The 231,088-nt window shown below is 45.4% G+C and overlaps 2 protein-coding genes, 1 long non-coding RNA gene, 1 other non-coding gene and 1 pseudogene across 11 annotated transcripts in view; all 5 read left to right on the top strand.

Annotated features, from left to right (window-relative positions):
- The window catches only part of SMKR1 (small lysine rich protein 1), a 7,246-nt gene extending 826 nt beyond the window's left edge, over positions 1 to 6,420 (top strand). Inside the window, exon 2 of the mRNA XM_066366164.1 lies at positions 6,223 to 6,420. Coding sequence (XP_066222261.1) covers positions 6,223 to 6,420 — 198 coding nt within the window. The remainder of the gene's footprint in view (positions 1 to 6,222) is intronic.
- A 40,760-nt stretch (positions 6,421 to 47,180) lies between these two features.
- NRF1 (nuclear respiratory factor 1) lies at positions 47,181 to 186,285 on the top strand. Of its 7 annotated transcripts, XM_066362684.1 has the most exons (12): positions 47,184 to 47,294; positions 101,915 to 102,146; positions 110,946 to 111,060; positions 113,707 to 113,833; positions 121,735 to 121,875; positions 137,682 to 137,840; positions 138,611 to 138,808; positions 139,442 to 139,543; positions 148,480 to 148,637; positions 157,767 to 157,891; positions 169,681 to 169,782; positions 185,894 to 185,994. In XM_066362684.1, exons 2-11 carry the CDS (start codon positions 101,924 to 101,926, stop codon positions 169,734 to 169,736), a joined length of 1,404 nt encoding a protein of 467 aa, XP_066218781.1. In that variant the 5' UTR covers positions 47,184 to 47,294; positions 101,915 to 101,923; the 3' UTR covers positions 169,737 to 169,782; positions 185,894 to 185,994. The 7 variants fall into 7 exon arrangements, with proteins under 7 accessions (XP_066218776.1, XP_066218779.1, XP_066218781.1 ...); XM_066362679.1 differs by lacking the exon at positions 169,681 to 169,782 and having other exon boundaries at positions 47,181 to 47,294; positions 101,918 to 102,146; positions 185,894 to 186,285; XM_066362682.1 differs by lacking the exons at positions 169,681 to 169,782; positions 185,894 to 185,994 and adding an exon at positions 161,290 to 161,750 and having other exon boundaries at positions 47,183 to 47,294.
- Positions 140,346 to 140,421, top strand: TRNAV-AAC (transfer RNA valine (anticodon AAC)). Its single transcript has one exon. It is a non-coding gene; the product is annotated as a tRNA-Val (tRNA).
- A 2,246-nt stretch (positions 186,286 to 188,531) lies between the features above and the next one.
- Positions 188,532 to 189,401, top strand: LOC136391167 (small ribosomal subunit protein eS24-like; annotated as a pseudogene).
- A 21,443-nt stretch (positions 189,402 to 210,844) lies between these two features.
- LOC136391155 (uncharacterized) lies at positions 210,845 to 219,518 on the top strand. 2 transcript variants are annotated; one of them, XR_010748824.1, is made up of 3 exons: positions 210,845 to 213,818; positions 216,829 to 217,658; positions 219,262 to 219,518. It is a non-coding gene; the product is annotated as an uncharacterized lncRNA (long non-coding RNA). The 2 variants fall into 2 exon arrangements; XR_010748825.1 differs by lacking the exon at positions 219,262 to 219,518 and having other exon boundaries at positions 216,829 to 217,041; positions 217,487 to 218,890.
- Positions 219,519 to 231,088: the final 11,570 nt, after the last annotated feature.

Raw genomic sequence — 231,088 nt, forward strand, 5'->3', positions numbered from 1 at the left:
CATCCTCCTGGCCTCAAACTCACAAGCATTCCTATTTCTCAACCCTCATTCAGTCTCTTAGGACCTGCTTCCCTCCCCAACAGTTACTGGTTGGTGGTCAGGTCCTCTTGGCCACCAGCCTGATTCTGGCATTAGCCCATATCCAGCTGCTATCCAGGGGTTCTCCATCTCCTTTGTCCTCCTTCCCTGCCAGTTTGATTGTCCCAGAACCGATATGATCTTATATAACCTGCACCCCATATCCTCAGGGACTTCCACTGTGTCTACTCAACTGGTACTCTCAGCTTGAGCTTGGCGCTCAGAGCTCTTGGTAAAGAGGCCTCAACGTCTTGAGCTTTATCTACTGTATTATTTTCTCTGCTTAATAAAAAATCTCACTCTAGACCCACATTATTCTGGAACCCTCCTACACCTGCCCCATCTCTAGCTATTGGTCTACTTTTCTTCAAGACAGACCCAGCTCAGAAGTACCTCCTGTTTCCCAATTGCTCCCTAAGCACCCATAGCCCTCCGTACCCTACTTATGGTGTTTTGCCTGTTTGACCTTGGAAAGCCTTATTCCTCACCCACATTAGACTGTAGTGTAGAGATGTGTTTGGCAAATCTGCGTTCCTTCCAGTTCATTGCGTGTAAAAGCACTAAATAAATACCTCTTGATTTAAACTGAGTCATTCCCAGATTACTTCACAAGGTTGATTTTGCCATTTTCTTTCAGCCCAGGGAACTGAAGCAGAGTGGTTTAATAAAGTAATTTAAGCTGATGGCTTCCCACTGCTCCCTGCAGAAAGGCTGAACACTTTAGCTTCCAAAGCCTGCAGGGCAGAACTGCACACTGCCTACCTTTCCAGCCTCAACTCCTTTCACTGCCCCCACTCCATGGTTGCCTATGGGTCGGCCACATTGATCCTTTTTGTTGTTGTTGTTCCTTCAACTTAGCATGTTCTCTCCAGCCTCAGAGCCTTTGCACCGGCTGCTTACTCTGCCAAGGAATTCCCCACCCTTCCACTCTTCTTCCTTCATATCCCAGACTAGGTCACTCCCTGTCCATCCTATGTCATCATAATTCCACGTACCCCTGGCTGCTTCTTTCAGAGCTCAGTGGTGAGGAAATGTGTTTGTGATTTCTCCTCACTGGCCTGTAAGGCTCATGAACACAGGAGCCAAGAACTGCAGGGCCTGGCACACATTAGGTATTTGTTGAATGAATGAAAGAGGCATCTTAAAAATTCAGAGAAGCAGACCATGCCAGGTAGCTCAGTTTCTTAGAGTGTTGTCCAAATATGCCAAGTTTGCAGGTTTGACCCCCAGTCAAGGCACATACAGCCATCAACCAACAAATGCATAAATGAGTGGAACAACAAATCAATGTTTCTCTCTTTCCTTCCTCTCTCTCTAAAAATCAATCAATCAATCAACTAAGGTTATAAAAAAAATCTCAGAAAAACAGAAATCTACATTTGCTTTCTAAATCTTGGGTCTGCATTGCATCTGAGTTATAGTTTGTTCACACAGCGCATATTTATTCATCTCTACATTGGTATAGGCCTGGGGAATTCAGTGGTGAAATGGTAGACAAACCGGTGGTTAGGGAAACATACAATTAATACACACACACACACACACAAAATACTATTAGTGAAGTGTGCTTAGAGTAAGGAGATAGAGCATGAAACTGCTGGGAGGGTTGTTTGGAGACATAACCCTTTGAGACAATCCCAATTTATGTTTGTTGAAGTGTCTTGGTTTGGGCAATAAATTATATGGTCATCCTAATTATAGCTAGAATATAGATATGGTGACTGGGAGGTTTTTCTAAAGAGGTGATGTTTGAGCAGAGGCCAGCAGGAGGAGGAGAAACAAATTATGCCACCCGTGGAAGGTCTGCAGGAAGTGGCAGGAACAGAGCGGAGCTCCATGAGTTTGGGGACAGGAAGGAAGGCCAGTGTGGCTGGAGGCATGTGGTCTTCATTAAGGGTTTAGAACTTCAAGTCAGCAGCTCTGAGTTTTGAGACCAGGAATAGCCAAGAGCCATGGAGTTGTATTGAACCAACCTAAATCAGCTCAGAAACTGAAATTTTTCACTCATGGATACTAATTTATGAACAGATTTACTGAGGTATAATTGACGTACAATAAATTGCACATATTATATTTACAATGTACAGTTCGACGTTTGGTGTAAGTATGCTCCCATTCAGCCATCACCACAATCAAGATAATGTGTTGATCACAAATTTCCTTGTGGTCCTTTATAATCCGTCCTTTTCTCTTGCTTCTCCGTACATAGCTCCCCACCCCGCATCCCAAGCAACCCCTAATGTGCCCTCTGTCTCTGTAGATTAGTTTATAATTTCTAGGATTATATATATGGCATTAAACAGTATTGGGGGGGTCTGGCTTCTTTCACTTGTATAATTATTTTGAAATTCATCCATGTTGTAGTATGTATCAATGGCTAGTCCTTTTAATTGCTGAGTAGTATTCCCGGGTATTGTGATACCAGGTTTGTTTATTCATTCATCTACTGGTGCACTTCTGGGTTGTTTCCAGGTTTTAGCTATTACAAATAAAGCTACTGTGAACATTCATGAAAGAGTGTTTGAATGGACATATGTTTTCATTTCACTTGGAAAGTTCCCAGGAGTGGAATGGCTGGATCATATGGTAGATATGTGTTTAACCTTTTCAAGCAACTGCCAAATTGTCTTTCCAAAGTGGCTCTCTTGTTTCAGATTTCCCCCAGCAGTGTATAAAAGTTGCATTTTCTCCACATCCTCACCAACAGCTGGTATGGTCAGTCTTTGTAACTAGTGCCAAATCTTTTGACTGTTTTTTATATTGGATTGCGTTCTTATTATGTTCTGAGAGTCTTTTATCTATTCTGGATAGAAGATTTTTGCAATATTTTCTCCCAATCTGTGGCTTGACTTCTCATTTTCTTTTTTTTTTCTTTTTTATTTAATTTTGAATTTATTTATATTTTTACTTTTCTTTACAGAGACAGAGAGAGAGTCAGAGAGAGGGATAGATAGGGACACAGACAGGAACAAAGAGAAATGAGAAGCATCAATCATCAGCTTTTTTCATTGCGACACCTTGGTTGTTCATTGATTGCATTCTCATATGTGCCTTGACCGTGGGCCTTCAGCAGACCGAGTAACCCCTTGCTGGAGCCAGCGACCTTGGGTCCAAGCTGGTGAACTCTGCTCAAACCAGATGAACCCGCACTCAAGCTGGTGACCCAGGGTCTTGAACCTGGGTCTTCCACATCCCAGTCTGACGCTCTATCCACTGCGCCACTGCCTGGTCAGGAGACTTCTCATTTTCTTAACAATATCTTTTGAAGAGCACAAGGTTTTAATTTTTATGATGAATTTATCAGCTTGTTCTTTCATGGACTGTGCTTTTAGATTGTCACATCCAAGAAATCTTTGCCTGATCCAAGGTCAAAAAGGTTTTTGGGGTTTTAAATTAATTAATTAATTAATTAATTACAGAGACAGAGAGAGAGTCAGAGAGAGGGATAGACAGGGACAGACAGACAGATGAAAAGCATCAATCATTAGTTTTTCATTGCGCATTGCGACACCTTAGTTGTTCATTGATTGCTTTCTCATATGTGCCTTGACCATGGGCCTTCAGCAGACTGAGTAACTCCTTGCTTTAGCCAGCGACCTTGGGTCCAAGCTGGCGAGCTTTTGCTCAAATCAGATCAGTCTGCGCTCAAGTTGGTGACCTTGGAGTCTCGAACCAGGGTCCTCCGCATCCCAGTCCGACGCTCTATCCACTGCGCCACCGCCTGGTCAGGCCAAAAAGGTTTTCTTCTAGCTTTTTTAGTTTCTGATTTTCTATTTGGCTCTCTGAGCCATTTTGGTTAGTTTCTATAGATGATGCAATTATGGATTGAGGTTCATCTTTTTTGCAAATGGATATTTATTGTTCCATTTTCATTCATTATAAAGGTCACCCTTGCTTCACTGAATTGCTTTGCATTTTTGTTGAAAATTGGTTGTTCTTATATGTGTGTGGATCTGCTTCTGAACATTGTTCTGTTCCATTGATCTATTTGTCTATCTTGATAGCAGTACTGTCTAGATACTGTAGCTTTATACAATGCTTGAAATAAAGTAGTGTTAGTCCTTCCACTTTGTTCTTTTCCAAAGTCCTTTGAATTTCCACATGAATTGTAGAATCCTTTACAAAAAAGGAGAACTTTGAATAAAAAATCAGCCCTCTATCTTATGTCCTTTGAATTTCCATATGAATTTCAGAATCAGTTTGCAAATTTCTACAGAAAGATGAAATCTTGGAATAAAAATGTGTGAATTTTAGTTCTCAAACCTTTTTAGAGATCAAAACACCTTTTTTTCCCCCCCCAGTTATTTCAGGTATGTCAAGTATGGTTGACATGCAAAAAGATATAGTCATTAAAAAAAGCCAAGGCCTGCCTGACCTGTGGTGGCGCAGTGGATAAAGCATCAACCTGGAATGTTGAGGTCGCTGGTTCAAAACCCTGGTCTTGGCCCTGGCCGGTTGGCTCAGTGGTAGAGCGGCGTCAGCCTGGCGTGCAGGAGTCCCGGGTTCGATTCCCAGCCAGGGCACACAGGAGAGGCGCCCATCTGCTTCTCCACCCCTCCCCCTCTCCTTCCTCTCTGTCTCTCTCTTCCCCTCCTGCAGCCAAGGCTCCATTGGAGCAAAGTTGGCCCAGGCGCTGAGGATGGTTCCATGGCCTCTGCCTCAGGCGCTGGAATGGCCCTGGTTGCAACAGAGCAATACCCCAGATGGGCAGAGCATCACCCCCTGGTGGGCATGCCGGGTAGATCCCAGTCGGGCTCATGCAGGAGTCTGACTGCCTCCCCATTTCCAACTTCAGGAAAATACAAAACAAAACAAAACAAAAGAAACCCCTAAAAAACAAACCCTGGTCTTGCCTGGTCAAGGCACATACAGGAAGCAACTACTACGAGTTGATGGTTCCAGTTTTCCCCCTTCTTTCTCTCTCTTCACCTCTCTCTAAAAATCAAGTAAAATCTAAAAAAAAAAATAAGGTCAGGACTCCAAATCATTTGCGTTTTTACTAAGCTCCTAGCTTCTCCTCTTCATTCCTGGGCTTTATGTCTAGGACTATAATCCATTTCACTGAACAAAAACATATTTTAGTGTTTTTAACATCAACTATGTTTCTCTTTGTTTAACTTGGGACACCTTTAAGATGGGATGCTATGAACAGAACATCTATTTCATATGAACATTTGCAAGGTGTCCTTGAGAATTTATCCATTCCTCTGCTTTCCCTTGTCCGGAGCAGACACCCTCTAAATAATACACCCCCATCTGTTATTTTCTGCACGGGTGGGTCATAGAACATAGAGAAGGCAACTCAGCTTTGTGCAGGAGCTGGAGCAAAACTTCAGAGGTTGTTTATTCCTGGGTTCAGATGTAAACCTTCCTCTTCCCATCAGGCATTAGCCTGGCAGCGTAGTTGTGGCAAAAACACAGGTGCTGAGCCTACTGGACGTCTGTCTGCCCTGTGAGCTTGCTGAGCCAAATGATACCTACCTCTCTTGAAATCCAGTTCTGAGAACTAGCTGTGATAAAGTGAGGGTGCCAGTCATTTATTAATGCTTGCTTCATGTCAGTATTTGTGTCTTATACTCACGTCTCTGTCCTCGTGAATGCTTGGCAAGCTAGACACTACTGCATAACAAGTGCTAAAATGTATCTTTGCATCCTGAAGATCAAAGGCTTCTAATTTCATTTTTAACAGGAAAGTTCCCATACATACACAAAAAATAGAATAGGAATATGAATTCCCATATATTCACTGCTCAGATTTAGAATTTATCAGGATGTTGCCACATTTGCGTCATCTGTCCTTTTTTGGAGCAGGGGGAGTGGAAGCGGCAGTTTTTGAAAGCAGATGTCAAGCCTTCTTTTATTTCATTTCTGCAGATTTTAGTGTGCCTCTCTGGAATGTGTACACATTTTTTTTTTGCCTAAAAAGATGTCTTTCTGGGGGGTGGTTGTTCCAATCAGAATGCAAAGTCCTCATGTTGCTTTGAGTTGGGCCCCTTTTAGTCTAGGGGACGTTTCTTCTCCTCTGCTGCAATTTTTTTCCTTTTAGGAATGTATCTTTTCTTTAGTTCAATAGGACGTGTTGAAAATTATATCAAGGTTATAAAAACTAATTTTTTGCCCCATATGTATACTTGTCTTTGAAAGCCAGGTAAGGGGAAAAGAGCAAAAGGCCGGGGCAAGCCTCTCGGGAAGAAGCAGAAGAAACCTGAAGTGGACATTCTGAGCCCCGCCGCGATGCGGAACCTCTACTACATCGCCCACAACGTGGCCGACTGCCTGAACATGAGGGGCTTCCGCTGGCCGGGGGCGCCCAAGTCCAAGAAAGGGAAAAACAAGACTTGAGTGACAGCGTCTCACAGCGCGTCTCTGGCACAGAGAACAGAACTTGGGGAAGAACAATCAGGATAATACAAGGACTGCAAGCAGAAGGGACTTACTGAAGGCCACTTGAGATGCAAGCTTTTCTTTGGTAGATAATGGTCAAGAAATGCAACTTACCTCCTCAGCTCAATCTAGGTATGGTTAGCCAGTTTGGTTTTTCGGAAGTTAAGAGGGAAACATCGGAGTCATTCCTACACCGCATGCTGTAATCTGTAGGACTTTAAAAAATTATTATAATCCTAGATCAGAATTAAACCTCACTCTCAAAAGGCGGTACTGGTTTGCAGGCATTTTCTTTTGTCAAAGGGGGTTTATTATTTAGAGAGGACATGGCAAAAAGCACAGGATTTGCTTATGAACATCCTTCTCTTGGGCACTGGTTCCTTTCCTTGTCTTTTCCAGGAAAATAATAAATCTTTTGTTTTTATAGTTTTCTTCTCAGCAGTGTGACTCTTGCCTGGTTCTAATTAGCCACAGAGGCTGGTAGAGACGGGGTTAGGGGACCTGGTTAGGGCGTATGAACACGGGATTCAGAGAAGCCCACAGCGTTCAGAGGGTAGGGTGCAGGGGGAAGGGAACAAAGCAGCCCCGGCCCTTCGCTGTTCTGTCTCACCTGACTCTTCTCCCTCTTTTTCTGCACACTTACATCTTCTTACCGCCTTCTGCAGGCTTGCTTTTAAATTTGGCTGACCCCAAATTATGGAATTTGTGCCAGAAACTTGCCCGAAGCATTCTGTTGATATTACAGGCTCTTCCTAGCCTGGGCGGAGACACTTAAGAGATAAAGTTGCAGTTCTTTGTCCTCAGCCCCAAAGATCTAAAAGCCCCAAATGTGAAACCAGGAAGGAAAGGCATTTTTAAATGTAAGCACCGTCTCTGAATCGCCTGGCACTGCACCCCAGCCCCCTGCTTTGTCTTCCTGGCGTGTCTTGCCGCTTCCCCCATGCTAACACCTGCACTGTGGTCTCTACTCACAGCTCTGGCTCCTCAAGGCAGCAGCTGTCCTGGGATGATTTGGTTTGTCTGGATTAAAATGATGCCACAGGCTGCTTCATGAAACGCTTGAAGATTCTTGTAGTTGGCTAAAGAAAGCTGCAACCCAGGGCCCTGGCCGGTTGGCTCAGCGGTAGAGCGTCGGCCTGGCGTGTGGGGGACCCGGGTTCGATTCCCAGCCAGGGCACATAGGAGAAGCGCCCATTTGCTTCTCCACCCCCCCCCCCTTCCTCTCTGTCTCTCTCTTCCCCTCCCGCAGCCAAGGCTCCATTGGAGCAAAGATGGCCCGGGCGCTGGGGATGGCTCCTTGGCCTCTGCCCCAGGCGCTAGAGTGGCTCTGGTCGTGGCAGAGCGACGCCCCGGAGGGGTAGAGCATCGCCCCCTGGTGGGCAGAGCGTAGCCCCTGGTGGGCGTGCCAGGTGGATCCCGGCGCATGCGGGAGTCTGTCTGTCTCTCCCCATTTCCAGCTTCAGAAGAATACAAAAAAAAAAAAGAAAGCTGCAACCCAGGATTTGGGGTTTCATAAGTATCAGAAAAGAAAGGAAGTCACAGGCATCTTTGTCCTAGAGAAGTGGGGTGCTCATCACCCACGGGAGTTTGATGGGGATGTCATTTGTGTAGCGATGCTGTCGGTGGTGCAGATTTGGGGTGAGCCCTTGGCTAGTTGCCAGGTTTCCGTGGAGGTTGGTGCTCCTCTTAACCTGAAGGGGGCTTTCTGCTCTCTGTCGGGCTTTGGAAACGGAGAGAACCTTCCCACTCTGCTGAGACTGCTGGGCTGGATCTAGTGGTTTCTGTTTGTGAACACACTAGCTCAGTCCTCAAAGTTTAATGTGCATCACAGGTACCTGGGGGACTTGTCAGGCCCCACCCAGCAGGAGAGTTCGAGAATTTGCGTTTTTACTAAGCTCCTAGGCACACCGCTCTGCTGGACCACATGCCCTCGGAGGAGCAGTGCTCCAGTTCCTGCTGCTGGACCAGATGCTGACAGGCCTTCTGAGTCTCTGCGCTTGGAGGATGGCTCATGCCCTCTCTGCCTTGCTTGGTCGGGTTCAGGAGCTCGTATCTGAGCAGTTGTGTTTATTGGAACTCTGGGGGGTGGCCCTTGCAGACCTTCCCTCTGATCTCGCCGGCAGCAGCAACAGCCTTGTTCAACGACAGCGACATACCGATCAGCAGACATGTACAAGCTAAGGAGGCCATCTGGAACTGGGAATGCTTTTTTCTGAGAAGCTTAAATAATGAGCAGGGAGGATGTAAGCATAGGAGAGAGGAAGTACTAATCTGATCAGATGGGACACTTACGCCCAGTGTTTGGCAGAGTGGCTGAATTCTTTTCAGTCATTGGAACCCTGGGGTCATACAGAAGCCAGGAGGCTTTGTGAAGCAAGTAGCTCTAATTTTTTAGAGAAATTAAATTTTTAACACCTTTGTCAACAAACTTGGCTCATTTTAACACATTTGTTTTGCATTTACTCTGCTTGGCACTAGGAGGATAAGCCAGGGTCCTTCCAGCCTGGTGCCCCCAGCCTGGGGAAGGCTGGGCACAGATGCCATCACCACCGAGGGCAGTTAGGCTTCTCTTTCAACTTCATACGACTCAGGAAGGTGAGCAACAGGAGGCTGGGGCCAAGAGATGTTAGTAGGACCATCTGGGAGAATGGGAACAGGGACTGTGATCTGCTGGACAAGGGGTCCTTGTCTCAGTCTCTTTTATAAAATAGGAGATGAGCCTGACCAGGCGGCGGTGCAGTGGATAGAGCGTCAGACTGGGATGCAGAAGACCCAGGTTCCAAACCCCGAGGTTGTTGGCTTTAGAACAGGCTCATCAGCTTGAGCACAGGGTCACTGCCTTGAAGCCAAGGTCGCTGGCTTGAGAAAGGGGTCACTTACTCTGTTGTTGCCCCTCCCCCCGCAAGGCACATATGAGAGAGCAATCAATGAACAACTGAGGTGCCACAACAAAGAATTGATGCTTCTCATCTCTCTCCCTTCCTGTCTGTCCCTATCTGCCCCTCTCTCTGACTCTCTGTCTCTGTCAAAAAAATAAAGTAAAAAATAAAATAAAATAAAATATAAATTGGCAGTAAAGGTAGAAGGGAGGGACTTGGGGCTTAAACTGGTGCACAGAGCACACCTCCTGCTGTCAGCATCTGGTCTGTGCCCAGCGCCTCTGTATCTTCCCCTGGTGTTGAGAGGGTGTAGCACAGGGATTGGGAAACTTTTTGGCTGAGAGAGCCATGAATGCCACATATTTTAATATGTAATTCCGTGAGAGCCATACAACGACCTGAGTACGTTACGCATTATTCAGTAAAAATTTGATGTTGTCTCAGAGGACAGCTGTGATTGGCTCCAGCCACCCGCAACCATGAACATGAGTGGTAGGAAATGAATGGATTGTAATACATGAGAATGTTTTATATTTTTAATGTTATTATTATTTTTTTTTCATTTTTCCGAAGCTGGAAACCGGGAGGCAGTCAGACAGACTCCCACATGCGCCTGACCGGGATCCACCCGGCATGCCCACCAGGGGGCGATGCTCTGCCCCTCTGGGGCTTTGTTCTGTTGCATCCAGAGCCATTCTAGTGCCTGAGGCAGAGGCCACAGAGCCATCCTCAGCGCCCAGGCCATCTTTGCTCCAATGGAGCCTCGGCTGTGGGAGGGGGAGAGACAGAGAGGAAGGAGAGGGGGAGGGGTGGAGAAGCAGATGGGCGCTTCTCCTGTGTGCCCTGGCCGGGAATCGAACCTGGGACTCCTGCACACCAGGCCGACGCTCTACCACTGAACCAACTGGCCAGGGCCTAATGCTATTTTTTATTTTTTTGTTTGTTTGTTTGTTTGTTTGTTTTCCCGAAGCTGGAAACGGGGAGAGACAGTCAGAGAGACTCCTGCATGCGCCCGACCGGGACCCACCTGGCATGCCCACCAGGAGGTGACGCTCTGCCCATCAGGGGGCGATGCTCTGCCCCTCCAGGGCATCGCTCTGTTGTGACCAGAGCCACTCTAGCGCCTGGGGCAGAGGCCAAGGAGCCATCCCCAGCGCCCGGGCCATCTTTTGCTCCAATGGAGCCTCGCTGCAGGAGGGGAAGAGAGAGACAGAGAGGAAGGAGAGGGGGAGGGGTGGAGAAGCAGATGGGTGCTTCTCCTGTGTGCCCTGCCCGGAAATCGAACCCAGGACCCCTTGCATGCCAGGCCGATGCTCTACCACTGAGCCAACCGGCCAGGGCCATTTTTTTTTATTATTAAAGATTTGTCTGCGAGCCAGATGCAGTCATCAAAAGAGCCACATCTGGCTCATGAGCCATAGGTTCCCGACCCCTGGTGTAGCATGTGTCCCCGAGCTGTAGCCAGAGTGCAGAGATGCCGCCTGCTTGAAGCAGGGTCCCTGCAGTGGCCAGGCACTCCCGGAGGCTGGGTAGGCCTGCTGGCAGAGCCATGCCCTGCTGGGTTTGGTGGTGAGAGTCAGAGCCAACCTGAGATAGATTTTCTCCTCACTTGCCATTCTTTACCACACACAAATACAGGTGTGACCCATTGCTCTTCCGTCTCAAACATCCCTAGGGCAACCTGCTGCTCTTGGGCTGAGACCACACTCTCACCACAGCCCTCAGACGCTGTGTGGTCGGGTTCCTGCCACCTCCCTGCTTCCCAGCACCGGAAGCAGCACTTGGCCAGAGTTGGTGTCCTGGTGATTTCACTCAGCAATCCCCTTTCTGTCCTCATGACAGCCTTTCAAACCTTTGGAGACCATTCTTTTTATTATTTTTATTATTGAAATATAATTGATATATATTATATTAGTTTTAGGTATACAACATAATGATTTGATATTTTGCAGAACAATCACCACAAGAAGTCTAGTTAACCTCTGTCCCCACACATAAGTACACATTTTGTTTCTCTTGTGATAGAAACAGTACTTTGTGCTGAGGGACACCTGTTCTTCCCCAGGCTAAACGCTCCAGTCCCCTCAACTACTTCTTACTTGATGTGAATCCTCTTGGTCACCCTCTTCTGGATGATACCTGTGCACCATCGCACCTGGGGCTAAGTTGGGGCACCCACATTTCACAGCCCAGTGAGGCTCATGCCTTCTGAAATCTGGACATTAGAACATCCTTCCAGGCCAAAGTGACATGAGACTTTTGGAATAGATTCATTTTTCCATTTAAATAGCTCCAGGCATAGTGCACCCACTGTGGAAAAGACTTTGGCGGTTCCTCAGAAAGTTAAACATAGAATTACCGTATGATCCAGCAATCCCACTTCTAGGTGTATACCCAGAATAACTGCAAGCAGGGAGCCAGACAGATCCTCGTACACCAGTGCACAGCTGGGAGGTGGAAACAACCCAAGAGGCTGTCAACAAGTGAGTGGGCAAACAACTTGTCTATGCATACAATGGAATGTTAGCCAGAAAAAGGAAGGACATTCTAACACACGCTACACAGCATAGGTGAACTTTCAAAACATTATGCTAAGTGAAATAAGCCCGACAGAGAAAGGGCAGATGTTGTATGGTTCATTTATGTAAGTTATCTAGAATAAGTAAATCGTGGAGACAGCAGGTGGAATAGTGGTTACCAGGGGCTGAGGAGAGAGTGGACTGGGCAGTTTGAATGGGTACATAGATTCTGTTTGGAGTGATGAAAATTTCTAAATGGGTAGTTGTGATGGTTGCACAACCTTACAAATGCACTTAATGCCACAAAATTATACTGTACACTTAAAATAGTTAAAATGGTGATTTTATGTTATTTATATTTTACTATAATAAAAAAATACAAAATCGATCAAACAAGGCTTTTCCTTCTTTGTTCTAAATCTCCAGTAGAGGGGGAGGGGCAGGCAGCGTGTGCAGGGCAGACCTCCCACGAAGGTCCTCCTCCAGGTGGACAGTGGGGGGGGGGTGGCAAGATGTAGGAAGGGGACTTTCTCATAAAACAGGACCCTCCCCCCCCCAGTACTTCTTCCTCATCCAAGTCTATCCTTCTGCGTGCAGCCTTATTTATCCTCTTTTCCTTGTGATGCAGAGAAAACAGTCGCCTCTCTGTCCAGGCTTCTGAGTCACACCACGTGCCACCAGCCCACTGTCCCTCTTCCCTCCACGTGCCTCCATCCACTTCCCACAGAAAGCACTTTACCATGGATCCCATTCGCCCTCCCTGGGTCGGGATCTGCACTTTTTATCTGCTATTTGCACCTTGGATCTGTTAACTCTGTGAACAGTCTTCCCTCGTTGCTTCAACCTGTGTTTTCTCTCCCAGAGGTAAAATGCACTAATCAATGGAGCAGAGTAGCTGTGAATGAGGGGTCAGGCTCATGGTAATGTCAGCTCAGGGGGAGCGTGCGGGGCTGGGAGGCTGTGCAGACTGAGGTGCACCACCCAGGAACCTCGGGCCTCTGCCCCCGCTGCTGTCCATCAAACTTTGTCTTCTTGGGCCTCTCAGTCCCTGACTTCTGGAGCACCAGTCACCACCATACTTACAATAGTCATATTTGCCGCAAATAGGTCCCCAGGAGAGCTGGCGACTATTTTCTCCACATCACAAATGTCTATGCATTCGGGTCCACCTGTTGGCAGCGCAAGTTGAACTGCGCAGCGTCACTTGGTCCCTTCTCGGTCTCTCTGTCCTTCATCCTTGGCCTCTGTGGCTGCCTGCTGCCAGGTGTGTGCAGCCTGTGGGCTTCCGTTCCTCCGTGAGATGGCTGAGCTCCACCTACACTGCTGAAGGCAGCTCTAGGAGCTCACCCACCAAGGCGACCAGGCAGCCTGTTGCTGCAGCACAGCCAGGCTCTGTGTGTGCACATGTGTCACATGTTTAGCCCAGTGCCAGCGCATGGTAAGAGCACAAAAGATGTTAGTTCTAGGGCTCTGGCCGGTTGGCTCAGTGGTGGAGCGTCGGCCTGGCATGCGGGGGTCCCGGGTTCAATTCCCGGCCGGGGCACACAGGAGAAGCGCCCATCTGCTTCTCCACCCCCCCCCCCCTCCTTCCTCTCTGTCTCTCTCTTCCCCTCCCGCAGCCAAGGCTCCACTGGAGCAAAGATGGCCCGGGCGCTGGGGATGGCTCTGTGGCCTCTGCCTCAGGCGCTAGAATGGCTCTGATTGCTGCGGAGCGACGCCACAGGATGGGCAGAGCATCACCCCCTCATGGGCATGCCCGGTAGATCCCGGTCGGGCGCATGCAGGAGTCTGTCTGACTGCCTCCCCGTTTCCAGCTTCGGAAAGGTACATAAAAAAAAAAAAAAAAAAAAAAAAAAAGATGTTAGTTCTATCAGTAGGACTAATGGGAGGAAGAATGTGTCATTAACATAGCCTCATGTTCAGACCATGGGGTTGGTTTCTTCCCACCTTCAACTTTGTTCCCACACACAAATCCCCTGAAATTGACTGTTTAGAATTCTCAGCTGGAACTCCATTCCATACATCTAAATGGAAAGCTTAAAGTCAAATCAATTAGCAAATAGGACCACGCAGAACATTCTGAAGAAGCATGTGTTACGTCCTTGAAATCGGAGAGCTTACTTCTGTCAAACATTCGGAGAATATGCAGAGGCCTCTGGCCTAAATACAGGGGGTGCCTGGTCAGTTGACAGTGCTCTGTCACTAGTGGGTCACCAGGTTGGGCTGGGAGGAGAGGGTAGAGCAAACCATAGCTCAGGAAGTGATTACAATTGTGTGGCGGGAGTGACAAGTCTGCCTTTAAGTCCAGAGATAGGATTCTGCATTTAAAACTAATCTACTCACTCAAGGGTGACAATTCATAAAGCAAGTGAATCTTTTTTCTTTTTTTAAATATACCTTTTCTTCAAAATAAAATTCAGGAACAAATAAAGTGAAAGTCTAGTGGCTTCTAAGCCCCACTGACTGAAGACTTTATATTCCATTGTTAAATTTCCTGAGCTTGGCTGAGGCTGGCCCTGTAGATGTGGGTTTTGTTTTTCATAAAACACATAGGCAAGCACCACAAGACTCCTTGTATTTAAAAACACTCTTGTTCTCATGGTAACTGATGGCTCATCAGCACCAAAATGCATAAAGGCACCAGGGCAGTTCGAAGATGTTACTACGATGACGATGATGACTGGAATTTAGAGTATACATTTTTAAAGGAGTGTGGGAGGGTTTGATTTCACTTCACTTCCTTCAAGAAGGCCTGGGTGGGATGCGTCAGGCTTTTCAAAAAACAGGTGCGCCAGGGTCTGAGCTCTGGGCTCACAGGGTCACAGCACTGGCTGGAAGATGGGTGACAAGAGTCCTGGCTGCAGAATTCTGTGAAATCACATCAGTGAAATGTTGCTCTCTCATTGGAAATCATATAAAGATGTCTTTGTGTCGGGAGCAGGCAGAATGAAGGAGAGAGTATCGAAGGAGGTGAACTCTGGATTGTTAGCCTTTGTGGAATGTGTAGATAGATATAAGATGACCAGGACATATCAATTTGCTTTAAAAGGTGTTCATTCTTAAATAAGTAAGTAAATAGTCCATTCTTCATCGTTTGGATGTACAGGCACTACTAGGGACCTGAAAGGGATATGACATTTCCATTTTCCTCCGAGGATGTGAATTTATTTCTCATCCTGGGCCTAACAGAGTTGAAGAGTGTCTTTGTCGTGTGTTTACTGAACAGCTCTAACTTCAGTATTGGGGCTACAACAGACCTGTGGACACAGCTGCCGGGTCCAGCCCTCTGCGTGTGGTGCCAGCAGGAGCTTCTCACGCCCTGGGCTCAGGTCTGTGTCCTGGGGCCCTTGTAGCCCACTTCTGGGTGTAAGTGATGGAGGCTCAGCCAGCCTTGCCAGGCTTCCCACATCATGGTGTTGGCTTCTGTCTGCCTGGTGTGTGATTCCTCATAGCCCCGTTGTCTCCCTGCTGTTACCCGAAGTCTCCTTAAAGACTGTCGCTTCTCTTGGCCTTGCTGTCTCTCAGTAACTTACTGAGTGTCATCGCCCAGGCACTGGCCACATGAAGGTCTGAGACAGGAAACCCACGGTTTTTAGCCAGCTCCAAAGGACTCTCTGAGGCAGGAAGTATGCAGCTCACAGAGAAGCCTCAGTAGATAAGCTCCTATCAATGAATTCGTTTAATTCTCCCAACTATTTCTGAGGCTTCGAGGGGTGAAGTAACTAACCCATGGTCACACAGCAGTAACCGTCTCGGTCTAGGTAAAGTCCCAGCCAGCTCTGACTCCAGAGCCCAAGCTCTCGCCCAGTGTACTGTATCCTGCGGGGTGGCGGAGGGAGGGCTAAAGGGGGAGAGTGAGTTGTCACCAGCTGACAACTGAATGTGGTCCTTGAGGGGACCTGGGGGCATCCTGCTTCCATATGGCTGTTTTGGCTCCTGTCCCATGTCATTGGACAGGGCTCATAGAGAGGTTACAACCCCAAAAGACTCGCTGTTGCTCTGGAAATGTGCTTTGTGTTTTCTGTATTTTGTGATGTTTTGAGATCTTGGGGCCTTGCAGACCCAGGAGGGCTGCCCCTCCCCAGGTTCTGGAGAGAGCAAGCAGTTTGCCTGTGAGTGCACCTGTGATACGCAAACCAGCCAGTGCCCACGCCATTTGCCTCCTTTTGTCGGGTTATGACAGTCCGGGACTGTGCCCCTTCCCTAAGTCACCCCTGGGCCATGTACCTGACAACTAGGGACCACCCCTACAGCCAGAGCCCACTGAAATGACCCAAACTATCCCATCCTACTGCCTCACCTGCCCTTGCCACAAAAACCATAACCAAGGCTCTGGCCCATGCTGCCCCCTCGCTCCTGACACACTGGTGCCTCCCTGTGAGACCCTGCGTGGAGTGACGTGCCCTCTCCTCTTGGGGACTGTGAGTGACACACTTCTCAATGGCAGCCGTCTCCTGGTCTGTTGGCCTCTCCATACGGGAATCCAAACAGAATCCTGGGGTCATTTTAAAACACAGGAAAGAGGGACGAGGAGGGGCCAGGGCTGGCACCCTCACTGAAGCCCCCCGCCCCCACTTACAGAAGATGTCCTTGTTACTGCACAGCCTTCCACCCTCCTGCTTCCTTTTGCATCCAGGCTCCTCTTTTCTCCTTTGCTGCCTTTTTCTCCTGTCCCCCTAAAGCCCAAAGGCCAGGTCTGAGCTCAGGGAGAGGCCTGGTCCAGGACTACACTGAGGACATGACCTTGACCTCACTTCCTCTATTGCCTTTCCTCTCGCATATGTGGCTGCTTGGATCGACCATAGCTCTGGGAGAACACATTTGCCTGCAGAACTTTTTCCAGCCACAGGGTGTGAAAACTCTTTCATGTGAAGTTGAATCTCCCGATATGTATTTGGCAGTCTCAGCAGGGATGACTCGGCTGGGGACAAGGCCCAGGAACATGACGGAGCTCCACTGCGAACTTTCCTGGTCATCGCGGGATAAGCAGGCAGCTTTTTAGCCCAAGCACACCCAGGCACCGACAGGTCCCCATCCTCTCTTTTCCTCTTCTCTTCCCTGAACAAATAGTTTATGCAACTTGAATCATCAGCTCAGTTTTCAGCACATTATGGCCTTTCCCCCTTAGCTGACCATTTGCAGTTTGGAGTGTTAGTAGGTATGGCTGGTTGACTCAGTGGTAGAGCATCAGCCCGGCGTGTGGAAGTCCCAGGTTCAATGCCCAGTCAGGGCACACATGAGAAGCAACCATCTGCTTCTCTACTCCTCCCCTTCCTCCTCCTTCTTCTCCTTCTTCTTCTCTTCCTCCTCCTCCTCCTCCTCTTCCTTCTTCTTCTTCTTCTCTCACTCTCTCTCTCTCTCTCTCTCCCTCTCTCTCTCTCTCCCTTTCCTGCAGCCATGGCTCACATGGTTCAAACAAGTTAGCCCTGGGCACTGAGGATAGCTCTGTGGCCTTGCCTCAGGTGCTAAAATAGCTCTGTTGCCAAGCAACAGAGCAGCGGCCCCAGATGGGCAAAGCATCACCCTGCACGGGGCTTGCCAGGTGGATCCTGGTTGGGGCGCATGCAGGAATCCGTCTCTCTGCCTCTCACTTAATAAAAAAAGAAAGAGGCCCTGGCCGGTTGGCTCAGTGGTAGAGCATCGGCCTGGCGTGCAGGAGTCCCAGGTTTGATTCCCAGCCAGGGCACACAGGAGAAGCACCCATCTGCTTCTCCACCCCTCCCCCTCTCCTTCCTCTCTGTCTCTCTCTTCCCCTCCCACAGCTGAGGCTCCATTGGAGCAAAGTTGGCCCGGACACTGAGGATGGCTCCATGGCCTCTGCCTCAGGCGCTAGAATGGCTCTGGTCACAACAGAGCAACGCCCCAGAGGGGCAGAGCATCACCCCCTGGTGGGCATGCCGGGTGGATCCCGGTCGGACACATGCGGGAGTCTGTCTGACTGCCTCCCCGTTTCCAACTTCAGAAAAATACAAAAATAATAAATAAATAAATAAATAAAATAAGAAAAGAAAGAAAGAGTAACAATATGATGACCCAGGATGAGGGCAGCACTGACCAAAATGATAGAGCATGTGACACGGGCTGATTTTTCAATTATGGACTCAGGGCACCAGTGAACTTGGCTGGAGTGGGAGAGGCAGCAGTGCAGGGGGAAAAGGTTGGAATGGAAGAGCAGCTGGAGAAAAAGCCTGCCTGTGAGGGCTCAGCGAGCTAGGCTGAGTCTGCAATCTGCAGGGCCTGGCTTACTACCAAGGGTCTGAGAAGGGTGTAGCCAAATGTGTTTGGGGATCTGCATGATGGAGTCGTGGAGGCCATGGAGGCTGTGTGCACAGGAGCAGAACGGGAGGGAGTGGGAGGAGCAGCAGGCAGAGCCCAAGTGGAGACGAGCCCTGAACTGGAGCCAGGGCATTAGAAAGGAGAGGGGCCCTGCAGACATTACAGAGGGGAGAAGGGTACCCTTGTCATATAAAGGGGATGCTTTTTCAGATATTTTGGAATTCAGATTTTAAGAGCATCACTCACTGGCCTAAGGGAGCTGCCAGCTGCAGACTGCCTGAGTTCACATGGTAAATGCTGTGCTTTAGATTCTTGTGGGGCTTTGCAGCATCTCCTCAGGTACTCCCTGTCAACAACCCTACACAGTGGGTGGTGACCCTATTCCAATGGCTGGAGGTCACAGACTTTGAAGTTACAACAAATAGCACACCCTTGACTATGTAACTTGTGAATGCCCGAAGGCCCCTGCTTTATCGAGATTTAGCAATAGTTTGGGATGCAAATAGGATGGTGGTGTCAGTCTGATTGCTGATTTCGAGCCCAGGTAACTGGGAGGCTGGAGGCTTGACTGTGAAGGCTCTGAGGACCATGCAGATGATAACATTGACATGTACAGTGGTGAAAAGAAACCTCTGAGCACAAGAGCCTGTCTGTCCTTCTGTGCAAGACTGACAGGCTGTTGACTCCCATATATCATGCTCTCCATGAGGGAAATGGGGGCATTGGCAAAGCTCTCCACAAACAAGAGTTAGAGTTACTTTCTGGGATGCAAATTAGGAATCAAAATCTGATAGGAGACATTGACCAACTAGAGAAGGGATATGTAAGGCATTTGTAGCAAAAGGGACTGAAAAGTTGGGAACAGCCACAACGCAGGGTGGTGGCTGGACCAGAACCTCGGGTGTGTAGGGTGAGCCCTGCCCCAGAACAGAAGAACTTCAAGCTTCTTCCCTTTCCTGGCTGGGGATCTGTGCTTCTCCTGACACCTGCCAGATGTCCAGGTGCGAAGGCTTCCTGGCTGCCCACCTACACCCCGACGTGACCTCCCAGGCCCTGCACCTCAGGAGGAGTTGGTCTTGGACCAGACAAATTCCTCCATAGGCTGCTGATTCTCTTCTAGCCTCTCTTAGACTTGTGCTCTCTCATCTATTTTATTTCTCCACCTTTCCTAATTATTCATAATTGTTCCTTTTCATTTAGACTTTCCCATTTAAAAGCATTTCTGCGTTTATTTTCACTTGATCCTACAGAAAACCCTGTGAGTTCAGCTGATCATGGTCGTCTCTGTTCCCAGGCAAGGGGACTTAGCCCCGAGGGTCGGAGACTGCCGAGGTCACACAAGGCAGGAGCCACATCTGAACACAAGTCTTCTGACCACTTTTCAGGGCCCTTAATTTCACCATCTGTGAGTAAAATTCATGGCATCTCACTATGTTAGAGGACTTCACACTTATGCCTTTGCCACATTGGCAATGCATGCCCACCCACCTGATCCCCAAATCTGCCACAGCTCACTCGTCCAACTTCCCAAACTGCAATTCTGGTCTCCTTCAAAGCCCAGCTTAAAGACCACCTCCTCAGGAAGAGCTGCCCTCTTCACTCGGGGAAAAAAGCAAATGCATCTTCATTCAAAGTCCAGACTAGGTGCATCTGTGGCATGCATGCCTAGGACACAGGTCCACACTCAGCTGCAGGGAGCACGTGTAGCTTCTGTGGAGGGAGAAAGGCTGTGCTGCTGGCGGAGACTCATAAAGCCAGGAAATGGCTCTATGCCAACCCAGGGAAATGGCGTTCAGGAGCCTGACAGCCAAGAGGAACAACATTTGCCCACCCAAGCCCATGTCTCTGGCTGCTTGGAAGCAATGTAAATAGTTCTCCCCATTCTGACACTGCAAAAATAAAAGTCACCCACAGAAGGACACTGTTCTTTGGGTGATCAAGAGGGTGAACATCTCCCTGGGAAAGGGAAGCAACCCAGTCTTATCAGTCAGTGCCTCTTCCACTTCCAGTCTAGGACTTCCGGGTGGTGCCCCCTCGTCTAGATCTTGTCTGAGGTCTCCCAACCCAGTGGTCGGCAGTCCTCTTCTGCCTCAAGGCCTCTTTTGTAAAACAGGTATATTGTAACATCCCCTCTACTACCCTGAAAATTAAATTCAGGGAATATATACATAATTTTAAAGTATATAATATTCCAAACTGTCTAGTAAAGGAAATAATACTTTATAAAAAATAAAATATATGAAATAAGTCAAAGCTTAGGCACAACTCTAGGTGTCATAATAAAGGAGTCAGGTGCTTGCAGCTACATGAATCTAGTCAATTTGCCACCAGGTAGCTGGCTTCCCTCTTCCGTCCCCCACTAAAAAATATGTGTCAGGCTTGACCAGGTGGTGGCGCAGTGGATAGAGCATCGGACTGGGATGCGGAAGGACCCAGGTTCGAGACCCCGAGGTCGCCAGCTTGAGCGCGGGCTCATCTGGCTTGAGCAAAGAGCTCACCAGCTTAGACCCAAGGTCGCTGGCTCCAGCAGGGGGTTACTCAGTCTGCTGAAGGCCCGCGGTCAAGGCACATGTGAGAAAGCAATCAATGAACAACTAAGAAGTCGCAACGCGCAACGAGAAACTGATGATTGATGCTTCTCATCTCTCTCCGTTCCTGTCTGTCTGTCCCTGTCTATCTCTGCCTCTGTAAAAAAAAAAAAAAAAAAAAATATGTGTCAGAACAGTGGACTGCCGCCACAGAGCTATTGAAGGACATGTCTCCCTCCCTAATATAGTTCTATTTGCCTCTGTGCTTTGCGACTCAGGTCTGCACCAGCAGTTTGGGCATCATGTGGGAGCTTGTTAGAAATACAGATATTTGGACCCTATGTCACACCTATTAAATTCAAACCTACATTTTAATAAGATCCCCACGTTGTATGTATGTGAATTAAAGGCTGAGAAACACTGGGCACTCCCTGGAGAAATAGTCAGGGGAAGCCAGTTGCATGTGTCTTCTCCAGTATTCCCTTCTTGAGGTTCTCCACACACCACTACCCTCGATCAAGAAGATAGTAGTTTAGTATCCAACCAAGAAAACAGAAACCAAAGTCCTTTTAAAAGAGAGAACTTAATAGGGGGGACTGAAGTTTTGGGGAACCAAACAAGAGATATGAGACCAAACAAGTAAGAGATTAGCAATGACAGGAAGCCACTCCTGTCCCTATGATAAAGGTAACTGGAACCCAAGATTACCCGTGGAAGCTGACACCATGGAGGAAACTCATTTGCTGGTGGAGACATCTCTTGAGGCAGAGAGGGACGAGGGGAAGTGCCTTGACTTCTCCCTGGCTCCTGTCTTCCGGTCACCCAACAGTGACTCCCATAGTCTCCATCCATCCAGAACTCAGCTGACTCGGGGCTGGGGGGCTTGGGAACACAGCCTCAGGGAGCTGCCCTTCCGTATGACAGAGTCCAGGGAAAGAGCAGGAAACGCATCTGGTGACAAACAAATCAAGAACTGGCACAGCGGCCAAGAGCACTTTTCAAAAGGAAAACATTTATCAAAAGAAGTGTACTAAAAAAAAAAAAAAAAAAAAAAAAAAAAAAAAAAAAAAAAAAAAAAAAAAGGAGGTGTACTTTTCTCCAGAACCCTCGATCTTGCCATTAGGACTGGCACCATAGGATTCCGTGAAGTATCCCAGGCAGTTGCAGAAACTTCGAGAAATGTATTGGATCCATTGGGTCATATGGGTCAACTGACAGAGTTGCTTTCCCTGCAGCCACCATAACTGTGACTCCAACTTCGGCACTGTGTCATCCTAGCCAGGCTCTGGAGACCACACAGGACCTTCAGCAGGTTGCCTCCACCCCCTCTGCTGTGCACCTTGGAGGTAGGGGGTGGGGTGAGGGACGACTGCAGCAACCCTCACTCAACTGTAGAATGCAGAAACTATTAATGCCGCGGGGCCCTCCCCCATTCCTGGGACAGCCCATCACTGACCTCCAGGATTGGACACCTTCCCTGCGGGTCCTTCAGAGCCTGATTCTGACCTTTTGAAAGTCTTACACTCTTTGCCAAAATACTTTCCCAGGCCTGACCAGGCAGTGGTGCAGTGGATAGAGTGTCGGACTGGGACACAGAGGACCCAGGTTCGAGACCCCGAGGTCGCCAGCTTGAGTGCAGGCTCATCTGGCTTGAGAAAAAAAAAATAGTTCACCAGCTTGGACCCAAGGTCGCTGGCTTGAGCAAGGGGTTACTCGGTCTGCTGAAGGCCCATAGTCAAGGCACATATGAGAAAGCAATCAATGAACAACTAAGGTGTCGCAATGAAAAACTGACTATTGATGCTTCTCATCTCTCTTCGTTCCTGTCTGTCCGTCCCTATCTATCCCTTTCTCTGACTCTCTCTCTGTCCCTGTAAGAAAAAAAAAAAAGTCTTTCCCAATCTCTGATGTTTCCCTCTCCTTTTTCCTCTTGCAATTTAATCAGAAAAGCTACATTTAAAAAAAAAAATCTTCTTTCCTCATCTCTCCCCTTGCAATTAGGCAAATTTCCTTAGGTGGCCAAGAATGTTGGGCCATCGTGCCACCCAGTGTGGGTACCAACAACCTAGAGTCAGCACATAGCCTCCCTCAGCTGCTTGGATTTTACAAGCTGCCTGGACCTTTGGCAGACCTGCTTCATATTTTTTTCTAAGTATAAAAATAATAAGGCACATTTAGAAAGTATAGAAAGGTAAATGGAAGAAAAAAAAAACACCCCACCTATAATCCCGCCACCCAGAGGCAGTTCCTATTAACATTTTGATATATTTCCTCCCTGGATTTTAAATGCATTTTTCTGTAGCTGAGATCATACTGTATACATAATTTTATGCTCTAATTTTTCTCACTTTTTACAATATTTTCCCATATCATTAAAAATTGGTTGAAAACATTAAAATTTTTCCACATACGTTTTTTTAATTTATAAAAGCAATATGCACTCCCTGTCAAAAATTCAGATATATATAAAGGAACAAGGAAAATTTCCCTTCACACCTTTCCCTCCACCCCTCAGAGGCAAACTGCTGGTAATAGTTTAATTTTTATCCTTGTGGTCCTTTCTCTAAGTTTATACAAAGCAGCTTTTTTCTCTCTCTCTTTTTTTTTACAGAGACAGAGAGAGAGTCAGAGAGATGGATAGCTAGGGACAAACAGGAACGGAGAGAGATGAGAAGCATCAATCATCAGTTTTTCATTGCGACACCTTAGTTGTTCATTGATTGCTTTCTCATATGTGCCTTGACCACGGGCCTTCAGTAGACCGAGTAACCCCTTGCGCAAGCCAGCGACCTTGGGTCCAAGCTGGTGAGCCTTGCTCAAACGAGATAAGCCTGCACTCAAGCTGGCGACCTCAGGGTCTCGAACCTGGGTCCTCTGCATCCCAGTCCAACACTATCCACTGTGCCACTGCCTGGTCAGGCACAAAGCAGCTTTTTTTTTTTTTTTTTAATTTTATTTATTCATTTTTAGAGAGGAGAGAGAGAGGGAGAGAGAGAGACAGAGAGGAAGAGAGAGAAGAGAGAGACAGAGAGAGAGAAGGGGGGAGGAGCTGGAAGCATCAACTCCCATATGTGCCTTGACCAGGCAAGCCCAGGGTTTCAAACCAGTGACTGCAGCATTTCCAGGTTGACGCTTTATCCACTGCACCACCACAGGTCAGGCTCAAAGCAGCTTTTTAACAAATGGACCTACAACTAGCTTTTTCATGTCACAATGTATCTTAGGGACATTTCTTTATCAGTACAGAGGGATCCACTGCTCTTGAAGAAAGTTGCCAAATAGTTTATCTATCGATGTATCATAATTTATTTTGCCATTCCTCTGTGCATGGACATTTTTAGGATGTTTCCTATCACTTGTGCAACTGTCTTCATGTATATGCATGAACATTCTCTTGGATGGTGTCCTGGAAGTGAGATTGTGTGTGTGGCTCTGAAAACTTACCATGGTTATGGGATAGTGTGTTGCTTGGTGTCCTAGGGGTTGATGCTTAGTCATAGGACCCAACAGTATTGGGTTCAAGTCCCAGCCCTAACACTCACTAGCTCTGGGGTCTTTGGTTAGTGTCTTGATGTGCCTATACCCTAGTTTTCTCATCTATAAAGTGAAAATGATGATGACAATAGTCCTCTTCTGTTTGATTATTTTGAGCATTTAAAAAAATAATAATTCGCCTGACCAGGTAATGGCGCAGTGGATAGAGCATCGGACTGGGATGTGGAGGACCCAGGTTCGAGACCCCGAGGTTGCCAGCTTGAACACGGGCTCATCTGGTTTGAGCAAGGCTCACCAGCTTGGACCCAAGGTCGCTGGCTTGAGCAGGGGGTTACTTGGTCTACTGAAGGCCCACGGTCAAGGCACATATGAGAAAGCAATCAATGAACAACTAAGGTGTTGCAATGAAAAAGTGATGGTTGATGCTTCTCATCTCTCTTCATTCCTGTCTGTCTGTCCCTACCAATTCCTCTCCCTGACTCTGTCTCTGTAAAAAATTTAATTAATTAAATAAATAAATAAATAAATAAATAAATAAAATAAGAGAATCTGCTGGTGCAGGCATTTAAAAAAATAAATAATAATTCATATATCACAGTTGGCCTACTACCTGGGACAGAGAAAAATGTGCATTGAGTTATTACTGTGATTTACTTAATTATTCCCCTATTGCTAAGCAGAGAGATGGCTGAAATTTATTTTATTTTATTTATTAATTTTAGTGAGAGAGGAAAGAAGAGAGAGAGAAAGAGACAGGAATATTAAGCTGTTCCTGTATGTGCTTTGACTGGGGATCGAACCGGCAACTTCTGTATTTTGGGATGATGCTCTAACCAACCAAGCATTCTGGCCAGGGCCAAAATTCTTCTAACAGGCTTTTTTCAAAGGGTTTTTATCACTTTTTGCCTTTAACAGGATTTTTTTAAAAAGTTTAAATATTTAATATTTAAACAACTTAACAGTAAATAACACCATGACCCCTGTCATCACAATATAGCACTTTTCTTTTTAAAATTTTTAAAATTATTTTTATTTTGAGAGTACATTTATTAAAACTGGGGGCAGTGAGACCAGGAAGGGCTTAGGATAGAAAAAGCACCAGAGAGAGCCTAGATGGGGCTGCTGTTGGCTCGCTGGAGTCCGTGGCCTTGGAGACAGGTTCAGGGGTTAGCCTGCTGCTGCCCACTGCTCCCCTGGTTGCAAGTCTCATGGAGCCCCTCAGAGCTTAGGAGATGCACTCCTGTGGGGGGAGGAGGAAAGGCAGTGACATACTCCCAGGGGGGAGCACACCTCAATACAACACTTCTTATAACTAAGTACACATCCCTTGTACTGTACCTCCACACGTATACAGACTGTTTATGGCAATGTGTACCGCCTACACTTGTATACAAATTGTTTTAGGCACAATTACATGGGTATCTGGGGCAAAGATGGAGCAAGTTATGACAAAGTTACATCACAGAGCAAGTGCAGGCCACACAGCGTTGGAGAATGCAGTATTCATTGGACAGATGCCATATCGCTACTTTGCATTTCTAGGAAGAGACCCTATAGTCTGAGATCTTACATTGACTTCTGTCACCTTCAGAGTTCCCTGAAGGTTTTCCAGATGGAATGCCCCCGGGCTCCCCCTCAGAAGAGCTGAGAAAATTCCAGGGGCTTGAATTACCCAGGTGAGGGCACACAGGTGGTTTCCCTGGTTGCAGAGGCCTTTTATGGAGATGGCAGTATTCCACCCAGGGGGGCAAGGCTGGAAACAGAGTCGGCCTTGGCATTCGGCTGGCCCATAACAATCTCTAAATGATTTGCCCAAGTCACACATGTGAAAAGTAACCAGGTTTACAAGCACCCCTGACTTCTGGACATGCCTCGCCTCAGGCATGCGGATTATAAGAACCGCGCAACCAGATGCTCGGCAGCTGAGCCAGGGCTTCGGGAGCTTACGGGAGGACAGAGAGAAAGCATGCACAGTGGAAACGCGCCAGGCAGGTCAGGCCAGGGGCACTGCTTACACAGAGAGCTCAAAAACGCATAGGGCCCCGCTTCTCGTCACTTTTCAGACCCACTGCTCTGGGCCTGCTCCAGGCCTCACTAAGATGCCCACAAATTCTACAGCCAACAGAGCAGGTTGCTGTGAGTTTTACCAAATGTTTCTTTTTTTAGTGAGACAACAAAGATTTCCCTGGCACAATTGTTGCTGTGTATATAAGACAATATACCACATGGACAGCTCTGTGTCTCCAGAATCCAGCATGGCTTCTTGAGTGGCATGATGCTAAAAAATGCCTTTTCTGAACCTTAAAGATGCTCAAAAATGACTTTTTGAACCATATTGATGCTCAGAAATACCTCCTTTGAAACTATTTCATATCATTGCACTCACAGGATATGTTCGGCAGGCTCAGGTAGGTTGGGAGAGGGGCTTGGGGGCAGCTCTGTGGGGCTCAGTGGAAAAAATAATTATGTTTTCTTTATACTAAAGAACTATAAAAGCAAAATATAAAGTAATTAGAGACCATATTAAACACCAAGTTTGTATGAAATTATCCAAATAAAATATTTTCAAATTTTAATGGAAAACCTGAGCTGCCTTCCATGAACATAACTTAAAAGTGGTTTTTATATTTCATTTAATTTAATCTCTACAATATTATGATTCCATATGTCATCGATATAAAAATGATTAATGAGCTGCTTTACATTCTTGTTTTCGTACTGGATCTGGTGTGTGTTTTCTCACGCGGCACATCGCAAGTTGGACCCGTCACAGTCGGTCCAGGTGCTCAGTGGCCACGTGAGGCCAGCGGCTGCCCAACAGGGTCACCGCGGCCACTCTGCCCAGAAGGCAGCAAACACAGCATGAACAGAACTCTTTTAAACTTTCTTTTTTTTATGTGCTTGCAATGGAGATAAATAACTGCCAATGAAGATTTTAAAACAATACTCTATTCTTGTTCTTGGTAATCACCATCAGTGAGAAATTTTGCCCACATAGAAAATTAAAAAAAAAATTAAAGCGTTTTTACTACTCTTCCAATTTTTATAGCAGCTGCAATCATCTTTAAAGAGTTTAACAGCTCCTATGGAAATTTCTCATGATAAGGCAAAGGATTGCAAACCCATCAAACTTTTCGTACCAACTATTTTGAGATAATGCTGAATGTCTGGTTAACAGACCTGCACGTGTCCTGAGAGCAACCCCCACATGGTGACTTGGATGCCTCTTGAAGGGCACAGGGGCTGTGAAAGGACAGAATCCAGCCTGGGTCAAGACAGAGATTTGGGACCCAGCCTGGTTCTGTCTCCCAGCACCACACCCTGTGTGGCTGTGGCTGGGGGTTGGGCTCCTGGGACACTAGCAACATAAACTCCAGCAGCTGGCTGCAGCTTGTCAGCCCCTTCTCCGATGCGTGAAGGGCTGCTTTGCAGCAGCTACTGTCCATATAGCGGAACATTTCCACATGGGGCTTCCAGGGACAGGTGCCACTCATTTCTCTCACTCCCTCTCTACCAGTCCTCCCCTGCCACACACTGCTAGGCCACTCTCTGAGAGGCCCGGCTGCTGCTCACAGCTGGAAGTGACTGCCCAGAGGGCTTGCCCAGCCCAGATCCTCTATGGTCCCCGTGCTCTGAGGTTATCAGTGACACAGAGCATCCCAGTGTCTGCCGCCACACACTGTCAAGAGTCTGTGGTGTAGCAGACACTGCCCAGTAGCCACTGCCTGCTTCTTTCTTTCTTTTTTTTTTTTTTCTAATTTTTTTTTCTTTACAAGGACAGAGAGAGAGAGTCAGAGAGAGGGATAGACAGGGACAGACAGATAGGAACGGAAAGAGATGGAAGCATCAATCATCAGTTTTTCGTTGCGGCTCCTTAGTTCATTGATTGCTCCCATATGTTCCCTGACCGTGGTCCTCCAGCAGACTGAGTAACCCCTTGCTCAAGCCAGCGACCTTGGGTCCAAGCTGGTGAGCATTTTTTTATTTTGCTTAAGCCAGATGAGCCCGCGCTCAAGCTGGCAACCTTGGGGTCTCGAACCTGGGTCCTCGGCATCCCAGTCCAATGCTCTATCCACTGCGCCACCGCCCGGTCAGGCTGCCTGCTTCTTTCTTACTAATGATCTCCTACCCATTAATATACCTCGATGAACTTGGGCAATTATCTAGCCTATACGGACTTTAGTTTCTTTTTTTTTCTTTTTTACAGAGACAGAGAGAGTCAGAGAGAGAGGGATAGATAGGGACAGACCGACAGGAACGAAGAGAGATGAGAAGCATCAGTCATCAGTTTTCTTAGAAGGTGACAGAGGACAATTGGACTTTGGGTGATGGGAATGCAGCATGATCAAATGTTAAAGTGACCTGGAGATGTTTTCTCTGAACATATGTGCCCTGATTTATCAATGTCACCCCATTAAAATTATTTTTTTTCGATTCCCAGCCAGGGCACACAGGAGAAGCGCCCATCTGCTTCTCCACCCCTCCCCCTCTCCTTCCTCTCTGTCTCTCTCTTCCCCTCCTGCAGCCGAGGCTCCATTGGAGCAAAGATGGCCGGGACGCTGAGGATGGCTCTATGGCCTCTGCCTCAGGTGCTAGGATGGCTCTGGATGCAACAGAGCGATGCCCCAGAGGGGCAGAGCATCGCCCCCTGGTGGGCATGCTGGGTGGATCCCGGTCGGGCACATGCGGGAGTCTGTCTGACTGCCTCCCCATTTCCAACTTCAGAAAAATACAAAAAAAAATTAATTTTTTAAAAAAAATCGTAAAAACAAACAAAAAAATCATTAGTTTTCTGTTGTGACACCTTAGTTGTTCATTGATTGCTTTCTCATATGTGCCTTGACTGTGGGCCTTCAGTAGACTGAGTAACCCCTTGCTCAAGCCAGCGACCTTGGGTCCAAGCTGGTGAGCTTTGCTCAAACCAGATGAGCCTGCACTCAAGCTGGTGACCTCGGGGTCTCGAACCTGAGTCCTCCGCATCCCAGTCCGACGCTCTATCCATTGCGTCACCGCCTGGTCAGGGTAGACTTTAGTTTCTCTTTCTCTCTCTCCCTCTCTCTCTCTCTTTCTCCTGTACTAAGACAGTGTTCATACACCATGAAATTCTTCCATTTAAAGTGGACAGTTTAGTAGTTTTTTATTATATTCACAAAGTTGTGCAAAGACTTCTGTTTCTTGTCTGTCAAACAGGATAATCGTACATAACCTCCGAAGATTGTTGCAACAAAGACATGAAATGATGACCATAAAGTGTTGGTACATCTCCTGGCACATGGTAAACACTCAATAAGTGGTCATTGTTATTCTGACGATGATGATGACACGGATGATGGGTGGATGGGGAGCAGCCTGGGACTCCTGCCTTAAGGAACACTAAGCAGTGGCCGCAGCCTGGGGGTTTGCTACATGGCTCTGTGGAATCCAGGCAACTCCAGCTCTTCCTGTTCTTCCTATGCTGGACACGAAGGCAGCCTTCCCACTAGGTGCACGCAGCCACCTCTGGGTCGGAAAGGGACGTGACAGCTGCTCAGCTCCTGTGCAGGCTGCAGCACAATTTAAGGCAGGAAGTGGCAAGAAATGTCATTTCTTGCAGAAAACTGAAGGCAAGAGAATTCAAGTCAGTAGCAAGAAAAGTCACTTCCTTGACTTAAATTTGATCATCTGCTACCTGGTGTCATTTGGCTAGGGCATTCCACCCTCCCCCCAGAAAAGTTTACTCCCAAGATTATTATAATTGTTAATTAGTATAATCCTCTCTTCAAAGGTCATCAGTATGAAAAGTTTGGACTCGATAGTTTTAGACTATACATCTATTTTTAATATATACTTATTACATATAAAAATGGAGTAATGAGATCATGCTCTCTTGCAACTTGTTTTTTTGCACTTAAGAATATATTTTGGAAAAAAAGTAAAGAATATATTTTGACTACCACTCCATGTCAGTAAACAACTTGAGTTTTTTGTCTTTTTTTTTTTTTTAATATTTTATTTATTGATTTTTTTTAGAGAGAGAGGAGTGAGAGAGAGAGAGAGAAGGGGGAGGAGCAGGAAGCATCAACTCCCATATGTGCCTTGACCAGGCAAGCCCAAGGTTTCGAACCGGCGACCTCAGTGTTCCAGGTCGACGCTTTATCCCACTGCGCCACCACAGATCAGGCCTGTCTGTTTTTTAAACAACTGCATAATATTCTTTGGCATGGATGTACCACCATTAATTTACTAAATGCTTAGTAGATTGGCATCTAGATTGTTTCATACTGTAAAGATTTTAGTTATTGATTTTAGAGAGAGGAGAGAGAGAGAGAGAGAGAAGGGGGAAGCAGAAAGCATCAACTCATAGTAGTTGCTTCTCGTATGTGACTTGACTGGGCAAGCCCCGGGGTTTCGAACTGGCGACCTCAGTATTCCCGGTCAATGGTTTATCCACTGCGCCACCACAGGTCAGGCAGATTGTATCATACTTTAAAAATATTATTATTACTGCAGTGACTGTGGTGTGCCATCCACAAGCCCCCTTTAGGGGGAAGATGCTCATTCCCCAGCTGTGGGGAGTTTGCCTGCTGATCACACACAGCTCTGTTGCTATCTGGACTTGTCCTCAGCCAACATGTGTGTGGAGAGAGGAGTACAAAGGTCTGATCCCCTTGCCTCAGTGGCATACCTCCTCAGGACCATTCTAGTTCCAGAACTTTCTGAGACTCTTATTGCAACTGCCTCGGAGCTTACAGTCTCTCTCTGTTCAGTCCTGCTTCCCTCACGCCTTACAGAGGTTGTTCTTCAGAGCGTGTCCTAGTAAACCTCCCACACACAAGTCAGTCTCAGAGTCTGTTTTCAGGGTAAGCTGACTTCAGATGACAGCAAATGTAAAAGTCTTTTCTTTCTTTTTTTTTTAATCTTTTTCTGCATGGTTGTTCATTGAATTCCTCTTAGGAAAGAAGGTGTCTCTTGAGGGAAAAACCTTGCTGAGTCTCACAGGGATGCAGTGTGACCTGTGGGAGCAGAGTCAGCAGGAAGAGGAATGAAGCCCTTCTGCTCAGAGCACAGGGAGGGATTACCAGCTTTGGTCCTGAACAGGGAGGGACCAGTGAAGAGAGAGGAGGGGCAGGAATAAGTGAAAGGTGTAGACAAGAAACAGAGAGATGGTGAGAATCCAGGACTGGTGAAAAGGGGCAAAGAAATGTTAAGAAAAGGATGACATTGAGTGGCTTTGGTGTTAGCCTCTCCTGTCTCCCTCCTGAAGCCCTCGGTAAGCTCAGCTGCACTAACAGAAGCTCTGCGTGAGTGGTCTGATTCATAGAAGTCAAAGAAGGAGCCAAGTTTCGCCTCTAAGACACTTTGGGCCACTGATAGTCCAGATAAGGTTCCAGGTGACCACAATGTAGAGGAGACCATGGGAGGGAAGTGTTGGGTTCCCAGAAGGCTTGGGACTTAACCAAAATGTGAAATGCAGCAGAGAAACCCCAGCTACGGAGAAACCCCACCGAAGCAGGTATGACTTCGGTGAGGAGATGTTGGTGCAGGTCTGCAGGCCCCAGGGAACCCAGGAAAAGAAAACTACAACTTTCTGCCTCCTCTCTTCTTTTCAGAACCCAGGACATGAAGGCCCAGATGCTCAAAGTGGCACAGTGAACTATTATCAGTGAAAAGAATGCCCTGTTCTGAACTGCCTTCAACTATTGTATTTGGAGAGAACAAGTCCCATTCATTTCACTGAAATGACCCCCTGACCTCATTCACATATCATCGTCATGACCGGCATTTTCCCACCTCAGGTTTTATGTGACTGTAATCCTGATGAGAAGCAGTTTGTGCAGTACTTTTTATCTTTCATCTTTGGAGGCAGGATAACATAGTAGGTAAGAGCTTGGCTCCTGAAGTTAGGTGGGGCTGGGTTTCAAATCTAGTCTAGCTAACCTTCTAAGGCTTCTGAGCCTCAGTCTATGTACCTGTCAAGTGGACCTTTTCTCTAGGGCTGTTGTAAAGATGAAAGGAGGTGATGTATGTAAAGCATACATGGAGATGCCAAACACTCAGTAAATGCTGGTTATTATTATTTATGCTTTTCATCTGCATAAATCCCATGGCTTTAATATTCCTTGTTGTTGGATGTTAGGCAGTTTCTAATTTTTGTCTATTATAAATAGTACTCTCCTGCTAGGTGGAAATTGGCATATAGGATTATTCAATGCTTTATAGACTGTGTACTCTTTGACTGATAATAACCTCATTGCTTGATTATGAGAATTAACTGACTTAATACATATACAGCACTTAGATCAGTACCTGCCACATGATATGCTTTCTAAAAGTGTTTGCTGGTGTTATTACTGTAATTATTCTTCACACCTTCACTTGTCCTCCTGGCCCTCCCTCCCCCTTTTCCACCCTCCCAACTGGATGATAATGACATGCTGTTGCTCTCTCTGCCCTCTGTCAAGTTCTTGTCATTTCCTCCAACTCCTGCAGGGAAAGAATTGGATTTGCATCATCTAAAAACTTCAACTAATTCAGAACCTGAAGTCAAGTGCGAGGAGCCTCCCACAGAGACTCTAAGACATCTCAGCACTGCACGTTCACCTGCTGCAGATATTTGCAGCCCCTTGCTGACGCTGACATGATCTTCATGGGTGAGAAAGAGTGATGGCCCCTCCCCCAGAGCTGCTGGGCACTAGGCAGTGCTAATTAATAAGCCTCGCTCTGGTGTTTGCTCACTACTCCAGGGAGGAGTGCCAAGCTGGCAGTGGGCAGAACTGTGAGCCTCTAAAGAAAGAACCAAAAACCCCTCTTAAGGCTGTTTCCTTCCATTCTACTCAGCATCTACCTTATCCCCCGAGACCACCCAACAGGGCATACAGCCATCAGCTTTAGCACCAAACCTGAGTTCACACTGGCTCAGACACCAACTAGTTGGGTAATTGGAACAAGTTATTTAATTTCTTGAGCCTCTGTTTCTTCTTCTGAAAAATGTGAGCACTACTTTCCACACAAGGTTATTTTCTATTTAAATTGTGATGAAATACCCATAATATAAAATTGATCACCTTAACCATTTTTAAGTATACAGTTCAGTGGCATTAAACACAGGGGTATTTTTTTTTTTTTTCATTTTTCCGAAGCTGGAAATGGGGAGGCAGTCAGACAGACTCCCGCATGCGCCCGACCAAGATCCACCCGGCATGCCCACCAGGGGGCGATGCTCTGCCCCTCTGGAGCGTCACTCTGTTGCATCCAGAGCCATTCTAGTGCCTGAGGCAGAGGCCACAGAGCCATCCTCAGCGCCTGGGCCATCTTTGCTCCAATGGAGCCTCAGCTGCGGGAGGAGAAGAGAGAGACAGAGAGGTGGAGAAGCAGATAGGCGCTTCTCCTGTGTGCCCTGGCTGGGAATCGAACCCGGGACTCCTGCACGCCAGGCTGATGCTCTACCACTGAGCCAACCAGCCAGGGCCAACACAGGGGTATTTTTTGAGGGTTAAACAAAATAACATTTATAAAGCATCTAGCACATAAACTAGTGCATAGTGAATATGCAGTGAGTGAAGGTTCTCTTCTCTCCTGACTTCTCCCACTGAACATGGTCCACGGCATTGTGAGGCTGAGTAAGAATGCCTTGGTCGGTTCGGTTTTAAGTTAAAAACTTTGTCTCATCTCTTATCATAGCCCCCAGCCTGCCCCAGCTGTGGCTACCGCTTATCGCTGATAAGTTGAGTTGGTTCTATGTGGAAACCTTGTTGAGTGAGGAAGGGCCAAAGCAGCTGGGCAGCCTCACAGTGTTTCCTGAGAGATCTGCTTCCCATACCTGATGCCTGATGGCCAGCATGGGGAGGAGGGAGCAGCCTGCTCAAGGTTTTCCCAAACAGCTGAATGAAGCCAATGGGGACCGTTACAGGGAGCTAGACTTCAGCCCAGTAGGAGGAGGTCATCCCTGTCACTGTGTGTGAAACTAGGACATGGGAGGTCACACTTTGGGTTTTTGGGAGGTTTTTGTTTCCTGTTTTGTTTCTCAGTGTTGTCAAAGCAATATGGCCCATGGTTGTTAAAAGTACATTACATTAATAGGCTTGTCTGACCTGTGATGGCGCAGTGGATAAAGGGTCTACCGGGAACGCTGTGGTCACTGGTTTGAAACCCTGGGCTTGCTTGGTCAAGGCACATAAGGGGGTTGATGCTTCCTACTTCTCTCTCTCTCTCTCTCTCTCTCTCTCCTCTCTAAAAATGAATAAATAAAAAAGAAAACAAACAGGTCCTGGCTGGTTGGCTCAGTGGTAGAGCATCAGCCTGTCATGTGGATGTCTCAGGTTCGATTCCCGGCCAGGGCACACAGGAGAAGCGCCCATCTGCTTCTCCACCCTTCTCTCTCTCCTTTCTCTCTATCTCTCTTTTTCCCTCCCACAGCCAAGGCTCCATTAGAGCAAAGTTGGCCCGGGTGCTGAGGATGGCTCCATGGCCTCTGCCTCAGGCGCTAGAATGGCTTTGGTTGCAAAGGAGCAATGCCCCGGATGGGCAGAGCATCTCCCCCTAGTGGGCATGCCAGGTGGATCCCTGTTGGGTGCATGCGGGAATCTGTCTCTCTGAGTCTCCACTTCTCACTTCAGAAAAATAAAAAAAATAAAAAGAAAGAAAACAAACAAACAAAAAGGCTTATACCAGCCTGACCAGGCAGTGGATAGAGCATTGAACTGGGATGTGGAGGACCCAGGTTCGAGACCCTGAGGTCGCCAGCTTGAGTGTGGGCTCATCTGGTTTGAGCAAAGCTCACCAGCTTGGACCCAAGGTCACTGGCTTAAGCAAGGGGTTACTCGATCTGCTGTAGCCTCCCCCCCCCCGTCAAGGCACATATCAGAAAGCAATCAATGAACAACTAAGGTGTCGCAACAAAAAACTAATGATTGGTGCTTCTCATCTCTCTCCGTTCCTTCTGTCTATCCCTATCTATCCTCTCTCTGACTCTCTGTCTGTTAAAAAAAAAAAAAAAAAAGATTTATACCAATAAACAGTGGTCTCTGTCCCCACTCCCTTGTCACCAAGCCAGGGTCCTCTCTGAAGACAACCACTGTCCATTTTTTTTATTTAAAAATTTTTTTTTATTATTTATTCATTTTATTTTATTTTTTATTTTATTTTTTTTTTATATTTTATTTATTGATTTTTAGAGAGAGGGGAGAGAGAGAGAGAAGGGGGAGGAGCAGGAAGCATCAATTCCCATATGTGCCTTGACCAGGCAAGCCCAAGGTTTCGAACCGGCAACCTCAGCGTTCCAGGTCGACGCTTTATCCACTGCGCCACCACAGGTCAGGCCACACTGTCCTCTCTTTTAGCTGTTTCTTCTGGTATTTATCTCCACATTTCCAAATAATCTGCTACTTCTTATTCTTATATTTCTTGGTTTACCAATTTTATATTTATCTATTGACTTTCCGTTATGGTAGATGAGGATTTGACAGTTTTATACAACCTCCATCCTCTTGTCATAACTTGGAGTTAAATCAATATTCAGTGTGTACTTTATTATGATTATGAATCATTGGAGTCTTCCCACATTCTACAAAGTCCTATAGGGTCTGGCCCCTGGCTCCCTCTTCCCCTTGCTGTTTCATTTTCATCCCTCCCCTCCAGCATCAGTAACCTCTCTGGTTCTTCAAACATGCAGCCACGCTGAGGGCACTTCTACCTCAGGATCTTTGTACTTGCTTTCCCCATGATCAGAATACTCACTCCCTGACCTGCTTCCTTATTTTATTCATGAATCTGCTCAAACACCACCTGATCAGAGGAGTCTTTCCAGACTATCCTATTGAAATAATACCTCCTCACCCATTTTCCCAACTTTACTGTTCTTCAAAGACTTATTACACAAAACCCCTGACATTAGATTATATACTTATTGATTTAAATATTGATTACATACATTTTGAGAGAAAGGACTTTATTTCCCACTGTGCATCCTGGTCCTGGGAATATGCCTGGCATGTCGAGGGCTATCAGTAAATGTCTAGAGTGAATGAATGCTGAACTTATTGATTTACTGCACTTTCATTCCATTGTACAATTCCCTTCCCTCTCCCCTAAAGTTAATGTTTACCTTGGTTTTTCATTTACTTTGTTTTCTATGGAGCACACCCTCCAGCAGCCTTCAACCCAATTTTTTCATACAAACCTATAAGATAATCTTCTATTTAAAATTTTCCTCTGTCTTAGTTAGCTTGGGCTGTTATATAACAGGATACCATAGACTGATGGTTTATAAACAACAGAATTTTATGTCTCACAGTTCTGGAGTCTGGAAGTCCAAGATCACAGTGCCAGCAGATTTGGTGTCTGGTGGAAAGGGTGAGGAAGCTTCCTGGGGTCTTTTTTATAAGAGCACTAATGCCATTCATGAGGGCTCCACCTGTTACTATTCTTTTTTTTTTAATTGTTTTTCATTTATTCATTTTAGAGAGGAGAGAGAGAGAGAAGCTGGGGAAGAGCAGGAAGCATCAACTCCCACATGTGCCTTGACCAGGCAAGCCCAGGGTTTCGAACCTGCAACCCCAGCGCTCCAGGCCGACACTTTATCCACTGAGCCACTATAGGTCAGGTCCTGTTACTATTCTTATGACCTACTTACCTTCCAAAGGCCCTGCCTGCCAATAACATCATATGGGAGTTAGTTTTCAACATATGATATTTTTTTTGTGGGGGACACAGACATTTAGTCTATAGAGCCCTTTGAGTGCAGAAGCAATGCAGAAATAAAGTATCAATGTTATTAGATAAAGAGAATTGGAGAGGGGGATTGAGCTCTGTAGCCGTACACATACTGCTGCGCCCCTCCCCCCACATTAGACATACAGCTGAGAACTGAGGGCTGCCCCTCCACAGGAGCAGAGCATGCTCTGGGGCTGACCGTATGGAGGCCACGATCAATCTTCTAGAGGATAAGCTTCTCCAAAGGGCCCCCAGCCTCCCGAGCTGACATCCTTCTCCAGCACCACCCATCAGCAAGTGTCACCTTCTCCCCAGGGGATGAGGGAGGGAGTGAGTTCGTGGGTTAAGAAAAAGGCCAAAGTGACTCTTCCCAATTCTTTAGGAAGGATGAAAGTTCTTATTTAGTGGTCCAGATAAGAGAGAGGGAAGCACAGAGGATGCTTTCTTTGCCTCTATTCAATCTTTTTCACACACACTCCCCGACCCCCACATCTACCTTCTAGAGTCTGTTCACCTGCTCCAGGCTGAAAAGGGTGACTTTCCAGTCCTATTGTCCTGTGCTTTCCCATCCTCATCACCCTGTACATTTCTTTACCTCTCTCCTATGATGGATCCCCTATTTCCTAGGCTGAGTGTTATTGGAACACGGCCTCCAGTCTGTTACAAATAAAGCGTGCTTGGCAAGAAGTTTTTAATATCTGGTTGGCTGAAGATGTCTTTACCCATCCCACCCTGATTAATATTTTGGCTGAGTATATAATCTAGGTTGGAAATCATCTGTCTCTATGATTTTGAAGGCTTTATTGTGTTTTAGCTTTCATTGCTGCTCTTGGAAATTTGACTTCATTCTGATTTCTTGATCTTTTTGTGTGATCTGTTTTTCTCTCTGAAAATGTTCTGTTGCTGTTGTAAGAAATCATCACAGCCTGACCAGGTGGTGGCACAGTGGATAGAGCTTTGGACTGAGACGCGGAGAACCCAGGTTCCAAATCCCAAGGTCATCGGCTTGAGCGCGGGCTCACCAGCTTGAGTGAGGGGGTCACTGGCTTGAGCATAGGATCATAGACATGACCCCATGGTCGTTGGCTTGAGCCCAAAGGTCACTGGCTTGAAGCCCAAGGTTGCTGGCTAGAGCAAGGGGTCACTTGCTCTGCTATAGCTCCCTGATCAAGGCATATGAGAAAGCAGTCAGTGAACAACTAAGGAGCTGCAACAAAGAATTGATACTTCTCATCTCTGTCCCTTCCTGTCTGCCCCTATCAGGGACATCACAAAGTGACCTAAATCAACACAAATTTATTTTCATACACTTCTGTGGATCAGATATCTGACACGGATCTCCCTGGGCTAAGATCTAAGTGTTGGCAGGATGCACTTCTTTTTTGGAAGTTCTAGGGCAGAATCTGCTTCTTTGCCCTTGCCAGCTGCTCACTTTCTTTGGCTCATGGCTCCTTTCCTCCATCTTCAAATCCAGCAGCCTTGAGCCAAGTTCTGCTGCTGTTCTCTCTCTGGTTCTCTGTTTCTGCCTCTCTCTTCCACCTTTAAGGACCCTAAGTTTCTCACACCCATTTTTGTTCCAGGTTTCTATGGTAGTGGTTCTTGGGGAAACTGAGGAAGCTTAATAACAAATTGCAAAGTGAAGACAAGAATAAGGGCCAGTTCCTCTGTGGAGAAGCAGAGCAGTGTGGCTCGGACTTCAGCACCTCCCGTTGGAGGTCAGATAGTCACACCTGTAGCGGAGGGTGAGCACAGAGAATGATATGCCCCCGGCACCCAAGGAGTGGGGTCAGCCCTCTTGTCTGCCCTTGTTTGGTGCTTTCTCCTTAGGCCAGGCCTGTTCCACACCTTCACCATTGCTCCTGAGCTCCTTATTGACTTCTGGGGAGACCCCCTTTCAGCAGATGACTTCCTCCTGCTTCTCAGAGGAAACAGGAACTAAGAAACTTGAACTCTCTCCCCTCACTGAGCTCCTTACAAACCCACACCCTCATCCATCCTTCCTCTTCCTCTTTAGCTTCTCCTAAATGTGGAGGTGCTCCGCCCCCTTCCAGCCCTGCCCCACTCTTGTGCTTCCCCACCTGCGGGGCCTTGCTCTATCAATTTTCTTCTCTTTTTCTCTATAGGTTCAAACGCTCTCTTTCTAGTGGATCCTTTCCTGAAGCCTATAAATATATATGTTCACATCTCCCCCACTCTACCTTGACCTGAGCTCTCTCTAGTAACCGCAACCTCTCCATTATTACTTCTTATCCTCATTTTTAAAGGAACAGCCTACTCTCTTTACCTCTACTTCCCATTTCCCCTTCATGCTGCTACCTGGCTTCTGCCTGCACCCTTCCGTGGAGTACTCTAGCAGAGCTCTTTAATGGTCTTGTGTCAGTTAGCTTTCTCCTCCTCCACTGCTAGATGAACGTCTCCAACTGGACGTACGTAAAATTGCTATCTCAGTCTCAGTATGTCACGGTGGAAACACATCATTCTTTTTCTCAAATGAACTTTTCTTCCTGTGTTCCATACTTCAGTATCACCTTTGGGCTTTGGGGTTGTTTTTGTGTAGCAATTTTAAGCAATTGTTTTCATTAAGTAATACAGTACTATATATAAATGGTTCATGATTCAAAAGTTCAGGGATTAACTGAGAAGACTCTCCCACTCCTCACCCCCAGCCACCCATTTCCCCTCTCAACGGGCCACTAATGCCAGTAGTTCTGTGTGTATTCTTTTAGGGATATACATATATTTTGCTTATGTAAGCAAATTTGTTTACATATTTTTCCTTTTAAAAATACAAATAATAGCAAAGCACATACACAGTGCTACCCTTTGTACTTTTCATGTATATATCTTGGACATCGTTTCTTTCTTTCTTTCTTTCTTTCTTTCTTTCTTTCTTTCTTTCTTTCTTTCTTTCTTTCTTTTTTCAAGTGAGAGAAAGGGAGATAGTGAGACAGACTCCTGCATGCACCCTGACTGGGATCCACCTGGCAGTCCCTGTCTTGGGCTGATGCTCAAATCAACCAAGATATTTTTAGCGCCTGAGGCTGATGCTTGGATTAACTGAGCTATCCTCAGTGCCTGGCCAACTTTCAAACCAATCGAGCCACTGGCTGCAGGAGGCGAAAAGGGGCAGAAGAGGGAGAGGGAGGGGAAGAGAAGCAGATGGTCACTTCTCATGTGTGTTCTGACTGGGGATCAAACCCAGATGTCCATATGCCAGGCCGACACTCTATCCACTGAGCCAACTGGCCAGGGCCAGACATCATTTCATCAAATGCTTTTTCATCCTTTGTTATAGCTGCATAGTTTAGCAATAGTTCCAATTTCTCTAGTCCCTTGTCTCAAATATCCAATTAACTGCCAAGTTATATTCATTGTATATTATTTGTCCTGCAGTTGCTCCATTCCCAGTGCCAATTTATTTAGACTTTCACTTTCTGCCTGGATTAACACCATAACTTCTCACTGTTGGCCTTGACCTTGGCCCTTCCTTTAGTTCAGGAGTCTCCAAACTTTTTACACAGGGGGCCAGTTCACTGTCCCTCAGACCATTGGAGGGCTGCCAAATACAGTGGTCCTCTCACTGACCACCAATGAAAGAGGTGCCCCTTCCAGAAGTGCAGTGGGGGCTGGATAAATGGCCTCAGGGGACCACATTGCGGCCCGCGGGCCGTAGTTTGGGGACACCTGCTTTAGTTCATATTATTTTGTTCATTTAATCATCTTTAGCACCACTCAGATTGTCATTTCCCAGGTTAACAGTCATTGCTATTTTCTCAGTGCCTGCAGGATCCAGCTCCATGTTCCCTCCTTTTCTCTTTCATGTCCCCTCTTCCCTCAAGCTAGTCTTACTCAAGAGTCTGATGATACTAGAGCAGCCCTTGTGAGATCTCACGGAAGTATTTTCTATGCCATTACTTTACCTTGGGGTATATGACCTTGCCATCAAGTCCAAACCCTCTCTGCCCCTAAGTTCAGCTCAGAGACTCACTCTTCAATAAGGTCCTCCTGACCCTCATTATAAGCCAAGGTCAGGAGCAGGGTGAACCTAGAAAGCCACTTAAGGTACACTCACTTGAAGGGTATGCGGCATCTATTCCACTGCAGTTTGCACTCGCGCCTGATTGCTGTGCCTCAGCCTTCCCTTCACTCCATGCTGCTGACTGTGCCCAGGGTAATCTTCCCAAAACACATGCCTTCCCTGTTGCCATCTGTCATTTGATGTCTGAAACCAAACACATCCTCTTTCCATTTAAACGACTGTTCCTTTAGACAACCGTCAATGATACTGTCATCTTTCATCATTTAGTTCTTAAACCTTTAGAATTACCTCTGAACTTTGCCCTCCTAATCTCTAAATAGCTCATCCGTTATCACGTAGGGTTGAATTTTCCTTTATTTCCTTTTTTAAAAAAATATTTATTTCTTTTAGCCATCTCCAGTCTAATTCTGGTCCATCGCAGAGTTCCGCATGTCTTTCAAGGACTGATATTCAGAAGGTATTTGGTTGGAGATCTGAGAATGCCTTAATCCTGCCATGGCCAGCCATTTCTCCTTCCTATGATGTTCCCAGGAGGAATATTTGTACAGAGAGCAAGGACATATCAGGCAAAAGAAAACTTTATTATTTCCTGGGGTATATATATATATACCACCATATATATATGCCACCATGTAGAAGTCAGGAAAGACAGGCAGGACTCTGGTCATCTCTGTCTATTCTCCTTTATCGGTGCCCAAATATGAGTCTTAGAATCTTACTCCCTAGTGGGACAAAAAGTCACTCTGACCAGAGAAATTGTAAAGAAAGACAAATCTGTAGCCTCTTTGCCCAAAGGCTGGGGCTGTCCCAAGTCTTCACAGGTGGGTTGTAGTTCCAGGGGCTCACAGCCTCTTGAGAGGAAAAGTGAGGATGCTGGCTGGGATGCACCCAAACAGGGCAAGGGTAGCAGCCCTTGTTCCCGCTCAGAGTATGTTGAAGATGGGAGGGAGACTGCACTCATTCATGCTAAATCTTTTTATTTCATTATTATTTTTTTGTGACAGAGACAGAGAGAGGGACAGACAGGAAGGGAGAGAGATGAGAAGCACAATTCTTCATTGCAGCTCCTTAGTTGTTCATTGATTGCTCTCTCACATGTGCCTTGACTGGGGGGCTACAGCAGACCGAGTGACCCCTTGCTCAAGCCAGCGACCTTGGGCTCAAGTTGGTGAGCCTTGCTCAAACTAGATGAGCCTGCGCTCAAGCTGGCGACCTCCAGGTTTTGAACCTGGGTCCTCCGTGTGCCAGTCCAACACTCTATCAACTGTGCCACTGCCTGGTCAGGCTCATGCTGAATCTTTTGCCTTGTAAATTCTCAACCCTTAAAAAATGGAGCTTACTCCATATTCTCTAATTTTAGCAAGCTTTTCTTCGTGGGGGTCGGATGAAATTTCTTGCTCACCATCCTGACCCAACTCTAAACAGAGTGACGAAGGGGGAAGCCTTGAGTGCCCTCTAGGGACTAGTGGCTCAACTCATATTTGGATCCTGGTGAATGAATCTACACGTCTTTTATTTTTTATTATTTTTTTTTACAGGGACAGAGAGAGAGTCAGATAGAGGGATAAATAGGGACAGACAGACAGGAATGGAGAGAGATGAGAAGCATCAATCATCAGTTTTTCGTTGTGACACTTTAGTTGTTCATTGATTACTTTCTCATATGTGCCTTGACAGTGGACCTTCAGCAGACTGAGTAACCCCTTGCTCGAGCCAGTGACCTTGGGTCCAAGCTGGTGAGCTTTTCGCTTAAGCCAGACGAGCCCGTGTTCAAACTGGCAACCTCGGGGTCTCGAACCTGGGTCCTTCCGCATCCCAGTCCGACGCTCTGTCCACTGCGCCACCGCCTGGTCAGGTGAATCTACACATCTTGATCTTGCTCATACTTCACTCAAAATTGTCAAAAGCTATCTGTTGCCTTCTGAGTTATAAACCAATTTCTAAAGTGGCCATTAGGACCCTCCTCATCCTGGCTCAACCTACTTTTTTTTATCATTAGAATGATTTGGGGATTGTGTCAGACAGGGCAAGAATAGGAAAAGAAAGCCAAATGTAATCAGCTAATAAAGAGATCATTTGAATATCATTAAGAGTGGAAGGAACTGCCTGACCAGGTGGTGGCGCAGTGGATAGAGCGTTGGACTGGGATGCAGAGGACCTGGGTTAAAGACCCCGAGGTCGCCAGCTTGAGTGCGGCTCATCTGGTTTGAGGAAAAGCCCACCAGCTTGAACCCAAGGTCACTGGCTCCAGCAAAGGGTTACTCGATCTGCTGAAGGCATGCGGTCAAGGCACATATGAGAAAGCAATCAATGAACAACTAAGGTGTTGCAATGTGCAATGAAAAACTAATGATTGATGCTTCTCATCTCTTTCCATTCCTGTCCGTCTGTCCCTGTCTATCCCTCTCTCTGAGTCACTCTCTGTCTCTGTAAAAAATAAAAAAAAAAATAAAAATTTAAGAGTGGAAGGAACCTGGGTGGTTACCAGAATTTCGGCCACCAACTAACCTAATCAACAGGTCTAGAAAGAACTAAGTAAGGCATCATGGGAATCTAGTATTGAGACAGGCTCTTGAAGAACCCTGTTAACATGGATCTTATTAAAAGGACTTGGTGTGCTCACAGTGGTGGCAGAAGAAGCTCTCTGATATATGTTGGCCAAAAATCTCTGGTCAAAAGACCACCTCAGCTTGCTGAAGCAGGAGTCCCCATTCTACTGCAAAGGTGAGTATAGTCTCGGCTTGAGATAGTAACCTCAGTAGTGATTGTCACTGATTCCTAAGAAGGTTCAGAATATGAGAAAGATGAAATAAATCAAATCTATAGTACTCATATTTTTGTGTTAACTTTGTTAATAATATTCTGTGCAATTAGGTATTTTCAATGTTTGTAGAATGTAGAGACTTTACGTTAGAAAACTAGACGAATTAGCCTTGTAATTTCAATGTAAAGTATATTATAATCGAGCAATTAATTTTAGACGTGTGTTAGAGAATTTTATGTTTGTAAAGAGCATTGAGAAAATCTGACATTCACTATATTGATAGTTCCTACATTAGATTTCTAAGAGCCATTAGATTAATAGCTACTTGCTAGATAGATGACTAACAGCAAACAACTTAAACTTCCTGTCCCTTTGTTTTCTTACCTGAAAAATAAGTATATTATAGCACCTATTTCATGAGGTTGTTGTGAGGTGATTAAAGAGTTCATACAAGAGTTTGTCACCCTTCAAGGCCAAATTAAGGTATATCTCTCTGTGAAATTTCCTACATTAATTTAATTCTGATTACTTGAAGAAGCATTTACAATCAGTATCACCACTCACGTGGTTCTTAGCACACACTGTAATTTTTTATAGGTAATGAGACAATCAAATAATCATTGGCCTACTGAAAGCAAAGCCAAGTGGGGAATCTCCTGCATTGCTCAGGCTGCAGAACTCCCAGCCATTTCTCAAGGGTCTAGGCTTCTTTTTTTTTCTCTTGCTCTGGACCCCGAGGTTAAGTCATCTTAAGTCATCTCCTCTACCTTAATTCAGTTACTGCCTACCTCTTACCTATGGAGTTTTCTCCTTGCATTATATTGTCTATAGTTTCTGACCCCCTTGTGCCGAGGATGATCACTACAATTCTGAGTCAGGCATTGCAGGAGATGCTGAGATACAGTCATGAACAAGACAAGTCCCCGCCCTCCTGCAGCTTCCTCATAGTGGAGGATGCATGGTCTGAGAACTCCGCAAAAAGAGCAGTACAGGGCTTTCAAACATTTTGTAACTATAGTACAATAAGAAATGCGTATTATATCACAATCCAGTATAAACACACAAACCTATGTGCATTCATTTATTTAAAAAAATGTTTTTAAAGATTTTATTTATTGACTTTAGAGAGAGGCTAGAGAGAGAGAAAGGCGGGGGGAGGAGCAGGAAGCATCAACTCAAAGTAGTTGCTTCTCTTATATGCCTTGACCAGGCAAGCCCGAGGTTTTGGACCTGTGACCTCAGCATTCCAGGTCAACACTTTATCCACTGCGCCACCACAGGTCAGGCTATTCATACGTTTATAGATCTGAAATAAATGTTTCACAAAACAAGAACCTTACAAAGTTTGTTCTTTAATATTTTCCATTTCGTTTGTGAAATGCTGCTCATGACTCACTAAGTTAAATTTGTTCCTCATCAGTAGATATTGACCTACGATCTGAAAAACCCTAATAATGATTAAGAGCACAACTCTGAGTTCAGGCTGATGGTTTTCAAACCTGGCTCCATGTCTTACTGTCTGGGTTTCTCCCTCTGCAAAATGAGATAATAATAATAGTAATACCTACTTTGTGGGCTTCACTTGAGAATTAAATGAAAAAAGAGATCATGTGTGTAAAGGACTTAAAATAGGGCACGACACGTAGGACTTGATAACCATAAGTGGTAAGTATGGGTGTGATGATGGAAGAGCCAAACAATCCGGGGAAAATGAGGAAATGCTTCCTGGAGGAAATGGTATTAATGTTGAGACCTTAAGGAACAGTAGGAATTATACATGTGAACATTTAAGCAGGTGAATAGGAGTAGAGAGAGGAGAATAAAGTTCTGTGCAGAGAAAGCAGCCCTTGCAAAAGTTGTGACATGGGAGAACTTCCAGTCTTATAGAAAGCTTCCGAGTTTGGCAGCAGTCAGTTGGGGATGATGTCAGAGATGGCAGCAGTGGGTGAGGTCATGAAGGTCTTTAAAGTCACCTCACAGAATTTTAGACTTGAACTTATGGGCACTGGGACCTTACTAAATCTGTTAAGCAAGGAAATAACATGATTAACTTTAAAAAAAAGAAAAACAAGCTGCAAGGTGCAGAATAGTTTGCAGAAGACAATTTCTGTGGCAGGGTGACCTCAGTAAAGAGTTTTGTACAGTATTTTGATGAGAGATGATAGTAGCTTGAGGCAAGTTAAGAAATGACATGCGTCTGGCCTGTGGTGGGGCAGAGGATGAAGTGTTTGGTCTGGAACACTGAGGTCTCAGGTTTGAAACCCTGGGCTTGCCTGGTCAAGACATCTGGAAGTTGATACTCCCTTCCTCTCTCCCTCTCCTCTTTAAAATGAAAAAAAAAAAAAAAAAAAAAAAGACAAGCAAGGGCAATTTTAAAGATCTAACTGGATATGGGGACTTGCGGGAGAGAGGCAGGAGTAATGAATGGATTCTTTCTAGGTTTCTGACATGGGCACCTGGTTTGTAGGTGGTGACACTCAAGTCACTTTCTTAGAAATCTCTGGGAAAAAAAGATGTTCTGTTTTTGAAGATGTTGGAATTTTAGGCAAATGGAGTTTGGTTGAAAATTAGTTTCTTAAAGTGGTTGAGCTGTTTTCTGACATCCCGTGGGATATTTAGTGACTGCGGAAGCAATGGTTCTTAAACTATGCTGCATGAGAATCGCCAGCAGAATGTGTGAGTGGAGGAATGGAATTCAGGGGGGTGTTAATAATTAAGGTTTGTGTGTAAGAAGCCAAGATTCTGGAGACACCAATTGGGATCCAGTGCTTAAATAATCAGCCCAAGTGATTTTGATTCAGGTAGACTCCTAATTGTACTTTTAAAGACGAAGAACAACAAAAACTACTCAGATGTCTCTAAACTTCAGATTGCTTTTCTGTTGTCCACCTCTCCCTACCTCTGGGGTCCCTACTGCTTCTGACTCCCTCCACTCTTCGTAGAAGTTCCGTAAGAGCGAGAACGTCTTCATAACAGGTACATATCCAGCGCACCCAGAAAAATATTTGTCACAGAGTTCTCCAGAAATGTTCGCCGAACGAATGAATGAGCGAATAAATTAATATATTGCTTTGCACAAAAACGTTTGCTTTTAAATACCTGGGAAGGGTCTGAAATGAGGCAAAGGTCATTCCAAAGAGAGGGCGAGGATGCGACTGGCAAGGCAACGCAGAGGGAAATGCGGTGAAACTCGGATTGCCTTTGCACATCCAGGAGTCCTAATTCCCCGGGCTGGAGAGCGAGAAATGTTACAATTTCCAGATTAGCAACCATTTTGGGCTGTTCGCGCCACTCTTTCGGGTCGTCCACATTTGACTAATCCAGCTGCTTTCCTGGCTTCGGACCAGCCCAACTTTTGAAGCAAAACGTGAACGCAGGCAGGCAGCCGGAGGCTTGTAAGAGCCCTCCGCAGAGAAACCTCCCGGCCGTCTGTCGAAGCAGCGCCGACCTCCCCATCATGGCGACCGCCGGGCGGGGAAGCCGAGCCCGTGCGTCGCTTGCGTGCCTCCCCTCCCACCCCTCCCCCTCGGCGGCGGCAGAGGCGGCAGCGCTCGCCATTGCCGCTGGTGGCAGGAGGCTGCGAGGAGCCGGCGCGGTCGCAGTCTCCACGGCGCAGGCCCACGGTAGCGCAGCCGCTCTGAGGTGAGTGCCCTACCGCGCAATCTCCAGCTATTTCAGCCCCGGCGCAGCCGCAACACGCCGCCCGCCCGCCGGCCGGCCGGCCCGCCCCGCAGCCGGCACCCTGCCGCCCCCGGCTCCGGGTCTGGGCCCCCGCCGGATTCGGCCCGCCTCGGGCGGGGGGCCCCGGCCCGGCCCAGTCAAACCGCCACTCCGAGGATGCGCAGGCCGCACTAGGCCCCGGGCGTCCTGGCGGGCTCGGGAGGGAGTCGCTGCCCTCCCGGGAGCCCCAGGGTTCCGGCCTCCCTTGCCGCCTAAAGCTCTCGGGACCGCGGCCTCCTCTCCACCATGGAACCAGGGGCCCGGGCCCGGCTTTCCCGTAGGCTCGGGAGCGGGAGGCCCGGGAGAGAGCGCCGGGCCTGGGAGCAGGAGGTGGGCGGGCTGCGCGGGATCGGAGCCGCGGCTCCCGGCTCTCTCCCTCGGCCCTTCTAGGTCTGGGCCGCGGGCGGCGCGGCGGGCTGGGCCGAGTCGGGCGCCGGAGCCGCTGTCTCCTGCGGGAGAGGAGGCTGGCTCTTTGGGCGGCCTCCGATGGTTCCCTCCCGCCGGGGCGGCGTGGGCTTGTTACCCAGGTAGACTGGGGGACACTGGAATATGGCGCGTTGCCCACCTTCTTGCAAGTTAGGAGGCGGCCCGGGCAGCAGCGGCGGCAGCTCGAGGAGGAGGGCGCAAAGTCCTTTTGTACGCAGAAATAAGGAGCAACATTGTGTTTTCTTCCACGGTTTCCACGGCTGAGATGCTGCCCGTGGCGGAGCCTCAATTCTTCCTGTACCTGGGGTGGTGGTCCCCTGGGTGAGGGAGAGGGGGAGTGACGCGACCCTCGGAAGGAACCGAATCTTTGCCACTGGAAAGACAAGGGCTCTGGATGATCTTGTGCATGATTATTATACCACATCCTCAGCCTTCTGGGACTCAGTGGTTTGACCCTGCATGTTATCTACTTCGCTGTGCAATGATGTCCATCGCTTCTCTCACCTGTTGTGTCGTTGCTGGTCCCAAAGTTTCTACAGTGCATCTATCTGACTGTGCTTATCAGAACTTGAAGCTGCTTAAAAATCTTAATATTTTTAGGGCTTGCAATGGTAATTGCTCTAGCCAGTTCGAGGAGCTGTTGCTTGGTCTCCATCCCTTCTTGTCAAGCATTATATTCGAATATGTTAATTGCTGACTGTGGAGCTAGTGTCAATTGTTTTTACGTCTGTCAGTGATCAGAGCAAATGGCACATTTTCTTAATGTGTGTAGAGACAATGTATTGGGAAACTCTTAGGGTGAAAGGTAGTGTGAGCGAACCTGTCAACTTTGTCCCAAGATATCTGCGGTCACAGTCATCCTTTTCCCACTTCATCTCTATCCAACCTTTAAATATTTTTCTTTTTCTTTGGCCTTGAACAGTAAGTTATTGGGTTATTCCCTCACTCAAGAGAAAGGGAGGGAGGTGCTGGTTTTTTGTATGTGTTATTCAGTAGTGACCTGACTCCCTAGAATTTGTGTTTGTAGGTTCTTGACATGTTATCCTATAAGGTAGTGAAAATAATAACTATTTCTGTCTCCACATCGGAATGTAATTTTCTTATTTTATTGAGCGTGAAAGCAAACATGCAGTTATCACATGTAATGTGGTATACTTTATTTTTAACTTGGGTCCTTAATTGTGTGTAGCACTTTTTGTGTCAAGTGACTTTCTTTTTCTTCTGACAGCATCCTTATTTAGAGTCCTTTGATTTCATTGCACCTGCCTCCCCTCACCCCCATCTCAAACTCAGCTTATATGAGAGAAAATGACTTTTTGCTAGTAGTCAGTGGTCATATTCTCATTTAGAAAAATAAAAGTTTCTTATTCCCCAAGCCAGGAGTTTTCATGGAAATAGTTTTCTTACTAGGTTTTACAGAAATTTAGCTTCTTTACTTAGGGAAGTAACTATAGGAGTAAGAGGTAATGGGAGTCCTTGTTCAAATATAAAAGTCATTCAAGAACAAAGGATTTCAGGTTTCCCTCCTAATTCATGTATATTCCATTGGAACCCAAAATTGCAGGGTTTTAAAAAATTTAATCACAATTATGTCTTCATCTCTAATTTTGCTAGGGAGTTAAAGGCCAACCTTCCATGATTTAAATACCTGGATTTGCATTGCTTATAGGTTCAACTACACCCTTGGATTGTCTTCAAGAAGTAGTTTATGTGAAGTTATCACAAGTTTTAAGGGAAATATAAACTTGGAGTCTGGATTCATTTTTTTAATATTTCATGTAGTAAGGCATTCAGTAAATGTTTGTTGGGGAATAATAATGAGGAACAGTAATTATTGAAATTAAAAGTGTTTTCTCACAAGTATTTGAAAAGGCATGCTGATTTTTTTGATTTCTGGAAGAACCATGACCTGTCAGCCTTTAGAAGCACACCCTCCAATCCTCTGGAGAACAGGAAGTTATTGCATATGTGCAGCTTCTGTCATGTCTTTAGGTAAGCCTGTATTCACTCAGTTACATGTGAAGAGTTGGAGGGTGAAGGGGGAATGCTGTGGGTTGCTGAGTGTCAGAAGTGTCTACTCTCACCTGAAGCATTTCCATGTACTCTGACTGGGGCTCGCAATGTGATATTTGAATTTAGGTGTCTGTGTGTGACTCAGTGTGATGCTTACTAATACACGCATAAGCAGTATTTGGAAAATCAACCTTACAAATATCAGTCTTTGGTTTTGTAAAAAACGTTTCAAAAAATGTTCAATATTAAAGGACATTTTCTCTTTGTGCATTCATGGTTTCCTTGAGAGCTCCAGTTAATGTTTTCAGCCTGAACTTACACAAATGTAATTTTCCATGAATGCTTAGTAAAACAGCAGTGAAAAATCCACTTGTTCAGTTTATTTTAGAAACATTTTTAGACTAAGTCCAATCAGTGTTTTTTGTGGCTTCAGATACATGTTAATTTTTGTGCATTATGTACCACAATTCCTTCCTTATTAGCTGGGGAGTGGATTATCCACGTTCGTGTTTTTTTTCAGTTAATGTTTTTACCCATCAGTTTTCTACGAAGTTGAACAAGCTAGAAGAGAAATAATAAGAGCAGGTGAAACATTAATTTTAGGTGTTTCCAGAAGATTACAACCACATTGAACTTTTGGGAACTTTTAATCCTGGAGCAACAAGAAAGCTTTGTCTGGTTATATTGATGTAATATAGACAAAACTTGGAAGATGAATTTTTGATTGCTCAAGGAAAATAAGTGGCTTATATATACTTTGGAGTATACATTTTTACTGAAGTGCAGTTCAGAATTAGACTATTTTTGATCCCACTCAGTGCAGTTGTGAATATTAATATGAACTGAAGAAAAGTCAGAAATTCAACATTATAGAGCTATTTTAGTATATATTTTTAAAGACAAAAATAAAAAAACTACGAGGCAGTTCAGACAACAATGTTTGTGATCCCTGGAAGGCACATCTGTATTCTGTCAATAGCAGTCACATAGAAGATAAGATGACCATAAGGAATCTTCTCCAGAATCCCAGATCTCATAACCTGCCCTAATCAAACTACTGTTGGGCCACCAGATAATATTTCTTATGGAAGCCGTGTGTGTATGTGTTGGGAGAGTTGTTGGGGATAGAGTAAATGACACTGGCAAAATTTAGATTGGGATGATCACTGGAATTTAGGAAGTATACTGTTGTTGTTTTTTGGGGTTTTTTTTTTGTATTTTTCAGAAGTTGGAAACGGGGAGGCAGACAGACTCCCCCCGCATGTGCCCGACCGGGATCCACTCTGCATGCCCACCAGGGGGCGATGCTCTGCCCATCTGGGACGTTGCTCTGTTGCAACCAGAGCCATTCTAGCGCCTGAGGCAGAGGCCATGGAGCCATCCTCAGCCCCCCGGCCAACTTTGCTCCAGTGGAGCCTTGGCTGCAGGAGGGGAAGAGAGAGACAGAGAGGAAGGAGAGGAGGAGGGGTGGAGAAGCAGATGGGCGCTTCTCCTGTGTGCCCTGGCTGGGAATCAAACCCGGGACTCCTGCATGCCAGGCCGACACTCTACCACTGAGCCAACTGGCCAGGGCTTGGAAGTATACTGTTTTTAAAAGAAGCTCAAAGAGCTACTTTTATATGGGTCATCAGTTTGGTGATTTTTAGACTGTCTGCTTTTTCTAGTGTATTTAGTATATAAGTATAGTATTTAGATTAATTCATGCAGGTTGATTTCTGTGGTTACAAGTTTGGCTGATAGTTTAAGCGGTCATTTTCTTAACTCTTCAGTAGTGCCTATTGAATAAACTATGCCAAGCGTTTTTCATAATCATGAAGAATGAGTTTTGTATGCATAAACATTAAGACCATTTTCAAAAAAGCTTGTAATTTACTGTTGGTAAAGTCTTTTCAGAACTTGGTGAGTCTGTTTTGTTGCTGCTACTGAATGCTAATGTGGTTTGGCTGGCAGCTAAACCTACAAAGAACAAGAGGAAGTGAGGAAATGTCCTCATGAAACATTGCTTAAAACTAAGCAGTGGACTAGAAATGAGGACCTAGGAACTGGGGGACTTAATTCTTGTTTTATGTTCAAAAGGGTATGAGATGTACCTTCCATTGAGAAATAACCTTAAGTGTGTCCTTCCTTTGGAGTTTTGCCTTCTATTCACCAGACATTGATTAAAGATATCCAATATTCTGGGCATATGCTAGGTGTTAGAGGAACGAACCCTAGACCTTGTCTAGTAGGGGAGAGAGATAAGGGCTCAACTAACTATAATACAACTTGTTGAGCCTGACCTGCGGTGGCACAGTGGTTAAAGCGTCGACCTGGGACGCTGAGGTTGCAGGTTCAAAACCCTGGGCTTCCCTGGTCAAGGCACATATGGAAGTTGATGCTTTCTGCTCCTCCCACCCTTCTCTCTCTCTCTCTCTCTCTGTCCCCTCTCTCTAAAATGAATAAATAAAATAAATAATTAAATACAACTTGTTGAGAACTATAATAAAGAAAGTGGTGTGATTATAGAAGGAGGGAGGAGATGGGTGAGGCAGGAAGATTAAGTAGGTAAGGGAAGACTTTTCACTTAGGGGATGTTGAAGTAGGACTTTGAGGGATAAGTAGCAGTTTTACTGATGGAGAAGAAGCTGGAGGAGGGTTTTGATAGTCTGAGGCAGGGGTAGTCAAACTTTTTATAAAAACCGCCCACTTTTGCAGTGCTGGTCAACCTAGTCCCTACCGCCCACTTTGATAGAGAATGTATAGGAAAGAATAGAATTTGAGGAGAAAGGTAATAGAGAATGATTTTAGATGTGGGAATCAGATACATCTAATAGCTACTTAGTGACAGATTTGGGGCTAGAGCCGAAAGGGGAGTGGGGGTCAGTTTGAATCATGAATTTGTATTCCTTAGCATAATGTCATGTAGAAACTGCAAAAGAGTATAACATCAGGAGTGAGGAAAAGACTTAAGGGCAACCTTTAGAGTATCTACATCTGAGGATCAGGTAGATGAAGAAGGGCCTTTTGAGGGAAGTTGAGAAAGAATGGGTAGAGGTAAGCGGTGTGGGTTGAAGAAGGTGAGTATGGGGATTAGGGGATTTTATCATGGAATTTAGCAACATGAAATTGAGTAATCATTGGGACAAAAACAATGTGGCAATTAAGAGTTGAAAGCAATTTTCTGAATATGTGTGTATCTGTTTATATACATATGTATGGGGTGGGTAAAAGTAGATTTATAGCTGTTCATATAGAAAAGTATATAATATAAGAATAAACTCAGCCCTGGCTGGTTGGCTCAGCGGTAGAGCGTCCACCTGGTGTGCGGGGGACCCGGGTTCGATTCCCGGCCAGGGCACATAGGAGAAGTGCCCATTTGCTTCTCCACCCCCACCCCCTCCTTCCTCTCTGTCTTTCTCTTCCCCTCCTGCAGCCAAGGCTCCATTGGAGCAAAGATGGCCCGGGTGCTGGGGAAGGCTCCTTGGCCTGTGCCCCAGGTGTTAGAGAGGCTCTGGTCGCGGCAGAGCGACGCCCCGGTGGGGCAGAGCATCGCCCCCTCGTGGGCGTTGCCCCTGGTGGGCGTGCCGGGTGGATCCCGGTCGGGCGCATGCAGGAGTCTGTCTGACTGTCTCTCCCCGTTTCCAGCTTCAGAAAAATACAAAAAAAAATAAAAAATAAAAAAATAAACTCTGGGGGAAAAACAGAATAAACTTTGTCTTATATACTCACAACTGTAAACCTATTTTTGCCCAACCCTGTGTGTAGGTACATATGTGTATAAGTATGTAGGTATTGATTTGCCAAGAATTATGATAGCAAAACACACAGATTTTTAGAGCATTATTGATACAGGGGTAGGGCTTATAAAATCCAATTTAATAGAGAACCCATGCTTAGAAATAGGTCCAGTCCTCCCCTTCTTTCATGGAAATGAGAGCATAAAACCCTATGCTCTCATAGGGAAGGGACTTGAAGTCTAACAGAGTTTATACATTTGAATATATAGTATAGTATGAATTTATAGTCTTTATTTTTAAAGATTTTATTTATTGATTTTACAGAGAGGAGAAGGGCGGGCATGAGCGAGAAATATCAATTCATAGTTGCTTCACTTTAGTTGGTCATTGCTTGCTTGTTGTATGTGCCTTGACCTGGCAAGCCCAAGGTTTTGACTGGCGCCCTCAGTGTTCCAGACCAAACACTCTGACCACTGCACCACCACAGGCCTGGCTGTGTTTATAGTCTCTTAAAATGCAGATTCTTCAAAGGTTTTATAATATTTACAGTTAGGTGCAGGGGCTTTTAATCTAGATGTTATAGTTCTGGGGTTTATGGATATATTTTGGCCCTGTGATCCTAATCTCTTGAGATGGTATGAAAATTTTGTATGTGTGTGCCTATTTGATTTTTCTGAGGAGCGGGTCCATAACTTTTTTGAGATTTTCAAAGGGTTCTTGACACACAGATGTCAAGGGCCATTTTAGTAATGTTAATGATTAAGTCAAGTGTTTGGTTGTGTTGATTACCTGGGGTAGATCAAGGGGAAGAAATTTTGAGTGGGTGTCTCAGGTAGGGAACTTTGAGGAGATAAGAGGCACCTATAGGAGATAAGAGTAGAAGCACCGCGTGCAACCCTTTGCGCTCTTCTCTCCCCACAGACGAGCATCTCCTAAACTCTAAGGGTCCCTGAGACTTGCAACTAGGGAAGTAATGGGCAGCAGCAGCTCATTTGGGGCTAACCCCCTAAACTGTTTCCAAGGTCCCCTTTTCTCTGACTTCTCAGTGAGCCAAAGCAGCCCCATCTAGACTCATTTCTCTCCTGTTATATTAAAAAAAAGAAAAGAAAAGAAAAGAAAGAAATAGTAGGAGCACCAGAAGGAAGGTGGGAAGACGGCTAAAGCAAAGTTTAACCAATTTCAGAATTTTGCCAAGTGTTCTGTTTTTCTTTTTAATACTTCACGATTCACACTAGTATATGACTATTTGTGTACTATATACAGTGGACTTTGTGGGAAATCAAATTACTATTGTTTTAAAGAGAAAATGAATTTTGAAAGAAAGCCAATAGATTGTACTCAAAAATTCATTTTTAAGTTGGGAGTTTCTTATACTTTGGAAATTTTCTAAAATGCAAATGTTTTAATTTAGTGATCTGGGTCAAGACATTCTCTCCTTGCTTAATTTTTCCTGCCCATGAAATAAAAATACCATTGACCTGTGATGTAGGGTCTTTCTGAAATATGACAATTACAGATTGCTTTCAGATCTAAGATAATGTAGTGCTAACAAATTGCTGTTCACATTTCTTAAGTCATTAATAAAATCTAGAAATTCAAGCATTTATTTTATAATGTTCCATGCTAGAATTTACAGTAACTTGATATCCAAAATATTTTACTCTGAAATTTTGGATGATTGGTTGTTTTACAGAGGGGGGAGGGACAGACAGACAGTAAGGGAGAGAAATGAGAAGCATCAACTCATTGTTGCAGCACTTTAGTTGTTCATTGATTGCTTTCTCATATGTGTCTTGACCCAGGGGGTGCCAGCTGAGCCAGTGGCCTCTTGCTCAAGCCAGCAACCTTGGGCTTTAAGCCAGCGACTAATGAGGTCATGTCTATGATCCCACGCTCAAGTCCACGACCTCAGGGTTTTGAGCCTGGGTCCTCTGTCTCAGGTTGACGCTCTATCCACTGTGCACTGCCTGGTCAGGCTGTTTTTACTTTCTTACTCTGATCTTTGAAATGAGATTAGGATACATTTTTGTCAGGTAGGCCAGTAGTTTTCAACCTTTTTTCATTTGGGGATGGGTGAAAATAGAGTTATTTCGGACACCGCTAAGGCAGAAATCACCCTGAACATAAGCAAATTCATCTATAATTTTCATACAACATCAGGGTGGTTAATTCTTTCGCTGACCCCCATGACATTTCTGACAGACTGGTGGTTGAAAAACACTGAGGTAGGCCCTGTATTCTGGGGCAGTGATCCTCAACTTGATTGTCACCCTTGTAGGTAAAATTTTGATCACACATTCCGAATCACATTTACTTATAGATGATGTTCCTGTGCTATTGTATTAATGTGTTTATATGCATTATAAAATATATAGAAAATAGAAATATATAGGAAGTAGAGATAAAAATGAAAACAGTATTTTTTAATGTCTTGCTAACTGAATTAATGGTAGTTTAGTAATGTATTTTATGGAATTGTTTTTATAATTATACTTGCTTATAACTCAATGTTTATTTCTATAATTAATGGCAGTTGGTAATGTTTTATATGATACCCTGTAAAATTATTGGTAAATACAGGAATGATTTGAATAAATATATTGGATAATGTAAAGATAGCAAATTTGTGCTATGTAACTTGTAATTAGCTTGTGTTTGTGGACTATGTTTACATTCGTTAAGCCTACAGAGAAGACCCCTAAACAGAACTAGAGTGTTCTCTTTTCCTTTGTTTGTTTATTTATTTATTTGGTCTAAAGAAGTACCATTTCAGGAAAGTATGGGATGATGAGGACTTGTGTCGTCATCATTAAAAATAAAACGATTCAGGAGTGCTGGTTCATACTAAGCATGGAAATAAGCATCAGATAACAAGCAAGATATGTAAATGTGGACAATGAAAGGGGATGTCTGCATCAGCCTAGATATGTGTGTCCCTAGAACCTGGCACAAGTGGGACTGGTCTAGTAAGTACAAGTATTTACAGTGGGTCCAGTTTTCCTGTATTCTGGGCCCTGTGCAGTTTAATGTATCCCAAGTTTGAATTAGGTTATTTGTAACCACAGCATAAAATAAGACTGGCTCATTAAACTGAGAATTGATTAAAATCCCTAAGTCTTTTTCATTGGTATAGTTAAAAAAATTTTTTTCCATTGAGGAGGAAAGGAGAAAAAGAAGCATCAACTCACTGTTCCACTTGGTTTCATTTAGTTGGGTACTCATTGATTGCTTCTCATATGTGTCCTGACCAGGGATTAAAACTGGGACCTTGATGCTCCAAAATGATGCTTTATCCACCGAACCACCCAGTCAGGGCTCATTGGTGTAATCATTAAATCTATATATTGTATAGTTAGTTGTTTAGATCCAGGTGCACATTGTTACATTAACATTGTGTGTTACAGAGTGTTACATTATCAAGTCATAGGGTGTTGTACATAGTAGAAGCTAGATCTGAATTTAATGTTGCTGCATGGTTTAAAGCAGGGGTAGTCAACCTTTTTATACCTCCCACCCACTTTTGTATCTCTGTTAGTAGTAAAATTTTCTAACCGCCCACCGGTTCCACAGTAATGGTGATTTATAAGGTAGGGAAGTAACTTAACTTTATAAAATTTATAAAGCAGAGTTAAAGCAAGTTAAAGCATATAATAATAATTACTTACCAAGTACTTTATGTTGGACTTTTGCTGTTTGGCAGAATAAATCTTTATAAAAACAACTTACTATAGTTAAATCTATCTTTTTATTTACACTTTGGGTGCTCCACTACCGCCCATCATGAAAGCTGGAACACCCACTAGTGGGCGGTAGGGACCAAATTGACTACCACTGGTTTAAAGGAATCTTTAAATTTACCCACTTTGCTACTATTCAGAGAATATTTCTTTTTTTAAAGATTTTATTTACTGATTTTACAGAGAGGAGAGAGAGGTAAAGGAAATAAGAAATATCAACTTATAGTTGCTTCACTTTAGTTGTTTATTGATTGCTTGTGTACGTGCATTGACCCTGCAAGCCCAGGGTTTTGAACTGGCGACCTCAATGTTTCAGGTCCAATGCTCTACCCACTATTCCACCACAGACCAGGTGAGAAAAATCTCTTAAATGCTGTAGTGAAGATAAAAAGGAAAAGAGTTAAAATTGAAGTAGCGACTATATCAATTATGTTAGAAGGATAGCATTAGTAGATACTTCTATAATCAGGTATTCCTTCAGGTAATCAATGGCTGATCACTTCCAGGTTGATGGACTGCTTTTGATGCTTTTGTCAGATACCTAAGATGTGTGTCCACTGCTAATATGACAAATATGTGTTTGATGATATCCATATCTACTATTTGCATTTGAGGTAAAAGACTAGAGAAGTGGGTGTTGTCAAAATGGTTTAAAAATATTTCTTTTTGAATAATTATTACATGTACATAGTTAAAAGATCATACAATTAACAGTGAGTTCTCTCCAGTTTCCCTCTCCAGAAATAATCACCACCTTTACCAGTTTCTTCAGTATTCTTCAAGGTAGGATAAGCAAAGGGATGCATTTCCACCTGACCAGGTGGTGGCGCAATGGATAGAGCATTGGACTGGGACCCAGAAGACCCAGGTTGGAAACCCCAAGGTTGCCAGCTTGAGCTTGGGCTCACCAGCTTGAGTGCGGGGCTTGAGTGTGGGATCATAGACATGACCCCATGGTCGCTGGCTTGAAGCCCAAAGTCACTGGCTCGAGCAAGGGGTCACTCACTCTACTGTAACCCCTGGTCAAGGCACATATGAGAAAGCAATCAGTGAACAACTAAGGAGATGCAATGAAAAATTGATGCTTCTCATCTCCCTTCCTGTCTGTCCCTTGTTTGTCTCTGTCACCCCCTCCCCTAAAAAAGGATGCATTTCCAAGAGAGCTGTACATATAGTTCTTTGTGAAAGACTTTTCTTTATAGGCTTACTAAGTTTATACCAGGGAAATAAAACCAATTTTAATTCTAGCCATTTATTTAGTGAAAGAAAACCCCATCAATTCAAATTTGTTTAACACATTATCATGATATTACTTGAGCCCTTTTCATGCTTTCTAGATGAATTAGTCATTTTGATTATATTGACAGCAGGGCTAAATAAATTCTTTCAAGAGCCTGGTAGGTATCAGAGTTTAGGAAGAGGTGGAGTAGTAGGGGCATCATCATCACATTCTACCTTGGGTTATTTTTTTTCTCGCTCTCTTATTACACTGTAAGCCAGTGGCTCTTAATCTTTTGACTCAGGAACTTTTTTTACCCCTAAAAATTATTGAGGACTCAAGACTTTTGTTTATGTGTGTTATAACTTTTGGTATTTACTACATTACAAATTGAAACTGAGAAATTTTGAAAATGTTTATTAATTTAAAAATAGGATGTCTACTTCATATTAAAATAGGTGAAATATTTTTACAAAAATATAACTATTTTTAAAAAAAACCACTATTTTCCACATCAATTTTTTTTTAATTTAGAGAGAAAGACGGACAGACAGGAAGGGAGAGAATCATCAGCTCGTCATTGCAGCACTTTAGTTGTTCATTGATTGCTTTCTCCTATATGCCTTGACCAGGGGGCTCCAGCCGAGCCAGTGACCCCTTGCTCAAGCTGGTGAGCCCGTGCTCAAGCCAGCAACCTCAGGGTTTGGAACCTGGGTCCTCAGCATCCCAGACCGATGCTTTATCCAACTGCGTCACGACTTGGTCAGGCTCATCATGGGATTTTAAGTAATGGAAATCTGTCAGAAACAAGTTCTGCAGAATTCTGTCACTTGAAACATCACATTTTTATCACTGGCAATAAATACTGTCAGTTAATTTTTGAGAAAATGTCAGTTACTGAGGTCTGAACACCACATAGTTTTTCTGTCAGCCACTTTTTCAAGTAAAAATGATCTTCCTTGTGAAAAGGTGGTTAATTCATTTTGCAGTTCATAGCATGGTTCATGTGCTTTTCTTTGTATAGTTTATTTGTGTGCAGTTTTTTTTTCTTGAGATTTTATTTATTGATTTTAGAGGGAAGAGAGAGAGAAAAGGGGGTTAGGGAGGAGCAGGAAGCATCAACTTGTATATAGTAGTTGCTTCCCATACGTTCCTTGACTGGATAAGCTTAGATTTTTGAACCGGTGACCTCAGCATTCCAGGTTGAGTGCTTTATCCACTGTGCCACCATAGGTCAGCTGCATGTGCTTTAAAACAGCTATCACACTTTCAAATGCGACGTGCTTTTTGCTTATTTTCCATTTGATTATACAGAATAGTAAAAGGATGTGAATTTAAGGGTAAAGACTTAATAAAAATAATTTTGGCTTTTACATCAACACATTCTTAAGTAAAATTGACTTTTTTTAAACTGCGAGCACATGAAGATAATGAATATGATTACTACTACAGTTTGGTGCCATTGTCTTAAATTGTGTTAAGGTGATGGTAGTTTTACCCTCTCGTTGCTTTTGCATCCTAAGTGCAAATACAAGCACAGTGAAAACGGTCTTAGTTACTATGAAAATAGTTTTTACTTCATGGTTTCCTGGGAAAAGTCTCAGGGGGTCCACCAGGGTTCTCTGGTTCAATTTGAGAACTGCTGTAAGCTATTTGAAGGTTAAACTAATTATTTAGATGCACTGCTCCCTTTAGAATTTTACACAGAAAAGTTGTTCAAAGAATATTTATTTAATGAACGTGATATGATATTTAAACAGGACAAAACTTGGTGAGTAAAATAATAGGCAGTCTCACATCCATTCAGGCCGTCTTGATTGTGCAGCTTTTCCACAGACTATTGTGGGAATGGGATGAACAAATGGAGCATGGGTACTATACTTGGTAAATGCAAATGCTGAAATAACTCAATATATGGTGATATTGAAATAGGAGTTTCAGAAATGCACAGGAAAAGGATACACGTGTTAAGTACCTACAGAGCCAACAACTTGAGCCTTCTTAGACTTCTTTTATTAATGAGTACTCTACTGTTTAGATCAGTGGTTCTCAACCTTTCTAATGCCGTGACCCCGCAATACAGTTCCTCATGTTGCGGTGACCCCAAACCAAAAAATAATTTTGGTGGCTACTTCATAACTGTAATTTTGCTACAGTTATGATTTGGAATGTAAATACCTGATATGCATTACATTTCCGATGGCTTTAGGCGACCTTGCCGGGGTTGCAACCCACAGGTTGAGAACCGCTGGTTTAGATCTTACATTTGGAGCAGCCAAAGAGGCTACTCACTAAGATAGATCTCATTTAAATTTCAGTAAGTCACTGCTTGTAAATCTAGTAAAAACTTTTCAAAAAGGGTTACAGAAGGTGAATGTTAAAGACAAACCACTTTTTATGAAGAATAGTGAATAAAATTCTTGTGTCCATATAAGCTGCAGATCCAGGTAGATAGTTTTTATAGAGTAAATTTCCCATTTAAGGAAGACTGCCCTATTGAATACCCTAGTATGATTATGGACTGTTCTTCCCTTTGGAGGCAGAAATCTGGGTGATTAGATGGCAGGATACACCCTCCTCTTTTAGTGTGGAAGTTTCAGTTCATTTAGCTACATTTTGATAATCTTAAATTTGCTAAATAGAACTCCCTTTGTTTTTAGATGATTTGTTACAGTCTCTTTCTGATTTAGGGTTAGGATGTAAGAATGGTCAGTAAAATTGAAGGCAGAAATAGGAAGGAACAGTTCTAGTTCTGAACCACTAGGTCAGGGATCGGGAACCTATGGCTCGCGAACCAGATGTGGCTTTTTTGATGGCTGCACGTGGCTCGCAGACAAATCTTTAATAAAAAAAAATAATAACGTTAAAAATATAAAACATTCTCATATTACAATCCATTCATTTTCTACCGCTCATGTTCATGGTTGTGGGTGGCTGGAGCCAATCACAGCTGTCCTCCGGGACAACACCAAATTTTTATTGGATAATGCATAACGTACACGGGTCGTTGTATGGCTCTCACGGAATTACATTTTAAGATATGTGGCGTTCATGGCTCTCTCAGCCAAAAAGGTTCCCAACTCCTGCACTAGGTCTTTCTCTGCCTCTGCCTCCATCCCTCATGCCTACTTTTTAAGAAGCTGTTACTCCTATCGCAAGTAAAGATTGTAAGATGTTTAATCTTACATAAAATATTTCATGTGTATATTTACAAGCAGATAACATACTGTATGGTTACAACTGTTGTGTTATTCTAGAAAAGGCAAACTAGAGAGAGAAGAAAAAGATCAGTGATTACTGGTTTTGGGTGGGGGAATAAGTAGGCAGAGCACAGAGGATTTTTAGAGCACTGAAAATACTCTGATGATATAACGATCGATACTTCATTTGTCCAAACCCATAGAAATATGCAACAGTAAGAGTAAACCCTAAGGTAAACTGGACTTTGGGTGATTATGATGTGTCAATGTAAGTTCATTGGAGGTAAAAAAAAAAAAAAGTTCCACTCTTAATGCATGATGTTTATAATGGAGAGGTTATGCATATGTGAGTTCAAGGGAAATCCCTGTACCTCTCTATTAATTTTGTTGTAAACCTAAAATTGTTCTTAAAAAAATAAAGTCTTTAACAAATGAAAAGCCTACAAAGAGTATTTCTGTACTCTTTAAACCAGAATACAATGTGTTGTTTATAGTTTGTCTTTTTTTTTTCCTTTTCCAAGTGAGAGGAGGGGAGATAGACAGACTTCCGCATGTGACCTGACCAGGATCCACCTGGCAACCCAGTCTGGGCCAATGCTTGCATCCGAGCTATTTGTAGCTCCTGAGGCAGAGACTCCACAAGCCATCCTCAGCACCTGGGGACAGTGTGCTCAAATCAACAGAGCCAGGGCTTTGGGAGGAGAAGAGAGAGAGAGAGAAGGTGGAGGGGAAAGAATGGAGAAGCAGGTAGTCACTTCTTCTGTGTGCCCTGACTGGGAATCAAACCTGGGACATCCACACACTGGGCCAATGGGCCAGGGCCATTTTTTTTTTTTTTTAGTTTATTAATTTCAGAAAGGGAGGAAGGGAGAGAAAATCTTGTATGTGCCCTGACCAGGGATCAAACCTACAACCTTGGCACATCGGAATGACGCTCCAACCAACTAAGCTACCTGGCCAAGGCTATATTTTATCTTTTCTTGGCAACTCTTTGTCACTGTGCAAAGCACAGGTTACTGAACTGTAGTGGAACTTCTTTTGGCCTAAGTGCTTTTGAACTTTTGTGTATTTTTTAGTTAGACCTTTCTTAGCATGCCATGCTACTGGGAGAAGGGAGCAAGAAGAGCATGATACACGATTGCAGACAAGTGCCTACCTATATACTACTGCTGGCAAAGATGAACTCTGCCAAACCATTGTTTATAGTGAAGAAGGAACAATCCCAGGCATTTCTCACTGGTGACAGTGTTGGGAAGGCTCTTATCAGCAACACTGTCTCACTAGATGAAGCTGCCCCCCTCCCAACGCTGCTTGACCTCTTCAGTCTTTTCTCACCACCACGCATCCTATACATTCAAATATATTCAGCATTATATACCTATTAACTATACACTATGTACATATATAAACCATATTTTAAGAATAAATATATATGTAAACTATCAACTATATATTATATACAAGATTGGGTAAAAGTTGGTTTACAGTTACTCATATGGAAAATAATACAAAAATACAAGAGTAAATTCTTTTGTGTACAGCTGTCAACCTACTTTTGCCCCACCCTGTATAAACTAAAATTATTCAGCATTATATGACTATAGGGTATGATGATTTAAATTGGAGGTACTCCTGACTATTTCTTAAAATCCCTGTCCCCAACCCTTACTATGACTTATGGAACACTGGTCTTTTTAGGTTTATAGAAAAATTGAATGGAAAGTACAGTGGGTTCCCCTATGCATCCTCTTGCCTTCCTCTCCCTCTCCTATTATCATCTTGCTTTAGTGCGATAAGTTTGCTACAATTGAGGAATCAAGATATCTTAAGGCCATGGTTTACACTAGGGCTCACTCTTCAGGCTGTACAGTCTGGGTTTTGACAAATGTATCCTCCATAACAGTACCATACAGAATGGTTTCAGTGCCCCCAAATCCCCTCTGCTCCTTCCCACTTCCGAAACCCTGGCTGGCAACCACTGATCTTTTTACTGTTTTCATAGTTCTGCCTTTTATAGATATTATATAGTTGGAATCATATACTATGTTGCATTTAAGGTTCTTCCATGTCTTCTTAGGACATTTCTTTTTAGTGCTGATTACTAATCTGTTTTATGGATATAGCACATTTTGATTATCCACTCACCTGTTGAAGGGCATCTTTTTTTACGTCCCAGTTTGGGCAATTATGAATAAAGCTGCTGCAAACATCTATAATGCAGGTTTTTACAAGAATAAGTTTTCAACTTATTTGGGTAAATATCAAAGAGTATAATTGTTGGGCCATATAGTAAGAGTATGTTGAGTTTTGTAAAAAACTGCCAAACTTTTCAAAGTGGCTGGCGAGTATTTTTAAGTTGCTTGTGTTTTTCAAAAACACATTACTCGGGTCTGTAAAGGAACACTAGTTCTGTGCAGAATCTCAGAGCTTTTTGCTTCCCTACTTGTGCATGCTAGTTTGAGTGAAGATGCATTCCAGGCTTACTTCTTTGGTGCCCTTAAGACAGGCGTGGCCAACAGTTTTTGCCCCTGGGCCAGATTAGAAAGAAAACATTTTTCACGGGCCAGAGGAAATATTAAAATTAAAAAATGATAAATACAAAAATTATTTGTTTAAGTAAGCAGAATTTTATGTAATTTGTTTATGAATAAATGTAAGTAATTTAGTACAAGTTAAAAAAACTAATGTGATGTGTTGAGGCACTTTGCATTGCCTATTTTTTTAGTATCTGGCTCTACACTTGTAGTAGCTATTCTTAGCACAGCCTCCAAATGTAAATCATTCAGTCTTGATCTTGTTGTACTTTTATTTAGATTCATTAAAGAAAAAGTTTGTTCACAATATAAGTTGAGCTGAAGATTACTAAATATTCCTTGGCAAGTTTTTTTAAATTTCCATATTTTCCATTATTCAATTGCTTATAAAAATTGCACAGATGAGTACAAAAGTTGTAAATCTTTATTATTATTTTTTTTAAGTCAGACAGTGTCTTTTTTTTTAAGATTTTATTTATTCATTTTAGAGAGGAGACAGAGAGAGAGAGACAGACAGACAGACAGAGAAGGGAGGGAGGAGCAGAAAGCATCAACTTCCATATGTGCCTTGACCAGGGAAGCCCGGGATTTCGAACCAGCGACCTCAGTGTTCCAGGTCAACGCTTTTACCCACTGCACCACCGCAGGTCAAGCCAAGTTGTAAATCTTTATAATGGAATTTTTTAAAAAAATAAGTATTGCAAATCCATTCGACCAATTATTGGAAGTTGACCCTAGATTAGTCACACGCGGAATTCTTTTCCGCGTATCACTATCTTCTTAAATATCTCGATTTCCAATAATTAAAGATGCTTCTTCTTCTGAGTAGCTGAGATTTTAACTTTCATTGTTGTACAATGGTTAGATATTATAGTTTATGTATAACGATTTAAAAGTACCACTTATTTCATTTCCACAGTGCGTCATGCGGAGAATATTAAAAATTTAATCGCGGGTCAGATGCGGCCTGTGGGCTGTGTATTGGCCATGCCTGCCTTAAGAGGTTGTCTATGCTTTGCATGAGGAACCCTAATGATGGCAGAAAACTCACTGCTTCCCGACTACCCCTTCTTCATACCTATCAGAGAAGTTGTCTGTTGACCAGAATTCTGCCCTGCCTACCCTAACTTCTTACCTATTTTTATTATTAGGACCATATAATATTTATAATTTCTATTCCTAATAGTCTTTTAATAAAAGGGTGGATTAAAAGTAAGTTTACTGTTTTTATGGAAGAAGGCATGCAGCTTATGATTATTGCTATAGCTTTAACTCTGTTTTATGTACTCACAACTGTAAATCTACTTTTTTTCCACCTAATGTCCTTTAGATTTAAACATCTGTTTTTTCCAAGTGTTCCTTATAATATTGGTTCTTTTCATAGTCCTAGAGAATTATAAAGGGATTTCTCTACATCTTTAAAAACTAAAGTGCCCAGCCCTAAATACAGGTGTGATCAGGCTGAAGCAAACATCCCCTTTCATTATCCACATTTTACATATCTTGCTTGTCATCTTATGCTTATTTCCATGGTTAGTATGAACCAGCACCCCTGAATCTTTTTATTTTTAATGATGATGACACAAGTCCTTATCATCCCATACTTTCCTGAAATGGTATTTTTTTAGACCAAAGTCTAATATAGTTTTATGACTATTATTATTATTATCATTATTATTATTATTATTATTATTATTATTATTATTATTTTACAGAGGCAGACCAGAAGGGAGAGAGGTGAGAAGCATCAACTCGTAGTTGCAGCACTTTAGTTATTCATTGATTGCATTCTCATATGTGCCTTGATCAGGGTGCTCCAGCCAAGCTAATAGCCCCTTGCTCAAGCCAGCGACCATGGAGTAATATCTATGATTCCATGCTCAAGCCGGATGAACCGCGCTCAGGGTTTCAAACCTGAGTCCTTAGCATCCCAGGTTGATAGTCTATCCACTGCGTCACCACCTGGTCATGCTAAGACTTTTAAATTTTATCCTTTGAGGCCCTGGCCAGCTGGCTCAGTGATAAAAGTGTTGGTTTGGTATGTGGAAGTTCGAGGTTCAATTCCCGGCCAGGGCACACAGAAGAAGTGCCCATCTGCTTCTTCACCCTTCCCCTTCTCCTTTCTATCTCTCTCTTCCCCTCCCACAGCCAAGGCTCCATTGGAGCAAAGTTGGTCCGGGTGCTGAGGATGGCTCCATGGCCTCCGCCTCAGGCCCTAGAATGGCTCCCGTTGCAATGAAGCAACAGCCCAGATGGGCAGAGCATTGCCCCCTGGTGGGCATGCTGGATGGATCCTGGTCCGGCGCATGTGGGAGTCTGTCTCTCTGTCTCCCTACTTCTTTCTTCAGAAAAATACAAAGATTTTCCTTTGGGATTGTGCTCGTTGTATTAGACTGTTGGAGTCTGTTTGAAATCTGATAACCTCCAAGGGCATTATCTCTGACATCTCTAGTTATCTACCCACTTGACTAACATATTTTGTCTGTAGTTTTCAAAATTGTCATTCTGTTGCTGCCTTTTTTTCATTATTTTTTCTCAGTGGCAGATTCTAGCTTGTGTTACTTTGATGGATATGTATAGCTAGACATGGACCTCGGGCAATAGAAAAACACATATTTGCAAAGTCACTGGGGAGTTGTGGTTTGCTAAAATCTTGTTGGTATCAAGAACCTTTATGTTAATTTTTCTTTTTTAGACCATTATTATACATTTATAAATTTTGATAATGTAGTCTTTTTTTTTTTTTTTTTTTTTTTTGTATTTTGGAGCCAGTGTTCTGTATTTTTACCATTCTCTAAGCTTTCTGATATGTACTGGAAAGACACAGCCCAGAGACTATTTCTATAATACATAGGAGATAAAAGGACCCTGGGGCCAGTCCATAAGGTGGAGGACTTAACAAGAGGCTAATCTTGGGCCTCAGTTTCCTAGTTGCACAGTGGAACACTTTCATTAACCAGAGGGTTTCCGCTTGTGCTCTGTATCCTGCAGGGGTTGAGGGGAATGGATGGTGATAGCTCTCTGTCCTCCAGCCCATTTAATAATAGAAGATCTACTTTATCTTACATTTTGAGGTTCTACATAGGATTCTGTTTAAAGAAAGGGTTGCCAGAGGACATCACGAAGCTTTGATGGTATATATATGTCTGAGCTTGGAGGCTGCCCTCAGATTTTTCATTTGGTAAAAGAGAAAAGAGGCTTATTATGCTGTTTGTCATTTCTTTCCCAGACCTGGAAATAACCACGCTAACTCTCTCTCTCTCTCTCTCTCTCTCTCTCACACACACACACACACACACACCATTATAAAAGTACATTATCTTTTATTATTTTACATTATTATTTTAAAAGGAGAAAAAAATTATAAAATAGAAGAAAACTTTTCACAATTCATAATTACATTCTGAAGAGAAGGATAGCATTCTTAACAGTTTCAGTATATCTTTCTAGATTACCGTATTTTGTTGGCCCATAATAATCATATCTATACTTTTCTTAAATGAGACCACACTCATTCTAGAAGATTTTTTTTTCTAGCAGATTTTATATCCTGTTTATTTATTTTTTTAAATTTCCAACTGTAGATATTGTGGACATTTTTCTGTGTCACTACACATCAGTCTACTTCATCCTTTTAATACGTCTGTGGTATTCCTCTACCCTAAAGATTTGTGATTATACTAAGAATAAATAATTCTTTGTTGAACAACACGTGGACTCTGTACTAAACTATAACTCTAGTTTTATTTACATATTGCTTCTGGCATACTCGTGTTTTTTTTTTTCTCAATAGTTTACTTTTAATTCACTCTTTTTGGAGGTTGTGATATTTGTTGCTTGTACCAATTGCTTCCCTTTCTTCTGGTTTGATTATAGATCAAAACCTCAGAAATATTATCCTAATCAAGCTACAGATGCAGATAATCCTTTTCTTTTAGGGAATAATTCTAAGTTAATGTCCCCTTTAATGGTTACAAGTCTGTTCTTAACAAAATCTTGGCAGACAGAATTATACTTGACACTTTTATTCCAGTATATGACACTTTTATTCCAGTATATTACTGCTGGTGAGAAAGACAGTTGACTTGTTTTGACCCAAATGAGCTTAGTTCTGAGAGACTAGGAAGGTGGGTGACAGCAGCTTTTGGTGGTTTGACAGCCAGCTGCAGGATGTCTATTGTGGCCAGGACCAAGTGGCTGCTGATAAATGTGTATGGTAAGTTACATTTAATGGTCCCTTCCCCCTATTGTTATTTAAAATTTTATCAAAGATCACATTGAAAAACTGTAAGAAACATTTTTATTCTTATAAGTTGATTATCTTTTTTTTTTTAAACAGTGCTCTACTGTTTCAAATACTTATTTTAAATGGATGCAACATTTGATAGTCATGGAAAAATTTTGGTGATTTTTTTTTAACAGGAAATATAGTGTAAACATTATTTAGGGAGGTTTTGTTTCTTTAGAAACGTAGGATAGTATATCCCCCCCCCCTTTAAGTTTAGGGATATCTTGTACAGGTTCAACAAATTCTAAAATGGATTTGTTACTCTTAATTTTAAATGAAGTCATTTTAATTTTGCATTCAGCCCTTTCTGAATTTCATTTATTTCAGTTTGAAACCTATACGCTTTTAATTTTTCTCTTCCATTATCTAGGATTCTAGGATGATTTTTCCTTCTTATTACTGTGTCTGTAACTTTGATTATATGCTATCCTAAATTTAATTTTGTATGTAATTCAAGATACTGTTTATTTTAATGGATTGCTCAGAAAGTAATTATGAGGATTTTTAAAAAAAATTTTTTTTATTCATATTTAGAGAGGAGAGAGAGGAGAGAGAGGGAGAGAGAGAAGGGGGGAGGAGCTGGAAGCATCAACTCCCATATGTGCCTTGACCAGGCAAGCCCAGGGTTTTGAACTGGCAACCTCAGTGTTTCCAGGTTGATGCCTTATCCACTGAGCCACCACAGGTCAGGCAATTATGAGGATTTTAATTTTTGAATGGGTATGATTCAAAATTTAGATATTTGGCACTTTTGAAGTGTTTATGGGTAGGAACTATTATTATGCCACTTAGAAAGTTTTGTTTTGTTATTTATATTACAAAATCTCTGGTACTGTTGATCTTTGTCTTAAGATGTATTTCATGCATTCTTCCAAGTAATTTAGGAAGTTCTAATTTCTCATTTATTCAACAAATGAGTTTGAGAGATTATTGTGAGCCTGAACAGTTATAGGTGTTGGGAGTAAAGCACTGAATAAAACAGAAAAATCTTTGCTCTCATGAACTTTCTAGTGGGTTGAGAAAACAGATAAACAAAAAAACAAATGCTGCATCAGGTAGTAATGAGTGTTGTAGGAAAAATAATGAGATTATCGCCATGCTGTTCCAAAGATCAATCCTCAAAAATACTAAGACTGCAAATAGAAACCTGGGTTGGATACATATATTATGGCCTGTTTTCTATTGAGTATTGATTAATGTGTAATTTGAATGGATTTCTATATTTATTGTCTGCTCCTTTTCATACCTTTTTCAATTTCATAATTGTGTCAATAATTTTTTATTTTATTTTATTTCTCTGAAGCCGGAAATGGGGAGAGACAGTCAGACAGACTCCCGCATGCGCCCGGCCAGGATCCACCCGGCACGCCCACCAGGGGCAACGCTCTGCCCACCAGGGGGCGATGCTCTGCCCCTCCGGGGCATTGCCCTTCTCCGACCAGAGCCACTCTAGCGCCTGGGGCAGAGGCCAAGAAGCCATCCCCAGCGCCCGGGCCATCTTTGCTCCAATGGAGCCTTGGCTGCGGGAGGGGAAGAGAGAGACAGAGAGGAAGGGGGGGGGGTGGAGAAGCAAATGAGCGCCTCTCCCATGTGCCCTGGCCGGGAATCGAACCCGAGTTCCCCGCACGCCAGGCCGACGCTCTACCGCTGAGCCAGCCGGCCAGGGCCTTGTGTCAATAATTCTTAGTGTGGTTCTCTTTATTGCTGATTAAAATAATACCTTCCATAGCAATTTACAATTAAAAAAACATTTTCATATTTCATCTTTTTAAGTACCCATAGCATAATAGTTATGGTTGAACCATGCGAAATTGCTGATATTTGACTATTGTAGACCTACAAAAAGCAATTTCATATTGTTCAGTCTAATACTGTACTATACCTACTTTTAACTATTTTTTTTTAATTTATTCATTTTAGAGAGGAGAAGGAGAGACAGAGGAGAGACAGAGAGATAGAAGGGGGGGAGGAGCTGGAAGCATCAACTCCCATATGTGTCTTGACCAGGCAAGCCCAGGGTTTTGAACCGGCGACCTCAGCATTTCCAGGTCGACGCTTTATCCACTGCGCCACCACAGGTCAGGCTATACCTACTTTTAAAGTTAAGATGTGAGCATGTTTTGTAAATTGTAAAGCACTGTGCACATTGTCAAGATTTAAATTTTGTTTCTAAAAGCTCTTGCCTGCCTGATTTCATCATATGTCAATAAGGGTAGTAATTAATAATACCCTATAGGGTTGTGAGAGTTACATAAGATTTTATATATCTATATATGTATGTTTGTATTTTAAAAAGCAGCCAGTACATAATAAGAGCTCACTACATGTTTACTTTTTTTTTTTTAGGTTCTTTTTTTTTTTTAATAATTTTTTATTTATTTATTCATTTTAGAGAGGAGAGGGAGAGATAGAGAGAGAGAGAGAGAGAGAGGAGAGACAGAGAAAGAGAAGGGGGGGAGGAGCTGGAAGCATCAACTCCCATATGTGCCTTGACCAGGCAAGCCCAGGGTTTCGAACCGGTGACCTCAGCATTTCCAGGTCGATGCTTTATCCACTGCGCCACCACAGGTCAGGCTACATGTTTACTTTTTTAAAAAATTGGTTTTAGAGAGAAAGAGGATGAGGGAGAGAGAGAGAGAAACATTGATTTGTTCCACTTATTTATGCATTCATTGGTTGATTCTTGTATGTGCAACCTTGGCATATTGGGATGATGCTCTAACCGACTGAGACCCGGCCAGTGCAGGGTTCACATATCCTAGCATTATCATTCTCAGTTTGCAGATGATGAAATAGCTCTTAGAAACTTTATGATTTTCCCCCATCAAAGTTGTACAACTAGAAAATCAGGCATTTCTGAGTCCCAAGTCTGGCTTTTTTTTCCTACTTATACTACAGCTATCTCTTAAAAAAAAAAAAAAAAAAAAAAAAAAAAAAAAAAGAAGGAATGGAAAAAAAAAGAAAGATTATTCATATAATAATTTACAGAGCACATTCTTGTATCTCCCAACATAGTTACTTTAACTTATGTAGTTAACCTAATTTTCGAAGACTGTTTTGACATTAATTTTTTTTTTTTTTAATTTATTTTTATTTTATTTTATTTATTCATTTTAGAGAGGAGAGAGAAAGGGAGAAAGAGAGGGAGAGAGAGAGGAGAGGAGCTAGAAGCATCAACTCCCATATGTGCCTTGACCAGGCAAGCCCAGGGTTTTGAACCGGTGACCTCAGCATTTCCAGGTCGATGCTTTATCCACTGCGCCACCACAGGTCAGGCGACATTAATTTTAAAAAATGTTTGACAGAGAGTTGTAAACTGTCATATGATAGTTAATTGTGACTTTATATTTATTGTTACCTTAGAAAAGTCACTTTTACATCTGATTTGCTGAGAAATTAATGTACCTAAATAATAAATACTGACTTCACATTTCTAAGAATATAAGTAGTTTTTAATTATATCCTTCAAAAAAGGAGCAAAAAAATACGTTATAAAGCTGTTAAAAATAGTTTTTAAAAAAGCAGTTAAAAGCACCTAAAAACAGTTAAAAAAAAAATAACACCCTTAATCCACCAATTCACAACCTACTCAACATTTCTACATGGATCTCTAATAGGCATCTCAGTTGTTCCTCTGACATTCTCATTCCAGGCAATGGCTATTATGCTCTTCCAGTTGCTCAAACCATAAACCTGGAGTTATTCTTGCCTCCTCTCTTTCATTGTACCCTGCATCCAAATCATCAGGAAATCCTGGCAGCTCTATTCCTGACACATACAAAATCTAACTTCTCACTATCCCCACTTCTGCCACTCTGGTCCAAGCCTTATAATTGGTTTTCCTGCTTCCATCCTTCCTCTCCATTCAGCCTGCTTTCACAGAGCAGGCCAAGTGAGCCTTTTAAAATGTAAATCAGAAAATTAGAATTTATCTCTTCACTGCTCAAAACCTTTCAAAGACTTCCCATCTCATTCAGAGCAAAATCTAAGGATTTTCATGTAGCCTTCCAGGCCTCACAAGCCTGACCCTGACTAACCTCTCTGACCCACTGCCTCTCCTCCCCTAGCCTAGGGTGCTTCAGGACCATTTCTTGGTCACATCAGGCAGGCTCCTTCCTCAGCATCTTTGCATTTGCTGTTCTTGGTGTCTGCTACCCTTCCAAATATCTCGTGCTGTATCTCTCACTTCTTGCAGATCTGAGCTCAGACAACTTGTCAGAAAGGCATTCCTTGACTAACCTCTTCCCTCCTCCTCTCCCCACCTCCCGTCCTTCCTAAAATATTGTGCATATATTTGTTTATTGTTTGATCTCCCTCTGGTAGGATGTAAATTCCATGAAGGCAGAGACTTAGTTGTTGTTCACTGCAATCTGTTATCAGTGCTTGACATACAGTAGGTGATTATCACTTATGTGTTGAATAAGTGAATGTATTGCGTCTTTGGGCAAGGTGTTATGTCAACACTTCTTTTACTGCATTTCATATTATTGGTTTCTCTCTTCACTTGCCTACCATGACACTACTGACTCCTGATTTTCATTTTTTCTTCTAATGTTCTCTCTTTATCCTGTTTTCCCTTCCTATATATACCCCTTTGAATATTCTCCTAGTTTCTCTACTTCTTTTATTGTCCTACTTTACATATTTTATTCCTGGTCAATTTTATTCATGCTCTATGACTTCATCATCATCCCCTTGATGAATCACAAATTTGCACCTGCACCTAGCTCCCGATCTAGGTGTCTGTTCAGATGGCCACCGTGAATGTTGTCTTCCTCTGCAAATCTGTTCTTTTACTGCTCCTTGCTTTGGTTAATGAACCACTCACTCACTAACCCAAGCCAGAAACATGGGAAGCATCTTGGAGTAATGTACCTTTCTCTCACTGTTCACATGCAATTGTTAAATTAAGTCCTTTCCATTTTCACCACCTAAATACTTCACATATGCTTTTTCCATCCACACTGTCTTTTTTTTTTTTTTTTTTTACAGGAAAAGAGAGAGAGTCAGAGAGAAGGATAGACAGGGACAGACAGGAATGGAGAGAGATGAGAAGCATCAATCATCAAGTTGCGAGACTTTAGTTGTTCATTGATTGCTTTCTCATATGTGCCTTGACCGTGGGCCTTGAGCAGATCGAGTAACCCCTTGCTTGAGCCAGTGACCTTGGGTCCAAGCTGGTGAGCTTTTTTCAAACCAGATGAGCCCGCGCTCAAGTTGGCTACCTCGGGGTCTCGAACCTGGGTCCTGGGCGTCCCAGTCCGACGCTCTATCCACTGCGCCACCACCTGGTCAGGCCATCCCCACTGTCTTAGTGGAGGTTGCCATTGGTGCTCCCTCATGGACCACTGAATTAGTTACTTGACTGGGTTGACTCAGTCCATTTGAAGCCTTTGTCACACAGCTGGAATGTTTGTGGAATGCTGCTCATCACTGTTAGCAGCGCTTCCATCCTGTAGCCATCCAGAACCCTAAGGGTGGCCCAGAGTTGTTACAGAGGGCTTTTGTGACCTATGGTTATCTGTAGGCTGAGTAGATAATGCTATCTCTTAAAAGTATTGCTTAGGACACAGGTCCCTAAACTTTTTACACAGGGGGCCAGTTCACTGTCCCTCAGACCGTTGGAGGGCCGGACTATAAAAAAAACTATGAACAAATCCCTATGCACACTGCACATATCTTATTTTAAAGTAAAAAACCAAAACGGGAACAAATACAATATTTAAAATAAAGGACAAGTAAATTTAAATCAACAAACTGACCAGTATTTCAGTGGGAACTATGGGCCTGCTTTTGGCTAATGAGATGGTCAATGTGCTCCTCTCACTGACCACTAATGAAAGAGATACCCCTTCCGGAAGTGCGTTGGGGGCTGGATAAATGGCTTCAGGGCTGCATGCGGCCCGGGGGCCGTAGTTTGGGTACCCCTGGCTTAGAACAACACAACAAAAACCCTAAGTAATTTATCATACACCTTTTCATTATCTGTTTTTCTGAATAAATGCAGCTGTCATGGAATAGAGATTTCTTTATGTTTTGTCTTGTTTTTATGCATTCATTGGTTGATTCTTGTATGTACTGTGACCAGAGATCAAACTGGCAACCCTGGCATATCGAAACAACACTCCACCCAGCTGAACTTCTCCAACAGGGCACATAGTTTGACTTTTTAAAAAAGCTTCAACTGGGGGAAAAAAAAAGCTTCAACTGATACTGTGTGTATGTGTTTGTTCCTTAGCTCTTAAACAGTGGATCAGAGGGCGTAGAACACAGGAGGTAAACCACAAAATGAATGTTAGGCTCACTTATCGTTTGTGTTAATATTGCTGTTGCCACGAATCCTCTTATGCCCACCTCCATGTGTGGGAAAGCATGCTTTATTTATTTATTTGTTTGTTTGTTTATGACAGAGTCAGAGAGAGAAGAAGCATCAATTCTTTGTTGTGGCATCTTAGTTGTTCATTGATTACTTTCTCATATGTGCCTTGACTGGGGGGCTACAGCAGACCGAGTGACCCTTTGCTCAAGCCAGCGACCTTGGGCTCAAGCTGTTGAGCTTTTGCTCAAACTAGATGATCCCGCGCTCAAGCTGGCGACCTCGGGGTCTCGAACCTGGGTCCTCGGCATCCCAGTCTGACGCTCCATCCACTGCAGCACTGCCTGGTCAAGTGGGAAAGCATGCTTTTATTTTTTTATTTTATTTTATTTTATTTTTTTGTATTTTTCTGAAGCTGGAAATGGGGAGAGACAGTCAGACAGACTCCCGCATGCGCCCGACTGGAATCCACCCGGCACGCCCACCAGGGGGCGATGCTCTGCCCCTCTGGGGTGTTGCTCTGTTGCGACCAGAACCACTCTAGCGCCTGGGGCAGAGGCCAAGGAGCCATCCCCAGCGCCTGGGCCATCTTTGCTCCAATGGAGCCCTAGCTGCGGGAGGGGAAGAGAGAGACAGAGAGGAAGGAGGGGGTGGGTGGAGAAGCAAATGGGCGCTTCTCCTATGTGCCCTGGCCGGGAATCGAACCCGGGTCCCCGCACGCCAGGCCGACGCTCTACCGCTGAGCCAACCGGCCAGGGCTCAGTATTCCTTTTTTTTTTTTTTATTTAGAGGATACATATATTAAAGCTAGGGACAGTGAAACAAAGTAGGGTTTAGGATAGAAGAAGCAACAGGAGCGCCTAGGCAGGTCTGCTTTGGCTCATTGAAAAGTCAGAGAAGAGGGGGTCTTGGAGACAGGTTCAGCAGGCTAGCCCAGGACCAGCTGCCACTGCCCACTGCTCCCCTGGTTGCAAGTCTTGTAGGGAGCCTGAGTGTAGTGGGGGGAGAAGACAGGGAAGGGGAAAGAGAGGGGTAAGGGAAAGGTGTGAGTACACTCCTAGGGATATTACTTATTTTTTTAAAAGGTTTTTTTTTTTGTGTGTGTGTGTGTGGCAGAGACAGAGAGAGGGACAGATAGGGACAGACAGATAGGAAGGGAGAAAGATGAGAAACATCAATTCTTCGTTGCGGCATCTTAGTTGTTCATTGATTGCTTCCTCATAGGTGCCTTGATGGGGGGGGGGGGGCTACAGCAGACCGAGTGACCCCTTGCTCGAGCCAGCGACCTTGGGCTCAAGCTGGTGAGCTTTGCTCAAACCAGATGAGCCCGCGCTCAAGCTGGCGACCTCGGGGTCTCGAACCTGGGTCCTCCACATCCCAGTCCGATGCTCTATCCACTGTGCCACGTCCTGGTCAGGCGATATTACTTATTTTAAACTAATGGATGATAAATGCATTATTTATATATTGTGCAAAATTTATGGAGAATACAGTACTGTTGATACTGGAGTTTTGGTTATTAGATCTTGACTCTATGCATAGACTTGATTTCAATGGTTGGTCTGGCCTCCCTTTTTTTACATTTTTAAAAAATTTTTCTTGCTTCTAAATTTGTATAAATAATAATTTATAAATAATAATTAGGACTTTTGTACTATTTAAAATTCAATTTAAAAATTTTTATAAAATAGTATAATGATAAACATAAAAGTTATGTGCACAATTCTTCATTTTCCTAAAAAGTCAGCTTCTTGTCCTTTTTTTTTATTAATTTCTTTTCCATCTACTGAAAGTGGGGGTGGTTAGTAACTAAACTGTTGAATATGGATGAAGAAAAACGTGAAATCAGTTGACTACCCTGGTACTCACAGAAGACTATAGCTTCCAAAAATGTTGCTTTGGAAACTTTACGAGTTGCATTTGTTCCTGTAGCTAGGAAGCATGCTTCAGGACCTTCCGGTTATAGGACCCACTCCTTAGAATAGCTATATCCTCTAAAGCCGTGATGATGGGAGGAACAGGAGTCATGTAAGAGGGACTGAGGTGGACGGCTGCACGTGCAATTTGAAAAAATTCAATTCAATATACATATTATTTTATAATCCTAATTCACTGGACCCTCAGTAAATCCCAAATTCTAAATGGTTTTTATTTTTTTGAGAATTTTTATAAGCGTCTATTTGAGCCAAACTGAGGACAGTGTCGGGAAGCAAGATCTTATGCTCCTAAACTTTTGTTTTTGATCCATCAACTAATTTATTTTCTTTCTCTCCCCTCCCTCCCTCCCTCCCTTCCTTCCTTCCTTCTCTCTCCCTCCCTCCTTCCCTCCCTCCCCTCCTTCTTTTTTTTGCGACAGGAGGGGAGATAGTGAGACAGATTCCCGCATGTACCCCCGCAGGGATCTACCTGACAACCCCTGTCTCGGAGGGGTATTCCAGTATCAAGCTATTTTTAAGCACCTGAGGCTGACTGATGCACTGGGACCAACTGAGCTATCCTCAGTGCCCAGGGCCAGGCTCGAACCAGTTGAGCCACTGGCTGCAGCAGGGAAAGAGAGCAAGAAGGGGGAGAGGGAAGGGAAGAGAAGCAGATGGTCGCTTCTCCTGTGTTGGCCAGAAATTGAACTCAGAATGTCTATACTTTGGTCCAACATTCTATCCACTGAGCCACCAGCTGGGGCTTCCATCAACTTTTAGTACAGTCTCAACTTGCAGTTTTGTGAAATGGTTGTAATTGCTCTATATTTCACTTTCTAGGAGCTATCATTTACATCGTCAAGGTTAAGATTTCATTCTGTCCTCTATCCACCACCAAGTATTATGTACTTATCTTTATGTCTACATTGCTGTTTTTACTTTATTACCTTTCTGTGCCTGCCATAATAGCTAGTCCAGAATCATTACTGTGTGATTACTTCAAGTTTTATGTCCCTTTAATGCTAAGAAAATAATTGGTATGTATTAAACTCTAAGCTTAGTAAATCATTCATTTAGGCAACAGATATTTAGTGAATATCAGAATTGTTATCACAGTACTGTTTATAATAGTGAAAAATTGAAAACACTCTAAATGACTGACTTTTGGGAATTATATAGTAAAATCTAAGTTCTACACTTTTACAGGGAATGCTCTGTAAACATTTAAAAAATGATGTTTCAGTTTGAGTGGTGGGCACACAGCATAGTCAGCAGCTTAGACTATAGGGATATTCACCAAAACCCTATGTACTCTTTTTTTTTTTTTAAGATTTTTTTTTAAATTTTTTATTTATTCATTTTAGAGAGGAGAGGGAGAGACAGAGAGAGGAGAGACAGAGAGAGAGAAGGGGGGAGGAGCTGGAAGCATCAACTCCCCTATGTGCCTTGACCAGGCAAGCCCAGGGTTTCGAACCGGCAACCTCAGCATTTCCAGGTCGACGCTTTATCCACTGCACCACCACAGGTCAGGCCCTATGTACTCTTGTTGATCAGTGTCATCCCATTAAATATAATTTCAAAATAAATAAATAAATAATGATGTAAAACTGTTAACATGAATATTTTAATTATTTATTACACTGAAATATTTATAAAATAGTATGTACACTGTCTCCTCACTCTTAAAAACCATATAAAAAGCTTGGTGGGGAGGGGGACAGGCTAAAAGCATACTGTATACATCAAATTGTTAACTCTGTAATATGGGTAGTAATTTCTGTTTTGTTAGTTTGTTTGTTTTCATACCTTTACTTTCTCAATTACCCAAAAAGAACATGTGTCACTTCTACAATAATAAAAATTTTAAACTAAAGATAAAAAATTAGAGTTGCTAATCATACTTTTTCTTGGAATATTAGTGCTAAAATAACCTAGGAGTACCTGATAAGAATTCAGTAAATATTTATGGAATGAGAGAATGATTGAATCACAGAGATTCATAGAGTCTTCTTATTGACACACCTTTATAATTTTATCCAGAGACAAGTTCAGTTATCTCAAAAGAGAACTCATGCATTAACTCTCTGTGAGAACCTAAGAAAGAGCTTTAACTGGATGCTGGTTGTGTACTGACAGATCTGCAGGATTGAGGCCCCCATAGAAGCAGGCAGGCAACAATGCTATACTTCACAGCAAGCAGATCTGAATAGAAGTGTCTTTTGTGCTTGTGGGAGACTGAGGGGTGGGACTTGTGGCAATTGATGTTTTCTCCTAAATGGAAATTGAGGCAGCCTCTAATCCTGCTCTCACATGACAACTACTTATTTGATTTTTGGTAATTTGGGGAGCAGCTGTGGCCAAATGATTTTTCTGCAAAAGGAGCCAGCTGCATTCTGATCCATTTGCAAATAAATGCCTGGGCATACTAAATTTCCTCTCCCTCATGTTTTAATCCAGGGATAGCTTCAGCAACTCACCTGCGTTTTATTGATATCTGTAGCTGTTAATAAGCATCTGAATATTTGAGAATGCATTTTCTAATCCCTTTTATCATTGTCATTAACATAAATTAGGTACCTTCTCCATTCAGGGTACTATGCCAGACACTGGTGGTAAGCTGCAAGGTGTTGCTCAGTGTGGATAGACTACTTTCCCTCTTAACAGGTGGGTCAGCATTAGCTTTATTGTTAGCATATTGGATTGCAGTGTAAAGAAAGAACCTGGTGTGGAGATAGCCAAGAGCTGTATTCCTTTGGTCTCCAGACTTCTGAGCCTGCTGTATGGGTGTTCCTTGATGCCCTCTTACATGCTGTGTTCTTTTTTTTTTTTTTTTACGGAGACAGAGTCAGAGAGAGGGATAGATAGGGACAGACAGACAGGAACGGAGAGAGATGAGAAGCATCAATCATCACTTTTTCATTGCAACACCTTAGTTGTTCATTGATTGCTTTCTCATATGTGCCTTGACTGTGGGGCTACAGCAGACTGAGTAATCCCTTGCTCAAGCTAGTGAGCTTGGGTCCAAGCTGGTGAGTTTTGCTCAAACCAGATGAGCCCGCGCTCAAGCTGGCGACCTTGGGGTCTCGAACCTGGGTCCTCTGCATCCTAGTCTGACGCTCTATCCACTGCGCCACCGCCTGGGTCAGGCCATGCTATGTTCTTTTAATGAGCTGTTGCCTCTGCCTGCAGTTCCCTTCTTCTATTCTGGCACCTGGCTAAAGACTCTGTCTTCCGCTTCATGATATCTACTCGATGTCCTTGTAGGCTTTTCTTCTCTGTGCTCTCTTAGCCCTCGGTGATCATTACTAGAATTTTTTTTTTTTAGTGGCAGAAGCCTTCTTACTTAACTTTATTAATTTGCACTTATTTTTTAAAGTTCACATAACCCAGGGAATTAAGAAACACAGGGAATTGGGTAGGCAGGGCCTTCCATAGTGAGTAAAAGAAAGCTTTACTTAGGATTGTGAACACCGGTAGGGCAGGGGAGAGACAGGGACAGTCCTTCTATCTTTGCAGTGTTGAATTTTCACAAGGGACTTATTGATCTGAATTGTTGTATGAACGTATCCTGTTAGAACTTACTTCAACAATGATACATGATGTCCTGTGATTAGAAGCAAGTCATTTCTTTTTATTTTTTCAAGAAGGAGAAAGAAACACTAAGTTGTTCTTCAACTTAGGCATGCATTTATTGGTTGACTCTTGTATGTGCCTTGACTGGGGATTGAACCCTCAATCCTGGCATGTTGGGACAATGACCAATTGAGCTACCTGGCCAGAGCCAGCAAGTCATTTCAAAACTTAAAATTAGAATGTAGAACTGCGCTGCTCAGTGTGAGAGCCACAGCCATAAGTGGCTATTTAAATTAAAATTAAATAAAACTAAATAAAAATCAAATGTTTGATTACTTTAGTTAGGGAGTTGTCGCATTTCATATCAATAGCCACATGTGGTTATTGGCTCTTTGTTCTGGACAGTGTAAATTTAGAACATTTCCATCATCACAGAAATTTCTATTTGTTATTGCTGATCTAGAATCTATAGAAGAGTTGCTATATTTTAAAACATTTGGTAAAGTAGATTCACCTATTTTCCATGGAAGGATGTTTGTTCCAGTTGAATTTTAAGCAACCTGAAATTCCCTGTGCTTTTTAAATATTTTTCTTTGGTTTTGGCACCCTCTAGTGTTTTGTCTCTGGTATAGCTGTGTAATCTATGATTTGAATCCAAGAACATTGAAATATTTTAGAAAATTTTGTGGGTATATGCATTTTTCTGGGGAGGAGATCTGTAGCTTCCACACATCCTTAAAATTTGGTCCACAATTTGGAAAGGTCCAGAACTCTTTGATAGAGCTCTTTATATGATCAAAATCTATAAGCATTTTTTTCTCCTAATTAAAAATCATGTAACTTTCCTTTGGGCATTTCTATGCTTTACCTACCCTTTTATGTGGAATAATAATAACAACAATATGTTGCACTTAATCTGACACTTATTATATATCATGTTTCATTTTAAGCCTTTATACATATATTAACTCATTTGATCCACACAATAATTCTTAAGTAGGTTCTGTATTCTTCCCATTTGGGAGATGATAAAACTAAGACATAGAAGTCAAGTGAAACTTGTCTAAGGTGCTGGTGAGTGGCAGGACAAGAACATGAACCCAATACTTTAGCTTCCTGTTATAGAAGTGAGGATAATGTCTTTTGAATCACTTTATTGACAATGTAAAATGTCAATACATTTTATTTATTTATTTTTTCATTTTATTGTATTGACTTATACAAGTCAATATAAAATTTTAGGCAGGTGTGAGGTAGAATGGAGAAGGGACTTTGCATACCCTTGAACACTCTGGGTCCAGTTATATAATTAAAAATAATAATAATAACTCTAAATCACTGCTAGCTACACTGGAAATTAGTTAGTATCCACTATTGATACTATGTATATAGATCTATTACATAGTCTGCCGAAAAGTTAGAGTGACATGAGGGTCAAAGCAGTCATTGCTACCGCATGGTTTGTTCAGACACTTAACCTAGTCCATTCATTGAATAACAACAAATATTTTTGTGATTGTTATTGTTATTTCTATAAAAAGGCACTTATTACTGTGATGTCGACTTTGAGGTTTACTGGAATGTTAGACTTATTAAGTACTTTACCTAAAGAGTAGGTAAGATGGACTCAAAGAGATAGAAGTTTGTGTTTCTGTCTCCTACTTCCCTTTCCGTCTGGACCCCCTTTCACTTCTCGGTGTCCTGTTTCTCTCTTCATGAGGCATTTTATACTCTCTAATGTAGCCTCGTTTTAATGATTCATCAGTCTCAGGATTTTGAATTCAACTTCCATCAATGTATGGAAACAGAAACTTTAGTGATGGTCTCATAAAAATGTCCTTAGACTCACATACAATACATTTTATTGTATTGACTTACAGAAGTCAATATAAAAGTTTGGTGCTTACTAGCACTCTGTAATTTCTGGTGCAGTAACGTTTTTTTCTTCCCTGTGTATCCGCCAGGGCCTAGTAAAACTATAGGAGGTGTTTCAGGGAATTAATTCCGGGAATTGGTTACACAGGTGTTGAAGACTGAAAGAGCAAAAAGTAGACACAAAGGTAATCCGGATATTAATATCTTCAGGAAACAGCTACCACGCTTAGGGCAGGGGGAATAGAAGAGGAGAACCTAGGAGCTCAGAGGGGCCCACACACAGCTGGTAGTCTGACCTCTGAGTGGGATGCTTGCAGCTGGTGCTCAGCTACCAGGGGAGAAGTGGCACAGCTGGAGCTGGGAGATAAAGCTGCCCTCTGTTGCCAGAACAACACTGATAGGAATGAAAACAGCAAGGAAATCTCTTCTCCCTTCCCCTTCCCATCTCACACTACTGCCTCCCCTGGGTAAAACTGGCAGCTGACAGGCAAGTTTGGTAAACAAGGTTAGCGGACCAGGTTCAGAGCTGGGTGCAGAGCAGTTCAGATCAAGTGTAGAAAGTGACAAGAGATGAGCAGCCAGTACAACTTTATAGGGGAGTAACAAACTGTTATTGCCTGGGGGTTTAGCTAATGTGCAACCAGTTACCCCCCAGCATTTAATTATTTATTTATTACTTAAAATTTTTTTGGATTTAGCAAGAGGAGGGGAGACAGAGACAGACTCTCGCATGCCCCCCGACCAGGATCCACCAGGCAAGCCCCCTAGGGGATGATGCTCTGTCCATCTGGAACTCTTGATCTGTTGCAACCAGAGCCATTTTTTAGCACCTGAGGTGGAGGCCATGGAGCCATCCTCAGTGTGTGCAGCCAGCTTGCTGTAATCCAGCCATGCATGACTGCAGGAGGAGAGAAGAGAGAGAAGTGAGAGGGGTAGGGGTGGAGAAGCAGATGGGTGCTTCTCCTGTGTGCCCTGATCAGGAATCAAACCTGGGACATCCACATGCCGGGCCGACATTCTACCACTGAGCCAACAAGCCAAGGGCCACCCCTAAGCATTTATTAAAGAGCAAATTATGATTGCTACTATTCATAGACTTTACAGACCCAAGCCCTGCCTCCTTGTTTCTCTCAGCCTTATCTTTGCTTTACATTGCCATGGTCCATAACCTTTGCGTTGTTTTGTATTCTATTTGATTTTCTATATTTCTCTCTGTAGTTGGGAGTCTGAAAATGGAAAACAATAAGCTGCATACAATGATTATGGCTTTTTTGTAGAGCCCAGTGGTATAGGAGGAGGATATTGTTTTTCTCTCCAAGGCCAATATCCCCCTTGGGCTATTTAAAAGAGAATATTCCTTGGACAGTCAAATAGGTTCTTCTTAATTTAAGCACCACTTACTAACTTAGAATTAAGCCACATGTTACCTTGCTTCTGTTTTCACTTTGACTTTGTTAAGCAATTGTTTTTATCTCCTGTATTGGTGAGATTTTGATTCATTACCCTACATCCCCCAAGAATCCTGTCTTTGCCTTTTTTTGAGAAAGTCTGTTCTGGTGAGTAAAATTTCTGTCCTTGTTATAAAGTTTTGATTCTGGATATGTCTGGGAATGTAAGTCGAGCCCCTCAGTTTTTCTGTTCCTGTTTGGACCTTAGAGTGTTGCTCTTACTTGCTTTTCTTTTTATATGGTAATGTTATTGATTAAACTAGTGCTTTCTTTTACATTTAATTATACCTTGAATAGATTTCCTGGCCTGCTTTTTTCCTATTTTGATTTTTAAAATACTCTCCACACTTAATCTCATCTATTATGTGTGGATTAGGCTAAATTTAACTCTCCGACATTTCATCGAAATTCAAGGAGCTCCCCTGGTATTATGAACTGCATCAGGGTGCTGAGACAAGACAGTCTGAATTTTACATGCTCTCTTCCATTATCTTTCAGTCCCCTTTACTGGCCTAGACACAGTGCACCCCCTGTATAGTTTGTATGATAAAAAAGAACCTTGCCTGACCAGGCCGTGGCTCAGTGGATAGAGCATCAGACTGGGATGCAGAAGACCCAGGTTTGAGGCCCTGAGGTTGCTGGCTTGGCTCAAGTCGCTAGCTTGAGCCCAAAGGTTGCTGGCATGAAGCCCAAGGTCGCTGGCTTGAGCAAGGGGTCACTTGCTTTGCTGTGCCCCCCCCCCCCCCCCCCCGTCAAGGCAGGTATGAGAAAGCAATCAATGAACAACTAGGATGCTACAATGAAGAATTGATGCTTCTCATCTCCCTTCCTGTCTGTCTGTCCCTCTCTCTCTCTGTCACACAAGGAAATAAAGAAAGAACCTTTACATAAAGCACATGTTGCACTCCCAGGCAATGATACAGGCCAAGAAAGATTTTAGTAACATTGTTACCATGTTACATTATTTTGGGGGGAAGTGATTTTTTTTAATAGTGTTGACTAATCTGAATATCACTGGATCAGATGATAGATATACCTGCCTTTTTTTTTTATATATACCTGCCTTTTTTATTTGATGTGGTGCTTAGAGTCACAGATCATTCTGTGTTGCTAGTGCTTTTATCTTGCTTTTCACATGTATTCAGAGGAATCTTGTCAGGTCCATACTCTTCATTTTGTGCACTGTTGTGAAAAGATAAAGAGACATTGGTTGCCTGTACAGTGGTACCTTGAGATACGAGCTTAATTCATTCTGTAACCGAGCTCGTAAGTCAGTCAACTCGTGTATCAAACAAATTTCTCCCATTTAAAATAACTGAAATAGATGTAATTCGTTCCAGCCCTGTGAAACATCCCCAAACCATCATAAATTATGAAAAAGGACATGTTTTTAATTAAGAAACACATATGCATAACAAAATATATGAAATAAAAGAAAAAAGTGTTACTTAGTACTGTATTCTTACCTTGGAGACAGATGAGTGTGGCTAACGGAGGTGAATGGCAAGAGGAGGAGGGAGGGAGGAAGGGATGCAGGCACTGTAGACACGTAAACTAAAACTGCACTTTCTTAACACTAAATGTAAACTAAAACTGCACTTTCTTTACTTAAAATGAAACCACAAAAACTTAATTGTAAAAAAATGCACTTTCTTAACTATAAACTTAACCTAAGCTTAACATTATGTATTTTTCATTTAATCATCACCTGTTTTTACCTTTCTGGCTGCACTTTCGGCACTTTCACTTGCAGGGCTTTTGAATAAAAATCTATCCAAAGAGGTGTGCTTTTGCCTTTTTTTTTTTTTTTTTAAATAATTTTATTTTTTTAATGGGGCGACATCAATAAATCAGGATGCATATATTCAAAAATAACAAGTCCAGGTTATCTTGTCATTCAATTATGTTGCATACCCATCACCCAAAGTCAGATTGTCCTCTGTCACCTTCTATCTAGTTTTCTTTGTGCCCTTCCCCCTCCCCCTTTCCCTCTCCCTTTCCCCCCTCCTCCCGTAACCACCACACTCTTATCAATGTTTCTTAGTTTCACTTTTATGTCCCACCTATGTATGGAATAATGCAGTTCCTGGTTTTTTCTGATTTTCTTATTTCACTTCGTATCATGTTATCAAGATCCCACCATTTTGCTGTAAATGATCCGATGTCATCATTTCTTATGGCTGAGTAGTATTCCATAGTGTATATGTGCCACATCTTCTTTATCCAGTCATCTATTGACGGGCTTTTTGGTTGCCTGCCTTTTAAAATGTTACGGAGCCTGACCAGGCGGTGGTGCGGTGGATAGAGTGTTGGACTGGGATGAGGAAGACCCAGGTTCGAGACCCAAGGTTGCCAGCTTGAGTGTGGGCTCATCTGGTTTGAGCAGAGCTCACCAGCTTGGACCCAAAGTCACTGGTTTGAGCAAGGAGTTACTCGGTCTGCTGTAGCCCCACAATCAAGGCACCTATGAGAAAGCAATCATTGAACAACTAAGGTGTCACAATGAAAAACTGATGATTGATGCTTCTCATTTTTTTCCTTTCCCGTCTGTCTGTCCCTATCTAACCCTCTCTCTGACTCTCTCTCTGTCTCTTTAAAAAAAAAATAAAGATTTTAAAAGCCTGACCAGGCGGTGGTGTAGTGGATAGAGCTCTGGACTGGGACACAGAGGACCCAGGTTCAAGACCCTGAGGTCGCCAGCTTGAGCGTGGGCTCATCTGGTTTCAGCAAGGCTCACTAGCTTGAGCCCAAGGTTGCTGGCTTGAGCAGTGGGTCACTCGGTCTGCTGTAGCCGCCCGGTCAAGGCACATATGAGAAAGCAATCAATGAACAACTAAGGAAGCGCAATGAAGAATTGATGTTTCTCATCTCTCTCCCTTCCTGTCTGTCCCTATCTGTCCCTCTCTCTGTCTCTGTCACACACACAAATAAAAGCAGAAACTCTAAATAATGTTACGGAAATGTGACAAACAAGTGTCATTAAAAAGTGCTGAAGCACGGCCAGTTGAAACTTTTTTTGGGTGTTTCTTTTCAATGAAACTTGAAAGCTTCTCCTACATTGCCAGCATGTCTTTAATTTCACTTGTAGAAATCATTTTCTGCGACTCTACCTCCTCCTCACTACTAATCTCTTGCAGAAGCTCCGTATCTTGCATCATCTGTAGCTCCTTCAACTCCTCAGTTGAGAGTTCCTCCTCATGTTCCTTGAAGAGCTTGTTTATGTCATCCTCATCTACCTCCAGACCCATTGACTTTCTGAGGGACACAATCTCCTCCAACGCTTCTACCTCGGTCTCAGTCTGGTTCGAATCCTTTGAAGTCTCTGTCTGCAACAATATCAGGCCATAACTTTTTCCATGCTGAGTTCAAGGTTCTTCTTGTAACCTCTTGCCATGCCAAGTCAATAATGCGTAAACATATCACGATGTTGTAGTGATCTTTCCAAAACTCTCAAAGGGTTGGATTTATATTCTCAGTCACCTCAAAGCAGCAGCGGAACAAGTGCTTTGTGTAAAGCTTTTTAAAGTTGGAAATGACCTGCTGATCCATAGGTTGCAAGATTGAAGTCATGTTGGGTGGGAGGTAGAGGACTTTCATGAATTTGAACTCTTTGAGACTGTCATCTTCAAGACCAGGTGGGTGGGCTGGAGCATTTTCAAGGATTAATATTCTTTCATCGGGAGTTTATTTTCTTGAAGATATTTCTTCACTGCAGGACCAAAGATAAGATTTACCCATTCAATAAAAAATTGCTGCATAACCCATGCCCTAGCATTGGCACACCACATAACCTGTAGTTTTTCTTTAAGAATCTTGTGAGTCTTAAAGGCTCAAGGATTTTCAGAATGGTACAAGTACAGTGGCTTTACTTTACAGTCACCGCTAGCATTTGCACACAATGCAAAGGTCAGACGGTCCTTCATGGGTTTATGGCCTGGCAGCTTCTTCTCCTCTGGTGATGAAAGTCCTCCAGGGCATTTTTTTCAAAACAATCCTGTTTCCTCACAGTTTTGAACACTTGTTGGGGAGTGTAGCCTTTCTTTGCGCAGCAAAACGTGCAATGTGTACTCCTCAGCTGCCTTAACGTCAGCACTCGCAGCTTCACCATGCCTCACCACCGAGTGGATGCCTGATCTCTTAAAATTTTTAAACCAGCCATGACTTGCCTTAAACGTATCTTCTGCTGCCTCTTTTGAGGTTGATGTTCTTTCTTCTTCAAGTTGCTGTAAATAATACATGCCTTTTCACATATCGCAGTCTCCGTCACTGTATATCTCCTTCCAGCTCTTTCTCTTTCGGCCACACCAGCAGAAGCTTCTCCATTTCTTCATGGATATTTGTCCTTAATTGGGACAGAATTGTAGTTCCTTTCACTGGATTTGTGCTTTTGATGGCATTCTTTTGTTTAAGGATGGTACAAATTGTAGATGTATTGGGGTCATACAGCCTTGCCAGTTCAATCACTGGTACACCACGCTCATGTTTTTCTATTATTTCTTGCTTTACTTCTATCGACATCATTCTCTTCTTCTTCTCACCACTGTCCTTTACACTCACTTTCTTCGGCCCCATGATAGCACACAAAAAAAGTTAGTAAAAAATGCAAAAATGATGCAAGAAGGAGTACAGCGCACGAGATTCGACTTGATTCTACGGGTAATATGTGAGAAAGAATGAGATGCTGGTGTTGTACTGCCGATACTGGACCCATGCGCCAATGCGCCAACTAGCAGCAGCTTCCTGAATCACGACTCGTATCTTGGAATTTCACTCAGATCTTGAACAAAAATACGGACAGAATCACAGCTTATATCTTAAAAATTTGTATTGTTGGTCTGCTTGTATCTCAAGATACCACTGTAATTTTCTTGCTTGAGGTCTAGGAGGACAATATCCCAGTTGTTGGAGTTAATATAATAAAGAAGGGATTTTTACCAAGACATGAAAACAACTCAGTGTCCTTTGACCGATGATTGGGTAAAGATGTGGTACATATATACAGTGGAATACTACAAAGCCATAAAGATATGAAATGCCATTTATGACAACATTGATAGATCTTGAGGGTATCATGCAAATGAAATAAGTCAGACAGGAAAGGACAAGAACCATGTGATTTCATTCATATGTGGAATATAAAACAAAAAGCAACAAATGAACAAACAAAAAACTCATAGACACAACAGTTTGGTGGTTACCAGAGTAGAAGGAGTTGTAGAGGCAGGATGAAGGTGGTAAAGGGAGTCAAACATGGTGACAGAATGGCACTAGACTTTGGGTGATAAGCACACAATTGAATATACAGATGTATTATAAAGTTGTACACTTGAAACTTATGTTGTTAATCAATGTTCCCTTAATAAATTTTTTAAAAAATAAAAAAAGAAGGGCTTTATAGATGTTTAACTCAAAACTCTTTTGTTCTTAATTTTTTAAAAAAGGAGATGGATATCTAATTTAAAGGTGAAGTAGGCCCTGGCCAGTTGGCTCAGTGGTAGAGCATCGGCCTGGCATGCAGGAGTCCCGGGTTCGATTCCCGGCCAGGGCACACAGGAGTAGCACCCATCTGCTTCTCCACCCCTCCCCTCTCCTTCCTCTCTGTCTCTCTCTTCCCCTCCCGCAGACAAGGCTCCACTGGAGCAAAGTTGGCCCAGGCGCTGAGGATGGCTCTGTGGCCTCTGCCTCAGGCGCTAGATTGGCTCTGGTTGCAACAGAGCGATGCCCCAGATGGGCAGAGCATCGCCCTCTGGTGGGCATGCTGGGTGGATCCTGGTCGGGCGCATGTGGGAGTCTCTCTGACTGCCTCTCCGTTTCCAACTTTAGAAAAATACAAAAAAAAAAAATGAAGGTGAAGTAATTGAGGCTCAGTCATTGAGAGATTAGTCAGGCAATGAGAAGAGGATAGAAACATAGAGACATAGTAAGTCTGGCATGATTGTAATAATATTGAGCATTTATGTGCCAGGAGCTGTGTCTTTATCTGGATGGTCTCATTTAATTCACATATCCTTTTGAGTAAAGGAACTACTTTTTTCTTTTTATTAAAAAAGAAATGTTGAAACTGAGACTTAGAGGTTAAATAACTTGTCCAGGGGTTCTGGATGTCTGGTAATAATCTGTCCTGTTTTTTTAAATTCATATTACCTACCATGTTTTCATCCATTAGGAGTTCCTATCAGTTGTCTATCCAGAGAACCTGACTCTTTGTGGATGAAAGCTAAAAGCATCACTGAAAATGGCTTGGGGGAGGGTGGGCATGATGATACCCAACAGTGTGTGTGTCTGTCAGTCATATCTGGCTTTAGGCGACCTATTTTGTTTAATATTGTTTGAAAACATTGAAAGCATCATTGACAAATATCCTACTTTGGTTCAAAGAAGTTTAAAATACTGTTGCCTTTGCTTTTTTACAAAGTGTGCTGAATAAAAATGGTTCAAGAGGCCCAAGGATGGGATGGGGAGAGGTAGGCAGATGAGGCACTGGGCAGAAACGACAAGCCTGGGAAGCAGACAGCCCTATTGATCTGTGCAGTGAATTGCATTCTGGAGAGAAGAATTGAAATCCATTATGCCAAGTGCATGGTGTACAAATCCCTTTGAAAAGCAGTTAGATGCCATCTAATCCCAAATCATTTAAAAACGATTTTAAAGTACCCAGTATTCTAAAATGCCCTAAGCAGTTTGTCTCTTATCTAGAAGACCAATGAAATGGATGGGGAAATAGTATTTTAATGCTATCTTTCTCTCATATGTTCTGTTTAATTGTGTGACTTAAATAGTGTTAAATAGCATTTTAGACATTTTAGCATTTAACCTTGAATATTCTGAAACACAGGAAACATAGGATATGGAAGAAACTTCTCTCTAAAAATATATATTTTTTTGCTTTCTTTTTTTTTAAATAATTTTTATTTATTTATTTATTTATTTACAGGGACAGAGAGAGAGTCAGAGGGATAGATAGGGACAGACAGACAGGAACGGAGAGAGATGAGAAGCATCAATCATTAGTTTTTCATTGCGACACCTTAGTTGTTCATTGATTGCTTTCTCATATGTACCTTGACCGTGGGCCTTCAGCAGACCGAGGAACCCTTTGCTGGAGCCAGCAACCTTGGGTCCAAGCTGGTGAGCTCTGCTCAAGCCAGATGAGCCCACGCTCAAGCTGGCGACCTCGGGGTCTCGAACCTGGGTTCTTCCGCAGCCCAGTCTGATGCTCCACCCACTGTGCCACCGCCTTGTCAGGCTAAAAATATTTATTTTATCTATCTATCTATCTATCTATCTACCACCTATCTGTCTATTTTATCTATCTATGAGAGAGAAACATCAATTTGCTATTCCTTCCATCCATGCATTCATTGGTCTACTCTTGTACGTTGCCCTGACCAGGGATCAAATACACAACCTTGGCATATCAGGATAACGCTCTAACCAACTGAGCAACCCAGCCACAGCAAAAAATATACTTTTTGACATAATTTCAGAGATGTAGAAAAGTTGCAAAAGTAATATAAAGAACTATTATTACCCAGATTTTCCAGATGTTAATATTTTACCATGTTTTCTTTATTCTTTTCTATCTCTGTTAAATTTTTATTATTGTACCAGCTACCTCTTCAAAAGCTCCATCTGAAGAAATGAGGTGTGAGTTTCAGAAGGTATTATTTATGTAGAACTACAAGCTGAGAGATGACCTCAGGCAGAAAAGAATGTATGGAAAAGGTTTTCAAATATTAGGTGATTATTAGATTCTTAATCCTTTAGGACAGGGGTCCCCAAACTTTTTACACAGGGGCCAGTTCACTGTCCCTCAGACTGTTGGAGGGCTGGACTATAAAAAAAACTATGAACAAATCCCTATGCACACTGCACATATCTTATTTTAAAGTAAAAAACACAAACAAAACTGGAACAAATACAATATTTAAAATAAAGAACAAGTAAATTTAAATCAACAAACTGACCAGTATTTCAATGGGAACTATGCTCCTCTCACTGAGCACCAATGAAAGAGGTGCCCCTTCTGAAAGTGCGGCGGGGGCCGGATAAATGGCCTCAGGGGGCCACATGTGGCCTGCGGGCCATAGTTTGGGGACCCCTGCTTTAGGATGTGTGGCATCCTTTTAGTAATTAAGTTGAATTTTCTCTTAAACACAGATACTCCCTGAGATAATTGAATAGTCCCAAGGATTGAGTTATGATATGTATAGAGATGTATGAAAAGTGATAATTAAAAGTACCCCCCTAACTAGAAACAGAAGAATAAAAATAAAAAAATCAAGGACCTTAGAAAAGTAAAAAGTTGGGCAGCTACATGGAAATAGTTGAGCTAAAGAAGAAAGATATATAGGATGAGGCTAAGAAAGCAATTACTCAGAGTAACAAAGGCTTTTAGAAGTCTACAAAGAAGGAAAAGGAAAACAATAAATTAGGATAAAAATGAGAAAATAATTTTGCATGAATAGATAATTATGTTTTTACTTGTAGCCACCAAGGTCCTATTTCTGTCTACATGGCTGCCTTTTTTTTTTTTTTTTTTGAGGGTAAACTCCAGATATGCATGGATTCTCTTCAAAGAGAATGTCTTTCATAGAGCAGAAGTTTCTAGTTTTAATGATGTCTAGCTTATCAATTACTTCTTTTCATGGATCGTGCCTTTGGTGTTGTATTTAAAGCATAGTTGCCATATGCATGGTCATCTAGATTGTCTCCTACATTATCGTTAGGAGTTTTGCATCTTACATTTGGGCCTAGGACTCATTTTTAAGTTATTTATGTAGTAAAGTCTATATCTAGATTCATTTTTGGACATGCGAATAATATATCCAATTATTCTATCACCATTTGTTGAAGACACTCTCTTTGCTCCATTGTATTGCCTTTGCTCCTTTATCAAAGATCAGTTATTAGTGGTTTTTTTTTTTTACAGAGACAGAGAGTCAGAGAGAGAGATAGACAGGGACAGACAGACAGGAACGGAGAGATGAGAAGCATCAATCATTAGTTTTTCGTTGCACATTGCAACACCTTAATTGTTCATTGATTGCTTTCTCATATGTGCCTTGACCGCGGGCCTTCAGCAGACCGAGTAACCCCTTGCTTGGGCTCAAGCTGGTGAGCTTTTGCTCAAACCAGATGAGCCCTCGCTCAAGCTGGCGACCTCAGGATCTCGAACCTGGGTCTTCCGCATCCCAGTCCGACACTCTATCCACTGTGCCACCGCCTGGTCAGGCACTTTATAATAAGTCTTAAAGTCAATTAGTGTGAGACTTCCAACTTTGTTTTTCTCTTTCAATATGTGTAAGCTATTTGTCAGTATCCATGAAATGATATGCTGGGATTTTGATTGGGATTGCATTGAATCTATAGATCAAGTTAGGACATCTTTTTTTCTTTTTCTTTTTTTAATTTTTTCATTTTTCCGAAGCTGGAAACAGGGAGGCAGTCAGAAAGACTCCCACATGCGCCTGACTGGGATCCACCCAGCATGCCCACCAGGGGGCGATGCTCTGCCCATCTGGGGTGTTGCTCTATTGTATCCAGAGCCATTCTAGCACCTGAGGCAGAGGCCACAGAGCCATCCTCAGCGCCCGGGCCATCTTTGCTCCAATGGAGCCTTGTCTGCGGGAGGGGAAGAGAGAGACAGAGAGGAAGGGGGGGGTAGAGAAGCAGATGGGCGCTTCTCCTCCGTGCCCTGGCCAGGAACTCCTGCACGTCAGGCCAACGCTCTACCACTGAGCCAACCGGCCAGGGCCAAGTTAGGACATCTTGATAGTATTACATAAGTGTTCTTGTCATGAGCATGGAATATATCTCTATTTATTTCTTTCATCTATTCAAAGTTTCATCAGAGTTTTATAGTTTTTTTGTTTGTTTTTGTGACAGACAGAGAGAAGAACAGACAGACTGGAAGGGAGAGAGATGAGAAGCATCAATTCTTTGTTGCATCACCTTAATTTCTCATTGATTGCTTTCTCATATGTGCCTTGACCGGGGTGGGGGGGGAAGGTATAGCAGACTGAGTGACCCCTTGCTCAAGCCAGCGACCTTGGGTTTAAGCTGGTGAGCCTTGCTCAAACCAGATGAGCCCGCGCTCAAACTGGCGACCTCAGAGTTCTGAACCTGAGTCCTCTGTTTCCCAGCCCGATGCTCTATCCACTGCACCACTGCTTGGTCAGGCTAGTTTTATAGTTTTTTTTCCCTCCAAATAGCTCTTGTTCATATTTTGTTAGATTTATACCTAAGTATTACACTTTTGGTTGCTAATGTAAATGGTATTGTGTTTTTAATTTCAAATATTTGTTCTTTGCTGGTATATAGGAATTTATTTTTATATATGAACTTTATATCCTGCAACATTGCTGTAATCACTTATTAGTTTCAGGAGATTTTTTTCATTGACCCTTTTGGATTTCCTACATAGACAATCATGTCATCTTGAACAAATGAAATTTATTTCCCCCCTTCCCAGTCAGTATACCTTTTCTTTCCTTCTTTTTTTTCCCTCCCTCCCTATCTCCCTCCCTTCCTTCTTGCCTTTCTTTCTTTATTTCTTTTCTGTCTTACAGCATTAGCTAGGACTTCCAGTACAGTGTTAGAAAAGAGTGATGACTAGGGACATCCTTGCCTTATTCCTGATCTTAGCAGGAAAGCTTCTGTAGTAGTCCCCATTTATCCACAGTTTCATATATCTGTAGTCAGTCATCATGGCTCAGTGATCCAGAATCGCCTGTAGTATGGTGACCCTCCTGATGTATCTTCAGAAGGTCAGTAGTAGCCTGACGCTAGTGTCACAATGCCCACATCATTACTTCACCTCATCTCATCACATAGGTGTTTTATCATCACATATCTTCACAAGAAGGAAGGGTGAGCCTGACCAGGCGGTGGCGCAGTGGGTAGAGCATTGGACTGGGACATAGAGGACCCAGGTTCGAAACCCCAGGTCACTGGCTTGAGCACGGGCTCATCTGGTTTGAGCACAGCTCACCAGCTTGAGCCCAAGGTTGCTGGCTTGAGCAAGGGTCACTTGGTCTGCTGTAGCCCCCCACCCCTGTCAAGGCACATATGAGAAAACAATCAATGAACAACTAAGGTGTCGCAATGAAGAATTGATGCTTCTCATCTCTCTCCCTTCCTGTCTCCGTCCCTCTCTTTGTTGTTGTCACAAAAAAAAAAAAAAAAGGAAGAGTGAGTCCTGTACAATAAGATATTTTCTTTTTTTTTTTTTAATAAATTTTTATTAATGGTAATGGGATGACATTAATAAATCAGGGTACATATATTCAAAGAAAACATGTCTAGGTTATTTTGTCATTAAATTATGTTGCATACCCCTCGCCCAAAGTCAGATTGTCCTCCGCCACCCTCTATCTAGTTCTCTGTGCCCCTCCCCCTCCCCCTAACTCTCTCCCTCCCTCCCTCCCATGTCCTCCCTCCCCCCACCCCTGGTAACCACCACACTCTTGTCCATGTCTCTTAGTCTCGTTTTTATGTTCCACCAATGTATGGAATCATGTAGTTCTTGTTTTTTTCTGATTTACTTATTTCACTCCGAATAATGTTATCAAGATCCCACCATTTTGCTGTAAATGATCTGATGTCATCATTTCTTATGGCTGAGTAGTATTCCATAGTGTATATGTGCCACATCTTCTTTATCCAGTCTTCTATTGAAGGGCTTTTTGGTTGTTTCCATGTCTTGGCCACTGTGAACAGTGCTGCAATGAACATGGGGCTACATGTGTCTTTACGTATCAATGTTTCTGAGGTTTTGGGGTATATACCCAGTAGAGGGATTGCTGGGTCATAAGGTAGTTCTATTTGCAGTTTTTTGAGGAACCACCATACTTTCCTCCATAATGGTTGTACTACTTTACAGTCCCACCAACAGTGAATGAGAGTTCCCTTTTCTCCGCAGCCTCTCCAACATTTGCTATTACCCGTCTTGTTGATAATAGCTAATCTAACATGGGTAAGGTGGTATCTCATTGTAGTTTTGATTTGCATTTCTCTAATAACTAATGAAGCTGAGCATCTTTTCATATATCTATTGGCCATTTGTATCTCTTCCTGGGAGAAGTGTCTGTTCATGTCCTCTTCCCATTTTTTTATTGGATTGTTTGTTTGTTTGTTGTTGAGTTTTATGAGTTCTTTGTAAATTTTGGATATTAGGCCCTTATCTGAGCTGTTGTTTGAAAATATCATTTCCCATTTAGTTGGCTGTCTGTTTATTTTTATATCAGTTTCTCTTGCTGAGCAAAAACTTTTTATTCTGATGTAGTCCCATTTATCTTTGCCTTCATTTATCTTTGCCTTCACTTCTCTTGCCATTGGAGTCAAGTTCATAAAATGTTCTTTAAAACCCAGGTCCATGAGTTTAGTACCTATGTCTTCTTCTATGTACTTTATTGTTTCAGGTCTTATATTTAGGTCTTTGATCCATTTTGAATTAATTTTAGTACACGGGGACAGGCTGTAGTCGAGTTTCATTCTTTTGCATGTGGCTTTCCAGTTTTCCCAACACCATTTGTTGAAGAGGCTTTCTTTTCTCCATTGTGTGTTGTTGGCCCCTTTATCAAAGATTATTTGACCATATATATGTGGTTTTATTTCTGGGCTTTCTATTCTGTTCCATTGGTCTGAGTGTCTATTTTTCTGCCAATACCATGCTGTTTTGATTATCATGGCCCTATAATATAGTTTAAAGTCAGGTATTGTAATGCCCCCAGCTTCATTCTTTTTCCTTAGGATTGTTTTGGCTATTCGGGGTTTTTTATAGTTCCATATAAATCTGATGATTTTTTGTTCCATTTCTTTAAAAAATCTCATAGGAATTTTGATGGGAATTGCATTAAATTTATATATTGCTTTGGGTAATATGGCCATTTTAATTATATTTATTCTTCCTATCCAAGAACAAGGAATATTTTTCCATCTCATTGTGTCTTTTTCTATTTCTCTTAATAATGCCTTGTAGTTTTCGTTATATAGGTCCTTTACATTCTTTGTTATGTTTATTCCTAGGTATTTTATTTTTTTTGTTGCAATCGTGAAGGGGATTATTTTTTTGAGTTCGTTTTCTAATATTTCATTGTTGGCATATAGAAAGGCTATGGACTTTTGTATGTTAATTTTGTATCCTGCGACCTTACTGTATTGGTTTATTGTTTCTAATAATCTTTTTGTGGAGTCCTTCGGGTTTTCAATGTATAGGATCATATCATCAGCAAAAAGTGATACCTTTACTTCTTCTTTTCCGATATGGATGCCTTTTATTTCTTTGTCTTGTCTGATTGCTCTGGCCAGAACTTCTAGCACCACATTAAATAAGAGTGGAGAGAGTGGACAACCCTGTCTTGTTCCTGATTTAAGGTAGAAAGTCCTCAGTTTTATGCCGTTTAATATGATGTTGGCTGATGGTTTATCATATATGGCCTTTATCATGTTGAGATATTTTCCTTCTATACCCATTTTGTTGAGAGTCTTAAACATAAAATTGTGTTGTATTTTATCAAAAGCCTTTTCTGCATCTATTGATAAGATCATGTGGTTTTTGTTCTTTGTTTTGTTGATATGGTGTATTACGTTAACCGTTTTACGTATGTTGAACCATCCTTGAGATTCTGGGATGAATCCCACTTGATCATGGTGTATTATTTTTTTAATATGTTGTTGTATTCGGTTTGCCAGTATTTTGTTTAGTATTTTAGCATCTGTATTCATTAGAGATATTGGTCTGTAGTTTTCTTTCTTTGTGCCATCCTTGCCAGGTTTTGGTATGAGGGTTATGTTGGCCTCATAAAATGTGTTTGGAAGTATTGCTTCTTCAATTTTTTGGAAGACTTTGAGTAGAATAGGAACCAAGTCTTCTTTGAATGTTTGATAGAATTCACTAGTATAACCGTCTGGGCCTGGACTTTTATTTTTGGGGAGGTTTTTAATAGTTTTTTCTATTTCTTCCCTGCTGATTGGTCTGTTTAGGTTTTCTGCTTCTTCATGACTCAGTCTAGGAAGGTTGTATTGTTCTAGGAATTTATCCATTTCTTCTAGATTGTTGTATTTGGTGGCATATAATTTTTCATAGTATTCTACAATAATTCTTTGTATATCTATGATGTCTGTGGTGATCTCTCCTCTTTCATTTTGGATTTTATTTATTTGAGTCCTGTGCCTTTTTTCCTTGGTGAGTCTTGCTAAGGGTTTGTCAATTTTGTTGATCTTTTCAAAGAACCAGCTCCTTGTTTTATTGATTTTTTCTATAGTTTTTCTGTTCTCTATTTCATTTATTTCTGCTCTGATTTTTATTATCTCCTTTCTTCGGCTGGTTTTGGGTTGTCTTTGTTCTTCTTTTTCTAGTTCCTTAAGGTGTGAAGTTAAGTGGTTTACTTCGGCTCTCTCTTGTTTGTTCATATAGGCCTGAAGTGATATGAACTTTCCTCTTATTACTGCTTTTGCTGCATCCCAGAGATTCTGATATGTCGTATTTTCATTTTCATTTGTCTGTATATATCTTTTGATCTCTGCGCTTATTTCTTCTTTGACCCATTCATTTTTTAGAAGTATGTTGTTTAGTTTCCACATTTTTGTGGGTTTTCCCCCCTCTTTTTTGCAGTTGAATTCTAGTTTCAAGGCTTTATGATCAGAAAATATGCTTGGTACAATTTCAGTTTTTCTAAATTTGCTGATATTGTCTTTGTGGCCCAACATATGGTCAATTCTTGAGAATGTTCCATGTACACTAGAGAAAAATGTATACTCTGTCGCTTTGGGATGAAGTGTCCTGTAGATGTCTATCATATCCAGGTGTTCTAGTATTTCGTTTAAGGCCACTATATCTTTATTGATTCTCTGTTTGGATGACCAATCTAGAGCCGTCAGCGGTGTATTGAGGTCTCCAAGTATGATTGTATTTTTGTTAGTTTTTGTTTTAAGGTCAATAAGTAGCTGACTTATATATTTTGGTGCTCCTTGGTTTGGTGCATATATATTAAGGATTGTTATGTCTTCTTGATTCAACTTCCCCTTAATCATTATGAAATGACCATTTTTGTCTCTGAGTACTTTTTCTGTCTTGTAGTCAGCATTATTAGATATGAGTATTGCTACACCTGCTTTTTTTTGGGTGTTGTTTGCTTGGAGTATTGTTTCCCAGCCTTTCACTTTGAATTTGTTTTTATCCTTGTTGCTTAGATGTGTTTCTTGTAGGCAGCATATAGTTGGATTTTCTTTTTTAATCCATTCTGCTACTCTGTGTCTTTTTATTGGTAAGTTTAATCCATTTACATTTAGTGTAATTATTGACACTTGTGGGTTCCCTACTGCCATTTTATAAATTGCTTTCTGTTAGTTTTGTATCTTGTTTGATTCTTCTCTTTTGTTTTTCTATCATTTGTTTTTGTTTGTTTGTGTTCCATACTTCTTTCCTCTGTTGCTACCTTTTTTAAGTCAAGTGTTTTTGTGGTGGTTTTTTCAAGGGTGGTTACCATTAAGTAATGAAAAGGGTACCTACCATATTCATTGTAGTACCCTATCTTATGAGTATTTCTGCACTTCATCGTCCTTTGCTACTGTTAATCTCCATCCTCTCCCCCCTTTTTTTCCTTTGTTGTCACAGTTTAAGTTTGGTTTTATTGTGTTCTTGGTGGAGCTGTTACTTGTGGTGTTGTTTTCTTTTGTTCTTTGAATCTGGTTGGAAAACCCCCTTTAGTATTTCCTGGAGTGGGGGCTTTCTGCTGATAAATTCTCTCATCTTTTCTGTATTTGTGAATGTTTTTATATCTCCCTCATACTTGAAGGATAGCTTTGATGGGTATAGTATTCTTGGCTGAAAGTTCTTCTCTTTCAGGGCTTTAAATATTGGGGTCCACTCTCTTCTAGCTTGTAGAGTTTCTGCTGAGAAATCTGATGATAATCTAATAGGCCTTCCTTTATATGTTGTACTCTTCTTTTCCCTGGCTGCCTTGAGAATTTTTTCTTTGTCATTGGTTTGTGTCATCTTTATTATGATGTGCCTTGGAGTGGGTTTGTTGGGGTTAAGAAAACTCGGTGTTCTGTTTGCTTCTTGAATTTGAGGCTTTAGTTCTTTCCACAGGCTTGGGAAGTTCTCGACTATTATTTGTTTGAGTATATTCTCCATTCCATTTTCTTTCTCTTCTCCCTCTGATATACCTATTATTCTTATGTTATTCTTTCTGATGGAGTCAGACAATTCCTGTAGGGCTTTCTCGTTTTTTATTATTTTTGAGTCTCTTTCTTCTTCTCTCTGTTGTGCCTCAAGTTGTTTGTCTTCTATTTCACTAATCCTATCTTCTATCTGGGCTGTTCTGTTAGCTAAGCTTGTTACCTCGTTTTTCAGCTCGTGAATTGAGTTTTTCATTTCTGTTTGATTTGTTTTTATAGTTTCAATTTCCTTGGTAATATATTCTTTGTGTTCATTGAGTTGTTTTCTGATCTCCCTAAATTGCCTTTCTGTGTTTTCTTGTATATCTCTGAGTATTTTTAAGATTTCTATTTTAAATTCTCTGTCATTTAGCTCCAAGGCTTCCAATATGTTAAGTCTTTTCTCCATAGATTTTTCCACATCTATTTGTGTTACCTCTCTTTCTTTTGTATCCATAATATTCGATTTCCTCTTTCTTATTGGCATCTGAGGGTGGTCTTGTTGATAGCACACAGGCACACTCCCTCCGCGGCTTGAATGAACATCCCTGCGGTAGTTAGCTTCCTCCACACCCTTGTCTCTCAGATTCAAGTGATAACAGTCCTTTCGCTTTCAGTTTGTGTGGAACTCCGGAATGCTCCGAGGATAAATTTTTCTGTTTCTAGTTGATAAATTTGTTGTGATTTTGGGGAGATCTGTCGGACGCGCTGCTCACGGCGCCATTTCCATCCAATAAGATATTTTCAGGGAGAGACCATATTCATGTAACTTCTTATAGTCTGTTATTGTAATTTTTCTACATTATTATTATTAATTTCTTACTGTGTCTAATTTGTAAATTATATATACATAATTATATGATAGTATATAAGGTTCGGTACTACCTGAGGTTTCAGGTATCCCGTGGGGGTCTTGGGATGTATCCTTCACAGATTAAGGTGGGACTACTGTAGTTTCTTACCATTAAGTTTGTTGTTATCTGTATATTTTTTTAAATCAAGTTGAAGTTTCTTTCTATTTTTAGTTTGCATTTATTCCTTTTTAAGGTTGAATAATAATATTGCATTGTATATATATAATATTTGTATGTTGTATACCCATTCATCCATCAGTGAATAGTTGGGTTGCTTAACCTTTTGGCTATTGTGAGTACTGCTGCTGTGAACATGGGTGTGTAGTATTAATAGCCCTTTGAGACTCGGCTTTCAATTCTGGGTGTAGACCCAGAAGTTAAATTGCTGGGTCATATGGTAATTTAAGTTTTTTGAGGAACTAATATGCAAAATTTTATATACAGTTATGTTTACTGCACTGATGTTTATAATAGCAAAAAATTGGAAACAGCAGTGATTGGTTGCAAATTTGGGCACATTTATACAATGAAGTATTCAGCTATTTAGAAAGGTTTGGTAGGTCTGTATGTTTTGACATATCAGATATCCAGATAATATGAAAATGCCTAACTATTGAATAATACATGTAATATAAATCATTTTTATTTTAAATCATATATATATGTATGTATGCTTCAAAAAACTTTTAAAAAGATGATGCACTTCTCTATAGTTGTTGGGGGAAGAGGGAACAGATTATAGTGCAGTAGAAGAGCAGATCTTTATCTTACCACTTTGTACAGTACTGCATGATGTTAGGGTTTACAAGAAACACAATTTTATATGCAGAAGAAATAATTTGAATAATTGCAGTTGGGGCTGGAGTTTAATTCCCATTTGTCAATAAAATACAAAGAAAATGTGAAGTATATCATTTCCTTACTAAGTGTTTTTATATCTGTAGTGTCAAATGCCAAGTCACTGGGGGATCTTTTAAGTATCTTTTTAATTATTATATTTAAATGTATTTTACTGTTATATTTAACATAAATGGTATTTATTGTATTGTGACCTGAGGTATAAAATGAGCACAGTGAATTTTCATCAATAAGGAAAACACTACCATTTTTGGGTCATATTTAAATGGTACTTTTCATTTCCTGTGACTTGGTGTAGTGAGGTAGGTAATGAAATACGGACATTGTTCTTGAGAAAAATATCTTTTAGTTTAAGCCTTGTGTTACTTTACACACTGAATCCTGTTCTTTGCCTTTTTCTGACAGTAGATCTTCATGGAGGAACACGGAGTGACCCAAACTGAACACATGGCTACCATAGAAGCCCACGCAGTGGCCCAGCAAGTACAGCAGGTCCATGTGGCTACCTATACTGAACACAGTATGCTGAGTGCCGATGAAGACTCGCCTTCTTCTCCGGAGGACACCTCTTACGATGACTCAGACATACTCAACTCCACAGCAGCGGATGAGGTAACAGCCCATCTGGCTGCTGCAGGTAATGCTGTTTGCATTGGAAGCCTTTTTGTTTGTTTGTTTAATGCTGGTACCCTTCACAATATCTGGAAGAGTCTAGGAAGCCTTGGATTTTCAACTAGTGCCTGTGTTATACTGAGACTTAGGTCCTAAAATCTTATACTATTAGTGATATGACTTGTTTGTTTTTTTATCTATTCTAACGATCTTTTGACCTTGAACTGAGGCATTTAGTCCATTTACATTAAATGTAATCACTGGTATACAGCGGTTGGCAAAACTAGGTTTACAGTTGTGAGTACGTGAAACATAGTTTATTCTTGTATTATTTGTTAATTGTATTATTTTTCATACAAACAGCTGTAAACCTATTTTCACCCACTCTGTATATCAACCAGCATGTGTAGCATGCAATAAACAATTGCTAGACATGCAAAGCAACAGTAAAATATTATTCAAAGTCAAGAGAGAAATCATCAATATAAATTGATATCAAAAGACTCAGGAAATTGGATTTAGCATACAAAAACTTAAAAACAGCTGTTAAAAATGTATTTAAAGACAGATAGCATGGCCATGTATAAAAATATAGTTATTTTTAGCAAAAGAAAGGAAACTATAAAAAACAAGTAGGAATTTAGAAACTAGAAACTAAAATAAGTGAAGTGAAAGTTCTCTAATGTACAGGGTGGGGGAAAAGTAGAGTTAAAGTTGTGAGTATGTGAAACGCAGAGTTGATTCTTATATTCCTTTTATTTACTTATTTTTAGAGAGCGAGAAACAAACAGACAGGAAAGGAAAGAGATGAGAAGCATCATTTTTTTTTTTTTATTGCTCCACCTCAGTTGTTCATTGATTTCTTTCTCATATGTGTCTTGACCAGGGGCTACAGCAGAGTGAGTGCCCTCTTGTTCAAGCCAGCAACCTTTGGGTTCAAGCCAGCGACCTTGGGGTCGTGTCTATGATCCTATGCTCAAGCTAGAGACTCTGTGCTCAAGCTGGTGAGCCCGTGCTCAAGCCATTGACCTCGGGGTTTCGAACCTGGGTCTTCAGTGTCCCAGGCCAATGCTCTATCCACTGCACCACCACCTGGTCAGGCTTCTCCTTTTTTTTTTTAATTTAAAAAAAAAGGGAGGTGGCCCTGGCCGGTTGGCTCAGCGGTAGAGCGTCGGCCTGGCGTGCGGGGGACCCGGGTTCGATTCCCGGCCAGGGCACACAGGAGAGGCGCCCATTTGCTTCTCCACCCCCATCCCCTCCTTCCTCTCTGTCTCTCTCTTCCCCTTCCGCAGCCAAGGCTCCATTGGAGCAAAGATGGCCTGGGCGCTGGGGATGGCTCCTTGGCCTCTGCCCCAGGCGCTAGAGTGGCTCTGGTCGCAAAAGAGCGACGCCCCGGAGGGGCAGAGCATCGCCCCCTGGTGGGCAGAGCATCGCCCCTGGTGGGCGTGCCGGGTGGATCCCGGTCGGGCGCATGCGGGAGTCTGTCTGACTGTCTCTCCCCGTTTCCAGCTTCAGAAAAAAAAAAAAAAAAAGTATTACTGCTAATTACAGTAGTATTAAAAAAAAAAAAAAAAAGGGAGGGAGAGTAACATAATTTGTTTCTTTTTTTTTTTTTTTTTTTACAGAGACAGAGAGAGAGAGTCAGAGAGAGGGATGGATAGGGACAGACAGACAGGAACGGAGAGAGATGAGAAGCATCAATCATCAGTTTTTCGTTGTGGCACTTTAGTTGTTCATTGATTGCTTTCTCATATGTGCCTTGACCGTGGGCCTTCAGCAGACCGAGTAATCCCTTGCTTGAGCCAGTGACCTTGGGTCCAAGCTGGAGAGCTTTTTGCTCAAGCCAGATGAGCCTGCGCTCAAGCTGGCAACCTCGAGGTCTCGAACCTGGGTCCTCCACATCCCAGTCCGACGCTCTATCCACTGTGCCACTGCCTGGTCAGGCTCAATTTGTTTCTATATATGCCCTGACTGGGGATTGAACTGGCAATCTTTGCATTTCAGGGTGGTACTCTAACCAGCCAAGCTATCTGGCCAGGACTTTATGCTTATATTCTTATTTATTAATTATTATATTATTTTTCATATGAAATTTGAATTTAACCATGTTTACTCTCTGCTTTCTCTTTATCTCACTTGTTCTGTGTTTGCTTTTCCTTCATGTTTCCCTTTGGAGTGGTTGAAACTTTTTTTTTTCTTATTCATTTGGAAGTTATATATACTTAAAAAAAATTTATTTTTGTGACAGAGACAGAGAGAGAGACAGAGAAAGGGACAGAATAGGGACAGACAGACAGGAAGGGAGAGATGAGAAGCATCAATTCTTTGTTGCAGCTCCTTGGTTGTTCATTGACTGCTTTCTCATATGTGCCTTGACCTGGGGGCTACAGCAGTCCTAGTGACCCCTTGCTCGAGCCAGCGACCTTTGAGCTCAAGCCAGTGACCGTGGAGTGGTCATGTCTATGATCCCATGCTCAAGCCAGCGACCCTGTGCTCAAGCCTGTGACCTTGGGGTTTCGAACCTGGGTCCTTAGCATCCCAGGCCAACACTCTATCCACTGTGCCACTACCTGGTCAGGCCATTTATTTGTTTTTTAGATTCAATTGTTAATGGATATATCTTTATTACCATTTTATTGTTTATATTGTTGATAATTTTTTTTTAAAGAAGACCCTTTAGCATTTCATATAATATTGGTTTGGTGGTGATAAAACTCCTTTAGCTCTTTATTGTCTGTAAATTCTTTAGCTGTCCTTCAATTCTAAATGATAACTAGGCTGGGTAATCTTGGTTATAGGTCCTTACTTTTCATCACTTTGAATATTTCTTGCCACACTTTTCTGGCCTGCAAAGTTTCTGTTGAGAAATCAGCTAACAGTCTTATGGGAAGCTCCCTTATAGGTAACAAATGCTTTTTAGATTTATTAGTTGCTGCTTTTAAGATTCTTTTTTTGTCTTTAACGCTTGACTTTTTAATTATGATGTGTCTTGATGTGGGCCTCTTTGGGTTCATCTTGTATGGAACTCTGTGCTTGTATGTTTATTTTCTTCACCAAGTTAGGTAAGTTTTCTGTCCTTTTTTCAAATAGGTTTTCAATTTTTTGTTCTCTCTCGTCTCCTTCCATCACCTCCATGATGTGAATGTTGGTGTGCTTGAAGTCCCAAAGGCTCCTTACGTTATCTTCATTTTTTTTTTTTGGATTCTTTTTTCATTTTGCTGTTTTGATTGAGTACATTTTGCTTCCTCATATTCCAAATCACTGATATGATTCCCTATAAACTATTTTTCAGTTCAGTTAGTGTATCCTTAGTTTCTGACTGGTCCTATTTTATGCTGTTGAGGTTCTCACTGAGTTCATTGAACATCCTTATAGCCCATGTTTTGAACTCTGCATCTAGTAGATTGTTTGCCTCTATTTTGTTTAGTTCTTTTTCTGAAGTTTTGTTCTGTTCTTTGGTTTGGGACATGTTTCTTTGTCTCCTGATTTTGTCAGCCTTCCTATGTTTGTTTCTATGTATTTAGTAGAGCTGCTGTCTCCCAGGCTTGGTGGAGTGGCCCCATGTAGTAGATGTTCTATAGGGTTCAGTGGCACAGTCTTCCCAACCACCCCAGTTGGGCACTTGAGGAGTGCCCCCCATGTGATTGCTATCAGCATGTCAATGGGATTGATTTACCCCCAGACTGATCACTACCCTGGAGGGTCAGCTGTGCAGGGGCCCACCCCATAGAGCAGGACATACTTCACCATGGCTCTGGTGCCCACTGCATCCACCCCTTGAGTGTGTCACTTCTGGAAGTGGTTGGTTGGTGATGCTTCAACATGATCTGAAGCTGTCCACTGAGTGTACTGGCTCTGGGACCTCTGGAGGTGTAGGCCAAGGTCGGCCGCCACCTATGTTCTGTCCAGGCAATCTGGCACGAGCTACAAAGTGATATGCAGATGGCTGCTATGTATGCTGGGCTTGGAGGTACTGAGGCCAGACCAAGCTATGAACCAAGGCCAGCTGCTACTAGTGTTGGGGCTGGGAACACCTAGTTAGAGGTATGGGGCATGCTGAGGCCAGGTGCTCCTTATTTGAAAGATTTTAGGAAAATCTGAAGCATGAGCCAAAACAGGCCATTCGTATGGAAAAGCCACTGGAAACAATTTGGGTGGGCCTAAAAGTTGGGTGGAGCAGGTCAGGGAATCACCAGGGCTGGGCTCACAGCTTTTCCCAGGTTGATAGAGACTCAGATAAGGGAGCCCACCTGTCAGCTCTGTTGGGGTAATAGGACAATGACCTCTGCTTGCACTTCTGTCTGAAAGAAAGCTGCCCCTACAGCTCTCACCGTGATAACTGGCAATTCCATTCTTCCTATATGTTTCTGGTGCCTTTCAAGCTGCTGCTCAGCACTAGATCTCAGAGAGTGAGTCTGAGTAAGTCTGTGTGTGGGCCCTTTAAGAGGAACTGCCTGGGACTCCAGCAGCCTTAATCTTCCCTGAGCCTCAATCCCCGCTGGGTTTTACAGGGAAATTATGGGGACTTCTCCTCCTAGCACCAGAACTCTGAAAGGGGAGGCCCGGTGTGGGACTGGGACTCCTTGCTTCTCGGGGGGACCTCTGAAGCCCAGATGTCCTCCCAATTTTTATCTGTCACAGGGTGTGGAACTAGCCCTGTTCATGTTTCTGCCCCTCCCACCAGTCTCCATGTGGCTTCTTTAACTCCCTAGTTCTAGGACTTCCATTCAGCACTATTTCAGGCAGTTCTGAATGATGGTGGTTCTGTAGTTTAGGTCTCATTCTGATGTGGTTATGGGAGGAGGCGAGCACCACGTTTACTGCTGCTGTCATCTCACCTGGAAGTTCTGGTTTTCAATTTTTAGTGTTTTTTTCCCTCCCAGATTTGAACTTTTACAGTTTTACATTGCAATAGAAAAGAATTTTTTAAATTAATTTATTTATTTTTTATTTTTGTATTTTTTGTATTTTTCTGAAGCTAGAAACGGGGAGAGATAGACAGACTTCCGCATGCGCTGGACTGGGATCCACCCGGCACGCCCACCAGGGGCGATGCTCTGCCCACCAGGGGGCAATGCTCTGCCCCTCTGGGGTGTCGCTCTGTTGCGACCAGAGCTACTCTAGCGCCTGGGGCAGAGGCCAAGGAGCCATCCCCAGCGCCTGGGCCATCTTTGCTCCAATGGAGCCTCGGCTGCGGGAGGGGAAGAGAGAGACAGAGAGGAAGGAGAGGGGGAGGGGTGGAGAAGCAGATGGGCGCTTCTCCTGTGTGCCCTGGCCGGGAATTGAACCCAGGACTTCTGCACGCCAGGCCGATGCTCTACCACTGAGCCAACCGGCCAGGGCCAAAAAAAATTTTTTTTAAAAATCTCCACGAGTAATGTAAGCACTACGATTTTATAATCCATTTGGTAATTTACTCCCTGAAGTGCCTCTGGGTCTTTTCCTGTTATATGTTGTTAGTGCTGTTTCTTGTTCATATTGCTTTTTCTCTTCATGTACTTACTGGTTCATTTGAATGAATGCTGAATGCTGTGTTTGGAAGATGATTTTTTAGAAGTAATTTGAGTAATAACTATATAAGGTGTTAGAAGGGTACGGGATTTATTGGGACGATCACTTAATTATATAGTGTCTAATCACTGGGTTGTATACCTGAAACTAATATGACATTGTATGTCAACTGTAATTGAAAAATAAAAATTAAAGTAAAAAAGAGAGAGAGAGAGAGAGAAGTAATTTGGAGTCTAGAATGATTTTATTATCATCTAGAGAGGATTTTTGTTTGTGTCTACCAGATGCTGAGGGCACCAGCCATCCTGGATCATATTAATCCAATTTAAGGTTTTAAGATTTTTCTGGGCCACAAAGTGACTTAAAAGCTGGGCTATATTTTGTACCATTCTCTTTGTTATTCACATGGTATATTTAGCATTATGTAGATGATTCCATGTAAACTGTGCCTGGCTGGATCTAACACTGTATCACCGATCTTAAAAGATATTTAGGAAAAACTGGACAGGAAATCAGTTATCAGGAATGGCCAAAATATTCCCTCTTTTTAGTATGTGCTGTGTTGAAGTGGAAGGAGTGAGATGTAATGGATAATGACCTTGCTACCATCAGTTATTCTCTAGTGTATATTTCTGGAATTGTGAATTTAAAGATGAGGCTTAGTAGCAATACACATGAAATATTTGTAAAATATACTTTTGAAATGTTTATACTTCCCAGAAGAGGGCGTCCTAACATAGTGAATCCAGGTCAGCTTCTTTCCTATGAAGGAAGATACTTTGGAGACATAGTTTTGCTGTATTACTATACTGCTTTGTCTTAATGTTAAGATTAGGAAAGGACTTTAATCTACCCCTTTCATGTGGCAGATACGGAAACTGAGGCCCAGCTGGTAGAAATGATTTGCCATTAAATCATTTAACAATTATTGAGCAATTACTTACTGTATACTCTATAATACCATATGTAGATCTATGAATATGACAGTCAAAGGCTTGCTTCTAAAGGTGTTTACAGACTAGTGGTGGGTGCAGGGTGTATATAATAGAATAAAATGTTTTCAGAAAGCACTGAGTGCTCTGGAGAAAATAATGAAGTAAGGTAAATGGAGAGAGTAGGGTAGTGGTTAGCTGCTTTTTCTAATCCTATTTTTTTCCCTTCTTCCACTGAGGTAAACTATTCTGAATTTTTATATTGATAAATTTCTCTTGTAAAAGGAATACATTTTAGAATGTCATCATTTTGATGTGAAGCATGTAAATGTTGATAATATGCACTGTTTTTTATACATTTTGTTTTCAAGAGAGTTACTTAATTGCTGTTTTGCCCACACCTATTATATAGTCTACTTGCTATTGTTTTTAAAAGTGACATTTAAAACATAGTCTATATAGAGAAACAGTGGGTGTTATCTCCCCATCTTTATTGATGTTAATTCAACTGCTTTGCTAGTTGCAAATGCATATCATAAGAATAAAGGTGTATTTGTAAACTGTAGGGGAACTGAAAATTAGGAATGAAACTGCTTTCTTAAAAAAAAAATAAGACATACAAATGGCCAATAGGTATATGAAAAACGTTCGCTATCACTAATCATCAGGGAAATGCAAGTCAAAACCACAATGAGATATCACTTCACATTTGTTAGGATGGTGATAATAAGGAAAAGATAACTATTAGTGACAATGTAGAAAAATCGGAACCCTTGTGTGCTGTTACTGAGAATATTAAATGGTACAACCTCTATGGAAAACATAATGAGGAACGGGCAGGTGGAGGAGGGTGTGGGGGGATAAATGGCGATGGACAAAGACTGGAGCTCACACAATACAGTGTACAGAAAATGTATTGTAGGATTGTGCACCTGAGACCTGTGTAACTTGGTTAACCAGTGTCACCCCAATAAATTCAGTTTTTTTAAAAAGTATGAAGTTTCCTCAAAAAATGAAAAATTGAATTGCCATATGATCTAGCAGTTTTGCCTCTAGACATTTATTCAAAAGAATTGAAACCTGGAACTTATGGAGTTATTTGCACCCTCATGTTCATTGCAGCAGTATTCACAGTAGCCAGTGTAAATGTGAACGATTAAACTTAATTTTCAATTAAGCTTTTTATGGGATTCACAAATAAGGATAAAGGCGGATTGTGTGTTTTTTCGTTTTTGTTTGTTTTTTAAAGGAATGTCTTTGATATGTTGAGGTTCCATGAATCAGAGATTCCAATAGTTCCTTACAGCCTACGTGCTTTAACTTCAGTCATTAGTCCCAGGGCAAGGCAGATGAACTTTTTTTTTTTTTTGTATTTTTCTGAAGTGAGAAAGGGGGAGACAGAGAGACAGACTCCCACATGTGCCCAACCGGGATCCACCTGGCGTGCCCACCAGGGGGTGATGCTCTGCCCATCTGAACATTGCTCCGTTGCAACTGGAGCCATTCCAGCGCCTGAGGCAGAGGCCATGGAGCCATCCTCAGCACCCGGGCCAACTTTGCTCCAATGGAGCGTTGGCTGCAGGAGGGGAAGAGAGAGATAGAGAGAAAGGAAAAGGGGAAGGGTGGAGAAGCAGATGGGCGCTTCTCCTGTGTGCCCTGGCCAGAATCGAACCTGGAACTTCCACACACTGGGCCGATGCTCTACCACTGAGCCAAGCAGCTAGGGCCAAGGCAGATGAACTTTTATTAACATTTCTTTCCCTTGAGTGGGACAGGTTTCATCTCTTTCCTGCCAGGTTGTTTTCATAACTTGACTTTGTGGTCAACAACTCCATTTGGGGCACAATTTTCTGATGTACAAGAACACATTTTCTAATAAAGATGATACCCATCCAGACACTCCTCCTATGGGTATTGTTGTTGTTGACATTCCAAGCATAAGTGATTATTTCTGATTTCCTTAATTTAGTTCTTATCTTGTAGTAATGGAAAGAGGGGGACAGGGATGGAAATTAAATTTGAAATCTGTAATTTTTATTCTGGAAAGTTTCCTTTTGATGCTACAATTTCATCTCACACCTCTGAGAACATTTCTTTAACAGTATGAGCGTGATTGCAAAACAAAAAACATAAAATTCAAGCTTGTGTGTGATGGGAGGCTTGTCATTCACTTTCATACAAGAGTCATTTTGAAGTTTTATTGGTAAAGTAAAATATGACTCATGTTGAACAATAGTGGAAATATGTTGATAATAGCAGGAACATTTTATATTTATTGATAACATATTGAAAATGACTTCTGCCTTTTTTGTACGTTTAATTGTGTTCTGCCTTGTACAGTTAACAGGCTCTGCCTAACCTGAGCACACACATTGTTTCAGGTCCTGTGGGAATGGCTGCCGCCGCTGCTGTGGCAACAGGAAAGAAACGGAAACGGCCTCATGTGTTTGAGTCCAACCCATCTATCCGGAAGAGACAGCAGACGCGTCTGCTTCGGTGAGGGCACCTTTATCCACACTGTTACTGTTTCGTGGTTGGATGCCACAGTTAGAATCTACATGATTAGGTTCACTCAGGATGCCAAGTTAAATTCCTGGATGACAGAATTAGACTTAAAAGTACTCTTATAAAAAAAAATAAATGCAACTAGAAATATGAACAGATGTATAATATCACATTAATTAATTCAGAGAAAATCTGTATGCCTGCTATATGCAAGGCATTGTTCTAGGCTTTGGGAATATAATAGTGATTGAACCAAATTCCATTAAAAAGCTTATCTTCTAGTGAAGGGAATAGAAAATAAATATGTAATATGTCAGATGATGAGACGTGCTGTGGAAGGAAATGAAGTGGATTAAGGCAAACAGAAAGGTTAGGGAGATACAGTCGTTTCTCTGTTTCTTAGGATGGCCCGGGAATTCCTCTCTGATAAGACAGCCTTTGAACAGAGACCTGAAGTAAGTTAAAAGGCAACCACATTCATGTCTAGGGAAGAGCTTTTCCCCTAGGGAGATAGGGACTAGCAAGAGCAAGGACTCTGAAGTGGGAAGGAGCATGGTAGTCATGTCTGAGGAATAGCTAGAGAGAGACGGAAAGATTTGGTTTGTAGTAGCGGGGAACCACATCATGGGGTCTCTTGGTCCAATACAGGGGCTTTGACTCTTACTCTGAGAGAGGTGGGAAGTCAGAGAAGGCTTTTGACCAAAGCAAGGATATGATCTGACTTCTGTTTTAAGAGGAGCACTCAGGCTACTGTATGACAGTAGACTCTGGGAGTGTAAGAAAGGAAACAGGGAGACCATGTAGGAGGTTAATATAGTAATCCAGGCCAGAAATGATAATGTCTTAAAACCAATGTTGCAGCAGTAAAGGTGGTAAGAGGTGGTTGCATTCTGGTTGTATTTCAAAAGTCAGCTCCAGCTGCTGGACTAGATGTGGGATGTGAGAGGGAATAAAGGACTAAAGGGTGATCTCAAGGTTTTTGGTCTGATTATTGGAAGACTTGAGATAATACTTTTTGGAAGGGGGGGCCGACCAGTCTGGGAGTGAGATAAAGTTCATGGTACCTCTTAACCATTAAGTAGAAATACAGAATAAGCAGTGGATATATGAGTGGAATTCAAAAGAGAGACCCTAGCAGGAGACATAAGCAATATAGGTAGTGTTTAAAACTATGAGTCTGAAGAAAAAAGAAGAAAAATAAGTAAAGAAATAAAATTATGAGACAAAGAGAGCATCTAGGGAGTGAATGTGGACTTGGGCCTGACACACTCGCCCTTTAGAGGTTGGAGAGGTGAAAGGAACTCGCAAAGCAACCAGAACATCAGGAGGAAAGCCCGGAGAGTGGTGTCCTGGAAACCGAGTGCAGAAAGTGTTTCAAGAAAGATGGCACGTGGTCAGCTCTGTCAAATGCTGCTGACAGGTTGAATAAAATGCAGATAGACCTTTAGATTTAGCAGCTTGGAGGCTGTGATTGAACTTGACAGGATATTTCAGAAGAGTGGTAAGGATGAAAGGCTTAGAGTGTCTTCAAGAGAGAATGGAAGGGGAGAAGTCGGGGACAGACCATTCCTTCAGGTAATGCTGCTAGATATCTTGTTTGGTATGTTGTCTTTTGCTCATTTTGATTTCTTCTGAAGAATTTGTAGGTGGTTGCCCTGGCCGGTTGGCTCAGTGGTAGAGCGTCGGCCTGGCGTGCAAGGGTTCCCGGGTTCGATTCCCAGCCAGGGCACACAGGAGAAGTGCCCATCTTGCTTCTCCACCCCTCCCCCTCTCCTCCCTCTCTGTCTCTCTCTTCCTCTCCCGCAGCCGAGGCTCCATTGGAGCAAAGATGGCCCGGGCGCTGGGGATGGCTCCTTGGCCTCTGCCCCAGGCGCTAGAGTGGCTCTGGTCGCGACAGAGCGACGCCCCGAGGGGCAGAGCATCGCCCCTGGTGGGCGTGCCAGGTGGATCCCGGTCGGGCGCATGCGGGAGTCTGTCTGACTGTCTCTCCCCGTTTCCAGCTTCAGAAAAATACAGAAAAAAAAAGGAATTTGTAGGTGGCCAAGAAAGATTAGTATGTAGGTGTGGTACATGGAGGACTTAGATCATTTCGATAGGTTGCATAACATGTTTATATATGATGAAAAATGCAATGTTCTTGAAGTTTTTTTCTTAGTGTTTTACATACTCTATCCAAATTTTCTAGTGTTTATTGGAATGTTGATTTCAAAAGGGGTGCCAGCCCATGTGAATGATATGTGACAAAGGCTGGAAAATACAGTCTAGAATATAAACATAAGAAGAGTAAACTTGAAAAGTACTCAACAGTAGCTTTCAGCAAATAGAGAGGTTACATACCATTGGGTGGGTAGTTCTCCTAATTTCCTTTAATGATAGTACAGGCAGGAGGAATTAGAATGTGTTTTTATAGAAGTAAGGGACATAGACACAACACTGCATGCTTTTGGAGAAAGATGGAAAGCTTTATTTCAGATATGTTGTCTTCGCTTCATTTGAATTGGCATGACTTACCAGTCTTTTGAAAGAGAAAATTAATCAGAATAAATCGTCTGAAATCAAAGTAAGTGTTGTGTCTATGTCAGTCACTGTAATTTTTCTTTTAAACTGATTTTATTCTCTTTTCATTCTCTGATTCAGGAAACTTCGAGCCACATTAGATGAATATACGACCCGAGTGGGACAGCAAGCTATTGTCCTCTGTATCTCACCCTCCAAACCCAACCCTGTCTTTAAAGTATTCGGTGCAGCACCTTTGGAAAATGTGGTAAGAGAACTGAGCTGTGTTCTCTGACACCCTTCGCTTTTTGTGGGGTGCTCCCATTCTTTTGGTCTTCTGTGTAGCATAATACTTATTATTTCTATCCTCCTGTTGTTCAGGGTGGGACTGGGGAGTGGGGTTTTCAAACTCCTTTAGCAGATGAAAATAAAAATGATCAGTCCTGTTTCTACTTCCTGTAACAAGGTATTTTGCCTCCCCAGAGCAATGGATAAAAATAGAGTTGTGTTTGTTGAGAAACCAATGCAGGATTTTGTAAGAAAAATGCTGATTTATCTCAGAAACAAGATGGTAGATAATTCCAAGATAGAAACTTTATGAAGCAAAAGCTGGGAGCATTTTATTCATCACTGATATTCTAGTTGGATATTTAAAATCTCTGACATTTAATCAAAGATTTGACTTAACACTTCTTTAATTTTTAAATATAGTTAATTTAAAAAAAATTTTTTCCACTGGTAGAGAGGGGAAAGAAGAGAAAAGGAGAGAGAGAGAGAGAGAGGAGGAGGAGGTATGGGAGAGAGAGGGTACAGATAAGAGAGAGGAAGAGAAGGAGAGAGAGAAGCATCAACTCATTGTCCCACTTAGTTCCATTTAGTTGTATACTCATTGATTGCTTCTCCACACCTGTGCTCTCACCAGGGATCGAACCCTTGACCTTGATCACTGGGACAATGCTTCATCCACTGAACCATCTAGCCAAGGCATGGAGTTTCTTTTAGGGAGGATGAAAATTTTCTCAACATAGATTATGATGGTGCTTGTACAATCTACAAATATACTAAAAGATTGAAGTGTATACTTTAAATTGGTGAAATAAATGGTGTGACAGGCTGAATAGTAATGCCCCCAAAGATCTCTAGGTCGAACCCCTAGAACCTTATATGGCAAAGAAGACTTTGCAGCATGAATAAATCAAGGATCTTGGGGTGGAGGGAACTGCCCTGAATTATCCAGGTAGGTCCTAAGCCTATTACAGTGTCTATATAAGAGGAAGACAAAGAGATTGATAAAGATATAGAAGATGTGTTAGTTGAAACAAGAGGTTGGATGCAAGAAGGGATCAGGAGCCAAGGAATACAAGCTAGATAGCAGCTACACAAGACAAGAAAATGTATTCTTTCCTAGAGTTTCCAGGAAGACCAGCCCTGCCAACAACCTTGACTTTAACCCAGTAAAGCTAAGAGAATGAATTTCTGTTGTTTTAAGCCACAGGAAACTGATATATATGGTATGGGAATTCTATCTCAGTAAAGCTGTTAAAAATGTTGAAAGTAAAAAGGTATGTCAGACAAATGCCTTCAAAAATAAATCATGGACCACAGTGTCAATATCAAACAAAGCCAGATTCTCAATATAAATGAGTATGAACTGAGAGCCAGAGGTCATTTAGTATTGATAAGCAATATAAATTTATAATGAACCTTTTATGCCTCAGGTAACATTAAAGCAAAGCATATCCATCAGAAAGTTAGAAATGTAAGAAGAAAATAGAAAGAAACCACAGAGATGGTAGTATATTTTAATATCTTAAGCCCTGGCTGGGATTACTTGGTTGGTGAGCATAGATAGATCAGACATGCAGAGGTTGCTGGTTTGATCCCCAGTCAGGGCACACACAGAAACAGATTGATGTTCCTTTCTCTCTTTCTCAAATCAATAAAATAAACATTAATATCTTTGTCACATCAAGGAAGAAAAATATGAATAAGAATATAAAGACTTGAATAATAGGGCTAATAAAGTTAATATAAAGGATAGCTATACTAGCATTAATACCTTACCAAGGGGAGAATATACCATATTTGGAAAATTACATGAATGGATATGGGTTATAAGAATTGACCATATGTTATTAGTAAGTCCCAAAGGAGATTAATTGTAAAATGTAGAAATTCCACAGGCCATATTTCTGACCATAGTACAAAAAATTTAGAACTTTTTTTTTCAAATCTTTTTTTTTAATTAATTTTTTTTTAGATTTTTATTTATTTTAGGAGAGAGAAAGAGAGAAGAGGGGAGGAGCAGGAAGCATTAACTCCCATATGTGCCTTGACCAGGCAAGTCCAGGGTTTTGAACTGGCGACCTCAGTATTCTAGGTTGATGCTTTACCCACTGCGCCACCGCAGGTCAGGAAAAGTTAGAACTTAATGTCAAAAGATTGTCAGGAAAAGATTTTCACCCATACAGAAATTAAAAATTTTTTTTTTTTACAGAGAGAGAGTCAGAGAGAGGGATAGACAGACAGGAAGGGAGAGAGATAAGAAGCATCAATTCTTCCTTGCAGCTCCTTAGTTGTTCAGTGATTACTTTCTCATATGTGACTTGACCTGGGGGCTGGGCTACAGCAGAGTGAGTGACCCCTTGCTGAAGCCAGCGACCATGATCCCATGTTCAAACCAGCAACCCCTCGCTCAAGCCGGTGACCCCTCACTCAAGCTGGTGAGCCAGTGCTCAAGCTGGATGAGCTCACACTCAAGCCAGTGACATTAGGGTTTCAAACCTGGGTCCTCCGTGTCCCAGTCCAATGCTCTATCCACTGCGCCACCATTTGGTCAGGCAGAAATTTTAAAATACTTATTAAAGGAAAAATTTGCAGACTATTTAGAAACAACAATCACAAACTAAAACAAAAACTTAAAAGTTATGACCTAAACTGGTACTCAAAGGAATATTCATTAATTTAATTTCTTTCTATATATAAGAAAGATGAAAAAGAAATAAACCTCATCTATATAAAAAGCTGGAAAGGGAATTAAGTCTAAGAAAAATCAGTATAAGTAAACATGGGAGAAATTAATAAGGTTATAAACAGAAAAAATAGAATTGTTATATTCAAGGAATGGTTCTCTGAAAAGTCCAATGAAATTGAAAAACTTCTAGCATGGTAATTGAGAAAAGGGGAGAAAAAAACAAATGTACAATCTTAAAAATGAAGTAAGAGTTGTAATTAGAGATAAGAGTAGATTGAATTTATAAGGAAGTACTGTGGATTAATTCTGGCCTTACAAATTAAAAACCTCAACTAAGTGGATAATTTTGTAAGAAAATCAGATAACCAAAACATAGCTAAACCTCACTAGAACAATAAACATGTACAAACTTAAAAAATAATTAAACTCTATTTCTCACGCCCTGATTATTTTCGGTGACTTCTGTTAAACCTTTAAGATCCAGACTGTTCCTTAATCTTATATACACTGAGTTACAGGATGGTGTTCAAGAATTAGATCCCATCATTGATTACAATCAGTTATGTACTACATTGTACATATTCTTGTATTAATAACATAATAACAGTTAAAGAAATGATCTAGATTTTTTAGTAATGTCTAACATTTATGAAGTGCTTACTGTGTTCTAGGTATAGTTATAAACATTTGACACGTGTTGTCTCATTTAATAATTTAAAAACTGCTGTTTGCATTTTGTTCTCTTTCCTGAAGCCGTCATTATTCTTCCTATTTGTTCTTCTAGCTGGAGGCTGCTGAGAACTCTGGAAAAATTAAAATTTAGTAGGGCTGCACATCTTTGGAATGTGGATTTCAGATTGAAGTTTGTTTATTATTTTAAGAGTTTTTTGAAGAGGGGTCAACATTTACTGGGGCCTGGCCCATTAGCTCAATGGATAGAGCATCAGCCCTGTGTGCTGACATCCCAGGTTTGATCCCCAGTCAGGACACACAAGAGAAGCAACCATCTGCTTCTCTTTCTTCCCTCTCCCCCTTCTCTGTCTTTTTTCCTCTTGTAGCTCAATTGGTCAGTGGCTGGATTGGTCTGAGCATGATCCTCCAGGCATCAGGTGCTGAGAATAGCTCAGTTGATTTGAGCATCTGTCCCAGACATGGGTTACTGGGTGGGGGTATATGCAGGTGTCTGTTTCTGTATCTCCCCTCTTCTCACTTAAAAAATATTATTGGGCTTTTAATAGGTTGAAAATTTACTTATATTTTCCAGGGATATATAGCAAGGCACTATAAACAAAGTTAAATGGTTCATAACAAACTGGAAAATGTTTTTCAAATAATAACAGCAGTTACAGTTCATTGAATATTTACATTGTGCCTGTTTTCTTCTAAGCACTTTGTGATTTTTACTTAGTCATCACAATTCCCTATGACGTATATAACTGTTGTTATCTGTGCTTTACAGATATAGAAATTGAGGGTTTGAGAACTTAAGTATTTTGTCCAAGATCAAATAGTAAGTAGTGAACTAATGATTAATATTCTTAATATATAAAGAACTCTCAAAAATCAATAAAAATATGAACAGATTAATAGCAAAGACCCAAAGATCTATTTGAATATGGATTAGATACTAGGTGATGTTAAGGAATTATGTTGTTTTTGTTGGGTGTCACACTTGTATTGTAGTTATGTATAAGACTGTCCTTATTTTTTCATGCTACAGTATTTAGAAGTGTTGCAGTTTATAAAATATACTTTAAGTGTTCAGCCCAAAAATCATTGTGTGTATATATAGATGGCAGATAAAATAATTGTGCCAAAATGTTGACAATTATTAAATTCAGATGGTGGATATAGAGGCATTTTCTTTACTGTCTTTACACCTTTTCGTATATTTAAATTTTTTTATTTAAAAATTATATTTTTAAGCACTCAAAGACAAAAGAGAAAAGGACATAAATAAAAGGAGAAAATACAAATGTCTACCACAAACAATATTTTTCAAAGAAATGCAAATTAAAACAAAAAGCCATTTTACATGGCTTGTGTGGCAAACATGGAAAAGATGTATAGCTTGCAGTGTTGGCATGCCCAACAGGCAGTTTAAACTGGTATAATTTCCTGGAGGGCAGATTGGCAACTGATAATAAAAAGTACCCCAAATGTACACTTTGTAACCCAGCTTCTTTTTGAAATTTTATCCTTTGGAAACAATAGATTAAATGAGCAAAGATGGGCCCTGGCTGGTTGGCTCAGTGGTAGAGCGTCGGCCTGGAGTGCGGAAGTCCCAGGTTCGATTCCCGGCCAGGGCACACAGGAGGGGCGTCCATCTGCTTCTTCACCCCTCCCCCTCTCCTTCCTCTCTGTCTCTCTCTTCCCCTCCCTCAGCTGAGGCTCCATTGGAGCAAAAGATGGCCGGGGCGCTGGGGATGGCTCCTTGGCCTCTGCCCCAGGCGCTAGAGTGGCTCTGGTCGCGACAGAGCGACCCCCCCCCCCATGGGCAGAGCATCGCCTCCTGGTGGGCGTGCCGGGTGGATCCCGGTCTGGCGCATGCGGGAGTCTGTCTGACTGCCTCCCCGTTTCCAGCTTCAGAAAAATACAAAAAAAAAAAAATGAGCAAAGATGTATATGCAAGGTATTAGTCACTATACTGTTTATAGTGTGTTTAAAAAATGAGAGTAACCTAAAAGTTCAAAAATAAGGGATTGATTAGATGAACTGATGGCTCATTCACAGATAGGACCACTCCCCTGCCATTAAACATGGTGCTCCAGATCTTTCTATTAACATTTTTCAGATGGTGAAAATGTATTGAGTAAAAAAAGCAAGTTATAGGACCGTACATAGAGTTTGATCCTACTTTAAAAGTAAATCTGCATTTCCTATATGTTTATGGAATTGTTGAATATAGAGGATTGTTGTAATTAATGCTTGTTTAGTATAGCAGATTTATAAAACTTTGAAGAACCCATATTCTCAATAATTCTGGTAATAACCCTGAGATGTAGGTATATTATTATTTTCATTTTGCAAACGACAATACTAGCTCAGAAAGGTTAAGTGATTTGCCCAAGATTCCCTAACTTCTGAGTAATAGAGCCAGGGTTCAGTTACTGTAGGGCTTGCCAGTCAAGGTAATAGAGGATTATATCTCCCAGGGTTTGTCTAGGTTATAATATGGGGTTTCTTTTTCATTAGAAACCGAAAAAATGGATTATCCATGTTTATACTACTTTTCTTTTATCCATTTTGTTGTCAACCTATTTAGAAGGTTCTATAACTGCAAAAGTTGTGCTTAGTGACTAACAATAATTTTTACTTTTCTACATGGTTGAGGTGAGTATGAGAATCTTTGTTTTTTAATCCTTCCACTAAGATATGTATAAGGAAGTGTGCCGTGGTTGAGAGTCTGGTCCACTCAGCAGAAAACCCAGGACTTAAACATTGTATTTTCTGGGCAAGACTCATTTTCTCTTCCCTTTTTTCCTAAGTTAATAGCTTGAGACTGAATGCAAGTTAATTTTCTATCCCGTGTTGTCACATTTACATAATTCCATGACATCTTTGTTAACTCCAAAGGTTTCTTCATTCCCTTGTGCATTCTTATGTGTGAGTGACCCTATTATTGGTGATTGTAGGGTCCTGTGTCCTTCTGCCATTTCTGCTCGCTACAGAAGAATACATGCATGAGCACATGTGCTACAAAGGTCTCTGTCTTTTGAGAGGCCTTTCACTAGCAGTGGAAGGAGTACAATATCTGGTTCAGACCTGAGCTTGTCAGACCACAGAGTCATCATGGGTTTGAAGTCCACTTCTGTCACCAGGGAGTACCAGCAAGAGGGAGAACCTGACCGTGGGGCTCCCTCTGGCCCTGGGCCTTACTATAGTAATAGTGGCACCTTCAACACCTGGCAAAAGTACTCACCTCTTAGCCCTGGCCGGTTGGTAGAGCGTTGGCCTGGCGTGTAGAAGTCCCGGGTTCGATTCCCGGCCAGGGCACACAGGAGAAGCGCCCATCTGCTTCTCCACCCCTCCCCCTCTCCTTCCTCTCTGTCTCTCTCTTCCCCTCCCGCAGCCGAGGCTCCATTGGAGCAAAGATGGCCCGGGCGCTGGGGATGGCTCCTCGGCCTCTGCCTCAGGCGCTGGAGTGGCTCTGGTCGCAACAGAGCGAGGCCCCGGAGGGGCAGAGCATCACCCCCTGGTGGGCAGAGCATCGCCCCCTGGTGGGCGTGCCGGGTGGATCCTGGTCGGGCGCATGCGGGAGTCTGTCTGACTGTCTCTCCCGGTTTCTAGCTTCAGAAAAATACAAAAAAAAAAAAAAAAAAATACTCACCTCTTGTTATTTTTTCTGATACCTTTCAGTTCAGCCTCTTCTGCGCTTGAATCTCTAATCTGGTAGTCTGGCTTTGTAAGAAAGTAACAAGTTTTAGAGACAAGATTTTGGTCATCTTAAAAATGATTTTGGCATTGTGATGACTAAGTAGGTTTTATCAAATGGCCTAGGAAATACTGTACAGCAGTGGTCCCCAACCCCCGGGCCGCGGACCGGTACCGATCCGTGGGCCATTTGGTACCGGTCTGCAGAGAAAGAATAAATAACTTACATTATTTCCATTTTATTTATATTTAAGTCTGAACAATGTTTTATTTTTAAAAAATGACCAGATTCCCTCTGTTACATTCGTCTAAGACTCACTCTTGATGCTTGTCTCTTAAGTACGACAATTATATTTAAAAATGCCACAGTTTTTACGCCGGTCGCATAATTTTATTTTGTGCATTTATCCGTCCCACCCTAAAGGCCAGTCCATGAAAATATTTTCTCACATTAAACCGGTTCGTGGCCCAAAAAAGGTTGGGGACCACTGCTGTACAGTTAACACCATTCCTGTTATATCTGGGACAGGCAATGGGGCCAGCATTGACAAGAAACACGATTTTAACTGAGAAGCAGTATTATGTAAAACGTTTTTATTGGCTCCTTTCTATTGTTGTAATTCCATCATCTTTTCATTTAATCCTGTACAGTGTGATGTCTTTGAGGCCTGCAGGTATTTTTTTCTGCTAGTGTAGAAGCGTTTGTTCTCAGGGCTCTGTAATGGCTGAGAGCGGCCAGCACTACCCACTCACTGCTTGCTTGGCACCTACCCTCCTCCATTGCTGGGCATCTTGTTTACTCCTGCCCTTATTCCCTGCAGGTGCGTAAGTACAAGAGCATGATCCTGGAAGACCTGGAGTCTGCCCTGGCAGAACACGCCCCTGTGCCACAGGAGGTTAACTCAGAGCTGCCCCCTCTCACCATCGACGGAATTCCAGTCTCTGTGGACAAAATGACCCAGGTAAGGGGCGGGAAGTGAGGAGGAGGCCCAGAAGCAAGTGGGGTGGGTGTGGGTGGGCCTCAGATACCTTTTCTTAGTTCATCCTCAGTGACAGCAGCAGTGTGAGGCTGGAGCTGTCAGTGAGACAGGAGAAGCCTTAGGAAGGAAACCCCTGCCAGCAGTGTGCTCCCACCAAGGGCACGGGTGTGCTCTCCTCCTTCTTTGCCAGTTTTTACTTTCACTTGGCCCTTGAGTTCCCTAAAGAAACTTTAGCTTGGAGCTGGTTTGGAAAATAGACTGTTGGGACTTCGATGAATCACAGTTAAGTGGGACAAGTAAACTCTTAGTCTCTTTGGGCTGCACTGCTCCTCTGTCCATGTGTGTTCTGAGTCCCACCACACTGCTGCCAGGGAAGGCCTCTCTCCAGGGAATGAGCTCGGAGAGCTCAGGACACCTTCCCGAGTCATTGCCTCCCTCCTCTTCCTTCGAGGGGGGCGTCCAACTGTACTTAGCCTGATAAATCAGTGCATCTCAGGAATTTTCCTGAAATGATTTCTTTAAAAATTTTTTAGCTATAGAAGTGATAGCTTGGTCAAAAGTTAATGCCTTTTTATAACATATTTTCTCACCTTATTTCTTTATTAATATACTTTATTTTGCTAAATCCAGTTATGAGTTTTCTTTCCTTTTCCACACAATTGATTACTTCTTCTTAAAACAGTTTATTTACGTTTCTGTGACCCTCCCCCCCGAATATCCTCCTACTTCAGGGGGTCTGCTGGCTTCTCCTCCTCCTCTCCCCTGGTCTTAGTCCCTGTTTCGCCCTCACTCCCACACCAACCACATCTAATTCATTAGCAAGACGTGTCACTTCTCCTCTGAAATGTACCCTGAACCTGACCATTTTTCTCAGGTAGAGTCCTGTGATAGGCACTTTTTCCCTCTTTGTCACACTTGGTACACTAGGTTGAAATAATCTGAGGTTTTGATTATGTTAAATTATTATGGATACTGATAATTCTGAAAATTGTCTGGTGGCTATAGAAGTTAGAGCAAATGGTTTAATTATCCTGTTGGAAGTAAAACATTTTAAAATGTTTTCTAATTCTCAACAAAATATGAGCAAACTGGATCCAGCAATACATTAAAAAGACCGTACACCATGATCAAGTGGGATTTATTTTGGGGAGGCAAGGTTGGTACAATATTCACAAATCAATAAATGTGATACCTCACATAAACAGATGAAGGATAAAAACCACATGATTGTATCAATAGATTCAGAAAACACATTTGATAAAAGTCATTCATTTATGATAAAAACTCTCAGTGAAATGCAAATAGAAGGAACATATCTCAAAATAATAAAGGCCATATATAACTAACCCACAACTAATACCATCCTCAATGAGCAAAAACTATAACCTTTCCCTTACGATCAGGAACATGACAGGATGTCCACTTTCACCACTCTAATTCAACATAGTACTGGAAGTCCTAGCCACAGCAGTCAGACAAGGAGAAGAAATAAAAGGCATCCAAATTGAAAAGGAAGAAGTAAAACTGTCATTATTTGTACATGACATAATACTGTATATAGGGAATCCTAAAGATTCTACCAAAAGACTACTAGAACTATATAAATGAATTCAGTAAAGTAGTAAAATACAAAATATTTATCCAGAAATCAGTTGCATTTTTATACAGTAACAGTGTACTATCAGAAAAGGGAACTAAGGAAGCAATCCCATTCACAATTGCTAAAAAAAAAACCCAAAAAACTAGGAATAAATTTAACCTAGGATGTAAAAGACCTGTACTCAGAAAATTGTAAGACACTGAAGAAATAAATTTAAAAAGATACAAGTAAGTGGAAGCACATACCATCTGTGTTCATGGATAGGAAGAATTAACATCTTTAAAATTTCCATATTGCCCAAAGCAATCTATAGATTCAGCTCAGTTCCTATCAAGATGCCAATGGTCTATTTCACAGAACTATATCAAATAATCTAAAAATTTATATAGAACTTCAAAAAAAATTCAAATAGCCACAGCAATCTTGAAAAAGAACAAAGTTGGAGGAATCACACCATCTGACATCAAACTATACTGCGAGGCTATAGTAATCAAAACAGCATGGTACTGGCATGAAAACAAATATAGAAATCAATGGAACAGAGTAGAGAGTCCAGAAATAAACCCATGCCTATGTGGTTAATTGATAATTTGCCAAAGGAAGCAAGAACATAAATGGTGTTGGGAAAATTGGACAAATACATGCAAAAAAATGAAACTAGACCACCTATTACACCATGCACAAGAATAAACTCAAAATAGATTAAAGACTTAAATGTTAGACTCAGAATCATAAAATTCCCAGAGGAAAACATAGGCAGCATAATCTCAGATATTTCTCATAGCAATATTTTTTCTGATATATCTCTTTGGGCAAAGGAAACAAAAGAAAAAATAAATGAGGTTGTATCAAACTAAAACTAGAAAGTTTTTTGCACAGCACCGGAAACCATTAACAAAATGAAAAGACAACCCACTGAATGAGAGAATGTATTTGCCAATGATATTTCTGATAAGGGATTAATATCCAAATTTTATGAAGAACTCATAAAATTTAACACTAAAAAAAACAAGCAATTCATTTTAAAAAACGGAAAGAGGACCTGAATAGACATTCTAAAGAGGACATACAGCTGGCCAATAGACATATGAAATGATGCTCAATGTCATTACTTATTAGAGAAATACAAGGTAAAACCACAATGAAATATCACCTAACACCTGAAAGAATGGCTATCAAACAAGTGCTGGCGAGGATGTAGGGAAAAGGGAACCCTCATGCTCTTTTGGTAGGAATGCAGACTGGTGCAGCCACTAGGGAGGGCAGTATGGAGTTACCTCAAAAATTAAAAATTGAACTGCCTTATGACCCAGCAATTCTACTTCTGGGAACTTATCCAAAGAAACCTGAAACACTAATTCAAAAGAAGTATGCACCTCTATGGTCATTGCAGCGTTATTTACAATACCACAATTTGGAAGCAGCCCAAGTGGCCATCAGTAGGAAAGTGGATAGAAAAACTGGTACATTAACATGCTGGAATATTACTCAGCCATGAAAAAGAAGGAAATCTTACCCTTTATGACAGCATGGATGAACCTGGAGTCCATTATGCTAAATGAGATAAGTCAGTCAGAGAAAGACAAGTACCATCTGATTTCATTCATATATGGAATCTAATGAACAAAACTAACATGCAAAATACAGACAGACTCTTAGCAGGCTGACAGCTGCTCTCTCAGGGAGGGAGTTGGGGGTTTAATGGGGATAATGGAGTGATTGAGTCAAAAAGAAAAAACAGTGAGAAAAAGCTCATGGACACAGACAACAGTATGGTGATTACTGAGGGGAGGGAGGATGGAGGTAGGTGGAAGGTGGGTATAGAGAGGATAAATGGTGAAGGAAGGAAACGTGACTTGCAGCAGTGAACACACAATCTTGTGTGCAGATGATCTGTTGTGGAATTGTGAATCTAAAAGCTGTATAATTTTGTTAACCAGATTTACCCCAATAAATTCCGTCAAAAGGGAAAAAAATGAAACTGTTTCCCATTTCTGTGAAATATGCACTGAGTAGAGCTTGGTGCGATGGTGAATCCAAGGGAAGCTGATACTTGAGTAATGGGTCAGACTCTGAGGTACTTTTTGGAGGCGTATATTTTCTTTCTCATCAGAGATGATGACTAAAAAATGATACATACCAGAAACAAACAAATGGTGAGGAGGAGTGAGCAAGATGATGAACCCAGCTCCCAATCCAAGGGGAATATCTGAATATTGGGATCCTGGGATTTTTTCCCCCTGATCTTTTTTGTTTGTTTTAATTGTGTTTTATTTTCTTTGGATACTTTCTTTTTAATATGAGCGTCAGCCCAGCGTGTGGAAGTCCCAGGTTCAATTCCCAGCCAGAGCACACAGGAGAAGCACCCATCTGCTTCTCCACTCTTCCCCCTTTCCTCTCTCCCTCTCTCTTCCCCTCCTGCAGCCAAGGCTCCATTGGAGCAAAGTTGGCCCAGGCGCTGAGGAAGGCTCCTTGGCCTCCATCTCAGGTGCTGGAACGGCTCCAGGGAGCAACGCCCCAGATGGGCAGAGCTTCGATCCCTAGTGGGCATGCTGGGTGGATCCCAGTTGGGCACATGTGGGAGTCTATCTCTCTGCCTCCCTGCTTCTCACTTCAGAAAAATACCCTCCCCCCCAAAATAAATAAATAAAATGCTTACCCTCCTGGTAAGCAAAGAGCTATGTTCGTGGCAGTGTTTAATAGGAAAATCTGAGGAGAATGTGATTAACAATTTATAGTAGCTATCCTTAGAAGAGCAGTAACTCAAAAGAGACTAGAAGTTTACATTCAGTGAAATATTAGACATTAACCATGATTGTTTGCTCTCTATTTTGTTTGTTATAAACATTTCTTTGTACTTTAATGAGCAGTGTAGGGCTTTGGTTTGTTTCTTATGGGAGAGAATAGATTTTTTTTAAGGGAATATAGAGTTGAGTTCATCTCATTTGTTTAAAACATGCACATAAAACTTCCCTCTGGGCCCTGGCCGGTTGGCTCAGTGGTAGAGCGTCGGCCTGGCGTGCAGGGGACCCGGGTTCAATTCCCGGCCAGGGCACATAGGAGAAGCGCCCATTTGCTTCTCCACCCCCCTCCCCTCCTTCCTCTCTGTCTCTCTCTTCCCCTCCCGCAGCGAGGCTCCATTGGAGCAAAGATGGCCCGGGCGGTGGGAATGGCTCCTTGGCCTCTGCCCCAGGCGCTAGAGTGGCTTTGGTCCCCGGAGGGGCAGATCGCCCCCTGGTGGGCAGAGCACCGCCCCTGGTGGGCGTGCCGGGTGGATCCCGGTCGGGCGCATGCGGGAGTCTGTCTGACTGTCTCTCCCCGTTTCCAGCTTCAGAAAAATACAAAAAAAAAAGAAAAAAAAAAAAAAAAGAAAACAGGACCCGTACATATGCTGTCTACAAGAGACACACCTTAAAACAAAAGATGCACATAGGTTGAAGGTAAAAGGATGGAAAACTTCCCTCTGTGTGTGTGTGTGTATGTGGTTGTTTATAGCTTTAGAAGAATGCATACCAAAATATTAACAGTGATTATGTATGGTGCATTTTGGGTGATTTTCAACTTTTTTGGTCAAATAAGTCTTAATTTTATAACCATAGAAACAAAATTTTTTTAATATTTTATATTAAACAAATTTTTTAAAGTACAAGTTGGAGGATGCTTCTGCTTCGTTTTGTCAAATCATTTCTCTATGTTCAGGTGAAGATGTCAGCAACTCTTTTTCTCCTCTTATTTTTCTCTTCTATAGCTACTATGTGTTGGAAAACACACTACTAAGTTCTTTTCAGGGGTATCTCATTTAATCCTTGCCCTTCAAAGTGTGTGTATGTGTGTGTGTGTGTGTGTATGATATATATATATATATATAATTCCTATTTGATAGTCAGGGAAGCAGAGCTCAGATATGGTCTCTAGCCGTAAAGGACAAAGTAGTTTAATTGGACCATATGGGTAATTCATGGCTTCTTTGAAGTGATACAATTCCAAGACTATAAAAGTGCATGGTAACAGAGATGGACTTGGGTAAACCAGACAGCTCTGTTAATCATTCTATCTGCATTGAATGCTACAGAGACGACACGTTTATCCTGATAACCCTAAGTTACAAATATAATTCTATATACAGTGCTAAGATGAGTTCTGGATCATCCAAAGGGAGTAAATTAAATTCAGTATTGTTCTGATGTTACGTATGCTGTCGCTTTAATTCTTTACAAATTAGAAAGTATGATTTATTAAAGTTGGAAGATCTAGTCCTCTAGTTTCCATTCTACTACATATTAGCCCTGATTCTTAGTTTTATCTTCTGAAAGTGAGAATAATACATGTCATCCTCCCTTATGGAGTCAGAGGGAGAGAAAATGAGGTAATGGGAAAATGCTTTGAAAACTAATTATAAATACCTATTATATATGTTACCTATATTAACTTCTGAATAACCTGAACATTATCATTTCTCACCCTTTTTTCACTTAGAGAAGGTTAATGAACACAGAATTTTTATTTGCTCAGCAATGAAGTGGGACAATACAGATGACAACATATTGAAAAATTGAGACATAAAGAGAAGCAGTTTATGAAGCAAGCTAGTGACAAGAAGTAGAATTAAGAGTCAGGTCCAGCCTGACCTGTGGTGGCGCAGTGGATAAAGTGTCAACCTGGAACACTGAGGTCGCCAGTTCAAAACCTTGGGCTTGCCTGGTCAAGGCACATATGGGAGTTGATGCTTCCTGCTCCTCCCCCTGTTCTCTCTCTCTCTCTCTTTCTCTCCCCCTCTTTCTCTCTCTAATAAAAATGAGTAAAAAAAAAAAGTCAGGTCCATATCACCTGTGTTTCTCTCTCTCTCTCTCTCTCTCCCACAAAACTATATTGTGATCATCATTCAGGTCGGGTATGTCAGCTAATCTACATTAAGTGTTTGCTGTTTTAAAGTAAATTCTTGACTTGCTGTAACAACTCTCAAAATTATCTCCTACACAGACTGAAACTACATGTAACAGAGTATGTATCTTAAGTTCTGTGTGAACAGAATGCCCTGATTCTTTTAGGAAGTAGCCTTATAGTTTTTTGTTGTTAAAAGTGTAATTCTACATTAGTATGTTTACCCGAAAAGTTTCTGTTTTTTATATTATTAATATATCTTGATGCTGATAAAGTCTTTTTTACATGTGGTAAAAAAAAACAACACATGGTTCTGTAGTATTTTTAGTGGTATAATGAGAACTAAGTACCTTTAAGATTGCTGGCTAGCTAGGATTCCCACATCTGTCTGCCTCCTTGCCTAAGAAGTGAAGGAGGTTGAGGTAGGCTTAGCAGAAGAAATCTTAATTTGGTGTCGATTCTGCAACCTCAGAATTCATTTGCAATGAAATAATAAAATCAAATTTTTCAGAGATTTTGAAAGCCAGGTTAGCAAAATTTTCTAGAATACTTCAATCAGAAACCAGAGGATAGGCTAAACCGTGTTTGTCAAACCAGCGTGCATGGGAATCCCCTGGGAGTCTGGCTTGTGTAATGCGGACTGCGAATTGGTAGGGCTGGAGGGGACGTGGATTCTGCCTTGTGGTAAGCTCCCAGGTGATGCCAAAGCTGCTGAGTTCCAGGCTGCACTTCAAGTTTCAGTTCAATTGTTTTTTGAAAAGTCTTTTAAACAATAATTACAGGCCTGACCTGTGGTGGCGCAGTGGATAAAGCGTCGACCTGGAACACTGAGGTCGCTGGTTTGAAACCCTGGGCTTGCCTGGTCAAGGCACATATGGGAGTTGATGCTTCCTGCTCCTCCCCTTTCTCTCTCTCGCTCTCTATTCCTCTTTCCCTCTCTCTCCTCTCTGAAAAATTAATAAAGTCCTTAAAAAAAAGCCATTGTCATTTAAAAACAAACAAACAAACAATAATTACAATTTGCTAGTAGAAAATCAGTTCTGCTCTTTACTACACTTGAGTCCTATAGGATGCTCTCATTTGTGGAACATTGTAAATCTTTTTTAGAATTTATGGTAGAAGAAATCCAGGCAAAGATCATAATTATAGAAGAAATATCTCTGGGAAGACCAGTTCAGATTATTGGTTAAAGTCTACTCTTGTTTCCCTTTTCTCGCCCCACCTTGAATTTGCTGTCTTCCTCTGACTCTCACTGGGGCAGTCCCTGTCGCTTTAACATTCCCTTGGAGAGATGATGCAACAGAACAGTAATTCTTACCAGTTTTTAGGGATACCTTCAGAAACGTTCAGCACAGTGATTACTTCATTAGGAAGAAGTTATTCACAGGGCTTGACATGTTTTACTTAAAAAACATTCATTAGTTTTCCTTTATTATTATTATTATTTATTGATTATAGAGAGAGAGGAAGGGGAAGAGAGAGTGAGAAATAGAAACAATCCATCTATTCCTGCGTGTGCCCTGACCAGGGATTGAACCCACAACCTCTGTGTTTTGGGACAGTGCTCTAACCAACCAAGCTATCTAGCCAGGGCTCATTTGTTTTCAATTTAGGTTTTTTGAGTGTTATTTCTCTTTGAAAAAGCGTAAGTCTGGCCTTTTCTACTGGAAGAGTGGAAATAGTATGTATGCTAAGTGAAACAATGAAACAAACGAAACACAATGGACACATGTCATGTGATCCCACTTATATGAGCTCTCTAGAATGGGCGGATTCACAGAGACAGAAGGTAGACTAGAGGTCACCAGGGGCTGGGGAAAGTAGAAACAGGAGTTATTTAATGGGCGCAGAGTTTCTGTTTTGGATGATGATGAGTATGTTCTGGAAATAGATAGTGGACTTATTATCTGGAAATTATTAATGAACTTAATGCCACTGAATTGTGCATATTAAAATAAGTTTCATGTTGTGTTTTACTCCAGTTTAGAAAAATACCTTAAAGAAGGTCTGGATAAAAAGTGCTCAAAGTTAGTGGTCCTGTAACTTGGCTGCACAACAGGATCACCTGGGGAACTCACAATCCTAGTGCCAGGCCACCTCCAGACCAATTAAATCAGGATCCTTAGGGGTGAGATCTGGGCACCTGCAGTTTTCATCTCCCCACGCGATTCTGGTGTGCAGCCAACTTGGAGAACCACTGTTGTGCATAACAGTTTGAAACTGCTTCTTACTGTGTGTCAGAATCTATATGCAAAGTATATTTGCTGTCTAAAATTATGAAAAAGTGTTTATGTATATGATGCCAGTTCATATTTTGTAAATAATAGGTAGGCAGGATGAGATGAAGAGAATATAAAGGTAACAGAAAATTGGATGTTTTCTTAAACAGAACATAGCCTATTTTGAATAGAGTAAGACATAAGGGTATATTTAGGAATACTAAGGAAAGGGAATAAGCACATATATTTTATATCCAGGATACAACTAGACTAGGGGAATTATTTACAAATTATATGACAAAGAATTAATATCCAGAACAGATTAATATTTTCCTCAATTAAGAAAAAGATAATTAGAAAAATAAGCAAAGCATTCTAATGAATTCACAAAAGAAAAAACAGTAAACGTATAGAAAGATTCTCAACTTCGCTAGTAATGAAAATTAAACAATTTCTCCCACATTCTGTGAGCCAAAGAAAGAAAGTTTCGTAATAATACAATGTAAGGGAGGTTGTGAGGAAGTGAGGATTGACCTGCACTGTTGGTGGGGATGGGACTGGTAAGTCCTTTGGGCAGACAATTGGGCGGTATCTGTTAGAGTGGTAAATGCATACACCCATGGTAACTAGCAGTTCTTTTCTGCTAGAGAAATTCATTCTGCACCTATATATTTATCAGTAGAACAGTTAAATAAAATGGAAAATCTATACCTCTGATACTAGGCTATTTTTTTAATGAGATTATTCTAGTTGTACTGCCTGAGAAGTTATCTGGCAAAATGTTGAGTGGAAAAAGTGAGTTATAAAAAACCGTGTACGCCTGACCAGGCGGCGGTACAGTAGATGGAGCGGTTTGAGACCCCGAGGTCGTCAGCTTGAGCACAGACTCATCTGGTTTGAGCAAGACTCACCAGCTTGAGCCCAAGGTCGCTGGCTTGAGCAAGGGGTCACTTGGTCTGCTGTAGCACCCTGGTCAAGGCACATGTGAGGGAGCAATCAATGAACAACTAAGGTGCCGCAACAAAGAATTTGATGCTTCTTGTCTCTCTCCTTTCCTGTCTGTCTGTCCCTGTCTATCTCTCTCTCTGTCTCTGTCACAAAAAATAAAAATAAACAAACAAAAAAACATGTACAATATGGTGCCATTTGTGTTTTCTTTTGTCACATAAAACTGTCTATCTTTCCAGCATATATTTATGTAAATGAATAGAGTTTGACCTATAAGGAAGGGTGTTTATCAAACTGGTGCTTCTGGACAAGTGACTGGATTGGGAGAGGGTGGATGGAAAAGAGGACTTGCATGTTACTTAAATTTTTGTACAAAAGAGTACACCTGAGATAAGCTTGCAGAAATGAACCAATTTGAAACCAAGAAGGCAGAATTTTAAGAGCATTTTAATGAATGAGAGGAAAACAGTTTGATCATTTGCTGGGTGTGGAGGTAGACAAGCAGAAAGCGTTGGCTTGAAAGGGGAGCCTCTAAAATGAGTGACTTCATTGGCTGTTCCTTGCATTCTCTTAACTTAACCTTTCCTTCCCAAGTTGTTCTTCTCATGTTGCTATAGGAATATGTTGTGGGAAATGAGATTGAGGAGCCAGTGTTTCTGCTGGCACAGCTAGGGAATGGGGTTATAGGATGGGTGTTTCTAATAAGAAAAACCACTTTCATTCTCTCTGTGAACAGACATCAGTGGTACAGACTATTCAAAATAGTCATTTTGCCTTGGCTTCTTAATTCCTTTAACTATTTATTGGAGGATTGGGTCTGTCAACCTGGAAGTTCATAATTTAAATGGAAATAATGCAGCCCAGCCTGAAAATTCTCCAGTTTTCCTTCCCTTCCACATTCCTGTTTTCCTGTAAGCTATAGAGAACATCACCTTTCAACACAATTTGATTTCAGCTGCCTTCTCTGTAGATTTGTTACATATTCTTTGACCTCCAGTAGAGGTGGATTGGAGTTGGCATACATTTTGATTTGAAAGGCCTTTTCTTGGTAACTGAGCCTAAATGACAGCAGGAACCTCAGAATTCCTGGACTAGGGTACAGGCAAAACAAAGACAGAGGGAACGAGAGGAGAAGAGTATTGGGGAATGTATAAAGATAATGCAGTGTTGGACAGCAAAGAATTTTACTGACAATGCTGGGCGCTGGAAGCCCGTCCAGAGCTCTAAAATCAGATAGGGGCCAGGAACGCTTTCTGCTGCCCAATTAGAGGACAGCCTGAGAGAGAGGGCAGCCTTGACCTGTGCTGATCCTGTTGATTGTCTCCCCTGTGGATTAGAGACAAACCTTTAACAAGCACACTGAGTAGCTTGGGTTCCCCAAACTCCACAGGACCAGTAATTAATCTAACTGGTAATGAGAGCACCGTGCTAAATTCTGGAAAGAAATTGTTTAACTCTCTCTCTACTGGACAGCTCATTTCCCTTATTGATCATCCCTTACCTTAGTACTATTTACTTGGGACTGTATAAAGATAGTCTGATAGAAAATTGCCTTTTTCAGAGAAGTCAGATTGTTGCTATATGCACTTAATGTCCTTCGTCCCCAAAGTGTACTGTTTGAAAAGTGAGCTTTTACCTCTTGTGTTGATATAGAAGTGTGGTACAGGTGATAACTAGACTTATAACTAGTACTTTAAAATGCTAAGGTCTGTCTCTGAATAAGAACTCGTACACCAGCAGTTAATTTCACTCCGGGTGGATCTGTTTCTTAACTTAATGGAGTTTCTGGCTGTGGACATAACCTTCCCTTTGTACTGCTTCTGCGTCTCTGTCTTTCCGATTCTACACTATGCGTTTGCAACTTTTCATCCAGAGATTTATTGCACACAAAACATCTTTGAGAGGTTTCCTAGTTCTTTCTCTCTTTACTCTCATTATGGTCACACTTGGACCCCATTTTCTGACAATTTTTATTAGTGCTCTGCTTGTACACTTGTTATTATTATTATTATTGATTTTTAGCAAGAAGAGAGAAAGAAAAAAGGGGGGAGGAGCAGGAAGCATCAACTTGTATGCTTCTCGAATGTGCCTTGACTGGGCAAGCCCAGGGTTTCGAACTGGCGACCTCAGCATTCCAGGTTGATGCTTCATCCACTGCAATACCACCAGCCAAAGATACCACAGAACAAATCACCTTGATGTACCTATGCATTGGGAGTAGGGGGTTGGAGATAGCTTGCTTCCTCAAGGCAAGGAATTCGCCTAGATGGTCATTCTGTTCCTCCTTGATTCTAGCATTCTGTATTTCTCATCGTCACCCATGTTTACACAGATACATAGCAATTCATTCTTAGCCCCCTCTGCCTTTTTCCACTAACCCTGTGAAAAACTAAGAATAAGTGTCTTTGTGCATATCACAGTGTGTTTAGTATTAGAAAACCATTTTCAGAAAGTTGGCTATTTCTTGAATTTGCAATGATGACTGATGACTGAAGTAATAATGATAAGACTGCTATTAATGCAAAGCCACTATGTGTATCAACCATCTCTGATCCTTTTGATTCACTGACTGACCCTGTATATTTGCCATTCTCATTACTTTTTTGCAACTAACAAAATTAAGATTCAGGGAGAACTGAGGTTCACAACTAACTCCTTGAATTTAAAGCTCATGTTCTTATTGAAGTATGCAAAGAGCCAACTCAAAAAGTAGTCAAGATATATTTCACGAAGGCTATAGGACTTGCTGGTATTAAGGTGTGAGCAGTGGCACTGGAATAGTGGTCCCATAAGGGGAACATAGCAAAAGGCTAGAAGCAGGAATGAGCTCAGCAGTCCATAAGATAGTGCAGAGGTTTGCCTAATGAGGACCAGGTCTGCCTGGTGGAATTAGTAGGAACTAGAGGTACTAGGAGGCCAAATAGGGGGCCAGAAAAGCCGAACAGAGGAGTCTAGTTTGGTTGTTAATAGTGAAAGGCCTTTTGAAGGGGTTTGAGCATTGAAATGGTGTAACATTTAGGGAACCTGTCTGTCAAGGATATATGTGATGAGAAAAAGAGAGGAGTTCCCCAAGAAAGCCAAATACAAGGATACACTAGCCATGGGCTATCAAGGTGGGACTGGAGAGGCAGGGATGACTGTCACAGACATTTCAAAGAAGGAAGACTTCACCCTGCAATGTGTAGCTCGATGTGTGTTGCAGGAAAGAGGTAAACTGTGGTTTTGAGCTTGGGGCTCTGGGGAAGGGAGGTGGTGTTCTGCTGGCAAAGACAAGGGCGTCGAGAAAACAAGGAGTTGGAGCGAGGAGAATGGAGGGTTTAAGCAAGGAGGCCAGTGCTATGCCCGCACTTCAGGTACCCACTGAGTTCTTGAAACCCAGTGGAAGGCCTGGGGAGAGAGAGCCAAAGCGAGGCTGAGGAGGGAAGGCTGTCCCCAGCCAGGGGCCAGGGTGACCCAGGACTGAGGGGTGTGGGAAACCATGTGCTGCAGTGGCTGGGGGCTCAGAACTAAGGACATCATCAGGATTGGAGGCTATATGGGGTTCCAGGTAGGATGGGAGCAGTTTTTTCAACAGCAAGTTCTTTCTGGATTCAAGTCTTTTGTTGGTTGAGAGATATTTAGCCGCCTTATTTCATTATCTCCAGCCTCTCCTTAGTGCAGATATAAAGAACTCTCCTTCTGGAGACTGGTAGTGGGATTCAAAGAAAAGAGGGACTTAGAAAAGTGTGGTATCAGTTTATTTTGTTTATGAATCTGAGAAAACCATATTTTTATATGAAGGAACATAAATATTGTGTGTGAGCATTTAAGCCTTTTCCTTCTCTGTATCTGAGGCTAGAAAAAGACACTCCCAGGAAGCCAGGATCATGGGGAAAATGACTTTGAGATGTATTTTCTTAAAATAACTGCAAGAGTGACCTCATGAGCCAGCTGATAGCCTGGGTCTGCAAATGGATACGTCTGTCCCAGCCTGCTGCTTGATGCTGCAGAGCCAGATATATACGGAGAACGTGAGATCACATCCTGCAGGCTGGAGACTGTCTGGGAAAGGGGCACTCAGGAGAAATGAGAAATGCCAGGCCCAGCACAGGAGTTAGCCGTGTGCATGCTGTCACCATAGATCTCTTTGTTAGGTCAACAGTGCTGATTTGGGTTCATGATTCCCTCTTAGGTGGTAATTTGTATCATCTTCTGGTAAAATAATATTTAAATAAGAACACTTGACCTTTAAATAGGCTCTTCCATGTAAAAGTGTTAACTGTACTCATCTCTCGTACTTTTGCGTTCCCATTTCTGTATTATTCTTTTTCTATTTTACACATACAAACCCATGTTCTTGGGTCCGACTCATTGCTAAAATTGTCCTCTCCTTGTGGTCTTAAGTTGTAGAGGCAGTATTGCTGTGCCCTCCGCTGGATGGCACACTGATCTCTGGAGTGGTTAGACCACCAGGTTGTAAGGAAAGCAGTTCTGGGGAGGAAGAGTATAACTTGATAAACTGCTTCTCTTGCCAGAATCATGGTCAGCAATTCAGAACATTCACAAGGCAGGCTTCCACTGTGCCCTCTTCCCTCACATACACACACAGTTACTGTGCCAGGCGGTAAAGTGTGGCTATTGTATCTGTGGTTTAACACTTGTTTGGTCTGGATTCGATTTGTAAAATAAGCCTGAAGTCTGTCATGTTGGTGAGATCACACATGCTTCACTGTCTCTATATGTCAGACTCACAGAGGGTGGCCTACCTTACTTGAAACTTCCTAGAAGAACTTCAGGGTTATTTTCCCTTTTTATTTAGTAAAGCCTACTAAGTTTTTTTTTTTCATTTTTCTGAAGCTGGAAACAGGGAGAGACAGTCAGACAGACTCCCGCATGCGCCCGACCAGGATCCACCCGGCACGCCCACCAGGGGCGACGCTCTGTCCACCAGGGGGCGATGCTCTGCCCATCCTGGGCGTCGCCATGTTGCGACCAGAGCTACTCTAGCACTTGAGGCAGAGGCCACAGAGCCATCCCCAGCGCCTGGGCCGTCCTTGCTCCAATGGAGCCTTGGCTGCAGGAGGGGAAGAGAGAGACAGAGAGGAAGGCGCGGCGGAGGGGTGGAGAAGCAAATGGGCGCTTCTCCTGTGTGCCCTGGCCGGGAATCGAACCCGGGTCCTCCGCACGCTAGGCCGACGCTCTACCGCTGAGCCAACCGGCCAGGGCCAAAGCCTACTAAGTTTTATGTTTTGTAACCAACCACCTTACTGAATTCTCTTATTTGTATAGTCTTTCATTTGATTCTCCGGGGTTTTCCAGATACACAGTCATTTCATCTAGAAATAACAATGATTTACCTGCTTCTCACCTCCTATTTCTCTCTTATCTAATTGCCCTGATTAATACCTTCAGAATAATGTTGAAAACACAGTGTCTTGGCTTGACACCGTAAATGCATGGAAGCGTGAAGGGAAATAAGCTAGAGCATCAGAAGTGTCTTAGGAAGCCGACGCCAAACTTGAGGGCAGGTATTTTTTTTTTTTGTATTTTTTTCTAAGTGAGAAGCAGGGGAGAGGTAGACAGACAGACTTCCGCATGCACCTGATCAGGATCCACCCAGCATGCCCACCAGGGGGCAATGCTCAGCCCCTCTGGTGTGTTGCTCCACTGCAATCAGAGACATTTAGTGCCTAAAGCGGAAGCCATGGAGCCATCCTCAGTGCCCGAGCCAACTTTGCTCCAGTGGAACCTTGGCTGCGGGAGGGGAAGGGAGAGACAGAGAGAAAGGAGAGGGGGAAGGGTGGAGAAGCAGATGGGTGCTTCTTTTGTGTGCCCTGGCCGGGAATCGAACCCGGGACTCCTGCACGCTGGGCCGACTCTCTATCACTGAGCCAACCTGCCAGGGCCTGAGGGCAGGTATTCATGATCTTATAGGAACAAGTCTATGAGATACAGCTTACAGTTTACCATTACATGTATAATTCTCAATCATGTGGGGAACTATAGTAATAGGTGGAAAACAGTGGGCTTGTCAGTCACATTTTGGAACTCTGGGCCCTCCAGGAAGGCTCCCTGTGTGATAACCGTAGAACTTGGTGAGAGACACAAACACATCCCACATATCTTTCATGACTACTGCTGACCACACTCTTGTCTTCCAGGCCCAGCTTCGGGCATTTATTCCAGAGATGCTCAAGTACTCCACGGGCCGGGGGAAACCAGGCTGGGGCAAAGAAAGCTGCAAGCCCATCTGGTGGCCTGAAGATATCCCGTGGGCGAATGTCCGGAGCGATGTTCGCACAGAAGAGCAGAAGCAGAGGGTGAGGATGCCTCTGGCCCGCGCTGCCTGCTGCTGTTTCATTATGAATCCACCCCTCGATTTTCGTCTTTGCACCTCTCATGCTAAGCATTCTAGAAACATTTGTAGAATAGTCAAACCTGTCCCCCAAAAGAAGTTTGCTATTCTCTGATTTACAGCCCTTGCTACTCATCACTCTGTCACTGTGAAGACTTGGGAGGGGTCCATGAATTCACACTTCTCTCTGCAGATTTGCCTTTGGAGCAGTTTTAATTTTATGTGGTGCTTGGAAAAACTGAAGAAACTCATAGTAAAATTATTAATCACTTTGAAAACTTAGAAACGTCCTTATTTTTGGTTAGCAAGAATCACTGTTGAAAAATATAAATGTGAAATTAGAGCGATGTGAATTTGACCAAGTTTGCAGATAGAAAAGACGAAAGGCTAAACGAAGTGCCAACCATTTTTCTGCATATTTGTTTTTGGTTAGCTCGGAAACTTACTGAGATCTTAATATAAAATTCTTGAGAAAAGACTAACCTTTTGTGAGAAGTTTAAAAGTTGGTCTCAGATTAGAATAAAGTCTGTAGAATCCAAAAGTGGGAAATTGTTGGTATTTGGTACCGAGTTTCTGTTCACCAGAATCTGTCTTTCGGAAATAATCCTGAAGAGAGTTTCCCCTGTACAAAGTTTGTTTTGTTTGGATAAGTGAGCAGGTGCTTATCCCACAGTGGGACTGAAGAACCAGCATTCTTTGTGATTTACTGTGCTTTCCTGGTCTTCTGGTGACAGGTTTCATGGACCCAAGCACTACGGACCATAGTTAAAAACTGTTATAAACAGCACGGGCGGGAGGACCTTTTGTACGCTTTTGAAGATCAGCAAACACAAACACAGGCCACAACCACACACAGTATAGCTCACCTCGTACCATCACAGACCGTAGTCCAGACGTTTAGCAACCCTGATGGCACTGTCTCCCTTATCCAGGTGGGTAAACCTTATACTTACCAGGTTTGGTTTCTGATGTGGGTCAGCGGGCAGCTTACCTCTGTGTGGAAGAAGTTTTCTTTATGTAAATTCTTGTATTAATTTTTATGTAGTTCCCCAAGATCTTCTGCCTAAAATTAATTTTTGAATAATATTTTTAATTGTTTTCATTTTGCTAAATACAGAGCAATACATAGCTTTTCTGGACATTTCCAAAGCAAAGCACTATAAAAATGGTGGGAGTTTTTTTGTTGTTGTTGTTTTTTTTACCATTTGACTCTGTCAATGACCAGGAAATATTCCTTCTGAAATACCTCTTCTGAGGTAAAACACGATTTGTTAGTAAATTGGGAACCTCTAAAATTCAGATTGAGGTAAGAATAAAAAGTTGGTTGACTGGCATTGGGCACTGGTGGTAAAATGTGATAGCTTCTAATACTGATTTATTCAACTGAAGTAAAACTCTGAAACTCCTGTGTCTGAGATACGATTTTGTAACTCATTTTATATTGCAAAGCATATTAATCATTATTTGTGCTGAATTGGGGATTAAATGAATCGTAACTTCTGAGTAAAAGAGAGGTAGAAAGATCCATTCACTGAAACTTAATTCCTTTTCATATTTTTCTTCAGGTTGGTACTGGGGCAACGGTAGCCACATTGGCCGATGCTTCAGAACTGCCAACCACAGTCACTGTCGCCCAAGTGAATTATTCTGCTGTGGCAGATGGAGAGGTAAGAAAGGGGGTTCTGTCTGCATCTGCTTAGATACTTGAATGTGCAGGTGAGGGAAGAGAGAGGGCACAGAAGGTGAAGAAACTAGGTAGCCACACATCTGTATTATTATTTTATTTAAACCATTTACAAAGTATCCCATGCTGTGCATATTAATTATGACAGTTGAAACTCAGATTATGATTTAGGAATTTACAATTTTACATTTGCAATGTATCATTTTACTATAAAAAGGGATTACCCATTTAATACTCTTATGCTGTGAATCCATAAAATTTAATCTTTTGGCTTTGTGAAAAATTAGATCATTAAAATTGATGCTGACTAAAGCAGTCTTTGAAGGGATAAGTATATTTGTAAATTAGTAGACATGATTTATTACATTTTAAACATGCATTTGAAAAGGCTTCATAAGAAAATCCTTCCCTACCAAAATTGAGATAATTATGGGATGCTAACCTAAAGGTAGTTCACCTTTATGGAGTGCTTGGTAAATTAGGCACTCAACCCTATGAAGCATAGGCTCTCTTATCATCTTTATTTTATAGACGAGAAAAGTGAAACAGGTAGAGATTAGGAGACTTGCCCAGATCCCAGAGTGAGTGCTGAAGTTCGGTAATGCATTGTCTAGGCTCTGCCATCACTGAAGTTAGGAAAGGCTTCAGTAAGTCACCATGGGCTTTCCCCCTAAAGCAGTGGTTCTCAACCTGTGGGTCGCGACCCCGGCCGGGGTCGAACGACCAAAACACAGGGGTCGCCTAAAGCCATCGGAAATACATATTTTATTTAAAAATGTATTGTAGCCCTGGCCGGTTGGCTCAGCGGTAGAGCGTCGGCCTAACGTGCGGAGGACCCGGGTTCGATTCCCAGCCAGGGCACACAGGAGAAGCGCCCATTTGCTTCTCCAGCCCTCCGCCGCGCTTTCCTCTCTGTCTCTCTCTTCCCCTCCCGCAGCCGAGGCTCCATTGGAGCAAAGATGGCCCGGGCGCTGGGGATGGCTCTGTGGCCTCTGCCCCAGGCACTAGAGTGGCTCTGGTCGCAATATGGCGACGCCCAGGATGGGCAGAGCATCGCCCCCTGGTGGGCAGAGCATCGCCCCTGGTGGGCGTGCCGGGTGGATCCTGGTCGGGCGCATGCGGGAGTCTGTCTGACTGTCTCTCCCTGTTTCCAGCTTCAGAAAAATGAATAAATAAATAAATAAATAAATAAATAAATAAATAAATAAAAATGTATTGTATAATAAATATATATTTTCCGATGGCTTTAGGCGACCCCTGTGTTTTGGTCGTTCGACCCCGGCCGGGGTCGCGACCCACAGGTTGAGAACCGCTGTCCTAAAGCATAGTATACTCTAGCAGGGGTCCCCAAACTTTTTACACAGAGGGCCAGTTCACTGTCCCTCAGACCGTTGGAGGGCCGCCACATACAGTGCTTCTCTCACTGACCACCAATGAAAGAGGTGGCCCTTCCGGAAGTGCGGTGGGGGGCCGGATAAATGGCCTCAGGGGGCTGCATGCGGCCCGCGGGCTGTAGTTTGGGGACGCCTGCTAAAGTTTGAAAAATAGCTAACAGATGTCAAAGAGGAGTATTGGAAATAAAGCTAAAATTACCTCACCCTTGTTCAAAACCATGGAGCATCTCTACTCGAAACAGCACAAAGTCACTCTCATTTGTGCATCTCGGGAAGGGGAGAGCACTGAGTGAAGGCTCGTGGCTGGGGAGGTGCAAAGGAACAAGACCAGCCACCTGGCTGCAGTCAGCCAGTGCTCGTTGAGCCTCTATCGTAATGCAGTTGATGTGTTGATTACACAGGAACCCTGCTTTGCAGGAGCTCCTGTCTGGTGGGAGTGAGAAATGCCTCCAAGAATGAACTGTGGTCCAGGCTGTAAGCGGGGCTACAAAGTGCTCTATGCCTTTATGCCTCCAGGAGAGAATGCTAATAGCTGGGCAGTTTGGGCAGGTGTGGGGCAGGAGCTAACTTTGGCTTTTCAGTGTAGAAAGATAAAGGATATTTACATTTATAAATTTGTAAACACTATAAAAGAGTATGGATTAGCTGAAGGGAAATCATCTGTCCCCAAACACTAAAACTAGAGGACACTCCTGAAAGCTGACCAAGGTAGAGAAGACAGTGGTGAGTACATTTATGAGATTTGTTACTTTTTGACTTAGTCAAAGTTATCAACTTGTATCTCCTACTGAATGTTTCCTGGTACTATTTTTAAAAAGTAACTGTGTTTTTACACACTTCTCTAGAGTCTAATTTTTTGAAACCCATTTTACTAAATAACTTTACATATCCAAAGGTAATTAATTGATGCAAAAGTTCATGGAAAATACAAATAGTAAAGAAATTTCAGTCACACATACATGGCTTTTTCAGCAAATTAACATCATTCTTAAGTTATCTATTGTGGGAGTAGATGAATGACATAAATAGCCTGTTGGTAAATACCCAATGACAGTCAGATAAAAAAAAATTATAACTCTTCCCACACTTCCAGTAAAACAAAAAGGGTGTGAAGAGAAGAAGCATGTTATCTCCGAAAGCGGCAAAACATTTTAGATTTTCTAGCATGACTCTCTCTGCCTCTGATTGCTCTTAGATGTTGACATGCTTGTCACCATCTTAGTTCTGAGCCATAAGAACTGTAATTAGACAGTTAAGATAACTGTAATTAGGCAGATAAGATAGCCTGAAGCCAGTGAGATGTTGATCAGGTGACACAGTAGAAACATTCTGCTGCCTTATGTTAACATCTTCTCTGCTGAAAAATACCAAAAGAACTTGACAGAAATAAACAGTACCCATACTTTTAGAAGTTGTAAGGTCATTTTTAATCCCAGTCTTGCCAATGAGAATGAGAGCACATTGTCTCTAATACCTGTTAGTCACATCTGGTTACATTTGCTCCCAATGGAAGGATTATTGGGGCCTTTCTCTTCTGGTAATATGAGGTCTCCCAAATCCCTTTGAGTACTCCTGTGCAATAATCTAAGTAGTTAGAGAGACACAAACAAAAATCTCTAACCTTAGGCAGCATAAAACGCCTGAGGGACACAGAGCAAGGTACATAGACATTTAGAAATGAACAAGGAAAGAAGTTTAAAATAATATGGAATAGCCTGACCAGGTGGTGGCACAGTGGATAGAGCGTTGGACTGGGATGCAGAGGACTCAGGTTCGAAACCCTGAGGTGGCTGGCTTGTGTGCAGGCTCATCTGGCTTGAGTGTGGGCTCACCAGCTTAAGCTCAAGGTTGCTAGCTTGAGCGTGGAATCATAGATTTGACCCCGTGGTTGCTGACTTGAGCCCAAAGGTCACTGGCTTGAAGCCCAAGGTCACTGGCTTGAGCAAAGGGTCACTCGCTCTGCTGTAGTCCCCCAGTCAAGGCACATATGAGAAAGCAGTCACTGAACAACTAAGGAGCCGCAACGAAGACTTAATGCTTCTCATCTCTCCCTTCCTTTCTGTCTGTCCCTGTCTGTACCTCTCTCTGACTCTGTCAAAAAAAAAAAAGAAAAATTTTTTTTAAAAGAATAAACTTTATACGTTGATTTTAAAGTGCTTACACAATTTCAATTTTGATGACGTATTTACAAATACAAATGGATTTGTGAATTTATTCTGCTGTGTGATAAGACCACCAATTGGTATTGGTGATATTAATTGCATCATGTGTCAGAAAAGTCAAAAGTTTGAAACAGAATGGTAGCAGATAATAATTGTATACAGCCTGACCTGTGGTGGCGCAGTGGATATCGACCTGGAAATGCTGAGGTCGCCGGTTCGAAACCCTGGGCTTGCCTGGTCAAGGCACATATGGGAGTTTATGCTTCCAGCTCTTCCCCCCTTCTCTCTCTCTGCCTCTCTCTCCTCTCTCTTCCTCTCTGTCTCTCTCTCTCCCTCTCTCCTCTCTAAAAATGAATAAATAAAATTAAAAAAAAACAAAAAAAAATTGTATACATGATTCTATTAGAAGTAAAAAACCCAAGTACAAAAACATTAGAGACATGAATTTTATTTTATTTTATTATTATTTATTTGTTTATTGTTGAGAGAGAAAGGCTGAGAGAGATGAGAAGCATCAACTCATAGTTGCATCACTTTAGTTGTTTATTGCTTTTCTATATGCCTTGACTGAGGGCTCTAGCCGAGCCAGTTACCTTGAGCCTCAAGCCAGCAACCTTGGGCTTCAAGCCAGTGATCTTTGGGCTCAAGCCAGCATCCATGGGATCATGTCTATGGTCCCATGCTCAAGCCGGCGACCTTGGAGTTTCAAACCTGGGACTTCAGTGTCCCAGGTCAACATTCTACCCACTGTGCCACCACCAGTTAAGCATCTTTTAAAAAATTTTTATTTATTGATTTTAGAGAGAAGGGATGAGAGAGAGAGAGAGAGAAACATCAATCTGTTTCTGTATGTGCCCTGACTGGGGATCAAACCAGCAACTTTTCCATACCAGGACGATGTTCTAACCAACTAAACTATCCGGCCAGGGTGAGAAATGAATTTTAAACTGAATATCTGTAACAGTTTTGAAGTAGCACAACTTATTTTAGGTGGGTTTTTTTTATGAATATCAGTTTACCTGAAATACAGGTAAGCCAAAAAACAAGTAGTAAAATATAAATAAACAAGTATGTTCTTCATCCATCCATTCAACAGACACTTTCTTTGTCAGGCACTGTAGATTCAGAGAAATAAAGACTGCTCTTGCTCTTCAGGAGCTCTCAGGTAGGTGGGAGAGGAAAACAGCATAAAACAGTGGTAATGAGATAGGGGTCCTGGCAGAACGGGTCTGGATGCTCTGAACCTTGGATTGTAGGGGAGTGGAGTTGTCTCGACTCCTTCAGTCTCACCTGAGCTCAGACACCAGACGGGTGGAAGGATAGGAGTTGTGTTCTAGCAACGGGAGCAGCCCGAGCAGTGCATCGCATCGTGGAAATGTGGGAGAGCTGCAGGTGGGTCCCTATCGCCGGGGCAATAAGAACAGCCACAGTGTGAAGGACTTCACTGGAGAGGGCCTCATTCAGAAAAGCAGAGGAGCTAACTCTACATCTTCTGACTAGCTTTTCCTCCTAGGGCTTGTGGCCCTTTCTCTGGGACGTGGTGACATCCAGGAATAGAAACCACACAGGTGGAAAGGGAGAGCATCAAGAACTCCAGCAAATACAGCTAAAGCTCTGAGACTCAAAAATAGCAATTCCAAAGAAGTGTTAACACCTAAGCTGATCTATCACCTGCCTTTTTTTTAATAGAAATCTCTGTGCTTCTTTTTTTACTTCCTCTCCACCCTTTACCAACATCCATTAATCTTTCATGTCTATAACTTAACTTCCTTAAAATGTACTGTATATGGCACCATTTTTTAATACCATTTTCACTACAGAAAAAGTTACAACTAAATATAAGTGGCTGCCATTGGAGTGTAAGTACTTGGGAGAGCTGCCCTAGGCCAGCTTAGCAGTGGGAGGGGCAAAAATATAGAGGGGCAGAACTGGACAGAGAAAGATTGTTTAATAGCAAAAGGTGACAAGGCGGGACAGCTTCCGCTGATGTTCTAAGTGGAATCATTGAGCATCCACTAATTGGCAGCATAACTTGCCATCTAAAGTGGCATAGTTTGGCCTGACCTGTGGTGGCGCAGTGGATGGAGCATTGACCTGGAACTCTGAGGTCACTGGTTCAGAGCCCTGGGCTTGCCCGGTTAAGGCACATATAAGATTTGATGCTTCCTGCTCCTCCCCCCTTTCTCTCTCTCTCTTTTCTCTAAAATGAATAAAGTTAAAAAATAAAATAAATACGGCCCTGGCCAGTTGGTTCAGTGGTAGGGCGTCAGCCTGGCGTGCGGGAGTCCCAGGTTCGATTCCCGGCCAGGGCACACAGGAGAAGCGCCCATTTGCTTCTCCACCCCTCCCCCTCTCCTTCCTCTCTGTCTCTCTCTTCCCCTCCCGCAGCCGAGGCTCCATTGGAGCAAGGATGGCCCGGGCGCTGGGGATGGCTCCTTGGCCTCTGCCCCAGGCGCTAGAGTGGCTCTGGTTGCGGCAGAGCATCGCCCCCTGGTGGGCAGAGCGTCGCCCCCTGGTGGGCGTGCCGGGTGGATCCCGGTCGGGCGCATGCGGGAGTCTGTCTGACTGTCTCTCCCCGTTTCCAGCTTCAGAAAAATACAAAAATAAATAAATAAATAAATAAATAAATAAATAAAGTGACATTGTTTGTAGTGATGCTCATCAGAGCAATGAGATCAAAGAGGTAATACCTTGAGAAGAGTTTTGTGAGCTCCTTTGCAGCTCCAAGAGAAAGTAGTAGGATACATCTGCCTCTCAGTGAGGGGCCCTGGCGTCTTGCTGGCACAATCTACTGCCTGTGAGAACACGGGCAAACAGCAAGGTAGCTCAAGGGAGTGTTTCATTCTCTAGGAGGCCATTGACAAACATCAGATAAACAGTGTCATAATCTAAGTATAGTAATAGAGCCAGAGCAGGAGACATTTTAAATATCTACCTCTCCTAGGGCTTGTGGGGCCTTCTTTGGGGCACAGCGACATGCAGGCACACGTTCCCCATTTAGTGAGCCCCAGCAATGAGAAACAGGCACTGCCAGAGGTCCAGTGAGCACAGCTGACATCCTGGCAACTTCAGTCCATAGACATATTTTCCCTGAGCTAGGAATAATTAACCAGTGATTATTGAGCAAAATGGACTGCAGTAGTTAGACTTAGATATCCTGAACTGAGAAGTCTCTAAATGCAGCATTGTACTAAAATCAGTGGTTCTCAGCCAGGGTGACACCCCTCAGAGGGGATATTTGGCAATGTGTGAAGGTATTTTTGGTTGTCATGACTGGGGAGGATGCTGTTAGCACCCAGCAGGTCAAACCAGGGATGCTGCTAATCACCTACACTGCACAGGACAGCCTCCTACAGCAGCACTGTCTGGTCCAAGTGTTAATAGTGCCCAGTTGTGAAACCCTGTGCTAGAACTAGCAAAGCTGTATTTCACTCTGCTCTCTCCCCAGCTAGCATGGCATTTTGTTTCTTCCTACTTCCTGCTCGCTAAAAGGAAAGCAGGTTTTGCTACATTAAATTATTTGCTGAATTTGGCAGTTTCATCAAAACTAAAAATACAAAATGACTTTTTTTTTTTTTTTACAGAGACAGAGTCAGAGAGAGGGATAGACAGGGACAGACAGACAGGAACGGAGAGATGAGAAGCATCAATCATTAGTTTTTCGTTGCGCATTGCGACACCTTAGTTGTTCATTGATTGCTTTCTCATATGTGCCTTGACTGTGGGTCTTCAGCAGACCAGGTAACCCCCTGCTCGAGCCAGTGACCTTGGGTCCAAGCTGGTGAGCTTTTGCTCAAACCAGATGAGCCCACACTCAAGCTGACGACCTTGGGGTCTCGAACCTGGGACCTCGGCATCGCAGTTCGACGCTCTATCCACTGTGCCACCGCCTGGTCAGGCACAAAATGACTTTGATAATACAGTTCCACCTCTAGGAATTTACTCTATAAATAGACTCACATAAAATATACAAAGTAGTGAGGATATTCATCACAGTACTGTTTATAACAGCAAAAGACTGGAAACTACCTAAATGCCCATTAAAGGATGGCTGGTTAAATAAGTCATGGTGCATCTATATAATACAATGCTGTGTGGCCATTGTTATGAATCATGAATGAATGAAGTAGTTTTATATGTCCCAAAATAGAATCATTTCAGGGATATATTTGTGAGAAAAGCAAGGTACAAAAGGATATGTAGACTCTATGCCATTTTATTGTTTAAAAGGAAGGAGTAGAAAGGGGGAAGGAGCACATGTATGTAAATGTGCTTGCGCATAGAGGGAACATCCCTGCAAAGATGCACAGGGGATAGGTCACAGTAGTGGCCTTTGCTCAAAGGTCCAGAGTACTTGGCATTTAATTACATTCCGATCTAAATTGAAAATTTTAAATATGTAACATATCAGGAAGGTTCAGATATTTTAAAAATGATTTAAAAGTATGCAGTAGAGCCTGACCTGTGGCGGAGCAGTGCATGGAGCTAGAACACTGAGGTTGCTGGCTGGAAACCCCAGGTTTGCCCAGTCAAGGCACATACAAGAAGCAATGACTACAAGTTGATACTTTCTGCTCCTCCTCCACCCTTTTCCCCTCTCCCTCTTCTCTCTCTCTAAAAAATCAATAAATTAAAAAATATCTTTAAAATACTAAATTTAAAATTTTTTTAATCTTGAAAATAAAAGTAGACAGAGGAAAATCTTGCTTTCTGTCTCCTAGTCCAGCTACCCTCACAATTGCATCCTACCCCACCCCACCTCAACTCACAAACTAAGAAAAATTTTGTCAATGATTTCTTTTGTGTCCTTCCAGAATTTCTTTATGCAAATATAAGCAAATTCAAATATATATTCTAATCTGCCCCTCTTGATGTGAAAGATAGCATACTAAAAAAATCCTATTCTGTACATTCATGTTAATTTAAAAGTATATATGTGTTTGGCTGAGCACATAGCAGTTTATTAGAAAAATGACTTAAAAATTGTAATCTTTGCCTGACTAGGCGGTGGTGCAGTGGATAGAGCATTGGACTGAGATGCAGAGGACCCAGGTTTGAAACTCCGAGGTCACTGGCTTGAGCGCGGGCTCATCTGGTTTGAGCAAGGTTCACCAGCTTAGACCCAAGGTCACTGGCTTGAGCAAGTGGTCACTCGGTCTGCTGTGGCCCCACAGTCAAGGCACATATGAGAAAGCAATCAATGAACAACTAAGGTGCCGCGATGAAGAATTGATGCTTCTCATCTCTCTCTCTTCCTGTCCGTCTGTCTCTATCTGTTCCTCTCTCTGTCTCTGTCACACACAAAAAAACTTGTAATCCTTTTGTGACTTTAATTCTTTACTATCATGTCCTTTCTGCCTCAGGTGGAACAAAACTGGGCCACGTTACAAGGAGGTGAGATGACCATCCAGACGACGCAAGCATCAGAGGCCACCCAGGCTGTGGCATCGTTGGCAGAGGCCGCAGTGGCAGCTTCTCAGGAGATGCAACAGGGAGCTACGGTCACCATGGCGCTCAACAGGTGGAGGCCAGGGTGGGGAGAGTGAATGAGGATGGCAACTCTGTCCCTCTGTACTGGCTGTAGAGAAATGTCGTACCTCAGTTGTCACAGTTGGCAGTTAATATGCTATTGACAGTTAATATTGACAGTTGGAACTTAACATGCTTTTAGGATATTGTAAGTGGAATTTTTTTTAAAGGTTTTATTTAGAGAGAGAGAGAGAGAGAAAGAAAGGCAGGGGTGGGAGAGAAGTCAGAAACATCAATTCATAGTTTCTTCTCGTATGTGCCTTGACCAGGCAAGCCTGGGGTTTTGAACCGGCGATCTCAGCATTTTAGGTCGATGCTTTATCCACTGCACCAGCACAGATCGGGCATAAATTGACTTCAAATCAGCCCTCATCCACCCCATTCCCACCCCACTCCTCCACCCCTCCCAGCAACCAATCCAGCTTTTCTGACTCCTAGCTCAAGCTTGCTGGTCAAGGGATATGAGTCCCTTTGGTTTTATCCCATCTGTGCCTATTAATAGGCAAAAGAAGCAAGGTTTGAGCACTTTGCTTTTTTGAAGGGACTAAATCAGCCGTTCTCAACCTGTGGGTCGCGACCCCGGCGGGGGTCGAACGACCAAAACACAGGGGTCGCGTAAAACCATCGGAAATACATATTAAAGCCATCGGAAATACATGTTTTATTTAAAAATGTATTGTATAATAAATATGTATTTTCCAATGGCTTTAGGCGACCCCTGTGTTTTGGTCGTTTGACCCCCGCCGGGGTCGCGACCCACAGGTTGAGAACCGCTGGACTAAAGGATATAGTAACAAATAAAGAAGCTTCAAGATTGATTTTCCTTTTACCCTACAAAAAAAGACTGCTTCTTGTTTAGGGGTACTAATCCATATTTTTGCTGGTTGAGAACTGATTTTACTGACTTTTCAGGAAATATATTTCAATGACTTTGAAATACAATACATTTTGAATTACTAGGGGGAAAATTGAACATTTTTCTTTCAAGTATTTTAGGAAGGGTGCTGTGGAACGGGGTAGTCCAGTAAGGGGCAGTTCCAAACAAGATTGCCTTGTTCCCTGCTTGGTTCCTTCAGCTGGTTGTTGACAGAGAAGATCATCCCCCTCTCATTCTGTTTCTTCTTCATTGCTGACACAACTTGATTTTCAACGGACTCAGGCATTTCAACTGATAGATAAGAGTGCGGGTCTTGAAACCATATTACCTGGGTTTGAAACCCAGCTCTGTCACTTACTAGCTGTTTGAGCTTGGGTAATTGACTTGAACTCCATGCCCAGGCTTTCCTCTTCTGTCAAATGGCAGTAACAGCAGTACCTACCTTGGAGGGCGTTGTGAGAACTGGAAGAGTCAGTGCACGTGGGACCCTTCGATCGGCTCCTGGCACGTGATAACACTGCCGTAGCACTGTGTACAACAGCTGTTCATCTTTAGTAGCCATTGAGCTCTTGTGACATCCCAGCACTTTACTAGGTAGGGTTGTACATGAAAAGAGTGCTCTCAAATGGAGTATCTACTCTCAATAAAATCGTACTGTTGGGGAGATTGATTTAAGTAAAACACGGCGAACAGCATTACTCAAAGTGTAACTCACTCTTGAATTGTGCAGTATAGACTGTGAACATTATAGAAATTCAGAGGAGGGGATCACCCCCTCCATAATATAAAAATCAGCTAAAGGTTAGGTTGGTTGTGATAGAGACTAGAAAGCCTTGATAGATTTATGTGCAAATGCCTTCCACGAGGCTGTATAGTTTGGTGAGGAAGAGAGGAAGGTTAGGAAGTCACGTAGATTCAGGTTTGACTCCTACCTCTGCCACTTACTAGCCATTTAATCTTGAGAAATTTAACTCCTGAGCCTTATCTCCTCATTTGCTAAAATAAGGATGATTTTCATCACATAGAATCAAAAAGAGTCAATGAAAGAATGTATATAAAACTCTGAACAGCCCTGGCCGGTTGGCTCAGTGGTAGAGCGTCGGCCTGGCATGCAGAAGTCCCGGGTTCGATTCCCGGCCAGGGCACACAGGAGAAGCGCCCATCTGCTTCTCCGCCCCTCCCCGTCTCCTTCCTCTCTGTCTCTCTCTTCCCCTCCTGCAGCGAGGCTCCATTGGAGCAAAGATGGCCCGGGCGCTGGGGATGGCTCCTTGGCCTCTGCCCCAGGCGCTGGAGTGGCTCTGGTCGCAACAGAGCGATGCCCCGGAGGGGCACAGCATCACCCCCTGGTGAGCAGAGTGTCGCCCCCTGGTGGGCGTGCCAGGTGGATCCCAGTCGGGTGCATGCGGGAGTCTGTCTGACTGTCTGTCTCCATTTCCAGCTTCAGAAAAATACAAAAAAAAAAAAATTAAAACTCTGAACAAAGAATCCAGCCCATAGTTAGTCCTTGAGGAATTATAGTTATCATTTAAATTCTATTTTAAGATTTGTCTATTTACAATTGCTTATAGCGAGAAGAGATTAGAAAAAGAAGGCTAGTTAGGAAGAAGCAATGCAGGCACAAAGGTCTTGGAAACTGAAGTAGTAAGATTGGAGGTAAAGTGACTGATTTTGAACAAAATATGGCCAGGACTTGTGTAGGTACAGAGAACAACACACACACACGCTTGTCCTCCCAGAACTACCCACTGAGTCCCTGATGACCCAGAACTGAAACTTTTTTCTTAGCCCATTAAACCATGTTACTTTTCCAGAAACAAGTAACCAGAAAGTCTTGTTTTATTTCTCTCCCTCTGGCCCAATCCTCCTCTTCCCTCTGAGAGGGGACACACACATAAACTTCCTAAACGCCATGGCCAGAGTGAGAACCTCCCTCTCTTTTGCCCAGTAACTCCTCACTGTAGCATGGGGCCTGGCTGGCCACCATTAGAAGACCAGCAAACTTGACTTCACTGAGCCAGTGCTTTGGATATTCCAGTGAAGTGAGAGAGTATCCTGGGAACCCTGTGCATAGTGGAAAATATGAGGCATGTTCTGGCTCCCCTTAGTGCAAGGACCAGGGCTTATTTCTAAAGGCAAGGAGGGTAATGGTTTTCCCTGAAGGCTTGTTAGCAAACTCAGATGCAGCTGAGGTGGCTATAGTGTGTTTACTCCAAAGGAGCATGTGGTTTACTGTGGCATGTAGGAGGAGTGAAGAGATGTTGAAATCGGTTTGCAATCCAATAGTTCAGTGCTCCAAGGAGTACTGGGTGGTGGTGCTGCAGCCTTCACTGGAGCTGAAGAAACCAAGCCTGGCAGCAAAGACCAGACTATATGGCAGACTAGCAGGGGAACATCAGGGCTTTTCTGATTCTAAGAACCGTAACCCACTGTCTCATGGCAGGAGGACTGGACTTGAAGACACAGTCCCTTGGTGTTGGCTTCTCTTTGGGATGAGATTCACCCCCAGCTTCCACAGCATTCATTGCTGGAAGTCATCTCAGTCAAAAATACACTAAAAGCTGGTGTTTGTTCCTATGGTAACAAAGCGATTTCATAGAACTGCCCCCTTCTAGCCTGTCTGCTTCAGGTGTAGATGGGACAAGCATGGTTGGTTCTCTAATAATCACCTGCACCTCTGCTGCACTGTAAACAGCAGATATGGGCGCAGAGTGAAGGGAGAGGTGAGCTATGTGGAGTGGCAGGAGGGGAACAAGGAGGCAGAGGGGCGCCTTCATCTGTGTGAGGGAGCAGGGGATTGGGACAGATATAGGACAGACCTGGTTTTCAACCGTGCTGTTAAAAGAGTTCTGTGTGACAAGTCAGAACAAGGGCATTGGGCTCAGGCAGCCTGTAGCCCACCTTGGCATTATGGTAAGCCAAAGAGGCTATGGAGAAATCGTTATTAAAATACAGGGGTCCTCACGTTACGACACAGTTATGTTCCTACGACAGTGATGAAATCCAAATTTTGATGTAAGTCGAAACACATCCCAGCGCAAATCACTTACTTATCCTAACACAATTGTAAAGTCATAATCTAGAACATAAAATCACAACTAAGCCACAAAAAAGGAATACTGCATATTCTTCCACCATGCCTAACCAAACTAGTTCACCCATGTAGTCCGTAAGTGTGACACTAATGGCATAAATAAACCAAACACTCACATCTCAATTTTTTGAAGCTTTTATGGGAGTGAGCGTTGTAAACTCGAAACGCCATATGTCGAGACTGTTGTAACCTGAGGAACCTCTGTATCTGGAAACTAATTTTAATTATTGTCCAAATACAGAATAAATCAGCACTTTTAGGAAGGAGGTGAGGAGAACAAGTAGAATCATTTGGTTGTTGCAATATAGTGATTAATTTTAAGTTTCAGTTTGTTGGTTAAGCTGTCCTAGACTTATATTCTTTTTAAAAATTCAGTCTACAAAGTCAGCACAGTTCTTGCATATAGATACCTGATAAATATTTGTAGACTGAAGCTACAATTGTCCTGGTAGAAATGTACAGGGTGTTGTTGACACCAGGATAATTTTTAGTGTCTACTGTGTATGGTGCTGTGACTCAGTGCTATGGGCAAATACTTAAGTTGATTCTACTTTTCATGGAAGTTAGTGGCTCTTATGCTGTGAAGAAACCATGCTTAAAAAAGAAGTGAATCATATTTTCAAAGAAAATACTCATTTTTTTAAAAAAATGAAAATATTGAATTAAAATTAAGAGATATAATTTTAATTTTAAAATAAAATATGGCTTGGCCCTGGCCAATTGGCCCAACATGTGGAAGTCCTGGATTCAATTCCCAGTCAGAGCCCCAGGAGAAGTAACCATCTGCTTTTCCACCCTTCACCTTCACCCTTCTCTCTCTCTTCCCCTCCCAACTCCCCCCTCTTCTTCTCCCACAGTCATGCTTTGAATGGTTCGAGCACGTTGGCCCTGGGCACTGAGGATGGCTCCAAGGCCTCCCCTCAGGTGCTAAAATAGCTCAGTTTCCTGAGCAACAGAGCAGTGGCCCCAGATGGGCAGAGCATCGCCCCATAGGGGGTTTGCTGGGTGGATCCCGCTCAGGGTGAATGCTGGAGTCTGTCTGTCTGACTCCCTGCTTCTCACTTAAATAAAATAAAATAATAAAATAAATAAATAAATAAACTAAGATATGGCATTAATATTGGACTGCTATTTATTTGCCAGTAAAATGGGACGGACAACCTAGATCAGAAATTCTCTCAGGAAATGGAGGGCAGGGACCGGGCACCTGCTTCTTTTTTTGTAAATAAGGTTGGATACTTGCAAATAAGAAGTAGATGAAAAGTTCTCATTTGTAACTGGTTGGGAAATGACTTGTCAAAAAATTATAAAGTGGTAGCTTAGACATTTTAATCCCTATTCACCTTTTAAGTAATGGTAAGCTTTGATCATTTTTTGTGAAGTCTAGTGAAAGTGGTTAGAATAGATTTGGAACTGGACCTGCTGACCACAGGCATCACCATTGTCTTTGTGCCACATGTAAAACATCATCCATTGCTGTTTTGCCTCTGGCTCCTGACAGAGGATGAAAAACTACCCTCACCACCTCTGCACCTGTCACCCACATCAGACCCTCATCCCTGGCATCCCAGCTTGCTTAGGTCATTGGTGGGTCACAGCTTTTTTTCTTTCTCAACTTTTATTTATTTATTCATTCATTCATTCATTCATTCATTCATTTATAGAGTACACTTTTTTTTTTTTTTTTAATTTTTCCAAAGTTAGATTAGAAATAGGGAGGCAGTCAGACAGACTCCCACATGCGCCCAACTGGGATCCACCCGGTATGCCCACCAGGGGGCAGTGGGCATTGCTCTGTTGCAGCCAGAGCCATTCTAGCGCCTGAGGTGGAGGCCATGGAGCCATCCTCAGCACCTGGGCCAACTTTGCTCCAATGGAGCCTTGGCTGCGGGAGGGGAAGAGAGAGATAGAAAGGAAGGAGAAGGGAGGGTGGAGAAGCAAATGGGCGCTTCTCCTGTGTGTGCTGGCCGGGAATCGAACCCAGGGCTTCCATAGGCCGGGCCGATGCTCTACCGCTGAGCCAACCGGCCAGGACGTAGAGTACACTTTTTAAAGCAGGGGACAATGAAACAAGGAAGAGCTTAGGATAGAAGAAGCAACAGGAGCGCCTAGGCAGGGCTGCTCTGGCTCACTAGAGATGTTATAGGGAAGAAGTCTAGCCAAGGAGGGGCTGCTGTTAGCTCACTGAGAAGTCATAGAAAGGGGGCTTTGGGGACAGATTCATGGGGTTAGCCCAGGGTTGGCTGTCACTGCCCATTGCTCCCCTCGTTGCAAGTCTTGTGGAGTCCTTTAGAGTGTAGGGACCTTTTGCACGCCTGTAAAGGAAGAAAGGCATGGGCATGCTCCCAAGAGGAGAGCGTGCCTACCTTAACTTAGTATTTTAGAAAGGGGATTAAAGAAAAGGACTCTAAATATTTAGAACTTCAGACAAAATAAAATAGGTATAATTAACTACAGGTAGACTTTCATGTCAGGACTTGGGTAACGGCCCTTCCTGTCATTGCTTGTGAAATTTCACACTGAAAACGTGTCCAGCCCTGGCTAATAGCTCAGTTGGGTGAGCATTGTCCCAAAGTGCAGAGGTTGCCGGTTCGATCCTCAGTCAGAGCACATACAGGAACAGATTGATGTTCCTCTCTCTCTCTCCTTCCCATCCTCTCTCTCTAAAATCAATAAAAGAAACATGAAAGAGAGAGAGAGAGAGAAATCAGAAAACGTTTTAAAATAAATATGTCCAGGGTATATAAGTGCCAACCATCACCTTTGATGGCCATAGAAATAAGATGGTTAAAAGTTGTGGTTAAAAACTGGTGAATGAGCACTGGCTGAGAGAACCTGTAAACAGGACCCTATTTCCATATAAACAGTTCTCATAGACAGCTTCCTTCTTCAAAATACCACTCAGCTGCTGCTTTTTCAGCTTTCCATGAAGTTTCAGGCCGGAGTGTTAATACTGTTCAATTGGATGACAGTATGATTTGATACAAGTTTTTAAGAAAAATATTAAAAATCAAGGATCTAAGCATTAAATAATATTTCATTTTACTATCTCTGATACTTACGAAGCAGTTTGAAACTAAACTCCACCATGTAAAATGTGAAGAAGAGCCCTGGTAGCAGTTCCAGGTCCAGGCTCCCCTTTAGCTAAACTCATGTTACAAAGACTGCGGAGTGACTGCTGGGTATCAGATCACCAAGAAATGTGTTTCAGCATAAAGGATTATCTTGGCTCTTACATGGGCTGCATGTAACCTCTGCGAATCTGTTCAGCTTTTTGTTCAATATCCCAAATTTGTTCCATCCCAAAATTTTTATGAAGGATATAAGTAAATTTGAAATATAATCATGACCTTGAACTGAGTCAAAGGAAGCCTACAAATTAAAAGATGCCACACTGAATGACTTTAAAAGGGCAAAGTTGGCACTTTTGCATTGAATTTACTATATATTTTGACTAATTGTTAAAGAATATTTACATGGGGTCAATACAATGTTAGGTGAAAAAAAGCAGGCTATAAAACTGTGCAGTATGATTCTGTTACCTGTTTAAAGTTGTGTTTAAGAGGAGAAGGAAATTGTGTTATCTCTATAGTTTTACTTTTTTTATACTTAATGAAACCTTTATAAGTTTTCTACATGTATTTTATGATTAAAAAAATAACTTTAAATACAAAGACATAAAAGTTAACAAGCAAGAGAAGTTAGTAAGAAGGGAGAATTTTATTTTTAATGAGGCTCTTCGGTTCATTGGGTTTCTATTACTGCTTCCTAGAATCCTTATGGTGACCAAGAAGGCTTTAGCAGGGGGACGATTATGGCAGTTGCTTTACTTGTCTGCTGACTTTCTTAGACAAAAGTGGCATTATTGAGTTTGTTACATGTTGCTTTACCCACAGTCGTGACATGTTTACCCTACCCCAGTCCACAGCCCCTCACCCATCCCCATCTACAGCTTGTGGTTATGAGTGCCTGTCATAGTTAGGGCGAAGTCTGAGCTTCAGAACAAAGCTGAATCAATGGGCTTATTTGGTGTCAAACCTAGGACTTGACTTTGTCCACCTCTGCTAAACTAAATGACACCACTTCCTCTTTTGACATGCCCACTTTAGTACGTCCTCAGCACCTGTGCAGAGTGGCACCTGATACTTTCCCAGGAGAGGGGCTGAATTTATCTGGTTGGGGGTCTTTTCCCTACATTTTAACATCTCTGAAATTTGGATGGTAAATTATCATCTTATTGCAACTGTCAGGAATTTCGCTTTCCTTTCTTACTGATAGAAACCTCTGTGCATGTAACCTCTTTCTTACTGATTAGTTTCTTATATAAACTAATAATGCATTTATAGTTTGTACCATCACAGCATCAATAAAAATTCGTATTTATGCATAGAGTGAAAGCATATAGCAAAGAAAAGAAAGAAAAACGGGACACAGACTGCCAGAATAGCGCTCACTATAAACATGGTTGATATCTTTCTATTCTACAGAGTGCTTTGCAATGAGGGGAGGTTTATTTATGGTGTTTCTAGAGTCAAGGAGTTTGGGCTCATAGTGGTAACTTTACATTTTAAGTCTTTAATTAGCACTACCGGCCGGGCTCTGTGGAATTGTAATCAGCCATTACTTTGTATTTGAAATGCTGGATATAAACCAAATCGTTGTTTAATATTAATTGACTAGCAAATCCAAGTTTCTGACTCCTCGTATTATCATTCCTCCTTGGCTATAAAAGGACAGTTTCAGGTGTTCTGTAAAGAGAAAAGAAAACCTGTGATTGACGATCAAAATGGTTTTTGCATTGTGTATATGGATTGGAGCTGCCACTTGGCTCACAAGCACTCAATGGTATTGATGAAGAGGAAACTAAAAATGAGTGCTTTCTGTCCTCAAACACCCATTTCCTAGGTGTAAAGAAACTCTCATAGTAGCTTTGTAAATAGGTAAGACTTGGGGTTTTCCTGGCTCTTTTTGTTATCATTTAAGAATTGCCCTGGCTCTTTCCAGTAGTACTGGAATCGGGTATTTACTGGTAGACTCACAACCACGGAGTCAGTGGAGATATCCAAAAAGGGTCATAAGGATGGCATCGTTTGCTGCAGTGCTCTGTCTTTATTCAGCTTGCACATTTCCCTCTCCTGTTCCTGTTCCCGCAGTGAAGCTGCCGCCCATGCTGTCGCCACACTGGCCGAAGCCACCTTGCAAGGGGGAGGACAGATCGTTCTATCTGGGGAAACTGCAGCAGCCGTTGGAGCACTTACTGGAGTTCAAGATGCTAATGGTAAGAGAGCATAAATATTTTATTGAATTTCTTCCTTGTTTCTACTTAAACCTTCATGGCCTGACTGACAACAAACCCTCAGGAAGAAGTAGAACTTTGATTTGAGCTGTTCTTTAGTGGTAGGTAATTGACGTCTCAGAAGAGTCTAGGAGCCTCTGATTCCTTTCACTTTAGTAGGAGACTTGGGGTTCCTGGGGGGGGGGGAGGGAGCCATGACAATGGTTCCCTAACTGAATTGCTTATTTGCTATGATAGGACTTGCTGAGAGGTACTTTAAACTCTGCTGTGGGGCACATTTGGTCCTTATTCTCCCATGGGGTAGATCAGCATCCTTTACTGTAGCAGAGACTCTCCCATGGTGGGTACATCATGGTGGGGTGGGACGCTCTGGTTATCTAGAGAAAGATGCCCCCATCTCACCATAGCATCAGCCAGCAGGCCATGGTGAAGGTGCCTTTCTGGGTGTATAAGTCCAGCCCAGCACTTTGGATACACTTTGGTGGGCTCTGAGAGTTGTTGAGACATGGGCTGCCCAGGGAGGTGCCTCAGAAGTCTGGGTCAAGAGGAGGACCAGCTCACACACATTGTGTGAGACAATATGTGATTGTTTATTAAACTTTAATTTTAAACTATATATATAGTTAGGTTAAGTAGGTCAAATTAAGTACTCTGTGGTGCTTTTTTTCAATTACAGTTGAAATACAATATTTATGTGAGTTTCAGGTGTACAACACAATAATTAAACATTTCTATAAGGTACTCTCTGGTTTTGAAGACTTGTTTAAATTCAAGTCTTGGAAAGAGGATAGATAATAGCATACATTTATTTAGGCAGAAATTTTCTTTATGGTATTAGTGGCTGAAAAAAGTCCCTGTGGCACTTTTTTTAGGGTAGTTTCTAAGAATTGAATAAGATTTTAGTTGTAAAGTCTTTTAAGAAAGACATGATGCTATGTTCTGCTTTGAAAGTGGGAAGAAGAAGGTAATTCTGTCCTCCAGAGAAGAATAGCGTGGGAGAGATAAACAGCCATTGTGGCTTTTGAGAATCATTTATTTTAAAAAAAAAAGCAAATACTACAGCTATAGCCTACTTTTTCTATGGGGCTGGGGCCTTCCATGAACTAACAATGCAAATAGAAACAGAGACCATCTTAGCCAGAACACTATAGGATAAAGGCCACCACATAGACATGTCAGTTCAGGATGAAAAGGTCTCTTTAGCTAGAATCCTGCTTGCTTTTTTCTATTCCTCATCTGAGTCCTAATCTACCTTAAACAAAAGGTAGAATACCTAGCCATGTAACATTTTTCTGAAGTGCAATCACTGTTACTCACAATGGAACTGCTAAAAATACTATTCTGTGTGGGTTTGATAGAAGACTATCCCTTCTAATGGTCTTGACCTATCAGGATGAGACAACAGACTACTTTATAGTCTGGCCTCCTTCCCTGCCTCACCTTTTCAAATGGATAAATTTATAGCTAAGTGTAAGGACCCTCTGTACCTCTGGCCAGGTAGACCTGTTCAGCCATATAATAAAATTGAATCACACCTACTATTGATTCCTAGAAGTTGCTTCTTCAACAGCTTTGGGCTGTGTGAATCAGCTGTTTTGATTTCATGTTGTTGGCTACATTTGTGATAGGAGAATTCTGGTCTGCATCCTAAAAGCCAGTGGTCCCCCAAAGTGGGCTCTCACCAGTTTGTGACTACCCACACATGCTGAACTCAGACTTGAGAGTTGGAATTATCACCTTCTCCGTGCAGCTTTTCTGTATCAAATGAGACCACTGAGCTGTGCCTTATCCCAGAAATTTTAAGGGAAGACTGGTTAATTTGTCCTTTGAGTCTCCAAAGAATGTGTCTTATATTAGATAAGATCCAAATAATTCTGATGCTCCTCTTCCACTAACATTTTACCCACAGTGCTACAGCATTTAGTCTGGGGCTGGAACTGGAGGAGTTCTCTTCATTATTCTTTCCAATTGTCCTGTAACAGCGGTTGTCACTTCTGTGATGATAAACCTAAGGAGTCTGCCAGTAGACCAAGTTCATTATCAGGGAGAGCTTATTATCAGCAAGAACTAGAACAAGATGGTATTTGGAAACAGATACCACTAGAGGAAAAATATATCTCAGATTCCAAAGTAGTGTTTAAAGAAAAATCCTACTAGCAGATGACTCTTATAAGAGCAATTTGTGTATTGTTCAGGTCCGACACAGGAGTATTCAGCATCTTCTGGGATGAAACTAGAGGGGATGGAGGCTTGATGGAGTACAGTACCCAGTGAGAGGTGGCTGGGGCAGCATGAGGATAGGAAAGCAGAACGCTGTAGGACAGTGGTTTTCAGGTTAAAGGTAATGGCCCATGCACAGCAGAAGTTGAAATGCCAGGTCACCAAGGCAAACCTGCCATTCTAGTGCCCTGAGGACTTTACTGTATTCTGGACCCTTCCCCATCCCAACTCTAAAGGGACTACTGAAACACTAGCATCACTTTATTTCATTCTGTTTTCCCTTTTTTTTTATTATTATTATAAATTTTTATTAATGTTAATGGGATGACATTAATAATTCAGGGTACATATATTCAAAGAAAACATGTCTAGGTTATCTTGTCATTAAATTATGTTGCATACCCCTCGCCCAGAGTCAGATTGTCCTCCGTCACCCTCTATCTAGTTTTCCCTTTTTTTAGTTGCAGTAAATGAGCCTTTGGTCTCTCAGGATGGTTTTATGGTTGGTTCCGTTGAAAGATTTTCCCCAGTGCCTTTCTTTTCATTGAAATGCAGATAGAAGTACCTTTGGCTGGAAAAGGCCTCTGGATGACTTTCTTTCTTTCTTTCTTTTTCTAAAAAAAAAAAACAACCAAAAAAACCCAGAGTTATTCCTTTATTTTCTCTTCATAACATGCCTTAATATAAGAAGTCATATAATTTTTAGATTGCCCACTGGTTCCCATCACTCTACCATCCTCTCTAGCCCAGACCCCCGTGCCCTGTGCCAGGACCGATGGGGGCGTGCCCACACAGGGCTGAAGAGCACTGAGTGACGGTCACCTTTCACTTAGCCTTGGCGCCCACTGTTAGCGATCCTCAGGGAACCAGATTGACAGGTCTTTTCTCTTCCTATTTCAGTAAAAATAATAAAAAATGAGAGTTATAGTGGCACTGGGCCACTTTACAAGTGCTCTTCTGTCAGCTCTTATTGCAGATTTATACAGATTTCTTCATTCCTAAAAGCTAGATGGGGGGAAACAGAACATAACTGAAGTTCTTAGTTAATCAACAAAGTTAATGGGAATTGTCTGCTTCAACTGTTGTTCCATCCATCTTCTTTCCAGAGCTGCTAAGAAAGTTATCAGCATTTTTTTAAATGTTTATTTTATTGATTTTAGAGAGAGAGAAAAAAAAAGAGAGACAGGGACATCGATCTGTTCCTGTATGTGTCCTGACCCGGGGATCGAACCAGCAACTTCTGTGCTTCAGGACGACGCTCTAAACAACCAAGCTATCTGGCCAGGGCAAAAGTATCAGTATTTTTTAAAATGTCTGACACTTTTCCTGAAGTTGCCATAAAAGAAAAAGGGGGCATAGCATTTGCTGGGGTTTTTGTTTGTTTAGTTTTGGGATGCGGGAGTTTTTGGGTTCAGATTATAAAAATCATCCATAATCCCACTACATAGAATGTTAATATTTTTGAGTTTTCAAATTATGTCATTTTTCCTCACTCATAAAAGTTTTTAACCTAATTAGGATCATGTCTGTACTATTTTATAACTCATTCTGAAAATCTTAACCATTTCCATGTTATTAAATATTTTTTGAGTGCTTTAATACTTGTTAATACATTATCATATTATCCATCATATTAACCAATTCCTCTATTGTTAATAATTTAGTTTATTCATAATTTTTATAATAAAAGTAATACTGTTTATCTTTGTACAAAATCTTGCTACATCTTTGATTCTTTGCTCTCTACATAGCCTAGACTTGCTTATACTTCTGAAAGTACTATTGAGAATCAGCTTCACTGCCCCTCACCAACATTGGATAGTAGCATAGTTTACTCTTTCGGGTGGCCTACTTGGTAGTTTAGCCGTCGTACCTATCTACCCCAGCTGTTCCTGATGGCTACAGGGATGCTCTGATTGCTTCTGATGCCAAGTGTCCCCTGTCCAAGCACACACACATGCACGCACGCACGCTTCTCTTTGCTTGAGGAGCCCATAGATCTGTGTGTTTCTCCAATTGCAGAATTCACAGAACTGGTCAGCAGCTTTCCATCAGACTTAGGTATTTTCAGTGAGCAGATCACTTTGCAATTAATGAATGCCTCCTTCTTTTCATTTGATTGAGGATGGGTGGATGGGTGCTATTTAGAACCAGGAGACATTGAGGGAGACTAGATGTTCAGCAGGAAGTAAGCCCAGGTGACGAGTTGTTTCTTCACCTCCTAGAAGTCTCTGCCCAAGCCTTCCTACTGCCCTGCAATTTATTCCAGAGCTCTTGCAGCCTTCCCACCTGTCTCTAGGGAGATAGAGATCGAGGTAGTAGGGCGCGAGAGTGTGGGAAAGGGCTCAGGACTGTGAGCTTGCTGCCTGGTGCAAGTTGGCAGCTAATTTGCTTCCTGTGTTCCTCCCTGCACCTTCCCTGTGGCTCTGTCTCCAGCCCTTGATTGGGTTTTACAGAGAGTTTGGAGAATACATAAGTCTTTCTCGAGCACCCACCACCCAGAAACCATCAGTTTTCTGTGCTTTCCTGGTTGAGATCTGGGGCCAGTGGCCTTCCTTGTGCCCTGAACAAAGGGAAGTGGACTAGAGGGCTGGAGCTGTTTAAAAATTAAAGCTGATTACAAGGCATTAACATTATACTTACTGGAAGAGCAGCTCTTTCCATTTCAGTGCAACACGTCCCTCTTGATTCTGGCCCATCCTGGCTGCAGCCCCGCTGCTGAGGTTGGTTCCCCCATAAGATTCATCTGCATAAAATTTCTTACAACTACAAGACCCCACTCAGCCTTGCTGCGCGGTAAAACAATATGCATTTTACCACCTGTTCCAACTACCACATAGAACTGAATCAATTTTATAATTTCTCATAAGAAAAATTCCATCTTCTCTTCATACTGAAGATGTCTTCACCTTTTTACCCCCCTGCTTTTCTTTAACCTTATCAAATTTTTTAAAAATATGTGTTTCCCCAGTTGAATTTAATCTCAACTGTTTTTATTTGAATACCTTTTTATATTAAAAAAATGATCTTTTTAGCAAGAGGGATAAAAGAGGAGAGGGATGCGGACAGAAACATGAAGTTCCAATAAGAGAGCAGGACTGTTGGGTGGGGTCCTTGCACGAGAGACTGGACCACACATTCCTGTTATGCAGGCTGCCCAAGTGGGACTGCAGGGCCGAGCGGTCTGTTCTGTACTGATTACAGAGGTAAACCAGCTCTACCCAAAGCAGGCAGTGTGTGTGTTTGAATTTTCTATGAAAAATGGTGTGTATTATAAGAATATTAGGACACCCTTAACCCTGGGGTCTGTGGACCCTGAGTAGTTCTACACAAAACGTTTTTTTATTTCTCTGGGACCCGTAGCTTTGATCAGATGTGCGAATAGGTCAGTGGCATATCCTATCTCCCCACCCCTTCCCCCTAAAAACGATTAAGCACCTGTCATAGAAAGTGCTGGCTAGGAAAAAATAAAGAAAGTGGTGGCTAAAGTCATTTAACTTTGTGGGTATCTGGTATAGAGCTGAGTGTAAAAGGAGGGGCAAGGGAAAGGGGAGGGTTGCAGGTCTTACAGGATACTCTAAATGCTGCAACACTACCAAGCTGTGTGATCTGGGGCAAGCACATTGACCTCTCTGAGCCTTAACTGTAAAGTTAGAATAATGATAGCTCCAAACTCATAAGGTAATTGTGAGCATTATACAAAATGACTCTGTCAAGCGCTTAGCATAGTGCTGGGCACAGAGATACATCGTAAAAGTGAAATTACCAGCTGTCAGCATCAGTTTTTTCTCCACCATTCTCCCAAATATGAAAGTTGTGCAGAGCACACAGAACTGTTGCAGACCCTACTTTCCTGTCTTTAGGACAAATCCAAATGCTTGCCTATGCAAATGAAGGGTTTATGCTCAGAGGTGAATACTGTAAAAATGGGAATAGATCCAAAGCACTTTCTATAATTTTAAGTGAAGGAAATTGAAGGAACTTTGATTGAAGGTGAGAGTTTACTGCCTCCTGCATTTGGTTATATCACACCCGGTGGCAAGGACTGCAGTCCCCTTCCAGCACAGAGTTTGCAGTAGTTAGCATGGCCTTTGTTCCTCCTAACAGCATAATCTCCAAATCTCACATCTGCATTGTCTTCCAACTTCCATCATGAAGGGTGACTTTCTTCACTTTTCCCTTATTATCGCCACCAGCATTCATTCTTACTACATGTCCTCCTCTTCCAGCTCTTTTTTTTTTTTTTTTTAGATTTTATTTATTCATTTTAGAGAGAGAGGACAGAAAGAGAGACAGAGAGAGAGAAGGGGGGAGGAGCAGAAAGCATCAACTTTCATATGTGCCTTGACCAGGCAAGCCTGGGGTTTCGAACTGGCAACCTCAGCATTCCAGGTCGACGCTCTACCCACTGTGCCACTGCAGGTTAGGCCTCTTCCAGCTCTTTTTAAAAATGGGATGGAGCCCTGGCCGGTTGGCTCAGCGGTAGAGCGTCAGCCTGGCGTGCGGGGGACCCGGGTTCGATTCCCGGCCAGGGCACATAGGAGAAGCGCCCATTTGCTTCTCCACCCCCGCCCCCTCCTTCCTCTCTGTCTCTCTCTTCCCCTCCCGCAGCCAAGGCTCCATTGGAGCAAAGATGGCCCGGGCGCTGGGGATGGCTCCTCGGCCTCTGCCCTAGGCGCTAGAGTGGCTCTGGTTGCGGCAGAGCGACGCCCCGGAGGGGCAAAGCATCACCCCCTGGTGGGCAGAGCGTTGCCCCTGGTGGGCGTGCCGGGTGGATCCCAGTCGGGCGCATGCAGGAGTCTATCTGACTCTCCTCGTTTCCAGCTTCATAAAAATACAAAAAAAAAAGAGATGGAATGCTAGTGCTCATCTTGATAAACTATAAAATACATCTCTCATTCTCTCTTTTTCTTTGTTCTTCATTCTCTAATCACATTAGTGTATAGGCTTGTTCCCAAAAGAGTCAGTAGAGATATAAATGTTAAATTAATTTAGGAAAGATGTCAGTGTTGTTCTCCCAAAAGATGCATTAAGTCACTTTTTTCTTACTATTTTTTTTTATCAAGAGACAGAAGGGGGTTGGGGGGACAGACAGACAGGAAGGAAGAGAGATGAGAAGCATCAACTTGTTGTGGCACTTTAGTTGTTCATTGATTGCTTTCTCATATGTGCCTTGACCAGGGGGGCTACAGCCAAGCCAGTTACCCCTTGCACAAGCCAGCGACCTTGGTCTTCAAGCCAGTGACTCCACGCTCAAGCTGGTGAGCCCGCATTCAAGCCGGCAACCTCAAGGTTTCAAACCTGAGTCCTCAGTATCCCAGGTCAACGCTCTATCCACTGCACCACCGCCTGCTCAGGCTTAGTTCAAGTTTAAATAAATAACTATTGAATGGAAATTTATTGTAAAAGTGCATTTTCAGTCATCAGAAGCATGCTAATAGCTTTAAAAGATGTACTCTTTGATACTACGATGCTATTTGTACCTTTAACCCAAAAACAAGGAGTTGAGTGGCTCCAGGACTAGAAGCAGGCAGCCCTTGAGTGACAGGATATTGTGTGAGCAGTGAGTGAGTCTCAGGTGGCAGGTCCCCTAAATGTCCCCAAAGAGCAGTGCATATGGCAGCTCTGGGTTTCTGGCCACCCCTAGTAAGATAAATGGCCCTCTCTTCCACTGATAGAGAGGCCTGAAGGGAAGCAAAGATACTGGGGTGATGGCAGGCCATGCTGAGGCAGTGCCTGTTCTGTAAGAAGAGGCAAATCAGGATTGATTTAACAGTTGTTTCCACTTTGGAATCATAGGCCATTTTTAAGTGGAGGGGGTGGGGAGCATTCTCAGGCCTGAAAAGATCACTTTTTTTTTTTTTTTTGTATTTTTCCGAAGCTGGAAACGGGGAGAGACAGTCAGACAGACTCCCGCATGCGCCTGACCAGGATCCACCCGGCACACCCACCAGGGGGCGATGCTCTGCCCCTCCGGGGCGTCGCTCTGTCGCGACCAGAGCCACTCTAGCGCCTGGGGCAGAGGCCAAGGAGCCATCTCCAGCGCCCGGGCCATCTTTGCTCCAATGGAGCCTCGCTGCGGGAGGGGAAGAGAGAGACAGAGAGGAAGGAGAGGGGGAGGGGTGGAGAAGCAGATGGGTACTTCTCCTGTGTGCCCTGGCCAGGAATCGAACCCGAGACCCCTTGCACGCCAGGCCGACGCTCTACCACTGAGCCAACTGGCCAGGGCTGAAAAGATCACTTTTTAGGACAAATAAGGTGAGGAGAGCCATGAGCTGTGGCTCAGGAGGAAGAGGGGTGAGTACATGAACTAGGCCTGCCACCTGGGCTGGCTGGGAAGCGGCTGTGCTGGGACCTGAAGAGGGCGCCGCACCTCGAGCTGGGCAGGGCCTCGAACTGGGCACTGCACGCTGTTCCCCACCCCACTCTGGGAAACCTTCTCTGCAGATGGGGTTTCCCCCATGCAGGCAGCGAACTGTCCTCTTCAGATGACTAGTTTTCATTCTGGGAAACACTCTGGCAGGTGTCATACCAGGAAAATAACTCAGTTTTGCTTTATTTTTGCCTTTTGATTCTAAGTGTTGCACATGATTAGTTATGACGTTCATTCTTTTTCTTCTTACATTCTTCTTCCTTTTTTTTTTTTACCACCTCTACTACTACCATTAACAAGCTCTTTAGGCATTGTTTCACCTCCACCCAGTACGGTGAGTAGACCAGAGTTTATGAGCCCTGTTTTTAGACATCAGGGACAGATAAATAAATGGTATCAAAACCCAAGATCTGGCCCTGGCCGGTTGGCTCAGTGGTAGAGCGTCGGCCTGGCGTGCAGGAGTCCCGGGTTCGATTCCCAGCCAGGGCACACAGGAGAAGTGCCCATCTGCTTCTCCACCCCTCCCCCTCTCCTTCCTCTCTGTCTCTCTCTTCCCCTCCCGCAGCTGAGACTCCATTGGAGCAAAGATGGCCCGGGCGCTGAGGATGGCTCTGTGGCCTCTGCCTCAGGCACTAGGATGGCTCTGGTTGCAACAGACCAACGCCCCAGAGGGGCAGAGCATCGCCCCCTGGTGGGCGTGCCTGGTGGATCCTGGTTGGGCGCATGCGGGAGTCTGACTGCCTTCCCGTTTCCAACTTCGGAAAAATGCAAAAAATAAATAAATAAAATAAAAATTAAAAAAAAAAACAAGATTTGAAGGTGTGCTGTCCAACATGGTAGCTACTATACTCTGGTTTCTCTTCAGATCGCATAAATCTTTCGCCTTTTACCAACATGGTAGCTACTCACTATGTATGTTTAAATAAAATTTAAAATTCATTTATTCAGTTACATTAATTTCAACTGCTCAGTAACTGTAGCCCAAGGTACTGAATTTATTGAATTTTAACTTACATTTAAACGTAAATAGCTACAGTGTCGCTCCTGGGCGCTGTGAAGGAATGCATAGATACAGAATACTTCCATCATTGCAATGAGTTCTGTTGGATAGCACTGAACTAACAGCCACAGCAAAAATCCCTCTGCACAGGGGACAACAGCACACATGTTTCATGAGCCTTACCTCCCTGTGACCTTCTCAGCTCATGGGCAGCATAGCTTTCCTTTAAAAGTAAAAAACCTACCACGTGACTGCAGTAATCTGCAGCCAGTAAAGAGCTGGGCAGCAGAGTTGCAAGAAACTGGCCTATTTTTGTGCGCTGCGGAGTCCCCAACCGGAGAACCTGAGCAGGAGTCAGTGGCGACACCTAGCCCCACTTCCTAGTCTCTTTATTCATGTCCAGGCCACTTGCACGTGTGTGTGTGTGTGTGTGAGAGAGACAGACAGACAGTCGGAGGGACAGATAGACAAGAAGGGAGAGATGAAAAGCATCAGTTCTTCGTTGAGGCACCTTAGTTGTTCATTGCTTTCTCATATGTGCCTTGACTGGGGGGGCTACAGCAGAGCAAGTGACCTCTTGCTCAAGCCAGCGACCTTGGGTTCCAGCTGATGAGCTGTGCTCAAACCAGATGAGCCCCTGCTCAAGTCGGCGACCTTGAGGTTTTGAACCTGGGTCCTCTACGTCCCAATTTGACGGTCTATCCACTGCACCACCGCCTGGTCAGGCCACTTGCACATTTTTATTTAGATGCCTCACAAGTGCAAATTTCTCTCTCTGGATACAGGCATCTTCAAGCCAGATGCTCTTAATGGATTTATAGTGGCCCCGCCATCCCCCTCCCCCAAAAGGATCAAATATCCAGAGCCTGCTGGGGCACTAGGCTGAAAGAAGCCATTGCTATTGGATGAGTTCCAGATTTCACAATGAAGCATGGTTGCATCTAAGAAATGGAGCTGGGTAAAGGGGCTTACAGTTAGTTCTCTGCCCTGTGGGTGTGACTCACCCAGTTCTTTCCTGGCACCGAAACTTGTCCTCCTTCCCTGCTCCCTTCATACCATCTCCTGAAGCCCAGAATGCCCTCCAGGGTCGGTCTTAGGGGGAAGTGGCATTTTTTCTGACTCTCCACAAGCTCCCTCATCCAGGGAGAGATGTTGATGTTACTAATTTTAGGGACAGCAGAGAATATTTAGTCCTGCACTCTTTAGTGCCCAGGGCATCATGATCATGCGCTAACTGTTTACTACTATCAGTATTATTAAACACTCACACCTAATGGAAAAGGATTTAATCCTCAGAGGGTTTGCTCTTAGTACTTCTGGGACCCATCCTTAGGGTCTGGTCCAGTAAGCCTCCATTTGGAGGAAGCAGGTAGTGAATGTCACACTGAGAACCCCTGCTTCAGAAAGCCTCTGTTACTGGTGGAAGCATATTGTCCCTCAGGCATGCTGGGGCAGACAAAATAGTTTCAAGTCTTCAAATTCGAGTCCTTTCCTATCACTCATCAGATGTAGCCCCCACAGCTGGAGGGGTTTCCAGTTGTCGGGGTTCTTTGGTGCCTCTGTCTCCTGGGAAGATGCTAACCTGTGGAGACCTTCAGAAGGAGCAGGCCTCTGGAAAGTGTCATTATGGTTATATTCTGCTTTCTCCTTGCCCAGTCTGCAAGTCCAAAGGGGACGTGTCACCTCCCTTTACTGTTATAAACTGGGGTAGTCTCAGGCATTCATGAGAGATAAGCCAGGGATTGCTAACCTAGGCTCTGCTACTTGAAGACTTAAAAACTAGAAAAAAATGGCCTTTTACAGTGAAATATTAGGCCACTATACACTGGTCTTGATTCTTAGGACTCATCTGAGCATGGCCACATCGTTCAAATGGAGCTGCTTGTAGAAGCTTTCCATGTTAAAAGCCCAGAGCCTGCCGAGTTGGCTCCTTGAGGCTCTGAGGGAGCTAGCACACGTTATCAAGCCATGCAGGGCTACCTTCATCTGCACCCTGGTCTGACTGCGTCAGGTGTGCTCAGCTTGAGGAAACTGAAGAGCCGGGACATTCTGCCCAGAGATTCCCAAGAACATGCCTGCATCTGGCAGATGGGCACAACCAACCAGGGTCTCCTCTCCATTCCCACCGTCCTCAAAGCCAAGTTACATATTTCGTTATCTCATTCTCCTTCCCTTTAGGTCCCCAGATCTTTCTGAGTCTTTGTATTCGAAAGCCAGATTCTGGTCTTAGATGATTCCAGCTCCTTGTAACCAAGACAGAATCTTGGTGCCTCATTGCAGGTAATATTCTGTAAAGGGATTTTTTTTCTTTCTTCATTTTTTTTATAGTATACCAAATCCAGAGCCATGATTGGACTAGTTTAATTGGAGTTATTTCTCTTCAATATGTGGATTGAAAAGTGGGTTTTAATTGATCATGTTAAAAGGAGATTAATCACTGTTTGCACGAGAACCAGAATTTCATGACAGGAAATATTCTTCAGAATGAGGTTTTTAAGGTTTTTGAGCAAAGGGGACTTTCCTCCTTGTATTTATGCTTCCACGAGGATTTTGAAGGAATGTCAGCGCACTGTTATTAACTTTAATAGCTTGCACATCGCAGCCTGTATGGTTTTGGGCCCTCTGGCTCTCAGGTTACCTGTGTAAATACAGGGATTCACTTCCCACATCTACCATTTGCTTAATAAAGAGTGAGTGTGCAGAGCCCAGCAGCAGCAGCCTGGCACTGCAGTAATCTGAACAGGATAAATATGCTTCCTTTTTGTGTGATGCTCTCTCTCCATCCTCCTGCCAAGAGCAGGATATCAAATGAAGGGGAGGTTGTGGTTGGAGTCAGTAAAGTGAATGTCTAAGTGGCACCTGCCTCATTCAGCAGATCTGCTTTCCCGGGGCCCCCCACTGCACATCTGCTCCTGACAAAGCCTCTTTTCTCCTCCTGTTGGTCAGACCGAGAGCCGTGGCCCAGCCAGGAGACATGTTGGTTTGGCTTTGTCAGCAGAACTGCCAGTGACTTTATAATGACCCCAAATCTTCATTATTTGAAAGGCCCCAATTTAGAGATTTACAGAGCCGAAATGGGATTTTCGAAGTGAAATTGATCAAAACATCTTTTCTGTTCTAAAGCTAGCAATTGGATCTGAGAATCATTGAAGGGGTCTATATATGGAAACTGAGACACTGCTGAGCCAGACTACAAAGACCCTGCTATCAGATTGGCTCCTAAAGAGGCATCCAGCAATTCTTCTGACTTCGCCCGGCCCAGCCTCTTCTTACAGTGTGAAGCTCTATAATGTATAGCCATCCTGTATTGTCCTCAAATGCTGATCAAGTTGCTCACCTAGGGGGTGGGGCTGGGGGGTGTTAGAATAAGTTGATGGGGTAAGGCAGCAAAGGAAAAAACCTGTGGTGTAAATAAGGGGAATTCCAGGAGAATATATTTTCGTGAATGCAAGCATCCAGTTTCAGGTTGAGTTTCCATCTAAACAAAGGCAGCTCTTATCATGTTCTACAGTGTGTGTGTGACTAAAGCACGTTTATGGTGCAGGGTTGGCTCGCCGGAAGCTCTGGAAAGGGTTTAGAGCTGCTTCTGGCTATTTAAACTTAAAGTAATTTAAATCAAATAAAATTAAAGGTTCAGGTCCTTAATCCACTAGCCACATTTCAGGTATTCGATAGCCACCACATTGGTCAGCACACATAGGACGTGCCCATCTTCAGTGTGGTTTCAGATTGGTCTGAACCTCTTGAAGTGTCTTGACTACTTAAGTGTGCCTTGAGTTTCTATCTAAGCCGTATTACTGAGACTGGGATCTTTATCTTTTAGCCTTTAATTTGTTTTTCCTTCAAAAATCTCATGTCCTTTCCCACCCCCTTCATTGTTTCAGAAATGTCTTACTTGCTGCTGCCCCGCCTGCTGGCCTTCCCTGCCTTAAGCTTTCACAGCCCTGCTGTTGGACAAGAGAGCCCTTTTCTTTCTTTTTTTTTTTTTTTTTTTGTATTTTTCTGAAGCTGGAAACGGGGAGAGACAGTCAGACAGACTCCCACATGCGCCCAACCGGGATCCACCCGGCACGCCCACCAGAGGCGACGCTCTGCCCACCAGAGGGCGATGCTCCGCCCCTCCGGGGCCTCGCTCTGCCGCGACCGGAGCCACTCTAGCGCCTGGGGCAGAGGCCAAGGAGCCATCCCCAGCGCCCGGGCCATCTTTTGCTCCAATGGAGCCTCGGCTGCGGGAGGGGAAGAGAGAGACAGAGAGGAAGGAGGGGGTGGGGGTGGAGAAGCAAATGGGCGCTTCTCCTATGTGCCCTGGCCGGGAATCGAACCCGGGTCCCCCGCACGCCAGGCCGAAGCTCTACCGCTGAGCCAACCGGCCAGGGCCGAGAGCCCTTTTCTTATTAAACAGTTCTTCTGGCTAACAAGAGGGCGGGTGGGCACTTGGGCCAAGAATGTGTGCATGAATTGTTCATATTGTATACAACAAGGAGGGTGGAACCCTGAGCGGGTGGCACACCTTCAGTCTCAGCAACTCTGGGGACAAAGGGCAGGACAGTTCTTCCTGCTTCCCCCATCTGCCTGTTTCTAGTAGCTAGCTGCTACATGGTTACTTTGACTCCTAGGAAAGAGTCTATGTGAAATATTATGACCTCAAACTCAGGTCATGTCTATCTTTTTATCTCATGAACTCAAATTGTGTCAATAAATGTTACTTATTCTCATAGCAGCCCTCTGAGACAGAAGTGGCCTGTCAGTTTTGTTTTTTGTTTTTTTGTATTTTTCTGAAGTGAGAGGCAGGGAGGCAGACAGACTCCCACATGCACCCGACCGGGATCCACCCAGCATGCCCACCAGGGGGCGATGCTCTGCCCATCTTGGGTGCTGCTCCTTTGCAACCAGAGCCATTCTAGCGCCTGAGATGGAGGCCATGGAGCCGTCCTCAGTACCCAGGCCAACTTTGCTCCAATGGAGCTTTGGCTGCAGGAGGAGACGAGAGAGATAGAGAGAAAGGAGAGCGGGAAAGGTGGAGAAGCAGATGGGTACTTCTCCTGTGTGCCCTGGCTGGGAATCAAACCCGGGACTTCCACACGCAGGGCCGACGCTGTACCACTGAGCCAGCCTGCCAGGGCCGGCCTGTCAGTTTTATAAATAGAAATACAGCATAGTCAACTCTTAGTTGCCACATACAGATTATCTGTTGTGCAGATTACTTGTGACACATTTTAAATCCTTTGACGATTTCTCTCAGCAAGCCAGTGAAAGCCTAGACCATCTCCTCCACTCCCGCATGGCTGCTGAGTGCTAAAGGAATATAAATTAGTCTTCATATTAGTTTAAGGAAGGCATAATTAGGAAAGTAAGTCTGCTACAAGAAAAGCACATCATAAATTGTAGTTCAGAGGGCGATGTAGGCGAAATGAACCACTCTCCTTGTGGCTCAAGTAAGAGCTGACCATAAGATCTGCTTTTATAAACATGCATGCTGAGAGCACGCAGGGCACTGCGTGTTTTCTGAAGGATTTGTACAGCTTCCCCAGGTGAATGCCACTCTCCGAGTTCTGTGCTGGTGTCAGGCGTCTGCATGGCAGACTGTGCCCCTGGTGAGTGGACGCTGACTGAGCATGCCACTGGGGTTCGTCTTTAAAGAAAGAAGGACACACTGGAGGGTAGAGTGACAGAGAGGCTGCCCTTCCAGGCTCTGTGCCCTGCTGGTCACTAATGGTTTTTGTATAGGTCTGTTACTTTTGTATAGGTCTGTTAATTTTGTATAGGTCTGTTACTTCACTAGGACTTACAACATGGTGAGTTCTCCAGTGTTATTCCTCCTGCCTTTTTTTAGCTGGAATTCTTTTATAAAGAACTTTTCCTCCGGGGTGCAGTGGCTCTGCCTTCACGGTCCCCAACCTAGGGTGACCTAGGACCAGGAATGGTTGTCGAGCTGGCCAGTCAACTCAGCAGTGACCACTGTCTGCAGAGGGCAGCACAGTGAGAGGAGGGTTTAGTCACGTGGACCAGAGGGCTGGGTTCTGGCTCCGCTGAGTCAGCTTGCCTAGGGGATGTACACCTCATCCTTTTGTTCTCACCTGAGTCCCTGTGGCACCAGTCTGATTGTCTCATTACTACAGGTCTCGTCACCTTTAAATCTATCTGTTCACTACTTTGCAGGCAAATGAGATATATATATATATATATTTCTTATGAACTAGTTTCAGTTATGTGAAATGAGTAAGTTCTGGAAACCTAATCCACCATATGGAGACTATATTTAACAATACTGTATTGTATACTTGAAGTTTGCTAAAAGGGCAGATCTTAATTATTCTCACCACACACAAAAAAAGAGACAGAATAGAAATTGTAACTAAGTGAGGTGATGGATATTTTAATTAGCTTGATTGTGATCATTTCACAATATATACATAAATCAAACATCAAGTTTTACACAATTCCTATTTGTCAGTTATATTTCAATAAAACTGAAAAATGTTCTGGGGGTGAGGGGAGGACTTGTCCCCATTAACAATTTGTTTATGCTAAATACAATCCAGGTAGGAAAGCAGGGTAAATACTTGATCAAAACACAGTTGTTGTTTTTAAAATTTTATTTATTGATTTTACAGAAAGAGGAGGTGGGGGATCATGAAGTATCAACTCATAGGTGCTTCGTTTTAGTTGTTCACTGGTTGCTTGTCGTATGTGCCTTGACCGGGCAAACCTGGGGTTTCGAACCAGCAACCTTGGCATTCTAGGTTGATGCTTTATCCACTGCGCCACCACAGGTCAGGCCAAAATTTGAGATAGATTTCTTTCTCTGTGAAGATCAAACCATAGAGCTGTCTATTTCCACTTTCCAGTTGGCTGTCTACAGGGTATCACTGCCTAAAGCAAACTTAATCCTGCCCTTAGGGGCTTTTAGAAGGTTGCAGTGTCTGTTTTCTAACTGGTACCTCCAGGTTGTGCTATGTGAAGGGCTGAAAAGGCAGAACATCTTTGGAAGCTTCTTTGCCTCAGTCTAACCTGTTGAGATAAAACAGGCACGGGCTAGGTGGTGGGCACATGGGGGTGGAGAGATTCCTTGTACTAGTCTCTTTTCTTTTATGCCTATTTGACATTTTCTACAGTAAAAAATTTGAAAATAATAATAGAAAAATAAATATTTGCTCCTAACTCTGGATGATTCCCAAATGGGCCTCGTGTTCATTTCTATACCTGACTATTGTAAACCCAGACAGTCTGGTGACTTTCTCCTGAGGTTTCTATCACTTTGGCTCCACTTTCTGTTTAAAAATATCAACACCTCACCTATTGCCCATACTCTGTCCATTGGTACAGAGACCTTGAATGTTGTTCTCACCGTCTTCCAGTAACTTCTGGAAAGTTACCATGCACCTCCTGCCTTTCTCATGCAGTTGGATCAGGTGTCCAAGCACATACATGTCCCACGGCCTTTGGTCAAATGCTTTTCTCTCCTGCCGTTGCAGCTTAAAACCCTCATGGTCAGATCCGCAGGCCTTGGTGTAGGCTGATTCAACCCCACATCAGGAGCTCAGTCTGTGGGAAAATAAACCTCACTGGTTCTGAACACTGAACACAAAACCTCGATTTCCCTAATGTTCCTGGGCACTCTAGTAATTTGAATCATGAAACTATATCTCCAGATTATGCTTTGGAATACATTTACTAATAAAGTAAAAAATGAATTCATCTTCAACATTTGGCTTAGGGGATGGGGGCAAGAGGAGCTTGCCCGTGGTCTGTAGGATCAGGCGAAGGACACAGTGACACTGTTCTACCCAGACAGTCACTGCTGTGCGAGTCATTCCAGGAAGTAGTTTTTCCAAATGAAGCTTGCAATTGTCTGGCCAATGCGGACAAAACTTTGGATGCTGAGAAGTGCCTGTTACACCAAGGCCCCTGTGAGGCTCCTGGCATCATGAGAAGATTCAGTACTTGCCAGACGTAATACATATTTTAATCCATAAATCCCTTAAATGCACCCAGAAGCCATAGACTTTGAAAACACGGAAAAGGAAGATTAAATGTCCCAGGAGCAGCTAATATAACAGGAACAGAACCCCTGGGTGAGAAATGCTTTCTCTCTTTCCTCTCTGTCTTCCTATCGCGAATGTCACCTGGATGGCTCTCCTTTCATTTGATACGAACATTCTTCTCACGACCTTCTTTTTCTTGCACTGCGTCTGTCCTCTTTCAACCTGGTCCTAGCTTGTTATTCTCGGCCTCTGTCTGCTGCCTGCCTATGACTCGCTTCTTCACCTGATTTTTCTGTTCATGTTCTGTTTCTATACTAGCACATCCCAATGCCTGCTTTTTCATACAGTAGTGGTTTTCTAAGATGGCAGTCACTGGTGTAAATTTTTTTTCAGGCCTGCAAATGAATTTTTAAAGGACTTCCCTCTTACCTGTCACCCCTAAAAACACCTGTTGAAACCCATGATGGCTCTTTAGAAACTCTAGTAGTTACTTAGGTAATAACAACACATGGTTTCATTTCTTACGTCTCTATTCCCATTCCTTCCAGACATAGTCTCCCGGCTCCCATCTAAGCCAGTAAATTCCTGATACATATACTTAGTTGTCATTCCATAAACCACAGAAGGCATGATATTGTAAATTTTAAAACCTTTGAGTTTTAAGAATCATTTTTCTTCAATCAGCAGTTGTGTTTAGTTAGTCATTTATTTGCTTAGCTCTCTATTTTTCTCTCGGAACCATCAATATTTTTCTTCCAACTAAAGATATTTCCATGACCAACTTGGAAGGCCTTTGGGCTGCACGATTCAGTTACAGCAAACAACAATTCCCTAAGGGTTCCCAGACCGTGAGGGCAAATGAAAGGCCCATTCTTCCTCGGGCCGTCTGTCCTGCTCTATCTTGTCGTGGGGTGGGGCGGGGGTGGCAGTGTGTGCTTCTGGGTGACCCTGACCAGGCCTGCAGCTCTGTGCTCTGCTAGGCTTGAGCCTGTGGTAGTGTATAGTTTCTGGAAGGGTTAGAAATTTACCAGAGTGATGACATCATATCATATCGTCCCTGATCGTATAGTTTATATTCTTAATATCAATTCGTGCTGTGGTCTGGATTATTCTGTTACCAGGGCATGGAATCGGCAATAACTGTGTGTACAATGCACCGTTCCGATGCCCGTTCCAACTGCTGCTGCGCTTCAGAAAGGAAGCGGCCTGCCAGCCCATCTGCCCTGATTTCATGGCTTTTATCTCTAATCTTTACATCTTTGAAGCCTTTGGGGAGTGGTGTGCTTCCTGGCAGGAGCGAAGCGCTGCTGAAAGGAGATCTGTGCTGTCTCCGCTTCCCTTTCTGTGTCCTGAGAACTCCAGTGTGACATCTGTGACCCACCCAGACTTCAGCAGACCTCTGATTCAGAGCCATCTTAGAAACGCAGATGACATTTACAGGGTACCTACTGCGTGCCAGGCACTGTGCCAGACTTTACCTGGTCGGCACCTCCCACTCTCAGCCCCCCTGTAAAGTAGGTAATTGCTGTTTTACATGGCGAGGAGGAAAGTGAGCCTCACGCCATTACGTGGCAGAGCCAGGATTCACGTGGGGGTCTCTGACTGGACAACCTTTAATGGAAATAAAACTGCCTGTTTTACTATCGCATACATGTGCCTGGACTACTGTACATTTGGCTGCACGACCTTTGGATTGTGGTGGAGAAATCCTACTTCATTCAGGAGCAGGATGAAAAGCTACAAGTCTTTTCAGTCTGTGGAAGCCAAAACAAATAGGAATGTAATCAAGTTTCTGAAACTCATGGAGAACATGATCAGTTGTCAGGCTCAATTATTAAGCATCTACTTACTATGTTCAGGTTGCTCAATGTTCAAAGAGATTGCCTCTCCAACAACCTAAGAAAGTAGCTTTATGCAGAGAAACACAATAACTACTTAGAAACAGGTTAGCATGGAGCTGATGCCGAATGAATGGGGGAGCCAGTGGGCTCTGCTGTCTGGGTGACCTGTGAAGATGTGGGAATTATCAGAGCAGGACTTACATCACCGGGGACAGGTCTAGGCTGAGGGACCCTTCTGAGCAAATCCATATGGTGCTGAGGGTACACTGTGGGGGAGGGTATGGTTGTAATGAAGGGATAACATAGGGTATTTGTGAACAGTGGGAATAAGCCCTCAACTGTTAGCTATTTGGACTTTATTTTTCCCATAGAAGAGAGCCAACAAAGTGTGTGTGTGTGTGTGTGTGTGTGTGTGTGTGTGTGTTCCATTATATAGTGGGTAAAGTGATGAAACTCGTTACCTCAGGAGAGGTCAGAAATAGAGTAGCTCAGTTCATGAATGGTAAATCCACAGTGTGCAAGGCCATGACCCTAACCCTTAAAGTTACTCTAATTAGTGCCCAGCGCGTACCACAAAGCCTCCCCGGTGACTCCATGCGAGACAGACCACTATAAAACCCATGGCCTCCTGTTTTGCAGTTAACAAAGTTAAACCCCTTAGAACAGGGGTCCCCAAACTTTTTACACAGGGGGCCAGTTCACTGTCCCTCAGACTGTTGGAGAGCTGCCATATATAGTGCTCCTCTCACCACCAATGAAAGAGGTGCCCCTTCCGGAAGTGTGGCGGGGGGCCAGATAAATGGCCTCAGGGGGCCGCATGTGGCCCACGGGCCATAGTTTGGGGACGCCTGCCTTAGAATGTGTCCCCATATCCATCACCTCGAGTAGAAATTTTAGGTGATCCCTCCAACAGTTGTGTGGAGGACAAAATGCAGCAGAGCAGTCACAGAGGGCGCTGAGCACAGCCCAGGCGAGGGGTGATGGGAGTTTGTCTGGGGCCGTAGCCGAGCTGGTTGGCTGAATGTATGTGAAGAGAGTAGGCAGGATTTGCTAGTGTACCACATGTGAAGTCAGAGGTGACTTGCCGTCACGGTTTTTGGCCTGAGCATCTGGAAGAATGTAATTGCCACTTTACTGAGGTGGGAGAAGTATGTTTGCCCACTGGGCTCCAGAATGATACCCAGCGGGTAGAAAACTAGAGCAGGGTCAGGTCTCGTCTTTTACAGGGAAATGTGGTCCCCGAGCCAGCAGTTCCTCCAGGGATTTTGGTCTGACTGCTGTTTGACAAGGAAATCCTTGTGCTGGCTGGGACCTGAAGTTCCTGAGTCACCTCTGGCCTCTTTTTCCATTTTGGCCGGTTCTGTAAACCTCACCAAGAAGCCTGAGAGGAGAGGCGGCAGTGAGCCCCACGAGGAAGGCCCCCCCTTCTGGGTCCCTGCCGGCCGCAGTGCTCAATGGTGAGGGCATTCTGCTGCCTGGGAAGTCTCCCAGGAGAAAGACAGCTTCTCTCGGTGTATGTGCCTCTGCTTTAAATAAACCTTTTATCTGTTAACTTCTGAATTTAAAGAAAAAGAAAGGGGATTAGATTTATTCACCTGAATGAACTCTAAGGTTTCTTATAGCTTTGAAGATTCAGGTACTAGAGATTGGGGGACTTCTAAGTATGCACCTTTATGGCAAGTCCGTGGCTCTGCCCAAGGGGCTTCCCTATCATTTGTAACAGGGAAGACCACCTGCCCTCCCTGCTTCTCCAGGGTCCTAGCAGAACTCAGATGAAATGCAGTGGGTAGCAGAAGGCTTTGCAAAGTGCTCAACAAATGCCAAGAGTCTTATTAATTACTAGGGTTGTACGGGGTCTCTCTGAAAACCTTCAAGCCCTTCAGGTAGAATGTGAAGGGCTTCCTGTTGTTTAATCAGTTGAAATGACCCAGAATACAAACTTAGATTAGCATACGCCTTCTAGATTAGGGCTAATCAGGGGCAGGCTGAACAGATGCGTGGACGATCCCAGCCTGATTACTGTACCTCAGCATTTAATCGTCTCTCTTCCAAGGGCAGCCGCTGGCTTAGTGCAGGCTGGGTTTCCAGGCTTCTGTCCCCTCCCCCTTCCATCGCCATGGACAGAAAGGCTGCTAGTTCAGAGACACTGAGATGGTTTAATCTAATCCATGTCAAAATGGCCGTGTGTGTAAGAGAAAAGAGAGAGACTGAGTCTAAAGTTCCCACAATGTGATGGTAATGCATTTATTTAAGGTAGAGATAGGCTAAAAGTGACTGTAGAATATAATGGAATTGAAATTTCAAGGCATTTGAAGTTATGTAATGACCTTGAATATGGACTCTCTCCCTCTGAAAATCTTTCCAGATGTGAGTTGCTGTTGTTACCAGTTAACCACCTGAGACAGCTCAGTATGGGGTTCCCTTCACCACCCAGTTGTAGAGGCCGATTGTCCTGCCCTGATTATGAGGTGAAGGACAGAGCTGAGATGGTTAAAAATGGTTTGACTTAGATGAGTCCTGAATAGTTTCTATACTGCTGTTTCCTGGACTGGGAGCCCCCATGCTGAAACAGCCTGGTCACCCTAAGACTACCCCAGTTCAGTCACCCCATCCCTAGTACAGACACCTGAGAAAGCTCAGAATGGAGGTTTCATTTGTGAGTGTTGAAAACATTTTCTGAGTTCCTGCTGATTGCTAGGGACTCAAAGATGGAGACTCCATCCCTCCTTTAAGGAATTTACAAGCTCCATGGAGACAAGACAGGCAAACAGCAATAATGAACTGGTCCACAGTCTCTGTGGAGTCCAGTACTGAGTGCTGTGGGAGTTCAGAAAGAGAGGAGCCCTTGCACGGAACAAGCTGGGGACAGTCGTTCCGGGCAGAAGTGGTGTTGCACATGTTGTTGAGGTGTGTATGTTGAGACCCTGACCAGATAGTTCACCTGGCTGGGGTGTAAAAACACCAGGCTGACTGAACAGCAGGGGTGACAGGAAAGGTTTAAATGCCTGCAGAGGGGTTTGGACTTTATATCCCAGGGGCCGCTGAGAACCACTGCAGAATTGTAAAAGACAGCAGGACCAGTGTTCAGAAGATCATCTGGGTAGAACAGCGGCAGACGATAGCGTTTCTGCATTGGAACCTTTCTCCATTTTATTCTAGGGCAGATCTTCCATGACACTGAACCCTGTTTTAACAAATTTAGACAGGGACTCACATCATAGGAAACCCAAATAGGTCATGAGCGCACATGAAAGAGATTGAACTCTGACACTTTTTTAAGATTCCCTCCACTCCGTCTTGACTCGGAGGTGCTCACAGTTAGGGCGAGGCTCCCTGCTCACCGCAGTCACTGAATTTGTAAAGCGTGTGACTCTGTCCCTAAGTTTGGAACTTTTGGAACCAAATCAAGCCCAGAAGCAAGAGCAATGAAATGAGACTGAGCTTTGCTTCTGGGACTTGGTTGCTGTTTGCCTGTGTGGGTGCTTTGGAGGATGGCACACTGGCTTTGCTGCTACGTGTTTTGGGTGACGTCATTAATGTTGACCAGAAGAGACGATGAGAGCGAAGGTGGTCAGTGTGCACTGCGGCGGCTGTAGGAGAGGCATGGTCTTCACACGTACCTGGGCCGAGCTGCTTTCCCCCAGTCTGTGTGAGCGTGTGGGCCCACCCCCTGCTCTTCTCAGGCCCCAGCATCTCATGTTGGGGCGGGGGGCTTCCACTCCTGTTAACACAACCAGGGTGAGTCTGGATTTCCAAAAATGACTGTCATCAAGGCAGAAAGTCATCAAGCCCTGTTTCATGTTGCATCATCAAATATTTATTTCTAAACTAGCAGTACTTGTCCCTTGAAAACAAGTTAGATGACATTTAACATTATAAAATAACATTTTATTTTGTTTTCTATTTTGCATTAGAAAATATTCTAATAAAATATCCCTTTAAAAAATTTTTCTTAAACATTTTATTGATTGATTTTAGAGAGGGGGGAGAGAGAGAGAGAAAGAAAGAAGTGGGAGAGTGGGAAGCTTCAACTTGTAATGGTTGCTTCTTGTATGTGCCTTCACCAGGCAAGCCTGGGGTTTCGAACCAGCGACCTCAGCATTCCAGGTCAACGATTTATCCACTGTACCACCACAGGTCAGGCAAAAGATATCCCTTTTTAAAATTAATTTTTAGTTTCATTAAAATGCTAAATGGTTTTAAATATCAAAAAGGACTAAAAAGCCTGACCTGTGGTGGCGCGGTGGAAAAATCGTTGACCTGGAATGCTGAGGTCACCGGTTTGAAACCCTGGGCTTGCCTGGTCAAGGCACATATGGGAGTTGATGCTTCCTGCTCCTCCCTCCCCTTCTCTTTCTCTCTCTCTTGCTCTCTCCCCTTCGCCTCTCTAAAATGAGTAAACCAAACTTAAAAATTAAAAAAAAAATGACTAAAAGGACTTTTTCTATAAAAGACTATACCCCGGGGCAACACCTCACGCTCTTTTCTGGTGTGTTTCCTTACTGCTCTAAATAGTAGTCTTATATCATCATTTCCTTTGGTTTTTAAAGATTTTATTTATAGATTTTACAGAGAGAGGGGAGTAGGAGTGTGAAGTATCAACTCATAGTTGTTCATTGCTTGCTTGTTGCTTATCATATGTGTCATGACCAGGCAAGCCCAGGGTTTCAAACCGGCGACCTCAACGTTCCAGGTTGATGCTCTGTCCCCTGCGCCACCATGGGTCAGACTCATCATTTCTTGAACTGAGACATTATCACAGTTTTTTGAAAACTCAGTTTCTTTGTTTATATTATTATAATCACATAAAAATTGTTCACTGCCAAGATGAGTATATTGTAATTATCATGGTTAATATGTGCTTTTTTTTCTCTTCTACTTTTTAAAGTAGCAATTACCTGTTCTACTCAGTTCTGGAAAACCCCTCTCAGCACTCTTCCTCACGTGGTCATGCCATTTTCTCCCTCTGTCCTCAAATCCACAGCTCGGCCCTCCTCCTGGCCCTCTCCCTGTCCCCAGCTCGGCCCTCCTCCTGGCCCTCACCCTGTCCCCAGCTCGGCCGTCCTCCTGGCCCTCACCCTGTCCCCAGCTCGGCCCTCCTCCTGGCCCTCACCCTGTCCCCAGCACGGCCCTCCTCCTGGCCCTCACCCTGTCCCCAGCTCGGCCCTCCTCCTGGCCCTCACCCTGTCTCCAGCACGGCCCTCCTCCTGGCCCTCTCTCTGTCCCCAGCTCGGCCCTCCTCCTGGCCCTCACCCTGTCTCCAGCACGGCCCTCCTCCTGGCCCTCACCCTGTCCCCAGCACGGCCCTCCTCCTGGCCCTCACCCTGTCTCCAGCACGGCCCTCCTCCTGGCCCTCACCCTGTCTCCAGCTCGGCCCTCCTCCTGGCCCTCACCCTGTCCCCAGCTCGGCCCTCCTCCTGGCCCTCACCCTGTCCCCAGCTCGGCCCTCCTCCTGGCCCTCACCCTGTCCCCAGCACGGCCCTCCTCCTGGCCCTCACCCTGTCCCCAGCACGGCCCTCCTCCTGGCCCTCACCCTGTCTCCAGCTCGGCCCTCCTCCTGGCCCTCACCCTGTCTCCAGCACGGCCCTCCTCCTGGCCCTCACCCTGTCCCCAGCTCGGCCCTCCTCCTGGCCCTCACCCTGTCCCCAGCACGGCCCTCCTCCTGGCCCTCACCCTGTCTCCAGCTCGGCCCTCCTCCTGGCCCTCACCCTGTCCCCAGCACGGCCCTCCTCCTGGCCCTCACCCTGTCCCCAGCACGGCCCTCCTCCTGGCCCTCACCCTGTCCCCAGCACGGCCCTCCTCCTGGCCCTCACCCTGTCCCCAGCACGGCCCTCCTCCTGGCCCTCACCCTGTCCCCAGCTCGGCCCTCCTCCTGGCCCTCACCCTGTCCCCAGCACGGCCCTCCTCCTGGCCCTCACCCTGTCCCCAGCTCGGCCCTCCTCCTGGCCCTCACCCTGTCCCCAGCTCGGCCCTCCTCCTGGCCCTCACCCTGTCCCCAGCTCGGCCCTCCTCCTGGCCCTCACCCTGTCTCCAGCACGGCCCTCCTCCTGGCCCTCACCCTGTCCCCAGCTCGAGCTTGCTGCAATGGGCTCTGTCCCCCAGGTCCCAAAGCCACTCCTTCATTAGCTTTCTGTGCATCCCTCAGAGCACCCAGAGGGTGTGCCTGGGTGGCCAGTTTTAGAGCCCTTACACCTCTGGAGCTGTCTTTATTCTGCCCCACACTTAATTCACATGGGGATCACTTTTCATGAAGCAGATACAGCATTCTGAACTGGGCCCTTCCCTCTCTGACCTCTGAAGGCGTTCGTCCTCGTCTTCTAGAAGTCCTGCAATATTGTGCTTCCCAGACCTTCCTACGTGGCTTTTTTTCTTGCTGCATCTCTGGAAATCTTTGCGTCTGTTGTGCCGAGCATTTAGTGGGCCTCTTCAGCCTGAAACTCGTGTTTTCCGATTATAGATGTTTATTTACACTGTGTCGGATAATTTCCTACCTTCTGGTTTTTCTAGTCTCTCTGGAACTCTGTTATAAGGTTGGACCTCTTAAGTCTCATATTTTCTCTCCTACTTTCTGTCTTCTCACTAAAATCACTAAAAAAAATTTTTTAAAGTAATTTTTAATTCTTTAAAAAAAGAGAGCGAGACAGTGAACTGCTGTCAGGCTGTGCAGGGCCGTGCTAGGTGACCCGGGGTCCCAGGGTGTTAGGACAGCCCGCCAGGCTTTCATTGTCCTTCTGACCTTCCCCCACCTACCACCCTGCCTGCCAGATATCACTATGGGCCTTTCCAGGTTGTTTTTCAACCCTGTCGATGAACTTCAGATGTTCTGTCAACCTAGAAGTGTTGGGGTTGGTGTGGCCTCCCAGTGATTTCAACCACTGGTTTGCGGACCAGCGCCAGCCTGCAGACTAGCACCAGCCTGCGGACCAGCGATTGAAGAACACAGCTGTGGCCCGCTGACCCAGGCAGCTGAATACAAACTTCCCACAAATTCCCGTTCCCGCCCCGCCCTCTTTCTGCAGGAGCTTGACTTCCAAGTCCTGAGCCCTCCCGGGACCCTGGAGTGGCAGTGTTCACTTCTCTGACAAGTCAGAACCACTGGCATTTGCTTTGCATCTTCCAGAAATAATAGACATCTCTCACTGATATCCTTTTGTTCCCCTTCACTGTAATTTCAGTTTTAGAAGAAAGAGGAATTGGATATATGCATTTATTCTGCCTTATTTAAGGAACTCCTTTCTTTAATGTTATAAAATGATCGACTTTCCCTTCTCAGGAAGGACAGCCCTTTTCTGGGGTTACCTGCTTCTTTCTTTCTTTGTTGAACTATCCTTTCCACTGTGAAGTAATAGTGATTGCTTTTTTAAGTTGACCCCAAAGTGTATTTAGAAATTTTATTGGTATGTGAAATCTAAAATCAGAAAACTAATAACCTAGACTTTTTAATTTCCAAAATGAGAAACAGGGGGGGAAGCCGTCAGACTCCTGCATGCACCCAACTGGGATCCACCCAGCATGCCCACCAGGGGGCGATGCTCTGCCCATCTGGGGTGCTGCCCTGCTGTAATCAGAGCCATTCTGGTGCCTGAGGTGGAGGCCATGGAGCCATCCTCAGTGCCCAGGCCAACTTTGCTCCAATGGAGCCTTGGCTGCAGGAGGGGAAGAGAGAGAGAGACAGAGAGGAAGGAGAGGGGGAGGGGTGGACAAGCAGATGGGCGCTTCTCCTGTGTGCCCTGGCCAGGAATCAAACCCAGGACATCCACACGCTGGGATGACACTCTATCACTGAGCCAACCTGCCAGGGCCTAGACTTTTTTTTTCTTAAATAAGCTGACTCTGAGCAAAGTGACAGTGGCCAGAAGACAGGATGGGATGAAGGGAGATGTTTTTCCAAGCTGAGAGAAACTTGAACACAGGAAGGAAGCAGGCTGAAGGAATCAGAGTATCACAGAAAGCTGATGGAGGCCTCTCCTGAAGGAGGACCAGGACAGCCCACCGATCTGGCCAGTGGGAGGCCGTTCTCATGGTGACCGTGCTAGAGCTGGAGGTGGGCAGGGCCAGCTCTTGGCAGGTTGGGGAGGCCCTGCTCTGAGGTATGTCTCCACAATTTCTCCTAACTTTTCTTTCCTGATAGTCTGTTTTAAAGAATTAAAATGGGGCCTGACCGGTGGTGGCACAGTGGATAGTGTTAACCTGGGATGCTGAGGACCCAGGTTCCAAACCCTGAGGTCACTGGCCTGAGCGTGGGATCATAGACGTGATCCCATAGTTGCTGGCTAGAGCCCCCCAATCAAGGCACATATGAGAAGCAACCAGTGAACAACTAAGGTGATGCAACTATGAGTTGATGCTTCTCATCTCTCTCTCTTCCTCTCCCTTCCTCCTCTCTTATCTTTCTCTCTCTCAGAAAAATAAATAAATAAATAAATAAAAATGGCAATAAAGAGGGGTGTACTTGTGCCTGGACAGTGGGTATCCTATTGCCTGCAGACTGGAGCTGGCTGCCTGTCCAGCAGCATCTGGAAGCCGAGCCTGATCCCCACCAATGTCTCCGCTTTGTCTCCCCAGGACTGGTCCAGATCCCTGTGAGCATGTACCAGACTGTGGTAACCAGCCTCGCCCAAGGCAATGGGCCGGTGCAGGTGGCCATGGCCCCTGTGACCACCAGGATATCAGACAGCACCGTCACCATGGACGGCCAGGCTGTGGAAGTGGTGACGTTGGAACAGTGACATGCAGCCAGACCATGGCGTCGTTTTCTAGTCTACTTCAAACATTTTTACACATTTGCAGCGGTGCAATCAGATGGAATTAAGTCCCTCGACTTCGGAAGAAACGTCTATTGTTAGCCCTTTTTTTAAAAAAGGAAACAAGGCAGCGGATTTTGGAATTGCATTTTTTAAAGCACCACTCTTGATTTTCTGGGATTGGTGGAGCAAGATACCGCGGTGTCAATTTCACTGTCCCGAAAAAGCCAAATTGTGGCAGGACTCCTTTCTGCGAAAATGTGTGTGTATACTTATGTGTGTGTATGTGTGAGTGTGAATATATGTATATGTGTACATATGGATATACACATTTACATATATAAAGTATATATATGTATATGTATGTATATATATATATATATATATGAAACCCGCATGGAATTATCTGTATGAAATTAAGGTGCACTGTGGGAAAAAATTAATTCACCCAGTTTAGTGGGTGTAGGGTACGTGGCCAGACACAGTCACCAGATTTTTGTTCATACCAGGGTCATGCGTTGAGCTACTGACAAACTCAGGTGGAGGTGACCATGGCCTTCACCAAAGCTGCCTCCCAGTGACCACCAGAACTCTCCCTCCTGAACTCACCCGAGGACGGAAGTTCCAGCATGGGTGGGATCCGGAATTGTGCTTACAAGGTCCAGGGGCCTGTGGTCTGGCAGCTAAATTGCTCCTCGGGCAGGCCCAGGTGCTGACCTTGCCACAGGCAGGTGAATGTCTCTAAGGTTCCCGGCAGGGACAAGAGGGCTTTCCGTGGCCTCCCATCTCCTCCCTTTCCCAGGAAACCTTCTTGATCTCATGACTATTAAAATATTGCTTTGGTTTCAAGGTCAGTCCTAAATTGGTCATATATATGAATTGAAGGTAACAGAAGTATTAGGGTTTGAGGAGTGTGTGCGCATTATGTGTGCTTGTGGGTGTGTGGAGGGGGAGAGAGTGGGAGGGGGAGTGGGAGGGGTTGGAAGAGGAAAGGAAGGAGGGAGAGAAAAACCTTCAAAGACCAGGTACACCAGTGGGAGCAATTTCCTCCTTCCTGTGACTCTGTAGCTTCAGAGGGGAGATTGGAACTGACAGGGGGGCACCTGGCTCAGGAAGGTTGGCTGTCACGCGGCGGGCAGGGGCGGAAGAAGAGAAAAGGACCAAGGGCGTTTCCCGAGTTCCAGCATCAGGCCCTTTGGGGGAATCCTGCAGTTTTCCCAGGTGCATCCTGGTGGGTCCAGACCACACAGCGTCCTCCTTACAGCTGTTGATTGGTCTGGGCATTCTGTGTAACGACGAAAGCCTGTGATTTCTGAGCTGCAAGCCCTGAGTCTCCAGTGGCTACATTCACCTGACTTTTCGACAGGCCAAATCTCTGCTCCTTGAGTACAGGGACAACTCTTCCTCCCTCCTCCCAGGTCCCCCAAGTGTGATAGTGTATTTAATGTGTTTTTTTTAATGCGACATTAAAAGATTATTCACGTCTTGCTCAGCCTTTGAGAAGTTTCAGATTTCTTGTATTTGCTTGTTTTATATAAAATTATCCAGTGTTCTTTGTATGTTTTTTTCTGTAAGTAACGGGTGGGGGGAGGGAAGGAAAATTTACATATAAACAGTCCTAGTTCTATAATTTGTTATTTTTTTAATTATTATTTTTTATCGTCATTGTGAAGCTGTTCAGGGACTTTCAAGTCCGTGTTTCTTTGTGATGAAATGACCTCCTGATAGTTTGAGACGTTGCCAAGAAGAAGAGACGCAAGCAAACCCAGTAGCAGAGCATGAATTCTGTGTTGTTTTCCATTCTGTCTATTACTGCCTCATTCAATAAATAGTTTAAAAATGTGGCAACAAGAAGTGGAACTGTTCATCTCTGTAGGAGCACTTAGTCTCTAGGGCCTATTTTGGGGTGGCTTGTGCTTTGTGGAAGGCGCGTGTGCTCCAGCTCAGTGGGCTTTGAACTGTGTTCCATGGCGGCGCTCTCTAAGGAGAGTGCAGGACAGGTCCGGGACTCCTGCCGTCCACCGTCGCCAGAGTGGCTGTATTACACCGCTCCTGTAAAATGCTGGCCTTGGGGGGATCTAGTTGGAAGAATCCTAAAGATGGTTTGAAAACCTCTAGGCTGGAGTTCTTTTTCTAGGGATTCACTGCCTTCCACAGTAAAAGTCAGGCCCGGTGGGGTCCCTGTGCATCCAGGCTCTCCCTACCTGAGTGTGCAGTGTTGCAGCAGGTCATCCTTGAAGCAGAGGGCCCCGAACAGTAATTGTTTCTTGATGTCCTCACTCCTTGGGTTCACTCCCAGCTCACAGCTTCAACATGGCAACTGCCATTTTTTTAGAGCACCTCCTGCCACACCCCAGCTTAAGGCCCTTCCTAACTCTCCCCGCCATGTTTGTTTCCAGATTTGTGCCACTTGGGCCTTACCGTGGAATGATGCTGCCTCCCCACCTCCACCATTCCTTTCTTTTTGTTGTTGGATGTTTGGGTCAGTGTTCAGGTGATGATTGGAATATTTGAATGGAGAAGGCCAGAGGCATTTTCCTGGATGACAGTGGCTCCATAAAGCCAATGCCAACTCTATCCCTTCTTGCACGTCGCCTATTTTCACCAAAAGGATGAACAAAGATCGATTACAGACAAATCAATCCAACATCATTGCCCATGGCCACCCATGGAAGGCTGGGTTGTTATCTAGAGCAGTGGTTTTCACCCGCTGGTCCGCAGGAAACTTCTGGCAGATCTGCTCCGGTCTGCAAACCGGCAGGTAACAACCACTGATCTATATGGTATCTCCTTACGGGGACAGTTTCTCCCCGAGGGCCTTACTCTGCCCAGTACCTTCTGTTGCCCTTACAAGACCCAGATGCCTCCTCAACAAGCATGTATAGAAAACTCTGGTGCTCTCTTTCTCCCTGGCTGCTTGAAGATAGGCTGCCATCATGAATGACACAGTAACTATCCGGACTAGGAGGTTTATGACCAACAGACTGCTTCAGCGGAAACAAATGGTCATTGATGTCCTTCACCCTGGCAAGGCAACAGTACCCAAGACAGAAATCCGGGAAAACTAGCCAAAATATATAAGACCACATCAGATGTCATCTTTGTGTTTGGATTCAGAACCCATTTTGGTGGTGGCAAGACAACTGGTTTTGGCATGATTTATGATTCCTTGGACTATGCAAAGAAAAATGAACCCAAACATAGACTTGCAAGTCATGGGCTGTATGAAAAGAAGAAGACCTCAAGAAAACAGAGGAAAGAACGCAAGAACAGAATGAAGAAAGTCGGGGACTGCAAAGGCCAATGTCAGTGCTGGCAAAAAGGAGTAAAGATTCATCAGCGACTATCTGTGGTGATGATGCAGATTTCTCATGAGAGGATTAATAAACTGAGAACTTTTCTGTGTCTACTTGTTGTATGAAATATATTTGAAGTTTATTGGGAGTGTAACTAGTCTGTTGTGACGGGGTGGTGGTTATCCTTTCGTTTAATAGCACAAGATGCCTGGTGTAGAGTAAGGGCATTATGGGAGCATAGAGGGCCAGTTTGGAGTGTTCATGCTAATATTTCGCATCTGTAGTTTCTCTTAAGAGAGAGACTTAAAATCTGAATTTCTTTGGGCCTTTCTAGAACCCCACTTAGTTCTTATTACTGAAAAGATGATTTGTTAGCCTCAATAAAAATTAAAATGAGGTCATATTTTCATTTATCCTGAAAAAAAACAACAACTCTTTGGTGGGCCCAATGGAGACCTTTGTTTCCGTGACTGCTCACGTCACCAACAGGAGCTGCTCGCTCGGCTGCCCACGGGACCAGGTAGGTGAAGTCCGTGAGTGAAGTAGAGGTGATTCAGGTGTGAGAGGAAAGGGAGATGGAGACGGGCAGAGTGGGGAGTGATAACACAGCCTCTCCTGAGTGCTAGCACGTTCTCACTGAGTGGGGGGAGTATGGGCCTGGGAGCCTCATCTTCAGAACTCTCCGGAGAAGCTGAGGAGTCCACATTTATGCATGGTCCACATTTATGAATGAATCTCCTGATTTCAACAGCAAATAAAATCGTTTACCTATTCTGCAAGCAAAATAAAACCCACCTGTATAGACCAAGTTGGGCCGTGGGTCAACTGTAACTTCGGGAATGCCGGCCACGTGCTGGGTGAATGAAGCACGGCAGTTGCCCTTGAGAAACTAGGGGAGCAGGAGACGTTCCTGTGAACAGATCTGCAGCCCGGTGTGGTGCCACCTGAGCCAAGTCCCGCAGCAGAACGGGCTGCACGATCTCATTTTACCTCCTAAGGGTCTTCTGTGGTAAGTAGTGTAACCTCCAGGCTGCGGACAAGGATCTGGTGTCCACAGAAACCAAGAGACGGGGCTAGGAATTTGGGGCTCGAAGTCCTACATCGGAGAAGACCTACTGGCGATGCTGGTGAGCACTGGGGTTACCGGATGCAGTGAATGACTGAGGACAGCCAGAGGGCAGGGAAGAGGGGGAGCTTTTCCCCCGGAAAAGCTCAGGCTGCCAGTGTGCCCTGGGCCTCGCTCAGATCCCAGCAAGGCTCATTTCCAGCCATCTCTAACATCGCCTCCCTGTCTGCAGCCATCCCCCTTCCCTCTGTAGTGCCCCTGAGGCCTCAGCTGTGTGTGTGGTGGAGCTATACCAGGTCTGCGGTGGGTCCCTTTGGTGTCAGCACCATCAACCCATCAGGGAGGACACTGAAGCTTCATTATCTGGAGCAGAGGCCACATGGGGCAAGGAGGAAGAGCCCGCACTTTTCTCGCCTCCATGGGCCACCCAGGTCAAGCTCAAGCCCGCTGTGGCCTCAGCCCGGTTGATGCTCCGATGCCAGAGTTGGAGCTCCCATCGGTGCCCTCCCGCCTGGCCCAGCCCCGCTCCTAGAGAAGATCCACTCCGCATGGTGGAGGCAGCACAGATGGGGAGGCAGGGCTTAAGGATGGGACTCTGAAACAGCTGGACAAAGGCTTTTTCCACCTGCCTTCCCACTCCTGGTGCTGCCGGGCCCTTGAATGAGTCCCCAGCCCACTCTGTGTTGGAGTTTCTCCCTCCCAAAAACTGCTGAGCTACCTTGGAGTGTATGTCTGCAGAGTTGAGGGGAGCTGTGGGAGGGGCAGGGACAGTATGCATCAGCAGGGGGCAAACTAGGGTCCCCTGAGAACCCGGGGCTTACCCAGAGCATGCCTGCACCCCCAGCCCTATCTTACAAGCTTATTTAATATTTGGGAGAAAAAGCTAGAAACTTTCCCCAAATATAATGCACTTATAAATAAAATTGTTGGTGCACCCTAAATTAACTGGGTATCAACTCAAATTACTTCTGCATTTATCTAGCCTTTAAGAAACTAATAGTTATAACTACCGATTACTGAATGTCTGCTCAGCCCAGGACCCTGCAAAATGCTTTGGACAGATTGATTTCTAGTCCTCTCCACAGCGGCAGTTAGATTCCATTTTATAGGTGTGGGCACTCACAGCTTCCTAAGGTAAGTGCAGAACTCATAAAAGGAGGCCTGTGGTCAAACTCTGCTATGTCTGTGTCTAGAAGTGCTACTCGGGGTTAGCCACTCAAGGGGCAAGCACAGAAGACAAGCTGCGTGTCTAGACTCTCGTCTTTAAAATGACATCCAGGCCTGACCTGTGGTGGCGCAGTGGATAAAGCGTCGACCTGGAAATGCTGAGGTCGCCGGTTCGAAACCCTGGGCTTGCCTGGTCAAGGCACATATGGGAGTTGATGCTTCCAGCTCTCCCCCCCCCCCTTCTCTCTCTCTGTCTCTCCCTCTCCTCTCTAAAATGAATGAATGAATGAATAAATAAATAAATAAATAAATTTATAAAATGACATCCAGGTGAGTGTGAAGCTTGGCCCACATGTAGCCCACCCCACTGGTAAGTGTTGTGCCATCCACAGCCCTTGCCTGGGACTTGCCACACCCAGAGTACCTCCGAGTGGATACCACAGAGTAGAGAAGGAACTTGGGATTCGGGCATGGGTTCCCCAGATGGTGGTGGCCCTCGTCCCCACCGCAGCTGTGGCAACCAGGGAGGGAACAAAGCAGCTGGGATCCTAACAGCTTCGGTTTTCTCCACCGAAGATCCTTTCTGGGTCTGCTGATGTCTAGTTAGTAAATAGGGGATCGGAGGGGAATAAGTGCCCGTCTGTCCACTCCGCCCATCTCCCAGTAGCCTCCGGATTTTTATAAACAGCTTTATTGAGATAATTTACATACTAGGAAGTCTACCCGCAGCTCAGGGGTCTTGAGTGTTTACAAAGTTGTGCAATCATTACCATGATCTAATTTTAGAACATCTTCCTCATCCCCAAAAGAAAACTGTTTAAAAACTTCTCCCCCCCACCCCCACAAATAATTTGAAGCACATTACAAGAAAGATATACACAATGAAATAAGAAACTAGGAATGAGAAATCAAGACTAAAGAAAAGGACAGTGGTGGAGTCAACATGTGATGTGATGAGGGTTCCATTTAGCTCAGCTCTTGGTCAAGAAGTTCCTGTTAGGAGAAGAAAGGAACAAGCAAGCAAGCCATCAGTTACTCAAAAGAAACACAGCACTCGGTACTTTTTCCCCCTAAGTTTGAGGGATCTCCCAAATTATTTTATATTCAGCATCACCCACATGTTTATATCCAAAGTAATGACTGATTACTTCTTTAGGCTTTTAAAGCCTTGAGCATTACTTTAAAGCACCTCGATTTTGAAGGTATTCTAGCAGGTGGCTCGGCACCTCCTACCATCTGAACCATAGGAAGCTGCTCTCTGTCCACTCTGCCTGGAAGGGTTGTCACTACGCTCACCCCGCCTCCCCTCTTAGCTCTATGTGCTTGGACAGGCCCTGTCTATACTGACTGGTGTGCTCCAGCAGCAAGCCCAGCCCTTTGCCATTAGCGCCCAAAAGGAACTTCAGTCCATTCATTGCAGCTGACTTCTTTTGGTATTAAGGTTGGTCTTTGCAGCCCTGGCCAGGTAACTCAGTTGGTTAGAGTGTCATCCCAATACATCAAGGTTGAGGTTTGATCCCTGGTCAGGGCACATATGAGAATCAACCAATGAATGCATGATTGAATAGAACAACAAATCGATGTTTCTCTCCCTCTCTATAAAATCAATTAAAAAAAAATGTTGGTTTTTGCAAGGAGGCTGTCACAGGGAATTTCGATGGCAGTTTATCTGAGGACTGTGCTGCTTGATTTGGAAGAGATGGGTCCCCTGCCACCATGGCCCTCAGGCTAGAGCCGTCTGCTGGACCCTGACCCCCTAGGGAGCACCTCTCTGACCTCAAGGGAAGCCCATGTGCTATCTGTACCGTGAAGGTCCCTTCCCTTCCTAATGGGCTCTGGGGTGACCAGGATCCTGAAGGTGCCAAAGGTCACACAGAGTCTGGCAAGCTGGAACTCAACACCCTTTCAGATTCCAGGGCCTCCCTGTCATGTGCCAGGTACTGGGCATGCAAGTGCGAAGGAGACACAGCCTGGCCCCACACAACTTTCAGCTGGTGGAGAAGCAGACCCACTAGCAGGTGCTGTCAGTGAGGTTGCCAGGACCCAGGAGACACGTGCCCTGGGCATCTGTAATGCCATGAACCGCAGATTCAAAGGCTAGCAGGAGAGCTCGGGCCAAGGTGAGGGCACACAACCTGTGAAGTCTCGTAGCAGAGCATGGAGGGAAGCCAGCAGAGGGGGTGGACTGCTTGGCAGGTCAGGGCACGTGGGGCCTTGCAAACCAGATAAGCACTTGGGTTTATCCTTGGGGAGGGGGGCGGAATGGGGTGTCATGGTCAGATTAGCACAGAGGACGGTCAGTGGAGCAAGGACAGGGAGTTGGGCTGGGACGCAAGAGTGGCGATAGTGCCTGGGCCATCGCCACCAGTCCTGGTTCTGGTTCCAACACCCCCAGTGACCTGGGGAGGGCAAGGGCCCCCGTTGTGAGTGGTGGAAAGGCCGCCATGGAGAAGGCTGGCCACAGCCCCGCAGCTCCCCGGGTGGACAGAGCAGAGGTCACTGTTCCCCTGGGCAGAGGGCCAGGGCATGGCCTCCCTGCTCCTCACCGCTTCACGTCCTGATCTGGGCCAGCCCGCGGTTGTGAGGACGGATTGAAACCATGAAATTACAGCACACACAAGTGCTAAAAGATTGGTAGCTTTTACCATGACTAAATCTGTCCAAAGGCCCTTGATTTCTTCTTGAACTCCCTGCCAAGGCCCAGAATAATCTCATTCCTGTTGGCTCCTCCCAGCCCCAGACTGGCCAGCCCAGAGAGGGCACGAGGTGAGCACGGGGGACAGAGTACCACTCTGGCCTCCTGCTCTGCTCACCTGCAGGAGCTCTGACTGTAAATTCCCTTTAATAACATTTACTGAGTGTTTACCATTAGCAGGCACACAGGTGTGTGACTGCGGACCAGTCACTGCCCCTCGATCACACTGCTGCTGTATTACAGTGCAGCCTCCTCACCTGGCTGCGCAGGGAGCCCAGAAGCTGAACAGAGCCTTTTACGGTAAACTGGCCTCCCCGGCCCCCCACTCACCTTCCAGAGTCTGTTTCTGGGTAAGTGCTCTCCAGTCCAGTCCCACAGCCTCCGTCAGGCCCATCATCTTCCCCTTGGATTAACACTTGCGCCCGCAACAAGAGCCCTATGCCCTTGGCCTCATTCCTCCATTCATTCCCCGTGTTCACCTGATCTTATCCCCTCCGCTGCTATGGTTCCCACTGCCCTCAGGTCTGAGAACAAATATGGCCTGCCAGGCCCTCAACAATGGCCTGCCTTCCAGCCTGGCGTGGTCCCCAAGGAAATCCGAGCTTTCTCCGACAGGCCCCTTTCCCCCTTTCTCATCCTCCCACACATCCCCCACAGTCACCCCCCACCCCACTTCCAAGCATGGGTGCAGGGAGGTCTGCAGACCATGCCCCCCCACCCCCAGCATCAGCCCCAGGGGCTGAAACCACTAATGACCCTCTGAGGCAGTTGAGGGGGAAGAAGTTGGTGGGGGCAGAGCTGGAGCTGCAGGGGATGGGGTCTCCCACGTGGAGGCTGGGGAGCAGGGGAGAGGCCCTGATACTGAACACACCCCTGCCCGCGCCTGCCACTGCAGTCCAGCTGCCTCAAGCAATTCCCTAATAGGTCTGCCCACATGCTCCCGCATTCCCCCCTAGCCCCGGGCCCCTGAGCCATCTCCAGAAGCTCCCACTGCACCCCTGGGCTCTGGGAAGTGGGAGCAGGCTTTGTCGCCAGGCCCTAGAGCCTCACAGGGCCACCCACACAGCCAGCAGAGAGCTGTAGCAGGAGGCAGAGGTCCTGCCCAGGGGCCACAAACTCCCCAGGGGGCCAGTCCTGCAGCTACATAAGTGGCTTAAACATGCCTCCCCCCACTGCCTCCGCAAGATTACTGGACAGATGTCTGGGGATGCACGGTCAGCCCTCCCTGTCCTTATCCTCCCTCCAACAGCCCAAACAGGAGACCTGCTCTGTGATGTGTGGAAGGGAAGGAGAGCCTCCCTCCAAGCCACAAAGCCCACCCTGCACAAGGCCTTCCAGGGGAGATCATCACCCAGGGGAAGAGCTGGGTGAAGGCGCCTGAACTCCAAATGTTCACTCCTGCTCCAGCCCCCCCCACCCGCCTCACCTCACTGGACTTCAAACCCGTTGGGTAGCACCCCTAAGGGCTGGAGGATGGCATCTCAGCTGACTCGGAGACCTGTGACCTCAGGGGGATGCAGGGAAACTGAGAGTCACTTCCAGCTGCACCCACCCTCTGCCACTGCCCAGTGGCTTGTGGACAAAAGCTCATCCCTACTTCCCAGGGGATATCAGGCCCGCATGGCATGGCCCCTCCATTGGCGGCTGTCTGCTGAGGCCTCGCACCATAGTTGGCAAGTCTAGAACCACCGGATCCCATTACCTCACCAGTGTGAGTTCTACCATTGCCAAAAACGGTGGGAGGCAAGTGGCATGATGACCTGGAACCCGGGGAGGTCGTGGCCAGTGCTGAGAAGGAAACGGGGATAGTTAGCACAGTCCTGGGGGTCCAGGCAGGAGGCATCCTCTTTGCAGCCAGGACAAGGTCACCATAGCATCCTTCCTATCAGCTGCCATGGTAAGGGTGCCCAGCTCCTTGCTGTCCTCAGTCCCTGCACAGTCCCACTGTGCAAAGATGGAGGGACACCCCGGGGGCAGCCCAGGCCCAGGGGGCTAAACCCACCCACACTCAGAGAACCCTAGAGGGCCTCTCCGCTCCGGACCACCAGCAGGGTTCTGGGTTTGAGGCCCACCTCTAAACCACAGAGCCCTGCCTGGGCTCTAGGGGAGAGACAGCTCAAGGTAGGCTGTGCTCTGCTAGTCACCCTGCACTCCATGTCAGTCCCCTTGATCCAGGGAGACCTCACCCATGTCATTCCCTAGGGCCTGGAGCTCACCAGCTGCCCCACCCCGACGTCCCCCAGCCTATGGTGATGAAATGAGGAGAGGAGAGGAAATGAATTTCTGAACCTAATGCTCTTCCCCATCAGGCCCCAAAGAGGCTAGCGCTCCACTCACTGTGGTCTGCTCTCTGAGGACGGTGGGCAAACACCAGGCTGGGGCCTTCCACCCAGGACCAGGGCAGGGTGCCTCTGGGCCCCCTGACATCACCCATCTCGGCCAGGCGGCAGCACATACTGTCCACACAACATTCTCCTGACCCCAGAACCCACGGACCCCACCTGTCCGCACACCGCGGGGGGCTGGATACAACCAGATCCTCAAAGTGGCACTTCCTAGGCCTCTAGGTAACCCCAGGACAGCACCCTCTGTGTCCATATCCTCCAAATGCGGTCAGGTCCTGTCCTAAGGAGCGGTGAAGTCCCCTAAAGTCACCTTAAGTCTTCAGTGGGCATACAGGCTCAGCCCTCCAAACCCCAGAAGGATCTCTTTGCCCTAAAGCAGTAAGACCAATCACAAGTGCCCCACCCCCCCAGCTGGAGAGGAAGCTGCCTAGGAGGCTGACTTCATCCCACAGGCCAGGCCCTCGGCAGGCGGAGACAGCAGCCACCTCCCCTTCCTGCCCTTTGGGGTGGAGCAAGGCTGTGGGAAGGTGCAGACAGACCAGGCCCTCCGTGGGGTCCTGCTCTAAGGTGGGGCAGCTGTAGGCCTGGGTCTTGGGAGCGACTCCTCTGCCCAGAGAAATCTGCTTGGTGGCCAAGGTCACAGAACTGAGCAAAAGTGTGCCCGTGGGCTGGGGGGCGTCAGTGTGGGGCACAGCAGAAATGGACCCTCACAGGGTATTGGGAGGGGGCGCAGCGACATGTCTAGGAAGCTCCTCCCACTCCCGGTGGGATGTGTGCACGTGGGAAGGGTCCGACCCCGTCTCTCACCCACAGGGCAGCCTGGGGGGGGGGGGGGGTGTGTGTGTCAGGCAGGGTGGGCGCATTGAGAAGGGAGCCGTCTCGGGCGCACCAGCCTGGCTTCGTTGGCAGCATCGCGCAGCCCCCGCCTGCGATCAATGGAGCCGGATCGCATTTCGCAGAGCCAGGGCCCGGGCGGGATAATGGCCGGGATTGAACAAGCAAATGGGGTGGTGGGGGAGGGGCGGCGGTCTGGCAAATCCACCTCGATCAGCCCTTCCAGGAGCTGCCACCCCCAGAAGCTCCAAGCACCCGTCAAGCCAGGGGCTCTGCACAGGGGATGCGGGACCCGGAGTGGTTGCTCTTGAAAAACACCGAGAATTAGAGCCAAGCACTTCTTAGAGACCTTCCCAACTCTGAAGAAAAGTGCTTTTAGCTGCAGCGGGAGGGACCTTAAGTCAGACTGTAGGAATTCCTGTGGGGCATAGGCCATTGTGTGGGAAAAAAAAAATCTCGGAGACCAGAGAGGTGGCGAAGGAGTGGGTAAACCTTTTGTCCACTTCACCTGGGCGCCAGGCCATTGGACGAGATGGGAGGCACAGGCTGGGGTGGGCGGGAGGTGTGAGAATGCCCCCACCCAGCTGCAGGTGTCACTATTGTGGGTGAACTCCTGCCTAGGCCCGGAGCTGGGGCCTAGGTCTTCCGCGGAGCGGAGTGGGGCCCACAGGGGCGGCTGGGCATGGAGACTGGCAGCGCAGAATCAGCTCCTCTGTGCCCCCAACTAGAACCTCTTCCTCGGGGCTCAGCAAAGGCGCCCACCTGGGCAGGTGTGCGCAGTGGAAGCAAAGCCCCAGGAAGAAGTGGAGCCCAGCTGCAGACCTCCCAGGGTCTGAAGGACAGCTGCTTGATCCTGGGGCCGGAAGGGCCCCCTTCCCTGTGAAGTAGGAAGGTGCAGAAATGTGGCCAAACATTCCAGAAGTTCCAGGGACACTAAAAACTGTCAGGCCCAGGGGCCTTCTAACCCCCCCCCCCCCACTCCCCACCCCGTGCTGAGTCTCTGTGCCCAAGCCCGCCCCCAGGGGTCACTCCAATCCAGAACAAGGACTCCCTTCTTCCCTGCCCCATGGACCCTGGAGGGAAGCTCTCAGGGGGCTCAGCCACTGCCACCCTGAAGAGGGCCAGACAGACAGGGTGAGTACCAGGTCCTGCAGAGGGACTGGGTCGTCAGAGGTGACACAGACCCTCTGCAGGGGCAGCTAACCAGGACAGACGTTCCCTTCTGTTCCCATCCTGAAATAAGCAGACAGTTCCTTTTCTGCAGGGCTCAGCTGAGTTTCTGCACAGGGACACCATCACCACACCCAGGAAGAACGATGAGGAGGCTCCTCCCTGTCTGGCACACAGGGAGCTGGCAGAGAGAAGCGGCCTGATCCATCCAAGGCAGTCCCCGGGGCCCCGGGCAGGAGGGGTGGCAGCCCAGCTTCGCAGCTGATTGGATTCCGCCACCCTCCCACTGACAGCCTCAGCCATACACAGAGCAGCGGCTCCACCAGGGACCTCAGGGCTGCCAGCTCCTGGCTGGTCAGTATCCCACATCAGTCAGCTGGTCCTGTGCTGACCACTGGCCACCAGGGCTTCACACTTGTCAGGCTCTCCCTGGCTGGGTCGAGGCCCCTGTGCCTCAGTTTCTCCTGACAGAATTCCGTGGGAGCCCAAGCCCTACTTAGGTTCAGGGCCGAGAGGCCTCCAAGCCCTGAGGGGTGGGACAGGTGGGGAGCACATCATAGCACGAAACCCACTGGTGACCCCACACAAGTTGTGGCTGGGGACTGAAGAACCATAGCGGCCCAGTTCTACCACTCACTGACCTGTTCAGTCAAGCTCTCCCTCTGAGCCTGTTTCCCAATTATAAGATGATAAAAAATATTCCACACCCCACAGGGCTGTAGTGGGCATCAATGAGGTGACATGTGTAATGTCACCCGATACACCAGTGGACGGCAAAGGTTCGATAATCATAGCACAAATTCAGGAACCTAGAAATCCAGACTCCAGGGTGTGGTGTGTGAAGGGGACCACCGGTTCCTGCCCCAGGACCTTCCAGAGGCTGGGCTGGAACCACACACTCCAACTCCAAGGCCACCGAGGACCTGCTCTCAATGCTGTCAGGCTCCGCCCACAGGATAGCAGCCCCAGGATCACCCAGCCTGACCCCAAGGACACTGCCAATGCCAGGAGCTGCCTCCCTTGGTTCCCGCAGCAGAAGGCCAGGCCCCGAGCTGCCAGCCAAGGCCTCACCCCAAGGGTGTGTTGGGAGCTGCTGCTGGGCCTTTCTGACCCATGGCACCACCCAGGCTGGTCCTACAGATGGTGACCCCCCCCTCCCCTGCCGCAGGCGGCCCCATCTGCTGGCCCAGCTCAGATTGCCGGGCTTCCAGCTCTGCTGTGGCCCCAGGCATTGTAAGTCGATCTGGCTGCCCACGGGGCTGCGGCCCTCAAAGCAGCTGAGCCAGATGGGCCAGGGAGCCAGCAAAGAGTCAGTGGGGCCCGAACACAAGATGCAGGGGAGGCACACGTGGCTGCAGTGCCCGCTTTTCCCATATTGGCACTGCACATGATTGCTCAGAGCGGAGAGACACAAGCAAAAATGTGCTAGTGCCAAAATCGGCCAAGCAGACGGTCGTGGTGCAGGCCCTCTGGGACACGCTGGAGGGGCTCTCAGCACCCCCACACCCTGGAAGCGCCCAGTTCCGACGTTCAGGCCCACTGCGGGGCCAGAGGGGGCAAGGTGCTCCCGAGACACTCGCGGATCTGTCTCTGCTCTGTTTATGGCCCTTCGGTAATTCACTGACCGAGACTGTTCACAGTGAATTCTACCAGTGCCATACACAGAACAGGAGTCGCATTCTCCGGCCTGCAGACCCTGCAGAGAGACCCCCGCCCACCTGGCCAGCACCCCCCCCCCCCCCACGCCACCCCTTCTCAAGCTTGACAGGCCTGTCTCAGCCCAAGATAACCTTCGAGGAGACAGTGACAGTTGCAAGAGAAGGGCTGAACTCCTGACTGGAGAGGATGGGGGGAGATGTCCAAAGCAAGGCATTTCTGATCTCAACCTCAAGGCCCGCCCACCGTCCCTCCACCCTCACCCAGCCCACCCTTGCTCAGGATGGGGAGGGAGTAAATCCCACTTAGAGCAGCAAGCAGCTGGCCAGACTCTCCTCTCTCTGCATTGTGCCGGGCCCCAAAGGGGCAGTGATCAGTGGTACATCCAGGGAGCCTCTCCAGGCCTCTGAGCAGATACCGGCAGTCCTGTTCCAAGATGCCTAGGTCTCCACCATTCTCCATCCCCCAGCCAGCCCTGTGGCAGAAACAGAGCCCCCAGGGACAAACCAAATTGCTGTTTCCTGGACTCCCACCCCAAACCAGACCAGACCATGACCTGCCCAGGCTGGGCATCTCTGCTGCTGGCCTGAGGCCAGGACAGGATGGCAGGTGGGCAGGAAGTCCCATGGCCAAGAAGGCAGCAGAGGCACAGCGAACCTCCAGTCAGGGGAGCGGCTTCTGGCTGCTCTGCGGGGACTGCAGGGGAAAGTGGAGGCTGGGAGACAGGGAGGGGCCAGGGAAGGTTGCATCAGTGGTTGCTAGAGTGGCATCCCCTGCCTCTGGTGCCCAGCGCCCTGGGGAAGGAGGGAGGACAAGAGAGTGGGAGGGAGACAGGTTCGGTCTCAGGGGAGCTGGAGTCCAGGGAAGGAGAGCTGGGGACTCTGGAGAAACGTTTCAGCCTACTCCAGGCCAGCCTGGCACCCAGGGGGCAGGGTGGCTAAAAAAAGTACTCTGGAAGGGTCAGGGTTCCCTGGCCCAAACTACAAAAACCCTTTGGTGATGTTTCTCCCCATGACCTTAGGGCTACCAGGAGCCTTGCTGTCTCCATCATCTCAGCCAAGCCCTCGTCCACCCTGCCATCATCACACATGCCCAAGGGACCCAAATCACTGCTCAATGCACCGCCCTCCCCACCCCCCAGGCCCTGCATCAGCACATGCCCACTGCTGGGCTTCGGTCTTCCAAGGGGTCGCTGGCTTGAGCACAGAATCATAGACATGACCCCATGGTTGCTGGTTTGAGCCCAAGGTTGCTGGCTGGGGCAAGGGGTCACTCGCTCCGCTGTAGCCCCCCAGTCAAGGCATATATGAAAAAGAAATCAATGAACAACTATGGTGCCGCAATGAAGAATTAATTGATTCTTCTCATTTCTCTGTCTGTCCCTATTGCTCTCTTACTAAAAAATAGAAAAGAAAAAAAGGGGGGGGGAATATCTCCGCACTTGAGTGGTGGGAGCGTTAGCAAAGACTGAGTCCCACGGAGGCAGTCAGATACCCACAGAGCTCAGGTTATGGTCAGGCTCACCCAAAAGGCCATTGTAATGCAGATTTGGGCCCACCCCAAACTCCACACTTTAAGAGGTACCTGAGCTATTCTGCTCAGGGGATGCAAAAACTCTTCCCATGGTCTCCATTCTAAGCAATGAGAAGCCTTATGGCTTATCTAAAGAAACGAAACTCGAAATCTCGTTTTCTGTTCTTTGGCCGGGAGAGGGTGGGTAACATGGCGCTAGCTTGGCAACAGGCATCCAAGGGTGGGTGGGGGTGGGGATGCTGAGAACAGAGGACTGCAGTTACAATCCTGCTCTCCCCAGGCCTAGAAATAAAAGGAACCACAGGTAAAGAGAGCGCTGCGATAGATCACCAGGGGCTTGGGCGCTCCTTCTGACTAATTGTGGCATCTCTGCGGAGACACTTAGTCTCTGTTTTCCTTATCCTTGCAACTGATTTGGGAGGGAGCGCAGAGAATAGCTTACAAGGCCAAATCCCTTACCAGCGTCAGTTCTCGCTCAAAGCTGGGTGAGGCTCCTCCCCTGCGCCTGCCTCACCCCTGCGAACGTGAATGCGGCAGGACCCAGTGCCGCAGTGCCGGGGGCGGCGCCACAGCCGCTGCCCCCCAGCCCGGCCCACCCCAGAGCCCTGCAGCACCTTTCCGGTCTCGGCTGGGGCAGCCTTGGGCCTTAGGGAAGCAGGGTCTCCAGCTCTCCTAAAGAGATGTTGGGGGAGCTGGGACAGCATAAGCCATAAAAGCCTCATTTGAAAGGTCAAAAGGGAAAACTGAGGTCTATGGTTCCCCGCGAGTCCTCAGAACAACCTCATCTGCCCTCCCTGGGGAGGGGGTGAAGGATGGCCCTGACCTTGAGGTCCAAAGGCACACAAATCCACTTCTGGGAATGGGAAGATGAAGGTGAGGACCCAGAGCAGGCCGGAAGTGGGCTCCAGGCAAAGAAAAAAGCATCGGAGCTGCCTCGCCCAACAGAAAACCCGACCTGCAGGCCAGGAGGGAAGGTTGTCGTACATTAGTGCCACATTAGTGCCACGGAAGCAGCCAAGGATCCTGAGGGCCTCACGCTGCGGGTGTGTATCCTACACACGCTATGAGGTCTCGGTCCACCTCTCCTAAACTCTGCTAGGATCATCTTCAGACACCTCTGAGCCTGGCTTCCTCTAGAGGGTTCCCTATCTCTACGCAGGCAGCTGGCACCCAGATCCCATGCTCCCCTTCCAGTGTTGGGGATTCCTGAGAAGTCACTGGGACCTGAAGCCATGCACACCCTAAGATCCAGGGTCTTCTGCCATTGCGAGGCTCTGCGGCTGTCCGCTCGACATCTTCACAACGGCTCCGGAGTCCAGGATCTGAGCTGCGCCACCCATGCCCGGCTGGGTCCTGGTCTCTTCGGTCTCCATCGAATGTCTCAGAGGCCCACGGGGATGGAGCCTGGGAGCAGTCGTGACCCTCGGACTCGCCCAAGGCTTGGTGCCTGCTGTGCTGTCTCCCCATGAGGTCTCAGGGGAGGGGCCCAAAGCTGCTTCCGTCACGGCTCTGGTCGCCTGCGCACCCACCACTAACAGGGTGCCTGGAGGTCTCTGGGCTCACGGCGGGAGCACTGCGCCCCGTTAGTGAGTCTAGTATGGGAGAAGAAATAAACGAAATTCTCACACGTGAGAATGGTACCCCGGATTTCTTTTCCTTTTGCATAGGGCGGACTCCAGAGGGCCCAGTTCCGCCTCCCCAGGAGCAGGACCAAGGCCTCGAGTGCATGAAAGCGCGGCCATGAGCAGTAAAGAAACGAGCAGAGGAGGCTGGGGTCCGAACCAGGAGCCTCACGGAGGATGCGCTGGCCCCTCGCGGCTCAGAACCGGGCGTGGGGCAATGTTCCTTTTCGAGTACTTAGTCCACGGTCAGGACAGATTTCTTGAAACGCTCAGCTTTAGCTCGTGAGACTGCCGACTTAGTGCCGGTCGGACTCACAACCGGACGGGCAGGGGGTAGTGCGCACAGGGTGAAGCCCAGTGACCCCGCCAGAGGACCTGGGGCATAGCGCGGAAATCCGCCACCTGGCCTCCAGGAGGAAAATCAGGCTTTTAATCCTGAAGAGATTTGCAAAGTCTGGCAGAAAGCAGGGAGCTCGGTCCTCACCTAACCGATGGGGGTGACGGTGGGGGTGGGAGGGTTGATTAGGACACCGCGGTCTCCCGGCTCCTAATCGCTCTGAGCCAGTATTAGCGCTCCCAGCCCCCCGCGGGCACATCCAAATGCAGTGTAGGGATGCCAGGGGCTGGGGGAAGGGAAAACCAATGGCTGAAGGGCCCCGTGGAATCAAGCGATCCCTGACTCCGGGCCGCACCCTCACAGCCCAATTTCTGGGATGCGCGCACTCATAAGGCGCCTGAAGCACTCCACCCAGCCGCCCACCCAGACCCGGGCCCAGTGGGGCCGGATGGTTCCTAAAGCTAACAGGAATGGGGGTTGGGGGGGTAGTCTCGGCCGCGTGCTCTGAGGCTTCCAGGATGGGTGGCCGCGAAGCAAAGAACTGCTTTCCCTTCCCTACTGGGCGGGGCCGCGCCGGGGCCACAGAAGCGTTAACAACCTGCTTTGAAGCCCTAAGAAGTGGCTTAAGATACTAGCAAGCTCTCTAATCACCAACTCTCCCCTGCCCTGGTCGCCGCCCGCCTTGCTTTTCCAGCCTGAGCCCACTAGGGCGGCGAAGCGCCGGCGCGACCTCCGCTGGATTCCCCAGGGAGGTGGTTGGGCCCACGCCGATACGCACCTCGCCAAACACAATCCGCACTCAAACCGCGCGGCCTTTCCCGGCCCGGGCCACCGCTCTGGGCGCACGAGTCTCCACTGGGGTACCCAGGACGAAAGGGCTGCGTGGGCGCTTCCGCGGGAAGACGCGGGAGAGCGGCGAGGCTGCACTGCCCCGTCATCCCCGAAGGCCAGCGGCGCGGAGCAGACCCCGCCTGCCCGGCCGCCCGCTCGGAACTCGGATTTTCGCACGGTTCGCCCCGGGGCGCCCGCCTCCACCTTCCCTTCCCCGCCCGGCGCAGGCTCCACCCGGCCCCGCCCCGGACACTCACCTGCGCCGGCTCCGAGCTGGGCGCACCGCCGCCTCCTAGCTCCGCACCGAGTCCACACGGGAGAAACAAGGCAAAAAGGGCCCTGGTTCGGAGCGGGTCAGATGAACGGAACCTGAGGCGCCCCGGGTCGGGCCGAGGGCGGCACCCCGAACCTCCACAGCGCGACTTGGGAGGAGGCGGCGCCCGAGCGCGGAGCCCCGCGGGGGAACAAAGAGAAGCCGGGATGGGGCCGCGCGCTTCCTGGGTGTCGGGTGACAGGTCTGCTAGGGGAGGCCCCTGCCCGGCCACCTGAGGAGGAGCTACCTCGCGCGGCAGGCGGGGCAGGGCAGGGGAGGCAAGGGGCCCGGAGCCCGAGGAAAAGGGTGCGCGCGATGCCCCGGACGGCGCGGCCGGAGAAAGGCCAGCGGGTTCGGGCGCAGAGGTGCGGACGTCCGACGGAGTGCAGGGATAATGACTGCGGGAGGGTTTACCGCCCCTGAGCCCCGCCCGCCCCCCGCGCAGCGCCATTGGCTCAGGTGCCGGGAGGCGGGGGAGGGGCGGGGGCGGGGCCGAGATGATTCACCTTGAATGTGGCTGGGGTTGGTGCGCAGCGCAGGACACGCCCGGCTGGGACTGCGGAGAAGCTGGAAGCCCCGCCTGCTCGCCCTACCCTGCGGGGTCTGGTCCCAAGGGGTCGCGCCGCCGGCCAGTGTCCCTGCCTCCTGCCCTCAGGCTAGGGTGCCGCCGGCCGAGGTGCGCCCCGACGCCCTGCCATCCCACCGCCCTCTAAGCCCGGAGCTAGCCGAGGTGTGTGTAACGCAGCGTGCTTGGAAATTCGACCCTGGGCTGGGGGAGGGGAAGTGCGTTTAGAGCCGGGACGCATTCTGGGGCCACTGGACAGATCTCCGCAGTCTCCCCCACAGAAAGGTGCGCAACGCTGAGTCGCCTGAGTGGGTCCACTAGGACCCGGAGGCGCGAGGCTTCCTTCAGGAGGGACCAGGGGCTGACCGTCACGTCCTCACCTATCTACGCTCGCCCAACTCTGAGGCCTCACAGGTGTTTAGCCACGGCCGCCGCTGGGAACAAAGGCTGCCTGTCTGGGAAGGGAGAGGGGGAAGGGAGCCGCCCCCAGACCCGTTCTCATCCGCCTTCCTTCTCCCCACTGCAGCAGCGGCTCCCCCGAGAGGGGGCGGGGCGGGCCAAGGCCAGGGCGCGGACGCGGATTAGATCCTTTTCAGCAGTCCTTCGCTCCGATACCTCTGGGAGCATTCCGAGGGGCGGGGCAGGGGCCGAGACTCCCAGGCTGTCAGCGTCGGGGTGGCCTCCTCCTCTTTCCCCAGCATCCTGGGCACCAGAGCGCCCTCCGCCCCCTGCTGTTTCGGGCGCCCTTCCCAGCCCCAGCCCCGCCTTGCCGCCCCAGACGGCAACCACTGTGCAAACCGGATTAAAATAAAACGTTAATCCGTCCTCCTCCCCTGTAGCTCCTAGTTCTCCCGACCGACCCCCGTAGGTCTGGTATCTGAGAGGCCCTAAAAAAGAGAGTGCTTAGCCGATGCCCTCACCAAATCTAAAGGCCTCTTGTAGTATGAAGATTGAAGAGCGTAAGCGCTCTCCCTGTCTTGGGCTCGAGCGAAGAAAGGGAGTGGTAATGGGAATTGCGGGGTGACGGGAGGGAGTCCATCATCCTCCCCAGCCCCGCCCCCGCCGAGCTGAGACCAGCGGAGGAGAGTGGCGATGTGGGTACCAACCCTTCAGTAGGTCCGACTCCTGGGCGGGGCCTGCTCCGCCCCTGGGTGTCGCAGCCAGAGGAAGAGGCAAGACCCCCACCCCAGGCAGCTGGCTGGGCAAGTCGCGAGGCCTCGGCGTCCGTCTCAGCACAGCCAGATATGTGTTCGCTGCACCAGGACCCGGACAGGGGAGATCCTGAGCAAGGCCCTGGGCCCAACACGCCGTAGGAGTGTGTGGGAGTGGGGGCAGAAAGCCCACGTTAACGCCTCCCCGGCCCGCACACATTCCCCGCCTCGCCGAGTCGCCCTGAGTTCCCTGGCTGCATCCCCACACGCGCTCTACCTGGTCCCCGAGGGCCGTGGGAGGCTGGGTGGTAGGGCGCGGTGTGCCAGGGCCTGCAAAGCCGGAGCACAGGCCACGCTGGTTGCAAGTGGCCCCCGCGGCCTGCCGCACCCCCTTTATAGCGCGCGCCCCGCCCCCGGTGCCCGGCGCGCCCCGCCCGGGCCCATTCACCTGCTGTTGAGAACTAGACACCGCTCAGCGCAAAGCGAGCCGCGGACGAGGCCGCGCGGTCCGGCCGTCGGTGCTGGCGGGGAGGGGGCGCCGCCGGGACAGATCCAGTTTCCCCCTTTTCTTAAATGCGCTGCTGAAAGTCGAGACGGCCTCGAGAGCCAGCGTGGCTTTCTCCCCCCCGTGGCTCCCGGCGCACCCCGACGCCCCCAACCCCACTCCGGGAGGGGCTGCGAAACTACACCCGCAAAAGCCTCATACATATTTTAGGGAGCAGGCCCGGCCGGTAATCCGAGCTGGGTCCGAATGATAAGGGGGTGGCCCCCCGGGACCCGATACCCCGTATCTCTTTCGGCTCGCGGCCCAGTGGGGGAGGAGGTGGCTCGGGACGACCTCGGGTCCTCACTGTGCCCGCCCGTCCTGCGCACCCTACCCCCGCCTGTGTCCCGCGTCCCTCCCTCTGCGGGTGGCACATCTGTCTGCCGGCGGAGGCCTCCTCCTCTCACTGGAGAGACGCTTTCCCTTTCGCCACCAAGTCCCTACGCAGAGTTTCGCGTTCCTCGACCCTTGGGGCAGACTTAGGAAGCACCCCTAAACTTTTAGGAAGGCCTGCCTTGCCTGCTCCATCCTGGGAGACCCAAGCGCTCCTTGCTCCGTCCCGGACACGGTCGCTCTCTGGCCATAGTAGCCGCGCTTTGCTTCCCTAACCCCCAGACTGTGCTGAAGGGGTGGCTGACGAGGTCGTCAACCCTCTCAGTCCTCCTTCCCTTTCCTGCCCAGCGTACCGCGGCCGGGCTAAGGGGCGGGAGGCGTCCGGGCTGCGGCAGTTCTGCCCTTGGCCTCACTCGGGCTGGTCGAGTTCCCGCTCCGACTCGGCCTTGCGGCCCCAGGACATGGGGAGCCCTGAGCCCCTCATACCGGTCCTCCCACGCTTCAGTTACCAGCTGCTGCGCGACCTCCAGAGACTCACCTCCTCTCTGAGCCTCAGTTTCCCATGTTCAAAATGGGCAGAATGATGACTCCCACCCTCAGGAGGGTAAACAGAAGGCACGTGTGGTCACGCGTGTACTGAACGACCGGTGCGTCTTTGCCAACTCTAGAACCTGCGTTATTACAGTCAGGGACCTTGTACCCGCGCCCCCTAATGCCGTTCCGGTGCCTCCCTCACCCCACTCCGCGCTGTATTTCTGGCTCTGATGTTGTCCCTCGAGACCTCGCCATCACCCCCCCGCGGCCGCGTGCTGGAGCTCGGGGCTGCTGCAGGAGCCTCAGCCCTGTCTTTCCGTCCCTACCCAGGCCCCAGCCTCTGGGCTTTGTTCTAGAATCTAGATGTGCGCTCACACTTGAAGGAGTGTTCGAAACCCAACTAATCCCCCCGACTTTTTTTTGACAAACGGTGCGTCTATGCGTTTTCCTTCCAGCGGCGCACGGTCTCTGTACCGTACCCTAAGGACCGCGAACCCGGAGATGTGGCTTCGGCTGCGGGTCAGTCCTAGGAATCGATCCAGCTCTTTAAAAGAGTGGGGAAAATATATGTGGCTGTTATATATCCTGGAAAATATTTTGGATCTTAAATGGAAAATGCAAAGGACATATGAACTTTTGTGTAAAAATATAAATGGGGCTGGTGTTGGCTAGGTGTCAGGTTTTGTATGCACAAAAAGTCTCTCAACGAGGACCCAAGACTCAGTCAATAGGCATGACTTCCGTGTAGGAGAACTGAGGGCCAGAGGGCAGGAAAGTTTCTTCTTGCTGGATGTCTTTCTGGATTGTTTGAGGTCTGCGTGTTCATTTACCACATGCTTTGTATTTAATTTTCAATTACTAAAAAAGAAACTGCAGGAATTAGTCAACATGAAAATATGACTTGGGATACTAAAGCCTGGAGGAGTCGAATCAGACAGGGTGAGCCAGCGGGACAGACAGAGCTGCAGTTTGGAGGACAGGGCGGGGCAGTGGTGGGCGCGAGGGGGGGCCTCTCTCCCGGCAGGTGCGTGCGCCGCAGGGACATTTTTTTGCAGTACTGTCGCCTGCCTTCCCCCACCAGGTGTCACCCCCACTGGATTCGGTCCGGGCGGCGGCTGAGGCTTGAGCGCCCACCCCAGTGACCGGAGCCAGCAGAGAAGGCTGGCGGGGGTAGGGGACCCAGCACCAGGGTGTGATGTTTGTTGGCTCCAGCCTGGGTTCCCTCCTCTGTAGGATAAGCTGAGAATTTCCATCGCACCCCCTTTTGGAAATGAAGGGAAAAAACTGGCACGTGGCCCCTGGAAAGAAGCCCTGAGGGCCAGCGGTCGGCCGGGGCCCTCCAGGGCTAGAAACCTAACCGCCTCATCTTCCTCACCCGGCCGGACCCGGCGCGGCGGACCCCCAGCCCTCTGCAGCCACTGCACCCTGGCATGGAGTTCGCCTAGGAGGCGCCAAGCGCGAAGAGCCCGGCTCCCAGCCCTGCAGCCCCAGAGGCGCCCCGGGCCCTACGGCTGGGAACCCGGTTCTAAACTGAGAGTCTGTCCGCAGTTGGTGGGGGAGGGGCCCGCAGCCTTCAGCAGATTATCCAAAGGTCGGTGACCCAGATATGGTTATGGCCACGGGCCATGTTTTACTTAGTGTCCAGAGCAGAATTTAGCTGAATACTTCAGCCCCCAAACCAGACAAACGCTTTTATCTGTTTTAGGATGCTTCAGAGAGTAGAAACTTAATGGTCTCAAATTAGAATAATCTCTATTTGTCATCACTTAGCACGTATTTGTTGGGAGCCTGCCCGACCTTTCTGAGCCTCAGTTTCTTCTTGTGTAAATTGGGAGCTTGCCCAAATCAGAGGACTGCTGGGGGAATCGAATGATGACATGTGTTTTGCAAGCGCTTTGGAAACAGCAAAAAAACCCGCTTCTTCGGGGAACGGTTCTTTTTAGTCCTGCAGTCGCCGCCCAAACTCGAAGGGTCAAGCTATCCGCCTTTCTTGAGGACGCACAACTCTCTCGTGGGTACAGGGCAGTTTTTTTCCTGCCGGCAGGCAGCCGCGATGCGGAGATGCGCTGCGCTTCGGGGTGTCGCGTCCGTCCCTCCCTGGCTCCTAGCTGGTGGCGTGTGGAGAGCACCTCCCTGTGCGCTGCTCCACGGGGCTCCCGTCTCTGCCCACGCTCAGGTTACTGTCAGCCTCCGCTTCTTCGCGACAGTCTCCTGTCGCAGCTGCTTGGGTCAGTTGGGTTTGCCCCGAGTCCCCTCCGACCCTTCCAAGGCTCCGGGGGTTTGTCTAATTCAACCCCTCGTTTTCCACAGAAGGGATCAGTGCCCAGATAGACCCAGAATTCGGGCCAGAGCTGGAGCCAGAACCCAGTTCTCCGGACGCCTGCCTGGGGCTTTTCCTACTGGGCTGGGTCGGTGGGTCCAGAGAGAATTTCTGGAGCGGATGCAGGGAATAGAACAGAAATGCTGAAGGACCACCTGGGAGGGAGCCCCCCCCCCCCCCCAGGAGCTGCAGGCCGCGTCCAATGCCCGGCTTGAGTCTCAAGGTCTCTAGCCGGGGGTGGGAGGGGACCTCGGAAACGGCAGGGATTTTCCTGGGGACAAACCTGAGGGGTGGGTGTGAAGCAATTTCTGGGATGCCTAGAAGGAGCGTTTCTCGGGGTCTCTGGCTGCAAGCTGACAGCCCCTCCTGCTGGGGGGTGGAGAACCAGCCGGCAGGGTCAGAGGTGGGGCTGTGGGAGGTGGAGGAGGGGCGGTTTGGAGATGGGTAGCGGGGGCTGGGCAGATCGGAATTCCTGAGGCTCTGATCGTTCCTGGAGTTTGCTCTTCACCAGCAGCTCCACCCGCACTAGCTCCTGTGCGGTGGGAATCCGCTCCGCTTGGCCCTCCTGAAACTGATGGCAGCCGAGGGAGGGACTGGCTAAGGCGCTGGCCATGCAGCTGGCGCAGCAACTAGGAGCTCTGCGCTGAAGGTTGAGGGGTCCCTAACATAGGGAGCAGTCTTTGACCGTGTCAAAGAAGTGAAGCCGCTGTGAGCACCCCGCAAACGGAACAGGACTCAGCCCAGCTTCCTATGGGGGTTGACCGCCCAGGCCTTTAGCACTAGTCCAGGGTGATGTAAAATCTAAGCTCCAAGAAGACAAGGGCCACATCTGTCTTGTTCACTGCTGTATCCCATTCCAGACTCTGAAAAGGTGCTCCACACCATAAATATGTTTGAGCGAATAAATGAGCAGCAGTGCAGTCACAACCAGGTTTCCAGTGGATTCCTTCTGCCACACAGCGAGGGCCATCTTGCAGAAGCGCCCAGCAGCAGAACAGGGCCAGAACGTCTGGGTCTCTATTGCTCCATCTCAACTGGCTGATTAACATCCCCCCTTTTAGTAGGGACCAAGGTCATTTCAAGGGAGGCAGAAACAGCTCAAAGTGACTTCCTTTCCTCTTCCCATTTTCCCATCTCATGGACACGGACTTGGCTTGAGACACTCCTCCCTATAGGCTTCAGTTTCCTCATCTGTAAATTGAGAGGACGGAGAAGAATCCCAGGAGCTGTGTCTCCTTTTCCAAAGCTGATCTGAAAATGTCATTTCTTTCTTCTTCCACCCTTTCGCTTTTCTGGTTCAAAACACACTTTGAAAGTGTGCTGTTGCCACAGAAACGGAGACAGATGAGCTGGATCAGAAGAGCCCCACTGTGCTAGATATGAAAAGCCCACTGTGTGCTGAGTAGTGTGGGGCAGCAGGAGTCCCAAGCTGCTTCTGGGTGTCACCTGCTCCTACTAGTTAAATTAGCACATGGTACCCCAGGAACTGAATCATCAAGTTCTGGAATTCTGGACTGTTTGGGCCTTTGAGGAACTCACATTCTCTTTGAGACAAAGGGATGAATGCTGGGTAATGCTTCAACTTCTACTTCTGAGAAACCAAAGCTGGCCTGAAACCCCCCTTCCAGCAGAGACTGGGTGGAGTGGGATGGATTGAGATCACAGAGCCAACAGACTCAGCAAGCACATCCCAAAAGCATTCCTCATTCTGTCTTTTTTTTTGTTTTGTTTTTATTTTTAACCCCTTTTCTACAAATTCTTTTTTTTTTTTTTTTTTTTCAGAGAAAGAGAGAGAGTCAGATAGAGGGATAGAGAGGGACAGACAGACAGGAACGGAGAGAGATGAGAAGCATCAATTATCAGTTTTTTGTTGTGACACCTTAGTTGTTCATTGATTGCTTTCTCATATGTGCCTTGACTGCGGGCCTTCAGCAGACCAAGTAACCCCTTGCTCGAACCAGCAACCTTGGGTCCAAGCTGGTGAGCTTTGCTTAAACCAGATGAGCTTGCGCTCAAACTGGCGACCTCGGGGTCTCAAACCTGGGTCCTCTGCATTCCAGTCTGACACTCTATCCACTGCGCCACCGCCTGGTCAGGCCTCATTCTGTCTTATTGACTTGCAGACCCGCGAGGTATGGGCACAGAGACCCCATAGGGGTAACAGGAGGAGCTGGTGAGCCAGAGTTGGCTCTCTGGGAGCCCCCAGCCTCCTCCCAGGGTGCTGGGAATCTACCTTCACTTAGGACCTACCCTGGGTCCCAGGCTTCTGTGCTCCCTCCCCACCTCTTTTTGAAGTTGGGAAGCTGCTCTCCCCAACCCCAGGTCCCACTTCATTGGGTCCCTGTCTCACACCCAAGCCTCAGCCTTAGGCCACATGCCAGCTGATGGGGTCTCTTTAAAGAATTGATTTCCACAAGTCCCTAAAGTGTTTCCTCGGCAGTAAATCTCCTGCCACCAGGGCTCTCTGCCCCATGAATGATTTAGCACCTCTGAGGGCTTGGAACTGGCTTCCTGTGGCCTGCAGCTGTGACATCACCATCCCGGGTGATGGATTGCCTCCTCTGCCCTAATGGGAGGAGAGTGCACGGGGCCGTCGGGGAGGGGTCGGGCCATGGAAGTAAGTACCCATCTGGCTCCACAGACTTCTGGTTTGGGGGTCTTACTGATGGGCCAGCCAGCTAATTGCCTTCCAAGGTACCTAAAGAAAGTCCATCTCTCTGTCACCAGCCCAGTGGGACCCAGGCTCACTTCAGAGTGGGGTTTGTCCTTCCAATTCTTAAATGCTCCAGAGAGAGGAATTATATATACCAAGCACCATCTTCCCCTGCTCTGACTTTCAACACTCACACTCTCATTCACATGCACCCACATGAGTGTGCACACACATGTCCACTTTCTCAAGAACCCTCTCAGGAAGTTCATCATTATGTCCCACCTAAATCTTTCCTGCTACCAATGAAGGCCATGTTTTCCCTGAATCCATCTGGAGTCGACAGAGAACAGCTGGTTATTATCTGCCATATGCTAACCCTCCAAGGACACACGGAAAAGGATGACATGGTCTTGGTCCCTCCCTGCCCTCACCCCACCCATCATCTTTCCTTTAAACTTCAATGACCCCAGTCCTCTTGGTTTCCCCTTTAGGGGAAAAGGCAAGGATTTTGTCAGTCAGCATCTGTAGGTTACAGACATCTTCAGGCGGAGGGCAGAAGGTGGAGAGGAGGGCACCTTGATGGTCCAGTCTTGCCATCCCTGACTCCAGCTGGCTCATATCCCGCTCCCAAACTGCTTCCCCATTGGCGTATCCTGTGGACAGCCATCAGGTGGAGGAGCTTCCTCTAAGAGTGGTACCAGGGCGTGCAACCTGTGAGTGCATCGGGACCACACATCTTTTGGCAGAGAGAAAGGACCTAAAGGAATGGGTTGCAGAATGAGTAAGTTTTTGGTTTGGTTTGGACAACTTTGTTGAGGTAATTTTACATACAAAAAAGTAATCAATTGTAATGGTACAATCAGATGAGCTTGGACTAGTATATGCACCCATATAACCACCACTACAATCAAAATATAGAACATATCCATCACCCCTAAAATTTCCCTCATAGCCCTTCCAGATCAATCTTCTTCCCCACCCCCCACCTCATTGCCAGGTCTCCAACCCCAGATAACTACTAATCTGCTTTCTTTTGTAGTTTTGCCTTTTTTTGACTTTCATATAAATATCACAGTTTGCCTATCCGTTCTCCCAGCTCATCGACATTTGGGTTGTTTCCAATTTCTGGCTATCATGAATAAAGTTAACACAAACATTCATGTACCAGTGCATGGATATGTTTCCATCAGAGGCTATGTGGGTTCATATTGAACAGCCAGCTCTCTGGAGTGGGCGGGAGCTCCGATTTGTAACATTTGCTGGTTTCTGAAGTGTGAATGCTCCCAGCGTGGCGATTTGAAGCTCTCCCCGTGCTATCGCAGATCTTCATCCCTTGCCTCCCTCCCGAGAGAAATGGGAGCTCCAGCTGTTCTGTGTCCTTGCCAACACTTGGTGTGCCAGGCTTTTTAATTTTTGCATTCTAGAGAGGGTGTGCACCTTCATCTTGTGGTTTTAATTTGCATTTCCTTGGTGGCTAACAGGGCTGAGCATCTTTTCTTGTGCTCATGGCCTGGATGGGTAAGTGTGAGGGGGACACGTCCTGGAGGGAAATGCCACCGTGAAGGGCTCAAGTGCCTTGGAACCACCACAGAAACCCGGGGCAGCCAGGCCCAGGACAGGCCAAGGAAGCAAGCAGCCTCAACGAGGCCAGATAGATCCCAATTTACAAAATGCTTCCCTGAGCACTTCACTTTCCGCTCAATCTCAGCGGTGCAGGAAGACCTGCGGCTGAACGGGACTGCGTTTTCCAAGTTCACTCAGAGGGCACTGGGCGGGTGAGGGCTCAGACCCAGGCCCCCCCCGCCCCCCGCCCCAGCCCGATGATGCCACTTCGCTGTTGACAAAGAGCCCTCCCACACTTCATCTCAGGGATCCTCAGGACAGCCCAGTGAGGAAACTGAGGTTCTGGGTGACTGAGTGACTTGTCAAGTCACACAGCTAGTGAGCGGCAGACCTGAGACTTGCACCCTAGTTCCTTGGTTCTCTGGCTCCATCATTTGTCCTTGCAAGACTCCTCTGACCTCAACCTTGCCAGGATGCCAGGAGCCCAGCCTGCCCTGCTTAATTTCCCTGGGGCCACTGCAGCAGCTTACTGGGGCCAGCTGCCCTGGGCCTCAGCCACTCCCAGCGAGCCTGAGTTCTAGCTGAGCCATCTTACTTATTGATTTTATTTTATTATTTTTTTTAATTTATTCATTTTAGAAAGAAGAGAGAGAGAGAAGGGGGGAGGAGCAAGAAGCATCAACTCCCATATGTGCCTTGACCAGGCAAGCCCAGGGTTTCGAACCGGCGACCTCAGCATTTCCAGGTCGACACTTTATCCACTGCGCCACCACAGGTCAGGCCTTACTTATTGATTTTAGAGAGAGGGAAGGAGGGAGAGAGAGACAGAGACACAGAGAGATAGGATCAATCTGTTCCTGTGAGTCTCTGACCAGGGATCAAACCAGCAACTTCTGCATTTCTAGATGAGCCACATTTAAAGAATTTCTTTCTTTCTTTCTTTCTTTCTTTCTTTCTTTCTTTCTTTCTTTCTTTCTTTCTCTTTATTTCTTTCTCTCTCTCTCTTTCTTTCTTTCTTTCTTTCAGATTTTATTTATTTATTTTAAAGAGAAGAGAGAAAGAGAGAGAGAGAAGGAAAGGGGGGAGGAACAAGAAGCATCAACTCCCATATGTGCCTTGACCAGGCAAGCCCAGGGTTTCGAACTGGCAACCTCAGCGTTCCAGGTTAATGCTTTATCCACCATCCTACTGCAGGTCAAGCAAGAACTGCTTTCTTAACATGGCTTTGACCTTGCCTGCAAGGCCTGTGGACACCGTGCTTCAGGTTATTCTCAGCCTTGAGATTAGAAGACCAAGATATTCCTCCCAAAGACTTCACATTCCCTGTGCTTTCTGTTTCCATCATGAACCGTGTGTCCTCACGTGTGTTCTCTACCTGCAAACTCAGACCTCACCTCTGATTGCCCGAGGGCTCAGGCATTAATAGTACCTGTCTGGCACATAGTAAGCACTCATTAAGTGTTTGCTGAATAAATGAATGGCATTTGTTAATGAACTCAGTTTCATTTTCTGGACTGTAATTAATCAAAACACCCAGGAGGAGGGAAATTACATTTATTGGGTGGCTGCTTTATGCTGTGTGAGGCTAGCCTTGTACTCACTTTACGGATGAGGAAACTGAGGCTTAAGAGGGTCAATAATTTGGTCCCTCAGCTAGGATGGGGTGGAGCTGGGACTTGAACTGAGTCTGTCAGAGTGCCAGGTTGACTCTCTGTCTGTTGTGTGTGAGGAGAAAAGGCATGGATACCGCTGGATGGGACCTGTGGCTTCCAGTGGCAGGGAGGAGGCTCAAAATCTAGACAGGCCTTGGCCTCATCTGGCTGATTACACCAGTGAAGATAAGACAGATGCTGGCCACTAAACGATGAATTTCAAACTCCCCTTTAGAGCTGTGTCTCCAAACCGAGAATTGGCATGATCTTGGAGAACATCACTGTGCTCTGAAGTGTCAGGTCCACGGCAGTTTCCTGCCACTCTGAAATCAAACAGGCCAGCCCCAGACGTCCCAACCTGCCAGGCCTCAGGCGATACTCAGCAGCCATTTGTAGCCTGTGGCTTTGGCTGCCGAAGCCACCCGAGGCCCAAATATCAGGATTATGGTTCCCTGCCACCCCTTGGGAGGGAGAGATGGTGATTGTTGTGGGGGTGGTAATGCTACTTCATTAATGTCCAACTTCCTGAAAACCACTGGGACACATTTCATTTATATACTTGTTTGTTTATTTGAGGCCTGCTTCCAGAAGGAGCAGACAATGGAAGACCCTCTGCAAAGAGCTGCTCACGGGAAAAGAATGGCAAGATCCCCACAGAAGGAGAGGACCAAACCACACGGAACCACTAGCCAAGGTAGCAGGGCCTAAGCTCTGATCCCGTGCTGACCTCAGGGACCCGGTGTGCCCCTACTACTGGCATCGCGAGGAACAGACTATGGTGGCTTTGTGGTGTGTGGTGACTTCCTCTAGGGCAGCTCAAACTTTTCCTCCACTGAAGGTCCAGGGAAAATGAGCAGACCAGGTCTTGGCCAGAGGCCAGATCTGAGCTTGTATTACATGAGATTCTCTTTCATCAAGGGACAAGGGTTCCAGAAAAGGTGCCCAGAGTGAGCTGGTTTTGTGGTGGGATGCCGAGGCCAGCTGGTTGGGCACCTGAGCAGCTCCACGTTTTCTGCAGGAACCCTGGCCCTCTGCAGCCCACTGCTAGGCTTATTGTATCTCCTTTAAAAAGGACCACTCCCAGCCTGGTAGGGGCGGGCAGGAACAGGGACCGATCCGGGCACTCAGCTCTGCAGGGTCTTCCTGGGAGCCCTCAGCAAGAAAGAAGAGCAACAGTGATACCTCAGGGGCGGGGCGCCAGCAGGGTCCTATCATCTTTCTCTTTCCTTCGCAGGGAGGCTGGTGAAAGGCCACCTGAGGCTGCTTTTCAATGAAACTATCCATGTACAGGATATAATTACTTGTATCAAGTGCACAAGACTTTTAATCCACCTGGTAATCAAACAGGGCATCACTGCGGGGCCGTTGGAGCCTGAGATGACAGGGTATTTCCACACACTTCACAGGTGGGGAAACTGAGGTGCAGGGGAGACTGAGAAGTCACCCATTGAAGCTAAGCAAGCACTGGGGAGTTCAGAGCTCTGAGCCCAAAGGCCAACCCGAACCTTTGCAGAGGGGCACAGCTTGCCAGCGAGGGGTGCTGGGGCACCTCTGTTATCTTTCAGAGTTTGCAGAGTCTCTTCCAGCATGAATTGGGATCTACCAAGACTTGGGGACGGAGGGGTTGTAGGCAAATACAGAAAATAGTTCATCATCTGAGCATGCCATGAACTTGAGTTTCTGTCTGCAGAAGCTAGGTACCTTCTCTGGGTCCCCACCCAGACTGGCTAAATTAGCAACACATTGCTCTGGGGTTCCTCCTTCTGCCTCCAGCCAGGACAGTTCCGATTCCGGTTGGAGCTCTGCCACCATCTCTCTGCAGGACTTTGGGCGAGTCTATTATTTGTGCCTCAGTTTCTGCATCTGTAAAATTAGGGCAGTGCAGGGGTTCCACCTGCGTCTGCAGTGGCTGCGCACCTGCAATGAGACAAAGTCGGGTAAAGAGCTTTGCTGAGTAGAAAACACTGCAAGACAGGGTCAAGAACATATGTACCTCATGGGGATGTGAGGTGGAACTTCACTACCCTGAGCAGAGCTCTGAGCAGAGTGTACTGTGTACCCTCCGTATGTGTCTCTTTTCTTGCCTCTGCACGCCAGGAGCCCCTCCAGTATCTATCACAGGGTAATTAACCAAAGGGGAGGGAGCCCTCAGCAGACAGGACCTCCCATGGAGTCTCAGGGGTCCTGTACACTCAGGAGGGAGGCTCTGAGTGCCAGAACTGAGCGGGGTCCTCTCAGCCTCAGTGTGGTCTCGCTCACCACCTGGGAAGAAGTCTCCCTTCCCCAGACTGAGCCCTGAGCCCTGGAACGCACTGGATGCTGGCTTGTGTAGGGAGAAGGCCCAGGACATGGAGACCTTCCTCAGCGGGAGGGTCACATTACAGAGTGACAGATGAGCCATGGAAAAAGGAAAGAGGAGGGCAGCCATGGAGGTGCAGGGCCTACTCACGCCTTCGTGCCTCCTAGCAGAATTTTTGGGGATCCTTTAGATTTTTTGTTTTTTTAATCTGATTTTAAAATTAATGTTTGGTGCCCCCCACCCCCGATGCGTCACAAAAGTAAAGCCTGGAATGGCAGAGGGAAAACCCCAAGCAGACATCACACACCCTGGAAGGCTGCTGGGCAGCAGCCCGCAGGCTTCTCCAGCCTGTTTTTCTGTGTATTTTGTTTTAATAAAAAAAAAAAAAATGAGACTTCTTTGTATGCACTGCTCTGTGTCTTACTTTCCTCACTGCGTAACCTTCTCCCACATGGGGAGATTACATTCTATGACAGTTCATAGCTGAGCAGTATTTCACCCTGTGCTTGTTCCTGAGCTGATCAAGCCCATTTTAGGAACATTTAGGTAGTTTCTAATCTCCTGCTATTACACAAATGCATATATATTTAGAATACAGTCTTATATGTGGTCTCTTTAAGTGAAAGGTTGTGTCAAGTTAAGACACTGCTGGTGCAGGCCCTGGCTGGGTAACTCAGTTAAAGCGTTGTCCCAACATGTCTCGGTTGCAGGTTTGATCCTCAGGAATCAACCAACGAGCCTGACCTCTCGTAGTACAATGGATAAAGCGTTGACCTGGAATGCTGAGGTCGCAGTTTCGAAACCCCAGGCTTGCCTGGTTTACGCACATAGGAGAAGCAACTAGGAGTTGATGCTTCCCACTCCTCCCCCCACCCTTGCCTTTCTCTCTCTCTCTCTCCTCTCTCTAAAATCAAATAAAATCTTAAAAGACTCAACCAATAAATGCATAAATAAGTGGAACAACAAATCAATGTTTCTGTCTCTCTTACTTCCTTTCTCTTTAAAAATCAACTTAAAAAACATTATTGGTGCCTGATTGGGTGGTGGCGCAGTGGATAGAGCATTGGACTGGGATGCAGAGGACCCAGGTTCGAGATCCTGAGGTTGCCAGCGTTGCCAGCTTGAGCGCGGGCTCATCTGGTTTGAGCAAAGCTCACTAGCTTGAACCCAAAGTCGCTGGCTCAAGCAGGGGGTTACTCGGTCTGCTGAAGGCCCACGGTCAAGGCACATATGAGAAAGCAATCAATGAACAACTAAGGCGTCGCAACGAAAAACTAATGAATGATGCTTCTCATCTCTCTCCGTTCCTGTCTATCTGTCCCTATCTATCCCTCTCTCTGTCTCAATAATAATAATAATAATAATAATAATAATAATAATAATAAAAACATTATTGGTGCAAATTACTGTAGCCGCGTGCCAGCGCATGCGCACTCGCAGCTGGACGCTGAAGGATGGCTTCCAAGGTGAGTGAGGTGTGTTGGGTCCTGCCTGCTTTCTCCAGTCCCCCAGGGGCTGTCCCCCTCACCCACTCCAGGCTGCAGGGCCCTGGGTGCACGGAAATCCAGACAGTTTAATATTGATGCCTGGGGACCTGGGGCAGTATGCCCGACCAGAGAGTTGGCTCCTTCTTTTCTCCCAGGGTTTCAGCGTGTTTGCCTCCCTCCCAAGACCAGCAACAACCGGGAAGGGCCATTGGGGGCTGGAGACCGCCAGCTGGGGCCCGGAGACCAGCCATCAGTGGGTTTAGGGCAGGGTTGCAGTGTCAGCTGTCAATGCAGTGGTTGTCATGCTGCCGGAGGTGGGGTGGGGCGGCAGGAGAGGAAGCTGATTGGCCCCTGGGTCCCCCACTCCTCCGTTGATATGCAGAAGCACAGCTCCATTTTTATCTACTGTTGTTTTTTTAAAAGTATTTATTTGTTTGTTTGTTTGTTTGTTTATTTGAGAGAGAGAGAAACCTCAATTTGTTGCTCCACTTATTTATGTATTCATTGGTTGATTTTTTTTTCTTTTTTAGAGACAGGAGAAAGAGAAAAAGTGAGGGTGGGGAGCAGGATGCATCAATTCATAGTAGTTGCTTCTTATATGTGCCTTGACCTGACAAGCCCAGAGTTTTGAGCCAGTGGCCTCAGTGTTCCACGTGGACGCTCTATCTGCTGTGCCATCACAGGTCAGGCCTCACTGGTTGATTCTTATATGTGCCCTGACTGGGGACTGAACCTGCAACCTTGATGTATAGGACCAATGCTCTAACCAACTGAGCAATCTGGACAGGGTAGCCAAAAAATCTTTAAGGAAACTATTTCAGCCTCAAATGCCAAAAAATTTTTTTTGAGCAATGACTATTGGTTTAATTAGCCCCCCACCCCATTCTCCCATTTTACAGATGAGGGCACTGAGACTGAGTGACAGGAATGACTTGACCACAATCACAGGAGGTTAGTAAATGGCTGTGCGGAACAGACTCCTGGCCCCCAGTAGCTGCCAGGTGTTTTGAAACCTCCACCTTTAGGAAGGGCATCAGTACTGCACCCCTCAACCCACCCACTTCTCACCTGTCCTTCCAGGGCTCCAGGCCCCTCCTGAAGGTGTCAGGGATGAGCAGTTCCCTCGCCAGTGTTCTGAGCGGCTACTCTGGTTGACTCCCTGCCCTGGCCAAAGGACCCTAGACCTAGCCTTTCTACCACAGCCAGGCCCATGCCCACTCTTCTGCCCTAATGCCTCCTCACCCACTCCCAGTTCAGTGGGCTTAAAAGTTGATTCCTGCTGGAAGCCTTCAGGCTTAAAAATTACTTCTTCCTTCTGGAAGCCTTTCCTGACCCCAGCCAGAGTGCTTTCTCCTCGCAGCATCAGGCCAGACACATTCTTCAGAGCCACGAGGAGGCGCTTCTTTCCTGGGGCGGGGGGTCTGAGGCCTGGTTGGTGGGAGGCTTGCTTGTCCATGGGAGGCCTGAGGAAATGAAGCTGTGGTGGGTCTGGGAGGCCGAGGACCTTCCATGTGGGGCTTGACATAAAGAGAGCTCTTGGTGGTGGCTAAGGGTGGGGGACGCCCCCGAGCAGAGGGAGCAGGAGGAGAGGAGGTGAACTGGGGACTGGGTGTGGATGTCCCGGGAGAGGCTGGCAGTGGGCCTGGGAGGAGGGAGCACCCAGGGCTTGTGCGACAAAGCCGTCCAAAAGTGATCCTGTAAGGTCAGGGCCGAGAAAGAAGTCAAAGGTGCATCACCAAGGGTCCCAAGCCAGACACATCTGGTTCACATCTGGCTCCCTCAGTACCCGACCATGAGTCTGAGGGCCAGGCATCATGGCGCTACGGTGACCAGGCAAGGGCAGGCTCGCGACTCAGATGACTTGAGTTCAAACTAACCTACGTCCTGGCTGGTACCCCATTTCCTGGCCTACCCATGGGGGTTAACAAGAGTACCCACCACAAGGGGCTGTGTGGGGTCCCATGAGGTGAAAGGCCAGAGGTGGGGGAGCACTCAGTGCCTGTCAGCTCGCACCAGCTCTGAGTCGGTTTCCTCACCAGCGGCCCAGGGGACAGCTGTGCCCGCTGTGCAGGGCTGCTCCTGGGAGGGGGGCGGGGCCGGAGTATTTAGCACACGTGTAGTACGTGTTCAAAAGCCTAGAAACTAACAACTAAAGTGCCACAATGAGAAACTGATGATTGATGCTTCTCATCTCTCTCCGTTCCTGTCTGTCTGTCCCTATCTATCCCTCTCTCTGAGTCTCTCTGTCTCTGTGAAAAAAAAAAAAAAAAAAAAAAGAAAGCCTAGAAACTGGTATTCTGACCTCCAGGTACTAGTCTTGTCTGCTCTGGGACTCCCTGTGGTCAGCCTCGATGCTTCGGGGTGCCCCATGAGGGCCCTGGAGGAGCCTGTTGAGGTACAGCAGTGTCCTGCCCTCAGAGCCACAGGCCGGTGAGGGCTTTGGGAGCGCTGGGGCAGGGGGTATGCAGCCGCAGGGGTTCAGCCAGCCAAGGCCCGGCAGGAAGCAAGAGCAGCTCGGGCCCGGAGAATGTGGCCAGGCTGGGTGACTGGGCACCTCTATCCTCCAGCCCGGCCTGGAGACCCCAGATGTCACAGATAATCATAGCAATTGCAATAGTACGGGAGCTGATGCCTGTAGGTCAGGGAGAGGCTGGTGCAGGCGAGGGGCTGGGAGAAGGCTGGAAGGGTCCTCCTGGCAGAGCTGCCCGCCCAGTCAGGTGAGGGGGCTCCTTCACCCTGGAATATGTGATCCCTACCTCCCTGAATCTCGATAGAGTGAAGCAAGGAAAGGGCCTGAGGTTTTTCGAACAAACAAGCTTAACATCCGCTGAGCAGAGGAGATGTGGGTGGGCAGGACCACGTAGGCAGCCTGGAAATGGCTGTTTAGAGATCAAGTTATCTTTGTTTACCACCGAACACAGAAAGCCGTGCACATATTAACTGTGCCCACCTGCTTCCAGCATTAATTTGCTCATCCAGGGTTCCAGCGAGTGGTGCCAGCGATAAAGGTAATTGCTTTTGAAGTTGACAGAGGCTGAGAATGGAGCTCTAAGATTGGCCCTATCTCCTCCAGGTGGCAGCTAGGTCCCTCCCCACCCACCTGCCCGCCAAAGCCAAGGGTGCATGTAGCTGTCACCATGGAGCTCCAATACTGATGTGTGTTTTCTGTTTTTTTCCCAAAGACCCTTTGCCTATGTCTCCCAGCCCAACACAGAGTTGTCTGTGTGCTGCAGCTTGAGGGACTCAGGAGAGATATCAAGCAGAACTTCCTGATAACAGGCATCTTGAACACGAGGAAGGGTGTGGGATCTATGTCTTACAATTCTTTGGAAAAGCACCCCTGGACCTGGGAAATCGAAATTGAACAAGGGGAACTTCCTGCCTAGGGTACACACTAATCTGCATGATGCCTCCTATGTCCGGAGTAGTGAGATTCACTAAAATATTTCTCCTCCAAGGGACTTCTCTGCTTTCAGGACCCGAACTCCCACTTTCCTAGTGTACCCCAGAGCCATTTCCCAGACTTGATCCCGGCACCCCAGACCACAGGATGCCTGTCCCTGCAGAGGCGCCAGGCTTTCCTCTGGCCACATCTGTCTCCTCCAGCTCCTTCAGGTGCTTATGCGTGTGCTGAAAGCTCACAGCAACAGCTGATTTGATCCCCAAACAGTCGCCCTCAAGGTGGGCACTATTATCGTCTGCTTTTGTGCGAGGACTGAGAGTCTGAGTGACATTAGAGGGTGGTCTGCCTGAATCTCTAGCCTGCTCCTTCCTAACAGCTCCCTCCCTCACCTCCAGCTTCCTGCTAAGAAACTTTGGCCTAAACTAGCCTTGGGCGCCTTCTCCCTGGGTACCACCCCAGACCTGCTCATCCGATGCCCAGGCCCACATTTCCCCAGCACCCTGTGTGGGGGAGCCCCTGGGGTGAGGGGCTGCTCCACTGGGCTCATCGACTGCAAAGATCTAGGCGGCTTTCCCCTGGGCAAGGGGAGCACCCAGAACTTGCAGGGTCTGGACTCCATTTCTCTGCTCTGCCCTCCCCTGCCCTCCGTGTTCTTTATTATTATTATTATTCCTTGTTTTAAGGGGGTCGGTGGAAGAGACAGGTCAATCTGTTTCTGTATGTGCCCTGACCGGGGATCAAACTGGCAACCTCTGTGCTTCAGGATGATGCTCTAACCAACTAAGCTATCCAGCCAGGACCTCCCTTCTGTACCAGCCCCACCTACTTCCAGAAGCTTCCCAAACTGAAAGTCTTGTGTAAAAGTGCACCATCTTCCCTGACAGACCAGAACCCTGACTCTGCAACAGCAGGCATCCAGGAGTGCCGAGTGCGGGCCAAGGGGCCTGGCCCTGACCGGCTCTGTTCTCCCCTCCCCCAGTCTCTCTCTCTGGTGGCTGCTGACACTGCCATGGCCCCAGGTGAGCTGAGCTCCCTCTGTTACTCTGGCCAAGAGCACACAGCCAGGACTGACTAGAACCTCACTACAGACTCTGCTAAAACCCGAAGACATGAACCCGAGCAGTCAAGGTAGCTTCAGAACAAAGTGGAAATATCCGCTCCCACCTTCTCTCTTCCCCCGAGTGGGTCCCTCTGCAGTCCTGTGGCATCAGCTGTCCGGCCCCACAGGGTGGCCTGTGTTCTCTGGGTTTTGACCCATTTCTTCTCCTTTATGTATAGTGTAGTGGGTTGAATGGTTGCCCCCTAAAAGCTGTGTCCACATCCTTACCCATAGGACCTGTGAATGTTACGTTATTTGGAAGCAGGTTCTTGGTAGATGTAGTCAAGTTAAGGATTTGAGGCAAGGAGATCATCCTGGATTATCTGGGTGGGCCCTAAATCCAGGACAAGTGTCCTTACAAGAGACACACAGAGGAGATAGACACAGCAGAGGAAGAGGCAGTGTGGTGACAGAGGCAGAGATTGGGGTGACCGTGTGCCATCAGCCAAGGCATGCCAAGGATTGCCAGCAGCACCCCCAAGCTAGAGGGAGACACGGAACAGTCTCTCCTAGCATCTCAGGAGGGTGGGCCCTGTCCGCTTGATTTCAGACTTCTGGCCCCCAAACTGAGAAAATGCATTTCTATTGTTTTAAGACATCCAGTTGTGGTCATTTGTTACATAAGGCAGTCTCACAAAATAGATATAGTTGGGTGTTCTGGGATTTTGCCAACGTTCAGTACCACCCATAAGCTGTCCTCAGCTGTTTGTCCAAGCAGATCTCCAATCTGAGGGTCTGACTTCTGTTCCCAGTGGCCTCATGGACACTTCCACCTGTCTGTCTTACGGGAACCTCAAGGCCAACATGTTATATAAACCCCAAACCTGCTTCTTCTCTGTGCCCCGCCTTCATGAACAATACAACTCACTCTAACCTGTGAGGCCTCCTTAGCCCTGTGTTTAGTCAACGCCGATATCTCCTGGTCCTTCTGTCACTAGGACTATGCCTTCGAGCAGTGCCCTCTGGGAGTAACCCAGCTGACTTCTCTGTTTATACCCCCACCCCTTTCAAATGAGCCCTCCAATGTTGAGGACTGGTGAAAATGACACTTCTGTGTCATGCTAGTTACTGTGTCCAGTGTGAGCGTACATTTCCAGCAAGATGCCAGAGGGTGCCTGCTGGAGAGACGTAGGTCCTCTACGATCCCCACGTGGCTCTTGGGGGACATGTCCCAGCTTGTGGCAACCACACATTTCTCAGTAGTCAGTTCTTGAAGACACAAACAGAGTAGATCATTTCATTTATTCCACAATCCACGCACAACTGGCTCAGGATAGCACAGCCTACCCCTCCACCACCAGCATGATGGCTAAAAAGAATTTAAGTGTTTTCAGTTCTTTTATCTGTTGAGTATGTTCTCCTAGGAATGTAGCCAAATAACTGTGTTTTCAAGTCACTTGCTATAGTCTGTCTCTTAGTTAGAGGGATGGGCTCTTTAACTAGATATAAGGGTTCCTTTGGTTTAGTCCACTCTGACTTTTAGTAATATTTTTAATATTTTATTTTTAAATTATGTTTTCATTCATTTGTATTTTTTTTCTGAAGCTGGAAATGGGGAGGCAGTCAGACAGACTCCCACATGTGCCTGACCGGGATCCACCTGGCACACCCACCAGGGGGCGATGCTCTGCCCATCTGGGGCATTGCTCTGTTGCAACCAGAGCCACTCTAGCGCCTGAGGCAGAGGCCATGGAGCCATCCCCAGCACCCGGGCCATCTTTGCTCCAATGGAGCCTTGGCTGCGGGAGGGGAAGAGAGAGACAGAGAGGAAGGAGAGAGGGAGGGAGGAGGGGGGGAGAAGCAGATGGGCACCTCTCCTGTGTGCCCTGGCCGGGAATCGAACCCGGGACTTCCGCACGCCAAGCCGACGCTCTACCACTGAGCCAACCGGCCAGGGCTCATTCATTTGTATTTTAAAAGAGGTAATGCATTTACATGATCAAAACTGGAGGTAATGCCCTGGCCGGTTGGCTCAGCGGTAGAGCGTCGGCCTAGCGTGTGGAGGACCCGGGTTCGATTCCCGGCCAGGGCACACAGGAGAAGCGCCCATTTGCTTCTCCACCCCTCCGCCGCGCTTTCCTCTCTGTCTCTCTCTTCCCCTCCCGCAGCCGAGGCTCCATTGGAGCAAAGATGGCCCGGGTGCTGGGGATGGCTCTGTGGCCTCTGCCTCAGGCGCTAGAGTGGCTCTGGGTGCAACAGAGCAATGCCCCAAGATGGGCAGAGCATCGCCCCCTGGTGGGCAGAGCGTCGCCCCATGGTGGGCGTGCCGGGTGGATCCCGGTCGGGCGCATGCGGGAGTCTGTCTGACTGTCTCTCCCTGTTTCCAGCTTCAGAAAAATGCAAAAAACAAAAACAAAAACTGGAGGTAACAGCTCTGGCTGGATAGCTCAGTTGGTTAGAGCTTCGTCTTGAAGCACAGAAGTTGTTGGTTCGATCCCCAGTCAGGGCACACACAAGAACAGATTGATGTTCCTGTCTCTCTCTCTCAAAAACAAAACAAAACAAAAGAATCTAAAAACCAACCTCATACTGTTTTTACAGCTGCACAGAATTCATTTTCTGAATGTAGCAAAAGTTATTTAACCAGCCCACTACTGATGGATATTTCAGTTGTTTCATATATTTTTCTATTATAAATACTTTACATTTGAGTTTGTTATATAATTTTGTAAACTATTTACACGGTTTCCTACCTAAGCCTACAAAACAAAATATATCAAATAAGTCTAGCACTCATCTCTGCCTTACCTTTAACATTTAAAAAAAAATTTATTTAATATACTGGGAGGTCATTGCACAGAAGTGGATAGAAAAATTCTGTACTTTTTTTATTTACAGTTGCATAGTACCGCATTATATAAATATATCACAGTTTATTCAGTTCTATCCATGGGGGCCATTTGGGTGGTTTCTGATGTTCTGCTAGTACAAATGGCCATCAGTTATATTTCTGAAGCACCTGTAAACAACTGAGTCTGGTGTTTCAGAGATTTGGGACCCCAGCCCTGTTCTGTGTAAGCCACCGGACGCTCCTTTTGGAACACCCCCTGGATTTCAGAGGACCAACCGCACCAGCCTTTCTACAATCCACTGTACCAAAGACTGATGCTTGAGCCAGACTTTCAACCATGGAGGGGAAGTCAGGGAGGCCAACAGCATTTGAGGAGGTTTGGGGACAAACTGCCCAATGGAGGCGCTCTGTATTGGAAGGTGACAAGGGATCCAATCAGAGACTCTGTTTTAGGAAGTATGAGTTTTTAGCATATGTAGAGGAAGGTGACAAGTGCTCTGGCTGTACCCAAATGACCCTGAGATCTGTTCCCTTAAGAGGAGTGTCAGGACCCTGGGTTCAGTTGAGGAGACAGCTTCCTGTCGTCAGTTCTCCCTGCCACAGTCTCCCTGTGAATATGATCCTCGTAGGATAGTAAGGAGGTCTTCTTTCTCCATCATGCTATTTATTTTGCCAACACGTGTTTTTTGCATGCAGGGTGCAAAGATACATTTCCTCTTATTCTTTTCTTTTTATTATTACTGATTTTTGGAGAGAGAGAGAGAGAGAGAGGACAGGGAGAAGTGGGAAGCATCAACTCGTAGTTGTTGCTTCCTGTATGTGCCTTTGACCTTGCAAGTCCAGGGTTTCAAACAGTGACCTCAACATTCCAGGTCAATGCTTTATCCTCTGTGCCACCATGGCTTAGGCATTTATTTTCTCTTATTCTTGTTATCACAAATGTCCAGTTATGAATTAAAGATGTTTTATTGGAGGTGCTCTTGCAATGTGAATGACTGTGTGTGCGCGCGTGTGAATGTCTCATATTTATTTGCCTTTGGGCCAGACCTGAATGAATGGTTTTGTGAATGAGACTCTAATCAGGATGACACAAGGCAGCTTGAAGGGGGTGAGATGCCCACCCGAGAAAGAGAGAGACGTCATTTGGCTGTCTTGCTTCCAGCAGGAGAAAAAATTGCGAAGAACTGTGGACACCCAGGTCTTGCAGCTCGCGGGAGCAGGTGGGGCACCGCCGGAGGAGAGCAGAGAGGCTGGAGCTGGTGTTCCAGGAAAGTGAGAAGAGGGACATGGTCCATGACCACCCTGCCAGCCGGGTGCAAATTATTCATGGGGTGCTACAGGAGTCTGGTGGAAAGAACCCTGGGCTGGCGATAAGGAGGTCGGCGTGTGACCTTGGGTAAGTTCTGTTTGGCCTGGAGCAGGTCATCTAAACTACGTGCGGAAGCACCTGTTGCACGGGCAGTAATCTGCTGCCTGTATCTCACAGGAATCCTTTCTGCAACAAGGCAAGGCACAGACAGACTGACCGACCAGTAAAACCAAACACACAGGGATCTAGGCGAGAACACGGAGATCCAGCCCAGGAAAGCCACATGCCCAAGCATCCAGGGATCATCTTGGTCCTGGCTCTAGGGGGCGGGGCAGAGTGGCCCTGGGGTGCTGGCAGCTCGGGAAGAGTGAGGGGACTGTCCAGGGCGGAGGCCCTGGCAGGGACGCAGGTCATTTCCCTTGCAAAAATGAAATTCAAATCTGAGGAAGTACCAGGGCTGTGAGAGGCAGGTGAACACAGAGGTGACCAGGGAGGCTCTGAGGGGCAGGGATCATGTCATTTGAGAACACTAGACCAAGGTTCTGCCTGACTCCACCTTTTTGCTGGTCTGATCTCTCAGTCTGGGGGAGCTGGTTGTCCCCTCAGAACTAGTCTTGGCGTTTCCCCAGGGGCTGTCACTGGGGCCAGGGCTGGGTGAACATGGGCTCTAGCCCCCCCCCCCCCCCCGACACAGCTGGGGAGGCTGAGATGGCCACTCAGCCAGAGCCAGCACATGCATTAGTAATGGCCACCGATCCTGCTGGCCCCGTGCCCTGTTTCCAGAGTGGGGCAGTAACCCGAGCCTGGGTGCCCCCTACCCCCAGACTCCACCCCATGGTGGAGCCATTGGACACCACCTCCTTTCCTGGTGCTCAGTCTCTGCACCAAAATGAAGAGAAATGCAAAGAAGCTATTCTTCCTGCATCACCCTGAGCATTCTTTGTTCACATTGTCACTTCTTTTGGAGGCTTCCCCAATACGCAAGTGTTAGGTGTCCTCCCAGGATACCTGTGCTGGGGGGCAACCTTCCTGAGCTGGGCCTCAGTTTCCCCACTGGAGTGCTAGGTCTGTTCTGTGACTAGCTCTGGCCCTGGAGTTCTGGGGTCATGGGGTTTGGTCTCTGCTCTAATGGGGATGGCAGCAAGTCAGGGTGGGGGCACAGCCAGGCCACAGTCAGAACACAGCCCCCTGTGGGGCAATGTTAGGCATTAGCCAATAAAAATTTGGCGTTGTCCCGGAGGACAGCTGTGATTGGCTCCAGCCACCAGCAACAATGAACATGAGTGGTAGGAAATGAATGGATTGTAATACATAAGAATATTTTATATTTTTAACGTTATTTTTTTATTAAAGATTTGTCTGCGAGCCAGATGCAGCCATCAAAAGAGCCACATCTGGCTCACAAGCCATAAGTTCCCGACCCCTGTCCTAGACCAAGTCCTAGACCAAGTTGGCCTGGAGGATTGTAAGATTTGAGAAGAGCATGGCAGGGGGAGGGGGAGCTGCAGCTCGGAGGATAGGCAGGGGTGCAGGGAGCAATGCTCTCCCCCAACTGTTCTCCTGGGGTGGGCAAGCGGAGGAGGGACAAGGCTGGAGGAAGCTCCGCTTACCCTGGGAATGCTGCAACCAGCTTTCGTGCCCAGGACACAGCTACAGGCCCTGCCTCCCTGGCCTGATGGCCACTCTCCTCCACAGCAGCCCTGGGATGTCCGTAAGGGACATAGGCTCTGTCTTGGGGCCTGGAGCCTGCCTCCAGCAGCTGCCCTTGGGTGGAAAGTTCTTGGCCACCCCAAAATGCCTCTCCTAGGAGCCCTGTAATTCTCCCCATGAGAAATAAGACATTGTTACCTGAACACACATCACACTGGAGAAAAATACACGTCCAGGAATTAGGCCATCAACAAGGGGCTAGGCCTGTGCAGGAAGGGGAGGTCTGGGGAGAACATCCTTGATGAGGTTTGGGTGCAGCTGGAGGGCACTGAGGTAGTGGGTGCTACAGGGAAGGGGCAGATTAATTCCTCAGGGGACAGGTGGCCAGCCCAGGCTCTGTGCATCCCTCAGGGAGGGGGACAGTTCAGCCCACCTCCTGCTTGCTCACCCATGGCTGTGAGCATGTCCCAAGGTTGTCCTGAACAGAGCCACCGACACCTATGGAGATTGACTCTGGGCTGACAATGGGCACAGGTAGGGGACAGGTGGGCGGTGCAGGCAGAGGGGGATAGATGAGCAGAGTGCTCTTCTTTGGCCAAGGCTTTCACAAGGGCCCAGGGTTTCAGTTGACTGCTCAATGCCATGCCCCAGGGGTCAGGACCAGCGGCCACTGCAGCTGGCCAGCTTTGCCCCGAGGGCCCTCCTTGCCCAGTGCCTGGGGTTCCAAAGGGACAAGCCGAAGGGTGGGGGAGCTGAGAGCCTGGACCAAGGTGAGAACACAGCCCACCTTCAGAGCTT

This window comes from Saccopteryx leptura, chromosome 2 (genome assembly GCF_036850995.1).
Source record: "Saccopteryx leptura isolate mSacLep1 chromosome 2, mSacLep1_pri_phased_curated, whole genome shotgun sequence".
NCBI classification, from domain to species: Eukaryota; Metazoa; Chordata; class Mammalia; order Chiroptera; family Emballonuridae; genus Saccopteryx; species Saccopteryx leptura.

Bases quoted from the DNA above. Each gene is read 5' to 3' on its own strand.
- NRF1 (XM_066362679.1), top strand. From the start codon at position 101,924: ATGGAGGAACACGGAGTGACCCAAACTGAACACATGGCTACCATAGAA. The intron at 102,147-110,945 runs GTAATGCTGTTT...ACATTGTTTCAG, and splicing joins AGCCCATCTGGCTGCTGCAG to GTCCTGTGGGAATGGCTGCC. The intron at 148,638-157,766 runs GTGGAGGCCAGG...CTGTTCCCGCAG, and splicing joins GTCACCATGGCGCTCAACAG to TGAAGCTGCCGCCCATGCTG.